This window comes from Rhinopithecus roxellana, chromosome 20 (genome assembly GCF_007565055.1).
Source record: "Rhinopithecus roxellana isolate Shanxi Qingling chromosome 20, ASM756505v1, whole genome shotgun sequence".
In the NCBI taxonomy this organism is placed as follows: domain Eukaryota; kingdom Metazoa; phylum Chordata; class Mammalia; order Primates; family Cercopithecidae; genus Rhinopithecus; species Rhinopithecus roxellana.
This window is the reverse complement of record NC_044568.1, coordinates 22,151,614-22,439,971: the sequence shown is the minus strand read 5'-3', so window position 1 is coordinate 22,439,971 and position 288,358 is coordinate 22,151,614. Positions and strand designations below refer to the sequence as shown.

At 39.9% G+C, this 288,358-nt stretch overlaps 1 protein-coding gene across 1 annotated transcript; it reads left to right on the top strand.

Annotated features, from left to right (window-relative positions):
* Nucleotides 1-92,959: 92,959 nt before the first annotated feature.
* On the top strand, nucleotides 92,960-271,503 carry CDH11 (cadherin 11). The gene is made up of 13 exons (XM_010355192.2): nucleotides 92,960-93,210; nucleotides 161,362-161,486; nucleotides 210,056-210,455; nucleotides 216,116-216,410; nucleotides 221,978-222,097; nucleotides 223,064-223,231; nucleotides 227,632-227,819; nucleotides 233,707-233,960; nucleotides 243,057-243,193; nucleotides 244,035-244,168; nucleotides 244,402-244,519; nucleotides 265,545-265,796; nucleotides 268,636-271,503. Exons 3-13 carry the CDS (start codon nucleotides 210,228-210,230, stop codon nucleotides 269,130-269,132), a joined length of 2,391 nt encoding a protein of 796 aa, XP_010353494.1. The 5' UTR covers nucleotides 92,960-93,210; nucleotides 161,362-161,486; nucleotides 210,056-210,227; the 3' UTR covers nucleotides 269,133-271,503.
* The last annotated feature ends 16,855 nt before the right edge of the window (nucleotides 271,504-288,358 follow it).

Here is a 288,358-nt window from a genome sequence, read left to right as displayed (position 1 = left end):
TTGTAAAAAATGTGGCACCAACCTTAAACACACTGTGTTAGGGTCACTCACCCACTGTCCAGTTTCCAATTTAGCTAGAGAAAAATTCGTTATCTTGGAAGAACAATTCCAAGAGTTTTTTTTTTTTTTTTTCTGCAAGAATACTTTTAGTTCCCTCCCCCAGCCTCAGTGAGGGTGATTTTGATGGGTGGTGGAACATTTTATTGACCACTACAGTCTAATTTTGTTCCCTGCTGTTGGGGTAACGTAAGCTCCATTTTCTTGCACTGAGGATGGAAGGCGTCAGAGTGGCGACCTGGCCAGTTTCCCATTGATCCCATCCTCTGCTATGGGATGGAGTGGGGAGGGAGAATTGACCTATGGAAACCTCTGGCTCAGTGCCTTCAGAAGTCAGGGTGTCAGTTTTCAGACTCTGCCAGACACCGTGGCCAAAGCCAAGGGTGCTCCGTCAAATCCATCCATTTCAATTAAAGGTTAGAGAGTTGGGAAGTAAAAATAATCAATTTTGCAGGCTAAACTCCATCATCCTGTCGACACTTTATCTTTGCTCCGGATATACTTGTGCAGGATATGTTTAATAAGACTTTCATGGCATTATTCACTGATGACACTTCTGGTTAGAGATTGATCAAAGCTACTTTGTAAAAGTTACCAAGCTAAGGGAAAATGGCAGAAGATATATGTATGTATATGTGTGTGTTATATATATATGTAATGTATGTGTGTGCAGTGTACAAAACTTCCTTATACTATAGCATTTCTTATATGCCATTCAAATAACTCCATGACCAAATGCTAAGCTCTATTGCCAAATCAGCTAAATTATGTATTACATTATATTTAATGCTCCAATTAAATATGCTGATCACCATGATTCCCAAGTATCTCACATTTTACGACCACACAGATATGGAGTTTTACTAATGCCCTGTCTTTTAACAGTGAAACTTTCAACCATTTACTAACTCTCAATGCAATGTGTTGGTCATTTATTGAGCAATTATGGTGTGCCAGGCAGTGCATTTAGAGATGTGCATACATTATCCTAGTTGATCCTTAATTCTTTGGAATAAATATAAATTCTAATAGATAACTGTGCTCAACACATTTATTTATCTTTCTCTATTGTCATTACTTTTTCCATTGTACTCATGGAGTAGCAATAAATTCATGAAGGCAATGACTGAGTGTGCATCACCACCCTCTCTTTAGCATCCAGAGCATGTGTGGAACTGAGAAATCATACAATATTGAGTATGCTAGTGAGTTATAATATTATTATTATCCCCTCATGTAAATTAATTACCTGACACTTAGCAAGGTCAAGTAATTTGACCAAAAGTGACACAGTTTGTAAGTGAGAACTGGGAGTTGAACCTGGCTTTGTGCTTAAGCCCATTACTGACACATCTCCATGACTGGTTTATACCAAACATGACCCAAACTTTGGCCAAGAGTTGATTTCTGCACTTCTAAGTACTTGACTTAAGATAGTGGACTCTCAAATGAAAGTGAGTTTCTGCCAGTAGCAAAGAATGAAGACAGAGATATAGCTGTTGGATAGACAGCCAATAATGCCTTCCACCAAAAATGAGTAGTGAAATAATTCATGGGAGCCACAGAGTGAAGGATGTAGCTGAGTAGCATCAATTTCTACTTTAATACTAAAAATCCTGATACTTTATTTCTAATTATCTCTATCCTTATCCCTATACTTGACTATTTGATGGATCAGCCATACTTGAGTAATCCACAGGCTTTTCAACTCAACAAGCTCAAATTGAATTGACCATCCTGTCCACAATATTTGTTTCCTATCCTGCAGTCCCTTTTTTCTCGGCCCTCTGGCACTGCATCTATCAGTTAATCTAAGGCTTAAAACTGGACAGATTCTTAAAATCTCTCTCCACTTTAATAGCTACCCTCACACAAGCACATGTATTAGGACATTGAGTTTTGTCAACTCTGAGATGCAAATATTTCTTAGATTTTCCACTCAACTCTGTGGTCACCATCACTGTCCAAGCTCATACAGGATGAGTATCTTGTATCTGAAATGCTTGGGTCCAGAAGTGTTTGGGATTTTGGATTTTGAAGTATTTGCATTACATATCATGTTGGTGCTCATTAAGTTTTGGATTTGGGAGCAATTTGGATTTCAGATTTTCAAATTTGGGATTTTCAACCTGTATTCTCATAGTGTCTCATGTGGCCTATTGCCAGAACCTCTTGTTGGTTTCTATCTCTGTCTTCACCATACTCAATCTAGGCTTGAATATATCACTAGGTAATGTTTCTTAATTATAAATCTGTGCACAACTCATAAAGCTTCCTAGTTATCATCACGATAAAAAGGTGCTTGCTATCTGACTTCTGTTCAGCCATCCGTACTTAACTTTTGTTTCTCTACTCTTTTTGTTTTTCTAGTAAGGAATCCTGATCTACATGAATTCCAATAACACATCAAAGATAACTTGTGCTTCCAGCATACTGTTAGCAGTTAAACAACAAGACAAAACATATTAAACAACGGTTTTCAGACATTGGACAAAGACAGCTCAAATAAGTTATTTACGAAAAAAGTAAAGCAAATGAGGCAAGCTCTACAGTTACTTGGAACTAACTGTCTAGGGGGGTTTCCAGGACACAGTGAAGAGAGTGGGAACCCAAATGAACTCTTGGCCTTCCTAAATGGAAAAGATGGAGTTGAGAGTTTAGTGTAGGGGGAAAAGATGATTAGAATTCACAGCGAAGAGAAAGAAGATGGACATAGAATGAAGAGATATCTGAACAAAAAGAGAGATGCGGAGACATGCAGGAGGTCTCCATCTGAGTACTGATCAATATGCACATGTAAAAAACCTGGGGAAAGAACCACCTGAAAGAATAACTCAAACAATCCCTGGTGCTCACACAGGGCTGGAAATAGTTTGTGTTTCCATGAACCAGAGTGAAAATCAATTAGTACATAAATAAATAAATCTTTAAGACTACATAGCGCATCAGTTAACACAGAAAGGGTATTGCCTCAATAGTTTGGTAAACTTAGCCCTAGGCTAAAGGCTGCTTCAGACCTGCCACACAAAGCTGAGAAACAATGGGGGAAAACGCTGAGAAAGGATAAAACTGTTTTCAACTAAATTATCTGCACCCCGGAAAAAAAGCTTTGGTATATTTTAGGGAATACAAAAATATCCAACTTAACAAGGTAAATTTTACAGTATCCTTTTTTCCAATAAGAAATTACCATACATGAAAAGAATTAAAATATTTTATATACTCAAGAAGTAAAGTATGAACATATTAAGAAAATATGTGGAAGATATAAAAAGAAGACCCAAATTGAGCATCTACTGGGAAAAAAATAGTATTTAAGATTAAAAATATGCCAAGTGGGATTAACAGCAGATTAGATACTGAAGAAGAGACCAGTAAAATTGAAGATAGCAATAAATACTATCCAAAATAGAATGGAAAGGGGAAAATAACACTGAAACACCGCCAGCACCAAGAAGAGATCTGTGGGAAAATAGTAAGTTGTGTAATATACATGTAACTGTATATTACACAACTAAAAAGTGGTAAGGGTCCCTAAAAAGTGGTAAGGGTCCTATTTGAAGATATAATAGCTAAATATATTTTTTCAAATTTGATAAATATTATCCAACTACATATTTAAGAAGCTCAACAAATAATGAATAATAATTATGAGGAACATTACACCAATGCACATCATTACACAAATGAAAAACATTACTAATGCAATCAAATTGCTTAAAAATAAAAATAAAAATCTTAAAACATCCAGAGAGGAATATAAAACAGTATACATCCAGAGGAACAAAGGTAAGAATAAGGCAAAGATCAGAAATATGGGTAAAGGATAAATATTGGAGAAGCTTTTGTGCATAGTAAACAAAATTCAACTTTATTCTGAACTTTATATTTTAGTGGAAGCTAGAAGACAGTGGCACAACATTGCCAAATTACTTGTGGTAGTGAATATGAGGGAGTGTCAACCAAGAATGTTACACCCAGTGAATGTACCTTTGAAAAATGAAGAAAAAAAATAAAAAAAAGCAAAGACTCTTTTAGATACACCAAATCTGAAATAACCCATCCACAATGGAGCTGCTCTACATGAAATGTTAAAGGAATTGTTTCAAACAGAAGCAATATAAAACCAGATGGAAAAGGGAATCTCCACAAGGAATGAAAGAGGCCAGTAATGGCTAACAAATAAGTATATAATAAAAGTTATTTTTTATTTTTGGAAAATCATTTTTAAGACACTTGACCTCAGAAAGCAAGCTAAAAGAAATTATTACATGGTTTATAAATATATAGAAGTAGAATATATGACAATGACACAAAGGCAAGAAAGGGTAAAGGGAAGAATACTTTTGTAAGATAAAATACAACTACTACAAACACTAAAACAATCACTAAAAAAGGGAAAGAAAAAGTGGTGTTGCCAACAAGCAAACAAAAGAGATCATTTGAAACTTAAAAAAATACTCAGTCTAACAACAAACTATGTTCTCCTTGTTCCTGTGCCTATTAATATATGTTGTCTCTGACTACTTCCGCTTCAGAATATCTGGCAAACTCCTACCCATCTTTCAAGCATCAGCTCAACTAATGCCTTCTCTGGGGAGCCTCCTATGATGCTCATGGTCATGCATATTATTAGAAAAATAATTATGCTGTGGTCTTATTATTGTTTGTTTTCATGGCTGACTCCTCATTAGACTTCAAGTTCTTGAGAACAGAGGTGATGCACTTTTATCTCTCTGTCTTTGGCAAATAGCATAACCCTACCGCATAGTAGGACCTTAGTAAATATTTAGTGAATAAATAAAGTCGATGTTCAATGATTTTATTAACTGTAATTTCTCTTTGGGTTTTGCCACCTAAATCATATTTACCTTGCTAGCACTTGGTGACCTTCTTTATTCTAAAACAATCACCGGGAGACTAAAAACCTAGGTTAAATAATACTAACGTTATTACTCCTGAGATCATGAAGTCCAAATATTTCAATAGCAAAATAATAAGACTAGCCCCAAGAAAAGTTCATGCTATTATTGTTTCAAGAAAAATCCAAGATAGCTTTGAGGATTTCTACTATTAACATATCTCTAAAATTCCTGTCAAAATTCTGCAAGTTTTCACTCAAATGATCCCTTTTTGTAAAGTTTTTCCAGTATACCCAAATATACATACTCTTTTACCTCTTCTGAACTCCCCTGGCCCTTTTCATGTCAATTTGGACATCAGGTATAGTCATTGTGGATATAAACTAATTCATGGTGCTTCTTATCTCTCTTCCTGGACTATAAGATCCTTTTATCTGATTCATTTGTTCATCCCTCCCTGGAGCATATTGTCAAATTAAGTGTAAGTTCAATTACCCTCTTAAAGAAATGAATAAAGGATTCAGAATTTAATTTTCTCAATTTTGGTAATTTTTTCCACAGCTATATGGAATGGTTGGCTGCTATTGCACCAAGATTTACATAGGGAGAAACTAAGGCTTAGATAACTACCACAAATGTCTACATAAAATATTTTTAAATTAATCATCTATAATTTCAATCTACATTATGAAATTCTACACGGATATGATTTACTTGAGACTTTTCAATAAGAAGTCAAAATTCTGTTTTTACTTTTTTTGTTTTCTTCTTGAAACATATTTTTAAAAATCTTATTGGAAATCCGTAACCTTTATCAATCCATAAGTTATTTATTTACTCATCTATTTTACTCATTTATTTTTTTCAATAAGTATTTATAGCAGGCTATCCATGTGCAAGGCATGGTGCTACCAAAGGGTGAAGATACAGCGGTGGGTAAAATCACAATCCCTGCTCTGAATGGACTCCCAGTGATGAGAAAGACAAATATAAATAAAATATTAAGTCTTACATAATAGCTAAAAGAGGCATGCTCAGAAAAACAACAAAAACAAAATATTTACCCAAAAAAGTGAGCAGGCAGAAAGAGAACCTTGGGTGATATGCTAGCTAAAACAAAACCTGCAAGTAGAGAATACCAAGACACACTGAGGAGAGAGCATTGAGCAGAGTATAGCGTGTATGTTGGTAGAATCAGTACAATAGGAGACCATTAAGAGATATACCTGCAAACGTGGTTAAAGGATAAACACTGGAGAACATTTTGTGCATACTAACCAAATTAAACTTTATTCTGACAAAGGTAGAGAATCATGGAAGTGTTTGAAGTGAATAAAATCTGTATATTTGCTTTAAAGAAAATCAGTGGGTTGTAAAGAAGATGTGTTAGAGAGAGGAAGACTCCAATGAAAAAGCCAATCAACTTGTATTAGGATTAATTTTCCTTATCTAGAGAATGACAGCAAAAAAAAAAAAAGAAAAAGAAAGAAAGATGATTCCCAATGCTAATAATCTATGATTTTAAAATATGATATCTCTTTGATACTCTGAGGGGTCTCAAGTAAGACTCTTTCCTTCTTATAGCTTCTAAATTTCATTATCTCTAAAATAAGAAATTTGGGCAAGGCCATCTCTGAGGTCTCCTTTCACATACACTACCCATGGTCCACACACCATTTTATTCCTCTCTGAGGTAATAACAAAGGTGTCAGAGTGTGTAAAGCAATGTTCAATAATTTTACAATTAAAAAAATACAAGAATATTGCACTCCAATGTCTACTCATTTCTAGCAATTAGAAAATAATTATACTGCAAGTTTTTAAAGTCTCCTCAAACTCAATGGCTCAGCAAAAATTATTAATTGAAACTAAAAATAAATGTGTGACCCTCTCTGTGTTCCCTTCTCTTTTACTCTTGTGTGATAACCTCAGTGAGTCCCTCCCCATCCAGCAAGTGAGAAAATATGCAATGGCCCTTCCATTATTGATTCTTTATTACAATCATGAGTCTTGTTCGAACAGCCAACTCTGTGGGTGACTGAGGGCTCCCGCTGCCCATTGGGTAATTAAGCCTGGGATTATGAAAGTTGGAATTGCTTACTCCTGCCCTGGAGCCCTTACAAGACCACTGCAGCTGACCCAGTGCTGTGGTTACCATATTTTCCTAAACGTAAATGGTATATACATCATTCACCAATGGAAGAGAATATATACACTCAAAAGAGTACACTTTTCAAAAGTGTACTCTTTGGAGCCAGATTACTTGGGTTTGAATCCAGCTTCAACTTTTACGAGGAGTGTGATCATGGCATAACCCACATATGTGTAAAATTCAGTCCATTACTCATAAAAATTAGAATAATAGTGATGATGCCCACATCATTTGGTGAATACAAAATAAGAGAATTACCTCCTTATTTAATATTGCAGCCCACCTCCTACTGCGATTTGACACCTTTCACCTTGCTCATTGTAAACAATTTTCTACTACAGAACTTATCGCATTCTAACATACTGCACAATGCACTTATTATTTTTATGCTTTATTTCTCTACCATCATATAGAATAAGAAATCTACAAATGTACATTTGCTTTCTCCAAAAATTTATCCCAAATGCCCAGAACATTTCCTGGCATGTAGTAGGCACTCAATGAATAGTTACCAAATTAAAAAAAAAATAGTGAATTTGAAATTGGCTATTAGCATTTAATGAATGTTAGATTAAATTATTGCCATTGACATCAACATCATCAGGAAATTCTAGGTAATTTGGTGTCTTTTGTAGTTATCGAGAATTGTTTTTTCACCATTGATAGCATTCAAGGTCACATTTGTAAGAGATGATAAAGCAAGATTTTGGTTTTGTCTCTACTGGACACAGTCTGGTTGATTGCCTGCTGTGCCAGGCACTCTGCCACATGCCGAGAAAACAAAGAAAAGGAAATCTAAGTCCCAGTCTTAGAAGCTCACACACGGTAGTGATTATTATCTTGCAATTAATGAACTGAATCTGAAGTCTCTAATGAATTTATTTGTTATCTAATTATATCACCTGTGATTCTCACACACACAGATAAATGGTTGTTTTCTTTCTTCCTTCCCCCATCCCCAAGTCAAGAACTTCAAGGAGACCTTGAACAATGCCCATGACCTAGGATGATGCCCGTGACTTGGAAAGCATCAATAAACAAGGGCCATGAGAATCATCCGGGGAACATTTTTAAATAGGGAAGGGACTGGCCCAAGAAATTCTGACTCAGTAGATCTGAGGTGGAGCCCAGAGCTCTGCATATTAACAAACATCCCAAGTGATGCTCTCCCAGGTAGACTGCAGCTTACACATGGAGAAACACTGATTTAGGAGGTGTATTTCATCTGAGAAAGAGTTATAAGAGCATGTGATCGCTCTTATAACAGGGATTCTGTCTATAAGGCTAGGATTCATGAACAGTGTTTGCCAAAGGACAGCAAGGCTAAAATATGAGTCATTGCTATCAGTGAAAGGGAAGAAAGTGACAGAGAAAAAAAAATAGGGAGAACCCAGGAGGATGTGGCTCAAGAAAGGTGAAGAAAAACCAAATGGACACTACAGTTGTCTGGATGGCAGAGTGGAAATACTCGTATTTTATTCTCTTTAGTCTTTTCCTTCTGTTTCCAACCCTAGCTTTTCCCATCATCCTTTACATGTATGGTATTCTACAATTCCATCCTTCACCTCTTCATTTCCATGTACCACCTCATTCATTCCAAGAGTTTCAACATCCATTTTAAAAATTCCTCATGAGCCTGTCTGAGCTCCTCATTTTTCCTGTTGCATAGGCCCATCCATCTGGCAGAGAAAGGGATGCTCAGGACACAGAACAGCCATCCTATATTAACAAGATTGCTGTGAGCACCAACTTTGGATGAGGTTGACTCTCTGCAGAGGTCTCTGGCAACCTCACTCACCTGCGGCTCCTCACCCTCATGCGACACTTCCTGAGAGGCAGACACATCAACTGGGAGAAACCTGAGGTGCCATCTTGGTCAGTGAAATGGTTTCTGGTTGATTTTGTTTTTGGTTCTCTTTTATTTTTCTGTTTATCTATTTGTTTGAGGAGCTGTGGGCAGAAATGAACGCTTCTGAAATAGACATCAATGAGAATTAGGTAAACATTCCTTCAAAGAAAACGCCATATGAAAATAACGTATATAAACAGATATTTCCTGAAAGCATGTGCTACAGAGGCCCCAGTCTACACATGAGGAAACTGAGGCCAGGGAGATGAAGAGACGTTGACTTTTTCTAGAAGATGATCTTAGAGCTTTGTCTCCTAGCGAGTTTGTTAAGTTTTTGTCTTCATCTCCCAGTCACAAATAAAGGGAAAGCATGTAAATGTTTTATTTAGAATGTGGAAATATTAGTTACAAGCTAGTAAGTTATCAATAAGTTTTATCTTTTCAAATGTAAAAAGATTCAGATTTCAACATGGACTTGCAGTTTTCCCAAAATAATATGACCTTGAAAAGAAGCTCGTGCGGCTTCATGTGGCTTCATAAAATATATCTGCACCAGCTAAGGGGCAACGCTCTCATTCCGACCAGCGAAAGGCTACTATGGCCAAATTTATTTTTAATTATCATAATTAATAATACCGTTTCTAAAATGCAGATGTAAATATCGAATGTATCATAAAATATGCAAGGACGGTGATGAAATATTTAAATTCTCTGTGTGGCCACCATACAAAAATTCTCATATTCATTCATTTATTGTTTGTTAAATACTTGCTCATTCCCTATTATGTACCACTACTAATTGCAAACTCTAGGGATACAATCTTGAACAAGAAAGATAAAGCTTGCCTTCAAGGGACCTTCACTCTAGTGGATGGATAATAAATAAGTAAGCAAATGAGTAACATAGCACCAGGTGATAGTGAGGGCAAAGAAAACAAATCAAGCAGGGCAGGAAATTAGAGCATGATTAGGTGCTAGTTAGAGTAGAATTAAGGAAGGTCTCTTGGAGAAGCCAGTTGTCATGCAAAGTTGACTGCAGGGAGGCAAGAATGGACGGGAGACTAGTTAGGCAACTAACTATTGTAGCAGCCCACATGAGATGATGATGGCTTGAATAAGGTGGTAGAAGGTATGTAATCCCAGCACTTTGGGAGGCCGAGACGGGCGGATCACGAGGTCAGGAGATCAAGACCATCCTGGCTAACACGGTGAAACCCTGTCTCTACTAAAAATTACAAAAAACTAACCGGGCGAGGTGGCAGGCGCCTGTAGTCCCAGCTACTCGGGAGGCTGAGGCAGGAGAATGGCGTGAGCCCGGGAAGCGGAGCTTGCAGTGAGCTGAGATCTGGCCACTGCACTCCAGCCTGGGTGACAGAGCGAGACTCCGTCTCAAAAAAAAAAAAAAAAAAAAAAAAAAAAGAAGGTATGGACAGACAAAAATGGGATATATTTTGGGAAGTGGAGCTCGCAGGGCTGGCTCACAAGAGGATGGAAGAGAGGACTCAAGAATGACTCACACCGTGGAATGATTAAATCAAACTAATTAGCATATCTATGACTCACATGGTTATCATTTTTGGGATGAGAACATTTAAAAGCTACTCTCCTAGCAATGTTCAACTATAATATATATTGTTCTTAATTATAGTCACCATGATGTAAGAGAGATCTCCAGAACGTTTCTTCCCATCTAACTGACTAATGGAAGCACTGTACCCTTTATCCGACATCTCCCCACTCCCCTGGTAACCACCCTTCTACTCAGTTTCTATGAGTTCTATATTTTTAGATTCCGTGTATAAGTGAGATCTTGTAGTATGTGTGTTACTGAGCTGAAGAATTGGGGAGGGAGATTCAAAAATTGTGTTATAGATGTAGTCACTTTGACGCTTTCACTGTGATTTGACTATGATCAGGTAGGTTACACACATGTAGAAAAGCACACACACACAGTTTCTGCCTGGGCAATCTGTACCCAGTTCCCTTTTTACCTAATTACTGTTTGCATATCTGCTTTTGCACTAGTTTGTATGCTGTTATCTCCAAATTTGAGTCTAAACATTTTAGGACCTCTAGAATCTCAATATTCTTACCTGATATTTTTTAAAAGGGTGAGAAATACATGAGAGAAAGTGATTCTTGCGATCATTAAATGTGATAAGGAAAGCACAAAAAACGAGCCAGGAGCGCAGTGCCCACTAGTTGGAGAAGGATGCAGAGCTTATTGAAAAAGAGCAAGACTTTTTTTGTTGGGCACCAAGCAGAAAAACCCTGAACCAGAAGCCCTGAGCTTGGAGTCTCAACTTCCTTTCTCCAAAGCTAAATCTGCTGTTAGTGTACTGTGCTATCTTGGGGGACATCTAACCACATAATTCTATCAGAGTCTTGATCTCCCCATCTTCACAGATGGGATCCTGGAGTTCACCATCGAACTGCGTCAAGCTTATGTGATTATAGTGTTCAGCTAACATGCAAAGAAACAGTGTGTCTGAGATTTCTCCCTGTGACATATTGAACAGAGAAAACTCCAGGTGTTCACATAAAGTTCAAATGTTTCATTTCTGAAAAGCTCTGTCAAACTCTTCACAGCCTGCCAGAATCGGAGCTCCATCACAGATGCTGGGTGGTTTCATTTTACTGTCTCTCACTCTCTACTCCCGTCTCCAACCCACCACAGGCCATCACCAAAGGTTTCTTGCCCTACCTTCCCTTGGGCGCAAATAACACAACTTAAGGGGCCAAATACCAGTTCAGAACCATGCTGCCTTTCCTCAAGAGAGAAAATGAAGGCTAGGTGCGGTGGCTCGTACCTGTAATCCCAGCACTTCGGGAGGCTGAGACAGGGGGATCACCTGAGGTCAGGAGTTTGAAACCAGCGTGGCCAATATGGTGAAAATCCATCTCTACTAAAAATACAAAAATTAGCTGGGTGTGGTGGCACACGCCTGTAATCCCAGCTACTCGGGAGGCTGGGGCAAGAGAATTGCTTGAACCCAGGAGTCAGAGGTTTCAGTGAGTTGAGATCATGCCACTGTACTCCAACCTGGGTGACAGAGTGAGACTCTGTCTCAAAAAAAAAAAAAAAAAAAAAAAAAAGGAGAGAGAGACAGAGAGATGATGAAAGGAGTGTTATTCCCACATGCAGTGGTAAGTGTTCAGTCAGACCTGAATTGTGGTATTGTGGTGGTTGTGCAATGGATCAGTTACTTTTCCAGCATTTTCTATGTGACATCACAGCAACTGGCAAGTCTCATTTACTTCTTGCTGCGACTCTGTGACATAGGTGATTTTTGCGGAAGCAGACTTATCAAGGGGGAGCATTTAGTGAAATTCGTAGAAACTACACTGGGCTCTCACCTGTCTGAGGCAAGGTCATAGAGTAACGTGTGGGGACCAGTATTTCTTTCTCCCATTGACATTCGGGGTGGGATCGTATGTAATTGTTTTATTTCTTCAATTTCCTGATTGGTGAAAGGAACACCAGTGATCAATACTTTTCTCTTAGAATAGCTTGTGTTTCCCTTTGCCCAGTTTGAGAGGTAGGAATTATATAACGGAAATAGTCATTTGTTTAATGGATGCTGACCAATGGGAAGCCCACAGAACAATAGGGATCAAGCATTGCCCTTGGGGTCAAGGTATCAGGAAGGCCTGAATTTATCTGAAAGTATTTCAGTGCTAACAGTCAGGGCTTGCACTATGAGTCACAAGACTCTGTGGATTAATTACTCCACAATAGGAAAATAAGGTCACTGAGGACGAAGGTCTCCAAATCATGAATGGAAGCTGTGCCTTTTCTACTTGTCTCAGAAATCATCCAACTTCTTGGCACAAAATAGGAATTTCTATGTATTGGAACACAGCTGAAATCAGAAATGTTATGCAAATCTTGCATTTGGGACAAAAGATTTTGGGCTTCAGAATAGCGCACTCCTTTGAGCCAGAGTTCTGGTACTACATGGACTGCTTCCATGTTGTCAATGGGCATCCATGAAGCTGATAAATAGGCCTGAGATTCTGTGAGCCAAAAGCATCCCCCTGCCAAAACTAAAAATATGTTTAATTATTGTTGTTGATGCTTTTATATAGCTTTCAGAAGTACTATGGCCAAAATTTTTAAAAACCTACTAGAGTGATAAATGATCATATGATCCTAAATAATATACCTCCTATGCAGCAGACTTTTGCTTACTATAAATTTGAGTCTCACCATAAATGGGAGTCATTTTACTACTTCATGACACTGGGGCGTAAGCTACTGTGGGGAAACAGAGTAACACAGAAATCTGGCTGCTAAACTTGTCTTTCATCTCTGATAACTGGGGGACTCATGGGAAGGTTGTCATTAATAATCAAGAGAGCAAACAGCATCAATTCTATCTGTCCCTCAGAGGAGATAATCAAATATCACAGTTTCCAGTAAGAATATTTGAATTTGGTGAGTGTGTTAGTTTGTTCTCACACTGCTAATAAAGACATACCTGAGGTTGCATAATTTATAAAGAAAAAGATTTAATGGACTCGCAATTACACATCACTGTAGAGGCCTCACAATCATGGCGGAAGGTGAAGGAGGAGCAAGGTCATGTCTTACATGGTGGCAAACAAGAGAGTGTGTGCATGGGAACTCCCCTTTATAAAACCATCAGATCTCATGAGACTTATTCACTATCATGAGAACAGCATAGGAAAGCCCTGCCCTCATGATTCAATTACCTCCCACTGGATCCCTCCCAGGACTTGTGGGAATTATAAGGGCTACAATTAAAGATGAGATTTGGGTGGGGACACAGCCAAACCATATCAGTAAGACAACAATAAAATATAAAAATAATATGATATTTTGCTGTAGTAGCAGTAGTCAATGAGACTGAATCAATTCATATGTAACATATGGAAATCCAACAGAATCAAATTAACTTTATTTTTAGTTTGGATTAAGCTGTAAGAATATAGAAGTTGACTCAGTTAAAGGAACCTTTCATTGAGGTGGTGACTGATTGAGGAACAAATATGTTGCAGATGAAAAAATGGTCTTTTATCTATGAAACTGGTCACCTCCTCCCCCAGGACTCATGCCATATCTAATTTGTAGTTTTAAACCAGAAAATAGATAAGATGAGTCTTTGTAAATGCAACCTCTTTGTAAATGAAATTTAAGGAAGTTGTAACGATGTTTGTAGTAGCAAAAATAGTAATAGCAGCAAAAGTAAGTAGTACCAGTAACAGCATTATCAGTAGTAGTAACACCAATAAGGGTAGCAGCAGTGGTAATATTAATAGTAATAATAGTAATAATAGTAGTGGTGCTGAGAATAGAAGTAGCAGCTTATATTATAGAACCATGGCTGGGAAAACTAAGATGATCCCTTAGGGAATCTTCCAATTTCCCCTTTCTACCTATAGTTTAGGAGACTAAGGTTAGGGGAGAACGAAGTCTTCGTTTAACATCTTATGATAAGTAACAGGATATCCAGGAGCAGAATTCAGATTTTGTCATTCTTAGTCTTGTAAAATAGAACATAAATCTGTAAATCTATGATTCTCAAACCTATTCTAGAGATAGAAAACCTAGAACTCATGTCAGTCTTTGCAGAACATTGAGACATATCATTGTGGTTACATTCTCACATAAGTTAAGAATATTCTCAGCAGAAAACCCAACCGTACTCTTTGCCTGAAAAATATATTTAATATAAGCACAGGCATTTATTACAAAGAGAAAAAAAGCTGCTAGAGTAAACCTCATTAACAGCTTTTGAATCTTTATGCTAATATTTTCTTCTTTAATGAACATTTTTGGTAGTTTTTAAAGGGTATGTAGAACAATGGGTTGTGGAACATTTAAAGAAGAATATCTTGTGAGGTTGCAGTAGGAAGAGTTTTTTAAATGTCAAAATAAGTGTCATGTCTATATCTGTGTCTAATGGAAGATTCATTTTCAGCTTGGACCCAATCTTAAAATTCTAGTTTAAGTCAAAATTTTGGAAACACCTCTGGAAGATCCCAGAGTCCTGACTCCCACATTTCTGCTATTTGAAAAATAAATACTCAAGACTCAAAGAAGAGAGAATAGACTTTCCCTAAGATGACTGGATGATGGCAGTCATCTGCAAAGCCTACTGGATAGAAACGAGACTCCTTAGCAGTATAATTGCCAAGAAGGTATGTTAAATGAGCCTTGCACAGGGCTTCAACACAAGGGTTGATGGAAGAAGTCAACTCTAGCAGCACCAATTAACATGGGCTGAAATCTACCTGGAAGACTATTTGTAGTCAACTCCAGCATTTTATAATGGTGGACCCGCTCTTTTTCTCTGTCTGTCCTACTCATGAAAGCAAAGAACAAAGTGACCTCTCCTCATTTGCCAAGGCTACTTTCTCCTTTCCTTTCCACTGCTTCACTGCCTTAAACTCCATTTCCACTTCTCTTTCCACTCACTCCACAACCCATTGCCTTGGAGACTGGCGTGCTCATCTAAGGACAGTGGTCCAGGTTCCCACCATGAGTCAGACTGTACTAGAGCAAGGTTGCTGTCATATGGAATGGAATTTTCAGTAGATGGGCAAGCTAAGAAGATCAATTTTCAGACAACGGTTGAACGAATTCTCTGGTGAAGAGGAGTTAGAAACTAGTATTAGAAACCCTCAGGATGCCTTCTATAGAGTGTTAGATGGAATTATGCCTCAGTTAAGTATATTAAATTATGTCTGTTCCTCATTCCAGAGTGTGGTTCAATCATTTTCAGTTAATCCTATTGTCTCTATGAAGTCTGAAATTAAAGGATTCCTCCAGAGATTATCATAGACAGGGAGTTATGCTAAGTGGACCTTAACTGACCATCAAAATCAAGATTCATATGTGCTGACTGGTAAGCCCTGCCACTGGTAAAATATTAGGCAGCCTTTTCTTAAATGTGTGACAACACCATAATACTTCCTAGTAGATCAGCTACAGCAAATGTACATGTTTAAGTAAAAATAAAGAAGAAAACAAGAAAAACACATTCATTATTTGTCTCCATAATATTTCCAGGAGAAGAAGAACACTATTACTTATTATTAGCTCTCAGGTTACAAGACTTGAGAGTTATGTGACAAAATCATTTGGAGACAACTTTCTAAGTTATCAAAATAACTTTCTCCTCCCCTCTCTACTGCTTCACTGCCTTAAACTCCATTTCCACTTCTCTTTCCACTCACTCCACAACCCATTGCCTTGGAGACTGGAGTACTCATCTAAGGACAGTGGTCCAGGTTCCCATGATGAGTCAGTCTGTAGTAGAGCAAGGTTACTCTCCTGCTTCTGAAAAAAGCACCAGGGTATTTACAACCTTTAAAGATAAGCCCGATATGCAAGCACTTGAATACAGATTTCTTTTGTAGCCTTGGCAAATGAGGAGAGGTCACTTTGTGCTTTGCTTTAATGAGTAGGACAGACAGAGAAAAAGAGCAGGGCCACCATTATAAAATGCTGGAGTAAAAAGACTCCATCAGTGACCTTTTATAGCTGGCAAACAATGATAACTGAAGCCATTTCGGGTACTATAATTCCGCCCCAGGCTCTACAGGAGACTGCAGTAGAAACCTCATGCTAGAGCACCAGCTAACACCACTATTTGGCCTCAGGAAAAGTTTCCCAGCCAAGTTTAAATCCCTGGAGACCAGAAGTGGGTATAATTTAAGCACTAATATAAGCTAAGAGGGAAAGCAACAATACTAGTGCTCCCATAATGGAAAGATCATTATTTTTAGTTTGTATAGAAAGCAGAGCTGACAGCTGTAAGGGAAAATGTACCCTTTGAAAAGAACCTACTATTGTTATATTTAAGCTGTAGGGATACAGCCGGTGACTCAGAGGCAATTGTCACATGCTCAGAATTACCCCAGGAACAGTGACAGGCTTAATGATTTTGAAAGTAGCAATATACAAACAAAGAAAGGTGAGGGGCAATGGCTCAGAAGTGTTTTATGACCCATTATTTCTTTTGCCTGCTGAAGAATTTGTAACCATACACAGAGCTAATGGAAGAATGATAATGCCACTTTTTTTCTCTTTCTTTTTGTTCATAAATATTTACCTGTCTTTCCTTAGGCAGGATAACAGACAGGTTAAGTCCTTGGTCAAACAGACTTCATTTAAAATACTAGGTCTCTATTTACTAACTGTGTGGCCATGGTTAAGTTACTAACCACTTTCAGTTTCCAGTTGCTTATCTAATTGATGTAAAATGGAGATAATAACAGCATCTGTCTCCGAGGGATGATGTATAATGTTTCATTCATTCCATACATATTTCTTGGCAGCTGCTCTGTGTCTGGTAATGTGTTGGGTACTGGGTATACAACAGAGAATAAGACAGACACAAGATTCCTGCCCTGTTGGAACCATGCAGTCTAGTGGATCAGATGAGAAAATGCATGTGTGCACCTGAGCGCAGTGCCAGCCAAAAAGTAGGTACTTTCAGAATGTTAGCTTTTATTGAACCGTAACATCTCACTGTAAAGACGATTGGGCTTGGGGATTAAGTTGGCCAGGCTTCAGCCCACTTCTATCTTATGTGCATGATTTGAGTGTGTTTCCTCTCTGTAATTTGGAAACAGTAAGAATGCCTATCTTCTAGGGTTCATCAACTCCTTGAGTTCATGAACCCTAGGCAACAGGCATTATTACTGCCCCAAATTACAGGTGAGGAAACAAGGATGAAATGGGATGATGCACAGTTCCTGGCACTCAGGAGAAGTTTGTAAATCAGAAACTCCTCAGGCTGAAATGTTGACACATTGAAAAGGGCAGGAGAGTAAAATCCTGAAAGTCTGGAACCCAGTGAAAACAGCTGGCCCATCTGGCCTCAGCATCACTTGATTACTCTTAATTAGCATCTCCTATGCTCCAGGTATCACACTCAGGGCTGTGGGGAGGCAGAAGTGAAAAGCACACTTCCCTAGACCTGGAGGGCAGGCAGTCTTATGAAGAAGACAAATAGGTGAGCAACTAACTCTCAGAGCGGGAAAATCCACAGAGCGGGAAAATCCGGTGAGTGCTGTGAGACAGACACAAGTGAAGCACCCTGGGACTGAGTAGGGAGAGGGGATGGTATCCACAGGGAGTCTAGTTGGGGCCAGACACTGGGCCAGGTGCATTAAATATCTCATTTGATCCTTTTGACAGTCCTGGGAAGGAGATGCTATTATGCTCCATTTTATAGGTGAGGAAACTGGGGGATGAAATTTACTTGGGCAAGATCATTCAATCAGAAAAAGACATTGCAATGTATATATCACCAGGTCAGATTGATTCTAATGTTCTTTTTCCTACTATACCATAATACTTCTCACAGCCAACTGATTATTGACAAAGACATCGACAACGTACATTGTTGAAAGGCCATCATCTTTAATAAATGGTCCCTGGAAAATCAAATACTCATATGTAGAAGAATGAAACTGGACCCCTATCTCTCACCATATATAAAAATCAACTCAAAATGGATTAAAAACTTAAATGCAAGACATTAAATTATAAAACTATTAATACCAGAAGAAAATACAGGGAAAACATTTTAGGATATTTGTCCAGGCAAAGATTTTATGGCTAAGATCTCAAAAGCCCAGGCAACTAAAATAAAAATAGACAAATGGGACTAGGTTAAACCTAAATGCTTTTGCACAGCCCAGGAAATAATCAACAGAGTAAAGAGACAACTTGTTGAATGGGAGAAAATATTCGCAAACTTTTCGTCTGACATGGGACTAATACCAGGAATATACAAGGAAGTTAACCTAACAATTAAAAAAATTTAAAAAACCCATTAAAAAGTGAGTGGGTGGCTGCTGGCAAGATGACCAAATACAAAAAGCTCTTGTCTGCAGCTCCCAGCCAGACCAATGCAGAAGGTGGGTGATTTCTACATTTCCGACTGAAGTACCCTGTTTATTTCATTGGGACTGGTTAGGCAGTGGGTGCAGCCCACGGAGGGTGAGCAGAAGCAGGGTGGGACATCTCCTCACTCAAGAAGTCTAAGGCATGGGCGGGGGAGTCTCCCTTTCCAAGCCAAGGGGAGCCATAACCTACACGGAACTTAAAAAAATTTACAAGAAAAAAACAACCCCATCAAAAAGTGGGTGAAGAATATGAACAGACACTTCTCAAAAGAAGACATTTATGCGGTCAACAGACATATGAAAAAAAGCTCATCATCGCTGGTCATTAGAGAAATGCAAATCGAAACCACAATGAGATACTATCTCACGTCCGTTAGAATGACAATCATTAAAAAGTCTGGAAACAACAGATGCTGGCAAGGACACAGAGAAATTGGAACGTTTTTACACTGTTGGTGGGAGTGTAAATTAGTTCAACCATTATGGAAGACAGTGGCCATTCCTCAAGAATATAGAACCAGAAATACCATTTGATCCAGCAATCCCATTACTTGGTATATACCCAAAGGATTATAAATCATTCCACTATAAAGACACATGCACACATATGTTTATTGCAGCACTATTTACAATAGCAAAGACTTAGAAACAACCCAAATGCCCATCAACGATAGACTGAGTAAAAAAAAATTCCACTTACACCATGGAATACTATGCAGCCATAAAAAAGAATGAGTTCATGTCGTTTGCAGGGACATAGATGAAGCTGGAAACCATCATCCTTAGCAAACTAACACAAGAACAGAAAACCAAACACCACATGGTCCCACTCGTAAGTGGAAGCTGAACAATGAGAACACATGGACGCAGGGAGGGGAACATCACACACTAGTGCCTGTTGGGGAGTGAGGGGTGGGGAGGGAGAGCGATAGGACAAATACCTAATGTACGCAGAGCTTAAAACCTAGATGACAGGTTGACAGGTGCAGCAAACCACCATGGCACATGTATACCTATGTAACAAACCTGCATGTTCAGCACATGCATACCAGAACTTAAAATAAAATATATACACACACACACACAAAAGGTGTACGAAGGAAGTAAATACATTATTCTCAAAAGAAGACATAGAAATGGCCAACAGGGATATGAAAAAATGCTCAAAATTACCAATCATCAGGGAAATACGAACAAAAAACACAATGAGGTAACATTTTAGCCCAGTTAGGATGCCTATTATTAAAAATACACAAAATAACAGATGCTGGCAAAGATATGTGAATAAGGGAATTCTTATATACTGTTGATGGGAATGTAAGTTCGACCACTTTGGAAAACAGTGTGGAGATTTAAAAATAAAAATAGAACTACCGTACAATCCAGCAATCCCATTACTGCGTATCTATCCAAAGGAAAACAGATCAATATATTAAGGGGATACCAGCACTTGCATATTTATTGCAGTGCTATTTACAATAACAAAGATATGGAATCAACCTAAGTGTTCATTAGTGGACAAATGAATAAAGAAAATGTGGTACGTATATACAACAGAACACCATTTGGCCATAAAAACAACGAAATATCATTTGAAGCAACATGGATGGAACAGGAGGTCAGTATGTTAAGTGAAATAAGTCAGGTACAGAAACATAATATTGCATGTTCTCACTCATAAGTGGGAGCTAAAAAAAGAGTTGATCCCACAAAGATAGAGAGTAGAATGATAGATACTAGTGGCTGAGAAGGGTGGGTGGAAGTATGAAGAGAGATAGGTTGATGAGCACAAACACAGTTGGGTAAAAGGTAAAAGTTCATTGTTCAACAGCAGAATAGAGTGACAACAGTGTATTGTATATTTCAAAGTAGTTAGACAAGAGGACTTAAATTGTTCTCAACATGTAGAAATGACAAGTACTCAAAGTGATGGACATCTCAAATACCCTGACTTGATCATTTTGCGTCCTATGCATTTAGTGAAGTAGTGCATGTACCACCATATGTATTAAAATTATGTATCAATTAAAAATAATAAATTTAAAAAATACTGTAGAGATGAGAAAAAGATCAATGGTTGCCAAGGGTTTGAGTGAGGGGGATAGGATCAAATAGGTGAAGAACAAGGGATGTTCCAGGGTGATGAAACCCTTCTTCATGATACTGCAAAGATGAATATATGACACTATGCATTTGTCAAAACCAGTAGAACTTTACAGCACAGAAAGAGGCTTAACATATAGAATTTTAAAAATTATGGGTTTAGGAGGTCGCAAAATGGAATGAATAATATGATCAAAGAATTGAAACACTTTATAAATACGTGAAATAACTTCACTGAAGAGTTGGAGGGAAAGGATAGTGACCTAAGTAATTTTGAAAATGAGTGAAGTCTGTAAGGCGGAAGGAGCAGTACATAAGCACTGTTCTCTAGTCAATAAATTGGTTTTCCATGGGGGATGCGTTATTAATTCTGATACCACTATACATGTGTATTGCAATTGAACAATTCAGTAAATGGTGGTGTATGGTGGCTGCCAGGTTTCCCAATGCTACAGAGAAGCAAGGAGAGGAGGCTGAAATGATCCGTGTGGTAATGGATTATAGTCGAAGATAGTAAGAAATTGCATTTAGCTTACTATAGATACAAATGGTTATATACAAAAATATTTGACATACGTGTATATCCATGGTTTTAGTATACACATATATATTTCCTGGCTCTGCCAGCTGAGAAGGCCTAGAAGCAAGAAGCAATGACATAATTGTAGCAGTGAATCCATCGCATGTAGTTAACTTTGTTTCTAATACCATCCTCCAATAAAAAAGATGGGGCTTCCTGGGAAAATGAATTATTCCAGAATTGGCATAGAATACAGGATGAGCATGTTGTATGGCCACAAAGTAAGTGCTAAAAGTAAGTGAATAATGAAAGTCTGTCAAAGGGACTCAGGAGTCAATGGAAATAATTCCCAATGGCCAAGGCTGGAACAATTTGAGCAACAAAATAAAGTAGTATTGAATTAAAACTCTTTGAGTATAAAGTAAATATTCATAAGTCCATACTGATACAAATATGTCCTTGAATAAATAAATCAGTGTGGAGGAATAGGCAAGTTTCTATGCAGAAGAATTCTTTGTAATTTGTGTAGATACTCCACCCTCCAAGAAGATGGAGCTTAGCTTCCCACCCCTTTAGTATGGGCTATGCGTCATGAATAGGCAGTCATGATGCCACCCAAAGACAACAGTATAAAAAAGAGGGAAGAAAGAGTAACTTTGTAGTAGAAAAACCTGGCAAACATGACCTCAGCCAGGAGGCCAAAGTTAACATCAACAGTGATAAATTATCTTGAGAACATACACTCTTTTTTGTGTGTTATTGAAATTATTATTATTTTTTAATTTTAGAGACAGAGTCTTGCTCTGCTTCTCAGGCTGGAGTGCAGTGGCACAATCACAGCTCAGTGTAATCTTCAACTCCTGGGCTCAAGAGATCTTCCCGCCTCAGCCTCTGGAGTGGCTAGGACTGCAGGGATGCAACACCACATTTAGCTGAGAATGTGCAGTCCTGCTAGGATGTGATGAAAGTGGGACTTTACCTCGGTGGTATTTCTCCGAAAAACATACAATTCCAGGCTAACCATGAGAAAAACATCAAAAAATTTTCCATTGAAAAACATTTCAGAAAGCACCTGAACAGTAATTTTCAAAAATATCAAGATCATCAAAAGCAAGACAATTCTGAGAAACTGTCACAGCCAAAGGAACCTCAACAGAAACAATAACTAGATTCGATAGAGTACACTTAATAAGATCCTGGGACCCATAAAAGACGTTAGGTAAAAGCTAAGGAGATATGAATAAAGTATGGATTTTGGTTGATAATAATATATCAATATTGCTTTATTAACTGTAACAAATGTATCATACTCATGTAAAATGCTAACATTAGAGGAAACTTGGTGTGAGGTATATGAGAATGCTTAATACTACCTTTACAAATTATTGGTAAATTTAAAACTGTTCTAACATGAAAAGTTTACGGTAAAAAAAACCAATAACTAAAATCATTCCATATTTTCCTCAAGTATTTCTCTCTTTTTATTTTATATACACTTACCTTTTATTTTATATTTTCTTATATATATATTTGATTATTTAAAAATATATGCACCATTGTTATGAAAAACACTTTCTTTAAATAATTACAGTGGTAGTAAAGGTTGTGTTTGGAGGTACCAAAATATCCTCTTGCATTTAAAGTGTTTCATGAGCATCTCTGTCTATAAACATCTTCCTCATAGTAGAGTACTTCTTAAAGATTCAATATAGAGGGGTTTTTTTCCCACTTACTTCCAAGGATAAGTATGAGTGATGTGGTCATTTGAAGGACAGAGGGGAGGAAGCCATAGTATATACTAAGTGCAGTGCTTCTCACATATTTACACACATAAAACAAACCTGTGTCTATTGTCAATTAAAACGTATGTAGATTTCAATTCAGTGTATCTGGGATGCGACCTGAGAGTCTGCAGTTCCAATCAAGCTCCCAAGTGATGCTAATACTAATTCTTCAGAACAATGGACCCTACTTTGGATAGTCAGGCAGTAAAGAACACGTTGCCTGGATTCAGGTGAGCTGGATTAATTGTCTGATTTATCATTTCTGTCTCTTGTGCAACTTTCAAAAATCACATGCCGTCTGGGAAACACATGTCCTATCTTGTTCTACTTTCAACCTTGGCTGTTGTGAATTAAGTCATGAATCTAGAAGTTCTCTGTATGTTTGCGTGCTCTTTGTCTTCCTCTCTCTCATTGGAAAGTTTGCTGCAGTAAAGTCTCCCACGTTGCACATTTCACCTTTTGGGAAAATGTCTCAATCACAAAAATGGCAACATTAGCCACTAAGACATGCAAGAAATGGCTGCAGTACCATTAAGGTTCGTACAGTCCTCGTTGCCAGGAGTCAGACCGTTTAATCCTCATTAGGACCAATATCATTAACGGAAGGAGTTAGGAGACATAAGTGGCAATAAAACCTAAGCCTTGTTTTCAAGGAAATTGACATTCTTAGCAGAGCTGTGCAGAGTACGGGTCGTTAGGAATGGTGGAATTATCATTAAGCAAGAGCAAGTCAATCATGCTGAGGATGGCAGGCAAACCTTGTGTTTTGCTAGAAACGGATGCTCTCAGTAGCATGCTCCAATCAGGAGCCTATGACAATATTCTCGCCAAAATGAACAGGCATGTTGGGGTTTGCATTTCTGTCCCTGAGATGTGATCACTGAGTTGTCAAGTAACATGAGATCTAAGAGTCGTAGATTCTACTCAGACAGATCCAGCATAAACTCGCAATAAGAAAAACAGACTTCATTTCATTTATTTAATTGACTGGAAGTTATTCAAGTGTATTATTTTATTATAAAGGTTTCTCCAGCGCTGATAAATGGATGGATGGATGTACATATGGATAAATTAATGGGTTAAAAAGTGAAATAAATTAGTGAACAAATTAAGATGTGAATGAACAAGGATTTGATAGACCCAAGCAGTTGGGATTTTGTGAATAACATGATTATATTTCTAACATGCCAGAATCTCCATTAAACCTAAGCTTCTAAGTAGCACATGCAGAATGATAAAGCTAAAGAAAAGTAGGTAAACCAAATTTAACTACATGTGGAATTAGAAATTGGAAAAGGAGGGGGAAAATGGCAAAAGACTAGATTGAAAAATCCATAAGGGCAGAAACCAAGTCTATCTTATCTATGACTATAAATCTAGCAGGAAGTATAGTTTCAGACACACAATAGACACTTAATAAATATTATTGAGTGAATGAATTAGCAGGTAATTATTATAATTATGTCCAGACTTCAAAGTTATACAAGAATAATTTATGAATTACATGCAGAGGCTCCATTTTCAAAAACTTTGATCATGAAAGTTTGGGATGAGTCCAAGATATTAGTTATTCAATAAATATCCCTAGATGACTTGGATGCAGGTGAACATCGTAGAGAGAAATCTCTATCAATTCTTTCTAAGAGGTTCTTTCCAGGTGGTTCCAAAGGACCAGTTTCATGACATTGTAATGCAGGCTGTTTTAAAGCTCAATATTGAAAACAGATCTTTGGCTTTTTTTTTTTTTTTTTTTTTTTTTTTTGAGATGGAGTTTTGTTCTTGTTGCCCAGGCTGGAGTACAAGGGCACGATCTCGGCTCAGTGCAACCTCTGCTTCCCAGGTTCAAGTGATTCTCCTGCCTCAGTCTCCTGAGTATCTGGGATTACAGTCATGTGCCACCCCACTCAGCTAATTTTGTATTTTTAGTAGAGACAGGGTTTCTCCATGCTGGTCAGGCTGGTCTTGAACTCCCGACCTCAGGTGATCTGCCTGCCTCGGCCTCCCAAAGTGTTGGGATTACAGGTGTGAGCCACTGCGCCTGGCCAGATCTTTGGTTTTAAGTTCAGGACTTTCCTTCTGAAATACTAAATTTTCCAGGCCATTGCTTGAGTAGATATTTTTGCAAACAAGTTCAAACTCCACTGTATGTTCAGAGGATTTTATGCCCCACCCTTTTCTATGTCTGTAAGTATGGCTGTTCTCAACTCTGGATCAATACTGATGGAGGGGTTTTAAATAGAATGATGCTTGAGGCATACTACAAGTCACCTAAATTACAAACCTAGAGATTGACTAAGGTGTTGATTAGAACAGGTGTCCTCAATACAACCAACTCGAAGGAACTGCCTTTCCTGCACTTGCAACATTTTCAATTAATTTTCACACATCCCTTCATATCTGCTTTTCCTCCATTGGTTGTTTACTTTCTAAAACCTGCCAGATTCCAAAAAAAATGTATATCATGAATTCTAGTTAAAAACAAAGAAAAAGCCCACTACATTAAAATGAACCGGAGCAGAAATAAACTGGGAAAGAATCCATTTTTGAAATTGTAGTTTCATACCATTTACTTTTATTTAAGAATTTAGTTTGGCAAGACTACAGCATGTTCCATTGTCTTGCAGCTTGGATTTGGGAGAGGGGAAAAGTTTTGCAAATGTTTTTACGCAGAAAAGACTGCTCTCTTGCTAACTTGCCTTTGAAGTGGCACCACTGCCTGTACTAGTATTCTCATATAGGTAAGGAGCATTCACAATGCATAATGTCCATTTGTTAATTAAAAAGTGTAGACTGGGCACTGGGGCTCACGCCTGTAATCCCAGCACTTTGTGAGGCCAAAGCGGGTGGATCACTTGAGGTCAGGAGTTCGAGACCAGCCCAGCCAACATGGCGAAAACCCGTCTCTACTAAAAGTCCAAAAATTAGGCAGGCAAGGTGGCACAGGCCTGTAGTCTAAGCTACTCAGGAGGCTGAGGCAGGAGAATCACTTGAACCTGGGAGGCAGCAGTTGCCGTGAGCAGAGATGGTGCCACTGTACTTCAGCCTGGGTAGCAGAGCATCCTTCTCAAAAAAATTTTTAAAAAATTAAATAAAAAATATATGTGCTTTTTATATCTCCTACCTGCTCCAAAACAGGTTTATCTTAAACCTGTTTTATATATATATAATAAAACCTGTTGAGTTATATTAAACCTATATATCATTTAAATATAACTCAATATGTACATCTATCCATGCACATGTGTATATAAACGTACATTGGAAGTAGATAAAGATGACAAGTCAAAGAGAGAACAAGGACAGACACAAAATGAACCCAAACATCAGTCCACATCCCTATTCACTCTCACCTCTACATGCCTTCCTGAGGCTTCCAAGTCCTCTCCAATCTGTTGACATCTATCAGCCTTAGTCATCGTCTCAGGAGGCTGACTGCACACCATGTTGACTCCACCCAGACACACTGGACCTGGTTCTCTAACACTCTCTGCCATGACCCTCCAACTTTGGCAGGCACCAGGATCTGTTAGAGAACTTGCTTAGATTGCTGGGACTCAGATTGCTGGGCTCCTCCAGAGGAAGATTTCATTCAGTAGGTCTGGGGTGGGGCCTCGGAAGATAGTATTTCTCCAGACTTACAAGAAAGACCATGTTGTGGCTTCCACCATCTTCTTTAGGCCCAATTAGTAGCATTCACTCCGTAGCCTCCAAGTTCTTACTGCAGTGACCTTTGCCAGGTTCCTCAATGAGCCATACTCTGTTCCGCTACAAGCCCTTTGCCAACATGCAGTTCCCTCTCACCATGAAACATATGACATACAACCCCTGCCCCACCATTTCCAATGCCCTATTTGTCCAGTTAAATCATGTGCCATTTCCACAAGGAAGCCCTTACTTTAAACCAAGACTCTTTGTTTTAACCTGGACTATATTCCTTTCTTTACAGTGCTTATCTCAATAGGTTATTATACATTCATGAGTGTAATATGTGGGTTAATGTGTCTCTCCTCCCCTAGACTCCAAGCACCATGAAAGTGGGAGCTGTATTTGTTTTTGTGCATTTATTTCCTTAAGTCCTAGAACATGACTTGGGGCAGAGGAAACCCATTTACTTTGAAAGAAATAAGATCACATACACTTGCTAAGGCTGGATTTCACACTTAGCTGTAAGTTTCCAGCCACAATTTTAAAAGGCAGGCAGGCTAAGAAAGAAAAGGAAAGAAAAGAAAGGAGGAAGAAAGAGAAAGGAAAGAAAGAAAGAAGGAAGGAAGGAGAAAGTGAGAGAAAAAAGGAAAGAAAGAGAGAAAGAAAGAAAAGGAAAGAAAAGAAAGGAGGAAGAAAGAGAAAGGAAAGAAAGAAAGAAGGAAGGAGAAAGAGAAAGAAAGAAGGAAAGAGAGAAAGAAAGAAATAGAGGAGGGAGGAAGGAATGAAGGAAGAAAGGAAAGAGGAAAGGAAGGAAGGAAGGAAGGAAAGAAAGTAGAAAGGGAGAGAGGAAGAAAGGAAGATAAAGAATCAACTATGTGATTCAGTCTTCCTATTACCCCTAAATTGCAAGAAAATTAATTGTTCAGAATTGTTACAACTGTCTCTGATCTTTAAAGCGGTGAGAGTTGCATGTGATTCAAACATGCTTATTAGCCAAAAGTAACACAACGCGCATTGATGTCATCGCAACTGAAAACCCAGTAATCAGGTTCTTGGCATAGCTCCTGACCTTGTCTCAGCTCCCAGCAAAGGCCAGGAGAAGACTTCCAGAGCACAATGTGGTGGGTATGAGTGGACAGAATGTGATCATCTGCAGGTACAGTGCTGATGGCTGATGCTCTGGCTTAATCCAGAGTTGACTTAGAGTCCTCAGAGGAATAGGTGAACTCAATATACTCCAGACCATATTCCAAGAATGTTGTCTCTCTCAGCCAAAACCTCAAAAGATATTGGACATCCCACTGTGTGAGGATTTTACTCCCTGGCAAGTCACCGAAGGGCATTTTGGGTGGGTTCCATTAAAGAGTGAAACTGTGTGCTTTAAGAGCAAGCCTCGATGAGATGCCTGAACCTCAGACAAGCTGCCTAGGGCCTCCTGGGTTGCCCAGGGTTTCATCTACGATAATGTTAATACTCATATTCTGGCCTCTCTTATCTCCTAGCTTAAATCTTTCAGGATCCAAATTTGTTATAGAAAGCTTCAGAGGAGGCACAAAGACTAACATAGTGGGAAGAAGGTGGGCTGAGCATGGATCACAGTGACCTGGGTTCAAATCCTGCCTCTGTATACCCTGGAGTAAATGATATAAACTGGCAAGCTGTATACTCTCGAGTAAATTATGTAAACCCTCTGACCACTCATTTCCTCAACTGGAAATGTGACCTATTTTTTTTTTTTAATTAAGAATAAGACAACATATGCGATGTACTCAGTTTATGAAGTATAATGAATGTTATTTTTGTTGTCATTCATCACTCGAGATTTTAATCAGCTATCATTTGGAGAAAGCCCAAGCTTGCCATACTACTACAAAATGATAGAATGGGAGTTTTTATTTGTGAAACAAAGTAGACTTAAGGCCAAGCTAAGCCTGGCTACTGGCCTTTGTTCTTGTTCCCTTGTATGCCTTGGGAAAGACCCAGTGGATGCTTTTGAAAAACTAAAATAAGAAAAAAAGTGATTCCCCAGAACCTGGAGGTTGATGGAGTCTAAAAGAACCAGGCTGCCCATTGCTCACAGTCAGGTGGCAGCAGGGCAGGCACCTGAAGCTCACTTCAGAGATGTTTGTTCACAGCTGAGTCCTGAGACTGTGGGTGCTCACAAACTCCGTGTAATTCAGGTATTAACCTGGCTTGCTAAGCTGCCAGATCCTCTCCCCAGTGGTTTCTGCAGAGTTTTAAGTTTGTCAGCTCATTTTTCACTTGCAGCATCTAACTCTGGAAATGGCAAATGGTCTTGGGCCGCCCCCAACTCTGATGAGCATTCAGAGCATTTTTAAACAGAATCTTGCATTTTTAATTTTACTTGGAGCACCGTAGTCCAACAGCAGTCACTGGGCATTGGGAGACATAGTTTCAACCTGATTCTCGCCCCTCAAAGGGCATTCATTCAAGAGAGGGAATGGCATGTGCAAAGTGAAAGAGGCAACTACAGGGTCTGAGCTGTGTAGAAAGCATTAGGAAATTCAGCATAGCTGGAGTCTTTGGAGTATAAAGGGTGGTGATAGGGAATAAGGTCAGGTGAAGATGTTGAGAATGACATTAAAAGGCTCTTGTTGCTCCAGAGTTTTTCTTACTCTCCTAAGAGACAAGAAATCAGTATGTGTGAAATGGACATGGAGGTGCTGGAACAATCAGATGATATTTAAGAAATCATTCTCACTCCAGAAGCCTTTGTGAAGGATGAACAGAAATTATTATAGACAGGAGTAAACAAAACACCAGTTAAGAAGTTGTTATAGTAGTCCAGAATTTTAAATTTTATATATATATATAAAATTCAAGTATTAACCTGGCTTGCTAAGCTGCCAGATCCTCTCCCCAGTGGTTTCTGCAGCCAGGCTTAGCTTGGCCTCAAGTCTACTTTGTTTCACAAATAAAAATTCCCATTCTATCATTTTGTAGTAGTATGGTGAGCTTTGCCTTTCTCAAAATGATAGCTGATTAGAATCTCGAGTAATGAATGACAACAAAAATAGCATATATATATATATAATTTATATATACTTAAATATTACATTTGTAATTTAAAATATGTATGTGTTTGTGTGTATATATATACACAATATATGTATGTATATGTCTATCTATATATATACAAAACCTATGTGTGTCTGTGTGTCTTGTATATATATATACAAGGCACACATACGAGCTTTAAACAGAAAAATCAGAGTGAGGGTAGAGAGTAATCATTAAACTGAGAATGGAATCCTACAGGAAGGCAATCCTATGGAAAAAATCAACTGATTGTGGGAAAAAATAGAAAAGCAGGTTTTTAATTTTCTGACTTATATGTCTGGGCGGGTGAATAAATGATCATGAGGGATACTTTAAACAAATGCCTTTTCCTCCAGGATCTTGGTTTTACTGTTAGTAAGATTAGAATATTGGAAGACAGGACTTTATAGGGATAGAGGGAGAATGTGTGACCTCTTGCAACCACAATTATTGTCGAGGTGGCCTTCTAGTCACCAAGCAGCAGCTATATTTTTAGCTGAAAGCTGGTGATTTGAATCTGCAGCATGAAGCTCTACATAGAAATATTTGAAAGCCAGGGTTAATGCTTCAGAGCATGTTGCATCTTTGAATACTATAATGGAAACAGATGCTAAATTAAATAGTTCCTAGCCTGGCTTCTCAGTGTCCTTGAGCTATTTAACAGTACTTAAACAAACACACCCATTTCCCAAAATGGTGAGATCTCTGCATCATGGATCCAGGAGCTAGTCCTATGTCCTTAGGCAATTTGCAAAAGTTATCTCAGTCTTCATTTCCTTAGCTCTAAAATGGGGTTACTAATACTGATCTATTCAGATTTTAGTGGGATACAATGAGAGAAGATAAATAAAATGACGACTTTGGAGTTTGACACACAGAAGTATTTACTTGAAGTTATTCCTTCTATTCTTGTTAGAGGATGCAGTCTCAAGTGATGGAATAGTTGATGATTTAAAGTCAAATACTGATGAATCTGAGTAATTCGTGTTCTAGGAAACTCGATTTTTTCAACAATAAAATGGAGCTCGGAGTAGCTATTTTACATGGCTGACAAAGCATCTGTCTTCATTTGCTAGTGTTCGTTGTATGGATCATGATACATTTTTGTTGCTGCTGCTGCTGTCGTTGTTACTGTTTTTTCTTTGAAATGGAGTCTTGCTCTTGTCACCCAGGCTGGAGTGCAGTTACATGATCTCGCTCACTTCAGCCTCCATCTCCCAGATTCAAGCGATTCTGCCTCAGCCTCCCGAGTAGCTGGGACTACAGGTTCCTGCAACCATGCCCAGCTAATTTTTTGTATTTGTAGAGGAGACAGGTTTTTGCCATGTTGCCCAGGCTACTCTCAAACTCCTGACTTCAAGTGATCCTCTCACCTTGGCTTCCCAAAATGCTGGGATTACAGGTGTGAGCCACCACACCCGGCCGATTATGTTACACTGTATCACCTTTTATTAAATGAGCTTCAACGAAAAACAAGGCATGGTTATGAGAGGTTTGCTCAGAATACAACAACAATCCAGGGAAGGAGGAACTAGAACGGTCTCTTTTTGACTAATTAATTGGTGATGAATACGAGGGAGGAAGGGCATCCGAAACTCTGAAGAACTGGGAAAGAAGCCAAGTCTAAATATTTTCTTTTCTGAATAATTTATTGTCGAACACAATTATACTAATTAAATGAACAGCAAACAATATATTTGAAAAATCGATTGAATTCCATGTGGCAGGCACAGTACTAGGTCTTAAAAGAAATAGAAGAAGACAAGAGAAGAAAACACAATGTTTCATCTGATGGTTTCCAGCGTCAGCAACCCAAAGGGAAATAAGAGTGGGGAGTTAAATCGGTCATTCGAGTAACAGTAAACATACTGACGCCGATGCACAAGAAGCTGTTTCTCGGCTTTACTTCTTTTCCTTAGGTGGCCAATACCTGCCTTTTGCAAGGAGTTAATTCCTCAGTTAGGAACGTACCCAACAATTTTTGCTGTTTGAAAAAGAACTAAATCACAGAGGTAAGAGAAGATTGTGCTTCCAAGAGAGGCTCACTCAGGGACACAAAAAGACCTTGAGCATCTGTAAAACATGGGCCCCCACTGAGGAAGGCAGAATGTATTTTATATTTCTAAACAAACTTTAATATTTTTCATCTGGAGTTATTTCTATACTGTCAGCAGAAAAAAAAAAAAAAAAAAAAAAACAACCTTTGCATGTGGTTGTGTATTTATGAGTGAGTTTTATCTCTAAACAGATTTGTAACTAAAAACAGAAATATCTTTTTATGGGAGACAGCTGGTTGAGAGATTAAAGATACACAAGGAGAGAGAGGGGCTCAAATTAACAAACATTCCTAGACGTAGAATGTCTGTGAGTATTAGGAATCTTCTAACTTGTGACCTAAAAAACAGCTAATCCCCACTAGTTTTCCAGCATAGCTTTCAGCCTACTTGGCATTTAGAAGAGAAAACAAAAACAATAGTTGGAAAGCCTAGTGCAAAGCCATAACACTTCAAAATCTCAAGAAATCATAAATAACTATAAATACTATGTGAGCAAAAAATTCCTAAATATGTAGTTTCACTTGTGGGATTCAGGAAAAAAAATTAGTCAAATTAGGCCAATTCTGGGTATGCTTCCCCCCTTGTGGAGTACAACAAGATGTGTGTCTGCAATTTGGATTTGATTCCTCAGTTTCTAGCATCTGCCACATGTTTGTACTGAGAGTGTGCTGTATTGGAATAAAACTATTCTTGGGTTTATTTTTCAAAGGACGCTAGCAAGCATGAATTTACAAAACTTTTTATTGAGGTTGGGCGTGACCCTTTGAATCTGGTAAACCAATCCCCAAACAGGATTTGGTACACCAATAATCAAAACATCTTCAGTTATGTTATTTTCTTTCTACTCGAGGAACGGATTTTTAAACAAAAGGCCAGAGCTCAGGCTGGCTTCCTGGGCTGTGGTCACGGTCATGGGAACTTTGATGGGAGAGGGTTTCAGGGCAATCACTTTCCCGTGGTGAGCTCCATGCTCCAACTCGAGTCATAGATGCTTTAAGCTGATTTAATTTCTGGAATCACCTGAACAAGACCAAGGCCTAGGTTGGTTCTTTTTTTTTTTTTTTTGAGACGGAGTCTCGCTCTGTGGCCCAGGCTGGAGTGCAGTGGCCGGATCTCGGCTCACTGCAAGCTCCGCCTCCCGGGTTCAAGCCATTCTCCTGCCTCAGCCTCCCGAGTAGCTGGGACTACAGGCGCCCGCCACCTTGCCTGGCTAGTTTTTTTTTTTTTTTTTTTGTATTTTTTAGTAGAGACGGGGTTTCACCGTGTTAGCCAGGATGGTCTCGATCTCCTGACCTCGTGATCCGCCCGTCTCGGCCTCCCAAAGTGCTGGGATTACAGGCTTGAGCCACCGCGCCCGGCCAGGTTGGTTCTACTCAATGATTTTGGTGGTAAAAACCAAGGTTGCAATGATTAGGATTGACTGATCCTGGAGAAATTAGGCAAGGTTCATTTCCTACATTTTCCCTCTTACACTAGCTGGGTATTTTCCAAAATTCCATTATTAAAATTAATTTACATTTTAAATTTTTTTCATAAAGGAAATGCATACATCTCTCATAAATGAAAAACCATTATCAATCACAAGTAAAATGTCATACAACAAACATCTTAAATACAATTGTATATATAATATATAATACAATGTGAAATACATTTTAAAATACATACAATGAACATAAAACAAAGTGAGAAATTACTGCTTCCGAAAGACTCTGATGCTTACTCTTTTGTGACTATTGTTGTTTAGAGGGAAGTTGGAAGGTTTTAGTAGGTGTTAAAGACAAATTACCAATAAATTCATTAACTGGACTGATTACTAAAAACATCACGTTTGCATCATCTAATATTTAACGTCATGTGCTCATACTACCGGGAACACTCATCTTTAAAACACTGTCGGTGTTTTGTATTCCAGGCTTTGAAAAATCCTTCTTTAGTAGACAGCTGCTACTATTTATATTGAAGCCGTATCACTTGATAAGCCTGAACCTTTTAAGAGCTTATCAGTCGTCAGCACCTAGGAGGGGGTGCAGGTTAGATTCCTTTTTTTATTTTATTTTATTATTATTATTTTTTGAGATGGAGTTTTGCCCTTGTTGCCCCTGGCTGGAGTGCAATGGCGCGAGCTCGGCTCACTGCAGCCTCTGCCTCCTGGATTCAATCTATTCTCGTGCCTCAGCCTCCTGAGTAGCTGGGATTACAGGCGTCCACCACCACGCCTGGCTACTTTTTTGTATTTTTAGTAGATGAGGTGTTTCACCATGTTGGCCAGGCTGGTCTCGAACTCCTGGCCTCAGGTGATCCACCCGCGTTGGCCTCCCAAAGAGCTGGGATTACAGGCATGAGCCACCGCACCCGGCCAGCTTAGATTCTATTCTGCTCCCTTTCCTGCCGATCAACCCTGCCTTGCCTCATCTTTCTCATTCTAGGACTCAAACACAGGGTGACACCTGTACTCTCTTATACCTCCACACTTTTATATACAGTGTTTCTACAGTCTATAACATTATCCCCTCAAGAGAGTTCTTCTTTTCACAAACAGGTCTTGGTCCATCTAGACAACCCCCATTCTCCCACCAAGACTCAAAGAGTATTTAGAGGGTAACTTGATGATAGATATTTAATGAACTACACTTTGAAGAATTTATTAATAAAAATATTTATGTAAAGGTATAAAGACAATGGGTGCAAGAGTGATTATTTTAGCATTGTTTGAAAGGACAAAAATGGAAGTTATGATAATATGCTTAGATATGGGATTGGCTAAATAACCATGTTTCATCCATAAAATATAATATTCTAGAGTGGTTAAAAATAATGGTCTCATCTATATTCTTATGTGGGAAATAGCCATTGTGTCTATACAATTTACCGAGCTCCTCCTCTTTCTTTACTTGGATTGTTTGATCCATTTATTAAATCTTCATAAAATTGCTAAAGAGTAGCAGAGCAGTATCACCCCATATTACATATGAGGAAATCAGGACAGAGAGTTATTTGACCAAACTCACCCTGTTAGTGGCAGAGCCAAGACTGAACCCTAGGAACGCTGGAGCCTTACACGGTGCTTTTAAATTTCAGACTGCATTGTAGATCATGTGGTTTGGTTCTGTGTCCCCACCCAAATCCCACCTGGAATTGTAATAATCCCCACATGTCATGGAAGGGACCCAGTGGGAGGTGATTGACTCATGGGGGCGGGTTTTTCCTGTGCTGTTCTCGTGATAGTGAATAAGTCTCACAAGATCTGATGGTTCCCCTACACATGCTGTCTCTTGTCTGCCACCAACTAAGATGTCCCTTTGCTCTTCATTCATCTTCCACCATGATTGTGAGGCCTCCCCAGTCGTGTGGAACTGAGTCCGTTAAACCTCTTTCCTTCATAAATTGCCCAGTCTTGGGTATGTCTTTATTAACAGCATGCAAACAGACTAATACAGTAGGTCTTGAGGAACATACATCAAATTGTTAACTCTGTTTATCTTGGAAGGAAGTAGCAAGTCCTGTAAGGCATATTTCTATGTCCCTGTCAGGGCACATGGTGCTTGATTCCCTGATGACCTGCACTCATTACCTAATTGATTCCACTAAGCACTAATTAGGGAGTGGAGACATGCAAGGGGACATTTCTATTTATGATCTGGGTCCAATACCAGGTTGCTAGTGTTACTCTGAGAGCCCCAATGTCAGGCATAAAGACCTTTCAAAAGAACTCATCCCTGCAGGACTGCACTTTCACAGCCCCATTCCTGCTGATCTCATTTTGGGTCACTGTCTCCCAGTCATGATTCCTCATCATTTCCTGCCTTCTTGACCTTCTCAGTTGGGCAGTTCTTGTACCGAACTCACCTCAGTTCTGTTTGATTTTTATCTCTTCTAAGATTTAGAATCTTTCCTAAGGCTTCCTGTGTATCAAAGCTCAACTTACCCTCCTTTTTGTGGTATGGGGATTTTTATTTTCATGATAATGCTGAGCCTGAACAATGGTCCCCAAGTTAGGATGGGTAAGATTGAAGGTGATTTTATCCTATGGTTTTAATCTTTGAATCACACGTGTCTTTTCAAGGTGAAGCACAGAAATATATTCTAAGGAGTTGTTGATGAAATCACTGAGGCAGGAGCTGGCTAATTTTTAAGTAAATTATAATAACTATTGGCAATTATTCTGATAATCTCTCTTTGAAAATAAAAGCTCTGGGCGGCATGACAAGTATCTTGGAGTACCATCCTACTGACAACAACATAATTATTATTATAGCTGTTATTATTCCACAGAAGTTTATTTGCAAACTTTAAATGGCAGGTAGTTTTAATCTGGTTTGTTGCCAGATACTGGGTGTCCCTCCCTCTGTCTTGGTTAACAATGCCTATAAACATCAGCTGGAAATAAGTCTGCCTTGCTGGGACCATTTCTGTGATACAAAGTGGTAAAAGATGACGAAACATTAGGGGATTTAACTGTATCAACATGATTGGCATTGCTGCTGCTGCTATTATTACCATTAATAGAGGGTCTCATATGGGACAGACACATTAAGACAAGACTTCTTGTCTTCCCAAGGAAACAACAAGGTAAACCATTTCAGAGATTACGACATTGAGGACCCGAGAGTTCACATGATTTGATGAAGGTCATCAGTAAGTGGTGGAACCATGATGTTTGTTTGTTGGTTTGTTTGTTTGCTTTTGAGAAAGGGTGTTGCTCTGTCACCCAGGCTGGAGTGGAGTGGCATGATCACAGCTCACTGCAGCCTCTAACAGCTGAGCTCAAGTCAGCCCCCTCCTCAGCCTCCTGAGAAGCTAGGACTACAGGCATGCACCAGCACACTTGGCTAAGATTTTTATTTTGTGTAGAGATGAGAGTCTCAATATGTTGCCCAGGCTGATGGAGCCATGATTCTGATGTGCACTTTCCTGACCCAGAACCCTAACACATTATCCAACTCAGGCTTCCATAGAGTGACCACAAACTTGCTCTTGGTGTCATCCCACCTTTGAAAGGAATTTAATAGAATCTGAAATGCTGACGGCATTCAGCATCTGACACATCTGAGTGCTAAGGAAAAGTCCCTCTAATTCCTGGTTTGGAGCCACGATGAAGCTGTGAGGACCTATGAACCGGCGTCTTCTCTTCTTCTTCCCAACCACAACTATGCATTTTGGAAGCTCCAATACCTCCGCACTGTGCTGCCTCAGCACACAGCTGTGCGATGTCTTCCAGATAAGACATTTATTTTCACTGACCCATCCTCTCCCACGTTTTACTTTTATTTTATTTTTTTTTATGGTTCGAAGTGTGAACAATCGTCATCCACATGAAATCTTGCAGCTGCTCTGGAGCTCTTTGGAGACCAACGTCTGAAAGCCAACTCTTCAATCATTTCTCAGAGGTAAGAGCCCTGGGGACAAGGGCGGGGCTAAGAGGGAAGAGAGAGTCAGGAAAGTCCAGGCCAAGGGTGCCTCTTGAACCTCGTGGCTGAGGGGAGCAGGCTGTTGGGATGACCAGTGGACATGGAAAGTTCTTCCAGCGCTACCCCTATGTATTTCCCAGTGAATCCTCTCTGATTTTAGGACTTACCTCCTAAAATTTTCACTTGGTCTAAAGCAAAAGGCCGCAGGCTTCCTGTCAGGTGCTGCAACTTTTCATCTGATGAGGAGTAATGAGATTTGCTGAATATGTTCCAGCTATGGGGTTCTGTGTTGAATACTTTTTTTTAACCTTTTCTTTTTTTGGAGACAAACTTCCCGTAACAGAAAATTCACCATTTTAATCATTTTGAAGAATACGATTTGGTGGTTTCCATACCACAATGTGCAACCATCATCGCTATCCATGTTCAGAATATTTCCAGCACATCATCTCACAGACTCCCATCAACACTACTATGAGGTAAGAGTTCTTGTTTGCATTTTACGGATGAAGAGATGGCACACCAGAGAAAAGTGACAAAGGTTGCAAAGGTGTGCAGTGGTGCAACTGGTGTTTCCATTCCAGAGTGCATCACTTCAAAACTTACATTCCTGAGGCTGTTCACCAAAGGCTTCTCACAGTAAGCTTTCTTGATATGTGGAGGGGCTTAGGTGCAACAAGAGGCCGTGCTTTACTTCTCAGAAGGAACACAGAAAAGCAGATGGGGGAGAAACAGTTGGTGGCATCAAGCTTTTAAACCTACCAAGGAAACATGAGAGAGCTACCAGGAGATTGCAATCTGTAAATTAGGAAGTGTTGTGTGGGGGGGTGGGTGGTAGCAGGTGGAGGTTTATGCCTTTGATGCAAATAGAGCAGTGGGTATAAATAAAAAAACAAACAAAAAAAGAGTGTGAGTTTCCACCAGAAAGCCTACATGTACGTCCATGTGTGGATCAGTATCTCACCAGTCGTATTTCAGGCATTTCTCTGCAGAACTCTTCAGTCATTTCTCTGATGGGTGAAGGTACACTATGCTCTTAGCCAGGTATCAGCAGGTGAGCTAAGCAGCTTGTGTAACGCAGGGCCAGGATTAGTATAGGTGGGAACTACTAGTGAGGAAGAATGGCTACAAGAGTGAGGAGAGTCATTCGGGACAGGTGATCACACGACGTTAGAGGACATGAACTCAGGTAGTAAAGGCGGGCAGCAGGTGCCTCTGGGCAAAACCCAAAGATGGAGAGTTGTGATCTCTTGCATTAGAGATGGATTCAGGCAGAATACTGGAAGAGAAGGGAGACTGGGAAACCCCTGAGGCCACACCTACAGCTTTTATTCTTGGAGCAGCAAGCGGCAGGATTTCCTAATTCATTCTCTCTCTCTCTGTCTTTCTCTCTCTCTCTCTTTCTCTCAGTCTAAACTGCCATTCATTTATTGCAGAGCCTTGTTCACATGGGTTCTCAGAGACATTTGCATTCTGTCTTCTCACCACGCTGGAGATGAGAACTAGATGTGGTTTTCTAGATAGAGTCTACATTTCCCTTTGAATCTGGAAGACTGGCTTCAAGGTCAAGTATAGCTTCTTTCTTCTCACTGTTGGTCAGTGAGTTCCCTGGGATTCTCTTCCAGTTTATGCTGGTTTGAGTGTTTGGTGTTTGCAGTTAAGCCCCTCCACCTGAGCCCTCAAGCCTCCGCTGTCGGTTTCCTCAGTGACTCACTTCAGTTACACATACCCCTTTGAATCCCTCACTTTCTAAAACTGCTGGAGTCTCTTCATGAAAACAAAATATTTTAAAACATTTCCTTGAAGAATCGACAGAATACAAAGTTGATTGTCCTCCAAATTAATCTATTAACAATTCCTATTAAAATCTCAGCAAGGTTTTTTGTTGACATAGACAAGCTTATTCTAAAATCCATATGGAAAGGCAAAAGACATAGAACAGGTAAACAACCGTGGAAAAAAAAAAAGGGTAAAGGAGTCACCCTGTCTGGTGTTAAGGCTTATTCTATGGCTGTAGTAATCAAGGCAGCTTGGTATTGGCAGAGAGAAGGGCACAGGCCAGTGGCAAATAATGGAGACCCCAGATATAAATCTGTATAAATACACCCAACTGATTTTTGACAAAAGCACAAAAGGGTAGCCTTGCCTAAAATGGTTCAAATGGGCCAGGTGCAGTGGCTCACACCCGTAATCCCAGCACTTTGGGAGCCCGAGGCGGGTGGATCACCTGAGGTCAGGAGTTTGAGACCAGCCTGACTAATATGGTAAAACCCCAACTCTTAAAAAAAAAAAAAAATTAGCCAGGCGTGGTGGTGAGCACCTGTAATCCCAGCAACTTGGGAGGCTGAGACAGAAGAATTGCTTGAACCTGGGAGGCAGAGGTTGCTGTGAGCTGAGATCATGCCACTGCACTCCAGCCTGGGTGAGACAGCGAGTTTCTGTTGGAAAAAAAAAAAAAAAAAAAGTCCAAATGTAGCACTTGGACATCCGCAGACAAAACAACAACAACATCAACTAAATCTGGGATTCAAACTCGCAACTTATGCAATTATCAATTTAAAATAGATCACAAACTTAAATAAAATATGTAAACCTGTAAAACTTTTGAAAAAAAAAAAAGGAAAAACAAGATAAAAATCATTAAAATCAGAGTTAGACAAAAATGTTTTAGACTTGATACTAAAGGCAAAAGCCATAAAAGGAAAATAGGATAAATTGGACCTTGTCAAAATTTTTTAAATTTGCTCTGTGAAATACCCTATCAAGAGGATGAAAAGACAAGCTACACACTGGGAGAAAATATTGGCAAACCATGTATCTGGAAAAGAATGAGTTGAAACTCAAGAGAACAAAAAAATTAATAAAACATTCCAATTAGAAAATGGACAAAATGCATTAAGAGCCATTTCACCAAAGATATGAGCAAATAATGGCAGATAAGCACACAAAAAGATGTTCCTCACTAGCTGTTACAGAAACTCAAATTAAAACCACGATGAGATATCATTACATACCTATTAGAGTGACAATAGTCAAAACAGAGAAAACAGCAAATGCTGAAAATCTGAAGGAGCAACTGAATCACTCATTCATTGCTAGTGGGCATGTGAGATGGTACCACCACTCTGGGTAACAGTTCGGCAGTTTCCTGGAAAACTAGACATACAACTACTTTATAACTCAGAATTCACAGATGGCATTTATCCTAGAAAAATGAAAACTTAAATTTATATAAAAATCTGTACATAAATGTTCACAGTAGCTTTATTCATAATAGGGAAAACCTATAAACAACTTAAATGTTTTTCAACAGGTAAATAATTCAACAAACGGTGGTACATCTACACCATTAACTACTATGCAGCAGTAAAAACAGAGTGAACTACGACTACGCACAGAAGCTTGGGTGGATCTCAGGGGAATTATGCTGAATGAAGAAAAGCCAGTCTCAAAATATCACATGCTATAAGATTCCACTTATATAACATTTTTGAAATAAAAAACATTATGGAGATGGAGATTAGCCATTGCCAGACCTTTGGGTTGGTGTAGTGGATTGGTGGGATACTATAAAGGATTAAAAGGATGGGAGAAACAAGTAGTCTGTGGCGATGAAAACATTCTGTGTCTTGAATTGAATGTGGTGGTTGTGTTGGTCACACAAAACCACGCGTGTGATAAAATTGTATATAACTACACACACACACATAAGTTCATATATAACTGGTGAAACCTGAATAAACCTTGTGATTTATATCAATGTCAATTTTCTGATGTTGTTATTGTGCCATAGTTATGCGAGATGTCATCATTGGGGGAAAACTTGGTGAAGGCTGTATAGGACCTCTTGGTACATATTTTGGCAACTTATTGTGAGTCTATGATTATTTCAAAAGAAAAAGAAAAAAATAATAAAAATTCCCTTGAGCATAGTACTCCTACAAATGATCACTACTATTTTATTCCATGAAATAAAGCCTACACTTACGTCCCGTGCTTCTCTCAGGCATTACTTCTATCACTTATAATCTCATTTCCCTTCTACCAATTCATTCCAATTATTTTCCTTGAGGCCTGTGACTCTTTGGCCCCTTCTAGAGGAATTTGATCATATGGTGAATATTCACTGCACTCTGTCCTGAATAACTCTAATTTGATGAAAGATGTTTGAGTAGGAAAATGAGAAGCAATTTCTAAAACACTGATGCATTAGTTTGTTCTCATGCTGCTAATAAAGACATACCAAGACCAGGTAATTTATAAAGGAAAGAGGTGTAATTGACCCACAGTTCAGCATGGCTGGGGAGGCCTCCAGAAACTTGCAATCCTGGCGAAAGGGAAAGCAAATACATCTTTATTCACATGGTAGCAGCCAGGAGAAGTGCAGAGTGAAGGCAGGGAAAAGCCCCTTACAAAACCATCAGATCCCGTGAGAACTCACTCACTATCATGAGAACAGCACGGAGATAGCCTCCCCCATGATTCAGTTCCCTCCCACTGGGTTCCTCCCACAACGCATGGGGATTATGGGAACTACAATTCAAGATGAGATTTGGGGGTTCTCAGCCAAATCATATCACTTGATTTAAGCAAATTGCTTTACTGCTACATTTCTGAGGTTCTTTAATAAGGTATTTTACTCTAGGAATCTCTGAGACTGTCAGGGCATAAAGCAACACCCAAAGTTTCCTTCCGCTTTCTTTCATGGAGCTAATTAATGGGACTGGTGCTCCGTAGAGACCAGTTTTAGAAATTTTGTGACTATGCCCCTATGCACCCACGCATGCTTACATATCATTCTGTTTTTGCAATCTTTCTTTCATCTGTGTGTTTCTTCATAATCCATGTTGTTGGTTCTATTAATATCTTTCTAAAGGCTCTCTCGCTATGTGTGCGTGTGTGTGGGCGGGGGCCAGGGCGGGGGTGGTGTGTATAACCTCCCATCCCGTTTCCCAAACTGTAATCCTTGTTGTTTCACAAGATTTAGACTTCAGGATTCACATCTTTTATTCTGCCAGTCACTACTTGGTGTCCGTTTTTATTTATCTCTATGAGTCATTGTCCAAATCTGTCTCTTCAGCCAGATGATGCTTCTCTAATTCACACTCATGTATCCAATCAATACCTAGGCATCTCCAATTGGTGGTGTGAAAGTACCTCCAAACCAACTGCTTCAAAATTGAATTGAAACCTCCCCAATCCTTCTTCCCAGTTTATTCTTATTATTATTTCAGGAAAATCCGTCTTCACCAATCCATTCATCTAAGGGAGATACCTGGGGGTCATTCTGGATCCCCTACGGGCCCTCTCTCAAAACCATAGTGATAGAACCAGCATTTGTAGGGTATCAATACTTTCCATGTGAATTAAGTTTTATATACCCACTTTATTAGGGAAAATGAGGTTTAGATGTTTATCAAAACAAATGTGGTGGACATATGTTGCAAATCCATGCCTTTGTAATGTCAGATTCGAGAGCCTTTTCACTTAACCACTCTGCTTCTTTTAGAATCAGTCTTTCAAACACATCTAACATTCATTCTCTCCTTCTAATTTTCTTTGCAAATCCCCATAACTTCATTCCTACGCACTTGCAACGATCTCCCTAGCTCACTTTCCACGTCCAAACTTTCTCTTCTCCAATAACTCATGCTGCCAACAGATTCTCATGACCTTCAGAAACACTTACTGGCTACCATTGAACACTAGATTAACTTTCCAATTTTTAGTCTTACATTAAAAATAATTTACAATGTGTCCCCCCGGCTTTATACCTGTATATGTAAAACTGCACTATTTTCTTTTTCTAATCAAACCCTCCCCTTTCTAACTTCTTTGTTGTTGTTGTTGTTGTTGTTGTTGTTGTTGTTGTTGTTGTTGTTTTGAGACAGAGTCTCGCTCTGTCACCCAGGCTGGAGTGCAGTGGCGCGATCTCCACTGACTGCAAGCTCCGCCTCCCGGGTTCACACCATTCTCCTGCCTTAGCCTCCCAAGTAGCTGGGACTACAGGCGCCCGCCACCTCGCCCGGCTAGTTTTTTGTATTTTTTAGCAGAGACGGGGTTTCACTGTGTTAGCCAGGATGGTCTCCATCTCCTGACCTCCTGATCCGCCCACCTCGGCCTCCCAAAGTGCTGGGATTACAGGCTTGAGCCAGGGTGCCCGGCCCCCTTTCTAACTTCTTATTTTTATCTGTGCTTTTGGTTTACACATCTATTTACTGGAATCAAAATTTCAGGACAGGAAGTTCTAGGTCCTAGTTCCAGATCAGGTTTCCTTGCTAAATATCTTTGAACAAATATCGTTAACTAATATAAAGAACTGTCAGTAACACATGTGGTGAGGAAAGCAGGTGGAGAAGGGTGTAGTAACAAGAAAATATTGATGCGAATTCAAATGATTGCCCACAATCATATCTAGAAAGAGTTGTAAAAGAATAGGTGGAAATATAGATGTGTTGATAGAAGCGCACATGAGGAAATAGTTACCAGATTACAGTGTGTCTTACAAAATAAGATTTGAAAAACTTAGCTAACTTCCTACATGACCTGGCCTGAGATACTGAACAGTTTCCTTTGGTGAGCTCCTACTCATGATGGCGTGAAGACTCGAGTGATACTCAAGCCCTAATTATTATATTCCCCCTTGTTCCTGACATCCTAAGAGTAACAACTGCCTAGTTAGTACACATAAAACAGGAAGATATATTGAGGGATCATAAAACTAATGGCAGAATTCATTGTTCTGCCTCATCAGTGATTTCCTATGGACTTTCATTTCCTCATAATAAATTAAAGACATTGGATTAATTAATGTGGTATGATCACCTTTGTCTTGGAGTGCTGATTCTCTGAGCCTCCTGCTTATGAGCTAGTTTTGAATGAAGCCATTTTGTTAGTGTGGCTTTCACTAGGCTGATCTCAGAGAACTGTGAATTACTTTCTGCATAGGCGGGATGTGACTACGCGGCCTCGGTGGATCATCTGCATTTGTCTGAGCTTCCCTTGGAAATCTCCCCTGTAGGTCTTCATTTTCAGGTTTGATTCCCTGAGATGGAGACGAATGCTGTAGTTACTTTATTATAGAGTACTCTTGGAATCAACACCTATGAAAGGATAGGGAAGGAAGAATTGGGTAGATGGAGTGATGAAGATGCAAGGTAGTTTCAACTAAGGATTTGAGTGATGTCGTGAGGACATCTGAAGCTGGGATGCCCTTTTAGAGTTGGAGTGAAGAAATAGGTCCTCACACTCCTGTGTCAACCAGACATTGGATGCATGCTGCCCCAGTTGGGCAAGGCAGTACTCTTCGGCCAAGGTGCTTCCCAAAGAGAACTGGTTGCTGAAAGATATTTTCCAGCATCAATTTCAGTAGCTGAATAAACAGGCTCTTTATTCATATGGAGGTCTGTGTAACCCATTATAATGGTGGATTATTTTTCCAAGTAAAGTTTTGTGACTGAACATCAGTAATATCTGAGGGAGACATCAGAAGGCTTTGGGCTGGCAGAGGTGTCTTAAGGAGTGGTTAGACTCTTTGTGCTCTCTCACTGCATGGAGAATGATCTGGCACTTTCAAATTATAGCTATTTGCAAATTCTTCAATACATTAATTGTTATTGATATTAGTAGAGTCATTTATTGCCTGGCGACTGTACCTCTTTCTCCCAACCCTTTGTTGTCTAGCTAATTTAACTCTTCAATTCATCTTCCAGCCAGAAGACATCATTTTTACTCCTTTTTGATTTAGATATCGATTGTTCTTTTGGATGAGACTAAGTTTACTTGTACAAGTTTGATTTGATAGGTAGACAATTGGATGAGATAAATGGGAAAAATGAATGGATTTATGGATGAGTGTGTCTGATGGAAAACAGTACAGTACCCTCTAGCCAGTTATCTTGAGTTCCTTCCTCTTTCCCTTCTGTTTAATGTCAAAGAGAAAGAAGGAGGCTAAAACTGAAATTCTGGCTTGAAAGAGGGACTAAAGTAAAATAAATTACATCAGTGCCAAAAGGGAACATTCCTGCTGATCTCAAATGCACCATGTTTATGTACATCCCTATTCCCTTGCATGTCCAGTTATAGCTATCTTTGATTTTTAGCCCCTACTCTGGCTCTCCACTCATCCTTTCTTATCCCCCAAAAAACTCCCCCTGACTACTCCCTCTTCAATAATATACGTTGTTCTCTGAACTAATTTAATATTCAGTGCCTGAATAATATGTATTAGTATAAGAAAGATTTACTGATCACATACTTATATTCTGCACTAGGGATGGTGTTAAAACTTCAAGATTAAAAATAAACAGGCTGACCACAGTGGCTAACGCCTGTAATCCCAGCACTTTGGGAGGCCAAGGTGGCCAGATCACCTGTGGTCAGGAGTCTGAGACCAGCCTAACCAACATGGAGAAACCCCATCTCTACTAAAAATACAAAATTAGCTGGGCGTGGTGGTGCATGCCTGTAATCCCAACTATTCGGGAGGCTGGGGCGGGTAGAGGTTGTGGTGAGCCGAGATCGTGCCATTGCACTCCAGCCTGGGCAACAGAATGAGACTCTGTCTCTGAATAAAATAAATAACCAAAGCTAATTTTCTCCATCAAGAAGTTTTTGTTTGTTTGTTTGTTTGTTTTTTTATAGCAGTACAATATGGTAGTCATTATCATAGAAGTACAGATCACTCAGGATAGATGGATAAAGTAATGATGTAGGAAGACCAGGTGGAGAATGTTGCCTGATGTGAGATCCTGAACCAGGAGTAGTAGAGAGAAGTCAGAGAATTAACTGGAGAGTCAGAAAAATGGTGGCCTCCTTAGGGAAAGACACACACACACACACACACACACACACACACACACACACACAGCCCCTCTTACGCATCTGTCATCAGAGCATATTGGGTCAATGAATGAATGATGACAAAGTTTGCACCATGTCATGTTCATAGTCATAAATCCACGAATTTTAGAAAAAGTTTTCTTCTTTTCATTTATTAATTTGTTTGAACTATTTTAAGGTTTTATTTTGAGTCTTGATATTTCTCCTTATTTTCCAGCTTGCAGCAAACGCATTTATAGATTGATTTAAATAACGAAGCATTTTTCATAGTGATCTTTTCACACTTTAGAATACTCACTTGGTTGTTTTCCCCAAACATTTATATTAAGACATTTGGGAGCAAATGTGTAGTCAATTTTCAAACATTTCAAACAAATTTCAAAAGTCAGAAATCAAACATGCACTAAATCTAAATTTTAGCAGTTTATCATTGAAATAAAACAGGCTGAAATCTGAGTTGTCAGTTTGTCATTTTGGTTCAAGAAGGAACAGCTGAGGAAGTGCAGGCTTTCTCATAAGCTCACTGCTATAGTATGAAGCACTTCAATTATTGCCAACTTTTTAATACATGTTGTTTTTGAATTTTGAATTTTTAAAATTATTATGTCTCTTCCTCACCACTCTCCTACACATGCATATTCTCATTAGGCTCAGGCTACAAAACACAATGCATTCTGCCCTAAACACACCATATTTTCTCATTCTTTTCACTTTTGTTCATGGGTTCGTTCAGTGACAAATGCTTTTTGTAACCTCTCTCTCTGTTGCTTAACTCCCTGAATTCCACCATGAAAATTAGCCACCTTTTCCTCTGTCTAGCATACATCATATTAATATGTGTTGTTATTAATGTTTGGCACATGGAATGTGTTTAATAACATCTATTGAATTAAATAAATGCATAGACTACAAGAGAAAATGAAAGACCAGGAAATAAACGCTTTTCTAAAATCTCAATGGATGGACACTTCGGATTTTTGCATTTTGTTATGTATAAATCTTGACATGAAAGAAAAATATTGTAAATAAATAATCAACTCTAGTTAATAATGTGCATACTGAAGTAGTTAGGGGAAGTGTAGAGGTATCTGAGATTTACTTTGAAATGTGTTACAAATGAATTGATGGATGTATAGAGGGATAGATAGATGCGTGATTTTAAAAATGAGTATAGTAAAATATTTATGGTAGAAAGTAGGTGGGAGAGATGAGTGCTCACCGTAAAATGCTCTCAACTTTGCCATATTTTTGAAAAATTTTAAGATAAAATGTTTGGGAGGAAAAAGTAAGGTAAAAAGTAAAAATTGACCGCAGAATGTCTAAATGTAAACAAAGGAATCAGTGTGATCCCCTGGACTCTGATATTCAGCATTAACTCATTTTTTTTTCATTTCCTTACTTTTAAACATCTACTACAGTTCATATAACAATGCTGTGAACTCTTTGCACCCACACCCAAATATTTTTGAATTAATCTTGAGATAGTTACACAACTCGTAAGCTGAGAGATTAATGACAGCTTATGTGTGGTTTTGAGGTGTGGGCAGGGACATTTTATGGCAACACCAACCCAAAATTTGTAGCAGGATCAGAGGGAACTCTGGCCTTAAGCCATTACATCATTCATATACAATATTTTATTTATTTGGATTTCAAGGAAATAAATTAAAGATCTATTTGAGGGATGAGCATGAAACTTTGGAAATCACATATATCTTTCTTTAGACTTAAACATTCAGAGCAGACTCATAAATCTAGGGCTGGAGCTTGTTGGTTAGATCTAAGGAGAATAATGACTTCTCAGCTGGATAGAGCCCAGGATTAAGACAAGTGTCAGCTACTCCCTGGGAAAGAGCACCAAATTCACAAGCTCATTTACTCAACTTATGGTCTTGAGCATGCTAAATACTCTCTTTACCTCAGTTGCCTTGTCTGTGAAATGGGACAACAATCTCCACCTGGAAATGCTGTTATGGATTTCCAGCTAAAAATCGGTGAAGGAACACCTGGGTTTGTCACTGATTCCTCCCAACTTTTCACTAAAATGACAAGAAAAGCCTGAAAGAGGCAAAGGCCTAAAAAGTCAAAGAGAACAAGACAGAAAATCAAGTAGAAAAGTGATGAAAACAGAGATTTGGAAGATAGAAAACTGGTGAAAGAGTGAAAACTGACTTCCTAAAATGGAGGCAGCTGGGGGATCCAGGAAGAGCAAGCCCCTTTGTGTCTGAGAACTTAAGACAGCCCCTGAAGTTAGACACTCCAGTTGTCTCAGAAGGCAGAATGAGCTGCAGAATCGAACTCAGAGGAGGTTTTCATATGACTTTATATAAAGTTGCTCAGATCCTCAAGTCACCTCTACCGTTTAGGGAGACCAGGTAACCAACACTTACCAACTTCAGTGGAAGACTGTAAGTTTGATGCCTAGAGAAAATGAACCAGAAACTCCAGCCTTGGGCCACCAGGCACAGGCAAGGGTATAAATGAGGCATCACACCAAAAAGAGGGAGAGTAAGTGAAGCTCTATAGACTTGAGAGGTGGGATGCCACCTCCAACCCCCTTTCCTTGCTTGGCTCCTATAATTTTGGTGAACAGTCTTAGAATTCTTGGAGATATGAGGTGAGTTTCTTTTTGTTGTTGTTGTTTGTTTTTGTTGTTGTTGTTGTTTTGAGACACAGTCTCATTCTGTCACCCAGGCTGGAATGCAATGGTGCTATCTTGGCTCACTGCAACCTCCACCTACCGGGTTCAAGCGATTCTCCTGTCTCAGCCTCCAGAGTAGCTGGCACTACAGGCACGCGCCTCCACACCTGGCTAATTTTTTTATATTTTTGTATAGACGGGGTTTCACCATGTTGGCCAGGGTGGTCTCGAACTCTTGACCTCAGTTGATTCACTTGCTTTGGCCTCCCAAAATATTGGGATTACAGGTGTGAGTCACCTCACCTGGCTGAGTTTATGTTTTGACTAGAAAAACTGACCAGCTCAAGAGAAATAGAAAAAAGTAAATAAATAGATGGATAGATAGATGAGCGAATAGATGGATAGATAAGATAGGATCCGATCCGATCTGATACAATACAACACAACACAATAAAATAGATTTTGACATTTGAAATCCTCTCAACAAAATAGCTGTATTTCTACCTTATCACCCATACAATGGTTTTCATAAATTAATCTCCCCCCAGTATGCAAAACTTTTAATTAGCCCTCTGGTTCTCATTTTAAGATGTGAATGACTGTTAGTGAACATCACCACTTTAGGGACATCACTAACAAGAATGATAGACACCAGATAAATAAACATATGTAGGGGGAAAATAGTGCACTTGAAGCGAGAAGAAAAAAGCTGTGAGTTAAGATTTCATTATTTATATCATCAGGGAGATCTGAGCAGATAATGAATTCATGAAATAAGAACTAGATGCTACAGAAAAGGAATACACATAAATGGGAACAATATCTTGTATTAAAAATACCACATCAGAAGTAAAATTAGAAGGACTGGAAGAGTTAAGTATCCTTCAGAGGAAAGGGGGAGAAAAGATACAAATAGAGGTTCTTTTCCACAGTTTAATATTTAATGCGTAGATGTTTTAAGAAGAATTAATAGTAAAAATGAACTGGAAAAATTATTAAAGAAATGATTAAGAAAATGTTTCATGACTAACTGACTTATTTTAGATCTAAAGCTATATTGAGTGCCCAGCATTTTTAATGGGAAGTGAATACAAGAGATGTCATCATGAGATTTCATACTATGAGGCTAAAGAAATAATCCCAAAAGACTACAGAGATGGGGAAAAGGAGCACAGAAGGAATTTGGAATAATAACTCAGCAGCAGCTAAATCTTTAAGACAAGAAGAAATACTTTCACAACTTTAAGGTAAAATTATTTTCAACCTAATATCCTATATCCAAGCAAACCAGCAACCAAGTGTGAGACAGTTTTAAGATGATATTTTTAAACATGCAATCTTAAAATATGAGATGTACCATGCACCATCTCATGAAGCCTATGGAGGAGATATACCACCAGCATGAGAGAGTGAGTCAAGCAGATGAAGACTTGATGTAGAGGAGATGACAGACACCTAACAGGAGAGAGGCAAAGGGAATATCCAGTCTGATGGTGAAGAGACGTCTCAAACCACAGTTGCATAGAGAACTCTGAGAGCAACCCAGTTCGTATTGGAACAGGATGGAGGCTTCAGCGAGGCTGTCTTCCAGAAAAGAAAATAGAACTCATGGTCTAGACCATGTCGAGAGGAGATTTTGCCATTTTGTCAGAGATTCAGGAGATGCATCATTGATAAAGAGGCAGAAAACTAAATGACAATTCCCTCAAAATTTTAACAGGCAACTATTATTTCCAGGGGGGAGGGTATTTTTCAAGAAAGGAAGTATATTTATCATATATTGTGATAATTATAAACACTGTATATATGCATTCAAAAGTAGACATAATAAACATTGAATGTTGACTTACACAAAATAATATATTTTTAGGAATACAGAGAAAGAGAGGAAGGGGAGGGCTCGGGAAGAGGGAAGAGAAAGGAGAGAAAGAGAATGTTTGACAGGGGGCAGTGAGTTTAAAAGAACTGAACCTCATCTTCATGCTAGGAAATTGATAGATGATAGATAAGATTAAAAAAAGAAAAGAAGTATTAGCATATTATTTAGAAATAGAAAGGTAAACACTTGGTGAAAACAATTAAGGGATTTGTGAACAGTTGTTTCTGGGAGGAAGATCCCAGACTGGGGAAGGTTTGCTGAATTTTGTTATTCATAGACCTATGTGATTTCTTTAAAAAAACTATGCATACATTTTGCACAATTAGGGTTTATCAGTATCATAGGCTAGCGCACATAGAAGGCAATGAGTCCTAGTGGTTAAGATGTAAGCTCTGAGTTGTGTTATTTGGATTCATAGTCTGGCTGTACCTTTAACGAGCTGTGTGACCATGAGCAACTTTTATTTTATTTTATTTATTTATTTTTGAGACGGGGTCTCACTGTGTCGCCAGGCTGGAGTGCAGCGGTATGATATCAGCTCACTGCAACCACCGCCTCCTGGGTTCAAGCAATTCTCCTGCCTCAGCCTCCCAAGTAGCTGGGACTACAGGCAATGACACCATGCCTGGCTAATTTTTGTATTATTAGTAGCAACAGGGTTTCACCATATTGGCCAGGTGGGACTGGAACTCATGACCACATGATCTGCCCATCTCGGCCTCCCAAATGAGCAACTTATTGATACTTTCATGGCTTTAATTCTTCTATCTGTAAAATGAAGCTAATTTCATAATAAAATGAAAAACCTATTTCATAGCTTTGTCTTAGGGATTGAAAAATTAGTAAATTTCAGCCCCTTAGAATAGTTTCCAGCAAGTAGGAACTGCTTAATAAGTATAGTAACTTTATTATGTATAGTCATTTTAAAAATGATGTGAACATGTAGAAATGCTTATTAATTACATGTTAATTAGCTAGATTTAGTCTTTCTACAATGTCTGTAAACTTCAAAACTATACGTTGTACACAGTAAATGCATACAATCTTCATTGTCCATTTAAAAACATAAACAAAAGGAAGTTATTATAGAATCAAAATAAATAATTAAATTAATAAAAGGATACTAAGATCTGTTTTGAGAAGTCTATTACATTAAAAAAAAAAAAAAAGGAAATCACCTGGACATGTAGTGATCTATAAGCAATAATTTTCTCTTTTTGTGAAGTTTTCTGTACTTTCCAAAGTTTATATAGTGCACATCTCATTTTTATGCTCAGAAATAAAACCTTGGTTTTAAAATGCAAATGAATTTTGGAAGATAGATCTGGCTGTCGTAGGGAGAAATGATGTCAAGATGAAATGAGAAACGGTAACATCTGGCACATGCACACAAGATACAGGGTTTGTCCAAAGGTAACATTCTGAAAGCAAGCTGACTTAACTAGTTTTGTCCTATCTGGGCTCCAGTTGTTAGCTAGGGTCCTCAAAATACATGTGCCAATCTCCAACAATATCTGGACAGATTGCTTTGTTCAGATACATGCAGCAACAGTAAAGTATTTAGTCAAAAATTACTTGATCCGTTACTCAGAAGCACTGCTATTAATACATACCAGTGTTTAACAGGCAGTAAACAATTTTAAAATATTTGCTGATTGAGTAGATAAAGACTATTGAGGTAAGAACTACGTACAGTTTACTGTATCATTATCTCAAGTGTAATTATGTAAAGCAACCCATAAGAGATCCTGATTATATTCTTGATATAAACTTTTAACTCCCTATTCATCAGAGAACTATTCAACCCCATCAGCAAGCACTGTCAGGGACAATTGTATCCACTGAAGTTTGTTTTGAACTTACCTTTTCTTGTGTTGCCTAAGTTCTGCTGATTTCCTTCTGTTTGTTCCTCTCCACATTGGTCTGCATTCAGCTGGTGAGTCTTTTATATCAGAGCCCTTGTCTCTCTATGCATAAAATCCCTCATTTTTGCAGATACTGTCATTAATGTTCAATTTATGGAACTTAGCATTGAAAAGGAAACTCGCTTTCCTCCAAAATGGATGGCAAATATTTTCATGTATTCATTCATTTTGTCACCATATTGAGAACATAAGGAGTTCCTGATGTTCCCTTAGGAGCAAGACGTTGTTCTTGACCTCAGGGAGCTTGAAGTCTAGGAGAGGCAATGGGCATTCACCTTACATCCACGAACAATAGATGCACGCATGTGCTAAAGGACCTTGTCACTCAGATAAGGTGGGTGAGGGTGGACTTGCAAGGGCCCTACATTTACAGTAACTCAGGGGATTTCTGCTTAACTTTTTCTCATCCCATTACTCTGATGAAAATTTTGAGTTCTATCACCACTTAAAAACAAGTCTGTCTTGTTTAATGTTTGTTTGTTTTTCAGATAGAATCTCACTCTGTCACCCAGGCTGGAGTGCAATGGTGCGATCTTGGCTCACTGCAACCTCGGCCTCCTGGGTTCAAGCGGTTCTCCCACCTCAGCCTCCCAAGTAGCTGGGATTACAAGAAACTGCCTTCATGCCCAGCTAATTTTTGTATTTTTTAGAGACAAGGTTTCACCCTGTTGGCCAGGCTGGTCTTGAACTCCTGACCTCAGGTAATCCGCCCACCTCGGTCTCCCAAAATGCTGGGATTACAGGCTTGAGCCACGGTGCCTGGACTTGTTTAATATTTTAACCCCTCTTTAGCACTGTGTCTCATACAGTAGGTATTCCATGAATATTGGTTGAGCAAATAAAATAAATGAATGGGCTATAGAAGATACACATTGAATGTTTGTTCATTCATCTTTCAATGAATTTAATTCATCCTTTAAATGAAAGAGATCAAGGAGATGATCGCCAAGTCCTGTTTCAGCTCAGATGCTTTAGTTCTGTGTCAAGTGGATCTTTTCGTAAGAATGTTGGCCTCGGTGGGATTTCCTTTGACTTGCCTTTAACTGCTTCAAAGAAAAGGCATAAAACAATATGTCACATAGGGCCTTAGAGTCAAATGTATAATGACTGAAGGTGTGAAAGAATGGCCATGGGACCTGGAGTCAGATACATCTGAGTTCTGATTCTGATGATGCCTGTTACTAAATGAGAAGCCTAGGGTAACTGAGACCCAATCTCCAGGCTTCAACTTGTATCATCTCCAAAAAAGCAATAGCAATGTGTGCATACCGTAAAGAGGGCACTTAGTGCATCTTCGTTAAAGAATACACTCAGCAAAGCACAGAAAGAAATTATCTGTATAATGGGACATAGTGTGCAGGTGTTCACTTCCTTCTTCCACACAGTTGACAAATACAATGATGATTCGTCTGATTTGCAACAAAGTGTGCATCATGTCAAATTTTTAAAGAAATAAAACTACACAACTTTTCTTCTTTCTTGCAGAATTTAAATAGAAATGAACAAGTGAAATGAGACAAGCAATTTATTAATCCATTTCACAATGGACTCACATTACATTATCTTTAAGGTCCTTTAACAAACAAAAATTAATTTCTAGGCCCATAAGTTGTTGGTACATTGATAGACTCCTTAATTACAGGGTCTTTGGTTTAGAAAATAATGATTGATTATTTCAGGCTGTATTTCACTTAGTTATGGATGAGCCCCTGAATATTTGCACAGAGAAATTATTTCAAAGTTATTATGATTAATAAGTGTTATAGACAGGATGTCTGAGTTATTGCAGAATCTAAGACAATGAAAATAATTTTTTAGCATATCTGAAAGGGTTGTTCTGAGGCAGATGACAGGAAATGAGGCAAATGAGTTGTGCTTGTTGGTTTATTCCACAAATATTTATTTGATACTTTCTAAATATCAGACCCTGTGTTGGACACTAAGGATACAAAGTAAGATGAGGCATGATGCCAAGAAAACCACAGTATAATGAAGGAAACCAAATCTTGTACAAATAAATTCAGTGTGATGGTAGAGGTGCCATGTTAGAGTACAGGGAAAGGTTACAAGTGTGCCATTTTATCTGATGTTTTATATATAAACATATATATAATATATGAATATATATTATATATTATATGACATATACTATATATCATATGTAAATATATATTAAGTATAATTATATTATATATTTATATAAATATATAATATAAATAATATCTATTCTATAATACGTATTATATAATACATATTATATAATATATATATCTCACCTCACAAAGGAGATGGCATGAGCTGAAAGCTGGAGAGTCGCTGGATAAAGGAGGGAAACCATGCCAGGTTGCTGCAATTGCAATAGCATAGGCTGGCAAGTAGAAGGCAGCATAGAGCTGAGAGGCTACTTTCAGGGACTTGGTCTTGGGGTAGAGGGTACCAATTGGTGAATGACAAGGATAAGGCTGGGTAGGTGAACTATCCACTTGGAGTTTGCAAACAAGCAAGGAAAATAATAGTCAAAACAAATTTATTGATGTACAATAATTATATATTTGTATGGGGTACATGTGATATTTTGATACATGCGTTCAATGTGTAATGATCAAATCAGGAAGTTTAGGGCATCTATCACCTTGAATGTTTATCATTTATTGGTGTTGGGAACATTTTAAATCTTCACATCTAGCTCTTTTTAAATATGTAACATAACATTGTTAACTAGAGTCACCCTACAGTGCCATCAAACACTAGAACTTATTCCTTTTATCTAACTCTGTGTTTGTACTCATTAACCTACCTCTCTTCATCCCTCCACCCCTTTTCAGACTTTGGTAAGCATCATTCTACAGATATATTTTTAAGGAGACCATTCTGGTGACAATATGGCAACTTGAAGATGACTAGAACAATATGTCAAGTAAGGGTCTTAAAATAAAGTGTGTGGCTCCTCGAGTCTCCTTGAGGCTGTTTGGAAAATAATAAGGATAAATAGTGAGGGGAGGAGGATGCTGAGTTCCCCCTTCCCTCACCATTTATCCTTATTGTTGAATATATTTGCTATATGCTAGATACAGTAAAGGTAAGATGACTCTTAGAATTCTAAGGGCACTCGGTGTGAGGCAGAGCAAGGATACTCATGGAAAAATGCAACTCAGTGAAAGAAGTAAGTTTGACGGGCTGGATAGCTTGCTAATTAAATGTTATCACAGGAGCCAGAATTACTTTCTTTGATTAGGAAAGTATTCTTGTTTGTTTGTTTGTTTGAGATGGAGTCTTGCTCTGTCGCCCAGGCTGGAGTGCAGTGGCACAATGTTGGCTTACTGCAAACTGCGCCTCCCAGGTTCAAGCCATTCCCCTGCCTAGGCCTCCTGAGTAGCTGGGATTACAGGCACGCACCATCACGCCTGGCTAATTTTTGTATTGTTAGTAGAGACAGGGTTTCACTATGTTGGCCAGGCTGGTCATGAACCCCTGACCTCAAGTGATCCGGCCACCTCAGCCTCCCAAAGTGTTGAGATTACAGGTGTGAGCCACTGTGCTCAGCCAGGGAAGTATTCTTAACTAGATGTAATAACGTACTTGACATAGATAGGTCTTAATTTTCAAAGCAGGGATCCAGGCTTTCTAGGCCTTCTTGTTGTTATAACTCTAAGCAAGGTATAGAGCTTTGCACTTTAGCCTTGCCGACAGAACATAAGAGGAAGCACCGTTCAGTTATTTCTGTGGTTGTTGTTCCTGCTTTGGGATTCATTGCATGTTGTAAAAAGGGAGAGAGACTCCTGGCTGATTACAAGGTAAGGTGATCAGGAGAAGGTTTGGCCAGAGGTGTGAAAAAATATATAAAAACTCTAGGCTTCTCTTAAGTGGGATTCCTAACCTATATTTGCGTGTTTATGTCCATAGGAATAAAAAATATAGGAGAATGAAATGTAATTCCAAGGTGATCTGATGTGACTTCCATCTTCTTCCCATGGGCAATTCTTGAGATGTGATTCTGTTTGTATTTTGGCTGTCTCCGGTCATGTTCCATCTGCGTGGAAGGAAAGTTCCATCTGCTTGGATGGAAAGTTTAAGAACACAGCAGTGATAATGGAGGTAAGATGTCACTGGATGACCAGGTAAGGGTGCACCAGGACAAATAAAAGGAAAAGAAGTTGAACATAAGTTAAACTATTATACTATGTGCATAGACTGTGTGAATTAAGGATTGTTCAAGGAATAATAAAAAAGCAAAAATTTAGAGAAGAGAATTTCGTGACGTGAGCAGGCAGAAGTCTTCGTCTTTTCACTTCCAACCTTTTGGTGCAACATTTCTCGGTCAAAATCCCTAGAGAGACAGTACTATGTACTGGGACCCCCAAAATTGCTTGGAACTTTGGCTCAGTCACATGCTATCTATATGACCTGAGGACAGATTATTAAATCTTTCTGTTCTCGTTTCCCTTATACATACATTCATTCATGAAAGCAGACTGACATGATTGTCATTAATTTGGCAGCGATCAAATGAAAAAGTGAAGTCACATTTTACACATGGGGAAACTAAAGTACAAAGTGATGTTTTGGGGGTTTTATAGCTGAATCTAGACTTGATCCCAAGTTTCCTGATATTCACCACAAATGTTTTCCATAGGAGATGGCAAAGGAGGGCTTTATTCTGCTTCAGAGGGAAATGGGACTATGAACTTGATTTGGGTTCTGTGGAATCATCAGTATTTTTCCTCTCTCCTCAGAGCTGTTTAGGGTTGTGGAGCTTCAAGGGTAGCTTGGGCAAAAATATTTGAGTAATTTATCAACCCTCCACTTTGCTTATGCTGTTCAGTTCTGGAATAAGGGAGTCAAGCTAGGGGCCTCCCTCACCAATAAAGCCCATCAATCATTCAATCGACCTTGGTCCCCAACCCACAGAGAAGAACTGGTAAAGATAAAGGGACACTTGCTATCGTTTAGGGAACAGCCAGCATATAAACATGGTCATTCGAGATGCATGTCTTTTAAGAAAGAAATTGTTTTGCAATAAAGAAAAGTAATGATTATCAGGGCAAGAACCATGAAATAGCAGATTGGAAATAAAATATGCTTTTATTAAGTCCCCATTTCTATGGCAGAAAGGGAAATAAATAACAGAATGCAGAGCTAGGAGCTGAGAAAATATTGCCAAGGGTGGAATCTAATGACTTGACTATGAAACAAAGACTCAGCTTTGGAGAGAGTTAAATATGTTGGTGAAATCAGAACAAATTTTCAAGTTCTCCACTGACCTGACATGCAATGCTTCTTTATTTCCTGACTTTTAAGCTGAAGATGGACCCTTTAATTTTTTTGTGTTCTAATCTCCCTCTATTTTATTCTAAGAAGTATTTAGCCGTTATTGGGCTCAAATAAATCCTCTGATTCATTAGGATTCATTGAGATTTTATAAGATGATGTTTTAAATAATACTCCAATTAACATTCTTTGTACTCTATGTTTTTATTCTCTGGTAATCTCTTTTTTGTCTCACCTCTCTGTGTTTCCTTGAAGCTATCATGGTCAATTTCATAGAATGCACACATACACACGCGCACGCGCGCACACACACACACACACACACACACAAACACACACACAGTTTTTCCTGGTAGGTTGTCTAGGCTGGATTCCTGACTGGTTTTATTTTGTAGGTCACTGCAATGTCATATTTATATTGATGTCTTTAGTAAATTGTGCTTTGTGCTAGGAATAAAAAGTAGAAAAATGTTAATTTTTTTTCTCTTTCATTCTGAAAAATATCTAATGTTAACATCTTGATAAATTTATAAATCAGGTTTTAAGTTTTTTTTTTTAAGTTTCAGGTAACAGTAAATTAAAATCTTATTCACAGATGCGTCATTAATTTTGTTACAAATAAATGTAAATACATTTCTTGATACATTTGAATGTACCATATATATGTATATATATGATGAATTCTTAGCAAGAAACATAGCACATTGTTGTGTAGAGCATATTATAATGACAAGTATATTTAGAATATGTGTTTAATACATAATTCAAATTATCAAAATGTGGTTGTATGAATCACAGCAGAGTTTAGAAAAGAACTTTTCATTTTTTTTAGACAAAGTCTCTCTCTGTTGCCCAGGCTGGAGTGCAGCGTGTGACCTCGGCTCAGTGCAAGCTCCGCCTTCCAGGGTCACACCATTCTCCTGTCTCAGCCTCCTGAGTAGCTGGGACTACCGGCGCCCGCCACCATGCCCGGCTGATTTTTTGTGTGTGTTTTTAGTAGAGACGGGGTTTCACCATATTAACTAGGATGATCTCGATCTCCTGACCTCGTGATCCACCCACTTTGGCCTCCCAAAGTGCTGGGATTACAGGTGTGAGCCACCGCGCCCAGCGGAACTTTTCAAATTTATATGTGTAAATTTCTAGTAAGAATTTTTCTATTTTTCTTGTGAATGTGTGGGTTTGAATAATGACGTGATAGGTATCCACACATATTAATTATTTCTAGGCATGACATAATCTGTCTTAAATGTAGTACAAAGGTCTTTTTTTCTTTAAATCACTTTAGCTGCTATGGTAAAAGTGCCATAGCTTAATGTTTATCTCATAGATATTTCTAACTCTGGTTTCCTCTTGATTCAATGAGTGGTTCAAACACTGGATGGCTTGGGCCATGATTTTTGCTTTTGTGTGATTCAGATGAAGAGCTAAAGAACCTGGAATTTATGCTGAAGAATAAAAGAGCCAAAAATCAACCTACATGCCCATCAATGATAGACTGAATAAAGTAAATGTAGTACATATACACCATGGAATATTATGCAGTCGTAAAAAGAGAACAAGACCATGTCTTTTGCCAGGATAGGGATGGAACTGGAATCCATTATCCTTAGCAAACTAATGCAGCAGAAAAAAAAATCAAATACCACATGTTCTCACTTACAAGTGAGAGCTAAATTATGAGAACTCATGGATACAAAGAAATGAACAGCAGACACTGGGGCCTACTTGAGGGTGAAGAGTGGGAGGAGGGAAAGGAGCAGAAAAAATAACTATTGACTAATAGGCTTAGTATCTGCCTAAGGAAATAATCTGTACAACACACTCCCATGACATGAATTTACCTGTGTAACAAGCCTCCACATGAACCCCTGAACCTAAATTAGAAGTTAAAAAAACAGGAACCAGGAACATTCAAGCTGTCTTCCTCTCTCTGGGAGCTATAGCTTCAAATAGTTATCCTGAGGGTGTCAAAATAAGGATCATGAGCAGGGAAGGGGACTGACATTGACCGTAAATAGATGGTCTCAGCTCGGCCTAGTCACAGAAGGTTAAATTTGAACCTATGTGTGAGTGCAACTAGCCCAACACCAGAAAGCAGGTCTGACCAGCCCAAGTGCCCTAACATGAAGAAGACAGACTTAGAGGAGTTTCCTGCTACTGGAAGCATTTATGCAAAGATAAGAAAAACCACTTGATGCCGGGCACAGTGGTTCACACCTGCAATCTAGCACTTTGGGAAGTCAGGGCAGGCAGATCACTTGAGGTCAGGAGTTTGAGACCAGCCTGGCTAACATTTGAAATCATGTCTCTACTACAAATACAAAAATTAGGTGGGAGTGGCGGCATGTGCTTGTAATCCCACCTACTCAGGAGGTTGAGGCAGGAGAATCACTTGAACCCAGGAGGCAGAGGTTTCAGTGAGCTGAGATTGCACCACTGCACTGGGTGACAGAAAGAGACTCCATCAAAACAAAACAAAACAAAAACAAAAACAAAAACAAAAACAAAAAAACAAAAAAAAAACACTTGACAGGAAGGAAGTTTCCTTTAGATGACCATGAACGATTCCTTAAACTTGGTCATTTTACAATTCTTCCCCTAGGTCAAAGGCTTTCTGGGGAGAACAATAACTCTTGTCAATATTGAAATAAGCCGGTCATGTATTTTTGGTCCCATATATTAATTTTATTATTGACAACATTAATTTAGGGTCTAGCATCTCAAGGTCTTAGAATCTTGAAGACAGGGGTGCTTTTGACATTTTCTGGTGAAAAGGTGTCCAGTTAAAGATCTACTGTTGAAGGACAGAGAGCAAAACAATTTAATTAAAATAACACCGTATGTTAGGTTAGGCCTTGTTATGGGTTGAACTGTATCCCCAGAAATTCATATGTTGAAGTCCTAACTTCCAGTACCTGAGAATGAGGCCTTATTTGGAAATAAGGTCATTGCACATATAACTGGTTAAGATGAAGTTATTAGGGTGGGCCCTAATCCACTATGACTGCTGTCCTTAGATACCTGCAAACCCAAACTGCGAGATACCATCTCACACCAATCAGAATGGCTATTACTGAAAAGTCAAAAGTAACATGCTGGCAAGGTTGTAGAGAAAAGGAAACACTTATATGCTATTGGTGAGAGGGTAAACTAGTTCAACCATTGTGGAAGACAGTAAGGCAATTCATCAAAGACTTAACGAAAAAAGTACCATTCAACCCAGCAATCCCATTACTGGGTATATACCCAAAGGAATATAAATTGTTCTAGCATAAAAACACATGCACATTCATGTTCGTTGCAGCACTATTCACAATAGCAAAGACATGGAATCAACCTACATGCCCATCAGTGATAGACTGGATGAAGAAAATGTGGCACATATATACCATGGAATACTATGCCACCATAAAAACAGAATGAGATCATGTCATTTGCAAGGACATGGATGGAACTGGAGGCCTTTAGTCTTAGAAAATTAACACAGGAACAGAAAACCAAATACTGCATGTTCTCACTTGTAAGGGAGAGCTAAATGATGAGAACTCATGGACACATAGGGGAGAACCACACACACTGGGGCCTACTGGAGGGTGGAGGGTGGGAGGAGGGAGAGGATCAGGAAAAGTAACTAATAGGTACTGGGCTTAATCTCTGGGTGATGAAATAATCTGTACAACAAACCCCCATGACACAAGTTTACCTATGTAACAAACCTGAACATGGGTACCCTTGAACTTAAAAGTTAAAAAAAATTAGCACACAGAGACAGAAATACTCACAGGGAGAACACCATAAGAAAATGGAGTTGAGTTTCCATAAGCCAAGAAACTACCAGAAACTAGAGAGATGCCTGGAGCAGGTTCTTCCCTAAGGCCTTCACAAGGAGCATGGCCTGGCTAACATCTTGATCAGACTTCTCTGAAACTATGACACAATAAATTTCTCTTGTTCTAAGCCCCACAGTTAATGGTAATTCGACACATCGTTTTTGGTAGTTTGTCTGCAAACTAATACAGGCCTCCAATGAAGGAGTTCTGACTTCTGGCCATCGGTCTTGCATTCCATTCAAGAAGAGAGTAGGGAAGCTTTTTATATTTAAGTGATAGTTCTCCATCATTCTAATATATAGAGATTAAATTTTGGGTACTGATAGCTATTCAAGATTTGTTACCATCATTGTTTAAAGAAGAATTATTGTGCAGTGTGCAGAGTACAAAAGCCCTCATATGCGACCCATTTTATAATATGTCCAGTTCACATCAAAGTCTGAAGACTGATCAAGAAAGAGCAGACTTTCTTTTTATCTAAGAGTATTCCTTCTCCATATTTGAACACATCTTTGAAAGTAATAGTGTAAATTATAACTCTTTTGAGGTACAAATAATAAAGCAAATCTTTACCTGTTTTCTGCTTCATATTACAGATATTGCCAGATTGTAGCACAGCACATCTACCTGTCTAGAATAATCCCTGGTCTGTCAGGTGAATAAATCTGGTGACATCTGATACTTGGATCCCATTGGACTTTTGTTTATTTAGGTTTTGTTTTATTTGTAAAATACTTTGACGCTTTTGTTACTTAATGTCTTCCTCTTACCAATTCCAGAAAATAGGCAAGGAGACTAGTAGCATTTCTATGTTAAATAAAAATGGTCTCAATCATTTAAGGTTAAAAGATTAAGTAAACTGCTTAAAAGTACATACCAAGTGCCGAGTGCGAGGACTCACGCCTATAATCCCAGCACTCTGGGAGGCCAACTTGGGCAGATCTTCTGAGGTCAGGAGTTCGAGAGCAGTCTGGCTAAAATGGTGAAGCCCCGTTTCTACTAAATATGCAAAAAATTAGCCAAGTGTGGTGGCATGTGCCTATACTCAGGAGGATGAGACCGGAGAATCTCTTGAACACAGGAGGCGGAGGTTGCAGTGAACCAAGATCGCACCATTACACTCCAGCTTGGGCAACAAGAGCAAAACTCCATCTCAAAAAAAAAAAAAAAAAAAAAAAAAAAAAAAAAAAAAAAAGAAAGAGAAAAAAATTACACACCAAGTTAATGACAGAGTAGGGACCAGGATATTGGTATTTGGTGCCAAATGCTTTTCATCTAGTAGATGTCTGTGCAGGTTTTAATTCTCTTCTCTAATCCTTCAAGATGTCTGCTTTCCTTGAAATGAGACTCTCAAATATCTATTATGTTTGCTTTGGAAGGGTGAAATATTTTGGCCTTGCTGACTTCTTGTTTAACCAAGTGATTTGCATAGGGAATGAAATATGAGTGGAAAGGACATAAGCGCATTTCAGCAGAAACTTCACCATCGTGTAGTCCCAAGGTGCATGGACCCTCAGGCATAAGCATGACAATATTCCCAATAGAAACTTCTCTCTCAGCTTGAGTTCTAGCATAAAAATAGCATGGTTCAGGCCACATTCAACACATGAGAGTCATGTAAACTGGATGACGATAATCCTTGGCCATCACAAACTATTGAGATTTGGGGGCACTTTCTTAGCATAATGTAATGTAACTTACCTAATACAGGCTTCAAAGAACTTACCTCCTCCATCCTGTCTCTGGAGGGAAGAAAAAGTTTTAATGTTATTTAAAAATCAATAGAGTAAAAAATGGATCTTTAATGTGTTCTATGATGACTTTATGTAGGCATTTAATTTATGATGTGCTTTATTATATTAATACAAATAGAGTATGTGCTCGTGTGTGATAAAACTAAAATCTATTGAACATCTATTATGTTTGTAAGCACTTTATACTTCATTATCTCCAACTCTCACATCAACCTTGAGATGTGATGTGGTGGGTTATACAAATGCTGATGAATACTTCCCTATCCTGTACCATGCCTTGGCAATGGAAGATGGCAGGTCCTCCATATCACATAAGAGCTAAGAAATTCTTTAAAAAAAAAAAAAAGTTTCCTTCTTTTAAAAATGTGAAAATTAAATTTCAATGAAGTGAGATGTATTTTAAATTATTTATTTAAGATTCGAGAGAGAGTTAGTATCAGAATGCAGGTACTCTCTACCTCAGTGTTAGCATAATAGACTACTTCAGAAGAAATAATTTTCCAGACAGGTAAGTGTTGGGTTTGTGTTATTTCCTACTCATCTATAACACCATTTATCTGATGTTTCCCTGGGTCTACAATGTTGAATTGCTTCCACTTTGCACACAAAATATTTTGAGCCAGTTTTATAATTGGTATCATCAGGGATTCAGTTGCAGGTGTATTTTATAATATGCAGACAGGAAGGGGTTCTATATCACAAGAAAAGTGTGGAGTGGGAAAGTGTGGAGTATTCAAGTGAATTCTCGGTGATAAGGGTTTCGAAGATGAATATCTACTTGCGGAGTTATTAGGGCAAAAACCAACTCTACCAGACCAAAGATCAAAGGGAGAAGGTAAAATCTAGTGGAGTTCTTTCAGGGCCAAAAAGGGTCAGCATAGTACATTTTATTTTAAAGGTCTTTATCTGTGAATGTAGGTACAGAAGGAGCTGTTCTGGGTACTGAACCGGCCTGGTCATCCAGAGGTGGGAGATGTATGACCTTCAGCTCTGCAGGGTCGAAGGGAATGCTGGAGGCTGTGGATTTGTCATGGCATCAATTAAGAGATCACTATAGAGGATGACCTCATGCTATGGAAATGCCCCAGACCAGGCTGCTCAATCAACCAAGAACTGAATGTGAGACTTAGCAACTAGAGAAAAGGCTGGAGGGAAGAAGGGGCATCTGTCCTCATATCTTACAGAGGGGAAAACAGTGCTTGTGAGAAATATAAGAGAACAGCAAAGACAGCCTGAAATCAACTACACGCATTGGACAATATATAAAATTGTTAAAATTTTTTGGCATTGGTATAAAACTTACAATATTTGCATGAGAGTGAAAAGAAGACAACAAAGAAACCTGTAACAACTAGGAGAGGAAAAGGTAGAGGTTTAGGAGGAAAGTATAGATGTCTTAGGTTAAGAATAACATGGATAAGCACGTGTGTACATTGACGTACAGGTGACCAAGAATGCTTGTGAGGGTGCAGTTGGCCAGGGGGGTGGGAAAGAATTTCACAGTTAAGCCTATGCTCCCTTAATTATTACCACTTACCTCTGCACCCTGTCTTGCTAAAATCACAGTTCATTCTAAATAAGCCACTAGGGAAGATCTGTGATATGATACAATGAAGAAAAAGGCATTTGCAAGAATCCTTTCTGCCCCCTGTGGTTCCACACTCTAATGAAGCTCACCCACATTCCCCAAGTAGAATCCTAATGAGTGAGGCTTTTTGACTCTCTCTTTGAACATTTTAAAGCTTTTCTGAAGTGTTTGAAACTTCATTATATTTTATTTGACTTCCCTTTATTGTACAGAAATAAGCAGTCCCTGATGGAATACTGGAATCAACATGTTTCAAGAGTTGCACCCAGCAAGTGGTGGAGAAACTGTACAAAAAATGATGCTCCCTGGAAGTCAGTTAAGCATTTATGTACACATTTATCTTCATACATGTGCAAACATGTGGATTCACACATTCACATGTGTTTCACTCGTGACATGGTTACACATTTCCAGTTAAGCCAAACCCATCACCATAAAAATGAAGTCTACCCATCTTTAAAATAAAGTATGCATGCAGCAAATTACATAGGGAAAAGAAAAAAACAAAAAACAAAAAAGTCAAAAAGAAAGCAATTCAGAAGGGCAACTGAACAGAAAGTTGTAGTTAATTATGATTTATAAACTTATTAACTTGCTAAGCATTGTAACGAACCAAAGAACAAATTTAATTTTAAATAACATTAAAGTAGCGGAGTTGCCTAGATGAAAACATGAGCCAAGGAAATGTATTTAAAGACTGAGAAATCACATTTTTTTAGGAAAGAGCCCAAGTGTCACCTTTTAATTCAGCTTTATTCATTTAACATGAATGCAAGTAGAACTAATACAGAATAATAACAACTCAACATTTCCTAGATAATTGTTATTTAGTGAAATACTGTGTGCATTTTTTCCTCCTTTGACACAAGTTGTATATTATTTGCAAAAACAAATTGCCATGTCAATTTGTAGTTTTGAACCTTAATGTTCTCTATGCACCTACTCTGCGCAAATTATAGTCTAGTAATTTATATATTATACATGTACAATTAGACAGAAGAAGGCATCATAGTCTCTAATTTGAAAGCAAAAGAAATTAAAATTATGTAGAAATGTTGGTATTTGGGAAATTATATGAAATAGGATGATAAAACTGTTATATTTAATTATATAATATATTTAAGTTGAATTATATATTTGAATTTCCCTGGTTTTGCTCAAAAGCATGTGAAACAAGAGAGATATTGTAGTAGGAAATAAGTCAGCAGGTATTTCATCAGGCCCTTCCGGCTTGTTAGTGCTTTAGCACCCAGGTACTGATTTTGTTACGACACCAATCTCTTCAATTTTAATACGGACTGATGATCAGAGACAAAGGAGAACAATGGTGTGCCTCTCTACAGGTAAAAGTTTTAAGGAACTAAAGCATTCACAACCCCCACTCTTTTGTCAATGATGAATAAGTTTCCACAGAGCACCTAGGTTTCAGGCTCATCTCATCTTTGTTTTCCTGAATACTGCAGGCAGACCTCATCAAATCTCACCTTTATCTCGCCTTTATCAAATTGCCTTTATCAAATCTCGCCCTTTTTTATGTATAATAAAGTTGTACATATACAGTAGACCCTTGAACAACACAAGGGTTGGGGCGCCGATCCCCACCCAGTTGAAAATCTATGTATAACTTTTGACTTCCCCAAAATGTAACTGCTAATAGCCTACTATTGACTGAGAGCCTTACCAGTAACATAAACAGTCAATTAACACATATTTTGTATGTTTTATGTATTATATACCATATTCTTACAATAAAGCAAGTTAGAGAAAAGAAAACGTTATTAAGAAAATCAGAAGGAAGATAAAATGTATTTACTATTCATTTAGTGGAAGTGGATGATCATAAAGGTCTTCATGCTCATTATGTTCACATTGAGTAGGCTGAGAAGGAGGAAGAGGATTATGAGGAGGAGGTTATCTTGCTGTCTCAGAGGTGGTAGAGACAGAAGAAAATCCATGTCTCACTGGATTCTCACAGTTCAAACTCCATGTTGTTCAAGGGTCAAATGAGCACTTTAAATGTCTGCCACAGTGTAATGTGTTTTCCGTAGATTATCTAATCTCTCAAAACAATCAATTGAGATAGTATTAAGTCTATCTCAATGATGAAGAAATAGAGGAGTAGATAATTTACCAGTATTCTTTGTACAAGCACAGTGGTTCAGGCCTGTACTCCTTGCACTTTGGGAGGCCAAGGTGGGTGGATCACCTGAGGTCGGGAGTTCGAGACCAGCCTGGCCAACATGGTGAAAATCCGTCTCTACTAAAAATACAAAAATTAGCTGGGTGTGGTAGTGTGTGCCTGTAATCCTAGCTACTTGGGAGGCTGAGGCAAGAAAATTGCTTGAATACAGGAGGCGGAGGTTGCAGTGAAGCTGAGATCTCACTGCTGCACTCCAGCCTGGACGACAAAGCAAAACTCTGTCAAAAAAAAAAAAAAAAAAAAAAAAAAAAGAAAGAAAAAAACGTTCTGAACTCATCAGGCCTAGTGAGTGGATCTAGGCATGGATCTCAGGCTTTCTGACTCTGTTGGGTGTTGCTGTCAAGTGTCTTACTTAGTACCATGAAACCCATTTGGTGGATGGTCAGATGGCTATTGTGTGGGTTGGTTGGGTTGTTGGTTGTTGGGTTTGCATTACTTTTCCAATAAACTGGAAGCCTCTTGAATGCAGAGATTGCAATGTTTGTTTATTCTGGAAGCACTGATTGCCTACTACATGCTAGCCAATGGTCTGAGTAATTGGACTATAGCAAGGAATAAAATAGAAAAAAAATACTGTGTCTCTTGGAGCTTACTGTCTGGTAGAGGGAAAAAGACAAATACAAATTTACAAATAAATATATAATGTGCCTGGTGCTGTGGGGAAAAATAACCCAGGAAGTGGAAAAGGAAGTCTTAAAGGTCAGGAGGCGGGGTAGCTATTTCATAAATGGTGGGTCAAGAAAGGCATCAAAATAAAGTGATAGTAATCCCAGGCAAAGGAGCTGTGATTGCCAAAGACACGAAGCATGACTGTATGATGTCCCTTGTGAAAGAAACACCAACAAGAGTAAATTGGCTGAAGCCAGGTGCAAGTGGGCACAGTTGTAGCAGGTGAGGTCAGAGAAGTAGCAGAACAAGGAGGTTTCCTATCAGATAGAGTCTGAAGGCTATTTTAAGACCTTTGGTTTATGAATAGAATACCTGGTATGGTTTCCATTCAATAGATTTTTATTTCATGTTTTTTAAAAGAGAGACGTGACTTCGACTTCTAACAGGTCACACTTTGTCCTACCGATGTGGAATTATCATTAGGTAAATTATAGGGCTGATGATGGATTCCTCAACTTCTGCAAAACTGATTTAAATTTTCATAAGTAAATTCATAATAGTATAAAATATATTTCCTAATGACTTGATAAAACAATTAATTTTCAACCCAGATCAATAAAGTCCTTAAAAAGTGGCGACCCCAGACAAATCCTATAGTGTAAGGTCATCATCCCGGACTATACTCAGGACTCCAATTTTTTAAATATAGTTTTTTAAGGGATAATTTAAGCTGTTGTACGAGGAATCAAGCTTTACCTAATTAGCATTAGCTGCTAGGGTAGTCAGGAAAAAGTGAATCTCAGAAAGAGAGAGAGAGAGAAAGGGGAGAAGAGAGAGACAAAAAGGAGGAGAAGGATGTAGGTACAAAATCTAGCTGAGTCTACAGTTGGGATCAGGGAGAGATTCTGGGAAGGTTTTCCTCGATTTTTTTTTTCTGTAAAACCTCATTCTATCTAACTAAAATAGATTGATGGTAGTCCATTACCCCTTATTTCTTTTCTTTTATTTTAATTTATTTTTATTTTTATTTACTTATTTATTTTTTTAAAGAGACACAAAACAGAAATGTTCCCTTGATTCAGCCTCCAAAGAGTGTCAGCTGCATCTGCCAGGCTGCCTTATTTGGACAAGTTACAAATTTAGGGTGGCAAAATGTGGAGCTGGTGAAACAGCCCGTTGGGATGGTGTTGAACCATCGAATTAACCTGTCTTGAACTTGAAATAGCAGTATTGCAATTTAAATCATTTTAGATGGGTTTTCCCTTTGTTGCAACTGAAAGCTGGTTAGGTAATAAAAATTCATATAATTTAAGCTGTTGTATGAGGAAGGTAAATGATCCATCAAAAACTCAGTGAACCAGACTAGGAGTGGAGGGTACAAAGATGACCAAATTCCTTAGTCTGGCTGAACTTTAATTTACTGATTTGTAAAATTGTACTACTAATACTGATTTTGTAATCTTGACATGGATATTGTTATTGTTATTAACTTTGGGCTTTGGAAACAAGAAAATCAGCAAAGGGATTACTATTGTATATGTGGAAAAGTTCAATGTGCTTCTGGCCAATAGAGTAGTTGCCAATATAAGATTTGCTAAATGGAAGGTGAGCCCTCTCTTAAGAATATTGACACTTAATGTGGATGTCTAAAATGTAGATGAATTTTAAGTTTTTACCCTGATAGAGGCTAGGCTAGACCATTGTGCTGTCATGGAAAGAACAGACTTTGGAATCTGGAATCCAGAGGGCTCTGTGATTTACTGCTATGCAGCTTGAGAAGAGAACATAACTCCTCTTAATTCACTGAGAAAATAGAAGCTATGTCAGAAGTTCCACCTGCATCCATCACCACATACAGCAAAGTCTCTGCATTCATATCCACAAGCTGTGTCTTTTCCTGTCTTAGGATGAATGAACTCACATTGCTTCAAAGGCCCACTTCTGCAATGTGCCCTGGGCCCTCTCTCACCTAACCAAGGACGTCTCTTTTTGCTATCTTCTCTCTTTCCTGCATTATCAAGTTTCCCTACTTACTTATTATTCCCATTATTATTCAAAGACATTGTAGGTGGGTGTGGTGGCTCACGCCTATCCCAGGTACACAGTGAGACATGATGGCATCACTGCACTCCAGCCTGGGTGACACAGCAAGACCCTGTCCTACCTCCTATCTTATCAAAAGCTCTCTCTTTATTCCATAACTTCTTTAAACTATTGCCCAATGTCTCTGTTTCCCTTTTCAGGAGAATTCCTTGATGTCTTTACTTCTGCCCTTTCTATTCTCTCTTGTACCAATTTCAATTAGCCTTTCAATCTGATCTCTCCACTGAAACTACTCTCCCAGTTACCTGTGTTACCAAATACAATGGTCACTTATTAGTTTTCATTGCAGATATTATTATATCAGCAACAATTGACACAAACTCCCTTCATCATTATATACTTGACTTGGGGGACAACACTCAGTTTTCTTCCTACCTCACTGGCCATCGTTTTACATTTTCCCTTTCTGGTTCCTCCTCATCCTGCCAGCTCAAAATGGTGACATGCCCAGGACTGACTCTTGAACCTTTTATCAACTACGTTTAATCTGTACATTATTTCATCCAGCCCTCTGAATGTGGAACTCATATGTTTATCTGCTTATTTGACTAAACATCTCACAATTAATCCATCCCAAACAGAACTCTGGATTTCTTCCCCTCCCACCCCCAAATCAGTTTCTTCTGCATTCTTCTCTTAGTAAATGGTAACTTCATCATCAGTTTCTCAGTGCACAAACTTGGGAATCGTGATTGAATTTTCTTTTCATAGGCCTTCTCTAATTTATAAGCAAATCCTTTCAGATTCATCTGTGAACTATGAAAATCCAACCATCTCTTATTATTTTGCTGTTTTTTTTCCGAGTCTAAGTCACTGATATTTCTCACTTGTTTCTGATTTGCTTACCCTGTTCCCAGTCTCTTTCCCCCAGCAGCCAGAATGGCCTTTGTAAGATAGACCATGCCACACCTCGGCTCAGAATCCTCCAGCAGTTTGTATCTCTTTCTGTAAAAAAGCCAGAGTCCTGGAAATTGTCTTCAAGTCTCACATGATTGTGCCACCACCAACTGCCACTTTTCTGACCCCTTCTCCCACTACCTTCCCCTTCCTCCTTTCATTCAAGCCACATTTGCTTCTGTTATTCCTTGAAGCATGCAAGCACCCAGGGCCTTTGCATCTGGTTCCTCTCTGCCTGAATGCTTGTCCCCACTAACCTGCCTGGCCAGCTTCCCCGCTTCCTTCAGGCCTCTACTCAAATATCCTCTTTTCAGAGAAGCCTTCCTTGACCAACATATATAAAATAACCCCTCCTCCATAGCACTGTATTCCCTTATCCTATTTAGTTTTCTCCAAAGGAGTTTAAACCAAGTAACACGTATATTTGTTTCTCATAGGTCCTCTGCCATTATTTTATAAGCAGCACAAGAAAGTGGTTTGCTTGGTTTTATTCACTGCCACACTTAGAGCTGCATCTACTGTGTCACAGCCTCTCCATAAATATCTACTACATCATACATAAACAATGAATGGAATAATCATCTATAGTTATACAGACTATAACCACCAATGCCACATATGGCAGATTTCATATTCATTTCTATTTCCTTATCTTTCTCTACATAAACAAATACATTGTTTGATTTTTCTGTTCATTTGTCCTACAGAGTGGAGACCTTATAATTTATTCCATTTCATATTCTAACTGTTTAACTGAACACGAAAGCCAAACCATCTTCACACATTATTTTGAACTATTCGCAAACGAGTCTTTTAACAGTGGGGTAGCCTTTCTTGAAACAGGTGAGTCAGACTTTCCTTACACATTTGCCCATTTTTTGAACGGTTAGTCTCTTTCCATTTTTAATTCGCTCTTCTCATTAACAGCATGATAAGCCTATGTGCCAAATAATGCCTTACTATTTCAAATAATATTTGGAAGATAGGGCAAAACAACGGGCTGAGGCGGGTGGTGAGTTCTCTGAGTGGGAGTTTTAAAATTGTTTATATATCTTCTAGAAACATTAAACCTACTTGTATTGCAACACTGGGTTTCTTAGCCAGCTTTTGCCTTTGATATGTGTGCATTGCCTTGGTAAACTCTTTTTTGTATTATTCATGAACTTATTTTTATTAATTCTTCACTCCCAGCCATTTCTAGAAATACATGCTTTCGTCCTATTTGGGATGCTCCAGAAATAGTGATATATATTTAAAAAAAGGTTTTATTGAAGGAGTTTTATAACCTATATATGACGGTCAGTGACACTCATGTCCTCTTTAATGTGGAAAATGCGTGAGGCGGGGTAAACGATCTAGCCTTTCCAGCCCATTCCACTTCAGAAGAACATAACTGTTCTATCAATCTTTACATGCTGTGCTTGTTATCTACCTAATCAATTAACACAGACGTCCATACCGGGTATCACCATTGAAAAAATGGGTTGCATAATAGGTGATTTAAGCCTCACTTTGTCCTCATGTGATTGTAAGAGTCACCATGTTGTCTTGGGAAGAACATGACCTTTGAGTTAGTTGAGCGTTAATTTAAACACCAGCTTTAACATAACAACTCTATGACCTTAGGCAGATTACTGAGGGTGATGGTTAATATTGAGTGTCAAGTTGATTGGATTGAAGAACACAAAGTATTGTTCCTGGGGTGTGTCTCTGAGGGTGTTGCCAAAGAAGATTAGCGTTTGAGTCAGTGGACTGGGAGAAGCGTACCCACCCTAAGTCTGGGTGGGCACCATCTAATCAGCTGCCAGCATAAAAGCAGGCATGGAAAGAGCAGACTGGCTGAGTCTTCTGGCCTCCATCTTTCTCCCATCCTGGACACTTCCTGCCCTCAAACATCAGATTCCAAGTTCTTCAGCTTTTGGACTCTTGGACTTAACACCAGTGATTTGCCAGGTGCTCTTGGACCTTCAGCCACAGACTGAAGGCTGCACTGTTGGCTTCCCTACTTTTGAGGTTTTGGGACTCGGACTGGCTTCCTGGCTCCTCAGCTTGCAGATGGCCTATTGTGGGATTTCACCTTCTAATCATGTGGGTCAATTCTCCTAATAAACTCCCCTTGATTTATTCATCTGTCCTATTAGTTCTGTTCCTCTAGAGAACCCTGACTAATATACTGAGTCAGTTTGAACTTACCTTGCTCATCCCTAAGAAAAATAGAAAGAAGAATAATGGATTTTATAAGGTTGTGGTCAAGACTGAGTGACAACTAACCAAGAACAATTTACAATATACCTGGAAAATTGTGGCGATAGTCGCTCTCTTTCCCTTCTTCAACCACCTGTACATTAGAGTCCTCTTTGCTAACTATTCCAGTTCATTTTTATTATTGTTTCACAGAACCTCCCCGAAGAAAGATTATACAAATGGACCTTGTTGAACTTGAGAGGCCATTTCATTTGCCAATGAAATGTGGGCGAAGTGGTGTGTCACTTCTGAGCAGAAGAAGCCTGGTTCATCACACGTCTTTGTAATCTTGGTCATGACAACCAGAGGACAGGCACTCTATTAGCATGAGTCCCAGAATGAAGATGACAGAACATATTGCTGTAGCTGTGCAGCAGACGTGTAACATGAGAGAGCAGTAACACTCAATTTTTTCAGGCACTAGGATTTGCAGGATGTTTATTATCACTGCTTAACCCAGCCTATCCTGACTGATATTCACTATCCACTCCTCTCCCACCACCAACAAAACAGCATCCAGTGTGTCCCAGTGAAAGAAAACATTAAAAAATTCTTCCCTAGAATTAATTATGGCCAAGTCTCTTTGTGAGCTGTTAAAATTATTCATGGATGCTATCTGCCTTTAGAGAGATCATACTTATTTCAGCATATGTTGATATATATTATCTCTGTTCCACTCACACAAGATATTCTCTGACCCAGAAACATGAAGGAGATGTCACAAAGGGTCCTTCTGTGAAAAGGGTGTGGAGAGAAGAGAGAGTTTTCTCATTGTAACCGCATCATATTCTACATATGTCCCAAAGTGATGGGCTTGCTGCAGCATCTGTTATTGTAGAAGGACAAAAAGCAATTCCACAAGCTATTTTAGTTTTCCTAATGGAAAAACTAGATGCCGCAGATGAAAGAGTTATTAGAAAAATAATCTTAGCTTTTCTGTAAAAGCATCCAAAATGTGCTGCACGTCATGGGCAGCCCATCAGCACTATGAAGCTGTACATTAACAGATAGGATTTCTAACCAAAATATATCTTACATTTAAAGATGTTTCCCCCAGAAAGTCTCTGGAGGAGAAGAAGAGCCAGAAAAGACAACTGAAGGTGAGTGAACATGTTTCATCCTCCTTTTCAACGCAGCCTGTTCCAAGGACAGGTAGAAGCCGGGAGACCAGAGTTTACCCAGGTTACTCCCCCAACCTGTGTTTTCTCCCCTCCCTTTCCTGGTCTTCTGCTTCCTTGACACCCTTCTCCAATTCTGCTTTTGATGATGTGCATCTCTGTCCCTGACTCTTGCCATTTCTCCTTTCTCTCAAATTTTAATTCAAAAAATTAATGGTGATAAAATACACATACCAGAACATTTACCATCTTAACCACTTTTAAGTGTATATATCAGTAGTATTTAGAATGTTCATATCGTTGTGAAAACTGAAACTCTATACCCTTTAAACAACAAGTCTCTCTTTCCCATTCCTCCAGTCCCTGGCAACTACCGTGCTTATTTGTTATTTCTAGGAGTTTCATTATACTTGATACTTCATATAAGTAAAATCATACAGTATTTGTCTTTATAGTGACTAGCTTATTTCATTTGCATAATGTCCTCAAGGTTCATCCATGTTGTAGCATGTGTGACAATTTCCTTCCTTTTCACAATTTCCTTCCTTCTGAAGGCTGAATAATATGCAGTTGTGTGTACACACCACATTGTGTGTATTCATTCATCTGTGGGTAGACATTTGGGTTGCTCCCACCTTTTAACTATTGTGAGTAGTGCTGCTATGAACATGGTGGTGCCATTTTCTCCCAATATTATGCTGACTTAGTGCAGAACTCAGCCCTAGATAAAATGAGTTTGCTCTTCCATCCCCAGTTACATTTGACCAGGGATCAAGTAGCAAATCAGGAACTGGAGGGAGGTGATGAGGTGCTCACTCAGCCGTAAAATTGAAGGGGCCCCAAAGCACTCAGAAATCAAGCCAAGTGATATTTCAATGCACCATTTTAACATATCAAAACCGAATGTAAAAATTCGTGATGAACAAAATATCAAGATATTAAAATAAGGGAACAGTAACAGTATTGTTCAGAACCATATGGGAGCAAAAAAAAAAAAAAAAAAAAAACAGCAATACTCATCTTGCCTTTATTTAAAATTTGCTGTTTTGTTCATCATGGCATTTGGCAATTTTACTTTTAAAATAGTTTTATTTTACTTATTTTAAAATATTGTATTAAAATATTATTTATCTTGTTTACTGTTTACTGAGCTTTTTGCTACCTCCTTAAATAGTGCAACTCCTACGAGTACTTCACTCTCCTCTCCTCAATCCCAGTCCTGTCAAACAAGTTAGAGTTTTGTGCTTATGGTGGCCATTGGCTTTATACAATGAGATCAGACCAAGACGTTGCTTCTTTATTATTGTCTATCTAAACCTAAGAAGCAAGGAAACTTCCATAGCTTAAGCTCTCTCATCAATTCTGCACATGATCTGCCAAATATATCATTCTTTGGAACACACTTTTTTGTGAAAATAAATTTTTCATGGCCAAATTAGTTTTGTAGGTAATCAGTAGAATGGAGTTTAACAGACATTACTTTAGGATGTCTAAAAACATATGCTGGATGTGCTAATGTATAGTGAGGTGCCAATATATGTTGTCAGTGTCTAAGATAGGCAGCGCCTGAAGTATTTTCATATTTGAGCAAGAAAGTATCTTTTCAAGGGCATTATACCTTAAATAATTATGCCAGACTAGCTTTCCATGCAAGACATCCTGAGAAATGCCTAGACAGTGTTGGAAAAGAGATCTCAATAAATGTTCTTGGAGAAGATGCACACAGCTTGTGAAGAGGTAAATTAATAATAGGTGTGCTGACACAACCTAAAAAAATGGTGTCACAACAGAAAGTTGAAAATAGCTCACTTGCCACTCTGGGGGAAGAAAGTTTACGTTTCATGATTTAACATCCTCCTGTTGTTAGATAACACACAGCTTCATGTAGTCTGGAGTAGGAGAGATGTGAATTATCGTTCACCAGTCTTTTAAAGCTTCTATGCTTTCACTGACAGAAAAATACCATTTTGCTAATTTCATTTTGACTTTCATAAAATCATCATTTAGAGTTGAAAGATAGGGTCAAAGCTGGCTTTACAAGAAGGTGAGGAAATGAATTGAAATTGATTGATGTGAAGGCATAGAAAAAGGCTTCTCTCTCAGCATATAATGGTGAAATCCATTACTCTGGGAGAGGTGAGGCAGAGGAGCTTCTTTTTATTAGTTATTGGCAGATCAGCAGTCTTAAAGACATCCCTTTGTGAAAAGTAGACAAAGTTTATTAGTTGCTCTCCATATGCAAGACCCTGTGGTAAGCACTTAATGTAGATTATCATTTTTAATACTTACTGACAGTCCCATGAGGTAGAAGATATAATTACTCCCATTTTGCTTAAGGGGAGATTAGTTCAGAGAGGTTAAGTCACTTACCAAATTCACATACCTAGTAAATGACGAAGCTTGGATCCAAGGCCAAGCAATCTGACTGCAGAGTCAAATCATAACCACTAGAGGCTAGAAGCTTAAAACATTTGCCTTCTAATGTACCAGCAGGGGTTATGGTGGCATCCAATTGACGGTAAATTCAGGTGGAAATGCAAACCTTTCTGGCTAGGGCTAACTTACAGTATGTTAACTCAAGGGAATTAAAGAACAACCAAGAGAAGGGGTAGCAGCACCATCAGATCTGCATCAATATAATAGTTTCATGCTTTTCACGCAAATATTACATCATGCTAGTAAAAGAGAAAACAAGAAAAACATTTCATGGTGATTTGGAGATGTCAGAGTGGTATTACTTCCTACAAAACCAGAAAATGTAAATCTATCTGTATCACACGTGATCCATAAGCATCCAGAGAAGGAAAGAAACTTAGAGGTAAATGATTCCATGATTCTCAGTACCTGACTGTGACACTCTTCTCCAAATACCTATGTTCTCCTCCATATTTCTCATCCCCTTTGAAGAGGTAGACTCATGGGATGAATTCTGACCAATGGATTTGGCTAAGATTTAAGAGCCAGTGCACAATCCTTCAGCTAACTCTTCTCTCCACCTGCTGCAAGGACATAAACATTTCAATGGCACAAAGACAGAGCATCTTGCATTGTTACTGCAAAGAAGACATCTTTTCTGGAGAGTCACCCAAGCAGTGGATTTGTGAATAAATAAATCTTGTGTTAAGTTTCTGATATTTTGTGGTTAATTTGTGACCATAGTACTACATAGCCTATTCTAATGAATATGTAGTGACTATCAGAATCACTAGGGAACATACAAACATAATTCATATTATAGGTCAAAACTTCAGTCTACTAGCTTAAAATTTTAAGCATGGAGAAGAAATCTCTATTCTTACAAAGCTAAGATAGTCTAATAATTAGCAATTATGAAAAACACTGTTAGATGTCAGCTAGTTCCACTTAGCCTTTCAATCTGTTTTCTTTCCAAACTCTACTTTTATACATATAAAAATCAAAAGAACGCCAATAGATGTTGAAGCTAAGCCTTGGGAATCCTATTATAGCAAGATGAAGATTGTGAGTTTGACAATTAGCTGTGCTATTTATTACTGGTGTACCTTTGGGCAAATTATTTAACCCTTCTGAGTCCATTGTTATTTATTAGGAAATCAGAGCTTTAAATAAATAGTGTCTACTTCTAGGTGATGGGACTGTTATCTGTCTTGATTAGATATCAGACACACAAATATATACATTTGAAGAAATTTATGAAATTATATAGATAGAATATGTGTATCTCACTGAATATAAGTTTAACTCAATAATGATTATAATAATAACTAATAATAAAATACTGCCTACTTTGCAAAGGTCTTGTAAGGATTGAATCAGTAACCATGGAGAATATTTGTAATGATGCCTGACACAAAGAAAGTCCTTAGAAAATAGTAGCTATTATTATATTTATATTATGTACTAAGTATTATTTATTAGTTCTAATTATCAGAATATCTTCCAAGGTTACATATAAGTAAATCCATATCAGATTTGGAAAGCTGGGAAGAGAACTCAAATTACTTTAGATTGTGAGTTGTGTTTTCAAGATGTGTTTCTTTATGTTTGTAGTGCATAAATTTTCTTCACTGAAAGTACTTCAAAGAACAAATTCCATATTTACTTTGTTTCTTACAGAATGTTGTGGATTCATACCCCAGCTTGCCCATGATTCATAATTTTATAAAATGTTGCATGCTCTAACACACAGTATATATTTTGTTATGCTTTTGCTATAATTAATCAAGCAAAAAATGAGTGTTTTATTTCCTAATGACAACTTTGTGCCTGCAAAGAAAAACCTTGCCAAAATGTTAATATATCTATATGGTCGCCTGCATCACAATGCACAATACTTAATTCTAATTTCAAGCTTTAATTGCTATAGGCCATAGTGATGAAGAATTTTGCTTTTCTAAAAAAAAGACACTTTCAGTAGGTTTTCTCTGTAAGAAATGCAACATAGTATAATGATATATGACACATAAAGCACAACTGAATAAAGAAAACAAAGCATTACAAATGTGTTTAGAGAGACACAGTTAAGTTGCTACAAATTTTAATTCACTGGAACCCAAGAAGAGGCACGCAACAATAATAGACTTTAAGAACAAGGCAAAAGCTGTTGTCATTAAAAAAAAAAAAATGCATGAAGTGTTCATATAGATTTGTTCATCAAAAGGACTCCAGGAAATATTCAAGTGTTTATTGAGTTTCTATTTTGTCCCTTGTTTTGTGACTGAAATTATAGGAATACAAACAATTAGATTTTTTTTTCCTAGTAAATTTACACTTTATGTTGGCTCTGTTGTCTATAACTGTGGTTTTAATAAGTTGCTGGTCTCTTGACTGCAAAACTCAGAGCAACAACAAGAAGAAGAAGAAGCTCTGAGATAAAAAACCGTAAAATAAAATAAAATAAAATAAGTGATAAATACATAAAATCATCTAAAAGAGATAAATGACTTCTTGGCAAGAGCAAGATTTAGCTAGAGAAATGTTGCTTGCATTAATATATTTGAAGAAAAGTGTGGCTATCAAAAGAGAGGCGCAGTTGATGAGAGAAAGAGATTTACAAGTGTCCTAGCAAGGTATGCTGGAAAAGAGAGGCTAGATGTGCTCTATGGCCCTCTTTCCTGTGACAGGCCTAGACCTATTGCAGGGATAATACAGAGGCCGTCAGGCTTAGAGCCTTGAGCATCTGGATTACTGCTGAACTCTCCTTCTTTGTCAGATTCCCCCAAATCTGCCATTATAACTACTCCTTTCATGCAATTCCCAACACACACACACACACACACACACACACACACACACACACCCCTCATTGTTACCAACTTGATGATCTTGTTCAGTTTGTTATAAGTAGTCCATATCACTCAATTTTCCTGTAAGAAGATAGTAAACACATGTCCAGCTTCTACAATTTCCATACGGTTTATAATTTCTTTTTGTTTAATTATCTTAACAACTCCCCAAATTAGATATCAGTATCCCATAATCATATACAATCCAAATATTCTCTTTTCTTTCAGTTGGTAAGCTGCAGGAAAAGTTCTTGGTTTCACCTATAGTAACTCAGATTCATAACTCAGCCCTTTTTTAACATTTTAACACCCCAAATCAATCCAGTGTCACAAAAGAATTACCAAACATGATAAAATTACTGAAGGTGTATGCCAGAAAAATAGAGATCTTATGTTACCTCATAGATATAGGTACCATTAGACATTCCCCTTTTCCACAGTTGCTTCCTGGCTTTAATGCCAGTGATGGCACCTGGAGTTGTGTACTGTAACAATCTAATACAATTTGGCTCTACTTTGACTCTGACTTCCAGTTTTTTTTTTTGTTGTTTTTTTTTTGTTGTTGTTGTTGTTTTTTTTTTTTGAGATGGTGTCTCACTCTGTCGCCCAGGCTGGAGTGCAGTGGTGCGATCTCTGCAAGCTCCGCCTCCCAGGTTCACGCCATTCTCCTGCCTCAGCCTCCCGAGTAGCTGGGACTACAGGTGCCCGCCACCATGCCCGGCTAATTTTCTGTATTTTTGGTAGAGACGGGGTTTCAACTTGTTAGCCAGGATGGTCTCAATCTTCTGACCTCGTGATCTGCCCGCCTCGGCCTCCCAAAGTGCTGGGATTACAGGTGTGAGCCATCACGCCCGGCCCCAATTTTTCATCTTCTGGCCCAGCAAAGTACTCAGTCAAACAAAACATTCTCCTGGAGCTCTGGTTTCCTTGAGAAAGAAATCTGGAAGCCATCTTTTTCCACTGAAGTTTTTTTCTTGATGGTCACCATCCATTCTGCATAGTATTTATTTCTTCTAAACACTCTCAGGGTTCCTCTTAGGAGAATTCTGTTCAGTGATTGCCCTCATTGCCTTACAAGTAGGTGAAGCAGAAAGCTTCTGTTTTGTCCAGATTGTCTCCACTTAACTTTGAGACAACTCAAACGTTAGGAAAATATAATCAATGCTTGAATCAATCATCATTTCTAGGACTCAGACAAGAGTGAATTCTTGGTCTTGCAAAGATGATTAGATATTGGAATTCACTATGCTTTTCAAAGTTACATTAGTCTGTAATAGCCCTGGAGAACCTTCAGTTGGCATTTCCCTAGATACTGCAACCCATGTGCGTTTCTGTCCACCTGCACAGGAAAGAAAAGCAGGCACAGAAAAACAAAAAATCCAGTAGTACAAGACAGCACATGATTCAGGATCTAACTTTTTGGTGCAGAGGATAGCTTCTATAGGAGCGTGAGAGGAAACCTCAGGAACCAGAGAATTGAGTAAAAGTTTCATAATGATGGTAGGTCTTGAAGAAAGAAAGATGGAGAACATATGTTATGTAAAGAAAACATATTATATAAAAATTCTAGGCACATCTTATATAAAAAACTATGCTTTCCATACATTTTTATTTACTACCGAGGTTGGCATGTTTATGTAAATCATCTCATCCAACTTGGATTTTTAAATCCCTTGGGGAAAAGAGGCTATCTATCAAAATTGCTTAGAATCATTTGCTTTCAGATATATGTTTAATTTCATTATACTTGATATCCTGATGATATCCCAAAATCACCTCACCATTTTTGATTTTCCAATTCCTTTTCATGTTCTTCAACTTACCATACCTAAGTCCCTCTTGATTTCTCTTTTTGAGAAGATGTATATGAACCATACATATAAATTGATCTGTTCTCATGCAATTGTGAAGTAGTAGCTCTTCCTATGAAGGATGAAACGACCTCAGGAAGAATGGGTTCATCAGAGACAGAATTAAACTAGTGAATCTGTCATCAATAATTGCAACCTGTATAATCAGTAATGTATAGCTTGATATATAAAATTTGGAGTATTTAAGTAGCCAAGTCTCATATTTTCCCAAAATAAATCTGGCTTAAGGCTAGGATTATCTATTATATGCTCCCCTCCCCTCCCCTCCCCTCCCCTCCCCTCCCCTCCCCTCTCCTCTCCTCTCTTCCTACCTTCTCTTCCTATGGCTCTGTAAAACAGAAAGAGAACTGATGTTGTGGTCAGACACACATGGATCTGAGTGTTACTATCTGGCTAACCATGAATAGATGGCTTCACCTCCTAGAGCCTCAGTTCCCACTGCAAAAAGAGCTCGATGACATCAACCACTCAAAATTGCTGTGCAGGTTAAATGAGATGGTATATGCAAAATGCAAACTATCTAGCAGAGGGAATATGTACCTCGTATACAGTAGCTGCCCTGCAAACATTATCTATCATATGACCATTAATAGTAATTGTAGTAGCATTGGCAGTGATAATCATAGTAGTTTTAACATTAGTAGAAATAAACTTTTTTCCAAGGCATATGTCATTTTAACTAGACTTGTTACAATTTCCACTAAAATGTATACATAAAAGAGATCATGGTGGTCCTGTAATACTCTCTCTTACCCAAAGCAGAAGTATCCTGTGAAATATGACACTACCTGTTAAATGGATATATAGCCTGAGTTTCCATGCTGGAAGGGAACCAAAGCTCCCTATTCCCAGGAGCACAAGATTTAGCGGCATAGACCTTTCTTGCCAGAAATCCTTCCTTGGACTGAGCAACATTTTCCCTCCCTGAAGCTCCCATCCATTAGTCTCAGTTTTGCACCTCCTGGGTCAAGCAAAATGGATCTAATCACTCTTGTTCATGACAGCTGTTTAGATATTTGAACAAAGGGTATTCTCTTCTGTAAACTGTCCGTCTTCAAATCATCTCATCATGTGGCTCACATTCCAGGACCTTCAATGTCTTGAATGTCAGTATGACACCAGGACTAAAAACTCTTGCATAGACCATGATGGCACAGAGAGCATAGAGCCACTATGATCTGCCTTGTGTTTATCAGTGTAGCTAAATAAGTGTCCAATTTATTAGTGTTGAAAGTTATTAAGTATATGAATCAATAAAGTATCTGGACCTATGATGTATATTTGTGTTTATACATATAAGTTGTATATGTATATGTGTTTATGTAGATATTTCTTTATCTCTCTTTCCTCTGCAAGAAAAGATCCTTGTCAATAGTTTCTTTTTTTTTTTCCACCTCAGCCTCCTGAGTACCTGGAATTACAAGCACACTCTGTTGTGTCTGGCTAATTTTTTAAGTGATGGTCTGGCTAAATTTCTCTATTCTACCAGAATCTTCTGTAAATATGCAAACTTTTAGCTTAAAAAATAGTCTCACTTTATTTTATACATCTGCTACATCCAAAACAGTTTTATCTGATGATCGATTATTTTGTAGCACATCTTCCAATGTTTGCTTCTGTGACTCATCTGACTTAAAGAAATTAGACTGTCTGGGTTCATTTTCCCCCTTTCATTGATGTAAGCAAAGCTAGAGGAGCCAAGCCATTCAGACGGTAAATACACATGGTAAATTTTGCTTCTTTTGCTAAACACTTCTTAGTCAATCAAGAATTGCTTATACTAAAGACTGAATGCTGGCTGTGTATCCCATGGTAGAGAACTAGTAATGCAATTTGGGCCACTTAATGGTTTCTTCTTTTACTCTACTTTTCCTTTATATTCTAAAATAAAATATCTTTTGAGGAGCTGGCATGACATAAAGGATTTTTTTTACTTCTATGCCTCTGTTTTCCTTACCTCTTCCAGCATTCCTCCTTTCAGCATGCCCTTTGGCAGTAAAGGTTAGCAGATATTCATTGAATACTTGCTCTATGCTGTTTGCCTGAGACACATCAACGAAGTATCTATAATGATTGGCCTCTAGGTGTCTCTTGAAGAGATGGGGTGAGACGACAGCATAGGGAAGAATACACTGAGGCAAGATAAAATTACAAACATGATTCTCTGTGGGAAGGGACAAGGGCAGGAGATATTTTTCTGAAATGTATGATCCCTTAGCTCAGCTTTGAGAGATTAAAGATAACAAAGGGTAGCAGGGAGAACACAGGGAGGAGGAGTAAATAATTCACTGAGTATATTTACTATCTTCTGGGCACTGTGAATCATCATTTTCCTAACCCACGGGAATTATCTGAAGCAGGTACTGACACCGTGACCATTCTACAGATGTGGAAACTGGAAGCTTATAGAGGGAAATCAGTTGCTCATAGCAAGTAAGGGATATAAGCAGGACTTAAACTTGTGAAGCTCAATTTCTAAGCCCATGGTCTCTGCCATGGAATTCTGCTCCCTTCTCAGATAGGACCAGAAAGGAAAAGTTGGAAAAGAGCGATGGTACAGACATTTTAGGTAGAAAAGAGGACGGGTGACAATCCTGGGATGCAAGAACAGCAATCAATCACTGACAAATGGCCCTGAGTGGCAACATGAGAGGACAGAGCTGACCTCTGCACTGAGCTCTGGGTAACCTGAGTGACCCTGTGTGTCTGCTGGTCATTATCACTGCCCTATGTCCTGCTTCACCTGTGTCTCAGGACGAGACTCTCAACGGATACAGAATCAATATAAATGTAACTTTTGGACATAGTTTTGAAAAACTGTCCCAGCAGTGGTCATAATCAGTAATCACGGGCTTTTAGAGGGAAATTGGCACATAGAAGTGTTTTGGGCCATCTCCTCACTTTGGACAAGAATAAATGGTTCATAGAAAAATAAAGAGAAGCCCAAAGTCCAAGTCCAGAACCCAAGTTTCCTGACTCAAACATGAGTGCTTTCTCCTTCTAAGTCACTAAATATCAGGTGACACTGCCTCCCTGACCCTGGGAAGTATCTGTGAGTGCAAAAACAAAAGTATCTGTGAGTGCAGGATCATTCCTGCTGAAAACAACAACAATAACAGGACGACGGCGACAACAACAACAAACTCCCATTCAATAACTGCCCATTGCATTTGGGATACAATTTGGGGTTCTTTTTGTGTTCTACGAACTTGGATTGTCTGTCTCTGAATACTTTCCCAAAACTTATTAAACACTAGGTCTACAGATTCCTTTTTAGGTTCTCAAGCTCTCCAAAGCCAATTTTGCCTCAAAGCCCTTACACAGCCCTATTCCTTGTATGTGAAATATTCTATCACTTCACTTATTCTAATGCCTCTGCATACTTCTCTTTACCGTCTCCACTGTATAAATGAGAATCTCAGTTTTTTTCCCTTTTAAACTCTGAGCAGCAAAATGACATGTATTTATTAACAAACTGTTTGACTTTAAATATGATGTTCAATTCTCTGAGCTTTCCCATTCTCACCTATAAAATAGGCATAATAGTGCTCTGTAGAATAGTTGTATGGATATCTGTGAAAGCCCTTAATAGGCATTCAATGAATAACTATTAAAAATACTATTCTTTAACTCTATCCATAACCCAGAACAATATTCTGTACAATGGGGAAGCAATCACGGATTAAGGTCCAGAACGAAAATGACTGTCAATGAGAACACAATGGCTTTTCTGGAATACCATTTCTAAGAAGAAAGCTCTTGAGCTGCCTGTGTATAAAAATACATTGGATTTGACTTACCTCATGTTGTAGAGAAACTGTCACAGTTCTTAGCTGTGAAGGAGGTGAGTGAATAAGGAGAGGGAAACATACACAACAACTAGATAAAGCACTGAAATACCACAGCCTGTGCTGGGCAAATTGACTATCATAAGCTGGGGACATTGAAGAAGGAAAAATTTAAAAATGGCTTCTCCATTGAGTAGGAATGATTTCTGCCTTCCCCTTCCCAGTACTGACAGTTAATGGACATGAAAATTGGAACACAAAGCTAGAGCTTTCTTAAATCCTGTTGTCCAAATTGTGGATGATTTGCAAAGCAAGCCAGTATGAATCTTGAATATATTTCCAGTGGTTCTCCTGGAGAGCCAACACATGAAAATGCACCTATTCACAAGTTTATAAAAGAATGTAAATGTCCACACATGAGAACATTGAAATAGCCTTTCGTGAGGTGTTTTAATTAGCCACTCTATTAGTCCATACAGCAAACAAGCTGGAATCAGAGATCAGAAGCAGAATTGTCATTAGGCAAAGCTGAACACTTCATTTTTAGGAAATTCATATAGGCTAGAATAGTTGTCCATATACCATCACTTTGCAAATTGGATTGAATTTTTTAAAGCACTAAAAGAACGAGTTATTTTAACTAGCTTCCAAGTGAAATCTTTGGTAAACCGAAGAATTATTTTTGTAATGTGAATAATTGGCATCACTAAGTTCACTTTGTAAACAGGAATACTTGCATCATGTTTAGATTCAAGCAGAGGATCCATCTGCTTTTGGTTTCGGGAGTCATTCATTCACTTAGCATTATTACTGCATTTATTCTTCATGTATTCAATCTATAAATATTTACTGAGTGCCCACCAAATGCCTGGTACTGTGTTAGATGCTTGAGATCCAGGAAGGTATGAGAGAGATCATATGCTTTGCTCTCCTGAGGCTTGTATCCTACTGGGGTGAGGCAACCAAAAAATAAGTAAATAAAAATATACAATACAATTTCAAATATATGTGTTACGAACAAAAATAACACAGTTTACAGGGATAGCCTGAAGATGATCGGAAGGGGATTGGAGTGTCTAGTGGGTGTTTCTGTTCATGAGACACCCAGGGACATCCTCATCAGACAGGCAAAGTGAAGAAGCAAGCCACAGGAATGAACAGGGAAAGGGTGTTCCAGACAATAGGAACAGCAAGTGCAAAGGTCTTGAACCTGGTAACTTGTCTGAACAGCAAGAAAGCTTGAGTGATCAAGGGACAAAAGTTACTTAAAGTTTCTGGTTTGTTATAAAGGATATTACTAGGGATGCAGATGAAGAGATGCATAAGGTGAGGTATGGGAAACAGGGCCCAGAGCCTCTCTGCCCCTTCCAGGTGCGCCACGGTCCAGGAGCCTCCACAAGTTCAGCTATCTGGAAGCTCCCCAAATTCTGTCCTCTTGGACCTTTTATTGAGACTTCATTGGATACACATGATTGACAACCATATAGAGATGTGATTAGACAGAAAGGATATGATCTAAACCCAGTAAGGCCTGTCCAGATTCTTCTTGACCTTTCTATGCAGTACTCCTGTCTCCAGGCTATGGGTCAGGACTCCCTCTGGTATGAGGGTCTTATGACCCACAGACAGATTAGAGTCCAGCCTTGGGCAGATGAAAGGAGACAGGGGAAGGTCAGAGGGAGAGACTGTGTTTTCTGAGGCCTGATCCTTAGACATAAAATGCCCCAATATTATAAGAAGGGCTGTGCCAGTTATGAGCCAGAAACTGTGGCTAAAATCCTAGGTATACTATATAGATTTTTATATATTATATAGGTCACCATATACAAAATAACAAAATTATTTTGTATATTATATAGTATCTCTTCTCTCTCTCTCTCTCTGTGTGTGTGTGTGTGTGTGTGTGTGTGTGTGTGTGTGTGTGTATAGTATTCCAGAAAAGCCATTGTGTTCTGGTTGACAGTCATTTTACTTCTGGGTATTCACCCATGATTGCTTCCACACTGTACAGAATATTGTTCTGTGTTATGGATATATATATATATATGTATATATATAGAGAGAATATATAGGTCAATATATATAGAGTGTGTGTGTGTGTGTGTGTGTGTGTGTCTGTAGTCACAATGACTATAGAATATAACCTAGGGGACCTGAAGATCCAAGATGGTCCAGAGTAAATGATGATGAAAACCTGTTTCTGCCTGTGTGAGACTGCATTAGTGGCCCAGCACTTCACCCTTTCCTGTAACCCCACTCTTTGTCAGGCAACTAAAGTTTCTCCCCCTATAAAAGCAGATCATATTTCTCCACTCCTTAACTTTCCATCTGACCATGCTGCTTTGGCCAACAGATTAAGGTAGAAAAGATAGCTTCCAGTCCTGAGCCTAGGCCTCAAGGGGTCATGCATATTTCTGCTTCACCTTTTGTGCAGTTTTGATCACCATGAGAATATGTCCAGGAGAGTCTCAGGTGGAGGATGAGAAATGCAGAAAGTCAAGCTGACTTGTCCCAGCTCAGCCTAGTTTAGACCAGGCAACCCTAGCTAAATCACAGATCTATGATAGCAAATGCATGCTCTTCTAAGTGAGGAGTGCTGGGATCATTCACAACATAGTATTATTCAATATATTGGCTTTAGTTCACCCAAATAAATCATTCAAAAATGCATATTGTATGTCTATGTTTGATGTCATGTTAGGCACCATGCTAGATGTTAGGGATGCATAAATAAATAAACTAGAAAAGTATCACCCCTGCCCTTGGGGAACTTAAACTTTAAGTGAGGGAGAAAGACAAATGTTATTGATAGAGTTGAAAAGGGTATGTTTGAGAGACAGGGGCTGCCTGGAGTCAGGCCTTAGCCTGCGATGATTGGCTGATTGCTCCTAGTGTTGGAAAGGGGAATTGCGTCTTTGAGATGTTACTGATTTTTTCAAATCAATACACAGTAATTGGACATATTTGTAGGGTACAATGTGATGTCTCAATACATGAAATGATAAGTAGGACTTAAAATGTCCAGGATTTAAACTTTGGAAAAACCTTCTTCAGAGCTCATTTCAGGTAAGCTCTTACTTGCAGTTAGGGAAACTGAGGCTCAGAGAAAAGAAATGACTTTCCCAAGGTGAATCAATGAATTTGTGGCAGATCTAGGACATGAACCCAGAGCCTCAGCTCCCAAGGCTGGCACATCTCATTCTATGTGACCTCAAACAAGCCTTATTTAGACAATTTACAGTGTCAGAAATTTTGAACTGCCATAATATTCTTGGCCAGTTGTATAACGAGTTCCATTTCAGATAAAATTAATCTCTATAATTATTATAATTCACAATTGTAGCATGTCTCTTTTCTTGCTCAGGTCATTTAAAATGTGATAATAATCAGTCCTCATAATTAATAATAGTAATTAATAACTTTCACTTATTGAGCCTATGCTCCAAGCTTAGTGCTTTTTGCTCTAGGTATGTGGGCATGTTGAATCCCCACCACAATCTAGGCACAGATAGTAATGCCCATTGTATAGATTTGGAAAGCACATCTCAAGGAGATAAAGTCTTTAGCCAAAGTTATGGCGCCAATGGGTGGCAGAGCCAGGAATCAGACACAGATCAAAGGCCTGTGGTCCTCCCACCTTGCTCTACAGATCCAACTGTGGGAATATCCTCCTGAAGTGTCTGATTCAGAAATGGTATTCCCAGTCCATCTTTCTCAACTTCCTTCCTCTGCTTGGGGAAGGCGTGGTTAGAGCCCACTGCAATGTGATGAAACTAACACCCCACTTGGATCTTGCATCACTCTTTACACCATTTACCAAAGGATGCCTCTAGAGCAGGAAGCTTTGAGAAGACCTGGGGAGCCTGGAACTTCTAAGTCTAAACAAGGAACTGACTCAGCAGGGTCTGGCTACCTTCAGAGTCTGAGGAGAGGCGCATCAAAGGAATGACAGCCTGGTACCTTTGATGAGGGACCCGACAGGAAATTAACAGCTTCGTGCAGTCAAGGACAAAGACAAGAAAAGGCCCATTTGGGCCTCATATCTGTCTGGATTGGAACCCACAGGAAGCAAAAGGGGCTGTTTAATCCTAACTCCAGAGCAACCCTTGAAGGCTGGCTTCCTCCCTTGAAGAAGAACAAGGTGAAGGAAAGGTGAGGCAAGTTAAGATAAACACCCAAACTTTTGGCTGGCTGGCTGAACTGAATCTTTCAATTTAAGCTGTCAGTGGATTCTTTTTTTTTTTTTTTTTTCCTATTCTTTTCCTTTTTAAAATCTAAACTGTAATCACGCAATACTCCACCCAAGTGCTTGATAAGGATTTCTAAGACAGATCCTAACATAGTCATAAAAAAAAAAGAATCCCCTCTGAAATGTGCACTTTGTACTGTGTCTATGAGTAGGTGTGTTTAAAATGTCACGAACTGGAATGCCTAACTCTAGCTCCCAGGAATTAATCACTTAGAAGAGTGAAAGGGGGGAATTAACTTTCTTTAAAACTTATAAGGTTCTCCAAAGCAGCAGCTAAAATAGAACTTGCTGAATAGAAATATGGTTATCTTTCCATAAGAACTAGAAATATTTTTTAACATATTTTTCTCTGAAACTGCTTTGCCAAGTTTCCCCTCGTGGATTAGCTGCAGGTCACAGATATTCTGGGAATAAAGATATGAAAGGATTTTTTTTCTTTCTTGGTTACAATTCAGTGATTTTAGTAAATTTATGGATTTGTGCAATCATCACAACTATCTAGTTTTAGAGCATTTTGATTGCCCAACAGAATTCCCTCAAGTCCTATTTGCAGTCAATTCCTGTTCAAATCCTTAGCCCCAGGCAACCGCTGCTTTCTGTTTCTATAAATTTGCCTTTTCATTTCATATAAATGGCCATTTCATATAAATGAAAATCATACAATATGTTGTTTTTCATTTGACTTTTAGCATATGTTTCTGAAGTTCATTCATGATGTAACAAAATCAGTATTTCTTCTCTTTTTATTGCTGAACAATACTCCATGGTATGGATACACCCTGTTTTGTTTATCTGCTTACCAGCTGATGGGCATTTGTATTGTTCCCAGATTTGGGCTATTATAAATAATGCTGCTATGAACATTCTGGTGTGTGTTTTTGTGTGGACATGTTTCCTGTTCTCTTGAGTAGAATCCTAGGCATAGACTTGCTGGGTTGTGCAAAGGATTATTGACTGCTCCTATACACCAGGTTCCATCTGGTTCAGGTGTGTAGTGTCAGTGGAAACTTATGAAGCAATCTTTAACTTACTTTTAAAAATCGGCAGGTGCACCCATTACTAAAGGGATGGTCTATAAAAACAACTGCTGTGATTCCATAAATTTTGAACAGAGGGGAGAGGTCAAAGTCCAGCTAATGTCAGCTGACATGTGGCCAGGTTCATCTTTAGACACGCTTCCAAAAGGGAGTTTATGAAACTTGCTTCATGGATCAAAAGATGTCCTAATCATCACAGATCCTGGGCATCTTTGTATAATATATGTATAATCAGATTGACCGTGGCTTCACACTCCCTCTAGGACCACGTGGAAGGGTTGAGAAAATCCAGGCAATAGTTTGTAGCCAAACAAGAGCAAAACTCGAGTATCTCTGAGGGAAAGCCGGACCCCTTTTCCCTCCTCTCCTGTGTAAGTAACTTCATTTATAAGCTGAAATGGCGCCACCAGAGCATCCCATTACTATCATCATGCCTCATCAGAGTGGGGACTTTCGGCGGTGACTTGGGAAGTACCCAAAGTTTTAGGGGTTACAGCAGAGGCCAACAAGGCAGACCGAGGAAGCCCCGTAGAGCTCTGAAAAGGTTCAGGGCCAGGGATCCACAGAGGGAGGAGGTAGTGGCAGGCACCAGGATCCTCTCACTGGCGCTCTACAGGAAAGCACTCGGCGTCAATGGCCTCGCGCGTCCCTTGCACGGAGAGTGTTGTGCAAAGTTGGGGAGTTACTGGGGACCCAGGGGGCTATCACCTTGGACACCTATGGTAGGGGGAAGGCTGAGGAGTAAGAGAACGGGACAGCTGGAAACTTACAGCTCTTACCCCGCAGAGGAGGAATGAGCAGTTTAAAGGCCACGTCCACACAGAGGGTGTCAGAGGCATCCTCTCCGCGCAGGACGCGAACTGGGGGCAGGCACGCAGCGCCACCCGGATCCTGGAGTCGCCAAGAAGAACGCGGGCGGGCGGGCCGAGGAGGGTAGGTCCCGGGGCAGCCTCGCCGGCACCCGCCCCCGCGGGCGTCTCCCCAAGCCGCGTGGAAACCCGGGAGGCTGCGGGCGCTCGGGGACCCGCGGGCTGGTGTCCAGGAGCTGGAGGGCGGGGTTCGGCCGTCCCCGCCTTCGCCCCACATTGGGGTTCCTTCCCCATGCGCTCAGGATCCCAAGCTTTCTCTTCCGTTTTCGGCCTCTTTTTCCGTTAACTCCTGGGCCGTCTCCTCCCTTCTAGCCCTTTCCAACTGCTTGGCTGTGGCGCCCAGCTTTCCCTCCGCAGCCTCCTTCCCTGTTTTATTCGCGGGTCCATCTCTTCTTCTTCTCCTTTCCCAACCACATCCCCGTCCCCTCAGGCTGTTCCTTTTTAGCCTTCACCCACTGGCGTCTCCACCTTCCTCCGCCTCCTCCTCCCACCCTGCAAACTTGTTCAGGCCAGGGGTCCCCACACAGACATGGTTGTTCCCTGCTGGGTGTGCGGGTCCCCACGCCTTCCCGGTACCACGAGCGCCCCGCCCAGTCCCTGGCGTGATTCCTAAGCCCTGACCCTGCCAGCCCTTTCTCCCGGCGACTCGGGGAGGGAGGGCAGGAAGCAGGCCCGGGGGTCCCTCCTGGTAGCGAGTCCTCAGTGAGGGGAACACGGGAGGAAGGAGCGAGGACTCCGGCGCTGCGCCCCATTAGGCCCTCCCTCCCGCAGAAGCGCTCACTCCTTCGGGCCCTGGCGGGTCTGCAGAGAGGGGGTGGCAACAAGTGACGCTACCGGCGGGGGCCACTGATACCTGGCTGGCGTAGGGGCCAAGGCACCCTTCCAAAGGGTGGAGCGAGGCCGACCCCCGCGAAGCGCTCCCCGCGCACCCCGCTCCGAGGCGTTGCGTGGGGTGCACTGAAGGAGAGGAGAAATGAGAGAGAAGGCAGACTGGGCTCTTCCCAAGTCCTAAGTCTCCTTCCCTGCCCGACTTCACCACCAGAGCCACCAGAAGAGTTTGCAAGGGATGGGAGATTGAGGGGGCTGGGGGCTGGGGGCTGTGCTGGAGCCGCCAACGTTGAGGGATTTTTGGAAGGTGGGGTGGTGGAGTGAGAAAGAATAGAATGCGGTCCCGAATTCCCGATTGCTTCCCTCACTTGGACGATACCTTCCCCCAACCACCCCAGCCCGCCAGGCAAGAGCCCAGCCTGGCCAGCTGGAGCGGATTTGGGGGAAGGAGGAAAATGGGGGCTCCCAACCCCTCTCCAGCTTCCCTCCGCCGCCCTCCCTGATTGGCTGTGCGTCCCTGGAGCCCAACTTCAGTCGCTCCAGACTCCATCTGAGCCCTGAGGGAGTCGGAGCGCCGCGCCTCGGGGCGGGAGGGGCGGCCACGAATCCAGGGGTTGGCATCTCTGGGCCCCTGGGGGGAGGGGCGCGGACGGGGTCGGCCCCCGCAGCCTCTGCGAGGCCCATCTCGCTGCGTCTCGCAGCCTCGGCTTCTCTCAGCCCCCGCCCTTTCCTTCCCTCCCAGCGGCAGCCTCCCTCCCCCCGCCGCCCCAACCCCCCGCCCGCCCGCCACCTCCCCCCGGTTTCTCATTCCTGCCACTAGCGCGCTCGGCGGCTCATTCCGCGGCCGCCGCCAGCCGAGGGGAGCGTCGCGGGCCGAGGAGCAGATGCCGCGGGGGCCGCTCGCAGCCGCCGCTGACTTGTGAATGGGACCGGGACTGGGGCTGGGGCTAACACCGCAGCGCTTGCCCTGCGCCAGGGACCGGCGGCCCGGAGGTTGCGTCCACCCGCTAGGGCCCCAGGTGAGGCGCGCCGCCAGTCCCTTCCTTTCGCCTGGTTGGGGCTTCTTGGAGTGGGGGGCAGGATTTTCTCAGGAAAAGAACGTCTTGGCGGGGCGAGGTGGTGGGGGAGACGGTGGTATCCGAGTCGAGAAGGTTTCACTAATGCAAAGCAACAGGGAGGGAGAGGTTTGTTTAAAAATCAGAAAGGGAGAAGGGAGCCAGCTGTGGGCGCGGGCAGTGCAGGGGACGGAGGCTCCAGATGTGCGCTCCACGACTCTCCCGGGCTCCGGCCTCCTCTGGGGTCTGCGCCGAGGCCGCGGCAGAGGGGGTTTGTACCTGGCTGGGGCAAGAAGCTGCAGAGCAGAGCTCCGGACACGCCGACTGCCCCCGGTTATGTCTCTGGGGAAAGTCGCCCACGGCGCGGTGCCCGTCAGCCCTGCGCCGCTTCCCCAAAGCGGCGACATGACCCCGCTCTGCGCGGTTCTTACTCCATCCTCCCGGATCCCTGCCTCAAGCTCCCCGGGGCTCAGTCCCTCCAGTCGAGACTGCTGGGGAAGCCCGGGAAAACGGAAGGACCCTAGCTCCGGAAGGTGATTGCCCGCACTTTAATAGCGTGGGTTTGGGGCCGCCGACTGCGGTTCTGGGGTAGCCAGCTGCGGTGCGCTACAGCCCTCCAGCCCGAGTCTCTGCGGGAGCTCCGGAGCCCGTTTGTAAGCTCCCACCAGCTCAGGGGTAGGTTCATGAGCGGCCCAGACTCGGGTTCGCCTCTGGCTTGGGATTGGCGAAAGCTGCCAGGGTCAACGTTAACTTTGAGAACCAAACCTTCCCGAAACCTGCGCCGCCTCTCGGAGCGCGCCAAGCCTCTACAGCTCCCGGCACGCACGGCCTCCCTCCCTGCGCTCTGCCCCCGGAACGCTAGCCGGGAGGTGGGAAGCACTGAGAAGCCGGCCGGATGGGGAGGGCGGCAAGGAGAGCTCCCTTCTCCGCACCCGCCACCCCCGCCCCCCACCAACACGGAGGAACTGTAGGAGGGCCCGCCTCACGCTGTGAAGCGGAGTCCCCAGAGAAAGTGGGGTCGGGGGAGGCTTGCGGGTCCGGCTTCCTTGTTCGTTTTTTACCGAGGGCCTACTTTCGCCGGGGGCTCCCTGCGCCTGCCTCTCCCGGGTGAAAGGTTTTCTAGGTGCTAGAAGAAGCCCTGTTGCTTTTGCTGATAATGCAGTAGGAATTTCATGGGCCATCACACTGCTATTAAGAAATTGCATCTTTTAATTATTTAATACCATCCCTGCATGACGACCGGTCATCCCTAAGGGATGGGAGTGGGGGATTGTTCTTGAAACCCTGCTGTATGAGGGTGTAGATTTCACTAAAGTCTTGCCTTCGTCTCCCCCTAAAGAAATCTTGCTACCATCGCTCTGAAATCTTTTATTATTTTCTTCTTCTAATCATGGCTTTCGGTTTAATATGAGGCAGTAAGTTTTCGTTTTAATCACAGGGAAGCTACCATAGTTAATCTGGCGAGAGGACGGATCAATTTCCTTATCACTTGGGCTTGCAGCAGACATCGATGGTTTTGCGGGGTGTCTGGATTTCCTGGGGATGGGGATGCAGATGTGTTCTCAGGAGCGAGGATCCTTTAGCATCGCATCAGCACATTTGCCAGGCTGGGCTCTGAGCGCTAGAGCCTAATATGTTGGCAGAGGAGAAGAGAAGGGACTGACCTTCTTTTCGTTAATCCTGGAATTGTTTTTCCTACAAATACGTAGGTGCAGACACCAGAACAGAAATATTAACTGCCCAACCCTAGCTGCAGGGAGCCTAGTCTTCTTCCAATAGGACAAAGGAAAAAAAGTTACAAAACAAAGGGACAGAGTTGTGGCCAATACGAGAGGCACTCTGAGGCTCCAGCCACTAAAGTTCCTTAAATGCAATCTCTGATTTCAAGTTTTAGAGTTGGCCAGTGGGCTCTGGAATTGGAACCTCTATGTAAAACTGAAATCCATCCTAGTACAAAAGGAATGTGAGTGCTTTTCAGTAGAGACCAGGGAAAGGCATCTTTGCTTGAGTAAGAATTATCTTTACATCTTACTTTTGAGACACTGTAAATTAAGACATTAAAATGTCTTGCAGGCATGCACTATTATTAATAAAAATTATTACTATCATTTTAGTTGTTACTTCAGAGTCTGCATAAACTGGGCATTGTATGACATTGTTTGAAAGAACACACCACCCTCCTCACCCCTGGGCAAGGGAGAATGAAGGCATGCCTTGGACAGATTGAGACTGGATACTCTGGCGAGGCCCAGACATGTAGATTTATTCAAATGGCTGCTTATTGCTTCCTAGGAAAATAAGCTTTTAAAATAGTTCTTACTGAAGCAGTGGACCATCTTGATAGCACTTCAGAACTTTCATTACGTTCAGCATTCTTATCAGAACACCAGACAGCAAAATTACTAGAAACCTAAATTCTATTTTCAATTAAGATGCAATCTTTTGTTAATTTGAAAATAAAAAAACATAGTTACGGTGCAATTTTTTTATGTCTTAGCACTCATGTTTCCTCTGTAGAGTGGTGGCTGTGGATGTGCATGTTTGTGTATTTGTGGGAGGAGGGAGCAGGGGACAGACTTGGAGAGCCGCGCCGTGATTTGGGGGAATAAGGATCAATTTCATGCTCTTTTAATGCAATTGTCTTCATAATTCATGGTTTTTCTTCCCCTTTGAATAGAATTACATGGCTGCTTTGTAAAGATTCTGGTTTGGGGACCCTCATATGGGAAACGCCATGACATTGACCTCGTGGTCTGATTTACAATGCCAGTACTGCACTCCCAGGAGCATAGTGTGTCCTGGAACCTTGCCTGTGAATTCCGGTGACTTATGAAGTGGTAACTTATGAAGTTGGTAAACGTTGATCTGTTATATTCAGATCTGTTTTTCAGAACCATCTAAACAAGATCTTCGAATCTGATTTTAGTCTTCCTTCGTTCTCAATACATTTATGTAGGTAGATGATCGAGAAACATAACAATTTCATTGGAATTTACTTTCAATATTGATGTTTTCACTTTGATCACAGGCATACTTAATCATTCAATAATAATAAAACAGTGGAATATAGAAAGTTTGAAAGTAGGTATCAAACTTTTTTTCTTGAATTGTCAAATTTGAAGAATGACTATGAACTTCCAAGTTTTTTTCCTAGAAAATTTGAGCACTGTGTAAATTCACTAGTCAATGATTTAAGGGACTGAAATGTGTTTGGGATGATTTTCTCCCTTATGGAATTGGCTGCTGTTTCACAAAAAGTTACCTAGTTTGTCAGGCACTCCTATTCTGCACTTACCAAGAATTGTGAGTTTTCAGCCTTTTTAATTTAAAGTTATTAACTCTGAAATATATAAAAATAGTTGGTCTCTATGAATTTGTGATTTAATTGATTAGGGGAAAACCATCAACAGGTCTGCTAAAGAAAAAGAAAAATAAAGCTGGAGAAAATTGGACACATCTGGTGCACCAGTAGGAGTTAAGAATGAGCTGTTCCATCAGGATTCCTGTGATAGCCATCCGCAGCCTCCCCTTTGAGCAGGAAGGACTAAAGAAAACACTCGAGGAGCATAATTAGACATGTTTCTGCTATAATTTTACCCTGACATTGAGAGCCTTGTACATCTCTGGAAATGGACTCCTTCGCAGAAGATTGCACTTCTGGCCACTAGAGGGCAATGGCACCCTTCTCCAACTTTCTGCATGGAGCCCATCTGCTTTTGAGGGCATCATGAAAAGTGGTTTTGTTACTTACCAGCCTTGTCTGGCCCTCTCAGGAGAGACCGAATTCAATCTAGCTGTGGTTCAAGCTACTGCTCGAGCAGTTTGTCAGGATTAGCATCTTTCTAGTGGGTGGATCCTGTTACCTTCAGCCTCTTCTTCCCACTTTGGAGTTTACTAGAAAGTTGGGAAATCTTGTAACTTGACATTGAGCAGCAGCCAGGGTGGGGGCTGGGCTGCAGGATAAACAAGGTCAGTTCTCACTGAGACAGTGATCTGGGAGGATTTTCTGGATTTTTTTCTGGCAAAAAGAGCATCATTTCTGACTCCAAGTGGAAGGGGATGGATAAAGAAGAAAAATATCAGTGAGACTACTGTGATACCATTGCCGGTTCTTACATCAGGTTTTGACGATGTCTGCAAGACACTTCTCATTTGCAAAAAGGAATGGCAGTTTGATCTTCGGTAAACACTTAGGGGCATGGAATTTTAATATAGCAGTAACTGTTTTCCTATTTCCTTTAAACCATTCTTGATATTGCTGTGAAAACCTAACTTTAGCAGAGAGTAAAATTTAATTCAAGATTGTTCCTCGTGCACTGGAGTATAATCATTTGATTTTTTTTCTCCTGATATGGAAATTATGACTTATGATTAAATTGTGAATTTCAGGCTACACAGATTAATATTTGCTCCTGTTTGATGTGTCATGAAAGTTCAGGAGGAGAATGCAGAAAGAAACTAATGCTATATTATGATTAAGAGGAAAACTCTATTAAAAAAAAGTACTGTTTTAAGTGGATACTTATTTGTGTTTTTTGTCTTAAGTGAGTACAGTTGCCTCCCTGGTGATTCAGCAGTGGAGTTCTTTACAGCTCTGAGCTGTGTTGGAATGCATAGACGGTTGATGAAGAAGGAATCAATGCAAATGGATTATGGGAGGGAGTATTAAGTAACTCAGTGGAAAGTAAGACAAAGTGTTTTGTAAACCGACGTTCACTTATCACTGGACAGTTTATTTAACTTAAAAAAGGACAATTTTAAATTCTAAGCTCTTGTGAATAATGCACATTGTTAGAACTGGAGGCAAAATTTCATTGTTATTTGGTTTAATTAGTCATGAGACAGTTGCAGAGTTCAGGGATTTTTATTGAGACAAAGCATTTCTCTCACAGTCTGTGGTGGAGGTTTCTGCTCAATCAGAAAATCTGGTACATCAGGAAATTAGGTGAGAGGAATGTGAGAGAGAAGAGAGGGAAAGGAGGAAGAAACTCAAAAGTATGAGAGAGACTAATGATGCTATTTCTCATGGAGGCCAATTTCTCATCTCTCTCTCTCTCTCTCTCCTCATTTAAGCCACTTGAAGAGCTGAATCTAGGAAACTGATATAAACAGCTTTAAGGACTGCAGTAAACAGTAGCCAAGGTCTTATTCTATGTTTTCTGGCACCAAGTGTCCCTCAAACAATATTTGTGAATGAGCAGGGGTTTATTCTCAAAATGTCCTGGTTACTGCAGGTGAAAAAAAGCCTTCGATTCCTAAACTCCACACTGTTTATTTGCCAGAAATCGTCCTAACATGGTCTTCTGCACTGAAATGATTTTCACAAATTAAAGTTAGCTTTTCACATTCAGCTCTCTTGAAGAAAATGGCCTGGAGCCCGGCTTTGTCCTCACTGGGATGATCACCTCACATGGCAACCAGCATGGTAGGGGAGGCTCCTCTCTGATCTTAGTTTAAGACACATAGAGATCTCATTTCAGCCTCCATTAGGCTCCATCAGTGAGAGCAAACAGTGAGAATTTAGGGTAGAGTCCCTGCTATCAATGCATCTTTATTATTCTCAAAAAGAGCAAGGGTGGAGGAAGCGAGGATAAGCATAGTAGCTCAAATTGCTGCATACCTACCCTGCCTTGGATCTCTGGAATGTTTTACCCATAAACTCATTCTGGAAAGTTCACTTTTCATCATGCTAGAGGCTTGGACCAGTTATTCAATCTTGGAAGCAATAGTGCGCAGCAGCAGGGCCAGGATGAGGGTGAAGAGAGTGAGGCCAAGTAAGTGCATGGCTGGATTCTGTCTTGATTGAAAATTTTGACTTTTGCTCATCATAGATTTTTTTCCCACTAATCTTCATTATTTATTTACGTTTTTAGAGACAGAGTCTCACTCTGGAGTGCAGTGTTATGATTGCAGCTCATGGCTGGTCTCAAACTCCTGGCTTCAAGCAATCTTCCTGCCTTGGCCTCCCAAAGTGCTGGGATTACAGGTGTAAGCCACTGTACCCGGCTAACTAATCTTGAATTTTAAAATACTGCATTAAAGTATTACTTATTTTGATTACCGAGGTTTTTTGGTGTAGTCTTATATTTTGTGAGTGAAGAGTTTTGCCTCCATTACTTACAAAGTATGTGACCAAGAATAAGCTAGATAAGCTTCCCAAGACTTAGGTGTCTTCATGGTAACGATAGACTTAATAATAATATCTACATCCTAGGATTCTTGTGAAGATAAAATGAGAGTTTAGTACAAGGCCTAGCTCACGATGAGCCTTCAGTCTGTCCTGGGGTTGCTTGCCCTGTCTGAAATAGACTTGGGATTCAGTTTTACAGACTAACAGAACAGGTAGCAGTTCTTTCTTATCATTATAAGGCCAGAAATCTTGCATGGAACAGTTGTTTTAGATTGAGGCCTCTCCCAATTAGCAATGAATTGTTTCTTAGTGCCTGCCTTTTTTGAATGATTTCGTAAATTTAAGTGATCCATCCCTCTTCCACTTAAAAGATTCAAGAGGCAGTCGGGATTTGAGATTTGAGAGCTAATTACTGCTTTTGAACACTGCCTGCCTCCTTCCTACCTTTGCATTTTTTTCCCTCTGTTCATTTTGCATATGGGTTGCTGTGGTAGGTTACCCTGCAGTAATACCTTACTGGGAAAGTTTGCTAAGCATGCCATATTGAGATATTCATCACAGGTTTGCTTCCCTTTAAAAGGGGCTCATTACTATTCCAGACGAGCTCAAAAGATAATTAGTCTCTTGATAAATCATCTCCATTTCAAGAGTATTCCTGTTTGTTTTTCAGGTAAATGTATTTTGGGATTGTAAGGGTTTTGAGCAGTGACAGTTTTAACTCATAAATAGACGGTGGCTAAAAAAGTCCTGGTCCTGCCTTGTGGGTTTCTGTCTTTTGCAGGCCCAGGCAAAAGCACAGTGATTTCTCATCATGCTAAAAATAACGGAGTCCTCACCCTCTCTTAGCCCTGAATGGTTTTCCAACTGTTTCTCACCCAAGATCACAGCCAGGCTGGGCTTTCCAAGGCTCCGGGACCTTCCAGGTTGTCCTGCCGTTTCCCATCTGCAGCTCGCTGGTGTCATCTGTTCTTGCCCCAGGCTGGCATTCCCTCCTGCCTGCACCTTGCAATGAAAGGGAATATCTGTCTGCATTTGCCCGGGAAAAGGAAGGAGAGAGAGACAACTTTTTGAGATCCTACTGTGTGCTGGGCGCTCTACCAGGTACCTCATTTATTCCGTACAACCACCCCGAGAGGAAGGTACTCTCATCTCCATTTACAAATAGGAAAATGACTCTCAGAGGGAATTTAAGACACTTGTCTAAGCTCATGAGTCTGGGGAGAAGGAAAGCTGGCTTCCCAAACCTGCTGTGACTCTAAATGCTCAGGAGTTTTCTACTATGTCTGGTGCATGTCTCAAGCCTGGGCCTCCTTCACTCTCTGGAGGAGGACACAGAAGAGCTGATCTGACTGCTCAACCCTCAGCTCCTACAAAATCTCAAATTTTACCCATAATGCGAACTTCTGAGATCCTCTGATCCAACTCCCTTATCAGCAGGTTTTTTGTTTTCCCAATAATCCTACAGCTTCTTAAATGTCCTGATGACTGCCTGCTAACTACCTCTCAGGGAACCCAGGAGTGAACAGGTGATTCATTAACTCTAGTCATTAAAAGCACTCCATTTTAATGAAGAAGGAGCTGAAATAACTTTTTTAGTAACTTTCTCCCAATAGTTATATTTTGACCCCCCTTCACTTTTTCCTTTTCCTGAAGGCTCTGCAATGATTTGGAACCTGATATTGGATAATAGTTAAAACCCTGCATTTATTGAACACTTTGTTAGTTTCAGGCACTGTACTAAGAACATTCTATATAATATGAGATTTACTCACAGTGTCCTCATGAGCTACTTAAGACTGTTGCCAGCATCTTATGGGGGGTGGGCAGAGGGGTGCAGTTAAAATCATGTATTCTAGCGTTCCACAGCTGATAATTGACAAAGCTGGGATTGTAACCCAAGCATCAGATGATGAAGCTTAGTCACCATATCAGGCTGCTCCCACCATTCAGAGTGTCAGCTAATCCGATGAGATACAGCTTCCAGACCTGTCACCATCCTCATCACTCCCATCTGCTTCCACTGCATGTTGTCATTGCCCGCTTTACCACGTGGCATCTTAAATCAGGTTCCCTATCGCAGACAGTCTAACCACTTCGAACCACTGAATCCAGTACTTTCTCTAAGGAGGGCTGAGGACTCCATTTTACCAAGTAGAATTCTCAGGAATCAGATGAATGAAGTCACTAACTGAATCATCAGCTATTCCAGTCAACCTTCATTTAGAGATGAGGGTTCAGGAACCCGGAGAAGAACCAGGACTTCCCCGGGATCCCACAGTCATTTAGAGTCTAATGGAACAGAACTGTGCTCTTGAGGCTCTTAACCCAATCTCTTTTTCTTCTTCTTGTTCTTCTTTTTTTTTTTTTTTTTTTTTTTGAGGCAGAATCTTGCTCTGTTGCTCAGGCTGGAGTGCAATGGCAAGGTCACGGCTCACTGTGACCTCTGCCTCCCAGGTTCAAATCATTCCTCTGCCTCAGATTCCGGAGTGGCTAAGACTAGGCATGTGCCACCACCCCTGGCTGATTTTTGTATTTTTAGTACAGATGGGGTTTCACTATGTTGATCAAGCTTGTCTCAAAATACTGACCTTGTGATCCACCCGCCTTGGCATCCCAAAGTGCTGGGATTACAGGCATGAGCCAGCGTGCCTGGCCAAAAGTCATTGTTTAATTGATTATTTAAATAGTTGTACCTGTGGTCTGATTTCTTTGTAAACATATCATTAGTTCATTTGTTTATGTAAAGCTGCACCCTCTGATGTCCGTGGGCAGTTAGGTTAAAAGTTTTACATGGATCTCTTATTTGGAAGTTCGTGGTCAGTCCAGTGTCATTTCATATGCTGTTTGATAGTATGTTGCAAAATGCAACACTTGGCCCTGGCCTTAAGCTCTGTCCTACTTTATAGTCACCTCCTATTACTCCATTCCAAGGTTCTGTAAAGAACAGAGTAAGAATGATGTCCTTACCTTGCCACTGCCAAGCCTATAGACGACACTTTGGCAGGGTTTGGTTTGAAATTCATTTCAAACTCATTTCTTTGTCATTAAAGTAACGAAAGGTCCTGGGTTGGGCACACAGAAGTGGTCAAATCACAAGGGCTTCCCTTCAGAGAGCTGACAATATTAACAGTACAGAGAATACTAGGGTTGTTGATTAAAACTCAAAGCTTCATACTGTAAGGACCCCAAAGGAAGCATTAAATTGGGCCACAGGAAGGAGAAGTCACATCCAGTTTGGTGATCAAGGGTGGTTTGTGGAAGAAATAACAGAATTCTACTCCTCCATGGTCCAGAGGTCACCTAGACCAACAAACTCTGCCATCAGGTCCTTGAATCATTGCTACCATGTCCTGGTGGTAGTTGTAGCATTGCTAGTGATATGGAGCTCATTACCCACTTATGCAAACCACTGAGACATTGGGAACCTTCACTCTTGGAAATGCTTCCTTCAGTTGAGCCAAACTGTCTCCCCAAAGGTTATGTTCTTTGATGTAGCCTATGATGCTATGCAGGATAGATGTAATTCTTGATGTAATTCTTCCTCCACATTGCAATTAATCTTTTCTTTTTTTTTTTTTTTTTTTTTTTTGAGATGGAGTCTCCCTCTGTCACCCAGGCTGGAGGGCAGTGGTACGATCTTGGCTCATTGCAACCTCCACCTCCTGGGTTCAAGCGATTCTCCTGCCTCGGCCTCCTGAGGAGCTGGGATTACAGGACTGTGCCACCACACCCGGCTAATTTTTGTATTTTTAGTAGAGAGGGTGTTCACCATGTTGGTCAGGCTGGTCTCGAACCCCTGATCTCATGATCCACCTGCCTTGGCCTCCCAAAGTGCTGGGATTACAGGCATGAGCCACAGTGCCCTGCTGCAATTATTCATTTTTTAAGTTGTCCACCAGGATGCCCTCTCCCCAGTCTTAAAATCTCCAGATGGAACTCCCCATTTTTTGTTGTTGCTGTTGTCTCTAGCTTTCCTCAGAGGGAAGGACTGAAGCCAGAAATCTAGGCAGCTAGACTCTAGATTATCAACTCCCTTCTACACACTTCTTTTATTGCAGCCTGAGGCTACATTACATTAGCTTTTATTGCCAGCCACATCACCCAGAGGACTTATGCTCCACAGTTTATTTGTTTATTTGTTTTTCCTTACGTGCTGCTGTTAAGCTGCATTTCCCCACCTGTCCCTGTGCAGATAAGACATGATAAGTCACCTTCAGTGGTGTTAGCACAGGCTCTGGAGTCAGGCTTCCCTGCTTCCAGGCGTGACCATGCCAGTAACCAGTTGTACAAGTCTCTATCTGCTTCTCAATTTCCCCATCGCACTGGGGTTAATGTCAGTATCTGCCTTCTAAAGCAGCTCTGTTATTAAATGATATTAATCTATAAAACTGTCTAAAACAGCTCATGGAATGGAGTTGCTGTTATTCTTATTGCTGTTACTTTTCCTATTGCTGAGTTTGGTCCATTGATCAGGTCTACTGAAATATTTTAAAATTTAAATCTTTAGTCTGTTATTCAGCATATCTGTCATCCCTCCTAGTCTCATGCTATGGGTTGGTTTCCTCAGTCCCAACCTTGCCTTGTAAAAACAGAACAAAGCGATGGCAATGAAAATACCCGGATGCGAGCAGGGACAGTGTCTTGTTAAACCATATGAGATATATATATATATAAACATATATATACACACACACACACACTTTCCATTTGAGTGATTCAAAACCATGGAAGACAACATTCCATGCATCACTCATTCTATTTAGCACATGCTTGTCATTTTGTTTGCTTGTTCAATTGTTTGACTGCATGGCCTCAAAGCCACCTTCCTATGTTTAGGAAATAACCACAATAAAAGTCTTTATAGGAGGAAGAGAGTTCCTTCTACTCCAGAGGCCTGAAGCGTCATAAAGTTGGTTCCCTAACTTTCCTGGAAGCCTAGAATGCCAACTCAGCACCAAATCCCCTGTGTTTTAAATTTGGATTCAGTATCTTACACACACACACACACACACATGCACACACACACACACACACATCATTGGCCATGGAGAACTCATTCTGGTCACTGTAGCAGTGGCTGTACAGCATCTGATTTCCAGGGGCCACAGAGGTGGTAAAATAACCCATATCCACTCATGTCCAGCAGGGACAACCGTGGTGCCTTCACTCTTCTCGTTCTATGGCAGAGTCTGGCCTGTGGTTCTAACTGCCCAGCCTTCCTAGGTACCTGGGAGTTTTCTGAGCCTCTTTCTCCAGTTTTCCTGTAAAGACTGTGCTGCCCAAAGTCTATTTTTGTTGCTTTCAACTAAGAAACCCAAAAGTTTTCATTTCCCCACATATCCTCGAGGGACTGTTATGAGGAACAATATCTGCTGCATTATTGAATGAGGTATCTGGCTTTTGAGTTCTTCTCAAAGGCTGAATAGAATGTTGAGAGTCAGATAAGGTGTAAGGTTGGAGCAGAAGGAGCTTTTAGTAAACATTAAATACGCTGGGTGCAATGACTCATGCCTATAATCTCAACATTTTGGGAGGTTGAGACAGGCAGATTGCTTGAGCCCGGGAGTTTGAGACCAGCTTGGGCAATACGATGAAACCTCATCTCTACAAAAAATTCCAAAATTAGCTGGTAACGGCGGCACGTGCCTGTTGTCCCCAGCTACTCGGGAGGTATTGCTTGAACCTGAGAGGTTGAGGCTGCAGTGAGCTGGGATTGTGCCACTGCACTCCAGCTTGGGTGTCAGATCTAGACCCTGTCTCAAACAAACAAACAAACAAACAAACAAACATTAAATAGTCCAGTTTGCATTGAGCAAATATTGGGCAGGTGTCAGGACCTGGGCAGAAGCCCAGTAATATAGCTCAGTGGATGAGGTGGCATTCCAAGGGCAGCTATGGCAGACAGCATAATAGCTTGGCATGTGGATGGCAAATAGTCTCTTGCAAGGGACACATCCAGTTCTGTGGGAAAGTTTTCCATGGATTCTAGCCAGGGAGCCAATATAAAAATCTCAGAAGCTGGAATACATAGGAATTCTAGGCATTGATGGGTGCATGAAAGGGGATCCCCCATAAGAATGGACAAGTGGCCTCAAGTCACATCTTAGCTTCTGGAGGGGACAGTCTGCATGCCTTCTTAACTGTATAGCCTCTGTGTTGGCCCAAGTGTTGGGTAAACAGTGGAAGTTGTCCGTGCATACAGTTGGGCGAGTTTGGGCAGCAAGGACACACGGGTAAAAGCTTTCTCTGGAGTTAGTCTCATACCATCCCACAACAACTTCTCTAATACACCTGTGAGAGGAATCTGCTTCACTCTTTCAGGGAGTGAAGTCTGCAGGGGAAGCCCAAGGTCTCAGAGCCTCTGAGACGTGGTAGCCTGTCTAATGGGTCAGAGAGTACAACCTTTTAAGGGCTTTGATTTTGTAGCTGAGAGAGCTCCTTGCCCAAATTTAACCCAGTTATCACTGAACTGAACAGAACTCTTGGAGCCATTCATTTCAATTTCTTTTTCTTTTCTTTCTTTTTTTTTTTTGAAACAGAGTCTCACTCTGTCACCCAGGGTGGAATACAGTGGAGCTATCTCGGCTCACTGCAACATCCACCTCCCGTGTTCAAGCGATTGTCTTGCTCTAGCCTCCCAAGAAGCTGGGTCTACAGACATGCACCACCACACCCAGTTAACTTTTGTATTTTTATTGCAGACAGGGTTTTACCATGTTGGCCAGGCTGGTCTCGAACTCTTGACCTCAAGTGTTCCGTCTGCCTTAGCCTCCTGAAGTGCTGGGATTATAGGCGTGAGCCACTGCGCCCAGCTCATTTCAATTTCTATGTGGTAATCCGTGCCTTGTCACTATGAACAAAAATCCAGATCACTACCCAAAGATGACTAACCAAACATAGGTGAGGCTACATAGGCGACTTAGTAAAATATCAGTAGCAGTCAACTTTCCATTGTCTACTTATTAAAGCCACATGTTTAAAGGTCTTTTTTGAAATATATTTAATTGATAGCAGCAGCAAAACCACATTTAAATCCAAAGCCAAATTGGAAATCAGGGTGAAGTGCTTCATTTATGCAAACAATTCTAAATCTCAATACTTTGCCAAAATATTTCAGTAGTAAAGGGAGAACTATCTTGAACAACTTCACTCAACTTTCATCTTCATAAACAGACACTGCTATAGTGTAAGATATAATTTTCATGTTTATTATTATTTGGGGGAGCTTAGAAAGCACTTTATACTTGGAGTGTCAATATTATTGTCTTAGAGTAAAAATTGCAATGTAGCAGTAGAGCTGGGGACGCTTGGCTTCCAAGTAATACATTGGTGATTCTTTTGTTTTTTTCATTGCCATTCCTGCTGCAAGCATTGCAGGGAGTCTTCAACTTCAGCACATCTCAGCAGTGCATTTGGGAGCATTAGTCAGGAGACTAACGCAGCCTGAGAAATCACATCTTCGAAGTGAGGAACAGATCAGATCTGAGGCGTCGCTGTAGCTGCGTCCTCTCTATCACCCCCACTCTTCCTGTGCCCTGTATTGCAAGTCAGAAAAGCAACAGTTTTCACTTACAGAGAGATGTGCCTAGTGTCCTTTTCTTATTGGGTGCATAACTTCTGTCTCATTTCTCGTGATTGGAGAAAGATCAGCTGTCAGTAAGTTTGTGGCCAATTGCTGACAAATTTTCCCTAATAAGCTGCCCTGTGATTCCTTCCCTCTAGGCAGATCAGCCTTTGCAGTGCTGGCATTGCTGATAAATAGTTGTGTGGCCTTGAGAAAGCCAATTAACCTCAGTTTCCTCATCTGTAAAGTGGCCTTTTGGGTCCTTTCCAGCTCGAAAATGGCCTGGCTCTCAAATCTTCCTGCACAAATCACTTGGCATGGCACTTTGTAACCATCGCTTCTCAGCATTCTGGAGAAGGAATCACAGAGACAAGCATACCTGGATGTGAATGCACAGGTTTGCTTTGCCTGAGCAGAGTTTATAAGCAGAGGGTGATAGTGAGACATCATTTTGAAACCCTTTATGGGATACTTTCAATACCAAATTTAGAGCTTTGGACTTTATTCCCTAGGTCCCAAGGAAATTTTACAGGATTTGAAGCATGCTTTATTAAATGATTTCTGGACCACATTGAAAGGAACTGATAGAAAGAGACAGAAAGTTTAAACAGGGAAATTCACAGGGAGAGTAGTCCTGTGAGTACCCTCTGGCACTCACTTCACTGGGAGAGAGGATGAAGCCAGCACGAGGGTGGAAGCATTGTTATAGTAGCTGATGTGGACTGAGCATTTACTCTATGCACACACTGTGTTCAGCACGTCCCATGAATTATCTCAGTCCATCTTCAGGACAATCTCAATGAGGTAGAAGCTATAATTATCCATTTATAAAATATGCAAATCAATACCCAGGATAATTCGGCCACTTTTCCCAGTATTATGCAGCTAATAAGTGGATAAGCAGGGCTTTGAGCCAAGAGATCTCATGTTCTTCGTTTCTCTGTTATAGGGAGACAGACTTAAGATGCTTTCAAGGGCAGGTCCATGAGACTTACCACTGATCACTGTGAAGTGTTTACTGATGGCCTGGGACTGGGCCTTTCATAGGTTATCTCATTTCATCTTTCCAATTCCATAAATGGGAGCCTGAGATCACATGGTAGACAGCTGCAAATGATTTAAATTCAGGACCCAAAAGATCCAGAAACATTTTCCCATGACTTTTCTCAGGCATACAAGATTGATGGATTCTTGGCACTCTCCCCACCCAGAATTATTTAAGGATGACACCAAGTGTTATGTTTTCTGTGATGTGCTCATAAAACTTAAATATTTAAAAAGATGTGTTAGGCAGAAAGAAGTTGTGTTTCCAAGATCCATGTTCTCTCCTGAGAGTTTGGCTCCTGTCCAGCCCTGGCATACATGAAAGGAAGATGCTACCAAGAGTGTCATGTCAGAACATTTATCTTGCACCCAGGATTTACAGTTTGTTTGGAAATGTTGTTGAAAGAAGATGTATACATTCAGTTTTTGTCCATCAATAGGTACCGTCCATTCTCTGTTAGGCAGCATTAAGATCTTCTATGTTGCATGTCAAAAACAGAGTTCCACTGCAGCTTCTCTAATGCATATTAATAAGAAACAAGATTTGTAAGAGGTAAAGAATAATCTACACTGAATTCTAGGATGACATTAAGAGACATGAAATTTAGCACTCTAAGGCAGGTCTTCATAATAAATGTGATAGCAAAGACCAACATGGCAAAGTTTGTTCAAAGAGACATAGTCCGCAAAGGTTTCTGTGTTTTGTATTGATCAACTCTTATATTCGTGTAACATTTCATCTGTAGATCTCCGGGTCCAACCCTTAACCCATCCCACTCACTGTTAACAAGAAGCAACTCACTCCCCTTGTGTGGACTCAAGTTTCCTCTTGGGTAGAATAAGAGGATGAGAATGGAAAATTGCCTCCCTATAGGAGGGATTGGGAAAAACAGTTGAGCTCTGTTTTAAAAAGTCCAGGAAGAAGTTTCGGTTACACTGACTTGACCCAGAGAATACATGTATTATTCTCCTAACACAGCTCCTGGGTTCAAAATTTTATTTGGACAATGAAAATCAAGTTGATAGTAGGCTCATGGAAACTCAGAACGTAGTTCTCAGTTCTGGCAAAGAGGCCCCCAAACCTGTCCTCCAAGGAACAGTTGTGAAAACAAAGCAAGTAAGAAAAGCATTGTGAGTAAGAATGTGAATTGATGAAATTCATGGTAATAGCATCACTCTTCGAGGATTGCCCATCTTTGCTTAATGTTGAAAAATATTGATACTATCTATAGTATTGTTTCCCCTGTTTTTACATTTGCATGGGAAACAATTCAATTAACATTTCTTTCTGAAGATGGTCTGCTTCTGAGAGAGTGACATTGATCGTATCAGCTTGGTCCACTGAGCGTGCTTTCACCTTGCAGGGCTGATTTGGATGCAAAGCAGAGAGATCTTGAAAATATCACCTTCACCTGCATTATTGCACCTCCTTTCAAAGCTCAGTTGGGTTTACTGTAAGGCAACATTGAAAATGCTATTCATGCACATGTTCTCAAATGTGAGAAATTGTGCTAATCCAGCTTTCATTTTCATATCAAATTGAACAAGAAATGAGTTTGTCAGAAACAATCATATCTGTTGCAGAGGTGTCAGGTTGGATAGTCAGAGGGATGTGACTGTTGCCCTGGGAGGTGTCTTGTGTTGTGGGAATGTGTTGGAGGTCATCCAGTAGGCTAGATCCAAGTGTGCCTGCTGGGAAACTCAGAGGGATGATAGCTAGCAGCTGGCTTGTCCCAGCTGGGAATATTTCCCAGTCTCCCTCTGTATTTGGTTCAGCCTCTTCCTTATTCTCAGTGCTTTCTGGGCCCCTCACAAAAACATGAACACTAAAATCTCTTCAAAAAACAAACAAGCAACAACAACCCAAAGAAAACCCAGCCTTTATATAAATAGTTCAATCTTTGTGAAATGTATGCTTTACGTTAAAAAAAAATATTGTAACTTGATGCTGATGCTGCAAACATGGGTGGTGAGATTCAAAGTCATTTTGGGAAGAACTGGGAGGACCTGAGATATTTATTTTACCGGCCATGTAGGAGCTGATTTTAAAGCTTTTAAGTTGTCTTAAAACTTAGAAGAATTCTTTTGGCTTTGTATTTCATAGATTAACTTTTGAATGTATTTCCCCCAAATATTGAATTCTTATGAAATCGAGAGTACTACCAAGACAACAGAATTTGCGAAGTCAGCTTACATACCTCCTTGTCTTTTTGCGTCTTTCTTTGGAATGAACAAATGGGGCACAGAGTGATTTAAATCTTACATCCTCTCAATAATTCCCTATGCCTTCACAACAGCAATATAAATGGGGACCATTCTTTGATGATCTTGGTATATGCTTCGCATTCATTGTCTCCTTCCATTCCCAGGATAGCCGTAAAAGACTAATCTGAATACAGAGAAGTGATTAAAAGTGCAGTGTTGCAGGGGTTTATACCAAAACAGATTTCACTGCCCCCAGTCTTTTGTTGTGCCCATGTGTATATTACATGCTTCTGTTTTTTTTTTTTTTTTTTTTTTTTTGCTTTTGCTTTAATTTCCTTCTCTCTACCTTGGGATAACAGTGGCACCTACAAAAAGCCAAGTATATAATGGGACTTAATAACTGCTAGCTATCACCTTGTGAGTTAGAAGTATATCAGTATTTCTGCTGTATAGAGAGAAAGAGATTAAATGAGTTTATGCATCTTACTCTGGGTTATATGGTTAGTGAGTGACAATGTGGAATTTGTCTCCAAGTTCAGTGTTTCCAAACCCATTTGTTCCTTTCCATTCCCTTTACTAAAATTGACTGATCTATTGCTGCTCTTTCAAAGCTAACTTTCACCTGGGTATAAGGAAGAGAATCTTTCCTCTGCTTATGAAGATGTCATGCTTCACTTTTAAAGGAAATTGACATAGATAATACTTTCCTTCCCAGCGGGAATCATATTTGCATACCTCTGAAAGTAATAACTAAATTTTTGCCACCAAATCCTTTGTTTTTGAGCTTTTATATGTTTATAATTGTAATTTCATGATAACTCTTTAACCCAGTGCTGTCCAATAAAAATACAATACAAACCACAAACGTCATTCACATATTTAGTTTAAAATGTTCTAGCAGTCAAATTAAAAAAGTAAAAGGGAAATAGGTAATATTTATTTTAATAACTTATTTTATTTAAGCCAATATATCAAAACTATAACACAATACAACGTAGTGTAACATAATATAAATCATTGATTTGTAATTAATGTAACATTATTAATGTGACATTTCATATCTTTTTTTATACTGTCTTTGAAATGTGGAGTGGGTTTTATACTAATGCATCTGGGTTGAGACTAGGTACATTTTAAGTGCTCAGTAGCTGCATATAGCTAGCGGATACCTTACAGATAGTGCAGGTCTCAACTTTTGAAGAACACATTTATACAGAATTTTAAAAAACTACTGTTGGTGAGGGAGACACTGTTGGGCATATTTTCATGTTATCTAATTCATCTTCAAAATAATCCTATACTACCATCCCTATTTTTCAGATAGAAACGTTAGAATCAGATTACATAACATTCTTATCATCATATAAGCTAGTAGAATGCAGAGCTTGAATTCAGATTTAACATATTTTATTTCCTCATGTAGGCCTCTTTCCATAATACTGTAACACCTTAATAATGATGGTGATTATTACAACGATGATGAAAAAATAATACCATTAATATAACAATTCTGTTACCACCTGGCATCAGTGAATGTATAATGCTTTCTCTTACATTGTCTCATGCTTATTCTCATTTCATACACAATTGTTTAAAACATGTATTTATATCCTAAATAAGCATCTAGCAGGTTGCAAGATCCAAAGCTAACCGAGAATATGTGATAACTCAACAAACCAAGCTGCTTCCAACACCCAGGTTATCCAGGTAATCAGATTCCTGTGAAGTTTAGAGTTTCAATGGAACGCAAAAAATATGAGCACCCAGGAGGTGTGCCATGGTGCTTGGACCACGTGGTAGGCACCTGCATGAATGTGCATGTGTAGGCACTGGGTGGAGGGTGACAAGAGGAGGGCACAGAGAGATGGGCTGGCTCCAGGTTGCAGTTGTTGCGGGTGAATTTACAGACAGCAGTAGAGAATCAAAATACCTTGACAGATAATGCTCAGTTTCAGTGTTTTTGCTGCATCTCAGCCCCCACACTTTTAAACCACAGCTGCTGGAGCCATCTTCTTGCAGTTTTTGCTCCATTGCTCCTGTCTTGAGTCTCCACCCCAAAGTCGGATTCAACAGCATGGTCCATACTAAGGGGATGGCCAAGAATAGGGTATTTCTTACCTGTAACCAGGCATAATCATGACTTTCAGAGATGTGGGTGAGCTATCACTGACACAAGCATCAGTGTCTCTAACACATGGCCCCTTCATGGGGAGACTTGACTTATAGCATGGTGGCTGGCTTTGGAAAGGAGAAATCTCAAGAGCATATGTTTTAAAAATACAAAAGTTGCGGCGTGCAAGGGTGCCTATGGTTCTGTTTGCATCATGCTTGTCTATATCCCTTTGGCTACAGGCCAGGGTCATATGGGCAAGCCCAGAGTCATTGTGTTACAGTCATGAGTAGAGGAAGGGGTGATTTATTGGGATTCTCCAAAATAAGAGTTTCCTCCACAGGTTTCCCAAGAGGGAGGTAAGTAATTTTTTAGGAGAGTGAGTATATGGAGATGTTGCAAGAGACGTGATCCCATTAGAAATATTTCCTCATACTCTCTTCAACTGTTGACTCACTGAGACAAATTGTGAGTAAGATTTTGAGTCTATAGCTACACAGAAATCTAAACAGTACAGAAATGTATTTTCAACATGAATTTTTTAAAACTTAGACTTTTAGAGTTGTTTTAATTTAGACAGTATCTTTGGTTCTTAGAGTCAGAAGTTTTCTTAAAGGTCATATTAGCTGTTGTCTGCAGGCATCTTTTGGAGGTGTGAACTTGCAATCATTGTGCAAAACAAAGAGTCTGGCACTTTTAATTCTATTATGCAACCTGAGAATAATTTTATTTTTAAGAATACATGTCTATATTGTATGAATGCAATGTATCATCATAACTGTGAGTAAAGATGTCCCTGAAACAAACAACAACAACAAAAATCCCATCAGACTAAGGATATATCATCTGCCCATGCACCCATTTATCACAATGTCCATCCATTCATTCATTTAGCAAAAGTCGTACACACTAAAAATCAGCTAAGCTGTGGATATAAGGGTGGACAAGGTAGACACGGTATCTATTCTTATGGATCCTATATTTAGTTTGAGGGAGTGGACCACAGAAAGCAAACAAGTGAAAAAAATAATTTTTAGTAGTGATAAATGTGATCAATAGTACACAGTAATGTGATGTATTGGGAAGTGGCCTTGACACTTGAGGAAGATAGTCATTGTCTCAGCTGAGGAGCACTGCTCATGGGAAAATGGTAGTGATGGTCTTGATATTTACCATAATGGGGGCCTACAAAGTGGTGAGTAGGGAGGGAATAGAAGAAGGGAGGAAGAAGGAAAATAGAAAAAATAAAAATGAGGAAGAAGGAATGAATCAATGAAGGTAGGAAAGGAGGGCAAGACACTAGTATCACAATTCATATTTTCCCAAACTGATGACCTGGAATCCCCACAATTGTCCTGGGAGTTGGGTCTCCTAACGTTGAAGGAAAACTCCAAAAGAGAAAGGGAGTTTGACTAGCATCACAGTTGAGGTCCGGGCTCTGCCCAGGGAAGAACCTGCGCCTTTGGCTGTGGTGCCCTGCTTGTGCCTGCCTGTCTTTCCTCATGATTGGTTGGTGTCTTCTTGGCAAGGAAGGTTTGTCTCAGCAGTGATGGATTGAGAGAGTGGTATGCATCTTTTGGGGTTCCGAGAGGCCAAGAAATGTGGAGAATAAGTTTGTGTAAGTGGTTGGAAAGGAAATATTAGAACATAGTTCCTTTGAGTAATGGATAAAAGCTTTGAGGTGCTATGCCTGGAAGAATATAGCCTACACATATTTGAAGAATTACTTTAAGGAAGAAAGTTATCAGATTTTTCACCTTTGACAATATTAGAAAAGCAACTAAATGTGTATCTTAGGATGAAAATTTTGAATTTTAATCAGAACTGCTCCCTTGATAAGAAGTGTTAGCTATAGAGGGCATGGAACTGTTTTTTCAGAGATCATTACACACAGTGGTTGTCTACTCATTGTGATTATCACCAGTGAATGCCATTCTGGTGGGGGATGCCCCTGGCTGCCCCCTTACTCCAGTTTCCTCAAATTCATTATCTTTTGGGATTTATTTTTTTCTTTTTTAATTATTTATTTATTAATTTATTATTATTATACTTTAAGTTCTAGGGTACATGCGCACAACGTGCAGATTTGTTACATATGTATACATGTGCCATGTTGGTGTGCTGCACCCACTAACTCGTCATTTACATATCTCCTAATGCTATCCCTCCCCGCTCCCCCAACCCCACGACAGGCCTCGGTGTGTGATGTTCCCCTTCCTGTGTCCAAGTGTTCTCATTGTTCAATTCCCACCTGTGAGTGAGAACATGCGGTGTTTGGTTTTCTGTCCTTGCAATAGTTTGCTGAGAATGATGGTTTCCAGCTTCATCCATGTCCCTACAAAGGACATGGACTCGTCCTTTTGTGTGGTTGCATAGTATTCCATGGTGTGTATGCACCACATTTTCTTAATCCAGTCTATCATTGATGGGCATTTGGGTTGGTTCCAAGTCTTTGCTATTATGAATAGTGCTGTAATAAACATATGTGTGCATGTGTCTTTATAGCAGCATTATTTATAATCCTTTGGATATATACCCAGTAATGGGATGGCTGAGTCAAATGGTATTTCTAGTTCTAGATTTTTTGCTTTTCTGAAAGAGGAATTTTTTTTTTTTTTCAATTTTCTTGGTTGGTCACTCATTGCAGCCTTTCCACTCAAATACTCAAAGGTCTTCCTGCTTTCTTCCTTAGTATTTTCTTCCAGTCTTCTTCTCCTATTACATTTGTTGCCTCAGATGATTCATGAATTTCATGGCAGTATCCAACATCCTGTCACTAGCTAATCCTCACGCTGCATCCCAAACTTCACTTAGCAAACTCTTAAATATGATAATTTCCCTATATTCTATATTTCTGTGATGTCAACAGTATCCACCCACTTTTCCAACCAGCGGTTAATGATCACACATTAACCTTGGAGGACCCATCTTTAAGACCTCACACCCAGTCCATTGCCAGTTACTACTGATTTCATTTTTGATATTTCTCTCATAATGTCTATTTTTCTCATTCTTTTGCCATTGTCAAAGTTTTCTGCCCTTATAGTTTCTCTTCTCAGATGTGTCCTTATTCTCCTAACTGCCCTTTTTACCTCCTTTCTTTGTGCAGAGCACTCTGACCTTCAGCTCTCACTTCTACTCTACCGTTTCCACACAACTGTGAACTCCATGATGAGTTCATTGCCATGAGGGCAATAAACTTGGCAGCACATATTACCCCTGTGTGGGGGCAAGTCATTGCTGTGAGGACAAGTTATGACTTGCCCTCATGGAGTAGTCTAGCTTCTGTCAAGACTGGATGAAGGACTTAAACAATCTTGTGAATTTTATATTTCTGCATCTCCATTTACATGGGCACATCTCCATCTACTCTTCTCTGGGTCTAATCAAGTGTTGAACTCATATTTTATTGATGCTGAGCTATTTTTCCTAGGTGACAGAAACAAAGACACGATGACGACTGGAAGTCTCAGAACATAACTTTTGTGCCTTAAGATCACTAAAAGCAGGAGAGAATGATCTTTCTGCCACTCTATCAGGAAACTGCAAAGAACTGAGACTACCCTCCCTGAGTTACAGCCCATCTATAAGGCCATTTGCTATGTCCTGTGAATATTCTGAAGGACACAGCTTGGGTCCTGTGTGCATCCTTGTGACTTGAGACAGGGAAAAACATTTACCACATAGGTCCTCAAAATTGTTGGATGACATGAATAGATGAGTAGATGAATGAATTAATATTTGGCTTCACTAGACCTTCCCTGTTTTTTAAATATTCCATGTTTTCACTTGTATTGTCTACTCTCCTTGGGAGATCATGGCACCCTATAATATAAAATTTGTTATGGTACAGCTGTCTATGTGCTGTTCCCAGTAGCAATGGATTTCATAAGACTTAGATTGCATTCCATTTCACAAGTCATCATACCCAGTTTTACTGGATGGACGAAAGAAAGGGTTAGTAACTGACTGAAACTGTGAATGACTTCATGACTAAGAAAATAGATGGTTATAAAGCACATCTGTGATTTCAGGTTCTCTGCTCAATATGTCAAATGTAATAGAGATCTGAAAGTGACCTCAGGGGTCATTTTATTCTTGCCTTTTTTAAACAGATTTAGGTGGTGATATTTAGAAAAATTTAAAAGATTACAGCCCTCCCCCCTCACGCCCCCCACACAACAAATCACATGGCATAGTAGTGGCATAGACAAGAACAGGACTTCAGCACTTTAAATTCCTAGTGAGGTTCACCCTTCATTACTTAAGACAATATCTTATCTTAATTAATAGGCATTTGATAAGCACCTATGATATTCCAGACCCAATAGGAGATGCTACAGGGGATTCTAAAAATGAAGACAGAGGCAGGGCATGGTATCTCATGTCTGTAATCCAGCCAACTTGTGAGGCTAAGGTGGGAGGATTGCTTGAGCCCAGGAGTTTGAGATCAGCCTGGGCAACATAGTGAGACCCTGTCTCTAAAACACACACACACGCGAAGACACAGTTGCAATCTTCAATTCTCCAGCATCTCATAGACAAATGAGGGTAATTTGATAAATTCTCAACAGCACATGTATTACATACCGAGAGAAGGAGGGTCAGTCTGGCCAGCTGCTCCCATGTTTCCTTGCTGCTAGAGCAGTATTTGAATATATCATGTAACTAGGCTACTAAGTTTATCTTACAGTAGTATCTGATGCTGTTAACTCTAGCATGTTGTTCTGTCATCCCTTAGTATCCAAGGAACTTAAGGATTAACGGCGAGAGGAATATGGTAGCAACATGAGGTTCAATATTTACTATTGAACTTCTCATTACCCCTGTTCTTTCCCTGAAGATACCCCATTGGTCATTTGGTTCTTCCAGCTGCTGCCCTACCCAGTTTCATGGCCTTCTCTCCCATAGTTGATCTATTTTGGTAATTCATTTTCTCCATTGCATTGAGCAAGCTGAGTCTTCTGGTAGGACGGAAGAATCAATAAGGGTTGCCATCCTTGTGTTACTCCAATAATCCAAGCAATCCTAGACTGGGTTTGAGTGACTCACCTGCTCTTTTTTGATGGTTTCTGGTTAGACTGTCATTCTAGCAGACCTTAGTCATTGGGCAGAGTCACAGAGAAAACCAATTTACAGACTCAATTGCTGAATTTCCTCTTATTTAAAAAAAATTTTATCTTCATTTTCTAATCAGAAGTCCCCAGTAGTGGACTGGAAGTAGAGAATGTGAAAGGATTCTCATGTGTTGTGGGGGAGATGCTACTTTTCTGTTCTTTGTTATGGGACTGATTCCATGGGTGTGTTTCCTAATTCATAGAGCTGTGCTCTTCTTTGTGTATACTATGCTTAACATTTTTAGAAAAATAAAAAGTGACTACTACTGAAAATCATAATAATTTCACCGCTAGAACAGTGGTGATTTTGCCCCCAGAGGACATTTGGCAAGATCTAGAGACCTTTGTTTTGCCACAGCTTGGGAGGGAATGCTGCTGGCATCAAGTGGATGCCGCTCAACATCCTGCAGTGCACAGGACAGCCGTCTGCAGAAAACAGTCATCTGACCCAAAGTGCCAGCAGTGCTCAGGCTGACAAGCCCTACCCTAGAGAATGAGGGTCAATCTGAAAGATTCGTTATTGAACAGTCATGACAATTACCATTTATAGAGACTTATGAAGTAGATTGGCTATATCTTCATTTTGCATTTGAGGAAATTAAGGCTAACAGAAGCTAATGTGTCCAGCATGACCCAGTTGGGAATCCAGGCCCCCATGCAATCCAAACCTTGTTCTTTACAACACATATATTATTTTGCCTATTATCACTTCTCTAGCAATTTTGAAAAGTTACAAATATGTTTTTCCCAATAGCTGAAATGAGTTTGTGTGTGTGTGTCTGTGTGTGTGTAAAACAACCAGATAAAAGGTAATAACGAGAAGAGGCTTTAAAAGATATTATCCACATAGTCTTCTGCAATGATGTCTTTATCAAAACATAATAATAGACTACTGTGAACTGCTTTTGCCAAGAACTTGTCAAAAAAAATCAAACTGAAAGCATAGTATTCTAGTTATTGAACGAATTGAAATTTGACCTTTGGATACAGGTAAGAAGACAACGGTCATTCAAGGGAGTTGAAACGTGTTTCTGGATGTTGTCAGGAGACTGAATATCCTCTTCCAGTTCCTTGAGTCAGAAATTTTCTGAAGTTTCCATTTGTAAATATTAGTATATACATAGGGTGTTAGTCAAAGTTCAACCAGGAGAACAGAACCAACAGGATACACACACACACTCCAAATATATACATATATATTTGTATATACTAAATTATATATATTTGGTATATATACATGTAATACATATACCAAATCTATATATTTGGTGTATATACGTGTGTATATATATGTTATATATAATATGTATAATATATATGTGGGTATATATATATTTGGTGTGTGTTTGTGTATATATGTACATATATGTACAAATATGTATATATACACATACATAAACCTGTATATGTACAAATATGTATACACACACAAACATATAAACATATATATATAGTAAATATAGTAAGAGATTGACTTAAGCAATTGTAGCATGTAGTAGTCTCTTTGGACTGTTATAACAAAGTACCTTAGCCTGGATAGTTTATAAAGAACAGAAATTTATTGCTCACGGTTCTGGAGGCTGGAAAGTCCAAGATCAAGGCACCAGCAGATTCTGTGCCTGATGAGGGAGAGACAAGAATACTTGTAATACTTCACTAGAAGTATTACAAAGAAGTTGTAGCTACATGGGCATATGCTTAGGATAAAATGTTAAGAGGTACAAGGTAGGCCATCGAATTATGTATTCAGTCTGACTTCAACTTACTACACACCTACTTACGCACTTATGCATATATCAGAGCATGTAGAGAAAGTATGCCAAAATGCCAGCAGCAATTGTATAGGGATGGAATTTAAGTTTAAAATTTAAATTGTATTCATTTTCAATTTGTAATTTCTGTATATTCCTCATCGACGGCACCATCTCAATGCCTTCTCACATAGTGGAAGAGGCAGGGGAGCTCTTTTGATTCACTTTTATAAGGGCACTGATCCCTTGGCCTGATCACCTTTAAAAAGCCCCACCTTTTAACATCATCGCATTACAGATTGTGTTTCAACATATGAACTTGAGGGAGATATTTTAAGACCTTAGCAGAGAGGTTGGCTGGGAAAATTCAAAATCCATAGGACAGGTAGGCAGGAAGGGCAGACTAGACCTCTCAGATGAGAGCTGACATTGCCATCCACAGATGGGATTTTAGCTTCATCAGGGAAGTCTCAGTTCTGCTCTTAATGCCTTTCAACTGGTTGAATCAGGCCCATCCAGATAATCTAGGAGGATTTTCCACACTGAAAGTAAACTGACTACAGACTTGAATTACATCCCCTGAATACCTTCACAATAACACCTAGATTGCTTAGGTTATTGTTTAATTGTATAACTGTTGACAATAACCTAGCCAAATTAACACATAAAACTGATCATTACATGTAGTAAACTGTATATTTTTCCTAATCCAGAAGTTACTTTAGATGGTAGAGTAGGTTTATCAAAAGCCACAAGTGTTAAGTAATGTAAAGCACACTGTTTCTCTCAACAGTGTGAGGATGTGATTGGTTGGCCATACCCACCTATCCAGCAGTTCTCCCAGATTAGAGATATCTTTATATGCAACTAATACTTGTACTTCTGTCTTGAAACTCACTGTGATGTCATACAGGGAAGCAATGGTGCAGACTGGAAATAATGAGGAGGGAGGCAGACCTGGACCCAAACCCTGGGTCTGCTATTTAGGAGCTATGTGAATATGCCTATGACCTACCTGCATTAAAGGGAGTAACACACAACTTCACAGGTTCTGGTAAGATATACCTGAAACACGCTTGTGCAGTGTATGACAATATAAACACATACCTGTATAGAGATATGTATGTCTTAATTTCTTTGTGCTGCTATAATAAAACATCACATACTGGGTAATTTATAACCAAGAGAATTTTTTTTTCTCACAGTTCTGCAAACTGGGAAGTCTTGGGATCAAGTTGTCACATGTCTGGTGTCTAGCAAGGGCCTGTTCCTCATAGATTATGCCTTTTGAGTGTCCTCAGATGACAGAAAAGATGGAAGGGGTGAAAACAGGTGTACTTCCTCCTTTAAGTCCCTTGATAAGGGCATTGATCCTATTCTCTTACAGTCCTGTTTGTAGTCAGTATCATCGTGTCTCCTTCTGGGAGGAGATTATGAAACTGTGTTAAAGAAACATGGAGAGGAGTACAAAGGAGAGGCTGAGACTAAGACAGGATTTTATAAATTCCATGGAAGAGTCACTGGCTGAGATTGCCGTTATTGAACTGGACTGCCATGCTTGGGTCCCCATTTGAATTAAGCAACCCTAGAGATGTGTGTATATATACACCTGCATATTTATATGTAAATACATATATACTCTCTGTATGTGTGTTTGTGTTTGTGTGTGTGTGTGTGCGTGCACGTGCATGGGTGTGTAGTTCTCTGTTTATTTTTGGGGTATTGTTTAAGGTATTGATTTCTTTATGAGACTCTGTGGGAGAAATTCTACTGACATCAAGTATCAAGAAATGTTTTGTTTCACCTGGACAAGAATGCGTTTTATATTTTGTGGTGGTTTTATAACTATTGGTGTTTTTCCAGTTGCTTTGGCTTGCTAGGAAAGAACACCATGTGTCATAAATTATGGTGTGCTTTAGAGTGAAGTACTTTGCTCTATCTTACAACCTTACTTTTACTTTCCCTTCATCCTATTTTCTTTAAAACTTCCCTTTGTTTTAATCTTAGTGCATTGCTGGCATTTATGAAGGCCATTCAACTTCTCTTAGGAAGAGGAGAGGCCTTAAATAAATGGGTCAGTAAATAGGCCTTAGTATTTGAGCTCTTCACAAGGCCAATCATTGGGAGTCCAATCACCTTTCTCCTGGAGTCTTGCTCAGAGCTTTAGTTAAATCCTATCAAACAGTAATTTCTTATTAAGGCAGAGTTGGTCCTAATATTCATCCAAGGAACATATATTCAAATAATAGACTTCTCGCTAATTAATTTGGCTTACATATTTTGACATTCAGTGAGGCCTTTTTAGTGTTTTTAATGTATGTATTATAGTATGTATAAGAACATACTGAAATTACCGATTTAATCATATCCTTCTCCAGATTATTAGCATTTTGAGGGTAGGGACTATAATGATTTTATCTCTGTATACCTAGTATCTACCACTGTGAATATCACATAATAGATTATTTTGTTGGATGAATGGATGCTTGCTAAAATGACTGCTGTGTACGCGTGTGTATATTTGTACACGTATACACACTGCTATGGTTTGAAGGATCATGCATCCTTCAAAATTTACATTGAAACATAATCCCTAATTAAATAGTATTAAGAGGTGTGGGTTTGGGGAAGTGTACCAGAGCTGCTGATTGCTCTAGAACCACCCCACTATTCCAAGTTCATTAGGCTCAGAGCCACTGAGAGCCATGAGTTCTGGGCATTTCTGTCACCCATCTCCTTTTGCAGCCCCAGACAGAGAATTTTCCTTTTGAACCTCAGTGTTTGCATGCCTAGGAGTGGGTCACTGTGCTCCTCGGAGTTTTTGGGTCTCAGACATAGTGATCAGGTACAGCAGCCAGGGTGGAAATTTTGCCTTTAGTACCCTCCCCTGAACTCTAAAAGAAAAAAAACGAACCCAACACTGGGAGGCCAAGGCCGGCAGATCACTTGAGGTCAGGAGTTCAAGACCAGCCTGGCCAACATGGTGAAACCCCCATCTCGACTAAAAATAGATAAAATTAGCTAAGCATGGTGGCACATGCCTGTAAACCCTGCTACTCAGGAGGCTGAGGCAGGAGAACTGCTTGAACTTGGGAGGCGGAGGTTGCAGTGAGTCAAAATCATGCCACTGCACTCCAGCCTGGACAACAGAGCCAGATTCCATCAAAAAAAAAAAAAAAAAAAGATAAACTTGTATTTTTGTAAGTACGATAAGCTGAATGAATTTGTTGAAAAGTACATCACATCACTACATAAGTGACTTGACTTCAGGGTTCTTTTTATTTATTATTTATTTTTCCTTTAAGGAAAGGTCAAGACACTTTTTTTTTCTGGAAAAATCCCTCAAGATGAGGAGGAACCTCAGTGTCCCATGAACAGATCCATCATCTGTTCATGGGTGAGACAAGGAACCTGTGATTTGAGCTGAGTTGCAAGAGACATAGGAGACATCCGGGGACTAGGTGAATGACACCTGACACTTGGTCTGGGCTTGGCCACTTGGCTGTGGCGCCATGTTCCTCAGCTCCTTTGTGTCTCAGGCATCCCCACCAATAAGCAGAAGATAGTAATAGCCATCCCATATTTATTAAGCTTGGTGTGCAAGTGGTACTAAGACATGGGTTAGATAGTGCCTCTAACAGCCAAGAATAGAGGTTTCCATCAGTTTGGCCCAAAGTACTTTGGTCTCCCTGGGCTGAATGGGATTGAGGTCGCCTTTCTGTCTTCTGCTCTGTGCTGTGAGGTTGCTGTCACTGGAAAGCTGTGGAAGGAACATTGGCCTGGGAGTCCAGAATTTTTAATTTTCATCTAGATTCTGTCATTTTTAGTTAAAACTTCGTCAACTAATTTTTCCACTTGGTACATCTATTTGCGTATTTTTTAAATAATGGAGCTAAGTATGGTGACCTCTAAGAGACTTTTCAGCTTTGAGGGGCTGCAGTGTAGCAATCGCTGTGCTGTAGGATGGAGATAAGTAAGTGATGAGGACGGACCCTGCCATCTACGACCATGACATTCTATGGGAAGAGGCACAATATCTATGACAGGACAATCTCAGATTGTGGTATTTGTCCAAAAGGAAATGAACAGAGTCGTGTAATAAAATGAGAGGTGAACCAGAGAGGCTTCTCTGGGGAGGTGACATTATTTATGATCCCTGGGACAAGGAGGGAGCTTGATAAATAATTTTCGAGATACATTAGCCAATTGAGTGAATGTTTATTGAGCACCTACTCTGTCCCTGACTTTATATAGGGAACTGAGGCTAGGGTATTTAAGAAATCTTTCTTAAGAAAGACTTAATCTATAGAAGGAAGAGACATACAGAAATAAATATCTTTCTTCTATTGTTAATAACGGTAGTCAGAAGAGATATGTGGGATTTGGGGACATTGATGTGCTAAGGTATGATCAAAAGCATTCATAGAAAATGAGTGTTCAAATGGAAAAGAAACCACCAACATCATTTTTAAGTAATTATGTTACTTCTGCTGAGATTTTACAATAATCATCTCACTTTTCTGGAATTAATACTAAATAAATAGATGGAAATATTTAAAACTTAGATGCACAAAAATATCATGGGAAAAGTAGAAACTTGAATATCTAACAAGAGGGGATTTCTTAAATAAATTATGGTATATTTTTATGGTGGACTATAATTGAGTCACTGGAAGTATTAGAAAGAAGTTGTAGCTACATGGACATATGCTTAGGTAGGCCATCGCATTATGTATTCAGTCTGACTTCAACTTACTACACACATGCATACGCACTTATGCATATATCAGAGCATGTAGAGAAATTATGGCAAAATACCAGCAGCAATTGCATAGGGCTGGAATTTAAGTTTAATTTTTAAATTTTATTCATTTTCAATTTTTAATTACTGTGTATTAGCACTCGAGTAGGAAACACACTTAAAATATCTCCAAACCTGGAGTGTTTGGAAAAGAATGGAATAGTGATTCTGTCTAGTTTCCGTCTCTTTCTGATGAACTAGTCATCACATCTTTGGAACAAAAGCAGAACTTCGGATTTAAACCTAAACTTTACATTTTGTTTTTAATTTGAAGCCTTTAGGATATTGTAATTTATTTCTACTGTCCACATTTTTCACTACAAATTTAAATGAAGTAAGAATAGAAAGCATATGTGAGTTGAGAAAACCTTATCTTATTGCATGTTTCTGTTGGACCCCAGGAATGGCTGGGGGAAGGGAAGAACTGTTGGAAGTAAAAAGGATCACAGTATAACCATTTCATGACTGAGGGTTCTAAGGCTTAGAGATGGGGAGTTATTTGCCCATGGTCACATGGCTGCTTTATAGGGACATTATGCATCATCAAGATGTGGATGGGGAGAATAAGGCTCAGAAAAAGGGTTGGCCCAAGATTTGTTATTTTCTTGCTGTCGTTGGTGGTGACAGTGGTATCTGTGGTAATGGTGATTAGAGGCAGAATGAAGTATCCAGCACATAATCAATTGAGAGATACAATATGTTAGTTGTAAGATGACATTCTTCTGTATACATTCTTTTCAAAGCAGGAACACAATGTTGAAAAGGAAGTTATAAACCCAATACTAGATCAGGTGACAATTAAGGTCTAGATTTCAGCTTGGCTATTAAGCAAAAACTTAGAACATGTCACTTTTCAGAATAGAAATGTTTATCTCCATATCTGAATTTTAAAATGCATTGTGCATATGTTCTGCGACTTAAAAGTAACAGTCTTTTCCATTTTTCTCATTTTATTGCAAATTGCAATCACACCATGTCATCAAAAAGTTATTTAGTGACAACTTATGGGGAGCCAAAAAGTTTTCTGTAATTTGCATATATTTTCCACATTCGGAATGTTAGTGATTAAATTTTTTGTATGTTCACTTAAATAATATATTATTATTGAAAATAAATATAATAATAAATGCAAAATGTTGGCTCTAATGGCATATGCTAAACATTTTCACAGTGCAACACAGCATATGCTTAGTTCTTCATTAAGAGATTTTAAAATAACTCGTATTTAGCAAGAATACATTATCTTTTATTCAGAATTAATTATATGCTGTTTTGTGTATGGTAATTTAAAGTGCTACCCACTTCTAATATGTAACACGCAAAAGAAACTATGGTTACAATTCATTAGAATTGGCTTCTTTCCTTTGCAATTTAGGAGCATAATGAATACATAGAACTGGAATGCTATTTGTTACTTGAATCAGAAGTTATATAAAGTGCTGATAACTAACAGTTACACATCCTTTTTTTTTTTAAGCACAGCAAGACTTAGGAGAATGGGATAAGTCATGAGAGTAAGTCACACATAATTAGTTATTTTACCATTCTTTGATAGTTTTAAGAGCAAGTTTTCACAAGGGTGATTTGAATTAGAGGGTAGAAGAATATTTTAAAAATCATTTTCTATTATTCAAATATAGAATGTTATTGACTTTTTTGGTATGGCTGGTTAAGTGCCTAGAACTTGATCTTCTTCTGTTTCTTTTTCCTTTTTGCTATGAGAAAAATAATGCTCAGAGAAGTTTAAAACCTTGCCTAGGGTAGTCCAGTTCATGACCAGGAACCCAGAGTTGGAGATTTCTTGGTTTAGGTGAGGCTGCTGTTTGAGTTGCATGAAAGTTACTCATATTGTCACTTTCTACCTTAGTTAGTATAACAGGTTCAATAAGGGCAATATATTTGAACAGCATATTACCCCACATAAACAAGAAGATGACAAGAAGATGACCTCGACTAAACAAGAAGGAAGAAAATGACAAAAACACTCAAAGTGCATCAAAAGTGAAAAACAAAATTCTCAAATGCAGTTTCCATTTCTTTGAACACATATGTTGATGTCTTGACTTTTTCCCTAAAAGTGAAAGCATCTTGAATAATAATACTATTCATTCTGACCTGGATGGAATGAGATGAGCACTCTAATACTCTGCTGACGAAAGTATAAATCAATAGTAGAGGGCATTTGGCAAAGTTTGTCTTGAACCTAAACATGTATCAGGCCCTTTGTCTTACTTGGTTAATTTCTGATACCTAGCCTTAGGAAACACTGAAACACACAAGATAGAAGCTCATAAAAATACATTCATCCAGGTGATTTCTACAGTACAAAAATTTTACCTTAATACAGCTGTTAAAAATTGCTCATCACATTTTTATTTATAGGAGGCAAAAGTGAAAACATGCTAAATGATTACCCTTTAGAGGAACTCTTTGAATACTAACAGTTCATTCATACAACTTAAAAGTTTAAGATATTTTTAATAATGAATATATTTTTAATAATGTGGAGAATTACTTGTGGTATAGTATTTGTCACAGATGCATGATGAGAATTGTATGTAAATCACAATCTATATTTTAAAAACAATAAGCATGGTTAAAATTATTAGAAGGTAGTGAACATTTTAGCATGACAACTAAAATGAGCTATCATTGGGTGACAGGATTATCCACTCATTATTCAGTTGTCTTATTTCCTTTGGACTGCTATTAAAAAAATACCTTAGAGTAGGTAATTTATAAACAACAGAAAATGTATTACTCACAGTTCTGGAGGCTAGGAACTTCACGATCAAGGCACCAGCTGATTCGGTGTCTGGTGAGGGCCCGTTCCTAATAGATGGCACATTCTGTGTCGTGACTGAAGGGGCAAGGGAGCTCCCTCAAGCCTCGTTTGTAAGGACACTGATACCATTCACGAGCTTGGAGCCCTCATGACTCAACCACTTCCCTAAGACTCCATCTCTTAATACCATCATATTGGGTACTAGGTTTCAACATAATAAATTGTGAGGATATATCAGCATTCAGATCATATCACCAGTCGTTTGTATATTTATTTCACCAACTTTATTTAATTTATTTTGCACCTCTACATTTCCATGATATTCTTCTGTGATGATTAATTACTGTTAAAAACAAGGAAAAAGACAACCATAAAGGTCAAAGTGAGGAGTCCTGCTATCCAGGCATGTTGTATTACATGTGCCTGTGTCACAGGATGACCACATGTGGCCCACTTTTTTAAAGATTCAACTACAGTTTGATGATAGCCCTTACCTGGTCAGGAGGACCCAAGTTAATAGCATTGATAAAATTCATTAACATTTCATTTTCTCAATCATAGCAATTGTCGATCAGCCCCGAGAATATCATCCTGAGCAGCTTGTGCTGCAAACAATTCACCTAATACAATTGATTTACATAAATCTCCTTCTCCACATTTATCCAACGGTAGGGTTTTTAATTTCCATTATTCTTCTCAACTCTGATAAAAATATTAAGAGCAAGGAATTTGCTCCCTGCAGCAGCATGTGATGTATGATTTGCGTTAGAGTCCACCTAGTACTTCCTGCTTGATACCTTCTCATGGTCAGACTCTCGGTTCCAGTCCAGAAATTAAACATGTTTCCTACAAATTAACTCAATTACATAGTCCCCTGAATTGCAGCAAACATTTCTTATACAGAACCACTTGCATATTTTCTGTGGTAGCTGACACTTCTTAATTCCTAAAGGAAGGCATGAAGAATTAGACTAAATTCCCTGGATTCAGAAAGAAAGGGAAAAGGATTAAGATGTTGAAATTGCTCAGGCTCTGCTGCTGTCGTTGTTGGAGGAAGCAATACCTGTGTCAGGTGCAAAATGTAATAGTTCTGATTACCTACTACCTGTCATCTGGGACATTTCCAATTCACACCTAACTCCGAAGTCGGCTGCATATCGAAAGATTCCAGGGCGTGCTGGCCTAGGGCTTTCTTTCATCTCAAATGATATCATGTTTTTCTTCTCATTTAATATTCACTCTGAAGGTCCTAAAGTCGAATATTTGACTTAGATGTTTCCATGAAAGCAATTTTAAAATACACTTTCTTTTACTGTCTGTCTAAGAGTCTATAATTTTGTATAATGTCCAATCTCTATAGCATACCCTGATCTTTAGAGTGAGGGTTGTGGGACCTATTGCCTTTCTTGCTGTGGGACTTGTGTTTGTTTTATGAGGGTTTTATAAAAGGTAGTCTGTAGACCATCTGCTTCAACATTACCTGGGAAACTCGTTTCAAAGGAAGCTTCTAGGGCTGTAACCCTGGCCATCTGTAACTGGGGGTGAACTCTGAGACGCTGCATTTGTAACCAGCTTCCAGGTGACTGTGAAGCTTCCTAAAGCTTGAGAAGTGCCAGATTAACTATTTTCTGTTTTCGGAGAGCTTTCACCCATGCTATCTCATTCTGTACATCATAACAGCTTTCTTTACAGGAAGGTGCCTTCATACTCACAAAGGGTGAGCAAACATTCTAACATCACAGACACAACAGAGGCGGATCTAGATGTAGCTTTCACAGTGTGCTTCCTGGGCCAGCAGTTTCAATATCATCTGAGGATATGTTAAGAATCCTTTCTCTTGAGCTCACCCTCATACTTTCTGAATCAGGAACACTTGAGGTAACTTTAAAGAGCCATGCAAGTGATGATGATCTATAAAGTTTGAGAGCCATTGGTATACCCAGTGTATGGTTTTACAGCATCCTGGTACTAGCTGCATACCACTATGTATTTAAATTATCTACGTTACCAATTTCTGTAAAGGGTTAGACAGTTGTTAGCTTCAGATCCCAATTTCTTTTAGAGAATATCAAGGACTGAAAGCTCCAGAAGATATTTTAGAATCAATGCCATTGACAAATGATGCCTTTGAAACAGGGAATGGTTCTTCCAGGAAGGTAATGGTCTGGACTCTTTAAAGGAACATCAAAATAGCACCACAAGACCCACTGGGTTTTAAATTAGGTAACAGACTTCTAAGTTAAAGCTAGTTGAGTTGAATCTTGGTTTTGACGTTTACTAGCTGTGAAGCTTTTCAAAAAGCTAAAGAATATCTGGGGGAATTACTTTTCATACCTGAAAAGAGTATAATGATAGTACCTTCCTTTCACATGGCAATTTTGAACATTACATGAGGCAGTGAATGAACGTGCTTTGCTGAGGATCTGGTAATAAGAAAATGCCCAAATAATGTTATAAGGCATGTAACCACACATATGCATTGCGGTTTCCTCACTCTTAGTTCCCTCATTTTACATTTTGAGTAATTATAGTGTCTAAAAGTAGTGAGTTTCAGTAAAAAGCAGAACCGAGTGGATCTCTGTAGCAATAGAATCTGCGGTCTATCCTATGAAAGATGAAAGAATTCAGACCAATCAATCTACCTGTATCTCCAGCCTCTAGGACTAATTTTGGCACATGTTAAGTACTTGAATAAATGTGTGAGTAATTAATCAATAGCTGTGTTTTACAAAAGGAGTGCTTTTCAGAGTTCAGTTATATACATTATTTGGCTAATACTCCCAACGATTCCACGAGGTGGGTATAATTACTGATTTCATTTTACAGAGGAGGAGCCTCAAGCTTGTGGAGATGGAATGAGTTGACTCAGGTGGAATGGGGCAGCAACACAGGGTATCTGACACAGGGATCCTTTGCTTAATTACTCTTCTATCATCCTTTAACTACTATGCAGCTTTGGGTGGTAATCTCTAGCAATAAGCAGCAGGGGCAAGAAAGGTTAGAAATAATTTTTTAAGGCCGGGGTGGTGGCTCATGCCTGTAATGCCAGCATTTTGGGAGGCCGAGGCGGACAGATAACCTGAGGTCAGGAGTTCGAGACCAGCCTGCCCAACGTGGCGAAACCCTGTCTTTACTGAAAATACAAAAAATTAGCCAGGCATGGTGGTGGGTGCCTGTAATCCCAGCTACTTGGGAGGCTGAGGCAGGAGAAATGCTTGAACCTGGGAGGTGGAGGTTGCTGTGAGTTGAGGTCATGCCACTGCACTCCAAACTGGACAAGAGCAAAGCTCTGTCTCAAAGTAGTAGTAGTAATAATAATAATAATAATAATTTTTAAGCACCTGTGTATAGGACAGAAAAAGAAATTATACATTAGGTTGAATCTGCAATATATTTTTGTGAATTTAGTACCTAGAGGCTAGTTAACCAAAGTGGGAAGAGAAAGCTTTTTATTTTGTGGTTAATATTTTGAACTATGTTCTTCTAAGATATTATACAAAAACACATGTAAAGCACTTGTGTAGCTGAATGCATTGTTGCAAGGTAAATACTCTTAAACCACCTCTGTGAGGATCTAAAATCTTGTCAGATACTCAAGATGCCTCCCCAAGGGCATCACTCTGCACAAAGATGACCACTATTCTCACTTACATGATTCCCTCCTTGTTGTTAATGTGTGTGTGCATTCCCAAACACTACAACTTAATTTTGCCATTTAAAATTTTTTTAATCTTTAGATAGGCGGCGGCGGTGGCTGCTTCCTCCTCCTGCTCCTCCTCCTCCTCCTCCTCGTCCTCGTCCTCCTCCTCCTCCTCTTCTTCTTCTTCTTCCTCTTCTTCTTCTTCTTCTTCTTCTTTTCTTTTTGACAGAATCTTGCTCTGTCACCCAGGCTGAAGTGGAATGGTTTAATTTTGGCTCACTGCAACCTCCACCTCCTGGGCTCAAGCAGTCCTCCCATATCAGCCTCCCAAGTAGCTAGGACTACAGGCATGTACCCCCATGTGCAACTAATATTTGCCTGGGCAGGTCTCCAACTCCTGGGCTCAAGTGATCCTCCCACCTCGGCCTCCCAAAGTGCTGGGATTAGAGATGTGAGCCATCACACTTGGCCTTAGATAGACCTTTAAAGTTCATTTTCATCTGTAAATTATCCTATCATCCTATGTCATTGAAGAAATGAAATAATTTATTTCATAATACAAGGTTTCTCAACTTCAGCACTTATTGGCACTTTGAGCAGGACAATTCTTGACTGTGGGAGACTGTCGTGTACATTGTGGGATGTTTAGGAGCATCCCTGGTATCTACTCCTCAGATGCCAGCAGCACCTCCTCTTCAGTCGTGACAAGGGAAATCCTCTCCAGAACTTACCAAATGTCTCCTGGAAAATAAAATTGCTCTGATTGAAAAGCTCTGCTGTGTTTTCCCTCTGTCCTGTTAATTTTCTGAAAATTGGATCTTGGATGAGTCTTAGTCTGATTCAGATTCAATTTTTAAATTTATTTTATTTTTTGCTAAGACTACTCCCTAGGTGGTATGGGGACTTCCCTCTGGAGGCACATAATGTTGGTAATTTCTCTTGTGATGTCAGCCACCCCTGATGTCTGACACTTAGATCCTTTATGAGGGAGTTGCAGAATGCTGACATTCCAATTCTGTCATCCCTTGGTCATTGACTTGTCAGAATATTTGTGTCAAGATGTGCCTTGCCTCAGCAATGATTTGTTTGCCAGGATGTCTTGAATGGGAAAGGTCCGATGCAAGTTGGCCCATTTTTTTTTTTCCAGGCTATCTTTTACCTAGTAGCCAGTCTTCCCCATTTTTGCTATTTGGACACACTCTTGTTGGCTTTGAAGAAGCAACTTATCAAATGAGACAGGACCAGTGTGGCCCTCCTGGCCCATCTCTGCCTGGAGTCAATCACTCCTATGCTGTCCTGGCTCAATACCACTTACCATGTCAGGCGTAATAATGTGCTCTCGCGTCCTTCTTTCCCACTAGTCAGCAGGTAAAGCAAGGCTGCCTCACTCTTCTTTGCATCCCCACTGCATAGATTGGAACCAGGCAGCCTGACACCTGGGGAAGAGTGCAGGCTTTGCAGGGAGACAAACCTGGATCCATATTCCAAATCTGAAAAGGAGCTGGTGGCTAATTCAAGTGAGGCACTCAAACTTTCTGCATTTCAGTGTCTTCATTGTGAAAATGGAAAAAAAAGGTCATTTCTCTCACAGTTACTTTTAAGGGTCAAGTCATTTGGAAACAGTGTTCATGGGATTCCTACTCAATATACACTTAAGGTATTCTTTCCTATTTTAAGAGTAGCTTCTATTTACCCATGTGCCAAGCCCTACTATGTAAAACCCTTGCGTGGCTTCTCGTGTGATCCCCCTGCTGCGCCCACAGCCTATTACAGGTAAAGCATCAATGTCATAGGTAAATGATGCCTTTGAAACAGGTAATGGTCCTACTGGGAAGGTAATGGTTTGGGCTGTTAAAAGCAACATCAAAATAGGTAAAGAAAATGAGGCTTACTGAAGTTAAATATCTTTTCCTAAATTTCCAAGCTGATGTGGGTTGACTCCGCACTTGAACTCAGACCTTCCTGATGGCAAAATCCACTGTATATCGTGTCTTTAATTGGGTGTTACACCTTGAATAAATGAATGAATGACTAAACTAACAAATATAAGAAGACGATACTAGGAGTTTATTAGCAAGTAATTCTTTCCTCCCAGACTGTCCTTTTTTACTGGGAAGTCAGTTGAATCTGGAGCTTACATTTTACATATGGGTTGAGGCTACAGTGATCAGTCAGAGAAAGCCCTGACTTCAGTGCGGACTTCTGAGGGAAGAGGAATACCAGGTGTCCAGTCTGACTTCTGCTACTGGTTGGCGGTGTGGTTTGTATAAGCCTCATGTGTGCTCAGACACTGCTTCGCACTTGTTTCTAACCAGCTGTTCACCCTCCTATGATGAGTGGCTCACAGGGCCACCCAGTCCGATGGTCAGCACAGTGCCCTGGCAAGGGCTGGATCCCAGCCTTTTCCTCTGTCCTCTACTATTACCTGTTAAAGTGTGAGCTTTCTATTTGACACCTGGGCAGACCGAGCTCAGCCGAACCCTGACCTGACTAGATGTCAGGGTGCTACTGGCAGGAATTTAAACTCTCTCAGCCCAGGGAGCCAGACTTTCCTGGGAAAGAATGTAGGTGGGCAAGCAGCTTTGTGGTTTACTCCGGGGGTTAGGAGTCTCCTGTCCATGGCCTCTGGGAAGGAATTCATTCAGGTGGGAAGATGAGAGCCTGTTAGGCAGCCCCTGGAAAGGGAAGCTGCAGCACTGGGGAAGCAGTGGCCCTGTACAGGGTCTGGAGGACTCAGTCCTCAGCACCTTCTTTCCCCTCTGCTTCCCCTCCCCCAAGGACATGTAATGTGACTTCGCATAACATTTCCTTGAATTCATTCTGTGTTCACACTACAAATCACATCTATGTTTGCAACAAAAATTAATTTCAGGACACCTTAAGATACAATATAGCTGTTTGATACATTTTATTTTAGAATGTATTCAGAATGAAAGTTTCTGAGTGATGTGATCCCTTTATGGTTTGGAAGATAAAACGAAAACAAAACTCAGGTTCTCTTGGGGGGTGTTCAAGCCTTTGATCCTGACAGATAACATTATACTTTGGTAGACAACCAAAGTAGACCCCGTTTTGATAGGGCTGTATTACATGGTAGATGCTCTTTACCTTCACTGTGCGGGTCATTGTTTGATTGCCATTGCACTGAATGGCTCATCTGTGGAATATGTTTATCTATCAGTATTTCATACCAATATTCAGAACATGTAATTTGATGAATCAGTTTAGGTATTTAAGAGCTATATTGAGGTACAGAATTTAGACAGACGTATGCATGTAGTATTATCCATTATTAAATGTATTTAACATATATAAATTATTAAAATGTGAATTTTGATATATGAAAGCAAATGATTTGAGAGGCAGCTTTTCCTAGTATGATACAGTAAAATACAATACAATTTGGCAAGGATTTATTGAATGATGATTATATTCCAGGCACGACCGTTGCATAAATATGCCAGAGATACAAAGATGAATAAAGAAAGAAACCTTTCTTAATGAAGATCATGATGCATCAAGAATCTAAGCGTGTGATGAAACAACCACAAAGGGAAATAATAGTAGCAGGGAAAAGAATGGACAAATTAAACTACCAGCTCAAAAATATCATGAGCAAAATGATGACTAAGAACAAATCTGCAAAAACTCAAACCAAATGAAGAGGTATTTTAATATTTGAATACAGAGCTCTTGCAAATGAATTAGAAATACCATTGCTCCCATGGAAAGTAGGGGAAGCAGCTAACAATACAATTAACCAAAATTATATGCATGACTATACCCACATACACATACATGTATACGTGTTCACATAAAAAATTCAACTGTGTTACTAATCAAAGAAAGATATTCAAGCAATGCATTTATCCCTTTAAAAATTTTGTTATTGTTATTGTGATGGGATGGGGGATTGATTATAATGAGCATTTTAAAAATAATACTGGTGTGTTTGTTAATTAAAACATCTCTTCTGGAAAACAATCTGAAATATGTACATAGAGGTTTAAAAGTTTTACCTCTTTTGACCCAGTGATTTCACTTCTAAGCACCCGTTCTAAAGGAATAAGCAAGAATGAAAACAGAGATTAATGCACAATTAGTGTTTTTGCATTTGTACTTATAATAGGAAAATGTGAAAACTACTGAGTACCCTAGTAGTAGGGGTTGAATGGTTATATAGTTTACTGTACATCGGACAAGCAATTATGCAGGTATTAGCGGCAGAGCTCCCAGAGACTTTTTAGTAGAAATTCATGAAAATGCTCAGGGTTTATATTAAGTCAGGTACAACAGAAGAAGAAAAATCTCAATTGCATTTAAAAATAGAAAAAAAAATAGATTCTCATATTCTCTCTTATTTTCTCATATATACATTTTATTTTCTAAAATTTTGACACTAAGTCTGCATTATCTGATAATTAGAAAAAATATCAAGAGGTAAAACTTAAAAATTATATGGATACTCATAATGCAATTTGAGCTGAGACCTGTGCAAAGAAAAGAGATGTTTCCAGGAGATGGATCAGTTAATTTCACTTGATGAAACAGGCAGAGAAAGCTAGAGAAAAGAGATGAATTTGTGGCCGGGCGCGGTGGCTCAAGCCTGTAATCCCAGCACTTTGGGAGGCCGAGATGGGCGGATCACGAGGTCAGGAGATCGAGACCGTCCTGGCTAACACGGTGAAACCCCGTCTCTACTAAAAATACAAAAACTAGCCGGGCAAGGTGGTGGGCGCCTGTAGTCCCAGCTACTCGGGAGGCTGAGGCAGGAGAATGGCGTAAACCCGGAAGGCGGAGTTTGCAGTGAGCTGAGATCTGGCCACTGCACTCCAGTCCGGGCGACAGAGCGAGACTCCGCCTCAAAAAAAAAAAAAAAAAAAAAAAAAAAAAAAAGAGATGAATTTGTAAAGACCAAGGCATAATTTGCCCAGTTAGACAAGAAAGCAAGGGGGTTTCAAGAGCATAGGTTATGCAAATGACAGAAGCATAAACATACCTGAATGTTCAAGGAGTGAAATTGATCTGGTGTGACTGGGGCACATGCTCTGCAGGCAGTCCAGAGGGGTCAACTGAATCAAGAAAGGTGAAGAGGAACAAGGCTGTGAGAAGCTTTTCATTCTCAGGTCATACTAAAGAGTTTAAGTATTAAAACCTAATCCTAGAGAATCGGAGACACAGCAGAATGCTGATTGGAACACACACACATACACAAACATGCATATACACATGCACATGCATGCACAATAGTGTAAGGTAAATTTTATTATAAGAATCAAAGTGAAAGCATCCATTTGAATGTGTGTACAAATACTTTTTAGAAAATATTTTGAGAAAAAACTTTTTTTCATAATAAAATGCAAAGCAAACCATGATAGAAAAAAAATCCTTTTAAAAATAATATTTCCCCTCAACTCCTTTTTGTCCTTCAATGCTTTCTGCCCTGAAATAGATCTGTCATAGAGGTTTTCTTGGTCAGCCACCCTGTAGCAAGTGTTCCATCCCATCTGTCTAGTAGTAGTCACTACTTAGATTCAAACTTTGTGCAGAGAGGAGCTCCATTGTATATGCCATTGCGTCCCTCACACCTGGTTCATAGGACATGCTCATTAATAGTTCCTTCTGAATGGGTTTTCCAGTGCCTTGCATATGAAAGGCTTTGTCAAAATTCATGAGGTGGACCTTGCTAATGACTCAGGCCACTTTTAGCTTAGGAATCAACACTGCATATTAGGCTGGGGTAATTTCACTTTTCACATCCAAGTTGGTGTTTATTTTTAAATTATTGTTAAGCTTGGAGACAAAAACAGCTGGACTATACATTGCTTACAGCCAGACAGTCAGAATCCCCAGGTTCTGCCAAATTCCCCAAATGGCATTAGTTGCACATGGTTCCCTCAGTTTTCTCCCCTGTGAAATGAAGCATCTGGAGTCGGCCTGGGTTCCTGATTCCAGGAGCCTCCCACAGGAATCTCTATTGCTTACCTGCCTTGTGATTTCTAGTGCCTCATTCAGCAGAAAACAGCACCTGATAAATGCGCGATGACTTATTGATCAAAAAAATGTCTATTAGACTAGAATTTTTTATATTTTGAGATGGGTTACACTGTCCTATGAAGTTTCTGGAAAGTCCTGGAAAAAAAATCAGCTTCTTGCAGTGTGATGGAGATTGTATTCAATGATATTTTTAATTTGGGAGGCCATGGTTTTCTTTGGGGGCTCTCTATACTGCTATTGGGGGAATGATATAATATGAAGTAATGTCTTCGCTGATGCTAATTCTAAAGCTTTCCTGTCACTATGGGGATATCACATATGTCTGATGTCACCAGAAGCACGAATGTATCACATGTCTCAAGCAAAAGGCAGAACGTTTGAGCTCGGTAAACACAGGCACACTCATTCACTAGCAGGGATTTGTAAACTGTTTTTCTACACATGGAAATAGCAGCATGAGCGCAAAAAACTGTAAAGTCTTATAGCCAGACACCATCACAGATTGAGTTCTTGAAATTCCACTATCAGTGTCAGGGCGGTTTCTCTGACTTTTCCATGTTGTCAAAATATATGAAAGAAATATCCTGCAGAATTAACAGAGGATGCGATTATTTGCTTTCAGTGGTAATGCACCTTGGCATAGTGGGAGAGGGTAAGGATTGCTAGAGCAAGTGAGTATAGCTCACAAATCAGAGGATCAACCTAATTGCCACCCTCTACTTCAGAAACACTTAACTGTCTCTGTATTTCCACATCTGTGAATGAAGTCAATGCCGGTGTTAGGACACAGAGAGCCTACAAATGCATTTCTGGCTACCATTAATTGAAGGGAAAATATTTGAGAAGAGTCTTCTTTATCTTTGATATGAAAAAGTAAGAGGCAGCAAAGTCTTAGAGATGAACAGAATAGCAAAATATAGGGATGTTAAATCTGTTTTATATGTTCCACCAAATATTTGCGAAATTTGATAGTTCTGAGTCTTATAGCGGTGTGATGATGTAATATTTAATTTAACAGGATTTCCCTTGTGAAGCATATTGTGTTGATTGTAAAACCTGCATGGTTCCTTATAAGGTACCTATAGTTCACCTTTCCACTGTCTTGACTACAGGGAACATGGTAAGATACTGTGTAGGTGAGATGTGATACAGCATTTGTTAACTTCTCTTTTCTCAGTTGCCATTGCCTTTTTACATTTGAGTACACATTTAGAGTTAGACTACGCAATACACTCATTTCCATGGTTATTAGTTATTTTCTTTACGTCACAATTTCACTCTTCTGCACATGTGTCTCACAATAAGATATTTTTTTTTTTCCCGTGGCTGTGAAAGGAAGCTACACACCATTGAGGAACTTCTACATCATGCCAGGCTATGCGCACTAGTGTCTCATTTTATCCACATGTAATCATCAGTAAAGATGCTTATGCTTATTTTTTTTTCTCCAACAAGAAAACTGACATCTAGAGAGATCAAGTGAGTTTCAGGTGTTCATATGTTAGCATGGCTGAGCCAGAAGTTAGACATGCAGGTATCTTTACTATTTTGTGACCTTTGCAAAAGCACTGAAAGCCAATAGGATTTTTCTTTTTCTCTCTTGGAAATAATAAGATGCAGTGGAAAGTGTATGGGACGCCCAGTCAGGCCAGTCTGGGTATCCTTTCTACTCCTGTTATGCACTCGGTGGCTTTTAGGAAGTTACCAAACTCTCTTGAGCCTCAGTTGCCCCTGAGAAAAATGGGGTTGACCAAAGCTCCCTGCTTCAGTGTCTCAGATTAGAAATACCATGTGTTAAGAATGTGTGGCACATATACACCGTGGAATACTAGGCAGCCATTAAAAAGGATGAGTTGATATCCTTTGCAGGGACATGGATGAAGCTGGAAACCATCATTCTCAGCAAATTAACACCGGAGCAGAAAACCAAGCACCACATGTTCTCACTCATAAGTGGGAGCTGAACGACAAGGACACATGGACACAGGGAGGGGAACATCGCACACCGGGGCTTGTGGGGGGCTGGGGAGCTAGGGGAGGGATAGGATTAGGAGAAATACCTAGCGTAGATGACAGGTTTGTGAGTGCAGCAAACAACCGTGACACGTGTATACCTATGTAAGAAACCTGCACGTTCTGCACGTGTATCCCAGAACTTAAAGTATTAAAAAAAAATACCATGTGCTTCTAGGATGGGCTGGATCAAAGGGAGCCCACACTTATTTCTACCTTTGTCTCCACCCAGTCTCCTTTTCTTTAGGCCATGAGACATCTATGAGGTTATTGATGGATGCTGCTGGTGGAGGAGCAGCTCAGTGAGCCTGAGGGAGGGAGGATTTTTTTTTTTTTTTCTTATTTGGTTTGTCGGCATCACCCTGTAAAAGAAAAGAACAACCAAAGAAGCAAAGGCAGTTATGCCTTTCAAGCTTAGATGCAGGAATTGGAGGAGGAGTTTGTGGGAGATAAATCAAAGAAAATTGACTAGAATAGATACAAATGAAATTTAAGTTTAACAAGTGCCAAAGTGGTGAGGCAGGATGTGGGCTCCTCTTGCTGAGGTGCACAATTACTGCACCTCAAGGGGGCTGGCTTGTTGGCAAACTCTCAAGGCACAGGTGCACTCATTTCATTCTACTGGGACTGCAGCTCACAGCCCCTCCCAGAGGCAGAGCTCTAGGTAGTCAGTGAATGCTGCCTCCTTCTTACTACACATGCTCACATCCTTTATCAAAAAGAATAGGTACTGTGTATTAGACTCTGCCCATAAATCAGGTGTAAGGTATATCAGGCATCTGATTCCATTCAACATCGTAATCTTGACGGTAGCCCTAAGAAGAAAACATGATCATTTGTATGTTATGGATGAGGAAACTTGGTCAGAGAGGTTCAACAACTTCCCTGGGGTCACACGGCTATTTGGGAGAGAGTTGGTGTATCCAATACCATGTTGTCTATGCTCGCCGTGCGATAGCACCTTGTCTAGCGGTGGCATCCTGGGAGCATTAGGATTTGCCTGCTTCATCAGAGGAGATAAATCTTCAGGGCTGTTTCGCTTGTTAGTGATAGAGTCTCCTGAAATACGCTCTGGCTGTCCTGTGAATGCCAGTGATTCAAAGATCCTTGCCAAAGGATCATCATAAATCCTGCTTAGACAGAGAAATCCCTAATGGAAGAAGGGTTCTTTGCAGCGTCCCACAGCCTTGAGCATTAGTGTGGAGAAGACGACAATTTGCAACAATGCTTGAGTGAGTGTCAAGAGGCCTATTTACATGGTCAGGGACACAGATGGTCCCGTAAGTAGGATTTGATGAAGAGAGCCCCCTCATCCCACATGGAGACAGGGAAACAGGCTTTAGGACAGTGTTGTCTGAAAGGCCATTGCCACATGCAGAGTCCTCTAATCCTCTGCCTGAGTGGCTCTATTTCTTTCAGAGACAAGAAAGCTTGTCGGACATTCTGTCCCCCAGCACGGTGACAATTAAAGGCACGACTGAGGACCATTCCTTTCAGGCCTACTTTCCCCCCATTTTTCCCTATCCCAGTCTGGCTGGCAGACCAGGATGGGAGTGCACACCCCCAAATGGTGGAATGATGTGCAGACTACCAGCCGTGCAAGCCTTTCCTTCCATGAATTCAGCCTGCTTATGTTTGCCGGGGTGTACTATGTGCAGGACACAGTGCCATGTTCTAGATAGTGTAAGATTTGAGAGAGGAGGAGGAACTCGTGTGTGTGTGTGCACGTGTGTGTGTGTGTGCACGTGTGTGTGTGTGTGCACGTGTGTGTGCATGTGTGTGTGCACGTGTGTGTGTGCGCGCGTGTGTGTGTGCACGTGTGTGTGTGTGCATGTGTGTGCCTGTGTGTTTGGTAATTTCCAAGTATATACACTTTAATAGAGAATATTAACCATTTCTTCCACCTAAGGATGTAAGATGATTTAATATTTCTTTTACAATGTTTTCATTGTTCTGCATAATAATTAGGAAGAAGTTAAAGAGGACAATACTATTTTGAATATGGGTCTTTATCACTACTCAAACTCTTTCTTTTTCTTTCAGTTGTTCTTATTTATTATTTTTCTGTCTCCCCTCCTCTTCTCTATCTCTGTCTCTGTGCACACACGCATATTCTGGGGGGAAGATATGGGCTTGGAAATAGGGAAAATTACACACAAGGGTACATCCATAGGAACTTGTCATAAATGTTCCAGTTCTTGGGTGCTTTCCTTGGGACTTTGGAAAAAGTCATGCCATTGTTCACATATTGTGTGTGTGTGTGTGTATATATGAATTATCTTACAGCAACAATCCTATGAGGCAGGCACTACTAGGATCCCATTCTATGTAGAGAAACTAAGGTTTAGAGAAGTTAAGCCACTTGCCAGGGGTGTTGCACAGCTACCAAATGTTGGAACCTGGGTGTGAACCCTGAGTTTTTAAATCCAAAACTCTGAACTCTTGCTCTTCCCTGCAGTTTTACTGAAGGGCAGTGACAGACAGTTAATTCGGGTATAGCGAGCTGGCACTGTTTTATTACTCTTAGCAGCAATGTGTCCCCTTTGGAGCCTGGGTGCTTTGCACAGCTCTGTTCTCTATGGCTTTCCTAGCCCTGCTTCCGCAGCCATTCAAAAGAATAAGGGAATGAAAGTTAAATGGACTCCCCAAAGGGCAGTCACCAGGAGCCAATAGGTATTTGCTTTCTTCTATTTGTTTGATTTAGAACAAAACAAAACAACAAATGCTCCCGCCTCTGGGTCCAAACTTATCCAGACTTATCCACAGCTTTAACAACAGCCATGAATAATGAAAGAGTTTCCAAGTTGTCTGAAAACAACCATGACATCAAAAAGACAACCAAATGAAACCCCGGTGTTTACTTCCCCTCCCCATTCTCCAAGCATCTCCTTTCTCCAAGGCTTTGCTTCTCCTATTGCTGTCTGTGGACCAGTAGTGACCTCGCCATCACCTGGGCACTTGTTAGGCAGGACCTGGACCTCATCCCTTTTCCCAGACCTGCTGGAGTAGAGTCTGCATTTTAATAAGGTCCCCAAGTGACTTGTACATTACAGTGACAGAAGCACACTCTGAAGAAAGAGGAGGACTTACCTCCCACCCAGGGCCAGGTCTAGTTTGGGATGAGTGAGCCCAGCGTCCAAAATTTAAGAGGGTGCCAAAAAAAGGAGTAATCATCAAAAGCAGTATATTAAGAATGAAGGCCAAGTGTGGTGGCTCACGCCTGTAACATCCCAGCACTTTGAGAGGCCAAGGCAGGTGGGTCACTTGAGGCCAGGAGTTTGAAACCAGCCTGGCCAACATGGTGAAATCCCGTCTCTACTAAAGTTATAAAAAGTTAGCTGCATGTATTGGCTCATACCTGTAATCCCAGCTACTCAGGAGGCTGAGGCATGAGAATCACATGAAGAGGCAGAGGTTGTAGTGAACCGAGATCATGCCATTTTACTCCAGCTTGGGTGGAAGAGGGGGACTCTGTCTCAGATTAATTAATTAATTAATTGATTGATTGATTGAGTAAATAAAAATGGAACTAGATAATTGCAGTCTTCTCCCTTCTGGATTTTTAGGGGAGAGGGCAGGGAAAGCTGATGGGGTCTAGGTTTCTTGTTTTCTCTAAATATTCTGAATTTTCAGCAAGTGAAATTACATTGAGTTGTTTCCACTTTGGTCCACATACTTAGATATTATTGGATTTTCAATAACTGTGGTTAGACACAAAAAAATGTAGCATTATAACCTAAGCGTTTATTCTGCAAGGTCAGTTCAAATGGCCAACATAGATCACACTAATGATGATGATAATGATCAAGGTAGGTAGCCCTTATAAAAAGCTTGCTATGTGCTAAGTGCATTGCGTGGATTAACTTAATTTTTATAGGAAACCCCACATGGGAGGCATGCTCTAATCTCCATTTTAGCAGTGAGGTGATGGATGTTTGCAGAGGTTGGGTAGCTGATTTAAAGTTATCCAGCTAGAGACTAGAACAGGTAGGATCAGGCAACTTGCCCAGAGCCCACTCTCATTACTGCTTTACAATATACAATAGCGTAAAATAAATGTAAATTGTATTTAAAATTCTAAAGCAATTTTATGCATCCTTTTCTTCAATATACAAGTATTTCACTGCCAAGTGTGTTTCTGAAAAATCTACCCCTTTAGGTTTTTAAGTTAAAAATGCTCCCTAAAACAATAAGAGTAATAGATAGATGATGGCACTTACTTTTTAAAAATGTCCATAAAATTTTGGCTGCCAATTAAAAAGAAATTGGACAAGAAGATGCTGTTAGTTCAAGGGAAGACAAATAGTTGGAGGTCCTCCCTTTTGGATTGGGACCCTCCCATGGGCTGGGGTTACCATGAGCCTGGTGGGCACGATGTGATCCTGCCTCTGCCTGACTTGGCTTCTTCTCTGCCTGTTTTGTAGCAACCACTGCACTTGCCTTTCTTGCCTATGTCTGTGTGGGTCTCATTAGCAGTGGGTGTGTGTCTCACGACAGTGGCTCATTCACGGGGCTGCTGGCAGTGCCAGGGATCAGGAGCCGCCTCTCCGTCTGTCCAGAACAAAGCTGGGCTGAGCCCTCTCACGGTCCTGTGGCCCTTGGTCTCCCCACATGAGGTGTCCCGAGATTGAAGAGAGAAGGTGCCTCCTGGCGATGGCATTGCCCAGGCTGGAATCTGCCTCTCAAGGAAGTCCCTCGGCGGCCAGCTGCTGCACTGTGACCTTCGTGATGGTGGAGTGAGTAGGCACTGGAATCAATACGCCTGGCCTCTCCATCTGCCAGCCTGAATGCAGGTGCCAGTTACTACTGCCCAGCACGGACGAGGGACGGGAACGGTGGCGCATAGATCCCGGCAAAGGGGATTGGCTTTTGTGGACACAAGCTGAGGTTGGCAGTGCCGTTTTATTTATGTCCTGTCCCTGCTATAACAGGGGCCGCCTCTGTACGCCTTCGCTCTTTCTGTACTTTCGGCTCGGGTCGCAATCTTCCTTTGATTCAGGGTTTGTTTTTATTCCAGCCTGGTCGCTGCTGCCAGAGCCACGGCTCAATGGCTTGTCCTGGACTGGTGATCCGCATGTCAGGAGTTTCCAAAAGTTTGTTCCGGTCTATCTTTGAGAGAAATAGCATGGACTGGATCCCATCGCCAGATTGTGGTGTCGGGGGACACGTGCTTGGGGCACTATTTCCATCTTCTGTCTTTGTCTGGTCTCCTCCTCATTAAATCTTCCTGGGTCTGTGGAGCTGACTACCAATTGGTGCCTGACCTAGTTACAGAGAGCCAGTACGTAGCCCCTTACTCATCATCATAAATGGATCATAACGGTTTGTTCATTGTGATGCAAAGTGGGCTCTGCTATTTTAGAGTCATTTCTCCCTTTTTGGAGTTTGTGCATGGGGGTGTATGTGCATGTATTTATGCATGCATGTGTGTATGCACACGTTTGTGTGTGTGTGTGTGTGTGTGTGTGTGTTGGGCAGCTGCCTAAATGAAGCTGGCATTTTCCGTTGCTATGTGGGGGCTCTGCTTTTGGAAAACACTTCTGTGGCGTTGTATGGAATCCTTAACAGGCTTGCTTGTTTCCCTGCCTTGACCTCCTTTCATTTTCCACTGGGAGCACTTTCTCTTGAGCACAGGTTCTCACATTTTCTGCTCATGGTGTCAGCTCTGTGGCCACTCTTCTGCCAAAGGGCACCAGGGAGTTCCTCAAAGGACCTTTTGAACTGTTTGTTCAATGAATGAAGAGTTCAGTCGGACAGTGACGAGGACAGCACACACCTCTGATTGGTCCCTGCCTCAGAATTGCTGGGCATGACTCATGCATTTGGCTTTTGCCTCTGCTGATCTCACAAGCCGTGTGGGAGGCTGGGTTTTTTTTCAGCGTCTCCCAGAGTCTGTGACCTTTTCATCACCATTTTGCCTTGCATTTTGAAAAATACTCTCCCTGAACAAACTGTGTTTATAAAGTAACAACCAACTCCTTTTCCTATTTTTAATTATTCATTTATACCTATTTTCCAATCAGAGTTTCTAATCAGTGTGCGTTAATCAGAGTTAACATTTATTTATTTACTGAGCATCTTCTGTGTGTCTGGCTTACACCAGGTGCTGGCACTAGGAAAGTGAACAAGATTCAGTCTTAGCAGGGGTTTCCAATGCATAATAATATTTCTGTTAATTCACATTAATTTGGGTAAAATTTATTGCTCACCCATGGCATGTCTGGGGTGGTGCCAAGTGCCTTATGGCCTTATGTATACCCCTCTTTTAATCTTCAAGGCCATGCTGTGAGTTTGCCATTAGAGATACCACTTTACAGATGTGGAGACTTGTACAGTCAAGTTGAGTCACTCACTCAAAGTCACACATTCAATTACAGGGTAGAGGCAGGATTTGAACCCTGGATTGTCAGACTCCAAAACTCCCCCCAAGGAGATTATAGTCACCAGCTCCTTGCATTCCTTCCTTCACTCTTCTACTGGACAGGTGTTTGCTTTTGTGGGCATGAGGAGTGTCCTATGTTCTCTCCGTGTTCCGTGGCTTTTGGTTTAGTGTAAGGTGTCTGAATATCCTGGGTGCAAATGAATTTGTTGCCCCATAAAATAATGGAGCTTCTAGGTTGCTAAAATATGAGACTTACTTACCTCTTGATTGTTTAGATGGGCAAAGTGAGGCTCTGAGTGCAAAGGGATTTGTCACAATCGTACAGTGGCAGGGTCTGGCCTTAAACTCAGCAACTCTGTTCTACAGGCTGGTGGGGTTATTGGCTAATTTATTCTGAGTGAGATGGCAAATCTCAAGAGTTCTCCTGGGAAATTCTATCCAGGTTTGAGGTCAGAGCAGCCAAAACTAGATACAATGCAAGCTCATGAGGGGCAAGGTTCTAATCTTATTCATCACTGTGTCCATCCATCCCTGGTCCCCAGCACAGTCCTGTGGTGCAGTTGTTGGTCAACTGATGTGTGTTGGAGGAATACACTGGATGAAATGAAAGGAGCTTCCAGGGAGAACTTTCTAAGGTTCATGCTATGGGATTGGTAGTTGCTTACCTTTCTTCCTGGGGTCTCTTAACCCAAGATTTTAGACTCAAATTCATGGTGTCAATAGTAATTAGACACTTCGATGATTCAGTCATTTGGTATTGTAAAACTTTTTTCTGTTTCTATTTTGGAATAAATTGGCTTGTTCTTTGGGCATCTCTGGGCAGAGCAGTTTTTCCTGGCTGTACAAAAAATGGGTGCTCAGGTATCGGTATTGGTACCCAAGCTCACTTTAGATGTGGCCAGCTCAGGTATCTATGCTGCAAAAGAGGTGCTCCATGTGGCATGAAGTGACTACAAGATTAAAAAGTGTTTCCAGAACAGATAATGCTTTAACCATTATATTAGAAATAAAGAAGAAGAGAGGAAAGAATTCACCCGGAATTCATTCACTCTGACTCATGAATTGTCCTCATTTTCTTCTTCCTCCTACTATTCAAATTAGTTAGAAATATTTTACATTATTGTAATTAGAGTCCAGATTTGACGTCATAATGAACCATGTGGAAATAGTCCCAAGTATTTTCCCATGTTTCTTTATAAGTCACAGCATTGTGACTTTGGGGAAAGTCTGCTATTCCATGCGCAGCATGTATTTTGTTTTACTTATTCTCCTGTTACAACAAGGCAATTGTAACTTTATGGGAATGTAAAAAAGTGTTTCTTGTTGGCATCTGGGTGAAGCTTAATGAGATTATTTAAAGAATTGCAATACCGACAAGGTCCTTTACTTCAAGTGAGTTATTCTGTTTAGAGTCAACCTAATGCTCTATTTTCCTAATAAAATAAGAATACGTAAAACATGCATAGGGAAACATCAAATTAGTCAAGATTAGAATTCTTTTTGTTCTTTTTCTATTTTTTATAATTTTAATAATTAAGATGACATCGAAAGCAAGCATCTTTCTTAATGGCTTGGAGCATTTTTCTTATTTCTGAAAATGAGTGACATTTAACTGAAAGACGAAACACGAACATCAATAAGAAATTAAAGCGAATGGCTTAGAAATGCTAACCTGGTCTTTAATGTTTCTTCGGGAAAAACCACTAGAAAAGCAGAAACCTGTTCAAGTAAATCCATCTGCTCACTTTTAGGTCAAACCTGTTAGGATTAGTTCTTTAATGAGGTTACAGGGTTTTGGGCGATGAGTCTGCAGAAATGATCTGGTAATGAGCTGACTTTGAAGAGAAGGTTGAGAGAGCTTTCATTAACTCTGTTTGCATCATAATTTGGCAAGGTCACTGGAGAGAGTCTTCTTTAGGCCACTAAAAATAGACAGTCTCATAGATCCAATCATGTCGTCATCTCTCTCTCTCTCTCTCTCTCTTTTTTTTTTTTTTTTTTCTGTAGTCATGTCTTATTTTGGGAGCTCTCTTCATTCTTCTCACCCACCTGCCTCCTCTGGAACCCTGCGATTGCTTTGTATAAGACACTGCCTCCTTGTGGGCTTAGGAAGAGAGGAAAGACAGGGCATTTCAGGCCCCTCATTCACCTGATTACTTTATCTTGCAGTTTCCCTTCCTCCCTCCTTCCCTCTTTCCCTTCCTCTTTCCCTTCTTCTCTCATTTCCTTCCTTTCTTCCTTTCCTTTTTTCTCCCTTCCTTTGTCCCTCCCTCTCTCCCTGCTCCCTCCCTTCCTTCCTCCCTCCCTCCCTCCTTTCTTTCTTCTCGCTCTCCTTCTCTCCCTGCCCCCACTTCCTCCCTCCATCACTCCTTTCCCTCTTCTCTCCCTCCCTCCCTTCCTCCATCCCTCCCTTCCTTGCTTCCTTCCTCTCTCCCTTCCTTCCTCCCTCCCTCCTTTCATTTCTCCATCCCTCCTTCCCTTCCTTCTTCCCTTCCTCCCTCCCTTCCTTTCTTCCTTCCTCTCTTCCTCCCTTCCTCCCTTCCTTCCTCCTTCTGTCCAGTACTTTGTCCTTCTGTTCCTTAGTCTCTCCCTTCATCCCTCCCTCCTCCCTTCCTTGTCTCCTTCCTTCCTTCCTCTCTGCTTCCCTCCCTTCCCTCCCTTCCTTTTTTCCTCCCTACCTTCTTCCCTTCTTCTCTTCTCCCTTCTTCCCTCCCTCCTTCTCTTTCTCTGTCTCACCTTTACATAGGTCCCAATTCTATGCGTCACTGTGCATAGAAATACTTGATGTACAATTATTTAAAAGGTAAAAACCATGAATGAATGAAAGAGTTCCATTTCAAAGTAAAAAAAATGAATGAATGAATGAGCAACAAAGAAGACAAAAACGATGAATGAATGAGCACCATTGCAAAGTAAAAACAACGAATGAATGAATGAGCACCATTGCAAAGTAAAAACAATGAATGAATGAGCACCATTGCAAAGTAAAAACAACGAATGAATGAATGAGCAACAAAGAAGACAAAATTCTTGAGAGAATGGCAGGGCTAGAAAGACTTCTGCTTCCCTTGAAAGCATACTTCACTACTATTTTAATAGCTCCTTCTTTCACACTTTTGTACCCCCATTGCCAAATATGTGCTCTACTTACATCGTGTATGTGTTGTATCTATGCCTTGTCATCTGTCTGTGGTTGTATGCATCTGCCCGTGTCTAAACATATACATCTGCTCAGAATGAGGTTCTGTAAAAATTCAAAGGATTCATTTAACTCCTGGATTCTTCGTTTCTCTTTTTTCTCCTGTTCATTCCTTGAAGTTCATGCAGGTTTTTGGTAAAGAAAATCTTACCCTAACCTCTAAAACATATAGCATGGATAAAGTAGAGCTTCTGTGGATTAAATAGAAGAAAGGAGAAAGTTGTAGGAGTCGCCAGAAACCTCCCTCCAACTCTCCTCACCACACCACAGCCCCTGCAACAGCCTTTGGGATACCCCAGGAATACCACTCTTTGCCAAGAACAGTTAGTAAAATCACTAGATTAGATCACTGCTGAGTTTTCATTTGGCTCTTACATCCTGTGATTTGTGATGTCTCTCAGACTTTAAGTCCGGCTCTCTGTGTTTATGGTTTGCAAAAATGCAGATGATTCCCCAGTAGGTACCATAGGAACTATAAACACGATGCAGATGACAGAGTTTCTGCTTTTCATAACCTCATAGGGACTGGAGGAGCAGGCAAACAGTTGGGAAAATGATTTCTTAAAACAGCAAAATGTCCAGACACGTAAGAACGGAATGACTGATAAAGGTTGTTGTAGGTCATAGTTGTTGCCTCTCATTTCATCAAACAGTTACTGAGCATCAGCTATGTGCTGGCCATGTGTGTATTGGTGTAAAGAGATCCTAAGAAGATATGATCCTCCTTCTGTTTTATTAACGTTTTAAAAATTTCTTTGTGTAAGTTATCGCTATCTAATTCTTTGCTGCTTATTTTTCTGTTTACTTTTTAACTCTACCAGAGGTTGAACACTCTGTAAAAAGAGCAATCTTAGCTGTTTGGTATCCAGGGATTTGACTCATGCCTGACACATAATAGATGTTCAAGAAACATCTGCTCACAGAAATACACTGTGTCGTCATCTCCACCAATCACAGTGGTTGGTGGAGATGATGCCGTAGTGTAAGCTTTGTGTGTATGTGTGTAGTTGGGAAGGTGGACTGTCAGGAGGTGATATTTGGCCAAGACCTTAAAATACAGGGATAAGGTTGTAAAAAGGGAAGAGGAAGAGATATACGGTTCCGAGGCAAAAGTAGGAATGAAGGAGGCAGAGTGAAACAATATGGTAAGTTGAGGCAAAGCAATGGGTTCCTAGAAGGAGTTTCCCCAGGTGAACCTGAAGACCAGTGGGGCTCACTAATGAAGGGCTTTCCCTGAGGGCAGAGTAGAGTGGTGCTTAAGAGAGGACGCTCTGGAGTCAGGCTGCATGGATGTGAATCCCTACAAGCAAGGCAGGTGGCATCAATAATTCACCCTCTCCATCTTAGATTTCTCCACTTTCAAGTAGGGGTTATCTATGTGACACTCCACTTTAGCACAGTATCTGGAACATAGCAGGCTTGGCTATTTTTAAAGGAGAGGAGACCAATCCAAGGAGACCTTGAGGGCTTTGCAACCGGGAGTGGCATGAGCAGGCCCCTGGTTTAGGGTGTGCCTGTAGCAGCCGTGTGAAAGATGGACTGGCTGTCAGGTCCTCCTGGCAGAGAGATGCTGTTGAGTATCTTCCTCTGTCTCCTTCCTTCACCTGTGTGGGCCAGTGATGCTGTTCTAAGTGGCCCAATAGTTATCTTTCCACTATGTTTAAGAATGCTGCTTTGTGTCTTGCACGGGATTGTCTCTGTGAGAACCAATGGGATAAATAGTATTCTGGCATCAGTACCCAGAATGGCTGCAATCCAGCTGAGCACCAGTTTTTCTTCATGGGTGCTGTGGTCCTGTGCCAGGTCGTGTGTCCCTGTCCCTTTTGTGAGGCAGCCCTTGCAACTAATATGACTTCGTAGCCCAAGCTTTGCACATGACCTTCATTCAAATTATTTCATGGTGTTCTTTCTCCTTTTCACATTTTTAATGTTCAAAATAGTCTCCTATGTGTTTGTACTGTATGCACCTTTGTAGGCGGCCTGAAATTCCTTTTGGAATCAAACAGGGTATTGGTAAAATGCATAGCATGAGTCATAGGGCATGAGGTGGAGAGTGGGCCGGCTGAGTCTTCAACCTAGTTTTTTCATGAAGACCTACTTTCCTATAGGGCTTTAGACACTGCTCCCTCCTCCACCACCATGTCAGAACTGGCATTTGTCTCTCCCTGTAATTCCTTCTCTGTCCTTGGAAGAGAACTGTGATCATTTTTTGCAGTCCCCTCGTGTAGCTGACCTGACGTGTGATATTAATGAAGATGTGGTGCAGAGACCCTGGGATGCCAGAGGCAGGGTCTGGAGTGGATTAGATGCTGTAGGCGCTGCTCCTCACCCATGTCCCCCTTGGGCCTCCGTCTCCCTGTCCATAAAATAATTGTGGTGCCATGGATCCATGTTCCCCACCTCTCAATCATTCAGGTTTTGTCTTCCCTAATATCTGGATACGATTCACATTGTTATTTACTTAATATTTTCTTTTGACTCCTTCTACTTTCTGCTATTTAAAAAAATAATTTTGAAGAAAATTATATTGCTCTAACTTCTGGCAAGTCAATATCTCTTGTCATAAATATGAGGCAGCCAAAAAACAGATATAATTAAAAGGAAACAACATAATTGAATCGTCTCTGAGCCTGAGACTGCCTTGTCTTTATTAAAAAAGGTTTGTTCACGAATCATTGCAAACAGAGACTTTCTCTTTGCTGACATCAGGACTGAAAAGAATTGAAAAGGTATGTCTCTATTTCCCCCATTTATTGTCATTGAAGGCCAGTAATCTGGCAATTGGTGGGGCCTCTGTTGTGTCAGGTATTGCATTAATTTTTTTTTGTTGAATCTTTGTAACAGAACCCTGATAACAGAACCCTGATGGTATTGACTTATATTTAGTGAACAGTAAATTTATGTCAGAAACAATAGCATGATTTGCACACCTTATCACCTCTGAGCTTGCCACAGGAATGTGAGGTGTTATGATGCTCATTTTACAGGTAAGGAAACAGAGCCCTAAGTCACAGAACTGACGAGTCATAGAGGCCCAAACAGGAATCAGCTTGCAGCTGCATCTTATACCAAAGTCTTTCTAATTCCACAACTTGGTCCCTTGGCTTCCTAGGGGACATGCCCCCTTGGTTTGGCTCCTAGATAAGGTCCTCTGGGCCTTCTCTGAGGACCATCTTGGCTCTGAAAACTGGCTGTACGTACACATCACTCTGAGAGCCAAAGGTGACCCCTCCCTGGCCCCCAAGGTCTTCTGCACATGCAGTGTCCTCTTGAAGATGGCTACGTCATGGTATTGGATTTGGCCCATGAAATCCCCAACTCGTGTTAACACTAGAGAAGTATCAGCTCTTAGCTCTGTGTTTCCCAAAGCGTGGTTGGAACACCGATGGAGGGAGGTGGGATGCTTTTAGCCAGGGGAACTGATTATTCCAATTACACAGTTCTGTCATTTCAAAGTAGGAAACAATCTTACTGCTCATCAAATCTACCCTGGTACCTGATGCCAAAATTCGTTTACTTACTGGATAAGGAAAGTGACTGAAATGTTTACAAATATGAATGATCAAGTTGTGAATAATATGTACACATTTACATGTGTGTGTGTGTGTACTAACACACATATAGATACTATTATATATCTTTATATCTCTATATAGAGAACATTTGCAGATATCAAAGCCAAGGAGGCATTTTAAAAACCTGTTAAGAAAGACAGCCTCCTCACTTCTTGGTCTTTTGGCTAAGATGAAGTGTAGGTATCCAGCCTCATTTTCTTGATGGAAGCCATATGATAGAGCATTAATAAATGAATATTGTAGACGAAGACCTCCCCAAACTTCTGATCCACTGAAGTGCAGACAAACAGGATCATTTTTCTGTCATTTCCACACTCATGATCCAAGCACAGTCTGGTAAGATGACCCAGCTCCACATAGCTGTTGACAGTGTTTTATTTATTTTTTGCCTTTTTATTTTCAGTTCTTGACAATGGAGTTAGTAAAAGTAACCATCCAAAGAGTATTAAAACATGAAAAGATAAAAACAGCAAATGCATCCTTGAGGATGTGTGTTTGTGTGTGTGTGTGTGCAGTCACATTTACATCTAAAGCACACACACACATGACTTATAAATAAATCGAGGTAGAACAGCCTGTATAAAGCTTCCTACAAAAATATTAGATTCTCGATATTGACAAATGATTTCTTCCATTCTTCAAGAATGTCAAAATTTGTGCATAGCAGTGAAGAATGTTCTTCCACCAATAAAGTGCAGCAAACGCAAAACTGAAACATTTTAACGACCTGATTCCCCTGCCGACCCGGAGTGAATCCAGTGTATTTAATGAGGTGTGATGAGGATGTAGAGCACCCGCTAGACTCTCTCTCTGGCTCACGTCAGCCCCTCTGTGGCCAAATTCAAATTTCTGCCTGAAGAAAATCAGTCTCCACTCACTGCAGCCCTTCAGAAGCACTTGCAAATAGGTGAGACCACTATGTCCAGGGCTCAGATTTTTGTTTATTAAGTCATTGGTTTGAAAGCTCTTTGAAGCATTTAGTTTGTGCCTTTGTCCGATTACAAAGTGGACAAGGAAACATATATGTTTCTTATCCCTGCGGAGTTGATAGACGAGCAGAGTTTGCATGGCTTATATCTTCAGAATAAGTGCCTTGGAAGAAGCAAATAACCAAATGGCATTTTTTTCTTAACCTAATTTTATATTGCAAAAGGATAGTCCCACTTAATTTTGAGAAACCTTATTTTGTTTCTTTCTGAGTATAATGGCCCCAGAGGGAGCTCTCTCCTATTATATCATAAATCAGTCATATTGCTATGGACTATGCCGTTTACTTTTCTCACTATGAAAAGATAGCGGGACGCTGTGACTATTTCTGGCACACAACAAACACTGCAGTGTGTGTGTGTGTGTGTGTGTGTGTGTGTGTGTGTGTGTGTGTGTGTGTTTGCAGCACTTCTCTGACTTTATGACTATGTAGATTTGTGTACTTGCAAATAAGCGGATTTCTTGGTTGTCTGGAAGTTGCCTAGATTTGATAAAATACAAGAGACTGTCTCAGGCCTTGGGTCTGGTTAAAGGTCTTTGTTGTTCTTCATTACATGCATGGGTTCTCCTTCATAGTTGGTTTCTGCTTTTTCTGGATAGTTAGGTAGCCTGGTAAAGTGATGCAGTCCTTAGTCATGTTTCTTTTAAATCACTGGACTACTTTCCTAATTTAGTGCCCTATTTTATAGCCAAAGAATGGAGTAGAGTACAGCTGTTTGGTGAATTGCTATAGATTCAAACTGCCTGTGCCCATGTCTTGGCTTCACTGGTGAGTGGCTTTGTGATTGGGGGCAACTTTACTCAGTCTTTTTGTGCTCCAGTTTCCTAGTTGTGAAATGAAGAAAAACCACAGTACCTGATTGTCATAAGATGAAATTGTATATTGCAGGAAGGTAGTTAGCCCAGGGCCTGGTCCATTGGAAATTCTCAATAAATTTTAGTCATCATCATTGCCTGTTTGGATTTAGTTGTGTCTGGAGAAGATTCAGCTCCTGGGGGATAGAGAAATGCTGAGAATTAGCATCATTCGTGCATGATGGCATTAATGCCTTACATCCCCAAAGATGATTAAATGCTTCATTTGGCATGAAGTGTTTAGAAAATATTGACCACACTTTTTCAAACTTAATACTTGCACAAACACAGGCGTTTAATGCCAGTCAGAAAATACCTGTTGGTTTCCCAGTCTTTTATTGTTAATAGTCAATTATTTGCAAAATGATAACCTACTCTACTGATTTGAAATATTAAAATATTATAGAAAACAAACCAAACAGTGCCATGTTGCATTTATCAAAGCTGAATAATTTGTGCCAAGTGAGTACATTATTATGGTCCTTGTAAAAAAATTACAAATTATACCTGTCATTTGACATCAAGTAGATAAAAGGCAATAGGTATTTTTAATCTTTTAAATTAAAAAAATATATAATTTTGTGGTCATTCTTTGTCTAACTACTACCATTCATTTATTTCTCCAATAGTCTAGCCTTGTGGAGGGTTAGCAGTGTACTGACCCGGGCCAAACAAAAATGAGAATAATATGTGATTTCTGTTCTCAAATAGCTCACAGCTTCCTTGATGCAAAGTTGGGAGGACCAAATAGCCATAAATATCAAAGATCTCTAATTGTGGAAGAAATAAAAAAGCATTATGTTACACTAAGGGAATCCTGAAGCCCTCTGTGTTTATACTAGGTACTGAGGAGAATTTCCACCAAAGTCACACTAACCGTAAATGACAGAAGGGGTCAGATGCAGGGGAGCAGAGAGGTGCAAAGCCTGCCAGGCTCAGGAACAGCAATACTTACTGAAGCAGGAGGTAAGGTGGGCAGGTGAGGCTGGGGACAGATAGGAGACAGATGCATAAGCTGTGTTAGTAAATCTGGAGTGTGGGCATCTCCTGACCTGATAGGGAGCCATTTAGAATTTTAATATTGTCAGTTTTGTTTTTCTTTTAAATGTAAAAATCGCTATTCTTCTAGTTGGTGGCTTCTATTGAGAAGGGGATTTCTGTTTGATCATGTGCATTACATTCAAATGTTTAGATATTTATCCATACATGACAAGGAGACAAACAACTGAAATAAAATCAGCTGCAGAAGAAGAGGTTAAGGTTATTCTGGAGCATATGTGATTGGGTGCACGATGGTTGCTTTGTTCACCCTAGTAGTTCTTCAGAAAACTTTACATACTGACCGTACAGACATCCTTAAAACTTTCCTGCAGCGTGCTTATACTTATTTTTGTCCGCTTCCCACCTCCACCCTAAAAAAAAGTTTAAAAAGTAAAATTGCTAGCATTTTAGGCAAAAATAAAATATACTCTCCTGGAGAAAGATTTTTCATTTTCTTTCTAGTCTAGCTGTTCTCAAGTTGTTAATAATATAGTCTCTCTCTCTCTCTCTATATATATATATATGCAAATTTTATAGTGGTTGTGCTTAGATATTTCCCCGTATTCTAACTTTTATTCCTCTTTATTCAGTAGCAAAATCACCATTGCTGAGTGGTGAGGGAAGAGTCTTTGGAGCAAGGGAAATCTAGATTGGAATTCCCACTCTGCTACTAATTAGCTTGGTTATCTTCGGCAAGTTGTTCAACTTCTCTGGGTTCTAATTTCCTCCTCTTTCAGGAGGCAGAAATAAAAATCTAGCGGTGTGGGGAAGAGTAATTTGTACAAAACACATGTAGAAGCACCAACGCAATAATACCGATGATGTGTAGTAGACGGCACAGAAAACCGGAGCTTCTAGTACCCAGTTGTCAATTATGTTAAAGGGAAAAAGTGAAGCTACATAATTTGGGCAAGAAATACGGATAAAATGTAGTGAGTAGTAGGAGGTTTGCTCATATGCTAGATGACTGTTTGTTTATTCATTTCCCAAAGATATGACAAAAGCTGTGAATATTTATTTAGTTCTGCTCCCAATAGCCCTTCTAATAGGGAATTATTTGGGTACAACGAAAGACATTTGTAAATGCGGCTGATAAGACCAGCATTGGACAAGGAGTGTTTTGTTGGACACAAGAATTCTATTGTTCCTGGCTTCAGTTGTCAAGTGCCCGGGGAACCCAGAATTTATGGTGGCAGCACAATGGCCCTTTCAGGGCTCAGGGAAAGAGCTGTGAGATCCTGCTCCCCGGCTTTTCAAGGCCTCTAGTCTTTTTATCAGGCCTGGACAATGCCGGATTCAGCGGCTGCCTGAGCCTCCTGACCGTCCATTGGCCGTCAGGTATTGTGCAGTAATTACCATGGTGACAATGGACTCTCTCTACGCCCGTCCATCGGCGCATTGGAAAATGGTGAAGGTTGTCACTTTGCATTAGGTGCCTCTGAAAGCATGGCTTACTTAGAAAAACTACTAAATAGAAATGAAGATAATCGTAGTAAGAGTTTGATTTAAAAGGCCACTGTGTCAAATCCATTTGGAGCTCAGAAACTCTTTATGGATATTTTCTTCTAATTACAGATAGACGCTGGGCATCATCCTCTGTGCAGGCAGTAAGGAGCCAGCCTTGAAGATTTTGCAGGAAGGGATGAGCAGAGGGCAGCTGGTATCCCTTAACCACACAGTGGGAGCAGAGGTCTAAGCTGAGTCCAGGAACTTTGAGGGGTCTCTAAATTTCTTTGAGACTTAGATTCCTCATCTGAAAAAAAATATGCAAAATGCTTATAGATAAATATTAATTACATGTGATAAGATTGCATGTTAATATGTTAATATTTATGCACATGTCAATATTAGTTCTGTACAAATGCTTACGCATCTATTATAGGGGTTTTTTAATAGCAAATATACAATAAAAGGTAAACTATTTAATCATAGAAGCACAATATATCTTTTCATAATCACAACTATTGATTTTTGAGTGTATAAGTGAAGTGTTGCATGTATTATGATTATTCTCCACAGTCATTCTCCAAAATAATTGTTATTATCCCCATTTTATAGTGAGGAAACTGAGGCTCAGAAAGTTCTTGCTTGCCCAAACTCAAACTAGCTTGGAGGAGGAAAAACTTGATTTTAAGTCTTGTTCTCTCACATGCAATAGCTTCCTGCTTCTCTCATTATTTTTACAAAAAAAAAATTATGATCTACAATCCTATCTTATGAAATACGATTTACCATATGGTTTTGGAACTTTGCAATAACAGGAAAGAAAAACACCCAATGGAGATTATTAATTGAGTTTAATCATCCCTTCAACAATGTCAGAAACATATGATGCCCAAAAAAGGAAGAAGCCCCCATCTGCAGACTCCCAGGGATGGCTGCATATGTGTGGCCCCTTCTCCTGCCTGCACAGAGCAACATCAACAAAGCAAATTGGTATTTCTAGACCACTAGAAAAGTGGATGGCCGTTGTTCAACTTCTTCGCCAAAGAAAAGTTTTAAAAACCTGATATTTCACTTGTTTATACAAGAGTAATATATAAACATTTAATTATAGTTTGCTTTAATCAGCTATTTCCAAAATATCTGAAATTTCCCATTGTGGTGTTTTTTTGTTTGTTTGTTTTGTGTTGTTTTGTTTTTGAGACAGGGTCTCACTTTGCCACCCAGGCTGGAGTACAGCGGCGTGATCTTGGCTCACTGCAGCCTCGACCCCCCAGGCTCAAACGATATATATGTGTGTGTGTGTGTGTGTGTACGTATGTATGTGTGTATATATGTATATATATGTATATGTGTGTGTATATATGTATATATATGTTTCGCCGTATTGCCCAGGCTAGTCTTGAACTCCTGAGCTCGTGTGAGCCTCCTACCTCAGCCTCCCAAACTGCTGAGATTACAGGCATGAGCCACTGCAGCTGGCCTTTCCGTTGTGTTTTTATCAAAAAGTAGAAATTATCAGTAGTCACACACCACGGGAATAGGCATGCTTTGCCCTGGGGAGTGGGCCTCCCGGTGGGTTCTTAAACCTGGGGAAAAAGGAGTGGATTTATTGATCTAGCCCAGTTATGCTACTTCTTTGCTGTATGCACTTGGGCATATGCCATTCAGCCTCAGTTTCTCCATCTGTAAAATGGAGAAACTCTATCTCCTTGGGCTGTGCTGCTCCCTTCATTGGCAACTCTTTCCATTTTAATGGAAATCCTAAGAGAGGGAAAGTGGCAAAAGGAAGGATATGGCTCTGCATGTACTGAGCCTTCCACACAATCAGAGTTCAACAAAAGGGAGCTGCCACAGTCACAGCTGCATCCGCCCCTGACTTGATTTTGGTATGCTTACCGAGTATGTCCTTCATTCCACTTTATGCACTCGGGCTTCACGGTGTTCTTTTTCCTGATTTCTAGTCTCTCTGAAATAGTATATGGCATGTACTGTCTGAACCCCTAAGAGGCTTAGTGCTGTGGGCAGCCAAGCACAGTGATGGACGGGCTGATAGATGACAATGGCGCTGTATTTGAAGACAGCCCATGATGGTGTGCAGAGCTGGGAAGATGGCAGAGAGAAGTCCTGAGAGTAGGTAGGAAGTGGGTGCAGCAAGGCTGGAGTGTAGTTTCCTGGCTCAGAGGGGAACACATGATCCCAAGTCTGGGGGAATCATGAGCTGTGGGGAAAATGAAGGAAAATGAACATTCCAGCCATGAAGGCCAGTGCAGAGAATGCAGAAACAGACAACCCGCTATAGCCCGCAAAGCCGTCTTAGCTCCATCAACTACGCTGAAAGCATAAAGAACAACTTGGATTTTGTATGTTCATTTTATTTTCTAAGAAACATGATATAATTGTATACCAAAATTTTTCACAGAATCCACAGTCCCTCTTTCTCTAATGTTTGCAGTGATTAGAATTCATAGACAATTCACTGTCTATTTTTGCTTTTCTTCCAAAGATTTTTGATTGACTGCACAGGCTTTTGGAGAAAGGATTTCTATAGGAAACATTTTGCAGGGAGGTAAAGAATGCAAGACAAAGTGGGGAGTTCAATAAGTGTTTTACAGATTTCAGAAGTCAACCTTTCTAAACATGCTGGCCACAGTAACAGCTGCATTATTAACAGAAGACTAGAGAAGGAAAACAGAAGGTACATGGGCTATGAAGGCAGCACTGCTGGATTCCATCCATACCCAGGGTATTATTGGCTGTACACTTTCAGCAAGAGTCTTACCTTTTTCTGTTGTAGGGTGAGATGGCGTTCATAATACCCAGGATGGTTATATGTGGTTAAGGGTAATTCATTGGTGAGATACATGGCAAATATCTTTTCCACCCCTGTTTATAACATTCCAGTTATCTATTGCTGAGTAACATGACATCCTAATATTTAGTGGCATATAGCAACAACTTACTACTATCTCTTACAATTCTGTGGGTTGATTGAATTCATTTAGGTATTCTTACTTGTTATTTCCTGCCATGTAGTCAGATGGCTGGAGTTATATGAAGATTTGAATGGATTAGGTGTCCAAGATGACCTCTTTAGCCCCCTGTCTGGCACCTCACTTGGAAGGCTGAAAGAGCTGGAAATGGATTGACACCTCTCTCTCCATCCACACAACTTCTCCACCTGGTTGTCTGGAGCTTTCTCACAGCACAGTAATATCAAGTATTTGAACTTTTGACATGGCAGTCAACTTCTCCTAGAGCAAGCATTCAAAAAGCACAAGATAAGCTGCAGGGTTCCTGTATTAGTGCACTTATGCTGCTATAACAAAATATCACAGATGGGGTGGTTTAAACCACAGATCTTCATTTCTCAAAGTCCTGGAAACCAGTACGTTCGGTTCCTGGTGAGGATCTTCTTCATGGCTTGCAGACAACAGTCCTCTCACCGTGTCTTCACATGGGAGAAACAAAGAGAGAGCTCTGCTTTCTTTTCCTTTTCTTAGAAGAACAATCCCTCATGATATCATCTAAACCTAATTACCTCCCATAGGCCCCACCTCTGAATACTATCACATTGTGGGTTAGTGCTTTAATATGTGAATTTTGGCGAACAAAAACATTGAGCCCATAACATTCTACTGCTGATCCTGCAAAATGCATGCAAAATACATTCATTCTATACCAGCAACCTCCAACATCTTAACTTGATTCAGCATAAATTCTGAGGTCTAAAGTCCAAATTTTCATCTAAATAAGTATGAGTGAGACTCAGGATACTATTCATCCTGAGACACAATCAGTATGGGTGAGATTCAAAGTGCTATTCATCCTGGGGCAACATTTGTCTGCAGCTGTGAACCTATGAAATAAGATAAATTACGTGCTTCCAAAATACAGCGGTGGGACAGGTGTAGGATAGGCATTCCCTTTCTAAAAGGGAGAAATTGGAAAAAAGAAAGTAGTGATGGGTTCCAAGCAAGTTTATATAAAAAGGCAAATACCAGTGAATCTTAAGGCTCAATAGTAATTTTCTTTGGTTCAATGCTTTGCCTTTTGGACCGACCAGGGTGGAAGTCCCTCTCTCATGGTTCACATAGTGTCCGTTCTGCTGTTTCATTGTTATGCAGAGCCAGCTCATAGTCCCATAGAAGGAGACTGCACAAGGGCATGCCTATCAGAGGGTCTGGGTTATTGTGGGGCAATTTTGGAGACTGGCTGCAGCATGTAACATGGTTGACAAGCAGGGTCCTTCCTCATTTGTTATGCATTGTGTGAACTGCTGCATGTAGCATTTCTTCCATGACTCCCTGTGCCTCCGGGAATAACTCCAGTGTTACTCTGTCCTGACATTTGGATAAATAGCACACAAGAGGACAGCTTTATTGTTCATCTTGCTACAGTCACCAAAACCAGGCTTTGTGAAAAAATTTTAGTAGATCTAAGATCCATTCACAACCCTTCACTAAAAATGGCTTTTGTTTGCTTGTCTGTTGTTTTGGAGAAGGCTTTGTGTAGGATTATTAGATGGAAGCAATATCAGACAAGGAAAGAAATTTGGAAAGAAATGAAGTCAAGTCAAAGAAATAAGCTGTTTAAGCCCCTAATTCAGGCTGAGTTGATCCTAGAAGGTAGAAGCCTAGAGATGAAGGACATTCAAGAACTCCTTTATGCTGTTGTGTTAGGGAAGCTATGCCAGCTGGCACCTTTCTTGGTTCAGTGCCTCAGTTTTTAAAGATGACAGCTGTTTAGACACTCCATATTCTTTTCTTTATTCACTCAACAAATATGCATTGAACAGATGCTCTGGGCTAGGAAATGTGTTAGACATTTTGGGAGATATGAAGATGAATCAGACCAGAATCCAAGCAGAACACAGCCCCCACACAGAAAGTCTAAAATGTGGTGTTGTGGGTGGGGGAAATGCAATCTTGAAAAGAGTTGCAACACTCTCAGCCCAATGCTCTGGTCTGCTGGAGTGGGGATAGCATCTCCTATTACCACCACCGTTATTGCTACTCTTCGTCTTTGAGCCTGTTGTTCACGAGGATCTGTCAACACCAGAACAGTGCTTCTCACTTTAGGAAGGAAGACACTGCTTTGGCTTTGGAACATAGGTTCTATCAGAAATGGGCTCTAAGTCTTCATACCTTCCCCCACCAGCTTGTTCTTCGTGCAAGAGCAAATGTATATGAATTACATGGCATGTTACAAGAAGTTGTGTGTAGAATTGCTTTATCATTGTCATCATAGTACCAAATGCATGTATGGTTAATCACACTATCCAATGGTATTTATAAATCCATGATAAGTTTTTCCCACTTTTCACATAATTTTAGTAATTGGTTTATCTCTCTCTTTGCACACCTGGATTGTCATCTTCTAGAAAAGTCTGTCATATGCAACTGTGTATAATATCGTATCACTTTGCCAATTCATGCCACCACTAGGTTACTAATGATCCTTTCACTTTTTGCAGAAATCACTGTGTTTTCGGCTCAGCGGCCCTGTGACATTCCTTCCTGTTGTCCTTTGTTGAGTGACCAATCAGATGGGTGGAGTGTGTTACAGAAATTGGCAGCAAGTATCCAATGGGTGAAGAAGGTAAGCTGGACTAACATTACTGAACAATTCATATGTTTCTATGTATGTCAAGATGGAAATTATGTCTGTCTCTCAAATGTGGCTTGATTTGGAACTTCACTAAAGCCGAAAGTAGAATCTGAGAGGGAGAGAAAGGCCTACCTTTTTCAGTAGTGAGAAATGTGATTATTCAGTGTTGATGTTATTGGATTCTCTTTATTGAACACCTATTATGTGCTAGTAGTAGTAAGATCTGGAGGAGAAAGAAGGAACTAAAGGGATTATAATTCTTTAGCAAGGACTCGGCTAAACAGGCCAACTGAGATGATTGCCATGTGGCTTTTTTCTCCTTTTCTTTTGAAAATAAGTCTTAAAATGGGAACAAAGTAGCTTATATCCCACAAGGAAATGAGATTGCTAGGAGGCTGAACCTTTTAGACTTCAAATGACAGGGCCCTCGATCATGAGCCAGGAGGCCTGGTTTCTACTCCCAGATCCAGCTCTGCCATTCACTGTCTGGGCTGTGAGATTAATGAGCCATTTACTGGGCTGCCAGGGTGGCTGGACCTAAGATTTCTAACAGTTCTTACATTTTAGGATTCTGTGAATCCATTTACCTTCTCCATCTGCTCGGTGATAACTGGAGCAATATTCATAGGAGACATCTGAATATCCAGATAGAAATTTAAGAATTAATTCTACCAGCATGAGTTTCCACTCTTGGAGAATCTAGACCTCCTCATCCAAGTGCCTATGACTCATCTCCATGTGGATGTCCAGTGGTGCCTTAAACACGTATGTTAAATCCAGGTTTTTCCTGGACCCCACATTCCTGTAATAGTATCACAATGCGCCCAGAATAGAAACACGGGCAGAATACTTTAAGCCTCTCAACCCCTCACCCCTGATAGCAGTTAATTCCTCTTGATTCCTATTCATTCTATTCTTTGTCTGTCTCTGAAGTAGTTTTGTTTCTCTCTATCCCTATTGCCACTGTCCAAATGCAAGTCAAACTCTTTTTCTCCAATGTTACTGAAATTGTCACCTAATAAGTCTTTTTGCCTCCAGGGTTATTTCTCCCTCATCAGCTCCAATGTGATCCATGATCTATATATATCCTGAACAATGTTCTTAAATCCACACATTATGTTACTTTCCCACTTATTCCCTTTCGATGATAGAAATAAGCTTTTCTTAACAAGTTTCTAGGATCCTTTAATGAGAAGGGCCACTGTTTTGCTGTCCAGATTCATCTCTCAGCTGCTATTCCCTCTCCACCTTGCTTGTATTATATACATCCACTCTAGGACCTCCTCATGGGGCACAGCCATTATTTCCCCAAAACCTCATAATCTCTCTCACCTCATAAGCACTCTTAACACATTTTATATCTTAGCTTGGACTTCACTATCACTAAGGAGCTATTTCTAATAGGCTAAGATTACCTAGACAATACTTTAGCAGCCAGGGATTACGCCATTTACAGTGATTTCTACATTGGACTGTAATTGTCTATTTAGTTGTCTGTCTTCCCAGCTAGACCTGGAGATTTTTGAGGACAGGACTTATTTGGGACCACTGTGCTCCCAGTTGCAAGTACTATATCTGGGCCAAAGTATGCACTTAGTAAGTATTTATTAAGCAAATGAATAGGGGCCCTCGGTATATTTTTAATTAAATGTGAGGAAGGTGGACTACGGTGACTACTCAGAGAAAAGTCATAATAACAGCAGCTAACAGGTTTTGCATTCTTACTATATGTCAGGTTCCTAAGGATGTTGAAGGTATGACTCCCTTTAATCCTTCCAAAAGCCTTATGTGGTAGGTATTATTAATGTCAAACGTTTTATAAATGAGAAAACTCAATCTTGAAGAATGTATTAGTCTGTTTTCACACTGCCATAAAGAACTTCCCTGAGACTGGTGATTTATAAATGAAAGTGGTTTAATTGACTCACAGTTCTGCATGGCTGGGGAGGCCTTAGGAAACGTAGAATCATGGCGGAAGGAGAGGTAAGCATCTTCTTCACAAGGTGGCAGAAGAGAGAAGAGAAGCACGTGTGAAGGGAGGAGAGCTCCTTATAAAACTGTCAGATCTTGTGAGAACTCACTCACTATCACAACAACAGCACGGGGGAAACTGCCTCATGATCCAGTCACCTCCCTCCCTCCACACTTGGGAATTACAGGTTCCTCCTGTGACACATGGAAATTACAAACTGAGATGAGATTTGGGTGGGGGCACAGAGCCAAAGCATATCAGGGAAGATAAATAACTTGTCTACGACCATAGTGCTGTAACGTTTATCCTTGGAATTTGTATTTATGGGAAGTCTAACTTTAGCTAGAGTTTGTGTCTTTTACCACTCTCCTTGTCTGCCTTTCTCCTGAATGCATCTCCCATATTATGGGCAAAAACCATTATCTCCACATAAGACCAGGGGCTTCTCTTGCAGCCCACACAAGCTGTTGTTAAATAGATGGTAGTCCTCTGTGACAGGGAACTATAAATTTCTGATAATTTCTCAGGTATTTTATACTCTTGTGTTAATGTGGGCCTGTTTTGGGAAAAAATTTCAATGTGAGGAGTCCTCACCTCTTTCTCTCATGGTCTGGTCAATATCTGTTAAGGGAATAAACCAATGAATGAGAACGCTTATCCTAGAGGCAAAATGGCACTCCCCTGCAAACGCACCAGGATGATTTGGAAATTGTATAACTGACTCCTCTGGCATTTGCTTATTTTGCACTCATTTGCTCCGAAGCCTGGCTCAGCAGAGGACATGCCTCCCTCCTGTGGGTATGTCTGTGAATGACGATCATCTCATTTCTGCTGAGACAAATGGGCCTCTTCATTTCATCGGCTCTTTGAATTCCTCAAGAAGATGTGCAAGTGACATTTTCTATTTTTCTAGATAATAGGGGCAATTAGAATGAGGTATCCATGAATCAGACTCAGAAGGTAAATAGAAAGTACTTGAATTTAATTTCATGTCTAGGAAATCTGTTAGTTTTTTTTTTTTTTTTTTTTTTTTTTTAACCTGGAAATTAAGAACGGTTTATTTTGAAGAGTTCTGCAAAGCTTTTATTCCAAAGAGAGGAAGGTGAATTACTCCAATGCTGGTGGCATGAAACCTTTATAAAACAAAACAAAACATAAAACAGCAGGAATGCAACTGGAACAATCCTTTGATTTTTCAGGATAAGCTTCTTCTTGATGGAAAAGAATTCTGTGCCTGGTGGAGGAAAGGACTTGTCCTTGATCGCACTGTAAGGATTTTGAAGAACAAAACTAACCAATGACTTTAGCTGAGACTCAGATTCTTGATTCCCAATCAGGTCAAGATGCCAGGTTTTCTTGAACAGGCACCTATGACATGCCACAAACGCAGGCAGAGATGAAAGGGCACTTCCTCTTTCCTCAAGGAGTTTACAGTCAGGTAACTGCATATGGCAGTCAAAATCCAAGTGGGAAGGAAAGACGGAGAGAGACTTCAAACAAAGGTGGTATGGGTTCACAGGATCGACACTCTAGTTAACTTACAGTGAAATCCACTGGAGCTTGAGCTTCCATTTCTAGCACACGTGTCTTACTTAAGAACCTTCTCAGAGCAGAGGAGGAATTATCTGGGCAGCTACAGGATAAGGCTTCTAAGCCCTGTGACCTTGCTGGGTTTTCAGTAGAGCACAGGGGCCTAGAAATTAACATCTTGGAGAAGTGGAAGAGATTTGCCCTTTGCTCAAGAGAAGTGTACACACATTGGCATCCTGCTGAGTAATAACCAGCAGGAATTGCTGGTCTCAGGTCACCCAATTATCTTTCATTTGCATAAGAATGAATCCCAGAAAGCTGCTTGGGGGCAACTCACCTGTGCTGCAGAACGCACCTGGCTCTGCATTGTCCCTGACAGCTTGAAGTATTAGCAATCTGCTTCCTAACCCCCTGTGCTGCTGGTTCTGTCTGTGAATGCATATTTCCTATTTTGGGATGTAGCCACTGTGGAGAAGGAGGCCAAGTATCTGTCTCTATCTGGTGTCATCAGAATCATAAACAGACACTTAGTTCACTTGTTGCCTACACATTGCAGCTCTTCAATGTGTACAATGTGGCTGTCATCGCCACAATCAACTAATGATTACATGAAGCCCTTATGTGGTAGGCCACCTGAACATCCAGTCCCTGCACAAAATCATTACTAAAGGAAAAACCTCAACCAAAGTTGTGGTTCTTTGATCTTGCTTTACTTAGGTAGCGATGGGCAAAGGGGTCAATGACTGAATTTTCTGAGCATGCCCTTGTACCAGACACTGTGCTATGTGCTTTACATTTATTATCTTGTTTGACGTCACCAAGACTTTGGCGGCTATGTGCAGGGGTCATGATTCTTTCATAGATGAGGATACTGAGGTTTAGAGAGGTTAAAGAACTTGCTGAGGACCCCTGATGAGCAAGGGGTAGAGACAGGGTCTCCACTCTAAGCACAGCAGTGTAGTGCCTCCTATTGATCAATGTCTCTTCCAATTCTTTTGTACCTTGACTTACAGTCTTAACCAAGCTGGGATGGGAGGGAGTTGGAGGGCAATTACTATTACAGTTATTTTGGTATGGCAATGTCCTAAATCTCTACTTGATTTTTTTTTTTTTCAATAATAGATTCAGGGGATACATGCACATGTTTGTTGTATGGGCATTTTGCATAATGGTGAGGTTTGGGCTTCTAATACCCCCATCACCAAATTAATGAACATTATACCCAATAAGTAATTTTTGAACCCTCCTCCTCCCTTTTTGGAGTCCCCAGTGTCCATTATTGCCATCTTTATATCTATGTGTACCCCCCGTTTAGTTCCCACTCATAACTAAGGATATGTAGTATTTGATTTTGTGTTTATGAGTTTTTTCACTTAGGATAATAGCCTCCAGCTTCATCTATGTTGCTGCAAAAGATATGGTTTCATTCTTTTTTTATGACCGTGTAGTATTCTTTGTGGCTGTGTAGTATTTCATAATATACTATACAGCCATAAAAAAGAACATAATGTGTGTGTATATATGTGTGTGTGTATGTATATTCTACATATATGTGTGTGTATAAAGAGAATGTATGTGTGTATAGATATACATATATGCACACATAAATACATATGTATGTCTATATATACATATATACACATATACACACATATATACTTATGCACACATATATATGTGTATATATGTATATATGTGTGTATATATACACATGCATAGGTTCTCTCTATACACACATATATATGTGGAATATATATACACACACATGTATACACACATGCATTCTTTATGTGTATATATGTATATACACACACATATGTGCATATATGTATATATTATACACGCGTATATATATACATACACGTATGTATAGATACACAGACATAAACACACATATATACCACATTTTATGCACACGTATATGTATATATACACACACACATACATACCACATTTTATGCACACATATATGTATATATACACACACACGTACACACATATATATACACACATACATACACCACATTTTCTTCATCCTGTCATTTTCTGATGGGCACTGAGGTTGATTCCATGACTTTGCTATTGTGAATAGTGTTGTAATAGACACATGAGTGCAGGTCCTTTTTTGATATAATGATTTCTTTTCCCTTCAGTAGATACCCAGTAGTGGGATTGCTGGGCTGAAAGGTAGCTCTATTTTCAATTCTTTGCAAAATCTCCACACTGTTTTCATGGAGGTTGTATTAATCTGCATTCATACTAACAGTGTATACGCATTTCCCCTTTCTTCACATTCTAGTCTCCACTTGAGTTTTAAAGGAGACTTAGCTGGTTCTGGCTAATGCAGCAGGATGCGACTGAATGTATCCAGTGAGTGAGGGGCAAAATGGCAAGAGGAGAAAAGACTCTGGATGTGTTCACTCATCAGTCATCTTGAGAACCATCCCTATGTTAGGCGTTGAACTAGGTGCTGGTGATACAATAATAAATCATATGTATCAATACAGCAATGAAACTGTACTGTTGCTTCCAAAGAACCCCTCTTCTTGTGATGGAGCCAGGCTGGCAAACAAATAATCATGGTACAGAGTTCCTTTTAGACAGCTCCCTGGATCTGTGAGAACACAGAGGGGCTGACTTCACTGGAGGAAATCAGGCAGAGCTTCAGTGAGGAGGTGACCTCTGGGTTTAGACTTGATCATGAGTAGGAATTTATCTGGAGAAGACCAGGAAGGATTTTCCAGGCAAAGGGAACAGTACAGCAGTTGTTATGTCAGTATTTGTCATTACTAGGTGGGATGTCCCATGACAAATTTGTTTTTATTTTTATGTATCCTTAGATAGATACATTTAAATAGTTAAGATGGTTAAAATAGATAAAGATGGTTAAAATTTATAAGATGAGGCTGGGCCTGGTGGCTCACGCCTATAATCCCATCACTTAGGAAGGCCAAGACGGGTGGATCACAAGGTCAAGAGATCAAGACAATCCTGGCCAACATGGTGAAATCCCGTCTCTACTAAAAATATAAAAATTAGCTGAGCATGGTGGTGCACACCTGTAGTCCCAGCTACTTGGGAGGCTGGGGCAGAAGAATCTCTTGAACCCAGGAGGCGGAAGTTGCAGTGAGCTGAGATAGCACCACTGCACTCCAGCCTGGTGACAGAGCAAGACTCCATCTCTAAATAAATAAATAAATAAATAAACAAATAAATAAAAGGTGAAAAAGAGTCTACAGAGAATTAAGTCTTCTTCAATTCCTATACTCTAGGCCTTCAATTTCATTCCCTGGAAGCCACTATTGTCAGTTTTCTGTGTGACTTCCAGACAGTTTCTGGGCAGTTACAAACACACATATCCATATAGCTACTTCCTCCCACATTTGTATACATAGATCACACCCAGCTATAAACACTGTTTTATACCTTGATTTATTTATTTTATTTTATTTGTTTTTTTGAGACAGAATCTCACTTTGTCACCCAGGTTGGAGTGCAGTGGTGCAATCTTGGCTCACTGTAACTTCTGTCTCTGAGGTTCAAGTGATTTTCATGCCTCAGCCTCCAGAGTAACTGGGACTATAGGCTTGTGCCACCACAGCTGGTTAATTTTCTGTATGGTTAGTAGAGATGGGGTTTTGTTACATCGACCAGGCTGGTCTTGAGCTGCTGGCCTCAAGTGATCTGCCAGCCTCGCCTCCCAAAGTGCTGGAATTACAAGCCTGAGTCACTGCGCCCAGCCACCTCGATTTTAAAAGGAAAAATTTATTAAGTTTTTTCCTTTGTTTTCCTTGCACTCATTTATTTAAAACTTTTTAATTTTAAGTTTTAAAACTATCCAAACCTACAGAAAAGTTGCCCAAATAACACAGTAAATTCGTGTGTACACTTCATCTGGAGACACTGAATTTTAAAAAATCATTTTGCCATGTTCTATGCAATGATTTTATGGATTTAATCCCTAATCAAGGTATAGCTTGGATGTCAGTTACCTGGAGACCGGAATGCAGTTCCTCTCCCCAGCACTGATTTAGTGAGATAAAGATGTTCTCGAAATCGATAATATGTTCCTCTCATTGTCAGTTTCCCTGAGATGCCCACAAGCAGCAAATCCACCCCCAGGATGGGGATCCATCCCTAGAATGGAGATGCCCCTCTTTGGGCCACTTGATCTTTGGGAAAGGATTTTCTCTGCCTCCTCAAGTGCTCAGCAAGTACTTCTTGGGTAGGCGAGCGTGCTCTCTGCACTTGCCTTCTGGGCCCTGTAGTCCAAGATGGTAACAGGCAATCCAGTTGAAATCTAATCACTTCACTTCCGACAACCAGCCATATAGACAGCATTATCTCTTCTGTTCAGCTTGTCAGAGTCAACAGGGCTTCTCAAAGGCTGGTGTAGGATTCTCTCCTTTGGAAGATCAAAGCGCCTGAGCATTGCTCAGGTTACCTGTGCATTTCCTCCCTGCTTTACATGGCAAGGGATAGTCTGTACTTAAAGTGAGAGGGACTTCGAACAGCATGACAAGCAGGAAGTAACTTAATAAGGCAGTGTCTTATGATTTTGTAGTCATGTGCCCCAGGCTTAAGAGGATTGTTTTCTGGTATTCATTCATTCATTCACTAACTCATCAAATAATTCCTGAAAGCCTCCTTGGTACTCTTTTATGCTCTAGGCCAAGATATGTGCATGTTCCTTGCAGACTGGGTCCCTAGGATCTACTGGGTGACAGACAAATAGACAGTCTCAGTCAAAGAAAGCAATTGAATGTGAGGGTGGTGGTGTGGAATCTCCAAGGAATTACTTCTTGGCCATTCGTTAATTAATTCATACATTAAACACACATTTACTGACCCCGCCTATACTCTCTGGCCCTACGTGATTCTTGAGCCACAGAATTACCATTTCCTTTCCTGGCTACTAACTCAAATTATCCTCTGTGCAGTGGGGGACTCAGAGCTCAAGGCAATTAAAGAAATCAGGGAAGTAAAGGGAACGAGCTATACTAAAATCTGCCACCAATTACATGTGTCTGCTGAGGATCTAGAAGACTGTAGCCAGACACCTGGCAGATGCTACCATTTGGAAGCTTTAGAAAATTTGTGGAGAGGCTAGTGAGTTTATCTTTTCTAGGGGTTCTTTTACAATTTAAGCACCATTCCAAAAGCTGTTAGGCTGCCATAGCAACAGTTCATATATATACACACACACACACACACACACACACTTTTGAGGGAAACAAATTTTTAAAAACTTGGTCACATTCTTCCAAGGGTTTGTGAGAAGATACCTCTGTAAATGAATGTCTAGCAAGTTTCCTGAAGTATCACATTTCTGTCTATAACATACTATTTTGGACCTCTTAACACTCCCAACCACTTTTCAGAATTTCCACTTGAAAGATGGACCTAGGAGGATGGTGATTCATTGCCCTGAACCATTTACATCATTCTTTGGGCAAGGAAAGTAAAAGCCTCTGTGTAGTTTCATCTAGCCACTGGTTTCTGCCGGAGCACACGTCCCTGCCATGCCAGCCTCGACACAGTGTGGAATGGAACCGGTGCCCACACAAGGCCCCACTAGGGTGGCTGGAACTCAGGCTCATGGGAGCATGTCCGGCTCTATTCTCTCTTCCCCAATCCTTCTCCACTGAGCCGCAGCATTATTTCTCTAAATCCAAATTGTATCAAGTTGCTTCAGTATAAAACCCAAGCTTCAGAAGCTTGCAGTCCCTCTCAGAATAAATTGCTAAGTCCTTTGCCTGGATTCTAAGACTCACTTGATCCAGGCCCTACTCCCAGAAACCTCCCTTCCCTCCCTCCCATTTAACTCTGTCCATATTGTGCTGCTGGTAGCCCTGAACGCATTGTGATGTTTGACACCTTGACTCCCTTGCACACGTTTTTCTTCTCTGCCCCCATTTGTCCGAGTATGCAGAGAAGCATCTTCTCCTCCAGCAGGGGCTCCTAGACCCTGTGAGATAGTTTGTCACTTTTTACTTCTGTGTAGAGCGTGCCTTGATTCCTCAGTGTCTATCACTTCCATGAGTCCTGGGTATATGTATCTTCATGAGCTCCCTTTTCCATTAAAAAAATTAAAAATTACCGTTTATGACCATTTTGGTTTAAAGAGGAATATAGCGTTCTACCCTGAAAGGTCATTGTTTTCTTCTGATTTTAAAAGAAATTAAAACATTGCTGTGCATCCTCTAAAAGTGTTGTGGGCACTGCGCCTACTGTTCCTAATGGAGCAGCCACACTGATGTTCCTGGGTTACCACATTGCCAATTAGTTGTCTTCAAGTTTGTTAAATCCTTGAGAATAGAGTTTGACTGTGTAATACCATGCCATCTATTGCAGTGTGTGGAGTGCATACTCATGCGTGGTGAACAGGCTTTCACAGGAATGAGAGCATGGTCTCCATCCACCTGCCTTCCACTGCTGAGAGCTTTGGCAGACACTCCCTCTTAGGCTAATGCTCCTCATCCATTTTCAAAAGGGACAAGATCCTCCCCTCCCTTTTTCTGCACAGCCCTTTAAACTGCACTGAGCTTCCTTGTGCATTATCCACTTTGATTTCTTGAAATGAACATTAGCTACCCCATTCCATAGAAGAATAAAATGAGGCCCAAAGAGGTTAAGCAGAGCCTAGAAAACAGAGTTGTCCCCTGCCCAGAGTCACACATAATATGTGGCAGAGCCAGGATCCTACTCCTCCCCTCCCTCCAAGACCAATGCCAATGTTCTATCAAACCACAGGACAAGAAACCTAAATTAAGGCAGAGATCACTTCATTCCCTTTACTATTTTGGAAGCATCAAGAACTGTAAGAAACAGGAAATCCCAACATGGGTAGAATTGCTTCTGTACTGAACACTGCAATGCACCACCCAGTTCCCCAGTTCACTGAAGTTCTGGTGGTCCCAGCTACTGGGAATGCTCTTGGCAGATGACCTCACTTGCAGCTTTCACCTCAGCCAAAGTCATGCTCTTTCCCAGGGCAACTCACATTGGAGGGCTGATCAGTAAAAGGCTGGCCATCTCAGCTTTCTTGGGATTATTTTGAAGGACGATCCTTAGCCCAGATGATCTTAGCCCACCCAGATGCAGGGTGGTCTGAGGCTGTTGCTGGGCTGCAGCACACATCTTCTCTTTATGTCTGCTTTTGCTTCCCCTCCCTTTTCTTCTCCAAGTGTTATTCCAAAGGGTACCCCCTAGTAAACATCCCCATGCTAAACTCCATCTCAGAGTCAGTATCCCAGATGATCCAACCTATGACAAACTTTATTTTGCAACAAGCCTTCCTGTGTCTGTGCATGAATACACAAGATTCATTTGTCCCTCCATTGTTTTCACTGAATGCTTATTCATGGGATGCTAAACACTATGCTAGGTACCAAGACACTGTGGTGAACAAGACAGAAAAGGACGTGTGGTTGCAGGGAACTTAAATTACTTCTACTCTGAAGGCAGATATTAATCCTATTTCTGAACTAAAATTATGCATCTTTCAGAGCATTCTGGTCACCTCAGCATTTACATGGAGTAGCAAGAGAAGCCTCCCATCACCTGAGCCCTGCTGATTGCTTTGCAGAGTAAACATTGCTTTCAGGAAATCAGTAGCAGTGTCTGAAAGGCTTTCCCACCCTGTTAGAGGAGGACCCAGAGTGAAGCTGGGGCTACAAGGAACTTGGGATAGACAGGAGAACAGGGGCTGGAATGTCTGTCCACAATAGATTTGCAGAGGGAGGATTCAGGTGCAGATGAAAAAACCAGTGGGAATCATTGTCAGGATCAGAAGCTGAATGAAAAATATCAGACAGAGAGGAGACAGGTCAAGATTTGATTTGTAGCAGGTTGGAATAAGGTCCAAGGGAGGGGTGAAGTGGGAGTTTTCTTGCAATTCTCTACAGTTCTTATTTTAAACTATTTATTGCATCCTGTTTTAACTGGAATAAAATCCAGACCCAAATTTTGCTGCCAGTGCTTTCCTTGAGACAGTCACTCCCTACCTCTCTCTTTGCCCATCCGCTCAGCTGCATTGGACAATTGCTGCCCCTTGAGCAGACCCAGCCCTTTCTAACCCCAGGTCTTGGAAGTCTCCTCACACACCTGGCTCTTTCTCATCTTTTAGGATTCAGCTTAAATGCCCCCTTTTGAGAGGCCTTTCCTGACTTCACAACCTCTGAAGCTATATCCTCCACCCACCCTGCAGTCATTGGACACTTCCTCATTCAGTGTAATTCTTCACAGCAGCAATCACAATTAGTAAATATCATGTCGATTTCATTTCATGGCTGATTTTTATATTTTCTGTTTTCCCCATGAGATTCTAAGCCCCGTGAAGTTTAGAGAGTTGCTCAGCCATATCCACCCCTATGTCCTGGATGCCAAGGGCAATGCCATCCATACTAGTAGCACTCTATAAACATTTCTTGAATTAATGACTAAACCAATATGACTACGCCAATAACCAATTATTAAGCATTTCCCTAATGAGTTGACAGGAATACAATGGTTGGTATGTTTGGGACAGAAGCCTGGAGCCTGGGCTCCTCCACACTGCTGGGATGAGCAGAATCTTCAGATATCTCTCTCTCTGAGTTCCTCCTGGACCATCACTCAGATTCGAGGGGCGTCATTGCCTGGAGCACTCCACTCTGGGGAAGCCAACAGCTGCATAATGGTTTCCCTGTCCATGCATTAACATGGGCCTTTTGGGGCTGCTCCGGCTTGCCTGACCCATCTCCCAGCAGAAAAGGCCATGCATCTGTAATACTCTGGAAAATTGCAGCTGACATGTAGCTCGGTACCCAAAGTGGTTTCACTCAAACAAACGCAGAGAATAAAAGCCATGTGCTTAAAATGCTTGAGTAGATATCAATCAGAAGAACGTTCCAATAATCCATGTTTATGAAGCCTGTTAGTATGAATTTTTGAAATAGCACTTACTCCACTTTATTCTTGACAAATGGTGTTTGTAGCCATTGAGATATTTTATTTCAATTATGTGTGGATGTTGTAGGGAAAAGGTTTCTGACAGTATCAAGGCATAAGACATTTTTTATTGTGCTTTTATCACCATTCCTGTTGCTAAACTCGACTGGACAGTTCATTAAGATGAAAAATTAACAGCACATACTATGGAGAGACTGATCATGTTCCACGATTATTCTTCACAGCTTGTGGAGGCATCAGAATTCAGAGTAGCAGACACGACAAACATGCTGGTCTTTGGAAGAGGTGGCGATTGGCCAATCAGTTGGTACCCATGTGTATTCCTACTTGTATGTTCAGCCATGAGCTGAGATGCTGGAGGAGAAAGAAAATATGGAAAACATGGTTGTTGCTTTCCAAGAACATACCATCTATTTGGGAAGGCCAGGAAGATGTCAGGTGTCAATCCAGGAACTGCAACGGGTTAGACAATTGCCCAGCACTTTGGTTCTGACTGTAAGTTAGAGAGAAAACTCATTGTGGACTTTAGAGAAGAGTTCTTAGACCTTGAAGAATAGCAGGATGTTGATTAATAAAATATGTTCTAAAAATAGTAGCTGCTGATGGCTATGAGGTTGCTTTTGGGGAGTAATGAAAATGTTCTGAAATTAGATGTTGGTGATACATGCACAACTTTACAACATACCAACAAACACTGTACACTTTAAAAGGCTTATTACACTTTCTATGCATGCAACAAAACATCATATGTGGCCAATAAATATGTAACATATTATACGTCAATAAAAAGCATGGTCTTTATGATATATGAATTATATATTAGTAAGTCATTATTTTCAAGCACTCTACAAACTCAACACTGCTAAATTACAGTGAATTTTATTACAGGTGAGAAAACTATAATTCATTAGAATAGACACATCGATGAGGCCGAGTGACATTAATTGAGGACTTGCTTCATATGGCAAGGAAGAAGGCACTTGCCGATTCTATGGATGAGAAAATCAAGAGTCAAATCAGTTCATGCTTTGCCTAAGAAGCCACAGAGGTGGGAAATAATCGGGCTGGACTTCATCTCTTTCACATCCAGATGCTTCCCACCCCATTCTTCTGGTGCCCAAAAAAGACAGATCCTAAGATGTTGTAAGAACCTGAGTGGCAACATGATAAAGTGATGTGTCTCTGTGAGTATTTTAAAGTTTGTGGAACGTCCTCACTTCTTTTCTCTCGCCTGTTCTTAGACCATCCCTGTGAGATAGGATCAGAGGCAGGTGTGCGGTGGGAAACAAAGGAATGGAGCGAAAGGAGACCAAGTCTGTTTTTGCAGGCTACATAAAGAATGCTGTATTTGTTTCCCAAGTGTCCAAGGTGTTTTCTCTGTGCCTTCATCTCTATTTTGGGCTCTTTCTCTACCTAGACTTTGATATGCATCCTGTTTCCCCAAGGCAAGAGGAATTTCCGAGTGAAACGATAGAGATATGGGATCCACGGATATTTAGAAGCAAGGCTTAGAATTAGATGTCCTGTCTGTTACATATAGAAGTAAGTGCTGTTTCTTTTCTCCTTTGTGGAAGGAGTAGATACACATTTCTATTGTAAGTCACATGTTTAGATTAAAGGCACTTAACGCATTATCTCCCCTGCAGAGATAATGAGAGAGCTTTTGATGTCATTCTCAGCTTACTGGTGTAAATAATGGGTCAAATTCTCATCCTGTTGGACAGGGTGGAAATCCGACTCAGGATTTGTAAATACTGCTGCATGTGATTTATTTTCACAAGACATTTTCTTCCCTAGCAGACAGTGGGATAGCAGCGTCCCGGGAAACAGCCCGTGGAGGAGTCACGATGCATTAACCTAAGCAGTGAGATCAAAACAAAAGCTCTGCTTGTGATCCCCCTGCCAGAGCCCCAATCTCCGCAGTCCCCACTGTGTGACTGCATTCGGGAAGCCTAGATCAAATTAGATCTTCCCAGAGTAAAAAGGAACTGGGAGACTTAGGAAATGGAAGTCTTTCTCAAGCAGCGGATGTCTTCTTTCCTCATTTCTTTGGAGTTTTGTTAGCGTTAAAGAAATTAAAAGAACAATTCTTTTTTTATTAAAAAAAAAAAAAAAAAAAAAAAGAATGAACACTTCTTGAAATACATCCCTGCCAGTTTTGGAGTGCGTTTGCTTTCTCCCCTCATCAGAGGGCTTGGATTCAGCCTGACACAGGAGTGGGGGTGTCTGGCTTCTCATCTTTTATCTACCTCCTGCTGGACAAGTGATTGTTCTATGTTTCTATTTGCTTGTTTGTCACAAGTGGTTGGTGACTTCCAGATCCCTCCCCAGCCCCAGCCTCCTCTTGGGTTTCTTCTCTCAGGTCTTGGCACTCTTGTCTCCTCAGGGAAGTGGAAGAGCCTGAGTCCCTGTTGCTGGGATGTGGATGATCCCAAGGGCCGAGTAAACAGTTCAGAAGCAGGTGTCTCTGATGGAGGCTACTCTAACAGGGTTGTTAGGGGAGAGAGGAGGGTGGTTATTACAATCATCCAATAATTAATGCCTACACCAGAAGGATTTTGTGTTAATGGAGGAATGTTTTACTTCTAATGCACTGAAACCAATGACTGTCACACAGGAAGGCTCCCTAAACAGGAGTCAGGGTGATGGGGATGGCAAGGTGCAAATCCACACAGTTCCAAATATCCAGGTGTTTCCACACTTAGGACTGTGTAGACAGAGGTTCACAGCGACTGATGGAGTCCAGGTCACAGCTAGAATTGTACAGCATGTGCTGGAGGGCCATCTGCCAACACTCTGCCTCTGCAATGAGAGAGTAGGGGTGGTGGGAATTTTGTCTCCACTTTTCAGTGCAAAAACAAAGGCTGAAAGATCAAATTATTTTCTTGCTGCCACACAGCTGGTAAGTGGTATCAGAAGATGGAAGTTGAACTAAAACTTCAAATCCAAAGTGAGCTTCTTAGATCTCTCAGGGGGCTCTTCCTCTGCCTGAGCTATTGGGTTTCCTCTCTCATGAGATGTTGCCCAGAGCAGGCTGCAGTGATGTGGTATGGTCTGCCCCCTTGAATGTCTCCACTCTCTCTTACTCAGTGACAGAAACCTTAGGCTAGAGTATATATTTACTTTCAGTGTTTCCTTTTTCATCCAAAGTTCTTGCATGAAACATCTCCATCTGCCCTGCCATCTTCTTTCTGCCTTTTGTCTTCTCATCTCAAAATTTCTTCTTTTCTGAGTTATTTCAGGCAGAGAGTCAAGTGGTGGATGTTTGCAAACAAACTGGGACCAAGTATCCGAATGATTTCTTGTCTTCAAAGTGTATCTCCCACTGGGAGCTGGACTCTAATTACCTATGATACCACCTTGGCTAATAATATCTCTAGAACTCTTTTGTTGGGGCGAAGGGCAGTCTGCATTTTGAATCATTTTAGAAATGGCAATAGGTCTGTCTTAGGAGAACATATGAAGCTTCCAAAATGACATCCTGCAGGCAGGATGGCTGCAGAATGGGAGAAGAACATGGCCCTTTACATGGGTTGTGGTGAGCAGTGATTTATGATCCTAATGGGGTAGTGGGGTCTGCATTTCTTTTGTGACTTCAAAGCTGTCTCCATCAGGACATTTCAATGCCTGGGTTCTGGCATTTGCACAAAGTCAGCCTCTTTAATTGCAAACCATGGTCTCTATGGAAGAGAAACATGGCAGGCACCTTCCTATTAATATAAGCAGGTACAGTACCAGATCCATTGCCTCTAGAGTCTTGAGCAGAATAAAGCCAAGCCTTTGAATCAAGCCATAGGGAGAATCAAGAGGCTCTGGGGTAAAGCAGGAAATAAAAATGAAGATAGTTAAAGAGGCTACACTAATCATGCCGCCCACCTTAAAGTCAAATTGTTAAAATGAAACCTCTAAGATCATCACAGTAGTCATATGACCTTGAGTGAGCTATTTAGCCTCTTAGAGCTTCAATTTCTTCACCTATAAGATGGGAATAATATAAGTGAAAACCCACAGGGCTGTGTGCAAATTAATAAAAGAAAGCATGTGGAGTGCTTAGCATAGGGTTCAGCATGAAATAAGCCCCTGTTAATTATAAGCCACTATCCTCATCAGCTGCTATTAGTGAGCTGGGACTATCTGGACAAGAAGCCCTGAGCAGACAGAAAGCCAAATTGGGGCTGACTTTGGACCTGTCCACTCTCACGTGGAAACTGTATTTTTCTTGAGAGAACAGATTTTCTTTCTTGAGGCAGCCTCAGTCCAACTGTCGGATAGCAGCCTTCATCTTCACTCGGATCTCTGAAAACTAAAGACTAGGTATGACTTATGCTTTCATTCTTCGTCAATAAAATGAGGATAATAATAACCCTTACTTTTGTTGGCTGATGTGTAAAATGAGCTAATGTTCATGAAAGCCCTTTGTAAATTATAAAGTGCTATAAAGTATGAATTATTACTGTGATTGCTCTACTCCAGGTATTCCATAAACAATGTGGGAAATTGAGAACACACACTCCTGGCATTCAAAAACCATTTATGCCTTTTTAAGTATATAGCTATAAACTGTCAGCAGATGGGTTTGATAACGCAGTCTTCAATCAGATTCAAATGTTAGCAAGCGCCCATTAAGAGTGACTTTCTAGCAGGGGCACTGCTGTGGGTGCCAGCAGGCAGCCGGGCACAATGGTTGGCTGTGACAGGCTGTACTTCCACTGGGCTTGAATACCAGCTGCTCATGTGCTTTGCAACTTACTTTGAGCTGAATTACCAAAGGTCTCCTGAACCTCACTTCGCTCATCTGTAAGATAAAGGTAATAATACCTACCTGACTGAGTTGCTCTGAAGAGTAGATAAGATAATTATCACTAAGCCCTGGGCCCACTCCCTAATGCAAGGGATTAGGAAGCCACCTCAGTGTAGCACCCTGGATGCTCTGATTGACAGCGGTTCCTTCTTTTGCCTTGAGCCTTTCACTGAAATAAGTCGGGGTTCCTTCTCTCGCTGGGTTCCCAGCAGCCTTGCAAGGTCACTGCCAGTGCAGCTCCCCAGCCCTGCCTCCCAGCACCTCATGAGCCCTGCTGATCCTCAGGCCTCTCGGTCAGTTCCAATATAACTAGATCCTCTTGATAACTCGAGGATCCAGGAGGACGTGAGGAAATGAGAACATGGGATGGAGCAGAAGGCCATTTGTGAAAGCCAGTGTGAACAGCCTGAATTCCTGGCCATGTCCCTCAGATGCTGAGGGGCCTATGTGGACCCCAAGGACCCTGTATGACCAGCCAATCTCATGTGGGCAGTCCAAATACAGCCACATGCACCCTGTTATGGTGACTAACCAGAGGAATGTAAAAGTGACTCCAATGCCATTAAGCTTTAGGGTGTGGGGCTCTCTAATGCTGATAGTATTTTTTGAGCATTTGCTACCTGCTATACATAGTGTTCGGCACTTCAACAAGAATTATCTGATTTAATCCTTCCAACAACCTAAGGAGAAATGTACTCGACTATTACCCATAGTTCTGAAATGAGACCACATGATTAGGAAGTGCAGAGGTCGACTGTGAACCTAGTGCTCGTGACTGCAGCATTACTTACCAGGGTACAAATGGCCTGTGGCCAGGATAACAGAGGTCGCTGGCATCCTGGCAATGGGTTGTTCTTCCATCTAGCTTAGTCCACTGTATCCGTGTTAGTTTTCAGGTGTTTCCATTGAAACAAAGTTCCACAAATTGATGGCTTAAGCCGCAGGCATTTATGGTCTCACAGTTCTGGAGGCTACAAGTTCAAAATCAAAGTGCTGGCAGAGTTGGTTCTTTTTGAGTGCTCTGAGGGACAATCTGTTGCCCACCTTCCTCCTCACTTCCCGTAACTCAGGCCTTCCTTGGCCTCCTCCTTGTGTCTACATTTCCTGTTTTTGTAAAGATATCAGCCACGTAGACTTAGGACCCATCCTAATGACTGCATCTTAACTTCGTCATGTGCACAGACCCTAATTCCAAATAATGTCAGATTTGCTGAACCTAGGGGTTAGGGCTTCAACATCTTTTTAGGAGACACAATTTAACCCGTAATACTGTTCCATAATACCACCCATAAACACATTTCTAGGATTTACCCATTTCCTGGAATGTATCCAAGTATAAGTGTCTTTCTCACGTAAGTATTCATTGAATACTGCTTAAGTGCTTCATACCATGGCACCACCTGGAGATAAGAAAATGAGCAAAACACCTATGATCCCCATCTTCATGGATTAATGACACACTCTTGGAGGATTTCAAGTCCATAGACCCTCGCAGTGCTGGCGCTAGGCTTTTTTATTTATTTCGTTTTATTTTAGAGATGGAGTCTCACTCTGTTGCCCAGGCAGGAGTGCTGTGGCACGATCTGGGCTCACTGCAACCTCCACCTCCCGGTTTCAAGCGGTTCTCCTGCCTCAGCCTCCCAAGTAGCTGGGACTACAGGCACACACCACCAGGCCCAACTAATTTTTGTATTTTTAGTAGAGATGGGGTTTTACCATATTGGCCAGGATGGTCTCTATCTCCTGACTTCGTGATCCATTCATCTCGGCCTCTCAAAGTCCTGGGATTACAGGCATGAGCCACCGCACCCGACCACTGGTGCTAAACTTTTATCATTAATTTTAAATGGCTTATCTAAGGGGGTAAATGAAGGTAGCTTCAACGTTCTGAATAAATCTAAAGAGAGGATAACCAGGAGATGAGTATTAATATTTGATTAACTTTATTTGCATGTGCACAGCTCCATTTGCAAACTGGTTTGTGATTTCTCAAAATCTGTGTGTGTGTGTGTGTGTGTGTGTGTGTGTGTGTTTTCCTAGTTTACTGGTGGGGTGTCATTGCAGGCCTTCTAGACCAAGCCCTGCAAGCAGGATGATGTTAACCAGGGTGTATCACTTATTAGATGGAAGAACGATTAGCCTGTGCTCTGTTTAATTAAGCTTCACTTAATGGGCAAACGTTTCCTTTAACAGGCTTGCTGTCACCTCATCAGTTATTTAAGGCAGTTCATTTCACAGCAGGGGGCAAAAAGAGAGAAAGGAAAAATTTATCATTTGCTCAAACTTGATTGATCTGAGGAAAAGTGTGGCTGTCTAGAAGGTGCCTAATTGCTGCTGTGATCCTGTGCTTATTCTCTATTTTGTCCCAGGCTTCTTATTGAAACGCTAATCAGGATTAGGTCTCACCTCTTGATGAATGATTTTGTAAAATCTTGATATTTCTCATCTCAGCTAGGAACGTCTGTATGCAAGTATAATGCCACTGCAACTGAATGGGAAGATAACTAATGCCCTTAATTTCTCAAAGAGGGCTGTGATTTGGTACATACGGTACAAATCAGGGGAAATCAGACTGAAATTAATTTCCTTTTTTTGCAAAGGCACTACCTCTGTTATATCATGAGTCGCATTTCTTTGGCTGTTTTTGCTGCAGATTTAGGGAACGCTTGGCACGTGTATTTGGGTTTCTTTCTCATGGCTGAGGTAAAATTTAGGTTCTATCATTTTGTTTGATGCCAGAACTTGGGCTTAAGTTCTCTGATTCTCTCTCTCTCTCCTCGTTTTTTTCGCTCTCATCCTGTCACCTAGACTGGAGTATAGTGGCGCAATGTCGGCTCACTGCAACCTTTGCTTCCTGGGCTCCAGTGATCCTCTCACTTCAGTCTCCTGAGTAGATGCCTAGATTTCTTTTCTTTCTTTTCTTTTCTTTTTTTTTTTTTTTTTTTTTTTTTTTTTGTAGAGACAGAGTTTCTCCATGTTGCCCAGGCTGGTCTCGAACTCCTCGGTTCAAGCAATCTGCCTGTCTTGGCCTCCCAAAGTGCTGGGATTACAGGCATGAACCACTGTGCCACTCCAATTCTTTTGTTTGCCAGTTAGGAATTATCCCTGCCTCACAAGACTTCAAAGATTCAGTATCATTCATGCTTCTAACTCAAGGTCTAATGTTTCAGGTTTGCAATATAATATTTTCCTTTGCCTTTATTCCATCGCCTCCCCCATCGATTCACTCTCGGTGATGGTACAGAGTTATTTTTCCTTCTCCCACAGCAATCACACATCCTTGTCAATCTGAGTCTTAGACTCTCTGCTTCTTCTATGTCCTAAGGGTTTGACACATCCAGATGGAAACTGAATAAGTAAAGCAGACATTCATTTATTTTGACCAAGGGACAGACAGCAAAATTATGGACATTTGGCTATTTTTTCATGGTTAATTGACTCGCAGCTGACTTTCCATCTTTGCATGCTTCAGCACAGGCATGAATCTCAGCATTTTCTTCATTTGCAGTGGCCAAATAATAAAACATATTATAATTATGGTTATCATTTCTTTGTTATTCATGTGTGTATGTGATCCACCACCTGCTTATATTTTCCGCATCACCCCTTTTCTCTTTCCTGAGCAAGCTGTGTGTTTTCACAGTTCCAAAATCCTGTGGTTACCTGAACATAGGATCTTATTTCATGTCTTAAATATTTGCTCCTGCTGTTCCCTGTGCCTGGATTGCTGTTCCTCACCTTGAATATTTGACTTATGTGTATACTACAAGACTAAATTCCTACCTACTGGCTTATCCACTAAGTCTTCCCCGACCAACTGCCTCATACCCTGGTTTATGTGACTCTGCTGAATTAGCCCTGTGAGTCCCCCATCAAAAAACTTTTCACATTTTACTTATGTTCATCTGTTTTCTGGGCTACTTCTCACCAAGCCAACAACACCATTAGGCTATCAGTGACCTGAGGACCATAACAACATTTGTTTGCTAATGCCTCTACTTGATACACCACCGGACTCCTGCCCGTGTTCTAGGTATGTTTGGTGAATGCATTTCTATTATTTTTTGGTACATGTGAACAATTATCTATGAGTGCTGCATTCTGAAAAGACCTTGAAAGTTACCCACTAATCCAGTGTGGTACATGCTCCTAATATAAATTATCCTGACTCCAGGACTTGGGTATTAGTTGTTTTCTGAGAACTGTATCAACTCAGAGGATGAAAGAGAACATTATTCCTAATTCCTCAATCAATTAGCACCATAGTTAATCCTTTCATCCTTAGGCCTTTTACATTGTAGGTCACCTGTCAATATTGAAGGGTCTGTTCTACCTTCTCCTGGGGAAACGAAAGATCCCTCCTTGAGTTTTACTGATCTCAGTTACACTGATGTTAAAACTTCTCAAACTAGCCAGGTATAGTGGCTCATGCCTCTAATTCCAGCACTTTGGGAGGCTGAAGAGGGCAGATCATCTGAGCTCAGGAGTTTGAGACCAGCCTGTGCAACATGGAGAAACTACAAAAAATACAAAAATTAGTCAGGCTCAGTGGCACCCTCCTGTAGTCCCAGATACTCAGGAGGCTGAGGTAGGAGAATCACTTGAGCCTTTGGATACAGAGGTTGCAGTGCGCTGAGATGGCCCCATTCCACTCCAGCCTTGAAGACAGAGGGAGATCCTGTCTAAAATTAATTAATTAATTAATTACAACAAGGTTGCTTTTGTGAGGACTACGCATGGGCACTCTGAGTTCACAGGAAGATAGTTAAAAAGAAAATGATTATAGAATTTGAACTAAAAATAACATGGTACTTGAAGATTGACTTGCAAAGTCCAGTTCATTGTTTTGACAGATGCATTTCAAGTAGAGTTGCCAGACAAAATATAGGAATTTGAGTTAAATTAGAATTTTAGATAAACAGCAAATAATTGTTTTAATATAAATACGTCTCCCAAAGTGTATGGGATATACTTATATTAAAAGCTATTGCTGTTTATTTGAATCTAAATTTAATTGGGGGGTCCTGTAATTCCGTTTTCTAAATCTAGCTCCCCTAGTTCCCACACAAGTTAATTTCTTGCACATTATGATATAGGATGCTTGATACCATAGATACGGTAGAGTTGTAACATTATCTAAGCTGCCTGAGTCCCAAACTGGTATCCATTCCTAAGGTCTTACGATCAGGATAAAAGATTTTCTACTTCAACACAAAGTGCCTTTTGAAAATTTGTGGTGATTATTTCCAGAAATCTGTCCCATCCTAGCATTGCCAGAGTTGGTTTATCATGAGACATAACTCAGGAGAAATAAGCCATATTGAGATCATTTTTATCAAGGGTACTCGTGACATAGGCAATTTGACATGTCACAAGCCTGACTCCAGTGTCAGGTGAGTTCCCATTGAGGCCAGGTTCTCTCTAAAAAATGCTGTAAGTTTGTGTTGTGTAGGACATTGGAAAGGTAATAAAAGAAGCTCTACTTCAAATAACCAAAGCCGCACAATAGAATAAGGACAAGCACTTTACTCTAATGCTATTCATTCAGCCAGTAAAAACAACGTCCAGTGTTCTCCCATAAAAACTTCCATTCTCTATGCTCATTAAGGAACTGATTCAACATTCTTTAGCAAGTTATAAATGAAAGAACTGCCACTATTCTTCTGTAAACTGAATTTCTCCTCCTCATCATGCTTTTCTTGTTCCAGAGTTGCTTCACTGGGGGGAAAACATCACATCTTTGTATCAAGATCTTTATTATTCTTGGCAGAAAAAAAAAATTTCATTTTATCTCTCTCATCTGTCTGCTCAAAGTTCAGTCTCAAAGCCAAGCTTTTAATTTGTAATTATTTGAAAGAGACTTTTCTTTAAATACGTTCGACAAGACGTCTACGTAGTAGTTTCTTTTTTTAGTGGCCCTGCGAACCTTTCTTCTGGCTTTTGGTTTGGATACTGCTGGTGTTTCAGTTTGAGTTTTCTCTAAGTGACATCTCCATCCTCTCCTCATGTCAAAAGCCAATATTCTGCTTACTTTATGGTAATAGTACTTTTTAATTAGGATCCTGTGTAATGCTTAAATCTTTTCTTCTCAGAAGGAAGATTTTTTAAAAAGTGTTTTTCTTCTTTAAAAAAGTTTATTTTATTGTGATTAGAATATTTAACATGAGATCTACCTTCTTGGTATAGTTTAAGTGTACAGTGCAACATTGATTACTATAGGTGCAATGTTGTACAGCAGATCTCTAGAACATATCCATCTTGTTTAACTGAAAGTATGCCTGCTGGTTCATAAATAATGAACTCCCTATTTCCCCCTGCCCCTAGGCCTTGGCAACCACCCTTCCACCCTTTTGCTTTTATGAATTTGACTATTTTAAATACCTCATGTAAATGGAATCATGCAGTACTCGTCTGTCTGTGACTGGTTCATTTCACTCGGCATAATGCCCTCTAGGTTCATCCATGTAGTGGGATATTCTGCAGGAAGATGTTAATGGTTACCCAAGCATGGAGGGTTGGGCATCTGTGGAAGGGGGTTGCGCAAGCTCATGAAATATTGAAAAGAAAGGTATTATGTATCAGTAGCAGGTTCAGTTTATTCCGTGTAGTGTAAAGTAGGATTTAGCAGCATCTTATAAGCACTCAACCATAGGACAGGCTGGGATATCTCAGCTGCGGAGTAAGGGAAGAGAGGGAAGATGAGGCATAGGTGTGTGTGCATGTATCTCTTGTGTGTGTGTGTTGGAGGGGAGGGGGCATGTATAGCTAGAACAACTCTAAGCTAGATCTGTTAATGTCCCAGGGTCCTTGATCTTTGTCAGTCCAAAGAATATCCATCTAAGGATGATGCATAAGTGCCACCAGGGATACATAGAAACAGGCGGTAGGCAGCAACATTTACTCTGTCTTCTGCCCAGACAGGACCCAAGCAGGAGGTAAAAATGCCAAAGGCAGGGGCAGACACCAGGAAGAAAAACCTGCTGTGCCTTAGGTGGAACTTCAAAGCCCCAAGCAATCAAACTGGGCCTTTCAGCAGAGCAGCGGTCGGTCATGGTGAGACCCAGACAGTGGGTTTCCCAGGAAACAAGGCATAAATGTGTGATATGGAAAGCATTGCCACAGAGGAGGGATGAGGCTGTTCTTTCTGTTTCTTCCCTTCAAAAATCTACACATATTCTTCATGATGTAGGTGTTTTCTTCCTTCTTTGTGAAGTGCCCTTGCAATCCTGAATATATCCTGACCTATTTTAATTTATAATTGTACTATTCATTTTAGTGAGCTGACTTGCTGTGGAGCTGTTATTTTCTCTATGTGTATATTTGTTAAAACAGGTGTCCTTCAAATGCAAGTCCCTTCCCCGTGGGTGCTGTGTGAGCTAGATTAGATTGTTAAGGTTTAAAACCTAAAGGCATACAAAAATCTCTAGGCATGGAAGAGATGGAGAATGAAAATTTAGACCTTGGGGTTGCTTACAGTCCAAGCCAAAGTCATGGTTGTATTCAAAAGCAGGAACAGCCTCTGAACCAGAAGATCAAGCTATGTTTCTGTGGTTTCATGGGCAGCCACCCTGGAGATACAAGGGTAAGCCTTTCCTTCATGGACATCTTACCAGAAAGGCACTAAGTCCTTGTTGCCCAAGTTTATGGTTTACAGTAACTCTGCTATATTGTTACCTCTTCGTCTGCTCCTTAGATGATCAGGGCAGCTGTGGTTCAAAGGGACTTTCCTTTACAAAGTAATGCTGGAGAGCACTTACTTTCTGCCCAACCAATGGTGCATGAGTTGCACATTTAATCTGCTGGTAAATCTCTTTGGAGAAGATGCAATTGATCAATGATATATAAGATCCCTGAGAGCAAAGGCCAACCCCATCTCCAGATGCATATGCTTCTCCTAGGGAGATGTTATTTGGGCCTGTGGAGACATCCAGCTGGGCTTTGTCACAATGGTGCTCTAAAAATGGAGCCAAGTTTTGCATTATTTGGTTTGTTTATTTGCTTTCATAAAAAACAAGATTAGTGTCACTTCTTTAACATTTGCTGTCCAGAACAGAATTGTCCCTCCTTTACGGTGTGAGTACTGAAGTGGCTGGTGGTGTGAGCACCGAAGTGGCCGGTGGTGTGAGCAGTAGCCAAGTAATGACTGTTCTTTCTATCAGGGAATGACTCTGGGCCCGGACTTAATGCTCTTGGGTGAAATACTGATAGAAACATGGCACTTGCCTCTACAACCACATAACTCCTCCTTCCATGGGCACCATAGCAATCCCTTTGACAACGATTAGCTTATGAGATCTTACAGAGCTATCTCCTGTTGAGCTGGCTCCATTTGTTAGAAGATATTTATCGTCTGGCTGCCTTCCTACAGTCCCCTGCAGGGCTTGCATTTTATTACTCATTAGCACCTTCTTTGGAGACTTAGGTAGGGAAGGATGTAGAACAAAATTTTGTTCTAATGTGGAAAACGTTATGGGAGAGAGGTTTGAAAATCATGATTCATTCATTCAGAGACTACTTGGCAGAGCTGGGCGGGTTGGAGAACGTCTGGGGAAAGATGGGAGATGTTCCTCTAAAGAGGTATGAAAGGACACCCTGGTGTCTGAGGTGGAAATTGGAAGACCCTTAGGGAGATGCCTACTCTCTAAAAATTCCAGGAACCTTGGAGTTCCCTGAGGGCAAAAAAACATGTTTTACTAAATTCTTATCACTTAACTATTGAAGAAATCCTTGTCTCCAAAAACATTTCTTGAGTGGTGACTATGTGGAAAAAGAGTTAGCTGAATTCTGAGCATCTCCAGAAAGCAAAATTTGAAAGAATTATAGAAAAGTCGATCTTGGTTCAATGTCAAATGTAGAAGAGCAGTAGCTTCCAAATGGGCCATATATAGCTTCAAATTCCATTTTGGGCATTAGCTAGGCATATGAACTGAATACAAACCGAAGTGCTCCAAACCCTTATTTTTGTATCTGGGCAGTGGAGGCAATACCCACCTCATCAAGATGCTGCAGAAAATTTGTTTCTGAAAGTGTATGCAAAGCATGTAGCACAGTGTCTGTCACATAGTAGACACTCAATTAAAAAAGCTAATTAGTAGACAATAACTCAGTAAAAGGCATGCCCACCCATGTGCTGGTTTGTGACAAGCAGAGGTTTAATGGAAAGAATGATTTGACACGTTGAACTCCTGGAACTTATCTGACCAGAAGAACCCATGCCATCCACCCTGGAGCTTTGTTCACCCCATGAGTGCTCCATTTTCACCCCATATCATGGATAATTGAGAGGCCCAGGAGTTTCTGCAGATGGACTTCTGACCTGTATCCCCATTCATTTCCTTGCAGGGATCAGCTATCCCTCCTCTCCCTGCTACCTGCACCATCCCCTAGCCAAGGAGCTACAGCTGAGATCAGTGTACTCACGAATCAACACTACAGAATCCCATTTGGGTTCTGGGATAAACAAGGATGCCTATGTACCTGAAATGAACCTGCTGCAGGATCTGGCAGATTTTATATCCATATTAGAGAAAAAGAGTGAAATCACATCTCCTTTCTGTAATAATAACATAATTTAAATTTATCTGCAACCCACACTTCTAAAGGTTAAAAGCCAAAACTTTAAAAATCACACAGCCAGGTGCGGTGGCTCATGCCAGCACTATGGTAATCCCACGGTGGGTAATCCCAGCACTATGGGAGGCTAAGGTGGGCGGATCACAAGGTCAGGAGTTCAAGACCAGTCTGGCAAATATGGTGAAACCCTGACTCTATTAAAAATACAAAAATTAGCTGGGCGTAGTGATGGGCACCTTTAGTTCCAGCTACTCAGGAGAGTGGCAGGAGAATTGCTTGAACCCGGGAGGTGGAGCAGAGGTTGCAGTGAAGCCAAGATCGCGCCACTGCACTCCAGCCTGGGCAACAGAGCAAGACTTGGTCTCATTTGAAAAAAAAAAAAACAAAAATACAAAAAAACAAAAAAAACCCTACCCAAATACACGTAAGTTGCCACTGCTGTCAGCATTTCATCATTCTTCTCCCCACCTGTGTAACCCAAATTATGCTTTTACAAAGGGCTTCCTAATTTATTATATCATTCGACCTTCAAATTAACTTAGGAACAAGGGAGGTCAGGCATCATTTGTTGCTTTTTTCATAAAAGGAAACAGAGACTCAGAAAGGGGAAGTAAGTGAGTTGTTAGTTGTCAGCGGCCTCACAGCCTCCTGAGCAGGGCCCTCCTTCCTGTACCACCAGATTATGAGCACTGAAGCAAGAATTCACTAACCTGCTGCTGGACTGAGACAGGGAGTCTGTTGGTTATCAAGATATCAGACATGGTTTCCTTTTTTCTTTTTTTGTAATGCAGCAGAGCTGCTTTGCAAAGAAAAATTCTGTGGAATTCAACTATCTTCTGTTTGCTATGGAGTTTGGGGCCAGTTGGTTCAGCTCTTCCCAGCACTGTGTTCCCTGATCCCTTGGTTTTCTAGCGTATTCCAAAGATCATGTCTGGAGAGCCGCTCATGTTACCCAGCCTTTCATTTCACAGACAGGAAAACTAGATTACTGGACATTACACAGTGAGTTAGTGGCAGGGCTTTGAATGCCCAGCAATAGATTCTTTGCACACCTGCATTCATTGAACAGATGTTTCATGCTTCAGATGAGGGCTTTTAGTACCTGAGACCAACAATGACGAATAGAACTTTTTGCAGTGATTGAAATGGCCCTTGAGAATTTGAAACGAGATTAGTAGTTGAAGAACTGCCTTTTAAATTTAATTTAAATTTTAAAAGCCACATGTGCCTAGTTGCTACCCTACTGGATAGTGTAGTAAATAGTGGTTATTGACTTTGGAGGTACAGTGGAATCACACAGATAACTTCAAAAATACTGATTCCTGGGTTTAAATTGTTTTAAAGTAAGGCCTGGGCAATGGAATTTTTAAGGTTTCCTGGTTAATTCTAATGTGCAGCTGAGTATGAGAGACAATTAGTCTAACTTTTGAAATTTCCTGAGGGCAGAAACCATGTCAGCTTTATATTCTGTTGACTCTTGTGACAAGGAATTCAGTGAGGAGTTAGCTGTTGTCCAGAATCTCAGGGAACTTAATATATCCTGAGGACGTGGAAGATATAACCAGGGGTAAAGAACTGAGAAAGTGCCCTTATCAAATTTCATGAAAGGACAGTGTCATCCAAAGGAAAAACAATGTTCACTTCTACCTGAGAGAGGAAAGAGCAGGGTGGTCTTCTTGCTGTAATGCTTCTGTCAGAGGCATTCCAACCAGGGTGACTCTGCCTTGAATGGGACTGGGTAACCTGAGTCTGAAACCTGCTAGACTGCGTCCCCAGGAGTTTAGGCATCATTAGTCCCAGGATGAGACAGGAGATCAGGTAGGACTCATTTCACAAGATACAGTTCACAAAGACCCTGCTGATGAAGAGAGACGGAATAAAGAAGCTGGCCAAAACCCACCAAAACCAAGATGGCAATGAAAGCGAACTCTGGTCGTCTTCACTGCTCTTTATTTGCTAATTGTAATGCATTTCAATGCTAAAAGACATTCCCACCAGTGCCATGACAGTTTACAAATGGCATAGCAATGTCCCAAAGCTACCATATATGGTCTAAAAAGGGGTGGAACCTTCAGTTTTAGGAACTCCCCACTCCTTTAGCAGAAAACCTTTGTCTAGCATAAAATGAAGAAATAATACACGCATACTCAGTCAAGTAGTGCATGCCACTGTTCTGCCTATAGAGTAGCCACTCTTTTATCTGTTTACTTTCTTAATAAACTTGCTTTCACTTCACTCTGTGGACTTGCTCTTAAACTTCTTCCTACAAGAAGGCAAGAACCCATGTGGCTTCCTAAGCTGAACCTCATTTTGGGATTCAGCTTGTGACATCTTTTCTGGCCACCAGTGAAGGGGCAATGTAGACCTCCCATCTGGACACCAAATTGAGACTCATGGGCACCATTTAGACCTGAAGGTTGGGTGGATGAGTCTCCCTTTGTCCAGATTCAACTCGCTACTTTTATTTCCCTTTGATTTGGGCCCATCTGTCCTTTCCTGTGTTCTTTATTTTGGACAGACGAGTAAGTGACTTCGAGGCCTTTGGCTTGGTAGCCTGATGCAGTTTCCCGTTTTCTGGGTATCCTGGACAGGCAGAAGCACACCTGGCTGGCCACGTCCTTTATAACCCACGTTGTTGCCCCTTCTCTCAGGCTGTTTTTACTTTAGTTTCCAATGACTGACCATTTTCCTTTTTTCTTTCAATGCCCAAATGCATGCTTATCCTTATTTCTTTGTCACATTTGTAATCTTTGCTTTGGCTCTTTGGGTGATTGTTTAAGGAAGGACATTTGGCTGTATGAGGTCCTCTGTTGCATTGACCCTGGGACACCAGAATCACGTTATTCTGTGGCTCCAATTGCGTTAGGTCTTATGCCTTTGGGGTTCACTGTTGGCTGCCCCCTGATGCTCTGGTATTTTCAGCATTTGTTGTGGGGACCCTCATTGGCCAATACTTGGGTACTCTGTTTTTTCCAGCATTCGGTATTGTTGGCTGATTCCTAGCACCACCCGGGATGCTCAGAGGAGTTTGGAATTGGCATTCCCTCTAGGATTATGGGTTAGAGGCCCACCCAAGGTGAAACTTGGCCTTACCTTTTCTTGTTATGTCCTAAAGTTATCATTTTCTGTAACACCATTTTCTTTACTTATTGTCACTTTAACACTTTGCTCAGAAGGTGGGAATTTGCAGGGGAAGATAATTGGGGTTTTGCTAGACTTAGAAAAACTTCTGTTTAGTGGAGATCCTTGTTAGACATGAGTACAACGGTGAGTACTGAAGGACTCACTGCTATGGTATCTTTAAGCAATTGGGGCAAATTCAAATTAGCAAAGTTTAGCCAAATGGACAAGTCCCAGTTTTGTCAGAGAGATAATTTGGATCCACCTATCTTTTATAAAAAAGTGAATTGTGTTACTATTTCATGGCTGGAGTTCCAAGTAAAAGCTATTGGACTAAGTTTTGGTTCCCTGACTTAAAACAAGTTTTTGTTTTTTTTTCTAAATTGGTTTTATTTCAGTAAGATTGCAAGAAATATTGGCTATCAATTCTAAAATATGTTTCCTTTTAAGGCTTCTCAGATTTATATCTACCCCTTTTCCTGGGAAAAGGTATATCCTTTGCAAGCTCAAAAATATCTGCTCTAAACTCCTTCCGGGAAAAGCAATACAGTGCTTGCCTCATACTGTAGCTTAGTGAGTAAAAGTTTTCTCTTTCCTGATGGAGGCCTGCATTCAATTTCCAGCTTAGAGAATGAGTTTTTTCCAGTTGTGGGACTTTTGCCATTTATTTAAACTTTTCACCTCCATGGACATCTTGTGATTTTCTGACTTGAATTTTTTTTCTTTTTTTTTTTTTTTTTTCTGAGCTACTTAAGGGGTGATTCTAGATCTTGTAAAAACCACTTGCCGTCTATTTGGAGACATCTCACGGGTCCATCATGGTTAAGCCATAACCTTAGTTAAGGCTTATTGGTTTTACTTGGGAAAACACCTTTGCAGAAAAAAAAAAAAAAAAAAGTAGCTTCAAAGTCAGAGGTGTTGGCTGTTTGTCCCGCCTAGAGTCTGGTATTAAGAGATCTAAAAGGATTTTTTTTTTAAAGAGCTCTATTGTTGAGAGTTAGCTTCATTAAACATTGATAACTAAGATATATATATATATATACATACACATATGGCTTTTATGTTTGTTTTTCTCTTTTTGAATCTTGTTTCTCTGAAATAAGAAAAACTTTTTTCTTCTCAGATGACTGAGTTGTTTTTTTCCCTTTTGTCTTCTTAACACTCTTGAGACCCATATAAGAGGATGTAAGGTAATTTCTAACACTCTGGACGTCCTTGGAAAAAACAGAGGAGGTGCCACAGACCCCATTTTGGGAAAAACCTCTGTTTTCCTTATGGAACTCCAAGAATTGAAAACGGATAGATCCTCCCAAAATCTAAGCCTCTGTTCTGTTTTCCATTCAGTTACCTGGTGTTTTTTACTTTTGCAGGTATCAGAAATTACTTTGGATTATGAAAGAGCTTTGGTGTGTAATAACTATGTAGGGAATATACTTTTAGTGATGGCTAATGGCAGTTATGGGGGAAGCACTCTGCTCTTTGCACTTTTGGATCAGAGAAGCATGCTCTTGGTCATCTAGAAGGTATAAAAATGTCCCCACCTCCCAGTGAGGGGTAAGACTCCTATGGGGGATGGACTGATTCCATTTTTGGGGATCCAGGATTTGGTAAAAAAAAAAAAAAAAAAAAATGGAATTATTGATTTTTGGTGTTTTGCCTTCCCACTGTGCCTGCTTATTAGGCCCTAGAAATTTCATGCTTTCCTGTCCATGTTTCTGAAAGGGCTCCACCTTGAAGCCAGTAATCCAATTAAGAAAAACCTAAAACCTGGCAAATGAAAAATTTTACAGCTACTAGATCTTCTTCTGTCTATTTATATTTGTTGTGTGTGTTATTTATAGAAAATAGGGCTAATTGACTTAAAGAAAAATAAGCAGTTAAATCAAATACTTTATTGGAAAAAATGGAAATTTTAATACCTTTCAGTTCACTTGACTTTAGTAATTTCAAGGAAATAAAGACAATTTTAAAGATTATTGGGGCTGGGCATGGTGACTCACACCTGTAATCCCAGCAGTTTAGAATGCCAAGGTAGGCAGATCACTTGAGGTTGGGAGTTCAAGACCAGCCTGGCCAACATGGTGAAACCCCATATGTATTTAAAATACAAAAAATTAGCTGGGTGTGGTTGTGTGCTCTTGTAATCCCAGCTATTTGGGAGGCTGAGGCAGGAGAATTGCTTGAACCCAGGAGGCAGAGGTTGCAGTGAGCTGAGATCATGCCACTGCACTTCAGCCTGGGCAACAAAGTGAAACTCCGTCTTAAAAAAAAAAGTTTCTGGTAAAATAAAAATGTCTTCAAAATTTATACATTTATACATTTGGTCTAAATTAGGCAAGTCAGATACTATGTTTACTAAACTACATAAACTGCTTTGTTGTCTTTTGATAATTGCTCAACTTATCTGCTTTGGAGCAATTAGATTCTATGTGAGGCCTACTGATGGACATATGTTGTTAGCCATGTCCCCGGCTTTGCTGAAAAGAGTCATACCTTATTTGCACTTCTATCTGGTGTTCTAGGCTCTTCACCTGGTACATAATTAACATAACATACTGGGTTTTTCACCAAAATAGAAGTTGCTAATAGTTAACATTGTAACATATATAATTGAAACTACTGAAGGAATAGTTTTACATGCAAGGTGTATAAGGAAAGTATAATGTGTTTTTGATAAAAGATTATAATAAGGCATGGAAAATTTTTTTTTGCCTAGTTTAGAAAGTTAAAGAATTGTTTTAAGTGAGATACGCTAAAGCTGAAGGCTTGAGCAAGTTGTGGAAGGTTCACGAAAAATAAACCTTATGAAGGTTAAAAACCAACCTAGTAAATAATTCTGTGTGTGAGCATTTTGAATACAATTAAAAGGGTATTATTCAGTATTTCAGTAAATTAAATATTGAAATAAAAGCACACTGATGCAAAATCTTGGTCCATGTGTCAGAATAATGGGGCTTTTTAGAACACTAATATGCTCCTTAATAGAAAATAATAAAGCGTTGTAAAAGGTCTGTGGAAGGCCGGGCGCGGTGGCTCAAGCCTGTAATCCCAGCACTTTGGGAGGCCGAGACGGGCGGATCACGAGGTCAGGAGATCGAGACCATCCTGGCTAACACTGTGAAACCCCGTCTCTACTAAAAAATACAAAAAACTAGCCGGGCGAGGTGGTGGGCGCCTGTAGTCCCAGCTACTCGGGAGGCTGAGGCAGGAGAATGGCGTAAACCCGGGAGGCGGAGCTTGCAGTGAGCTGAGATCCGGCCACTGCACTCCAGCCTGGGTGACAGAGCAAGACTCCGTCTCAAAAAAAAAAAAAAAAAAAAAAAAAAAGGTCTGTGGAAATCGTACCTATGGTCAAACAAATTAAACATGAATAAATGCGTTTATAATATTATATTTAAAATTAGCTTTAGTGTTAATGATGCACTAATGCAAAAGTGAAATTTGGCTTTCTCCCTTGAACAAGATTTTCATGTAATATTAAAAGATAATGAAAGATTTACGTTTGTCTTTTGAATAAACAATGGGAAAAGAAAGGAGAGAAAGACAAATTGTTTGGAAAATTAAGTCTCCACTTTATCAACGAGTAAGTTATTGCATTTTTGAAATTTTGAGTTACTGTTTTAGATAAATAAATGACTTATGGAGACCTGGAATTCTGTCTTAAATTATCACATGTTTCACACCTTTGATATTTGACAAACTTTCCAAAATCAAATTGTAAATTGTTTTCTTATCCTATTAATCTTTTTAAGTCTCCTAAAGTCCAAAATGATGTATTTTCGTTACTTGGTATATTAAAATCATACAGGAAACATTGTCAAATATAAAAAATGGTGTTTGGCTTTCTTTGGGTTTTATTTGTATAAATGTGTTATCAGTATGTGTTTCCAAATTATGTGAAACTCCCATAATTTTGGCATGAACTAGTGTACATGAACAGTACTACCCACAACTGTTATGTTATGTTAAATTGTTGTGTTATGTTAAATTGTTGTGTACCTCAGAGGTAACTGGATTTCCTTGTCCATTGCATCTTGGACTGCTCCTGCTGTAAGACTTTTTGTCCTCCACAGACAATGGTGTATTGCTTTCATCCTCTTCAAAAGGTAGTTTATATTCAGATATAGGATTTTGATGAGTACTTTTAAATGCAGGTCTCTGATAAGTTGGGAAAGTGTACCATTAAATTAGAGAGGAAACATACTTCCAAGGCACTCTTGGAAAACTCTGTTCATAAATATTGAGCAAAACAGGAATTAATTGCATAGACTGAACTAATAAAAGACTGAAGTAATCTTTTTATGACTTTTTGCTGAAAACATTGCTGATCTTTTCTATTTTTTATTTCAGAGTCAATAAAATTTTTTTCTTTTGAGTTATTTATAGCTTCTAGTAATTGAGAAAAGTATACTACTATGAGCAAAATTTGGAGTGCATATCTTTCTCTCTCCCCTATTTCTTCAGAATTTGGAAACTATGTGAGTATTCTTACCTTATGGCAATATAGTTATTTCCGTAAGCGCAGTGAGAGTCTGTTTTTTTTTTTTTTTTTTTTTTTTTTTTGTAACTAGACAAAATTGAAGAAACTCTATTTTTCCAAGGCTTTGACTTGAATAATGTGGTTTCATATTCGGACAGACTGCTTTAAGAAATCAAAGTTGACTTATAGAACTGATAAAAGCCACTTGGGAAAATTGGTCTCATACCTTGTCTATGGAGTCCCTACACAGGGTTCCTAACCTGTGGAAAGTAAAGATTGTCACTTTCTGACAGGCCCAGAAGCCCCAAGTTATCTTGGGTTCTTGAGTGGAGAGGGATTCACCAAACTCATTCAAGTACTTGCGGGCACAGATAAATTCATAACTGAGCTTAAGACTTTAAAAAGTCTAATCTAAGATTCCTTACTGAACAAAGTTCCATCAAAGCCAATTTTAAAAATGGACCTATATGGCAAATAATTATTCTTGCTGCACTTTATAGAGAAAATCAGGCCAAGTATAGTAAGGCTGACCAATCAGTTCTACCATGATTTGTTTTTAATTAAAATGGGGACCAGAGAGAAAAATTGTTTCAAAAACTATAGTACATCTGTAATTAGGTTCTGGTCTGGCCTATTGTTCTGGCGTTTTTTTCTGCAATTTAGACTGAGTCTACTTATTTCTGTGAACCAACTAGTGATCTCTGGCTGCTGATCAGAAGAAACAAGAGGAATGGGTAACGCACAGATCTAGTTCTGGGCACATACTGGAATCAACTGACTACTCCGTATTAACTTAGTTCTAACAACTGTCCAGTTCATGGAGAGCCTTCTTATTTAGTTTACTTGGGATAATTTTATTTTGCTTTACTGTTGTGGAAAATATTTCTGTCGTCCTCTTTGTGTAGGAATACAGGATACACTTATTCAACATTTTCTTATATTGAACACTTATTAATCTTTCAGATTTCCATTTTCTCACAAGATTCGGTTATGAGTGGCCCTCACTATACTAACACTGACTGAGCTACTCTCTACCTTGAATAAAAGAGACACTAATAGTTAGGCAGGAATATCATTGGTTCTATTCAGCCTGAAGAAGTTAAGAAAGATGGATCTTCATCACTCTACAACCCCTAGGATGAAGCATTCCCTTGCAAAAAGGAGGGAGGAAATATGTCAGAGGCATTCAAACCAGACTGACTCCATCTTGAATAGGGGCTAGGTAAAATGAGAATAAGATATGGTAGTCTGCATTGCCAGGAGGTTAGGCATTCTTCACTACAGGATGAGATAGGAGGTCAGCAGGACTGATTTCACAAGATACAGATCACAAAACCCTACTGATAAAGGGAGATGCAGTAAAGAAGCTGGCCAAAGTCCACCAAAACCAAGATGGCAGTGAACGAGACCTCTGATCATCCTCATCGCTCATTATTTGCTAATTACAATGCATTCCTCTGCTTAAAGACACTCCCAGCAGTGCCATGACATTTTACAAATGCCATGGGAACATCTGGAGGCTACCATATATAGTCTGTAAAGGGGAATAACCCTCAGTTCTGGGAACTCCTTAGCCCTTTCCTGGAAAACTCATGAATAATACCCCCTTTGTTTAGCATATAATCAAGAAATAACCATTTCTATACTTAGTCAAGCAGCCCATGCTGCTACTCTGTCTATGGAGTAGCCACTATTTGATTCATTTACTTCTTAATAAGCTTACTTCTACTTTACTCTCTGATATTGCTCTTGAATTCCTTCCTGTGTGAAGCCAAGAACCCCTGCGGCCTCCCAGGTTGAACCCCATTTTTGGGTTTTGTCCTGTGAAAATTCTGGTAATGATTTATAAATAAAACATTCTTTTTCCAGAAAGGCATTGGGAGCACTAGCTGTTTCTGTCAGGCAAGTCAAAATTCACGACTGTAATTCACAATAGGATTACCCAGAATTATGGAAAATCTAATTAAGTGAACCATATTATCTGAGACCCACAAAAGACACTTAATGTTGCCTTTGAAAGTCCTGCCTGTCTAAGAGGTGTTTCACATGTGCTTCAGAAAATACTCTGCGTTTGTACTAAGCACTTGACTAGTTTGCTGTATCCCATTACTTTTCTTTTATCCTTAACTTAAAAAAAAATCCCATTACTTTTGATAAATGACACTAATACACCTGAAAAGACAGAAATAGGCTTCAAAGATTGGATTATTTGAAGCAACAATGAGATCGTTATGAGGCTATTGTTGATGTCTGCTTTCTTAAAATGAAGGGGGTTGCGAACACTCTGTGGTATATGTAGAGCTACAAAAAAGCCATTTAAAAATGTGGCAGAGTTTGGTCTAATCTCAGTGTGATGGAGCGGTTTGGTGAGGTACATTAGAAAGAAGTCCTTCAGAACAGCCCACCCACACGCTGGTGAAAGTCAAATTTCTGATCAGCGGAAGCAGCTTGACTTTCTGCATTCCTCCTTCCTGTTAAGTGGCATCCATCCACATACTCTGATTGAGCTGGATGGATACCTGGGGACCCTGGTGGATTATGGGCACAGGATGGGTTTCTCAGAATTCTAAAGGCTCTTGGCAGTGGTGATTTAAGGCACTTTCTTCCCTGGCTTTAGCAACTATTTCAAAAGACCACATCAAGCCCTTTTCTGTTATTAAGGCCACCTTGGGACAATTCCTCCTCTCACTGTTTATACCTTGCAAAACTGACTATGGAGAGTGGTTCTCTGCAGGACATTAGATTCCAGGGAGAATATGCAGATTGTTATTCTTAGTTCACTTCTCCACCGCAAATATTTAAAGAGCTCTCTCAGGTCATTACTTATGAATGCTTTATTTTTCCCCTTTCTAGAATCTGGCTGGTTGTTTCCATAGAAATAGTTTAAAAGGAGGGGACTGTTGTTAAATCAGGTTTTGGGAAGAGAGGGCGAGGTAGATGCTATAAAAATTATCTTTTTCCTCTTGATGCTTCCCCTGCCCTCTCTGCTTTTTCTCTATAAAGTGAAGAGTTGAGATTCTGTTTTTTTTTTTTCACTCTTTATTTTATTTTGAATAAGTTCGTTATCATCATTGTATCTCAGTTTTCCCATTGGTCTATTGAAATAAAGGACTAATAGCTCAAAGTCTCTAGAGTGTCATTCAACTCTGAGATTCTAGAATTTAATAATGCAGTAAAATCTCCACACTTGAAAAGAAACGGTAGAATTGATAATACCTACTCTTGCAAGAACATTGGTACCTAATTCTACTTTGAACTTTTCCCCTGCACATCTTTCCACTGGTTTCTGAAAGCTTTAAATGTTTTAGGCCAGGCGCGGTTGCTCACTGTTGTAATCCCAGCACTGTGGGAGGCTGAGGCAGGTGGATCACCTGAGGTTGAGAGTTCGAGACCAGCCTGGCCAACATGGAGAAACCCCCCTCTCTACTTAAAAAAAAAAAAAAAAAGAGCCAGGCGTGGTGGCGCATGCCTGTAATCCCAGCTACTCACAGGTGGAGGTTGTGGTGAGCTGAAATTTGCCGTTGCACTCCAGCCTGGCCAAAAAGAGCAAAACTCCATCAAAAAAGAAAGAAGGAAAGAGAGAGAGAGAGACAGAGAGAAGGAAGGAAGGAAGGAAGGAAGGAAGGAAGGAAGGAAGGAAGGAAGGAAGGAAGGAAGGAAGGAAGGAAGGAAGGAAGGAAATAAGAAGAGAGGGAGGGAAGGAAGGAAGGAAGGAAGGAAGGAAGGAAGGAAGGAAGGAAGGAAGGAAGGAGGAAAGAAGGAAAGAAAGGAGTGAGGCCGGGAGCGGTGGCTCGTGACTGTAATCCCAGCACTTCGGGAGGCTGAGGCAGGTGGATCACGAGATCAAGAGATCGAGACCATCCTGGCTAACACGGTGAAACCCCGTCTCTACTAAAAATACAAAAAATTAGCTGGGCGCGGTGGCGGGTGCCTGTAGTCCCAGCTACTGGGGAGGCTGAGGCAGGGGAATACCGTGAACCCCGGAGGCGGAGCTTGCAGTGAACCGAGATCGTGCCACTGCACTCCAGCCTGGGCGACAGAGCAAGACCCCGCCTCAAAAAAGAAGGAAGGAAGGAAGGGAGGGAAGGAGGGAGGAAGGGAAGGAAGGAAGGAAGGAAGGAGGGAAGGAGGGAAGGAGGGAAGGAGGGAAGGAGGGAAGGAAGGAAGGAAGGAAGGAAGGAAGGAAGGAAGGAAGGAAGGAAGGAAGGAAGGAAGGAGGAGGAGAGGAAGGAAGGAAGGAAGGAAGGAAGGAGGAAAGGAAGGAAGGAAGGAAGGAAGGAAAGGAGAGGAGGAAGGAAGGAGGAGGAAGAAAGGAAGGAAAGAAAGAAAAGGAAGAAGAAGAAAGAAAAGAAAGAAAGAAAGAAGAAAGAAAGAAAGAAAGAAAGAAAGAAAGAAAGAAAGAAAGAAAGAAAGAAAGAAAGAAAGAAAGAAAGAAAGAAAGAAAGAAAGAAAAGGTTTTAAACTAAATGCTGTTTATTCCTCAAACAGCCCTTCTCCTGTTGAGGCCAGGAACAGCACCACTGTCTTCTCACTCTCCTCTCACTGTTGCCTCATTCTCTAACCTCAATCTTTTTGGTTCCTAAAACCACCTACATCTGCACGGTTTCAAGAGTAGCCCCTTTTTCTCAACCCAAGCCTTATTTTTTCTGGTTCAGAACCATATTACCTCTCACCTGAACTATTGCAATGCCTCCAGAAAGTCTTCCTTGACTACATGCCCTCTTCTCTCAAGAAACTTGAAGAATCCCCTGTGCCTGTGCTGCCTAGATGGTAGCCAGTAGCCCTATGTGGCCAGTAAGCTCTTGCAATGTGGCCAGTAAGCTCTTGCAATGTGGCTAGTCCCAACAGAGAGTTCCTTTAAATATAAAATGTACATTAGGTTTTGAAGGCTTAGGACAAAAAAATATAAAACGTCTTGAGAATGTGTATATTGATTCCATGTTAAAATGATATAATTTGGGGCATACTGGGTTAAATAAAATACATTGTAAAAATTAAGTTCACTGATTTTTTGAACTTTTTAAAAATATGGCTTCTAGAAAATTTAAAATTACACATGGGACTGACATTATGTTTCCATTAAACAACACTGGTCTACTTTTTCTCAACTCGTCACATATACCTATTATTGCATTTAGCAATCTCTATCGTAATATTGGTTTCTTGTTTCTCCTTAATAGACAATGGACTCCTAGAGCCGCTATATGAGGCTTATTCTTTATTGGATTAGTGCATGGTATCTGGGGGTTACAATATGTAATTATGCATTCTTGTTGAATAAACAAAACTCTTAACTCATCTTCTTAGTCACCTGCTGTGGACCAGGCCATGTTCTGTGTTACAGCAGTAAGCAGCAAATAAAAGGTCCCCGCCTTCATAGACTACATTTTGTGAATGATTACCATATGACAGGTACTGTACAAAGTACACGCAGTGTCTCTTTTTCTCTTGGCAGTCCCCCTGTGAGACTGGTCCTAGAGTTCCCCTCCTCCTCTTTTTTTTTTTGAGATGGAGTCTTGCACTGTCACCCAGGCTGAAGTGCAGTAGTGCGATCTTGACTCACTACAACCTCTGCCTCCTGGGTTCAAGCAATTCTTCTGCCTCAGCCTCCCAAGTAGCTGGGATTACAGGTGCACACCACCATGCCAGACTAATTTTTGTATTTTTTTTAGTAGAGATTGGGTTTCGCCATGTTGGCCAGTCTGGTCTCGAACTCCTGACCTTGTGATCTGCCCACCTCAGCCTTCCAAAGTGCTGGGATTACAGGCATGAGCCACTGCGCCCTGCCGGGCTTTTCCCATTTTTAACAGGGCACTGTGGAGACTTGTAGAGGCTGATTTCCACCTCTAGTGTAGTGAGTTTAAGTCTTGAGCTCTAACCTTCCAACTCTTTCTGACTCCTGAGCCCATCCTCTTAACTGTTTAGTAAGAGCTGCCACTCCTCACCTCCATTTCTCCTGCACATCGGTGACAGCTTGGCTCCCCTCAACCCCATGACTAGAAATTCTGAATGAATTCCCATTGTTTATCCAGTAAAGTCCTGATTCCTAATACTGGAATTTAAGGACCTGTCACAATAGCAGGGGCTCAGCATTGTCTAGCCCCAGAAGGCATGATTGCTGTGATGCTCTAGGTCACTGGGGCCTCAAGTTGTATACAATGCAGCCCTGCCAGCTGGGACCTAGACCTTCAAAATGAGATAAAAGCTTGCATCTAGGCAAAGTCACTTACTCTCAGCACAGACTCACAAGCCCCTGCAGATATGCATGGGAGACCTTTTATAGGCTATTTCCAACCTCCTGTTTTGTAGAAGGAGATAGTTAACCCACAGGGAAAAGTATTTTTTCTAAGTTTGCACTGTGGTTCAATGGCAGAACCTAGGCTAGATCACTAGTCTTGGCTTTGGTCTAGAGTTATTTTTCTTGTCTCAGTCTTAGAAATTCAGAGAAGGCATTTTCTATATCTGAACAAGTGATTCATGCAGCTACATTATTTTAGTCTTGACTAGCAGAATCACCAAACTTTTTTCCTTTTGATTATGGTAGTTTACTATGTTTGCTGTTTTGATGACAAAAGAAATCACTCAAGTGAGTTTACATACAGGAAGCTTGTTGTCATTCAAGGGCATTACAAGTGATCTCACAGAAATTCAGGAACAGATCAGTAGCATGGGCTCCATGAAGACAGCTGCTGAGGGAGTCTTTAAATTGCCAAGATCTTCAGATGCCCTGTATTCTGCTATTTACATGACTCAGAGACAGAGGTCACGTTTGTTTCTCTTTAATTTGTAACTGGTTTGCTGTAAGCCTTGATTTCATTGAAACATTGGTCATGAGATGTCATTTGGTAGTTACTCCATTTCTCAAGTTCCTTGTAACCTTCCTATTTTAGTTCCCTTACTAACTGCAGAAAGTTCTTGTTTTCTTTCAGTGAAGTTCCCAAAGAAATCTGATTCACCCATCTTATCATTTTGAACTAGGCTGAAACAATCAATGGTTGGTTTATGATTTACTTGTCATTGAACTGGGTGTGGTTTAATGAGCCATGGCCCAAAGTGGGAATGGAAGCTCCAGGCATTGGAAGTTGTGGATATGGGAGTTTACTTGCAAGAGGTTTGAGTAGGCAAGTATTGAAATACAGGACCGATACTTTACAAATTTGTCTGCAGAAGTGTAGTCATGGATTCCTTTGTGCTCTTGCACATAGTCCTATCTGTACTGAACACATCATATCATCATTCATCTGCTTAGACAACAGTCTCAGTATTGTTTGAGAACAGTCTACCTACTGGAGGTACATTGATGCCTGCGTATCCTCAGAGTTCAACCTAGGCCTGGAACCATTGAGAGGTTATTGCCAAGTGAAGGAACAGACAAATAAAAAAAAAGCTTGATGCATATTTACTGCTTGGAGACAAAGGGAGGTTTACATATAGGCCTTTGATACCACAAATGACATTACACCGCTTTGCTCTAATCTTCCCTCAGGTATCTTAGCTCATACAAAAGAACAGATGAAAATAAAATCTATTTCTCTTTCCACACATTCATATAGAGTATTTATTCATAGTTAGAGATGACACTGCAGACAGAGTTATTTCCTGTAGTGTTGATATATGTTATTCATCTTAATGATCAACATTTGAAAATATTACACCAAGAAAAAGATTGTCTTAAGGACAGAGTAGAGTACAAATAATAAGTTCTTCATTGCACATATTGCACTTAATCATGTTATCATTTGAAGATGATTTAGTTACTTAAATAGATAAATTATCACTGAGTGACTATACAAGTTTTAGGTCTGGGGTGTTACATTGGATTCCTATAATATTTTGTCGCCATGAGACCCTAAGAATATAAAATCTGATTGTATTTATTTAAAAAATTAGTGGAAGTCACATCTAGCAAACGTTATGTTATATAGCAAATAAAATTTTTGGAGCTGAGATGACCCTTGGAGTTGGTCATGCAATCTTCTTGTATTGAAGATTGGGAACAGGAATAGCCAGGTAAAATAGTCCAAAGTCAAGCTTGGCTTCTGCAGTCCTGTAAACTTGCATTTGAATTACAACATTGTCAGTGATTCAGGGTGTACCTGGGTGGGTTACGTAAGGACACTGAGCCTCACTTTCCTCCTAAAGTCTGAGTGATATATATATATATATATCAAATATATATATCACACACACACAGATATATATATATATCTCACATATTATATATATGCAGTTGTGGTGAAAATGAAATAAAATAATGTATACCAAGCCCTTAGCATACTGTCCAGCACTAGAAAAATCAAGCACCTGACAAAGGATAGTATCTACTTTTATGACAATATAATGTAAATCATGAGTGCTGGAACCAGGATTTGAACCCAGCTTTGCCTGACACAGGTAGTGAATGATCTTTCCACTTTCAAAGCAGAACTTCTGTCATTCTCTATCCCTCCAGAAGCAGAGACTCAGATCTCCACTGAAGCAGTTTTAAAATTTCCACTCACCTTTGCAGAGCGCTGGGGTCTTTGATAAGGGGTCTTATTTGCTGCCTACTTTAACATTTGAATTTGGTATTAGAAATTGGAGCAGCATATGCCATAACCTTTTTGCAGTCTCTGCTGTGTATTTTGCACCTGAGAAGAAGTGATTACCCCAAGCTTATGCCTTGCTCCAAGTCTAGAAATCAGGGGAGAAGAATTACTGGGAAGTGTGACTCAATAATTCTTGTAATACTTCTTCTCCCTTATTCTCTGTGATTTCCACAGACATGGCATAATTCCTGTGATTTGATTTGAAATGAGAGACCAGCTCAGTGCTGAGTGATGAGATCTGAACGGGGAATAAAATATGCTTGAATTAATTTGCATAATAGAATTGGATTGGTTACAAAGCTGTGTTTGTTGAAAGGGATACCAGAGCCCCTGAGCTCAACAACAAGGGGACTTTGCAGATACAGAATGGGGTTTTGAGCTCTGGTGTGGGCCTTGGTAATATTCTTAATGTAATAATAACCTGTCTCTAACTGTAAATTAGCTACCTGGAAATGAAAAAACAGGTCAGCCCATCTGATCCTTCCAGCTCTGTGGGGAGGGCACAGCTGAAAAACCAAATCTGCTTGCTTTCTGCTAAGCGCTTTCGTCTTGCATTCTCCACCCAATAACAATTTCCAGCAGGAGTCCAAATATACTTAAACACCCGTATATGTCATTTTCTTTTACGGAGACAAAAGCAGGCACAGCAAGAGAGTTTTACGCTCAAGGCGCGGTAGCTTATGACGGGCTATCTGCTCTCAAGATAGAGGGGTGAGCCTTCCCTTTCGAGCTGGTGGCTTTGCACATCTGTTTTCCTGTCATGTTATTACTGCTGTGACTTTCAACAACATTTATTTTTCCCTCCAAGCAATATGCTCCCATCATAAAATAAAGTCCTCCTATATGTTTTAGTAGAATCCCAATGCTTAGGCATCCTGGCATACTGCTAAAAAGTGTTTTAATGGATTAAGAACTACCTTGGGGGTCTTCATTAAAACCAATTAGAACATTGATATATTTCCCTAATTATTACCAACATCAAGGTCTCCTTAGGAGGGCAGCCTCCTATTAATTTTCATGGGAGATTCCTACTAAGTCCCTACTACTGAATACATCAATCAGTTCTCTCAATTCTAGAAACATTTCATAAACCGGAACAAAACAAAAAACAAAAACCACTCTGAATACACCTTTTCTAACGTACACATTTAGAAATTCTGAAACAGGTATTTAAAATAAAAACCAAAGATCAAATTTTGTATCATATGTTGTTTAAGGACCTGGTTATACTACGTTATTGATGGTTATTGATGGACTGATGTAATTACCTCTTGTTCATCTTCACTTTGGTTATTGATATAAAATGCTTTTTCCTTCTTTTTGGTTTGGATAATTTTTTTTTATTTATAGCCTACTTATCCATGCTACCAAAATTTAAATTATCATCATTTTAAGGCTATTGTGTCTATTTGTATTAGTGTGCCTAAATTCGAACTGCAGCATTCTCTTAGGTAAAATTGTAGAGGGTAGGAATACAAGTCCTTGAACCAAACATTCAGAGTTCAATCCCAGCTCCTTCATTTGCTGGCTCTGTAACCTTGAACAAATTATGTAATTTTGATGTGCCTCAGACTACTTGCCTGTAAAATGGGAATAGCAATAATGCTACTTTTTAGGGTTTTTATGATTTGATGACTCAACTCATGGAAAACATGTCCAAGAATGTTAGGCGGATAACACCTGGCAAATTTTAACTATTATTAGTATTTTCATTCTAGTCCTGTTATTAGGATACACTGAGCTCCAATGGTAATTTACTTCCCACATTTAGCTGGCTTCTAGGTTACTGCTTTTTATCACAACATTCATATAATTTCCTTATGAACTTCAAACTCAAACAAATGACAAGAGTTGTGGTTGTTCACTGGTTAAGAACATGGATTCTAGGGCCTGACGCCATGGGTTCAAATCTCAGGCCTGCTATTTACTAGAAGTGTAAGTGTGCATAAGTTGTTTAATGTGTCTGGGACTCTGTTTCCTCATCCTTTAAAAGAAGAATATTCATGGCTCCTATTCATAAGGTTGTTATAGAAATTAATAGATGAGTACTATTTGTAAAGCTTTTAGAACAGTAGCTAAGGAAAAGAACTTGCTACATAAATTTTCATTCTGAAAGTGAATAATATTTTTTTAAAAAAATTATGTCTTAAAATCAATCTTATATGTACCTAAAATTAACCATAAAAATAACTTTCTGTATTACATATAGTCATATAAGCATTTAAAATGACGGGCCATTGCTCTTAAAAGCAAGTTGATTCAGTATTCTTTCCAAAAGAAGAAAAGAGATAATTTAATCTTTTTAACAGATTGAATGTTATTGTTTATTAATCATGTGGAAACTCTTAAATTCATTAGTATTAAGCTAGACATTTTTTTATACAAGAAAAAAAGTTGTCATCTTGTTTCAACACTTCTAGTGTTAGAAATAATTGTGCTTCACAGCAAAATGGCAGCCAGAAGAAAGAGGTGAAGAAATATCAACTTTAATTAAATCCTTTCTTTCTAATACACTTCACAGCTTATATGCAAGAATAATTTATCACTGTGTGAATGAGCATTTAATACTTGGCATGGTGCAGGATGGGCAGGGATCTTGCCTCACCATAGGCTGTTTCCTTTCTTTCTTCTTGAGTTTTCACAGAGTCAATGTCAAGTTTGGAGTTGAAATTTGAGATTCAAATCATATATTAAAATTTTATTGATGGCCTGCTTTGTGCTCAGGTGCCAGACATATAAATGTAAATAAGATATAATCCCATCCATTCAGAAGTTTACAGTCTAGTAAGGAGACACTGTATGAATCAGCAGAAATGCCCCTCACTAGTTCACTGAAACTCTAATTGTGAATATGAAGCCATTTGAAGAAAATTTTACACAGGCTTCATTTTACAGAGTGAGACAGAGCCTCTGAGAGTAGAATCAATGATGTTCCATGGCAAATTAGTGCCAGATTCTCCACCAAATCTTGAGTTTCATGACTTCTGCCCAGAAATCTTTCTGTTGTTTCATATTGCCTCATTTTAGCATCTAACCCCTGCTAGGGCCTTCTTTGTGCTCTTTCCAAACAGTCAGTTTGGCTTTCTAGAAACAGCATCTGATGTATTATTAAAGTGCCTGAATGTAAGGAAGAAGTTGCTAAATGATGACACTGCCTTTTCCATCTTTCTCTCTCTCCCACGTAGCCTTTTACATATCCAAAAGTGTCTGTTTACAACAAATATTATAGATTTCAACTCCCCTATTCCTTGAATAAAGACTAACATAATACCATAATAACATAATACAAAGTGTTATTGAGAAAAGTGACAGTCACCAGGCATTAACTGCACATCTGTGGCCTCCCAGATACCACTTCGCCATATTACAAAGGAAACAGAAAGGCTTGAGCTGGTATAGTCAAAGGTCATCAAAATGGAATGGATCTGTATCTACAAATTATAATTTCACCAGTTCTTTTATTTTCTAGGTTGCTGAGGTCAGATGGCTATGGTATCCCAAGTAACTCATTTGTTCTCAATTCCCATCTTGGAGAAAGCACCTCATCACCCTCTTTGGGGCATCTCTACGTTCAAGGCATGGGTACCCTTACAGTTCCATGTGGCTGAGGAAGCCTCACAATTATGGTGGAAGGCAAGGAGGAGCAAGTCACATCTTACACGGATGGCAGCAGGCAAAGAGAGAGCTTGTGCAGGGAAACTTCCCTTTATAAACCTGTCAGATCTCCTGAGACTTATTCACTATCATGTGAACAGCATGGCAAAGACCTGCAACCATGATTCAGTTGCCTCCTGCTGGGTCTCTCCCACAACACATGTTAAATTCAAGATGAGATTTGGGCGGGGACACAGCCAAACCATATCAGACCTTGACCCATTATTTCTCCCGTAAATATTTCCGTAACCATCAGTGGTTTCTTGAGATCTTCCCCTGTATTGTGACACTCTGGGAAAAGAAGAAGGAGCCTAGTACATGCCCAGTTCCCAACTCTGTGTTCAGGCCTGTATGGGTGCAACAATTCTTGTCATCCTCATTGTTCACATGAAAACATTGAGGTTCAGAGTGATTGATTGGCATGCCCAAAGTAACCCAGATTGTAAAATATGGAAGTGGTATTCTGATCCATCTGCAGCTGACCTCTAAGTCTATGTACCTTCCACTATGCCAAGATCCATGCTCTTTCCTTCTTGCTCCCTTTTTTCCCTGAACTATTTCACCCAAAGAAGATAGCAAAAAAATTAGGTGATGACAGTGATTCCTACAATGCCCAATAAGTTTTTCAGTTTCATTTAGACCCAGATGCTGAAACAGAATGTTATCTTCAATATCAATGTGTCATCCTCCTGAAAAAGAACTATCTCAGGTTCCCTCACATTGATGGTGAACTCATCTGATTCTCTTTCTGGAGTCTGAGTGGCACTCCAGAGAGAGAAGGTGATTCTCCAGAAAACAAATGTATGGTTCTAAGAGAGGAGAACAAGCAAGGGGAATTCCTTAGAGAAGAATTAAGTTTTCAGCATGAGAAAGTCCGATGAAGAAGTCCAGAACCCAAGGCAGAAGTTAAGGACTGCCAATGAGAACCAGAGTGCTGGAGAGAAGACAGAAATGACTGTAGGTCCGAAACCTGTGAGGAATGTAGAAAGGTGAAAGGCATTACTGGCTTATCCTCACTGGTGTTGAGTAGCTCAGTCATGGCTGGGTGCTGGGAACACGACCTTGGGCTGGTTAGTAGGACATACTGTTTTGTTTTATTTTCCTTCTCCTAGTTAGTGAAAGCTTGTAAAATATCCTTTCTGAGACTTCCAGGCTAAGCAAGGTAGGATCTTTGGCTTCGTGGACAGATCTTTGCCAGACAAAAGCAAATCTTCCTCCTTGAATTGACACTATACCCTTAACTGATTTACCAAAGAGACCTTGACCCATTATTTCTCCTATAAATATTTCAGTAGCCATCAATGGTTTCTTGGGATCTTCCCCTACATCCCTTCTCTAACACGATCCATTGCCTGCCCGCCTTCTTCATTACTACCTCCAGGCATGCTGAACGTCTTGGAACACACTGTGCTTTTGGATGTGATGTTCCTTCTGCACAGAATCCCACACTTTCCTTTCTTATTACAGCAATTCTCACTAAAGGATTGAGTCCAGCCATCCATCCTCTCCCTGAACTGAACCCCAGTGTGGATTATATGTTCCTCATCTGGACTCCTTTAATTCCCTGTTTTCTTATTAAAAAACCATATATAAGCACAGTTTTGATCAATTATAATAACAGATAAATATGGAGTGCTTACTAGTACCAGGCATTGTGCTAAGAGACTTATATGCATTACTCATTGAATCCCAGTGGCAGCTTTGTAGTGGGTACACTCTTATCCTCACTTCATAAATGAGCAAGCTGAGCTCAAAGCAGTCAGTGAGCTTCCCCAAAGCCTGTAGTTCCCACGTGATAAAACTGATGCCCAGTCCTGAAGGCTTACTGAATGGAATGGAAACGAAATGGGGATTCGGCCTGCAGCTAATCCAACCTCTCTCTGCTTGCAGAAGCTGACTGGGGACGTGGGCAGCCCTGACGTGATGAGCTCAGCCAGCAGAGACGTTCCATCCCAAGAGAGGTCTGCGTGACACGTCCGGGAGGCCACCCTCGGCAAGACCACCACACGGTTGGTGGAAGGGGTGACAGCTGCATTCTCCTGTGCCTACCACGTAACCAAAAATGAAGGAGAACTACTGTTTACAAGCCGCCCTGGTGTGCCTGGGCATGCTGTGCCACAGTCAGGCCTTTGCTCCAGAGCGGCGGGGCCACCTGCGGCCCTCCTTCCATGGGCACCACGAGAAAGGCAAGGAGGGGCAGGTGCTGCAGCGCTCCAAGCGTGGCTGGGTCTGGAACCAGTTCTTCGTGATAGAGGAGTACACCGGGCCTGACCCCGTGCTTGTGGGCAGGGTAAGGCTGCCTTCCCTTAATCCTGAGCTCTCCATCCCACCATTGGAATAATCGTCTGTGGCCAGAAAGAAACAAAAGGCCCACAGGCATCTAAGAGAGAAAACACCAATGGCCTGAACAGCCAGTAAAACCACCCAAATATTGTACATAATATGTTATTCCAGACTTTAAAAAAAATTAATAGACTTATCCATGTTGAGAATACTTCTTAGGTTTTTCCATTTAGTTTTATGGAGTTATATCATAAAACTCATTTATCATATTATTTAAATATGGGGTCTCTCTCTGTTGCCCAGACTGGCATGCAGTAGTGTGATCATAGCTCACTGTAATCTCAAACTCCTGGGCTCAAAGGATCCTCCTGCTTTAGCCTCCTGAGTAGCTGGGACTACAGGCTCATGCCACCATGCTTGGCTAATTTGTATTTTATTTTATTTTTTGTAGAGAAAGGGTCTTGCTGTGTTGTCCAGGTTGACTTCAAACCCCTGACCTAAATGATCCTCCCTCATCAGCCTCCCAAAGTGTAGGGATTGCAGGCCTGAGTCACTATGCCAGGCTCAAACTCCATTTTGAATGACTGCTTAATAGCCCATTAAACAGACATAGCCATAATTGGTTTAACCATTTTCCAGCTGAAGGCATTTCCCTGACCACACCCTAATCCCAACCTGAATGCTCCTCCTTTGGACCCTTTATCATAGCTTTCCTTTGTGTATTTGATGTGTCTGCTTATTAATCTGTTTACTTGACTAGACCTCAAGCTACTTTGTGTCAGGAGCAGTGTCATCCTGTGTATTTATGTCCTGGTGCTAGATCCAGCTTTGAAGAGATGAATGAATATGTATCAGAAGGTTGGATGTGGTTTTATCCCTGTTTCCACAGGCATGGTAAAACCCAGTGAGATGACTTCCCATTCCAGGCTCTGTGGTCTCTGTGTATCCCTTACAGAAAAGTGCAAGTATAGAAAGAGAGTCCAAAATACAAATTCAAGAGAGTTTGGAAAATTACCTACCCACTAGCATTTGTAGTAAAATATACAGTTATCTTTCAGATCATAGTGACATTAAAACTACAAAAAGATATGTGTGGCTAGTGCAGTGGCTCACACCTGTAATCCCAGCACTCCGGGAGACTGAGGCAGGTGAATCATTGGATGTCAGGAATTCGAGATCAGCCTGCTCAGTATGGTGAAACCCCGTCTCTACTAACAATGCAAATATTAGCCAGGCATGGTGACGAGTGCCTGTAATCCCAGCTACTCCAGAGGCTGAGGCAGGGGAATCACTTGAACCTGGGAGGGAGTGGTTGCAGTAAGCCGAGATGCGCCACTGCACTCCAGCCTGGGAGACAGAGTAAGACTCTGTCTCAAAAAATAAATAAAAAATGAATACATAAATGAGAAAATTATTAACAATGTCAGTTAATATGAACAATATTAATAGTATTATTCATTACTAATGCAATTTTCATATTTTTTGTTAAAGTATTTTTATTATTTAAATTTAAATTATTATTATGAGACAAAGGCCTCCATCTCAAAAAAAAAGAAGAAACAGAAAACAAAAAGATCTTTAGATACATAAGAACTGAAATCCTATGATGTGGAGCTGCTGTGCTAGGCAAAATGTAAACTAGATTAAGATAGCTCCTGGCCTCAAAGAGGTCTAGTGGAAAAGAGACAGTTACCTAAGTAATTAAAAAAGTAAAAATAAAAAAAGGAAAATGAAGAATAATGAGGAAATTCTATGTAAATGATTATGAATTTACATAGTAATATTTGGGAGAGATGTCAAAGGAAGGTTTCAAGGAGAACATGGGGATAACCTGTAACCTAAAAGATGAGCAAGAATTATCCAGTGGAAGGTAAAAGGGAAAGACAGTAGGTTTGTGGGGTTTCTGAACCCTACTGATTTCTACAAAGTTATCTTAATTGTTCTTTTACATGAGAACAGCACTTTGTATTCACATAATTGACATACTTGAAGGAGATTCGTGTTAGAATTAGAATCTCAATGACATTGTGTAAGTTTGGAAAAATTTCTTCTTGAAGATGTACCAAAGGAATTTCACTCATTTATATCCCAAATGGAAATATGTGGAAGTCGACGTGAGAAATGGAGATGGAAATAATTGGCATATGGAATTCCCCAAGTAGAGGAGATGGGCTGTGTGCCCAGAGAGGAAAAATAGATTTCAGCCATGGCAAGGGATGTGGAGCTTGAATGATGTGAAGGGCTGTGCATGAATCATTCTGAGATATGAATAGAACCTTCTGCTTTGGGGACTTTCTCAATGGGAAGCAGTGTGTGTGTGTTCAGGTTGGGGGTTGCAGAAGAAACAGGATCTGGAGAGTCATTTCAGCATCTCTGTGGAATAAGCAATTGTCATGCCTACTAGAAGAAAATAGAGAAAAAAAAGAGGGAAAAGGAAAAGTCTAGTATTATTCATGCTGTGTGACCTTCAAAACCTAGGCGCATGAGAATGAATCTGATGTCGGGTTGGATAGGGGAAAAATAAATAAAGTGGTTGGTCCTGTGGACCTTTCTTTTGAAATGTGCTGAGACAGTTCCCTAGAAATAGGAGGGATGGAGTAGATGGTTTATTTCCTAACAACCTTTGATTTGATGACATTCAAGGTTGAATACTTAAGATGCCCTGAAAAAGTGAAATTTGGTAAACCATGGACTTTCAGATTTCTTGTGGAAATACAGCCTGTGTCATGCTGTGCTATGCAGAGAGGGAAGCCATTCGTCTTTGGAGTTAGGAATTGGCTGTGTATGCCTCAGCAACTGGATCCCTTGATAGCACTGAATGGTTTCTGAAACTGTGTTGTTTTGTTGTGTGTGTGTGTGTGTGTGTGTGTGTGTGTGGAGCCTAGTATGTATCCGTGTCAATTGTATAAATCATCTTTGTTAGATACAAAAAAGGGAAGTTATATCCAACTTTCTGACCTGAAAACAAAGTAGAAAAATAATAGGAAATGTTTTGTTAAATTTTTACTTATTTGGCTGATCATGAAATAGATCTGGTTAATTTTCAAGAAACTTGCCAAATTTATACGTAATATATGAAGGCCTCTAGAAAGATTCAATGTCTGGGCATTCCCATTAAAGTCAGCATTGTATTTATACTTTCTTGTTCCTCATTCGTATGTCTTTGCCCTTAACTTCTGCCAGGTCTGCAGCAGGGTAAACAGAAGAACAAAGGTAAGCCTCCCCTGAGATGGGAGTGGGGGCAGAAACTTTGCCTTCATTAAGGAAACTTGACTGAATGAAGATTGGGGCAATTCTGTTCATCTGTCCTAGGCCATCAAACAGCTTTGTGTTTTACTGTCAAATGGACTTATTCATCAGAAATGTGTTAGCCATAATTTCATGACAACACGTTGTTATGAATAATAAATTCTGAAGAAAAGTCTGTTTATTTTTTCCTCCGAGAAACAAAGAGTACTAAAAACAAAATGGTCTTTGTAATTTGTACCTACAGGTAACTCCCTGAGCTGAAATAACGGGGTTTCACTGAAGCACTGCAAATCAGTTAGATATCTTTGGGGAAATTGAAAGAAAACGAAATATTTAAAAATCAATGTATTCAACCTTGCTTTATGAGCAAGGTCTCTAGGCCTTAGTCTCATAATAATAATTTAAATTGAAATAATAAAACACCAGTTTTAACAAAAATATGAAAATGGCATTAGTAATAAATAATACTATTAATATTGTTACTATTAAATGGCATTGATAATAATCATAGTTTTATTTTAATTAATTAATTAACTAAAATTAATTAAATTAATCGTGCCTGGTTAATTTTTGTGTTTTTTTCTAGAGATGGGGTTTCAGCATGTTGGCCAGGCTGTTCTCGAACCCCTAACCTCAAGTGATCCACCTGCCTCAGCATCCCAAAATGCTGAGATTACAGGCATGAGCCAATGTGCCTGACCTCTTTTTTATTATTTTAAATACCATTTGAATAAAGCTCTCTAGTTTGCAATGGGTTTTCTTACTTAGTAGGTAGAAGCAAGGTCTTTTTCTCTACTTGACTGCTCTTGAAACCCACTAGAACAGTAAAAATAATGCTTGCTTTTTCCCACAAAGGGCAGAATGAGGACCAAGGAACTCAGATTAAAATGACAGCTGCAGAAATTAAGGTGGAACAACAAGGTGGGGTGAGGAGTGTTTTTGCTACAGGAAAACCAGATGTGATTTTTGGGAGACTTTCATATTTGAAAACACAGAGCAGAGTGAGGTGGAACAGAAGATGGTTGGAAGTTAAGAGACCTAGTTGATTTCTTGGACCTTACAAGTGTGAATTTAGGCAAATATCATCTTATCTCTAAGCTCTGTCAAAGAAGACAAACTTGGGGATGTTTAAGATTCTTTCTGACACCTAAGAAATTGTATACATACCAACCCATACAACTAGTCCTACCTGCCTTTAGGGTTAGGATGGACACTTCTTTCAGGCAGGCCACATTCCCAAATCCTCATACCCTGTGTACTGCAAAGCAGGCCTTCTGGAAAGATCTGATCAGTTCAATTGTTTGTAGTAACAAAAGCCAGGAAACAAGCTAAGTGTTCTTTAGAAGGGGACTGCTAAAAAAAAAAGAAAAAGAAAAAAAAAAAAAATCATTGGCCGGGCGTGGTGGCTCATGTCTATATTCCCAGCACTTTGGGAGGCTGAGGCAGGCAGATCACTTGAGGTCAGGGGTTCGAGACCAGCCTGGGAAACATGGTGAAACCCTGTCTCTACTAAAAATACAAAAATGAGCTGGATGTGGTAGCATGTACCTGTAATCCCAGCTACTTGGGAGGCTGATTTAGGAGAAATCGCTTGAACGTGGGAGGCGGTGGCTGCAGTGAACCGAGATCACGCCATTGCACTCCAGCCTGGGTGACAGAGTGAGACTCTACCTCAAAAACAAACCCCCAAAACAAAAAATTTTTAAAAAAGATAATAACCTCCATACAGTGGATGAGGAAGATCTATAGTTATAAACGTGGAATGGTCACCTTTGTTAGAGGAAAAGGATGAGGTGAAGAATGATGTGTGTACTCTGGAACTTAACTGTATAACACTAAATAAGGGTGCATATGTATGTGTGTAGATTTCCTTGCATATGCATAGAATAGAATATTTCTTATAGGATTCACAAGAAACTGGTTACAGTGATAATCTCTGAGCAGAGGAGAAAATGAATGAATGGGAGTCAGAGTTGAGAGGAAGACTTACTTATTGCATGAATGTTTGCTTATGTTTTTAAAAATAAACACACATTTATTTCAAACTATTGAGACATGTTTAGGTTTTTGTATTTTGTATATGTGCATATATATGGAAAGAGGTGAAGGGAGAGCATGAATCTTAGAATTAAATATACCTATATATGTGTGTGTGTGTGTATGTATATGTTTGTGTATGTGTGTGTGTGTGTGTGTGTGTGTGTGTGTGTATATATTTGAACTCTGGCTTCACTGTTCTGCAGTGTGACCAAGGCTATGATATTCTCTAAGGTTGCCTTTCTCCTGTTGTAAAATAGGATGAGAACATCTCCCTTTCCTGGCGTGTGTGTGTGCAGCAGATTGTTGCTATCACTTGTAAGTGAGTTTCCCCACTGCATTCCTCATGAAATTAAAAATCTCAATTTCTCTTTTTTCCAGCTTCATTCGGATATTGACTCTGGTGATGGGAACATCAAATACATTCTCTCAGGTGAAGGAGCTGGAACCATTTTCGTGATTGATGACAAATCAGGGAACATTCATGCCACCAAGACGTTGGATCGAGAAGAGAGAGCCCAGTACACGCTGATGGCTCAGGCAGTGGACAGGGACACCAACCGGCCACTGGAGCCACCGTCAGAATTCATTGTCAAGGTCCAGGACATTAATGACAACCCTCCGGAGTTCCTGCATGAGACCTATCATGCCAACGTGCCTGAGAGGTCCAATGTGGGTGCGTACCGTGGGAGAGGCCTGCTCTGCTTCCAGGCCTGGTGTCTCTGTGGTGGGTGGGCTGAAGCCCGTTCTTCCAAATCAGGAGGTAGAGCTCCTTCTCTATCTTTTATGGCAAAATTCTTTTGTTCCTCTGTAAAATGGGAATAACAGTTTCTAGTCTTGTAGGAATAGAGCTAATACACATCCAGTCACTAGGGCATATTGATGTCTAATAGATAATGACAACGGTAATATTTGTTGCATGTAGACACTGTGTTAATTAATGACTTACATGCACTATTTTATTTAGTTTTTGCAATGATTAATCTTTACAGTAGGGTAATTCCAACTCACCATATTTCACAGATAGGAAACCCATGCCAGAAACAAGTTAACTAATTTCTTTAGGGACATTTGTGCGATTAAATGGATCTAAAATGTACATTTAACTACAGCACTATGTCACCATGTATTAATTCAGAAATAGGTATATCTTTTCAACATGCTTGAAGACATATTAAGTTGCTAAAGGATAATTTTTTGAAAGATTTCTTCAAAGAATTAGCCACCTTCTGGCAATAGCTTTCTTTATAACATGCACATAATGAAACATTTATATAATGTTTCTTTTGAGAAACATTCCTCATATTAAGAAAGGTTGGTCTTTCAAACAGTGAGTAGAACTGTTCTAATCAGGGAGTGAGTCTGCTTAAAAGAGTCTTAGAACTCAAATGAATTCAGGATCATTTTACAGACGAGAAAACCCAGCACCAAGTATAGGAAATCAACCTACTTAAGAAAGGTAGGTTTGACTCTAGAACGCTAAGATCCTTCCACTGTGCATACAGAGCTTTTTATGACAGAAACTGGTGTATTCCTTTTCCACAAGGAAAAGTCAGGTGCTCATCAAAAGCCAGTCTGAGCCATTTCCCACCTTCGTCTCTTCCATTTTCGCTGCCCAGTCCTTCAGCCTCTTGGTGTTTAGCATGTGTATTATAATGAGAAACAACAAATATCAAATGAATCCATATAGAGGGAACAGCAGTGTCAGCAACTGAGTGTCAGGGGTCGGGATGGGGAAAGTCAAGTCGTCAAAATATATAATCTGGGGAAATTTTCATTATTCTCACCTTTGCAGGCTCATTGATGTTTAGGTATAACATTCAGGCTTTCTTCTTTTTTTTTTTTTTAGTTTCAATTTTTATTTTAGATTCAGGGGGTACATGTGCAGGTTTATTTTATTTTATTTTATTTTATTTTATTTTATTTTATTTTATTTTGAGACAGAGTCTCCATCTGTTACCCAGGCTGGAGTGCAGTGATGCTATCTCGGCTCACTACAACCTCTGTCTCCTGGGTTCAAGCAAATCTCCTGCCTCAACCTTCCGAGTAGCTGGGATTACAGGTGCGCACCACCATGCCCGGCTAATTTTTGTGTGTATGTGTGTGTTTTTAGTCCAGACGGGGTTTCACCATGTTGGTCAGGCTGGTCTTGAACTCCTGACCTCAAGTGATCTGCCTGCCTCAGCCTCCCAAAGTGCTGGGATTACAGATGTGAGTCACCGTGCCCAGCCCATGTGCAGGTTTATTGAGTGAATATACATGAATATACTGTGTGACACTGAGGTTTATGATATGAATGACCCCATCACTCAGGTAGTGAACAGAGTACCCAATAGATTTCAGCAGTTGCCCTCTTGCCCCACTCTAGTAATCCCATGTATATTATGCCCACTGAGTAAATATTGGGTCCGTTTATACCCAATGCTTAGCCTCCAGTTATAAATGAAAGCATGTGGTATTTGGTTTTCTGTTCCTGTGTTAATTTGCTTAGGATAATGGCCTCCAGCTGCATCCGTGTTGCTGCAAAGGCATGATATTATTCACGCCACCATGCATAGTATTCCAGGGTGTATATATATATATATATATATATATATATATATATATATACACACGACATATCCAGTCCACTGTTGATGGACACCTTGGTTGACTCCATGTCTTCGCTATTGTGAATAGTGCTGCAATAAATATACAAGAGCAGGCATTTTTCTTGTAGAACAATTTATTTTCCTTTGGGTCTATAAAGAGTGATGGGATTGCTGGGTTGAATTGTAACTTTTTTTTGTTTTTTTTTTCTGAGACGGAATCTCACTCTGTTGCCCAGGCTACAGTGCAGTGGCATGATCTTGGCTCACTGCAATCTCTGCCTCCTGGGTTCAAGCGATTCTCCTGCCTCAGTCTCCTGAGTAGCTGGATTACAGGTGCCCACCACCACACTGGCTAGTTTTTTTGTATTTTTAGTACACAAGGGGTTTTGCCATGTTGGCCAGGCTGATCTGAACTCCTGACCTCAGGTGATCCGCTCACCTCATCCTCCCAAAGTGCTAGGATTATAGGCATGAGCCACCGTGCCCAGCCTTTAATTGTAATTCTGTTTTATTTGAGACTTTTCCAAATTGCTTTTCAGAGTGAACTAATGTACATTCCAACCAACAATGTATATGTGTTCCCTTTACTCCACATCCTCACCGGCATGTTATTTTTTGACTTTTTAATCACAGCTATTCTAACTAGTGTGAGATGGTATCTCATTATTGGTTCGATTTACATTTCTCTGATGTTTAGTGACGATCAATTTTTTTTTTATGTTTGTTAGCCATTTGCATATCTTCTTTTGATAAGTGTCCATCCATGTCTTTTGCCCACTTTTTAATGACATTGTTTTTTTACTTGTTGAATGGTTTAAATTCCTTATAGATTCTGGATACTAGACCTTTGTTGGGTGTGTAGTTTGTGAATATTTTCTCCCATTCTGTAGGTTGTCTCTTTACCCTGTTGATAGTTTCCTTTGTTGTGCAGAAGCTCTTTAGTGTAATTAGGTCCTGCTTGTCAATTTTTATTTTTGTTGCAATTGCTTTTGAGGACCTAGTCATAAGTTATCTCCCAAGGCCAATGTCCCGAATGGTGTTTCCTGGGGTTTTATCCTAGGGCTTTTATAGTTTGAGGTCCTACATTTAAATCTTTAATTCACCTTAAGTTAATTTTTGTATATGGGGAAAGGTAGGGGTCCAGTTTCATTCTTCTGCATCAGGCTAGCCAGCTACCGTAGCATTATTTATTGATTAGGGAGTACGTTGCTCATTGCTTAATTTTGTCAACTTTGTTGATAATCAGGTGGCTGCAGGTGTGTGGCTTTATTTCTGGGTTCTCTATTCTGTTCCATTGGTCTGTGTGTCTGTTTTTGCACCAGCAACATGCTATTTTGGTTACTGTAGCCTTGTAGTGTAGTTTGAAGTTGGGTAAGGTGATTCCTCCAACTTTGTTCTGTTTGCTTAGGATTGCTTTGACTATTAGGGCTCTTTTTTGGTTCCATATGAGTTTTAGGACAGTTTTTTTTTTTTTTTTTTTTTTTTAATTCTGTGAAAAACGATGTTGGTAGTTTGATAGAAATCGCATTGAATCTGTAGATTGCTTTGGGCAGTATAGCCATTTTAATGATATCAAGTGGGAAAACATTCTATTCTCATGGGTTGAAAGAATCAATACCATTGAAGGATCAATATTCCATTTGTTTGTGTCATCTATGATTTCTTTCAGCAGTGTTTCCAAATTCTCCTTGTAGGGATAGTTCACCTCCGTGGTTAGATGTATTCCTAAGTATTTTATTGTTTTGTGGCTATTGAGAATTGCACTGTATTCTTGATTTGGCCCTCGGCTTGAGTGTTATTGATGTATAGAAATGCCGTTGGTTTTTGTACCTTGATTTTGTATTCTGAAGCTTTACTGAAGTTGTTGATCAGTTCTAGGAACCTTTTGGCGGAGTCTTTAGAGTTTTCTAGGTGTAGAATCGTATCACTAGTGAAGAGAAATAATTTGACTTCTTCTTTTCCTATTTGGATGTTTTTTATTTCTTTCTCTTGCCTCATTGCTCTGATTAGGACTTCCAGTACTATGTTGACTAGGACTGGTGAGAGTGGGCATCCTTGTCTTATTCCTGCTCTGAAGGAGAATGCTTCCAGCTTTTGCTCAGTCAGTGTGATGCTGGATGTGGCTTTGTCATGGACGGCTCTTATTATTTTGAGGACTCAAACATTGTATTACGGCACATGACAGTATAGTCTTTGTTGTCAGACAGTGCTATGAATCATGGCTGCACTCCTAATCAGCCATGCGAACCCAGGCAACCTGTTATACCTTTCTAGGTTTTCATTTTGCCATCTATAAAATGAGGATAATATAAACTATGTTGAAGGTTAAGTGAAATAGATGTGAAATGCAAAACCATTGTAAAGGATGTAGCAGAGTTCTAGAAGGAAATTAAGCATTAAAAATTAATAATTTCCCTAGCCACGCGATGATGGTATTTTCCTTTATAAATCTATCCTGCCTAGAATAGTGACTGACAAATGGGAAGAGCTCCAAAGAGGTTGTTTCTGTGAAATAATGAATTATAGAACAGTAACTAGAAAAAAGTGAGATGTACAACACACAAAAATCACTGACAACCCTATAAATTAAAGGTAGTGAGAGGCTGTGGAAACTGGCTCCCTTGCCTCCCATGTAGAACCTTGCCCCTCTGCTGAAAATGTTACAGAATGAACTTGAGTTTTGTTGCGTGCTGGATTGGGGTTAGAGTTTGGCAATTACTAACTTTGTGAAATAGATTACAAAGCTTCATATATCTCATATTCAATTTCTCAATAATACAGTGGATGTAAAAAAATGCCCAGCAGAGGAATGCTGGCAAAATACATGGAATGTGCCCCCAGATCATGCTGGCACAGAGAAATTCGATAATTGCTGGTTTTCTTCTTCCAGCTCCTCTCTCCCTGCTCTGAAGCCCAGCACGCCATGCCCCAGATACTTGCTATTTGTGACCAGCCAGAAACAAAAGTTGTTTTTAGGAAAAACAGAGCCCCATCTTTCTTCAGTTTTCTGGTTTCCCTTCATTCTGACCCATGAATGCTCCCCTTACCTCTCACCAGATGTCTACTGGTGATTTCTGTTACATGGCTACCAGACCAGCTACAGGTGGGAAGATGCAATTTTCATGCCAGTAGGGAACAACATTCTGCTCAATATTTATGGCCATAAATTAATTAAATTGTAGTATTAGCAGCAATTTTATTACATGCAAAGCAACAATAAAGTGATGTATTTATTGTTCTGCTACAGATGGAAGATTATACTCTGTCCTTTCATGAAAGCAATTTATCGTTAATTATCATTTATTATACACTTTGGGAAGATTTTAATGTAATTATTTGATATACTGAACATTTCAAGTGCATGAGTTGTAAGATATGTTTGCAATAATGTTTGTAATATTATTTTAATCACCAACCGATGCAGGATGTACTATAAATACAGAAAGTTCATTTTTAAACTGTGGGCATTCTTATAGAGAAGGAAGGAAGGTTGGTTGACTGGTTGCTTTGCATCTCAACTCCAGGAAAATGAGAGAATGTTGAATAATTGTGGTGCCTTCTTCAGGGTTAATTTTAAAATAAAACTTTGTAAACAAGAACATACTTTGAAAAGCTGAGGGGATGTTGCTAATTAATTTATTTCGCTCTTAAGGAACGTCAGTAATCCAGGTGACAGCTTCAGATGCAGATGACCCCACTTACGGAAATAGCGCCAAGTTAGTGTACAGTATCCTCGAAGGACAACCCTATTTTTCGGTGGAAGCACAGACAGGTACTGTGGAATGTCACTGTGACTTGTAACACATGGTGAATAAGAAGTCCCAGGCCTGATCAGAACTTATTTAATTATCTGTTTGATCAACTATGAAAAAGGAATAAAGAGGGCTACCCTACAGGGTTAGTGTGAGGATTAGATACTTGGCCTGTGCCTGGCACACAGCACACCATGAAACATTTATTATTGTTTTTTTCATATTTCACGATGACCCAATAACAAATATAATCTAAAAACTCAACTTTAATGCCAGAAGTAAGACAGCAATAAGGACTAAGGCTTCCACAGTGCTCTCCATATTTCTCAGGTAACTGTTGCCATATCTACAGAGAGAAAAAGCTTCCAAATGTCTCCTAAAGATTTAAGTGAGCATGGCACACATGTGCCAATATCCAGCAATCATGTAGAATTCAGTTATTAATTTATCATTGTTTTCAGTGACAGGTGATAATAGTACATGCTTGTATGAGCATTGTATACATTTAACCCATTTGGTTCACTCTTTTAAAAATTAATATTTACATTTTAATGTATTGCATGAAATATGCACCTCCTACTTTAAACATAATATGTGCCATCAAACATTTCTGTGAATTGTATGCAGCAATAGACTTAGAGAAGATTGTGCTGGAAGTCAAAAAGTATGAGTTTAGTCATGGATATCCATGCAATGGCCACTCAAATATTTCAGTGTTTAGGGTGTTTATATCTGAGAAGAATAAGGTTATTACTTGCATGTACAGGAAAACATAAATACAAATGTTGTATAGTAAGTTTTATGATTTGCTTAAAAAGACATAATGATGCTTCAGTATGGCTGCCTTTGGTTGTAATTATCATGTTGAAATGATTCTTGCCCAGGGCATGAGCTATTTTATTCAGCATTGCTTCCTCAGTGCTCAGAACTTTCTTGTCATAATGTTATAAACGAATATCTGTGATGTTGCCTGCTCACCTGTCCAGGTATCATCAGAACAGCCCTACCCAACATGGACAGGGAGGCCAAGGAGGAGTACCACGTGGTGATCCAGGCCAAGGACATGGGTGGACATATGGGCGGACTCTCAGGGACAACCAAAGTGACGATCACACTGACCGATGTCAATGACAACCCACCAAAGTTTCCGCAGAGTAAGTAGGTGGGCTTGGTTTTCCCTTTTCCATGGTGCCACAGCCAGCCCTCTGCCTCCTCTAACCTATTCCTGCTTTACTCAGGTATCAAAAAGAAAATCTAGAAAATGAGGGGCAGTTCATATCATTCTTACAAAAACAAAACACAAAAACAAGACAACAACAGCAATAACAATGTCAGGGAGTAGAGGTAGTAGGAGAATGAAAAAATGTAAAAAGTTCTACAACCCTGGAAACAAAACATTGTTTTTGCTAAGTATTTTGCTTGGTAGTCATGATGCAATCTAGTAATTAATGAACGCTTTTCTGCCTCAGTGTCCCCGTTTCTAACCTGGATATAATAGTACCTGAATCTGTTATCAATTACTATGTAACAAATTGCTGGAAAACAGTGGTTTAAAATAATAATAATAATAATTTGTTTTTATCATGTGTCTGGAATTTGGGCGAGGCTTGGAGGAGACAGCATGCCTCTGTTCCCCACAGCAACAGCTGGGGACAGCTCCATTGGGGTTGGAGGATTCACTTCCAAACCAGCTTACTTGCATGGCTGGCAAGTTTGTGTTGATTGCTGCTTCCTTTCTGTGTGGGCTGGTTTTGGAACGTGTGATTCCCAAGGGCACCAGGCAGAAACTGTGTTGCCTTTTGCTAACTAGCTTCAGAAGTCACATCGCATCCTTTCCACTGGAGTCATCAGGCTGCACAAATCTAAGTGGAGTTTATGTAGACTCCACCTTTCAATGGAAGACCTGTCAAAGTCATGTTGAAGGAAAAGCACGTGGGATGGGAGATATTGTTTGGGCCATGTTTTGGAAAATGCAATCTTCCACAGTACCTAATTAATAGGATTACTGTTTGGAGTAAAGGAGCTAGTGTAAAATCTTATAATGACAACTGTCTATAAGTTGTCAACAAATTCTAGCCATTGTTATCTGGGGGATTATGGCTGTTCCACAACGTTCATAAAATTGTGAAGGGAATTAAATGAAAAAAATGATTTTGAAAGGTTATTATTAATAATTGTAATTATAGCAACTACCATCATTTAATGAATAGTCACTGCTATTGTAAATCTCTGCAAGAGCCTACATTATACAGATAAGACTGGCTTCCATAAAAACTGCATAAGTTGCCCTAGAAATATGACAAAGTCAGAGTTTGAACACAAGTTTGTCTCTGTATGTATAGATGTATATGGATGGACAGTATGACTGTGGTGCTGCTGGTGCTGCTAATGCATGGGGGGTTCATCATGAAAGTGTCTTGTTAGAGCCTGTGAGCTCACTATCAGAGAAATGGAACATTTTGCAAATGAGATAACAAGGAAGGCAACTAAATGTGGCCCCAGGAAGGCACTGTGGTGACTCAAAGGAATTCAAAAACAAGAATCTACACAAGAATCTTTTGCCTGGCCGGGCACAAGTTCAGCATCCTCAATAAGCCTGAGGCTCATATAACATTCTAAGAGCTGCATGCTCCATTATCCACACTGTACGATTGTCTAGTGTGCTGGAAAAGAAAGGTCAAGCAGAATTATTAGCAGGCAGCCCTTACTGCCCTTGGTCATAGATAATCATGTAGTAAAGTTACATTGCTACTGTACTGGTTGTACTGGTTTCGCTGCCATGAACTTGAATGAGATTTGGAGAAAATCTGCATAGGACAATTTTTTTTAAAACCTTCGTATTAATTGCTAATTATCTACAAGGGACTCCCACTTCCCACTCGTCCTTTAATGTAGAGGGCATAGTGAGATTAAATAGATTATGAATCCAAAAGAAAGTTGCAAAGTAAAATACTATTGATAAATATAGACAAAGTCTTGGAACTGATGAAATCTCTGTAAGAGGAAATTAAAACATAATGAGCATAAGTAACTTGCCCAAGACCACTTTGCTTGGAAATGATAGAGGCAAGATTTTCAACCCTGGCTTCTCGATATTATGTCGCGCACAGAGTATTAAATGTGAAAAGCAAATAAGATAATGTTGAATCTCAGCTACTTACTGAAAACCTTCCAGTGATTTCCCCAAGTTTAAACAAAACCTGAAACCCGCAATGGTCTATTTTATGCAATTTGGCCTCCACTTCCCTACATGCCCTTCTCTCTCACCAGAAGGCTGGAGTCACTCTCCTCCTCTTGTTCCTCTGCAGGTTTTAGGATCTTCTCACCTTAGGGTATTTGCCACTTGCTAATCACCTAGCCTGTAGCTTTTATCCTGCAGAGATTCACATCATTGTCTTCCTCAGTCTTTTTAGATTCCTTTTTCTAAAGAATGTCTTCTTCTACCACACTACTCAAAAATCAATCTCTCCCTCTTTCTGCTTCTCACCTACGCATTATTAACACAAGCACTCATACACATACACAGACTCACTCACAAATAGCTCACATTCATACACACACTCACACTCTTACACAACAGATTCATGCCCACACAATCACTCTACAGCCACTCACACATTTACCCCCTCACACACAATCATGCACTTACACACACACAACCACACATCCACACTCAGAACCCTCACCCTTTTACCCTACTTTCTTTTCCTTTTTCAGTGCAGTGACATCAGAGTGTGTTTACATTTGTTTTTATTTTTTCTCTTCAGTCTGCCTCATTAGGAGAGGAATCTTGACTGTTTTGTTTAGTAGTAAACGAAACAACCAAATAAAACAGTGTCCTGGCACTAGGACGGTACCTCCATGTACAGTATTAGGCTCCCAATTGATTTGTTTTCTAAGACCACCAGAACGGGCACAAAAGAACCAGCGATTTTCCAGCAACTTTCCATGCCACTATGCCACTTCCGTCAAAAACGGGCTGTTTTCCTCCCTCTAGTTATTGGAATCAGCTGAAAGCCTGGCCTCCCTGCAGCGCCGAACTACCTCAATAGCCCAAGTAGCTACCCAAAACAGGCGAGCCCTAGACTTGCTTACAGCTGAAAAAGGAGGCACTTGTCTCTTCCTTGGAGAATAGTGCTGCTATTATGTTAGCAAGTCAGGCCTAGTAGACACTAACATTCAAACCCTCAATAAAATAAAAAAAAACTGAAATACAGAACCTTAATACCCCAACCTTGCCGGGACCTCCCTTCTGGGTTTTGCCCCTATTCCAACAAATGCTTCCATTCCTCATTCCTATACTAATACTGTGCCTTATTTTATTCATCCGTACGTCCAAATGCCAACCATGGGCCCCGACCTTAACAGCGCCCCTTAACAGCAGGAAGTAGCCAGACAGACCCATGGCGCCCCTTTATCACTATTATCAATAAAAGGTTGGACTGTTTGGACGAACGGAGGCAAGATGGTGCACTTCCGGGTTCTTCATCTCCCCCCCCCCCCAACTTTTCCCGGGCTTGCGAAAATGCAGCCGGCGACCTGGGAAGGTGCAGACCAACTAGGCATGCGCCAGGTGATGTCAATCTGAAGAGACCAAGATTTACCTGGTCGCACCTGCGGAACGCCCCCCAACACGCCCGTGCCCCGCCTATTGCCCTCCCACTCCTAGAAAAGCCGCTCAGGACGAACGCCACGCACGGACTTTCCAGCTTCCCCACTGCGGTCGGGACTGTTGGAACTCCGTCCGAGAGCTCCACGGGTGACTCTGTTGGCCTCATTTGCCGGAGGCCAACAGACCTCTCCCCCTACCCACCTTCTTCCCCTGAAGCTAGGTGACCAAAATAAACTTGCAGTTTTGCTCCTACACTTGTCTAGTCACTGGTTCTTTTGTGCCCGTTCTGGTGGCCTTAGAAAACAAATCACCAATAAACATTAAATAAATATATAGGAAGGTCACACTGCAGGAAAGCTTTCTGGAGAAGGTAACGAATGACCAACTTGTGAAGGAGGCAAGTTGTGAAGGAGGTGAAATAGGGGGAGTGTCAAATATAGAGTTAGACAGGGAGTGATGTTAAAGATAAAGTTTGCATTTTTAAAGTAAATATGGAGCTGTTGAAGGAAGGCTTTTAAACAGAATTTTTTTTTCCTGGGCTGTTGGCAATACCATAAGTGAGTCTTGGAGTTAACTCATGGACCATCCTGAAGACATGAAAAGAATCTTCAGTTATTTCGATAAATGAAGATATGCATGGTTCTCCCTCATTACCTGATGGGAAATGTAACACAGCATTGTTTTCCTCCCTTACATGTGGCAGGTGACCCCAGCATTTCACCTGGTCCCAGATATTGCGTTATTACCCTTCATAGAACACATTCTTTTGACAAGCAGGCCGTGTGGGATCTTCCTCCCCACATCCATTCACTTCTTTCATGTTTTCAGTCAATAGAAAGTTCAATTTCAAATCTTTTGAGAAATTTATTGGGATTCAATGAAATCTAGTCTTGCAGCTGCCAAATAAAAGGGAAAATAAAAGTAGATGTCTTCTTCTTCTAGGCGTATACCAGATGTCTGTGTCAGAAGCAGCCGTCCCTGGGGAGGAAGTAGGAAGAGTGAAAGCTAAAGACCCAGACATTGGAGAAAATGGCTTAGTCACATACAGTATTGTTGATGGAGATGGTATGGAATTGTTTGAAATCACAACGGACTATGAAACCCAGGAGGGGGTGATAAAGCTGAAAAAGGTGAGTTAGGGTAAGGAATCAGACATGTCAGTGGTGTGACCTGCTCTGCCAAGGCAACACTGCAAGAAATAGGGAGGCGACGGTTAAGAAATGAGAATTTGTGAAACCGGGGGCCGACCCAGCTTTGTAGTTGAGCTCTGAGCCCTGGAAGATCACAGAATTATATTCCTTTCTGTTACTGCGGACAAGCTGACAAAAGGGGCTGGTGATACCTGCACGAGATTGCTAGTCAGTTCTTAAATGTTTTCCGATGGAGGCAAGCACAGTTCTCTCATGGCGGGAAGGACACTGAAATAAATCTAGATTTTGAAGAAGCAGCCCTGAGCATGCATGGAATTGCCCCCTTAGCTCTGCCACACTGAATCTGTTAGATAGGCTGCTCAAAACTCTTCTTGTTTGAACATTCAAGGTTCACTGCATTGCTGGACCCTCTGTGAAACTTAAGTCAATTCTCTGCTTGTTTTTATCTCAAGTGAACCTGGAGAAGCAACAATAATGGACCTTCTCCCATAGTCAAATAGCCTATGGACCTCCCCTCATAGTCAGGTAGTCTGTGGACCTTCCCCCAGAGTCAGTCATCAAAAACATGTCTCTGGGATTAATTTATTACAAGGAGAAGTTTAGTGTTTCTTCTTTTTTACATTCACTCAACACTAACTACTGGCAAGACAGAACACCAGCCTCTTACAAACATCATTTCATTCAATTTTCACAAAAACAAAAACAAACAAACAAACAAAAAGTATAAAGTAGGTAGTATTATCCCAATTGGCAAAGAGACCTCCACTTAATTTTGAGGAGATTGGGTCTCAGACAAATGAAATCGTTTGACCCAGTCACTGTCACACAGCTCAGGCATGCAGACCTGGAATTCACACCGTGGTTATTCTAGAACAACTTCCCTCTCAAGACATTTCGAAAACAGCTGGCCCAGAAAGTGTTTGTAAAGGAGAGCCAGATAAGATTCACTTCCAAGTGGAGAAATAGTTCCCATACATTCTAAAATGGTTTCTCCCCGTGATTTACCATTTGAGAAATCAACACCTCTCCATCATGAAAGTGTATGGAGTATTAAATCAGAATTGGAGGATGGGATTACCTTGGTTTTAATCAAGCATTCATTTTCAACTTGGTTTTGTAGCATGCATATTAAACTCCGTGGTGTGGTGGAAAAGATTGGACTGTAACACTGATAGAAAGTTAATTTGAAGAATCAATAAAGAGGCCAGTAGCTAAAGAGGAGGCAAGGATGGACCAGTGGGGGAAGACTGGTCCTGAAAGGAATCTTTCAGGTGGGGGAGCAAGGAGTGACCTGTGCTAAGGAGCTGGCCTTTTACAACATTTTAAAGTGTGTTGGGGTTGGGGAAAATATTATGGGGCACAAAACAATGAGAAGGTAGGGAGTGACTGTTAAAAAAAATAAAGAAAATGAAGGATATGGAAATTGGGGTGAAATTTGGATACTTGGAAAAGTCAACGTTAATGGATGAATGGTAGGACTGAGAAAGCCTAATTATCAACCACAGGGAGCTAGGGTAGTCATCACTAATTCTGGTTTCTCCTCTGGAAAAGTAGCTGTGCGAATTGTGTGTTGCCTAGAGCTGTCAACTTACTTCGTTAATTAATATTACTATCTCTTCTGCTTGACACTGACATGTGAACATTGACATCAAAGATTCCTGCCTCCCATCCTTTGCTGTTCATGTAATTGGGTAGTTGGTTATGCTAAGGTTGTCACCTGTTTTCAGTGTATTCAGGGCATAAACACACACTGTATCTCTGAAATCCTGAAACATTTAAGTCACCCCCATGGAACTCACACATCGCAAATGAGCTCTCTGCATATGATTAATCTGCACATTTGCCTCCAATTCAGTGTGTTTATTCTAGGCAAAGGAATAATCTTCTATAAAACACTGACATTTAGGTTTTAAACAGTGTAAGATGTTATTTCATTTGTAAAAGAACATTTGCTCAAACTTGTAGCACAAAGTTCCAAATGTCCACTGGGGAAAAAAAAGAAAAATTATAGACGACTTTAACAGAGTAAAAATATGACTCCTTGTGAAAGTCGTTACATGCAATTTAATACCATAAAAGTCTATAGAGACATTCTGGCACTATTTCTGCATTTTAAAGTATTTTTTAACTTAGTATTTTTATTTATTTCCTAATTTATTCACCCATTTTTCCACCAAGAGTTATTGAGTTCTTATTATTTGTCAGGCAGGCCCTTTGCCAGAGGCTGGAAATCTAAAGTTGAAGAGACAGAGTCCTGACCACAGGGAGTTCACAATTTAACAGGACAGTGAAGTGAAACAATAATTAAAACTGAGAGAGTTTTCTCAGCCTTGGAGGTGTTGATGTCTTGGGCTGGATAATTCTTTGTTGTAGGAGGCTGTTCTGTGCCTTGTAGGATATTTGGTAGTATCTAGTATCCCAGGCTTCCCCTCAATAAAGGTCATTAAGCACATGCTCTACCCCATCCCAATGTCCTGATAATAATAGTAAAAATAATTACTCTAGACATGGCCTAATATCCCTGGAGTAACTGGGAGCAAAATCACTCCCCAGTTGAAAATTGCCTGCAATGATGTGATAAGACCTATGAACGTGGGTCATGAATGACTTCTTGAGGGGGGCAGTTCTCAAGCTGAGTCTTGATAGATGAGGAGGAATTTGCTGGATAGTTAAGGACAGAAAAGGCAGAAAAAGATAGCTCATGAAAGGCTAGTATCAATGGCAACAGGACACATTTAAAAAGCTGCAATACCTTCAATCTTGAGAGTCTTAAGATAGATGCAGTAAAACCAATGAACAAACTTGTTAAAATTCAAGGGAGACATTACAAAGAATTGAAGAAGGTAGAAGAGGCAGTGAGACGGTAGTGAAGGAGAAGAATTCAAGAAATAATTACTAGATAGAATCATTCATTTATTGAATATTTTAGAAAGCAATAAATCCCTCTTGCGTTCTGACTCTCTTAAGTTTAATGGTGAACAGGGGAGAGAGAAACTACCCTTGAGGTAGTTAGACAGTCTCTATGTGGTTAGCGGAGGAAGAACCAGGGTCAAATGAAGGTGAGATTTTAGGTGGCTTCGTGGACTTAGAGGGGAAAATCCGATCTGTTCATGCAGCACCTTTGGCTGAATGGGAATCCCATCTATCTCAGAGAAATCACCGCACAGTGTCTGAGCTATTTATTTTCAACCAAATAAACTCCTTGTAAAGCAGTGTCAGAGCAGAATTATAAGGCATTTTTAATATTCCCTGTTTTAATAAAACTTTTTATGTTTGATTTTGCTTTATATTCTTTGTCCGCACATATATAGATATGGATACATAACATTTAACACGGTTGCAATCAGAGGGTGATCTGATTTGTTCACTTAATGTCACATCATAAACATTTTACATGCTGTTATATAATGTACATAATCATTTTTAATGACTACATAACATCCCATCCTATTGACGAATCATTATTTCCTTAATAAAACCTCACAGTTGGATTTCGTGTTTTGTGTGTATATTTCCACAGATTAGATATAACCTTCTATTATATCTAACAAATATCATGCATTTTTGAATATTGTTTGTTTTGGTTTTCTGTTGAATTAATCCCTCAGGGAAGATTTTCAGAGGTGGGATTAGTAAACTAGGGGGTATTAAGATTTTTATGGCTTATGCAATGTGTTGCCTCATTTAGCTTTATTTCAACTACTCATAACATGGATCTAAATGTTCACATGGGAAACTACCTCACATCTTTTTTGGAGGGAGGAAGGGAATAAATTGTAGGCAAATGTCTAAATTTTAAGCATCTATCAACCCCACTCCTCATTCAGGCAAAATAACGGATGCGTATGACCACTTGGTACAGTCATTCTTGCATCCCGTGGGACAAAGATCAGCAAAGAGCAGTAAGACTCAGTAGACTTCTTAGGGATGCTCTCCTCCATTCCACTCCCACCCCCACCTCACTGGGAAGGGAAATGAAGGGCTGCCAAAGGGCCACTAGGGGACCACACAACTCTATCTGGGGCTGTTGAGGAGGACTTCACAAGGCAATGAGGCTTGAACTGACTACCAGACTTGGAATCTCACCAAACTGGGAAAGGACATCCCACATAAACCTCTGCAAAGGGCTGGAGAGCTTAGCTTGGGATGTGAAACTGCAGCATGAGGATATTGTCCTCAACACCAACAAGGCTTCCCAGTGGGAAAATGGCTCCAGGTCCTTAGGCACATGCCTAAACCAAGTACAAAAGATTCTGCTGTAGTAAGATCAACAGACTATCTGATATTAGAAAATTTCCTCTTTTCTGATTATAAATTACCCAGCCTCAGAACTATCATATTCCAGTGTTTAATGCTATCTAATGATTGAAGGGATTTTTTAGAAGTTGCAGCAATCTCGTATGTTCAGTCTATAAATATCTTTCCTTTCTGCTGCTCAGTAACCTAGCCAAGGAGAAAGGAACTGCTGAGTCCCAGGATGATGGAAAGGCTGGTTTAGATTTGGAAAAAGGTAGTGTTTCCTGACTCTGGGAAGAGGGAGGTAGGAAGATGGTAGAAAAAGTATCAAGGATATTGAACATGTTTAACACTGTTGAAACTGGGATCATCAGGCTCAGCGTGGAGTACTGCAAAATTAGATCAGGAATAAGCCCCGTGACTGTATGCCCATTCAGAATAAGCGTTTGCCAGGCAAATGACAACAGCATGGCCAGCAGATGCTCGCCTTAGAAGATGAAACTCTTTCCAAACATTTGGTAGTTCAGCAACATCCAGAGCACTAATTAGAAAGTTGTTTCCTAGGCAGCAGGGCTTGTTTCTCTGCTACAATGTTACTTTCCATCCTTTGCTGACTGATTCACTGTAACTCCTCTCATTCAAAATTAGGCAGTGTTTACCATCAATTTCCCCATAACTACAGCCATTCAAATGCTACTACTCATTTTTTCTTTCATATTCGTGTAAAATTTTACTGCTTACATTTGTTTTTCTTTAAATAGACCATCTTTAATATATATGCATTCTTTTTTTAAAAAAAGGAAGCATTTTAAAAAAGGAAACATTTCCCTCATTATCTTGTCACTTGCCAAAAATAGAAGGTAACTTAAAAATAAATGCAATCAAACCAAAACGATGCCATTACATTCTAGCTAGAGTTGTATCATAATAACTCACAAAAGAGATTGCGAAACAGAGCAGATATGTTAAAACGGTGTTCTACTTGGTGTGTCAAGGATTTAAAGACTTGGAAAATAAATAATTATCTCAGTACGTAAGTTAATATCATTTGACAACCTCACCTATCAAATTACCTATAAACCACCCTATGTCATCTTATGGGCCACTGCTGATAAGAGTCCCAGACATTGGGAAACAGAACGTGGTCAGAAACTTTCAACATGAAGCTTTCAATATGATCAAGCTGGATGGTTGCGGGTGGGAGAGGTATGAACCAGTCATCAAAAAGAACATGGTTTTTGGCTGAAACTCAGTGGGTATTTTTGTTACCAAGATTCTTACTTTTCAGAATGAGGTACCAAATGTTTTTTTGTAGTGTTTTAATTCCCTTCCTTAGGTAATTCTTAGTGACTTATTTGGGCAACACTAGTGTTGCTATATAGAATAAGGTTCATTTTAGATGACATGGTCTTTCTGTGTCTGTCGTGCTCTTAGAATGACCCATTAGGCACATTCTAAGTTTCAGCAATTGATTTGTGTGATTTTCTGACCAAATGGCTCAGGAAATTTGATATTGAGTAGAGTCTGATTTTCTCCCTTTGAGGAACTATTCACTCTTCCCTATAAAACAATCAGTTCTTTCTCTTCCATTCAAGGAATTGTTTGTCAATCTTCTCTTCATTCTTGCCAGCCTGTAGATTTTGAAACCAAAAGAGCCTATAGCTTGAAGGTAGAGGCAGCCAACGTGCACATCGACCCGAAGTTTATCAGCAATGGCCCCTTCAAGGACACTGTGACCGTCAAGATTGCAGTAGAAGATGCTGACGAGCCCCCTATGTTCTTGGCCCCAAGTTACATCCATGAAGTCCAAGAAAATGCAGCTGCTGGCACCGTGGTTGGGAGAGTGCATGCCAAAGACCCTGATGCTGCCAACAGCCCAATAAGGTACGACGGATTTACTTTAAGAGCTTGGATGGGGAATTTTAAAGTCAAGAGGTTCTGGAAAAGCCCTGTAGGAACCACGTTCTTCAATTTCAAAAAGGGTCCAAGTTTATCAGGTTCAGTAGAATGTAAACAAGATTACGATTTAGAAGACATGAGCTCTCCTTCACCTCTGTTCCTGACTTTTTGGATAAGATTGTTCAAGCTATGCAGATTCCCCCAGGCATGCTAAGTGACGGAGCCCTGAACTGGGCCTGTCTGCCTCAGGGGACTGTGGGGAAGTATAAATAATTATTGTCAAATAATTATACTAATTGCAATTTATTAAATACCTTCCCATTCTCCGGTTACTCTATGAGGAGGTTAGCTATGTGATCTAATCAATCCCCTCAACTTAATTGATACATACATTGTTATCCCTTCAAATGAGAGGAAACTGGAGGCACTGCAAGACAAAGTGACTTTCCTGGAATGATGCAGCCACTGAGCAGGAGGCAAGGAAAGTCAGCTCTGTCTAACTGCTGCTGAATACTTTGGAAGAGTAGTAAAGTGTCCTAATAAATTTCGGGTGCTTTTATTATTATGAATACTTTTTTGTGACAAAAAATGTGATCCAGAACTGTGGCTTGGCACCGTGGCTCACATCTGTAATCCCATCACTTTGGGAAGGCTAAGGCAGGTGGATCACCTCAGGTCAGGAGTTCGAGTCCAGCCTTGATAATGTGGTGAAACCCTGCCTCTACTAAAAATACAAAATTTAGCTGCGCATGGTGGTGTGCACCTGTAATTCCAACTCCTTGGGAGGCTGAGGTAGGACAGTCACTTGAATCTGGGAGGCAGAGGTTGCAGTAAGCCGAGATCAAGCCACTGCATTCTAGCCTGGGTGACAGAGTGAGACTCTGTCTCAAAAAAAAAAAAAAAAAAAAAAAGGAAAAGTGATCCAGAGTTCTGCTTCTCCACTCTCCTCTTCATCCTGAGGTAATGACTGATGAAGCGAATGGTGAAGATGAGAGGGTGATGAGAAGGAGGTGGAGAAGGGGCTTGAATCTCACATTTATAGAGTGGAAGTGGATAGTGCCCTGGAACTTAAGCTGAGAGGGTGGTGAGAAGGGGGTGGAGAAGGGGCTTGAATTACACATTTATAGAGTGAAAGTGGATAGTGCTCTGGAACTTCCCCTGGACCGGATTCTAGCAGGGGTTTCTTTTTTCTCCCCACAGCCACTCCCCTCATTTCCTTCTTGCTTGGATTTCTTTATGTACCTCCACAGGGTCTCCCAGCCCTCAGTCTTTCATTTACTTCTCCGCATGAATCCTGACTCTGCAGCCAGAGTGACCCTCATACAATGCACATCCAAACATCACATCTTACCTTAGTTAAAACGCAAGAAAAAAGTTAATGATCAAATGGTTCCCTCTTGTCTCCCTTTTCAAAATAATCTAACCTCATTCACTTAGTTTAAAGTTTCTTTGCACCCCTCTACCTCCATCCATTCTTTGAAGCTCTCCCGCTCTCCCCTAATCCCTGGACTTGACATGTTCCTCCTTCTAGCTGGTAGCACTTGCCTTTCCAAGTTGCCACATTGGACTCATTTTCTCCATCTCCACTTAGGTGTTATCTCCTGTAGGAATTCTTCCAGGGCTCCCTAGAGATGTATCGGATGTCCTTCCACTAGCTCCTCTCTACCTCACCCACCAGGCTACATCACAGGGACACTTAGGTTATGCGATGTTCTCACTAGAGGAGAGTCTCAAAGAGCTAGATGTCTGTGTAGTTTAGGCCTTGACAAACTATAGCCCATAGGCCAAACCTGGCTGCCATTTGCTTTTCTCTCTCTCTCTCTTTTTTTTTCTGTTGTGAAAATATTTACATATAATGAAGCATGAACTTTACCTATTCAACTTGTACAATTTGTTGGTGTTTAGTATATTTCATGAAGATGTTCCACCATTACCACTGTCTAATTCCAGAATATTTGTATTGTTCTCCCTGCCAAAGAAATCCCATGTCCATTAGCGGTCACTCCCTGTTTCTCCTTCTTCCCAGTCTCCCGTAACAACTAACTTATTCTGTGTCTGTATGTTTGCCCATTCTGGACCTTTCATATAAATGGAATAATACAACATGTGGTTTTATGTAACTGAATTTTTGCATGTAGCATAATGATTTTGAGGTTCAGTCATGAACCTTTTGAGTTGCAGAGTGCCTCACTAATTCATTTCCTTTTATTGCTGAGTAATTTTTCATTGTATGCGTGCACCACATTTTATTCGCTCATTTATCATTTGGATGCGTGTTTGAGTTGTTTCCAATCTTGGCTATGACAGATAATGCTGAATATTCCTGGACATGTCTTAGCCTAAACATGTTTTCGTCTTTCCTGGGCATATACCTAGGAGTGGAATTACTGGATTATATGGTAACTCTATGTTTAACTTTCTGAGGAGCTGCCAAAGTGTTTTCCATAGTAGCTGTACCATTTTACTTTGTTATCAATAATATATGAGAGTTCTAATTTCTCCACATTCTCACCAACACTTTTTTGCCTTTTTTGATTATAGCTATCGTAATGGGTGTGAAATGATATGTCATTATAGTTTTGATATGTATTTCCGGAGTGACTAGTGACATCAAGCATCTTTTATTTATTTATTTATTTATTTTCTCATTTATTTATTTATTTACTGTTGAGACATAGTCTCTCTCTGTCGCCCAGGCTGGAGTGCAGTGGCACAATCTCAGTTCAGTCCCATCTATGCTTCCCAGGCTCAAGTGAGTCTTGTACTTCAACCTCCCGAGTAACTGGGACTACAGGTGTGCACCACCAGGCCCAGCTATTTTTTTTATTTTTTAATAGAGACAGGATTTTGCCATGTTGGTCACGCTGAACTCAAATTCCTGGCCTCAAGTGATCCACCCACTTCTGCCTTCCAAAGTGCTGGGATTACACGCATGAGCCACTGCACCTGGCCTGAGCGTCTTTTTATGTGCTTATTAGCCATTTGTATATCTTCTTAGGATAAGTATCTATTCAAGTATTTTGCCCAGTTCATAATTGGATTATTTGTTTTTTTATTGTTGAGTTGTAAGAGCTGTTTACATATTCTGAATGGTAGGGCCTTATTAGATATATGATTTGCAATTTTTTTCTCATTCCATGGGATATCTTTTCCATTTCTTAATAGTGTCATTTGAAGCACAAAAGGTTTTAATTTTTATGAATTCCAGTGGGTCTATTCTTTTTCTTTTAAATGTCTATAATGAAATAATTGTCTAATCTAAAGTCATGAATGATTTACACATTTTTAAAAAAATAAACTTTATGGTTTTAGCTTTCACGTTTAGATTTTTATCAATTTTGAGCATACTTTTATATATGTTGTCAGGAAGGAGTCCAACTTTATTATTTTGCATGTGTGTATCCAATTATTCCAGCACTATTTGTTGAAAAGACTATTTTTTCTTAATTGAATGGTCTTGGCATTCATGTTGAAAATTGACCATTCATAGTCATAGAAACCGGGTTTGTTTCTGTACTCTTGATTACATTCCATTAATTATATGTCTATCCATACGGCAGTACCACATAGCCTTCATCACCATAACTTTGTACTATGTTTTGAAATCAGAAACTGTGAATTCTTCATCTTTTTTCTCACCACCTATTTTTGTAGGTAATGTTACATGGGAAGACAGTCACATCATTTGTTTTCATATTACCTACGTCTTATTTCCTGCTGCAAGGGCAGAGTTGAGTAGTTGAGACAGGGATTCTAATTTCTGCACAAGCTAAGCATTTGCTGGCTGGCCCTTTGCAGAACACGTTTGCTGACCCCTGTTCTAGATCATCACTGCACCTTCCATCAAACAGAGCACATGGCCCAAAGTCGATGTCTAGCAAATATTTATTGAGTAAATAAATAAAATAACTCCTGATTTGGCTTAGAAGGTCAAGCTCACAGTTTTTGAGTGTAAAACAGGAAGCGTGAGAGAAGTGATGACATCTTATTCACACATTTATTTGACAAATCTTCATTGAGCACACACTGGGGGTTCCCAGTATACTTACGGAGGCAGACACTTAAGAAAAAGTAAATGGATCTAAATATGAAAACAAATTACATGGACAATGGAGTTTGTCCATTTATATCAAAGAAAATAGTGGCAGGGAAGAAGGAATTCCCAACTCTAAGTGATGTTGGGTTGCTTTTGGATCTTTGAACATTGATTCTTCTGAGGAAAAAAGAGATAATTAACATTTACTGAACATCTTTTCAGCCTCGTACAACAGGTTTTACAAAAAATGTCAGTTCTCACTGACATCCTTTGCGGCTATGGCTTCTCTAGAACTGAATAGGTGGGAAGACTGAGGCTCGGAGCAATGATGGGACTTCTTTAAAATCACATGGACAGTCAGTGTCAAACACTGGATTTTAACCCAGATCTGTCTTGAGTTCATTTTGAGCTTTTTACTTTAACCCAGCAGCCACTAATGGAAAGATTTCCCAAGAAGGTTTGATTACTATATTCTCTTTGTGCAGAAAGATACATTAAATAATGACTATGGACCCTTCTAATACCTTTAAACTACTTAAAAATCTTCACAGTGTGAATTTTAAATGAGTTATCTTTGGCCTAGAATATCGAGGTGCATTATAAACTTTTTAGAAGAGCAGTGACTGTGACGTAAAAACACTCACTCATTTCCTCTGCACCTCATTGTCTCCAAGGATTCACATCTACAATTGATTATTTGGGTCATGTTTTCAAATGGTAGCTGTTCTGTGCATGTAGGCAATTTCCATGTCTATAGTTATCCAAGGATACTCAATACCACACTCGAAGCAACCCCCCACTTCTACCTACTTGGGTCTTTGTTCTTTAGAAATGTCAGGCAAATTATAGGAGAATATTCAAAGCTTTTTTGTTTGTTTTTGAGACAGGGTCTCACTCTTTCACCCAGCCTGGAGTGCAGTGGTGTCATCATGGCTCACTACAGACATGAGCTCTCTAGGCTCAGGTGATCCTCCCACATTAGCCTCCCAAGTAACTGGGACAGCAGGTGCATGCCACTGTGCCTGCCTAATTTTGTTTTGTTTTGTTTTTGTAGAGAGGGGGGTTCTCACTATGTTGCTCATGCTGGTCTCAAACTCCTGGGCTTAAGTGATCCTCCTGGCTCAGCCTCCCAAAATGCTGGGATTTCAGGCATGAACCATTGCACCTAGTCTGTTCAAAACTTTTTTGTTTGCTTGTTGGTTGGTTGGTTGGTTGGTTTTTGGAGACCGAGTCTCACTCTGTTGCCCAGGCTGGAGTGCAGTGGTGCGATCCCAGCTCACTGCAGCCTCTGCCTCCCGGGTTCAAGCAAGTAGCTGGGATTACAGGCATGTACCACCATGGCCAGCTAATTTTGTATATTTAGTAGAGACAGGTTTCACCATGTTAGCCAGGCTGATCTCAAACTCCCGACCTCTGGTGATCTGCCCTCCTTGGCCTCCCAAAGTGCTGGGATTACAGGCATGAGCCATTGCACCAGGCCTCCAAACTTTTTATCTAATGGGTCTTTTATCCTCCCTACTAATTTCCTGGTTGTTTCTCTTTACCTTTGTGGAAATTTGTGTACTTGGACATATAATGGAGGTGTTGCAATATCACCCTAACCCTTAGCTTCTTGGACATTCTGCAGATCTCTTTTTCTCAGATTGTAGCATTAGACACATTTTTGTTTACAATTTCCTTTCTAAAATATTCTCTCCCTTTAGTTTTCTTGGCACTAACCTCTTATGCCTCAGATAACACTGTACCTGATGTCTTCACTAGTCTTTGATCCCTGTCCAGGCATTGACTTGGTCCTTTCTCTCTCTGTGTCCACTCACCTATAGGGTTTTACCCAAGCGGTAATTGACCTAAGTTGATGCTTCAGATTTCCTGCCCCTAGGCTGATCTTTCTCCCCGACTCTAATTCTGCATTTATGATACTGTCTGTTGTGTATTTTCACCCATTTGCTTTTTCTTTCACTGGTTCACTCATTTATCCAAGACATATTTTTGATCTTATAATTATTGTGACATACTTTAAAACAAAAACAGCTGTTTCCACCCCTGACTTCCTGAAGCCTACAATAGAGTTGAGTCTTTGCTCTCTGAGCATTTTGACAATCCTTAATGAAATGTCAACCTTTCCTTCCTGATAATTGACTTTTTTCTTTTTCTTTTTTCTTTTTAATTTTTTAAATAATTTCATCATTTATTTTTGATTCGGGGGTATATGTGTAGATTTGTTAATGGTTATATTGTGTAGTGCTGAGGTTGGGGATATGATTGATCCTGTCTCATTACAGGACATATATCCAAAGGAAAATCAATTTTATAAATATTTATTTAAAAATATATATCCAGAGGAAAATAAAAAGACACAAGCACTCAACTGTTCATCACAGCACTATTCACAATAGCAAATATTTTCTTTTTCGATGTCCTTTAATCTCCCTCCCTCAGACATTCAGGTGAGAAGCTACTTGGACTCTCTCAGCCTCCCCTAAATGCCCAAATATCCACTAAATCCTACTGGGGCTTTCATCATCATCTAGGATTCCATTTCCTCTGTCACCCCTGTACTTCACTCTCATCACCTCATGTATGTAAAAACAGCATCAAATCCTTAAGTTTCCTCTGCTCCTTCTTCTACTCTCTCTTCCTCAGACCATCTTGCCCATCATATGTTTTTGATCTCCTTGAGAGCTTGTGTCCATTTATTTGCTCCTCTGCTCAAAGCCTGCCATGATCTCTCACTGGCTATAGGATGAAGGTCACGCTCTTACATATGAGAGCTTCCACAGTCTGTTCTCAGTGTGTAACAGCAGCATCAACAACAAAATCAATAGCAGTTATTGTTGGTTGCACTGCTTATATGTGAGTCACTACATTATGTATCTTAAACATTTATTATTTTATTGAATTCTCACAGATAACAAAAGAGTTAGATACTATTAATATTCCAGTTCAGCCAGGTTCCTGCAATCCCAGCTACCCAGGAGGCTGAGGCAGGAGGATGACTTGAGCCCAGCAGTTCAAGACAAGCTGGGGCAACACAGTGAGATTCTGTTTGGAAAAAATATATATATTAATTCCATTTTAGAAGATAAACATGCTAAGGCTCAAAGAACTTAAGTGGCTTTTCCATTATCATCTAGCTTATGTGTAGCCAATTATGAAGTTGTACTTAGGACTTCCAAAACCCAAAACTCATGCCCTTCATTTCTGTGGAATAATGCCTTGATTTATTAATGATCTTTTTTCCCACATGTGTGTTGTCATGCCAACTAAATAGGGAGCTCCCTCATGGAAGGAAAAAAAGTCTTTGATTATTTTTTTGATTCCTTTCCGCATAGTGTTATCTGCTGAGGGCTCAGTTACTGAGCATCTCCTGACATTGAGGAGGTGTGTGAATATCTTTGGTTTTGTCACTGTGCAAGGGACTCATCATTCCATTTTTATGGGGAGCTGTGAAGTTAAGTGACATCGTGAATGAGCTCATGTTTATATACTGTGAAGTGCCGCTCAGTGGGGGTCCCTCTTTCCTGAAAAGAACATGATCTGGGATTAGAAGATCTGGCTTCCAATATTGTCTCTTTCAGAAACTAGACATAGGCCATTTGTAAATTTCATCATTTGTAAATCTAGGCGATTAAACCTTCTGATATTCATGGTCTCTGCTATCTCTAATTATTCTTTGATTTTTGACCACCACTGAATGCCTTCTGACATACTCATTTTGTAAATTTTTGGAAATCATAGCTTAGACCTCTAAGAGCAGAAAATCACCCATTTATGAAGCTCAGCGTACTACGTGAATTAACGTGGCCCATTATTGTTCTTTTCCCTTTGGGAGTTAGTCTAAGGGAGTGGTAAGGGAAGAGGCTTTGGAGTTCAACAGACCCGTTACAACAAGACTGTATCCTGGGCAAGTTATTTTACCTTACTACAACCCAGCAAAAGCCATTCTTCCCCCGTCTGCCACCTCACTTTGCCATAAATACAGCCCAATAGTATTATGTGACTTTTTTTGTTCTTTATTAGTAAAAAGTTAACTTAGTGGATGGGAGTAACTAAAATTTTATCCACAGCCTGGAGTCATTAAAATGAACTATTATGCACAGCCTGGAGTCATTAAAATATGGGAAAATGCCCTACGAGTAAATGGCCAAGCTTACTTTATACATTGCATACTGGAATTCAAAGCCAAGCTAACTGAGAACCCCTGAAACTAAATAAACTAAACAGATTTACTAAAATATAGTTAACATTTTCTTTTCTTTTTTTTTTTTTTTTTTTTTTTGAGACAGAGTCTTACTCTGTCACCCAGGCTGGAGTGCAGTGGCGTGATCTCAGCTAACTGCAGCCTCCACTTCCCGGGTTCAAGAGATTCTCATGCTTCAGCCTCCAAAGAAACTGGGATTATAGTTGTGTGCCACCATCCCCAGCTAGTTTTTGTACGTTTTAGTAGAGATGGGACTTCACCATGTTGGCCAAGCTGGTCTTGAACTCCTGGCCTCAAATGATCCACCCACCTTGGCCTCCCAAAGTGCTGGGATTACAGGAGTGAGCCACTGCACCAGGCTGCATTTTTCTTTAAATAAAGACAAACTGATTTTTAGGTATGTACATGATCTTGATAAATTTAAATACACTCGAACGTATTTAATATTTCATATGCAAAAATCTGGCAAAGTTTTGATACATTTGTGACTTTCTGAGTAGTTTGGGAGCAAGGCAAACTCACTTTCCAAATGCAGTTCCATAAATATTCAGAAGATGGGTGATTGTAGTAAATGTGGAGAAATATGCTTCACGTTATTATACTTCTCAATCAAATATGCTAAAAACCCTTTCATTCATTGTACTGAATAAGGAATTCCAACGTGGCAAAGTTATTTCTATAAAAGATTCGTGTACAAAGTTTCAAAAGTAAATTTGATTAGAAAGAAAATGTAGCTTAAGCAACTCATTGAGAAGCTTGCTTTAAATATAGTATGGAGAAAATATTCAAATATTAAGCTGCTCCGAATGTCTTCGTCTAATCGCCTCATTTGCATTCTGCTTAGGTATTCCATCGATCGTCACACTGACCTCGACAGATTTTTCACTATTAATCCAGAGGACGGTTTTATTAAAACTACAAAACCTCTGGATAGAGAGGAAACAGCCTGGCTCAACATCACTGTCTTTGCAGCAGAAATCCGTAAGCATTCTTCTCAGGGTTTTGATTCTGCTTTACCAAGTATTATTGCTTCAGACTCTATATTCTGGGAAATAAAATAGCTGAGATAGACTAACTTTTTGGTTTTAAACAGATTTTTCAGTCTTTAAAATGTGTTTTTGGTTATCTCTCTAGGAAGACGCATAGGCAAAGGGAAATGGTTTTGCTTTTTCTGACAGAACTGGGTATAGACTTGGAGAGAGAGCCGGCAGCCTTCAGGAGTTTGAAACTCATAACAATCACTTAAAGATTTCTGACTCCATCTAGTCACTAGTCTTTGCTGAACCCAGAAAAGCAAAGTCCTTAGGTCCAAGGTTTGTGGGTTCTTGTTTATCTATGGACAACACCTCAAACTTGATCCTGCATCAAGCTGATCAGTCATTAAGCCTGATTTCTGGACCCTGCCCCAGAGCCTCTGATTCAGTAGGTCTGGGACAGGACCTGAGAATTTTTGTTTCCAACATGTTCCCAGATGGTTTTAATGCTTTTCTGTAGACTCCCACATTTAAGAACCACTTTGATAGATTACTGTCTGGGGATCAGGCTCCATGATAAGCCTTTAGAACTAAAGCTCAGCATCATAGTCAGCAAACGTGGAAAAGTGTTTTAGTTCTTACTGGTCTTAACATCGATATTTATCCCAAGACATGCCTCTCCCACTGTACTTAGCACTCTTCTGCTCTTACATAGATTCTGTGACAAGAACATCTTTCCCTGCACGGTCTAAATGGGTCGCTGGAGCTTACTCTTTCCCAAGAATATGCTTGGACCGATGTGTATTTCTCCTTCACCTTTCCTGACTGTCTGCATTCTCTCTTCCCAGACAATCGACATCAGGAAGCCAAAGTCCCAGTGGCCATTAGGATCCTTGATGTCAACGATAATGCTCCCAAGTTTGCTGCTCCTTATGAAGGTTTCATCTGTGAGAGTGATCAGACCAAGCCACTTTCCAACCAGGTAATCCTGCTTTCCCTATTTCTGGCTAGGAGCAATGCACTTAGAAATAGAGTGTGTTTTTTAAAGCATCACCTGGAGATACCAACCACTGCCCAAAAAGGTTTCAGAGCCATGGTTTTGCTCTGAAGCTATGTTCTCTAATTAAAATCAGTCTTTCTAGCCAGCCAGGAATTTTTGAATAAATGATGTGCAATGTCAGCATGATTTATTTATGGGCCACCTTTCTCTTTCAGCCAATTGTTACAATTAGTGCAGATGACAAGGATGACACAGCCAACGGACCAAGATTTATCTTCAGCCTACCCCCTGAAATCATTCACAATCCAAATTTCACAGTCAGAGACAACCGAGGTTCGTACTAAGGTTCCTATGCATTCAGAGAAGTAGAACTGGAAAACAAATGGTGTTTATATTGCATAGCACAAGTATTTTCACTAATCATTATAATGTCTTCCTGTTGAAGAACAAACCGGAAATAATAATGCCACCTCTGTTCGGAAACATGGGCTCATTTGATGCATGTGAATAAGTGAGTCTAATTTTATTTTACTTTTTTTGGCTTTGATATTCATGAAGCAGTGGGAAAACTAAGAGCAGAAGCTTACAGGGTCAATATGCAAACAACTCCATTTATCCTTTTTTTCAAGAGGTTGATAAACCCTTGGGGGAAGGATGGCTTTATGAATATTGATATCAAGTAAAGCATTAAAAGAGATTAGTTCAACTTTGTAAGGCAATTTAATCTTTCAGCTGGCCTTCCCTTCCAAGCACAGTTTTAATGCAGTGTGGCTGGGTACAGAGCTTGATATCTAAAAGTAGTTGCAGAATTGTTGCCTCAAGGGCATGAAACAAAGCATTGTTTGACCATTATAAAAATGGCAAAATTTAATACGATTTCTGCTTCCCCTTTCATTAGTTAAGGAGGTTCTAGACTTGCAGATTATTAGAAATTGCTGTTTTTGTTTATGTAGTCCCAGACCTGATGCAGTCCCTAGATAAAGTTGGTGGAAGAGCCAGGAATGATGAATATATGTATATATTTTTTATGCTCATCCACACCGTTTTTCTCTGTGCATTACTTGGTAGGGAAATTGCCCATTTACGTTTGTGACGGTGCAGGCCTGTGGAAACAGAGAGACAGATGCCACCATTTAACATGGGAGCGAAAGGAGGAATACCGATTGCTATATTCATGCAATCCATGCTAGCCATGTACTAGGCCATAGGTTGATTGCTTTCCCAGTAACTAAGAATAGGCTTAAAGAATCTTAAACTTTCTAGTACGTATTATTACTTTCCCCATTACTGTTATCACTATCATCAGTACCATAAATACCAGTTGCTGTGCTCCACAACCCACGCAAAGATCCTTTCCATACTCTGTCTACTTAATTTTCTTAACACCACCATAGATAGGCATTATTGTTACCCTTATTCCATAGATGAGAAAAATGAGACACAGAATTATTAAATAATTTGTCTCAAATCAATCAACCAAATAGAAGTTACAGCTGGGTTTAAACCCGGGCTTTCAGAGGCCGGATGCTATAGCCTTAACCACTGAATCCTTCTGTGTTGATGATTAAAGCAGACAGACGCTGTCAGGCCTCTGAGCCCAAGCCAAGCCATCGCATCCCCTGTAACTTGCACGTATATGCCCAGATGGCCTGAAGTAACTGAAGAATCACAAAAGAAGTGCAAATACCCTGCCCCGCCTTAACTGATGACATTCCACCACAAAAGAAGTGAAAATGGCCGGTCCTTGCCTTAAGCGATGACATTATCTTGTGAAATTCCTTTTCCTGGCTCATCCTGGCTCAAAAAGCTCCCCCACTGAGCACCTTGTGATCCCCCCACTCCTGCCCACCAGAGAACAATCCCCCTTTGACTGTAATTTTCCTTTACCTACCCAAATCCTATAAAACGGCCCCACCCTTATCTCCCTTCTCTGACTCTCTTTTCGGACTCAGCCCGCCTGCACCTGAGATGGCTTGGCTTGGGCTCAGAGGCCTGACAGGCGCGCCCCATGCTACTTGGATTTTGAGAGTCTGTGATTTGATTTACTTTATTATTTCTTGAACTTACATGAGTATTTAATTATGGGGCCTTGTAAATCAAGCACTCACCAAATGAGAGGATGAGGCAAAATGTCCTAGGTGTTATGATAGCCTTTTCTCTCCCAATGCCTGGCTTTCTACAATGAACTTGCTCTTAAGAACTGAAGTGTGAAGGAAGTTATATGTAGAAAAATGTGTTTTAAAAGAAGCCTACGAAACAGCCCGTGATTCAGTTTGTAAATGATTCCCATCATTTTAAAACAGAAATGTTACTTAGCATGCATTAAGTTTGTATTTACACTAGGATTTTTCTGTTACCTTTTGGCTTTGGTGAATGTGCACTTATAATATGTCTCCGAAGGAGATAATTCTGCAAAGCACTAACATAAATGGATAGCTCTCAACCAGAAACACACACACCTCATGGGACACACATATGTAATATAGGAATTCATTTTGTAATGATAGTTTTCTCCAAAACAGGGAAACTCGGGCACACAGTGAACATTGAAAAATGTGTACTGAGCTGAATTGAACAGAGTGGCACTAATCATGTTTGCATAATGCTTTCTAAGATATGTATACTTCTGTATTTGAATTTATGAAAAGCCCTGTGTTCACTCTTAGAGTTTTCTGCGTTCTCAAATTTGTTTCCAGTTTCACCTTGAATTGACAGACTGCTGTATTTTTTCAGCTTAGGCTTATATCAGTTTTCTGACAAAGAAATGCTTGTAACAATATATTGCATAATGGATTTAGTTTTAACAATAGTGAAGAGATTGATTCAGTTGTCCAGAAAACTCAGATGTTCTCATATGACTCTTAGCTGCCATCTTTTGTCTAGCTTCTCAAATATTTGTGGTCAATCTTTTATCTGTGTTGATGCAATTCTCAACTTACATTGGAGGTCTAACTCCTGGGGCTGTATTCCTAGCAATATTACTGTTTGTCATGGGACATCTATAAACAGAACCTTTACTAAGCTTTCCCTGCTGTGATAACTTTGCCTCCATCACCTGCTCTGTATGTTTTCTTTTTATATGTGCAATCATATTTAGTTGTTGTTAACCTCTGAAAACATTATACTAAGACATATTGTTCTCTAGGAAGTTATAAGTATTTTAGTTTGTCACAATACTTTGCGGATACCATCTATATTTTTCAAGGGGATTATATAACCGTAGATGAGCCAATCTACTGAACAATTCATCTCCCCTGCCCTCTCCTATAAGAGACTAATACCAGTGTTGAGCTACCATTTTTGCAGGAAATTGCTACTTTTTAAGAAAAATTACTTTATTAACTATGGCAAACAGTTAATGAAAACTCCCATGTTTAAAGCTATTACAAAACCTTAAAGCAAATACAGTCCTATAATTATCATTTAATAGAGTTTCTTTCTACTAGCTCCTAAAAGTAATTACATATTGAAGTAATCCAAAAGGAGTAATCACATTCCACATCCTATTAATAGCCTACTGAGTTACCAAATTTCTCGGCGGAGACTGCTTTCCATAGAAAACATGAGATAATGGTTTATATCACGCTGAGTAAAAGCATCAAGTCTCTTTCTCCTTGAGTGTTTACTTCCATTATGCCATGTAAATAATCAGTATTGTGTTTGCCTAAACTCCAGCATAAGCGTTCGGCGTTTTTAGAAATATAAGAGGAAAAGCCATCTTAATACACACAAGCTTTTTATTTCATTTTATCTTATTCCATTCTGCAGCCTGAGCTTCAAAGCCGACTCAGCAGGCAGCAGGAAAGTAGAATACTGGATGATTCTTCAACATTTAAGTCCATCTTGGGCTATTAATATCAGGAATGGTGCTGTTCGGGCAGAGGAAGAGCTGGTTCTCCCAGGTTTTGAGATGCATTTACTTTGAAAATATCAGGCATGTGGCATCTCTTAAATCACAAGAAATATGTAATGGATGAGGAAAGTGCAAAGAAAAAGAAAGACTGAGATAATATCTCTCCTCTATGTAGCTCTTAACTGGTTTATAAAACCTTCTCATGTCATTGTTTCACCTAATTCTTCAAACAGCCGCACAGGGCAGGCAGGTGGTGTATTTTTATCCAATTTTAAGATAAAGAAAGAATATGAGACATCAGAAGGGTCAGTGATTTGCCCAAGGTCACACAGCAATAAGTGCAAAAACTAAATCTAAATATTTGGAGGGCTCTGTTGGTTGTACATGGCACATGGTAAAATGAATATAAAGCTCGTGTCTCTTCTAGTAAATTCATTTCAAAAAGTCTTTATTTATCTCATTGTCAATAATAACAATCCTCAGAAGAGGCCAATTCTGAAATTTAATTTATGGATTAATCTAGGATTCCAGGGAATGTGTGAACAGAGGAGGACAAGGTTCTTCAATTTTCACTTTAATCACAGTCATAATAATTGTAGTAAAATATATTGGCAAAGAAGTTTATAATTTGCTTCTATTACATAATTAATACCTATTTCTTGCAGGGAAATTGAAAAATACAAACCAGCAAAAATGATATTAAAACAATAAAATAACTTGATAATAGACTACCCAGAAATAGTCGCTGCTATTTATATATCCTTTTTTTGCATACATTTCTTTTCTTAAGAAAAAAAAATAAAAATAGAAAAGCAACCGTTAAATACATGTCCACTTGTTTTCCCACTTAATAGTATGTGATACAAGTCAGTATATTTATGTCAATATTTTCAAGTTGTAGTTCTAACTTCAACTATGAGGATATATAATATCAGTTGACTGTAAGCACGTACGTTGTTTTCCACACTTTCATCAACTATCTAATTATTCTTTCAGGATAAATTCCTAGAGTGCTTTGGGAGGCCGAGGCGGGTGGATTGCCTGAGCTCAGGAGTTCAAGACCAGTCTGGGCAATACGGTGAAACCCCGTCTCTACTAAAATACCAAAAATTAGCGGGGCATGGCGGCATGAGCCTGTAGTCCCAGCTACTCGGGAGGCTGAGGCAAGATAATTGCTTGAACCCTGGAGGTGGAGGTTACAGTGAGCTGAGATCGCACCACTGCACTCCAGACTGGGTGACTGCTTTCCATAGAAAACTTGAGATAATGGTTTATATCATGCTGAGTAAAAGCATCAAATCTAGACTGGGTGACAGTCTGGAGTGCAACAAACAACAAACAAACAAACTAAATTCCTAGAGTGGAATTACTGGATCAAAAGCTATTGCTACTTAATTAATAAACTGTTCATCAAAAATGTTATACCATTTTTAATACCATTAGTAAAACAGGTGAGGTTTTATTTTCTCACATGCAAGTCAACTCTAGTTAGTATTACTCTTTTTAATCATTGACAGTTTGGTAAGTTAGATGTAACATTTTAAGTTCCAGTTACTTTCATCACTTAAAGCCAGATGTTTTTAATAATTGTTAATCAGTTATTCTTTTATTCTTATACATTAGCTGTTTATGTCCTTTGCCCACCTCTTAAATTATATATTTGTCTGTTTGTAATTGATTTGTGAAGGCTGTTCATCTATTAATGCTATTCACCTTTGACCTACCATCCATTCTGCATAGACTTTCCTAATGTTTTAATGTTCTTTTAATTCTGATTCTGCTCTGTTCTTAAGTATAGATGTTACACTTTTTGTATCAGTTTTTCTCTATTTACTATTATCCTTAGCAAGGTGTTCTTCACCCAAAATTGGTATCAACATTGACCTATCTTTTCTTCTTCTCTCATATATCTTTTCCCCCCGCTAGTTGGCCATTTTAAAAATATTATTTATGAAATATTTAGTCATGTCCAACTGCTTTGTAACACTATCTTTATTGTCTTCGACATTTTTTGTGATTAGATTTTTTTAAACTTTCTATTCTTCCCATTCTGTCTGTTTACTCTGGTATCATTTTTCTTTAATAATTTTATACATACATATGTTGAAACCTGACAGATGCTGTCTGTACATTATTTTTATTTTATTACTATTTTATAAATCTTGCTTTTTTTATTCTTTCTGATATAACTTAGAATTATTTTTCAGGTGTCAGACAGGTACTTTTGTGAATCTTATTGAGTTTATCTTAAATTTATGGATCAAGTTAAGAAGAACTAAAATTTTAAAAATATTTTTCCCATCTCCTTTTATTACAATCACGAAGTCTTTGTAGTTTTCTTCATTTTTGTACCATGCATTTCGTATTAAGTTTATGGTTAGCTACTTTACATTTTGGAAGATATTATAAAGTAATTTTTAAATAATATTTTCTATTATTTTTCTGACTTTTGAGATTTCAACTCAGTATTTTATGTGATTCTATTTTCTGTCCTTTTAAACCATACCACTGCCACTGTACTTCTTTTTTTTTTTCTTTTTACTTTTTAATGGATTGCCCTAGAGTTTGAGCTATACGTTTACAATTAATCCAAGTCTGCTGTCAAATAACACTATACCACTTCACAGGTAGTACAAGTACCTTATAGTAGAAATTAATCGCAATTTCTCCCTCTTGTTCCTTATATTATTGCTATCGCTTATTTCACTCATAAGTAAGCGTGTGTGTGTGTGTGTGTGTGTGTGTGTGTGTGTGTGTGTGTTTCAGCACCACATAATAATGTCTCGGACAGCAGCAGACCACATATACAAAAATGTTCCAATAAGATTATAATGGAGCTGAAAAATGCCTATCATCTAGTATTTACTATAACTACACTTTTAAACATTATTTTAGAGTGTACTCATTCTATTTATCAAAATTAAGTTCACTTTAAAACAGCTTCAGGCAGGTCCTTCAGGAGGTATTCCAGAAGAAGGCCTTCTTGTCATGGAAGACAACAGCTCCAGGTGTGTTACTACCCCTGAAAAACCCTACAGTGAGACAAGATGTGGAGGTGGAAGACCGTGATGCTGATAATCCTGATCCTGTGTAGGCATAAGTTAATATGTGGGTTTAAAATGGTTTTTTTTTTGAGATGGAGTCTCGCTCTGTCGCCCAGGCTGGAGTGCAGTGGTGCGATCTCGGCTCACTGCAGCCTCTGCCTCCTGAGTTCTAGTGATTCTCCTGCCTCAGCCTCCCAGGTACCTGGGATTACAACACGACACCCAGCTAATCTTTTTTTTTTTTTTTTTTTTTTTTGGTATTTTTAGTAGAGACAGGGTTTCACCATGTTGGTCAGGCTGGTCTCGAACTCCTGACTTCAGGTAATCTATCCGCCTTGGCCTCCCAAAGTGCTAGGATTTCAGGCGTGAGCCACCATGCTCAGCCAACAAAAATGTTTAAAAGGTAAAATAATAATAATAATAAAAATTAAGATTGATTTATGCCTAATGTAAATGACGAGTTAATGGGTGCAGCATACCAACATGGCACATGTATACATATGTAACAAACCTGCACGTTGTGCACATGCACTGTAGGACTTAAAGTATAATAAAAAATAAATAAATGTTTATAAGTTTAGTGTAGCCTAAGTGTACAGTGTTTATAAAGTCTACAGTAGTGTAAGGTAACGTCCTAGGCCTTCACATTCACTCACTCAGTGACTCACCCACTTCCTGTCCCAAATACTCCATTCATATTAAGTGCCCTATAGGCATAACATTTTTTATCTTTTATGGCATATTTTTACTGTACCTTTTCTATGTTTCAACACACAAATATTTACTCTTGTGTTATAATTGCCTACAGTATTCAATAGAGTAACATACTGTATAGGATTGCAGCCTAGGAGCATTAGGCTATGCCATACAGGGTATATGTGTAGTAAGCTAAACCATCTATGTTTGTCTAAGTACACTATGTTTACAGGAGGAAATTTCCTAACATTGCATTTCTCAGGATGCTTCCCTGTCACTAAGGGACTCATCACTGTATATATGAATAAGCATACCTAACCAAATACATTGTTGCAATTATTACTGTGAACAAATTATTATGTGTTAGGTCAATTAAAATATAAGAAAAATAATCTTCATCACTTATTCCTTCTTCCAGGCTCTTCCTTTCTCTCTGTATATCCAGCTTTCTGACCCATGTTCTCTAAAGAACTTATTTTAACATTTCTTACAAGGCAGGCCTACTGGCAACATTTTTTTTTTCCCCATTTTTGCTAGTCTGAAAAAGTATTTCTCCTTCACTTTTAAAGGATAATTCTGGTAGTTAGAGAATTCTAGGTTGATGAGTTTTTTCTCTCAATACTTTAATTATTTCACTTTATTCTCTTTTTCCTGGCATGATTTCTGAGAAGTTGGATGTAATTCTTAAGTTGGATGTAATTCTTATCTTTGTTCCTCTATGGGTAAGGTGGGTTTTTTTCTCCCGACCTCTTTCAGCATTTTTTTAAATCTTTGATTTTTCTGTAGTTTGAATATGATATGACTAGGTGTAGGGACTTTCTTTTTGGCATTGATTCAACTTGATGTTCTCTGAGCTTTCTGCACCTGTAGTTTGGTATCTGACATTAATTGGGAGAAATTCTGTCATAAATGTTTCAAATAGTTCTTCTGTTTAGTGCTCTCTTCTCTTACTGGTATTATCATCACATATATATTTCACCTTTTATAGTTCCATAGTTCTTGGATATTCTGGGGTATTATTTTTTCAGTCTTTTGTCTCTTTGCTTTACAGTTTTAGAGATTTTTATTGATCTGGCCTCAAGCTCAGAGATTCTTTCCTCAGTTGTGTCCAGTCTACTAACGAGCCCATTGAAGGCATTCTCTATTTCTGTTGGTGTTTTAACCTCCAGCATTTCTTTTGGTTCTTTCTTAGAATTTCCATCTCTCTGCTACATCACCCGTCTATTCTTGAATGTTGTCCACTTTATCCATTAAAGACCTTAGCATATTAATCGCAGTTGTTTTAAATTTCCAGCCAGATAATTCCAACATCTCTGACATGTGTGCCTGGTTTTGATATTTTCTCTGTCTCTTCAGATTGTAGGATTTTTTGTTTTGCCTTTTAGTATGCCTTGTAATTTTTTTCTTCATAAGGGAAATGGTGTTCTGGGTAACAGGAACTGCTATAAATAAGCATTTAACAATGTGACAGTAAGTTAAAGAAGGGCTAGCATTCCATAGTCCTATGACTGGGTCTCAGTTTTTAGTAAGCTTGTGCCTCTGAACTGTAAACTTCACAAGTGCTCCTTAGTTGTTTTTTTCTTGCTCCTTTGCTGGGACAGGATACCTAGGGTGGCCTAGAGTTGGAAGTTTCTTTTCCCCAGGTCAGTTAGTCTCTGATAAAATCCCAGAAGATTGGGCTTCCTTTGAAAGTTTTTTCTAAGATCAGACCTTGTTAAGAACAGAATGCTCTGGCGTATTTCAAAATGGTTCATTTTTTCCTCCCCCTACTAGTAGCATGAGGGAATTTTTCTCTGATATTCCCTGTGAGAACAAGGTAGAGTTCCTGGAGGTAAAAATTACAAAAGTGTGCATGTGCATGTGTGTGGCGGGGGTCGGGGGGGAGGTCCTGTGACTGGGTTCCCCTAGAGTTTTTAATTTCTCCATGCTGGGCCTCCATCAATTTGTCAATTACAGTTCAGGTTTTTCTACCCCAGCACTGATTCCTGAGGAAGTTTTTGCTTGTTGGTTCCTAACCTCGTAAGTTCGATTCTCTGTATCTACTTGTCTGTCTCCAATTTGGGGACAGCTCTTTGCCCTGTAAACTCAATTCTCTTATGAATCTAGGAAAAGTTGTTAATATTCTAGTTTGTCTGGTTTTTTATTTGGATGGAGAGGTGACTTCCAAGCTTCTTAGGTATCAGACTGGACTGAATCTGGTCTAATTTTATTTTCTTGGTCACTATTTTTAGTATAAGTTATAACTCTTTTATTTATTTATTATTGGGCATTATTACAAAATGATAAAACTTAGCTGATTTTCCTGGGTTTTCTAGAGCAATAACTACATAAAAATTAATGGCAATTTGTTTCATCTTTTAAAATACTTGTTTTTCATCTAATTGCATAGATTTACACTTTTCAGGTATGTGCTATATCATAACAATAGTAATGCCATACTTGGTTTACTTGTTACTTTAATAGGGAAATTAGTTCTTGAGTTTCATCATTAAACATCATACTGAGTGTTAGATTAAAATTAAGATTTGTGTTTTGGGGTGTGTGTGTGTGAGAGAGAGAGAAAGAGAGAGAGAGAAAACTTTACATTGTTGTGTTACTAAAAAATAAATGTTTAATGTTTATCACAATTTTTTGATTCTAACAAGAAGACAGTATAGTTTTATCTGCAGACCTAATGACCTCGTAATTATAAATGCAATATTCTAATATTAACTTCATAATTTTAATTTTCAAACCTCTTATTCCAAACAACAATTATTTGATAAGGTACAGAGGAAAAAGCAAGGCCTAGAGATTAAAGGCTTGGCTTTGCTCTTCATCTCTAAAGGGGGAACAATTTTAATACTAATATCTGAATATTTGATATATAATTAATCCTAATAATAATTTATAAAACAGTTGTAAATTATTACACCATATGAATCAAGCTGCCAATTTGAGAGATAAAGGCACTGACATACTAAAAACTGGTACCAAAATTGGAATGCCTCCCAGGATCTCAGAACCCCAGGGCTACATGCTTTACAATGGGCCATCTCAATTAGAATTGAGGGTTTATCAGATCATGGGGTTACATGGCTGTCAGAACGTTCCTCTGTCACTTGAGCAGCAAAGGAAAATTTTAGGAGTTTTCAATGAGTTTCTATTATAACAATAACAAAAATACTCAGGATTTTCAAGTAAATCGATTTTAAGAGTAGCCTTTTGTATACCATGAAGCCCCTTCCCTATTTGATTTGGCCTCCTCTGTCCTTGATGCTTCTTCTCTGGTTGGTGTCAGTGTGGCTTTCATCAGATTCTAGATATTTCTTTTTTTTTTTTTTTTTTTTTTTTTGAGACGGAGTCTCGCTCTGTCGCCCAGGCTGGAGTGCGGTGGCAGGATCTCAGCTCACTGCAAGCTCCGCCTCCCGGGTTCACGCCATTCTCCTGCCTCAGCCTCCCGAGTAGCTGGGACTACAGGCGCCCGCCACCTCGCCCGGCTAGTTTTTTTGTATTTTTTAGTAGAGACGGGGTTTCACCATGTTAGCCAGGATAGTCTTGATCTCCTGACCTCGTGATCCGCCCGTCTCGGCCTCCCAAAGTGCTGGGATTACAGGCTTGAGCCACCGCGCCCGGCCAGATTCTAGATATTTCTTAAGCTCCCTATGACAGCCTCTTCTTTCCCTCCTTCTATAATCATACAGAGATGAGTGCCAGGAAGCATCCTAAAAGAAGGCTTTCACAGTGAATATGAATCCGATATCAGGGAATCCCGAAAAGCCCATCCAGCAAAGTTAGTTATATTGTGAAAGCACAACTAATTTTGATAGTGACCATGAATGGAGTTACCCACAGAGAAGCTGTAACTACGTGGTGACCTCCAAACAGGTCTGTCTGACTCCAGCCTGACCCCCACTTCACTCAATCCTCAATAAAAAAACCCGACAATGCCTCTCTCTCTCTCTCTTTTTTAAAATTCTTTCCTGCCTGTCCATTTCCTATGTATTTAACTGAAACGCCATGCCTTAGTGAGCAAGACATTCCATGCTTTACTCCTTGCACACTTTACCTCTACCATCTCGTTTTTCTTGCTACCTTAAATCTTAAGATTCAGAAACTTGAAACCATGTCGAGTTTCTGAAGTATGCCATGCTCTCACATGTCCATGTGCAGGGAATTTACTCCCCCTGTCTATCCCTCCTCCTTTAAGTCTCACTGTACATAAAGTCATCTCTTAGGTGAAGTCTGGCCTAACATCTCAGACCATTTGGGCTGCTTCTTCCTAGTGCTCCAGGAATACTGCTCTAACGTCAATTTTTCTTATCACTCTGATTTCTAATCATATAATACATTTCCCTGTCTCCCACTAGAATCTGAGCTCTGTGAGGGCAGTATCCCAACATTTAAGAAAAATGGGTTGACTAAATGCATAAATTAAAAGTAAAGGAGTGGATGAGAAAACACTTCGAAACATATAATCTTCTTCAAAACTTTCAGGAATTAGTTACTATTATGGAAAGAATGAATCTGTCGTGAAACAAGCTTCAGGATGAAAAAAAGAACAAATTTGATGCCAGAATATTCTGAAGAACTCAGTACTCCATCACCCAGCCCTTCCATTGTTTCATCCATTCATTCATTTACTTTTCCACAAAATTGTATTGGAGACCTAGGGTTAGGGGCCAGAATGAGATGACCTTCTGATGTATTAGTTTTCCAAGTGTAACATCCAAGATGGGCCGTGTGGCAGATCAATGAGCACTGAAACATTTAGAGTTGAGTTTGCACTGCTTAAAAAAAATAAAAATAAGAAAGCAGGCAAGCAAAGACATAAATAAACAACAAAATGTTTGCATGGAAAGCAGTGTTGGTTTAGTAAGGATAGCCAAGACAGATTCACTCAGATTAAACCAATTGGCAAATAAAGGCCTTTCTTTCTTTTTTTACCCCCTAAACTAAGGACATTTCTTATGAGCAACACAAACTAGCATGCAAATATGCTTCTGATTTTTCACTTTCATAATTTAAAGATAGCCAAACAGATTTTTGTAGGATTTATTTTTCGTCCTTAATTGCTCCAATATGGAAGATGCTCTGTTGGGAGATCAAAATGGCGATGTCTTTTAATGCCCTGACATTTTCGCTTGTGTAAATAATCATGTTTCTTTTCTTCCTAAAATTCATTGCTGCAGTTTGTCTCACACAGAACAGAGTTTGTCTGGGAACCCGCTCTCTCCCCAACCCAACAACAACAACAAAATAAATAGATCTTCTTGGTAGATCAGACATCATTCTTTCAAGGTTGCATGTGGTCACTGACTGAACTAGTTAGCTTAAAGACCCTAAATGTCAATATCCACCTGAATATCTTGGTAGTTTTCTTTGTCTTAAACTAAGAAATACGTGGGCAGTATGTTCTTTTCTCTCTATTTACCCTACCAACAAGGAGAAAATTATTATCAAACATAAGTGAAAGCAGAGTTGATTTTAAGAAATGTGATTAAATGTGACAATGAAAAGTCTCTTAATGCTAACAAACTGCGTACTTGGATATCTCATACACACATGCTTGAATTTCACACGCACACAGGCAAGTATTTCTATCATGTTACTCTTTCTTGTACTTCTCGTTTTGCAGATTTCTCAGTACAAAAGGCAATAATTGGAAGAACAGTGGTGTGTAGCTCCCTAATTCAGTTAGGAGACATTATAGACATCAGAGTCTTGGTCAATTATTTTCATTAGCATGTTAAGGCTCATCGTTCATAGAATTTGCCTCATTGTAGTATATCCTTTCTTCCAAAATATTGGGAAAGTAATAGGTTTCTTCTTGCCTTCTTCACATTGATTTGTTTGTGAAGGGTGTGTGTTTGTGTGTATATATGTGTGTCTGGAAACGCTATGGGAACAGCTGTTGAATGAGCACCCCTGATTTTTTGTGAGTCCCTTTGCCACAAAATTCTTAGGTTTCTAAGAACTGTTCTTTTATCTAGAAACTGAGGGTTTTTTTGTTTTGTTTTGTTTTTTTTTTCTAACTATAAGTTATGATGGAATTCAACTAATTAACCAACCTATTGTGGATATTAGAAAAAAAAAACTTGTTTAATTGGAATGCAATAATGTCAGTGTTCCAGCGTCAGTTATGTGCTTATAAAATTCAGTGAAACCTAGGGGACTTCAAATTCTAGTTCTGTTATTTTTCATGTCCTTATGAGAAATTGCTTCCCTCTTAGTTTCTCAGTTTTGTTTCCTATAAGATATGGGTCATTATACTCTTCACAGAGTTTGAAAAATTATTTGGGATAAGGTATGTAAAAGTAACAAACAACAGCGCTTGCCCATATTAGCAGTTCAATCAATGTTGCTTAGTTAAATTTGCTTCAATTTAAATAATAGTAATAACAGAATAATAAGATAGCAAGATGAAGATATTTAGAAAAAGCAAAATCTGCAATATAAATATAAGCAACATTAGAAGGAGTTGGAGAAGATGGAAACTAGAAATGGACTGTGAGGTAATGAATCAGTAAAATCTGACTGTGTGGAAAAGTCAGACTGATATGAGATGCATTGGAAAGAACAGCATTCAGACATTTATTCTGTCAAGACACACAACAGTACTAAATGCCTAAATGCTCAAAGATGAGTGAAAAGCTATATAAGGCCAGGCCCTGTCCCTCAAGGAGGTTACTGTCTGGTGAAGAGTTCAGACATTCAATCATGATGGACTGTGAAATGTGCAAACTATGCAGTGATGACAGGTAGGTAGAGAGCTCACAGGGTATTCAGAAAGGCAAGAAAATAGAGGTGTACACACAGACTAGTAAGTTCATCGTTGATCAGTAATAACATCAGGAGTATATTGTCACAAACTTTTACAACATTCTGTGAAATTTCCATTATTTCAGTCCCTTGGATTGAAGATGGTAAACACTGACTGACATCAAAACTTAAAATTAATTTTTCAAAATTCACAAATGGAAATGAGTGTAAAGAAATCAAAATAACTAAATGCTCAAATGGTGCCTTTGTAATTGTGTGTCATCTATACTTCTGAAATTATTGAAGCTTATAACTCTACTAATACTTTTTAGTCACACACTATATATAAATTTTATGTATGTGCTTATATATTATATATATAGATGTGTGTGTGTGTGTGCACGGGCATATGTGGGCACAGGAATACTTTTTCCATTATCTTGACAGAGCTATTGCCACATTTCTAAGGAAAGTGGTGTAGGCCGGAGCAAAGTACTCAAATAATGATTATTCTGCTAGTGACTGAATACCTGTCTTCAAGTGTGTGGTAGCTTTTCATGTGGTAGATAGATCTACTTCCTCTCTGAGGTTTGGGCAGAAATGTAGAGTAGGCAGATTTAGGTCAGCAGTGAACAAAATACCTCCCTGGGAGGAAGTCTTGGCCTACATTCTCAGTTTTCCAACAGTCTACAGAGAGGATGCCCAGATTGAAGTGCCCTGTGGCCTTTTTTAATAGGATAGAATGTCTCTGATCAGGTCAAGCTGTGAGGATTGTTTAGCTTCAGAGAAGAGATGGACAGAGGAAAAGGATTGGTAAGGAAGAACATCTGCAGAGCCTTTGGGAAGCTGCTGCATGACTGATGCCGTCTCCCTGGGATAAGCCTCTCTCGTGACACCATGGTGAGGGCAGTGGGTCCTGGTCCTTTGCTCTGGTGCTTCCTGTTTTCAAGTTTTCAATATGCAAGAGCTGGTCCATATATTGCCCACTTTGACCTGCTTTTAATTTTTTCCTTTTTTTGCTAATGTAGGGTTGTCACCCAGTGCAGTCTATCAATCAAGGGCTTCTTTCTCTCTCCATCTTAATGTTCCCCTGGCTTGCCAGTCTTATTTATTTCTCCATTGGGCTACATCATCATCATAATCCCTATACTGGTATTCCCCCAACTGGTACTGTGGAGATCATCATTATCAGGAACTTTTATATTGTATTAGTGGAACGAAAAAGTGTACAAGTAAAAGCAGCATGCAATTAGGAGTTTAGGTTGTACTAAAAGTTAGAAGCCTGAATTTGCTTTTACATTAATAGAAACACTACACTTTGTGCATGACATATTCTGATAATTAATGGCCCTATTTGCAAGTTTTGGCCTAAGTGGGGGAAAACATGCAACTGGTTACATATCTGTGGCCAGGGATGAAAACACTGGTGTCAAGATCAAAAACCAAGATGCTTGAAAAACATTTTCTTGTCATGGGAAATATATTGCCCAGGACTGAAGAATATGAAATATTTTCTTACCTTGAATGAAGAGTCCTTCTGCATAGGCAATTACATTCAGAGCTACAATGACATTTCCAAGAATTCACTTTCCTCTCTTTGCCAATAAGTTTCCCTTCCTCATTAGTCTACTGCTCAAAGAGAAGAACTTCCAGAAAAGAATTAATATTTACTGAGCATCGCCAACAGGCTGGCAGCTGTACTAAGTAACTTTGTGAATGGAATCAAATTTAACCTAAAGTTATTGGTTTCATAGATGAGAATATGGAAAATCAAGACAACTAGAAAATATGTTTAAAATCAGGCAATTAATATGTACAAGATTCAAGATTCAAACCCAGGTCTGTTTGACCCCGAAGATTGAGTTTTTTGCTTTTTAGAATCTTTATATAAGAAAAAGATCTAAGAAATCTCTATGGAAATTTTTAAATTGATGGAATATTTGTCTTCTTCTGTTTCATCTTATTAACCTGGAGCCAATCTGACACTTTCCTGGAAATATGTCCTCACTGAATCTCTTTTTTTCTTGGATTATCCATTAACCTCGGCAACGCATGTGTCCAATGCAAGAGGACCCACTCAGAGATGGATAGGGAGTTGAAAGCTAATATGTAGTCAAATATAGGGTGAAAACTTAGTTTCTAGCAAAGGGTTTTCTTTTTTTTTTTTTCTTTTTTTTTTCTTTGAGACAGAGTCTTGCTCTGTCACCCAGGCTGGAGTGCAGTGGCCGGATCTCAGCTCACTGCAAGCTCCGCCTCCCGGGTTTACTCCATTCTCCTGCCTCAGCCTCCCGAGTAGCTGGGACTACAGGCGCCCGCCACCTCGCCCGGCTAGTTTTTTGTATTTTTTAGTAGAGAAGGGGTTTCACAGTGTTAGCCAGGATGGTCTCGATCTCCTGACCTCGTGATCCGCCCGTCTCAGCCTCCCAAAGTGCTGGGATTACAGGCTTGAGCCACCGCGCCCGGCCGGGTTTTCTTTTTTTATTGTTGTTTGTTTATATTTCTATTTGTGTGTCCAGATTTGTTTTTCATGAAGTTCTTGACCACAGTGGCTACTTTTTTTTTTTCCTTCTTTTTAGAGACAGGGTCTCATTCTGTCAGCCATGGTGTAGTGCAGTGGTGCAATTACAGCTCACTGTAACCTTGAACTCCTGGGCTCAAGCAATCCTCTGGCATCAGTCTCCTAAGTAGATGGGACTATAGACACTGGTCACCCCACCTGGATAATTGTTTAACTTTTTATTTTTTAGAGACAAGGTCTCGCTATGTTGCCCAGGCTGGCCTAGAACTCCTGGCTTCAAAAGATTCTCCTACCTCAGCCTCCCAAAGTGCCGAGATTACAGGTGTGAATCATCGTACCAACCCATAGTGGATTTTTTTTTCTTTTTGATTTAGAATCTCATTCTGTCTCCCAGGTTGGAGTGCAGTGGCACAATCTCGGCTCACTGCAACCTTCACCTCCCAGGTTCAAGCGATTCTTTTGCCTCAGCCTCCTAAATAACTGGAATTACAGGCATGTGCCACCACACCAGGTAATTTTTTTGTATTTTTTAGTAGAGAGAGGATTTTGCTATTTTGGCCAGGCTGGTCTTGAACTCCTGGCCTCAAGTCATCTGCCTGCCTGATTCTCCCAAGTGCTGGGATTACAGGCATGAGCCACCATGCTAGGCCATAGTGACTATTTTTGATCAGTGATCAGAGTGGATCACAAGAAGGACAGGCCATGATACCGAAATGCCACTCAGAAATGTCACTTCTGAGAGAAGGCTCACACTCCCATTGGTCCTGGAACAACCTGGATCTAAAGGGGGAATATTTTATAGACTCAAGCAACACAGACCACCTAAATGCCAAACCAGGCTGCTAGACACGTCTCCTACCAACCGTGTTCACCTTTACCAACTCACCAGCCCTGGAGGATCTCAGTAATGTGTGTTCAGTTTTCTGTTAGAAGAATTCCCTGAGGCTTCTGGAAGCACAGCACAGAGGATAAACACTGATTTCTATCATGTTATTTAGTTGCATAACAACCCCATGAAGCATACTTGCTATCATCCATCTCCTAATTTTAAAGATGAACAAAAGGGGCTCTAGATGGGAAAAATTACCCAATTGAAAGCAGATAATTAGTATTTTCCCACAAAGAAAGCCTTAGTCCATTTCTTTCCCACTTCTTGAACTCATCTTAAAATCCATATATAAAGCATGTTTTAATAGAAGAGATTTGAAAAGTTCTCATGATTCTATTGATCTATCACCAAGAGATTGTAAATGGTTTGGTCAGCTGGGTACTTTGATGAGCTTTTAGGTAGTAGTTTCTGTGTGTTGGAGAGGACTTAGTTGTTCAGAATATGAAACATCTTGAATTCACGTGCCAATGTCATGCCCAGATCCATGTTTTCCATTGGTGTTTGAGTTTCAATTACCTTCCTCAGTAACCCAACCTGCTGTGATCTGGAAGTGCATGGATGGCACATTGAAGAATAGATTTTAAATTATGACTTCCACAAGTTTATAAAAACAAAAATATTCTCTTCACATACTTTCCAGCCATGACACTATGGGTAAAACAGTAGGACCAAATATATAAACCAAGCAAGTCATCTGCTGGGCATGTTACCCATATCAAAGAGTTATCTTTGACCTAGAAATTCAGTTAAATTTTCAACATTCATTTTTATTCATGATGACATGGACATTTCAGATCATTGAAATGGAGTAGATATTGTAACTGTCAATTTGTGAGAGTCTAATTTAACTATGAAAACATATATGAGAAGAGAAAATATATTTTGTATTAATTTATTATAGATACGTAATTTTTATTATAATTGCTAAGTGTGGAACAATGGTATGTACAGCCTAGAGGAGAAAAGAACAGTCAGGTAACTGCATTTTCACTTATCATTTTATTTGAATAGCTTACTTTTATTTTTTTCATCCTACTTCATATTATATACAATTTTTGTATAATTTTCCCCAGTGATAAGAGATATGTATGCCAGTCATACAAAATTCAGAAAATACAGAATTGAGGGCTGGCTGTTCTGCATTGTTTTGGACAAAATGTTGGCAGTGAAGGACAGAGAATTGGTCATATAAGGTCTACTAGAGCCAGAGAGTACAAAACCTCACCATCTGCAATACTCAAAATTTCTGCTCATCCGTAAATAAGAATGAATCTGACATACACACACACACACACACACACACACACACACACACACATATATATATTCTAATAGAAATAATCTAACAGAAAATAAATTGTAATAGGCCTTCCATATTCATGGGTTGCACATTTGTGGATTCAGCCAACCATACATCAATATATCAACCAATGTATCAACCAAACATCAAATATGTTTGGGGAGAAAAACAGAAAACAACAAAAAATTGTAATATAACAATGAAAAATAATACAAAATTTGAAACTGCAGTATCATAACTATTTACATGGCTTTTACATGGTATTAGGTATTGTAAGTAATCTAGAGATCATTTAACACATATAGGAGAATCTCTGTAGGTTATATGCAAATACTATGCCATTGTATATAAGGGATTTGAGCATCCCTGGATTTTGGTATTCAGGGGAGGGTCCTAGAACCAATCCCCTGCAAATACCAAGGGAACATTATACATTTTCTTTAACCTAAAATATATTAAATAATTTTGAAAGTCTGAGATTTTTTTCCCCTACTACAGGAGCTAATTCAAAATCCTGTCAACCTATTTAAAGCCTACCAGCTATTGGGCCGTGATGCTAGTCATAACATTCATGTTGCTGTAAATCCTGATTCTTAACCCACAAACAGAGGCAGACCATACCAGAAGTTCATTGTATGTGTGTGTATGTATGCATGTATGTGTAATTTGATGGAACATATTAAAATTTTCTACTGTTTTATAATACCAATGCTTTCCCACTAGAAAATACATCTTAGAAAAATAGTTGCAACTGGTGGAGAAAACATGATGGGGAAGTATTTTAGGGGCAAAGGCTATGAAAGATTGGGAAATACAGAAAAGCCAACATCTGGAATTTTGGTTAAATCCTTCCCAGAACACAGTTATGCCATTTGTTCAACAAATATTTATTGAATGTCTGCTGTGTTTCTGGCCCTGCAGAGACTGAGATGAATCAGATAAAAATCCCCTATTCTCAAGAAGTTCGCAGTCTCACAGAGGTCAAAGTAGTTACGTCAACAAATCATGACAGAAGAGTAGGTTTGTATTTCTGTAAGAATATACAGTGTGGTGGGTCACACAAGAGATGATGGGAGAGGTCTTGGATGCCCTCCCTGAAGAGATGACTTTTGAATTCTATTTTGAGGCCTGAGAAATACAACTGTTATGATAAAAGGAACAGTTATTTTGGGCAAGAGAGCAGTGGATAAAAAGACCAGGCGCACAGAAGAGTGTGGCATTCTTGGGGGACAGAATTGAATTATTGATGCCAGGCTCAGCTGGTCCATGTGGAAAAACATAGGAGGTGAGCCTGGGAAGCAAGGTAAGGTCTAGATTAGGGAAATAACATTTGATAGTCCATCATGCAGGCAGAGGTGTGCTGTGTTATGTGAGCAACAAACTTCAAATCACTCTAAGCAGTAGGAGTCACATGTTTAATTGGGTGGTTGATGGTGTTGGGGTTTTAAAGAAACCATCAATCTCCTGCAAGGGTTATAAAGTAGTTCCTCTCTTTAAAGCACGTATATTTTCATGACTAATGAGGGGATTCCTAGTTTGCGTAATGTTGAAGGTGGACTTGGAATTTCTTTTTAAAAAATATATGCAAACAAAAATCGGCTAAACGCTTGTCATGAAGTAGGACGTTTGCACATGAGAAAACATTTGTTTCCTCACACACACTTGAATAATTAATTATTAATATTTCCTGTGCTAACATAGAATAGATTGCTGAAGCTCATGCTTTCTTGTGGAATTTCAAGAAGGAACAATAACCCAGCAGAAAATGGTGCGGCAGGCTTGCCACCGAAGGCAGTTCCCTTCAAAGGCAAGCCTGCCACATCATTTTCTGTGGGAAAAGGGAGGGTGTGAGCCTGGAAGGCAAAGTGAAGTCTAGGTTAGGGAAATAATATCTGATCATCCACCATGCAGGCAGAAGTGCGCTGAGTCATGTGAGCAACAAACTTCAAATCATTCTAAGCAGGAGGAATGACGTGTTTAACCCGGTGGCTGAGGGTGTTGGGGGAAATCCCTTCACTGGCAAGTCTGCCACACCATTTTCTGTTTGGCTCTTGCCCGTTCTTCAGTGGAAATTCCCTACCAAATCCAAAAGAGCCTGTTTCTGAAATGTATTGCAAAATGCAGATAGCTTGTTTCGTGATCGTATCATGCCAAATGGCGGTGGCTTCTGCAGGTACTTAGATGAAAGAACAAGTAAGAACAATTCTGGTGGTTAACCTTTATGATAAGAGAGTGCCCTCAGATCTGCCGAACAGAGAGCCACTGTGATCCCAATGGTCTTGACCGGGCGCACGGCCTGTCTCCCCTCTTTCTGCAGATAACACAGCAGGCGTGTACGCCCGGCGTGGAGGGTTCAGTCGGCAGAAGCAGGACTTGTACCTCCTGCCCATAGTGATCAGCGATGGCGGCATCCCGCCCATGAGTAGCACCAACACCCTCACCATCAAAGTCTGCGGGTGCGACGTGAATGGGGCACTGCTCTCCTGCAACGCGGAGGCCTACATTCTGAACGCGGGCCTCAGCACAGGCGCGCTGATCGCTATCCTCGCCTGCATCGTCATTCTCCTGGGTAAGGGCGCTTCCTGGTCCCCTGCAGGAAGGGCCTGGCAAGCGGATACCCCTCCTTGAAACACACACTTCTCAAATACAGGCTGGTAACCAGGACCCTGTTATGACTGTCGACACGGTTTAAGACAAGAAGTGGAGTAGTGGGGCGGAGTGGTGGTTGCGAGGACGAGATGGGGGTTGTCTGCCTGGTGCATTTGACGGAATATTGGGGGGAGCAGACAGTTGAGTTCCTGCGGAGAACAGGGAAAGTCATGAGCATTTTGCCGGGCCATCACAGGGCTGTATAGCAGGAGCCACTAGGGGGCTTCAGGGACATCAGAGAAGGTTTGGCATAAGAGGAATTTGGGCAGAAACCTGGTGTATTAGCAATGGTTTTGTTTCACAAGATAAAGGAGACGGCTTAGGGACATTAGGTGCATAAGGAGGAGCAAAAGATAGCATAGGAAGGACTCGGGAACTGGAAGAAGGAAGAAGCAGGACTCTAACCCCTCCACTAATTACATTTATAACATCTATTCTAACACCTCAGCTCATGGATACCCCTTGGAAGCTTTTCCTGCACCTGCCCCTGCTTAGGTGCCCCTCTTCTGCACTTCTGTCTCATCTGTGGCTTATTCTGTAGAAAAGCCATGTGCTGGTCCTCATAACATTTACCATTTCTGGGCCTCAGGAAGATCATTTTGTTCCAAAGTCTCAGAACTAGTGACTGACCAAATCAGGATTCAAACCTATGCATATCTGACACCAAACCTACACTTCTCCCATGGTGCTTGGTCCTACCTCGAATGAATTCATGGAACTTTACTCCATAGGAAAGAGGCAGTACATTCAGTTCAGCAAATAGTTATACTGGGTATTATCTGGGCAACAGACCCTATGTTAGGTCCTGAGAGATAAAAAGAAGAAGCCTGTGTGATCTCTGTCCTCAAAAGATTCACAGTATGTCAAGGAAAGTATGCATGAAGAGATAAACTCTTTACTCCATAGGAAAGAGCCAGTGAGTTCAGTTCAGCAAATAGTTATTGGGTATTCTCTGGGCAACAGGCCCTATGTTAGGTCCTGAGGGATAAAGAGAAGAAGTCTATGAGATCTGTGTGCTCGACAGGTTCACAGAATATCAAGGAAAGTATGCATGAAGAGATAAACTGAGGGACATGGTGGGTGCTATAATAGGAACATGAACACAAGATGGTTGGGGCACAGAGTAGAAAGCACCTGACATGGGTCAGGCTCGGTAGCTCACGCCTGTAATCCCAGCACTTTGGGAGGTGAAGGCGGGCCGATCACCTGAGGTCAGGAGTTCAAGACCAGCCTGACCAACATGGAGAAACCCTGTCTCTACTAAAAATACAAAATTATCTGGGTGTGTTGGTGCATGCCTGTAATCCCAGCTACTTGGGAGGCTGAGGCAGGAGAATCACTTGAACTCGGGAGGCGGAGGTTGCAGTGAGCCAAGATAGCGCCATCGCACTCCAGCCTGGGCAACAAGAGCAAAACTCCATCTCAAAAAAAAAAAAAAAAAAAAAAAGGGCACCTAACATTGCCTGGGAAGGTCAAAGAAATCCTCCTGGAGGATGTGACATACAGGTTGGCTGCTGAGAGTTGTCCAGCTGGGGACAGAGGCTTGGATAGATGAATATTTCAAACAGAGGAAGTAAAATACAAAAGCCCTAAAAAGTTAATAGAAGTGGAGACAGATGTGTAAACCATGTGATAAATATTATAATGAGGGTAAGAACAGGGCCAGGCTGGTGCATGAAAAAGGCGCCACTAGTCCTGTCTGGTGTCAGGATGGGAGCCCAGGAAATGTATCCATAATGAAAGAAAAAAGAGTCTGCCAAACAGAAAAAGTGAAAAGGAGTGGTCTGTGCTCGTGAAAGTGCCCACAAGAACAAGGCACAGAGCTTTGGGAGCCACATGAAGACCAGGGCAAATACAATCTCCCATCCCTGCTTCTCAGAGCAATGGTGGAGCCAGAGGGGTGCTCAGTTGGAGTGCCAAATTCAGCCACAAGTATTTTCTTCAGCCTTGCTGAGTGTGTGGGAGAGCCCTCTAATGGAACACTGTAGAAGTCTCTTGGGGAACAGAGGGAATCAATGAAGAATTAAACTGGGCCTGAACTTTCCTTATAAATGACTCTGATCACCCTTCATAGGTTGCCCAAGCTTAAAGGAACCTCCTCTCCCAGGGAAGACAAGAGATTGCTTTATCTGGGTTCCAGCTGATGCTATTTTCCTACGTTAAAATAAACAGAAGATTTTGTCTTCTGGGGGTCTTTATAAACTTCCTTTCCTCTATGGGGTGGCTACAGAGAGTCCAGCCAGACTTACGATAAGATTTCCCATTAAGTTAGTATAGGACCAATGCTCTTTCTCAGACATTGGCAGGAGCTAGCCATCACCCCCTATAAGATGGTAGGCCCTGAGGGCTCTGCATGTCCTCATTTTTAAACCTTGGAAAAACAGCTACCTTCCTTTGCAAAGAGAAATTGGCATTAGCCACTTCTAAGAGACTACAGACCAACATGTTTAGAATCGGCCTAGTTCTTAGGAAGGTGACTTCTAAATTGTATCTGGATTCATTTATTAAAAGTTCAAAGTTGTCCCAACCTTCCAAGTTGTTGGACGTAATGTTTTCATGACAGCATCTGTAGAGGAAGAGCCAGGCAGAGGTCAATTTTACACATCCCTGGGAATTCCAGGCAAAGCTCTCATTTCCTATACCGTTTCCAGTTGTGAGCATTTGTACCTCATGGTGTATAGTAATCAGAGTTCCTCTGGTAGAAGAACCCAGGAATACTGAACTTAAGGAATGCTTACTTTCTTTTCCTTTCCCTCCAGTCATTGTAGTATTGTTCGTGACCCTGAGAAGGCAAAAGAAAGAACCACTCATTGTCTTTGAGGAAGAAGATGTCCGTGAGAACATCATTACTTATGATGATGAAGGGGGTGGGGAAGAAGACACAGAAGCCTTTGATATTGCCACCCTCCAGAATCCTGATGGTATCAATGGATTTATCCCCCGCAAAGACATCAAACCTGAGTATCAGTACATGCCTAGACCTGGGCTCCGGCCAGCGCCCAACAGCGTGGATGTCGATGACTTCATCAACACGAGAATACAGGAGGCAGACAATGACCCCACAGCTCCTCCTTATGACTCCATTCAAATCTACGGTTATGAAGGCAGGGGCTCAGTGGCCGGGTCCCTGAGCTCCCTAGAGTCGGCCACCACAGATTCAGACTTGGACTATGATTATCTACAGAACTGGGGACCTCGTTTTAAGAAACTAGCAGACTTGTATGGTTCCAAAGACACTTTTGATGACGATTCTTAACAATAACGATACAAATTTGGCCTTAAGAACTGTGTCTGGCGTTCTCAAGAATCTAGAAGATGTGTAAACAGGTATTTTTTTAAATCAAGGAAAGGCTCATTTAAAGCAGGCAAAGTTTTACAGAGAGGATACATTTAATAAAACTGCGAGGACATCAAAGTGGTAAATACTGTGAAATACCTTTTCTCACAAAAAGGCAAATATTGAAGTTGTTTATCAACTTCGCTAGAAAAAAAAAAACACTTGGCATACAAAATATTTAAGTGAAGGAGAAGTCTAGCGCTGACCTGACAACGAAGGGAAATTGTTTATGTGTTATGGACATCCAAGTCTTTCTTCTTTTTTAAGTTGTCAAAGAAGCTTCCACAAAATTAGAAAGGACAACGGTTCTGAGCTGTAATTTCGCCTTAAACTCTGGACACTCTATATGTAGTGCATTTTTAAACTTGAAATATATAATATTCAGCCAGCTTAAACCCATACAATGTATGTACAATACAATGTACAATTATGTCTCTTGAGCATCAATCTTGTTACTGCTGATTCTTGTAAATCTTTTTGCTTCTACTTTCATCTTAAACTAATACGTGCCAGATATAACTGTCTTGTTTCAGTGAGAGACGCCCTATTTCTATGTCATTTTTAATGTATCTATTTGTACAATTTTAAAGTTCTTATTTTAGTATACATACAAATATCAGTATTCTGACATGTAAGAAAATGTTACGGCATCACACTTATATTTTATGAACATTGTACTGTTGCTTTAATATGAGCTTCAATATAAGAAGCAACCTTTGAAATAAAAAAAAAGATTCTTTTTTAATTCTGGGTTTGATTCTTAACATTGAAAAAAACGTTAAGTATTTCTAATGATCCATTTATATTTCTAATTTAATTGTGATCTTTTAATAACCCTATTTATGATCTGTTGTAGTCTGTCTGATGCTTTTATTGTTTATTTAAAATCAAATATGTTTTACAAATGTTTTTTCAGACAAGATTCTGTAACATCATGTAAAGCTTTTTTGTACATTCTTGGTGTTAACCTCCCGGCTTCTCTTCACATACATCTTCTAAAAAAGAAGGATGTGAAAGAACTAGGTCAGTCTATGACTTTGCAATATGTGTTATATAATATGCATTTATCTTGTATATCAGTAATTTGATGGTTATGAGAGATGAATCCATGAGGGAATGGAGCTATCAGAACTCTAATGTTCCAGGTATATATTCTGTGCCCCACACTGAGCATTGGGGGACTGGGAGACTAGACTCAAAATACAAATTTGCCCCAGACTCTAATGTTATTCTATTTTTTCTTATGTTGAACTTACCAGGCTATTATAAGACTCCGACAGTTGAAACTGCTTATTTTTCCTCCTATAATTTTAACTAACTGTAAAATGATGTGGCATTTTACGTTTTAATGAGAAAGGGCAATTCATTTCAAAAACCTTTGTTTAGAATATGCTTGGGGCCGTAAGCTCAGAATGAGGGCAGGGACCATTTTGGATTCTGAGGGTCAATGCCATTTGGTCCGGGAGTGTGTCTACAGTCCCCTGCATCCCAGCTAGTTTACTGGGGATTGAAACTTATGTGAAGGGCATTTCACCTGTTCAGTTGGGCCAAAGGTCGAAACGTAGCAATACTTGGGGAAAGACCATACAAAGTCACACTGCAAGTGCTTTCCCTCTTTCCCCCTACACACAGGGCACGTGCTTTTTCTTGGATTGCAGACAATTTTTACAGTTTTTTCCTGACTTTATTGTGAAAGTTTGTTTCAAGCATTTCTTGATATCATGTTACATACTATTTTTTATGATTTAGTCAACACGCATACAAAGAAATGTTTTTTATGAAGTGCTCACTTCCATTTTACTTTGCATTGAAATCAAATTGGGCTGAACACTTCAATGGAATACATTCTGTGGACAATGTCACTTTAGCATCTTTCATCTCAGTGAAGAATTACGCATTCTCAATACTTCCATAATTGCAGGTTGTGTTCATTTTTTATATAGTTTTTGTAATCCAAAGAATATTTTGCTAGATTTGCACAGATTTCCAATTGAATTTGCAATGAAGAAATAACTCAAAAGGAATATGAATAGCATTTAAATAAGTATACAGCTGTAAGTAACCCTGTCACCATGGATGATCCTTTTCTCTAGGAATGTATTTGGATTAGAGATGACAACTACATTTTCACATTTTTATGTTGAAGTCTTTTTTAAAAAGGCTGTTTACTTTTCAGTAGTTAAGAATACTTGTTTTTCTTTTTTTTTTCTTTTTATCTTTTATTTTTTCTTTAAGCCTCTATTGTTTGTAGAACACTCTTAGAAACTTGGAAATAAAATGTCTTTCCCAACTAGTGGAGTCCTTTTTCATTTAGAGCACATTGCCTTAAAAGAAGTCTTAATTTAAATGGTCTTTCCTTATTTCTAAAGTAATCACTGTTTTATACCATCTATGCAGCTAAAAGAAGGAACATGCTTCTGTTCTTTTCCTCAAGTAATGGGTATTGTTTCTATTCATCATTCATTGATTGATTCATTCACTAATTCATCAAAATCTTATTTTATAAACCTTGCTCCAGTTACTTGAGGATTCAGAATGAATCTTACTACCTTTCCTGACATCTTTTGATAATTCAACCCTATACCAAAGTATCCACCTTGTTGTCTTATAGTCACCTATTTACCTATTTGCCCTCCTAGACAATGCAAGAAGATATTTTATCTCCTTCCAAGTTGAAGGAAGAACATAAAAGGTATAACAGGAAGGACACGGTGAGCTGTAGAGTGTGAATGGAGATTAGGCCAGCTGTGGAAATTCTGGACAGATCTTGGGTTTAGCTAAGTTATCTTTTTTAGGCCTGGGTTTCTGGGGGTGACAGGGAAGATAAAAGAGTAGTTTCTTTACACCTCTTGGAGAACTGGTTAAAAGTATAGAGATCATGGCTCTGTATGTCAGGCGGAACCAGGTCAGGAGTACTTGAAACTACTCCTGGGTCATTGTGACATATCCTTCACCTCTTTTTGAGAAGCTTTATAAGACAACAGAGGTGAATGCAGGTTGGGCAGTTGGAGTCTCTGAGCAGAAGAGGGGCAAAATTTATTTGGCAGGCAGTGTGGAGAACAGATTAGGAGCATGTAAACCCAGAGGTGTGCCCCAGGAGGGCTTTTGCAAAGGTCAAACTGAGGTAGAATAAGGGCCTGAAATAATCCAGTAATTTGGAGATGGAAAAGAGGAAAGACTTCTCTGCTCCTGTACTGCCGTCAGCCTGGTCTGGGCCACGGTCATCTCTGACCTGGAAGACTGACACCACCTCTTGGCTGATCCTCTGCTTCCTAACCTCTTCTCCACAAAAAAGCCAGAGGGATACTTTTAACACACAACCTAGATCACATGACTTCATAACCTAAACCTCTTCACTGGCTTCCCAAAGACTTAAAATGAATTCTGATGCCTTTACTTTGTTGCTTTACATGAACAGGGCCCTGTGAACCTCTCCAGTGTCATTCAGCTCCATCCTCCTTTCAGTGCACGATGCTCCAGCCAGACTGGCTATCTTTCAGTTCCTCATACAAACAAAACATGTGTCCTTTTCCATGGAAAGCAGGTCACCATTTTTTTTTTTTTTTTTTTTTTTTGTACCGATGACAACTCTTTAAACTTATTTTGCTTTTTGGCTTTGTGTATGTGTGTGGTTGGGTGGGTCTGACTGCCCTACCAGAATGTAAGCTCCATGAGGGCAGGGAATCTTGCTTTCTTGTTTACCATTGTATATCCAGTTCTTTACATTGTGCCTGAAACATAACAGGTACACAATAAATATCTGTTGAATGAAAGCAAACACACTGATGAGGCAGATTTATCAGGATTTGATGACTGATTCGAGGTTGCCAGTGTGATTTTAAGCATCCTTATCTAAAAAATTATGTCAACTGTGATCTTAGTACCTAGGATTGGTAAATTGAAAAGAAATGGGTTTGGGGAAAATGAATTGAGCTTGGGTTGGGATTGTAAATGGGAGGTGTTTGTGTGAGACAACTGGATGGACTTTCAAGTAAGTCACCAGAAGTATGGACTTTCAGTTCACTCATTGGAGAAGTAGGGCCTGGGCATGGAATGTAAGAGTCATCAAATGGGAGCTGAAGCCTCAGGAGTGACAGCATTTTTCTAATTGGGTTTTCACTGTTCTCTCTCAAATTTAAAAGGATATTTTAATGGTAAAATCCCTCTGGTGTGAAGAGTAAGGCTAAGTTTAGTTTTATTAATAAGGATAATTAGTAAGCATAAACCTTATCCTTGTATGTCAAATGCTTTGAAAAATAGGAAGGGAATATTAACTAGTTCAATCATTCTTCTCTTTAATTAGCGAGGCTTTCTTGAGCTCATACTGTATGGAAGTCATGTACTAAACATGTATAACACATCCTGTTTCTATGAGAAGACAAAGTATACACGACAATCCCTTCATTACACTGAAGAAAATTGTGGACCAGAGAGGTTAAACATCTTTCCCAAGCTACACAGGAAATGATGTCAAAGCTGGATGGGAGAAAATCTCATTTCTCCCACTTTGGGTCAGGAGATGTACACTTTAAACTTAGGATAAAGACGCCAACAGCAAGGACTTATCCCTCACAATCAATAACTTAGCTAAGCCATTGACAGTGAGAACTTGGAAAGGGATGGAAGCTCCCCAGCCTCCATGTGATCAGGTTATTACTTTGAGCAACCATTCACCACATAGTTTGATGAGAGGATTTAATCATATCTCTGAATGCTTAGACCGTTCCAAGTCCAAAATGGCACAAGGATCAAAATTGTTAATTTTTCTGCTGGGATTTACATCCTTCTACACTATGAATTTTGGAAATCAAATATAAAAGAAACCATTTTGCAGCTATTTTTATTATGTTTCATAGAGAAGTTTAATATTTCGCCCTCTTCATGGGATTAAAAAGATGGGGCAGCAAGGAGGAGTCAATGTCTGGATCTGCAGCTTGGGTGTAAGAATTGAATTTTTATCTTGGAAATTTACTTATCTAATCATTCTCCATGATGAGAGGCTACTATCCTCAAAGTACTTTCTTCATTCCTGATGACTTAAGTATGACTTTCTTGTTCTTTGCCACTTTAAGAAACTAATAGTGAGCACCTGGCCATCTTTCCCAGGTTCATAGAGACAATGCTGGCTTAACGTTCAGCTTGCAGAGCGCTCAAATCTTCAGTTCCAAAGTAAAAACAACATACCTCCTATTGGGCATGACATTTAATATGCTTCTGTGTATAAAGGCTAGCTCTGAATCATATTAGCTGTGTGACTTCAGATAGGTATCTTGACCTCACCGAACTTCATTTTCCACAAATGTACAAAGGAAGCAATAATTCCTCCGTTGCCGCAGTGGTGAAGAATAGATGGGTGAATTCACATTTCTGCAGCCACTAACCATTCCTAGAACAGGAAAAACATTAGAAGGTAGCAATTATATTGTTACTGTCTGTATTATTTTCCCCAGGCTTCAGAAGAATGGAAGGGAAGAATTTACCAGTGCATGCTTTCTGTTTTATTTGATTTGTTTCTTCAGAAATCAATCCACTCTTTGCTTTTCCTCTCTCCTGAGCCAACAGTAGAACATAGATGTCTCCACACACTATAGTTTAGGCAGAGAACTGATTGACAATTTACCTACTCCAAATATTAAAAATAAAGACTAATTACCTGTCTAGTGAATTTACTTATATTTGACTAAAATGTGCAGCATAATATTGGCAAAGCAACAGTTAAAATAGCTTTCAATGTTTCTTTTTCAGAAGACAAGTTTACATAATTACGAGTTATATATAATTGGATAGAAGATATTATGGAATAATATTTGAAATGGGGACGAGTGTGTCAAGACCTGCATAAACTTGTACTCTTCCAAGATAAGGAATTTCACATTTGATATGTTTTTGCTCATTTGTTCCAGCAATGGTGCTTCTTTTTTTTCAGAGACATCTCTTCTCTGAAAATATTGACATTTGAAGACATATAATTTTATTAGAATATTTCTTTTTATATAACAATTAGAATGAGTTTACTTGAATCACTATTTTTAAATCGGTAAGAACTCAGGAACTTGGAAATTATTTTATGCTATGGTAATTTTCTCCCTCCTTCCTCCTTTCTGCCAATATTAAGTGAGATGTTAAAGAAATAGTAGTGTTTAGAAATATAATTTTCAAATGACTTACTCTTATGAATTAGTGAAGACGTTGTCCATTTGATATCGCCTACCTAAAAACTAGTCCAGGGCCGCTAGAATTACAAATGGGCTTTTCCCAAAGACACCAATCTCTTCCCTTTTTTAACTTTAGTTTCCCAGCCAAAAATAGGTGTTGAGTAAATGTTAGGGGCAAGACAACGGGGTTGGATGAGTAAAGGGAAACTCATGTCCTAGGCATTATTGCATTCTAAACTACTAGAAATGTATAAGTGAGAATTCACCTGGGCACCTTCCCTCCCTCCACCTCCCAATGTTTTGATAAGACCATGATAATGCATCAGATTTAGATTTCACATGAGTACATATCCTACCTTAGTAGTCACCCAGCACACCCTCCGATCAAATTGGGGCCCAATGCACTAAGCAAATCATAAAAGTGGCATCAGATAATTGGTATGACTAGCTAGCACTGGAAAGGTCATCTTTTTTGTGTGTCTCATTTTCTTTATCCATATGGTGGACATATGTAATTTCTGATTGGAATGCTAGAAATTACTGATCTAGAATAGGAAAATAAAAGTAAATATATAACCTCCCAGGCCCAGGCCACCTCAGTCTCCTAAGTAGCTGGGACTATAGGCATGCACCACCACACCAGCTAATTTTTGTATATTTTGTAGAGATGAGGTCTCATTATTTTGCCTAGGCTAGTCTAGTGCTCCTAGGCTCAAGTGATCTGCCCACCTTAGCCTCCTAAAGTGCTGGGATTATAGGCATGAGCCACCATGCCTGGCCAATTACTGTGTTTCTTACCAACCTAAACATTTCAAGCTTTTAATCAGAGCATGAAAAACAATGATTCTCATTTTTTTTGTCTTAGAATCCCTTTACATACTCTTAAAAATAATGAGAACCCCAATGAGATCTTGTATCTGTTTGTTATATCTATTTATTGGTATTTGCCTTTATCGTTTACCGTTGAAAAAATTAAATATGTATTTATTAATTCAGTTTAAAATAACAATAATAAGCCTATTACAGTTAACTGGTAAAACATTTTTTTTTATTTGGAGATGATCAACAAGAGCCTTAGTTTATTATCCCATTCAAATATTTCCTTCATGTCCCCAGTCAAGCCTGACACACTTAGATGAAGTAGTCCCTCTCAGGGGTTGGCTGTCAGTGGTCAGAGTCCTGCCTTGACTACACAGCACCTCATTCCATCTCCTCTAACAGACGCCTGATTCCTTGGGGTTCTGCCAATGAGCCGACAATGGACAACGGGTCGGCTCAGTCAGATGGACTTCCCATCTCTTTGTCTCAGTTGAGAGAGGAGGTCGAGCATTAAACGTTTCCCCTCTCACTGCTATTATCTTCTCATTGGGTTTAATCTTTTATAAAAAGCGTTGAAAAGCTATTTGACTTCAGGCTATGTCTGCTTTCTGCAGGGCAAATATCCTTGAGGCAAGAAATACAAAACACTCTGGCATCCATTTTAAAACGGAAGAGAGTGGAACTGAAAATATAAAGAGAATCAGCTCCAATTAGTATTGAATGATAATATTCTGCTATATCACTCTGGTGGGGGTGTCACAAAAAGGGGCAGAAAATTGGCCCCCTTTTACAACAAATTGGTTAAAAAAGTCTATGTACATACAAACACACACATATATAGCTACAGTTATAATTAAAGGTATATGTAGTTACATAGTGATGAATATTAAGGAGAGAAAAAGAGAGGAAAGAGATCGTTGGTTTGGGGAGAAGTTGCTTGTGTTTTGTACAGTCTGGCCAAGGGGGACCTCTGTGAGAAGGTGATATTTGAATAAGGTCCTGAAGAGGTTAAGCAGCTAATCACACAGACATCTGGTGCAAGAACATTTCAAGCAATGGGAATACCAAGAGCAAAGGAAACTGAACTGGAAAGGCAAAATAAAGAGAAGGGAAAATATTTGAGTGAAATATAGCGAGAAAGGGGATGATATCTTTAATGTCCAGATGGCTCATATAAATCAATAAGGCACTAACAGACAAATGAGTAAATATTATGAACAAACTACAAAAGAGTAAGTGCAACAGACTAGCAACAACCCAGAAAAATTATATCTCTACCAACCATGAGTAATGAAATAAATGTATACTAGACTAAGGTAGTGTTTCAATTGCTACATTTCAAAGAAACCAAGATAAAAACAAACAAAACAGTTAAAATTATGATACTAGTACTGGCAAGAACTCAGAGAAACAAACGTTAATGTTTTGATGGCCGAAGTGTACATTGGTATTCTTCTTTGGAAAATCAATTTGGCAATGTGAATCCTAAGCCCAGTGGCCTCGAGAGCAGTCATTCTACCTCTGAGAATTTATCTACCTATATTTGGACATAATTCAAATGTGGAAATATATCCAAATATTTGGATATAATCCTAATGTGGAAAAAGTACTTGCATATGTGTATTCACAAGAATGGTCATTGGTATCAGAAGCAAATTAAGTGTCTGGCAACATGATATGAGTTAAGTAAATGTGGCAAATTTTACTCATAAATTCTCGTAAATTAATATATAGCTATTAAAAGTTATGATTCATTGGCAACAGCATAGATGGAACTGGAGGACATTATGTTAACTGAAACAAACCAGGCACAGAAACACAAATATCGGCCGGGCACGGTGGCTCATGCCTGGAATCCAAGCACTTTGGGAAGCCAAGGTGTGAGATAACTTGAGGTAAGGAGTTTGAGACCAGCCTGGCCAACATGTTGAAACCCCCATCTCTACTAAAAATACAAACAATTAGCTGGGCGTGATGGTGGGTGTCTGTAATTCCAGCTACTGAGGAGGCTGAGGCAGGAGAATCACTTGAACCTGGGAGGTAGAAGTTGTAGTGAGCCAAGATCACGCCATTGCACTCCAGCCTGGGTGACAAGAGCGAAATTCCATCTCAAAGAAAAAACGAAAAACAAAAACAAATATCACATGCTTTCACTTAAATGTGGGAGGTGAAAATTTTAAAAATTGATCACATGGAAATAGAGTAGGATAGTTACTAGAGTTTGGGAAAGAGTAAAGTGAGGAGGGTCAATAGGTGCAGAAACAAAGTCAGGGTGAATAAGAACGAGAATTTGATAGCACAGAAGGGTGACTATAGTTAACAATAATCTATGGCATATTTTATAATTACCTAGTAGAGTGAAATTGGAATGTTCCTAAAACAAATAAACGATAAATGAAGTGATCAATACTCCATTTACCCTGATTTGATCATTACCCATTGTTTGCCTACATCAAAACGTCCCATGTACCCTATAAATATATACTGGTCTTAGGTACCCATCATAATTAAAAATAAAGCAATAATTTTTTAAAATTAAAAAAATGGAAGCCAAAATGATGATTCCAAAATGATTTACTAACATGATGACATAGAAAATGTTTGTGACGTGTTTAGATGGAAGTGGGTGAAATTCTAGAGCATTATGTATGTATCTTGATTAAGTTTAAGTTTATAAACTGCTTTCACATGTATACATGTGCACATTCCCGTGTCTGTATGTGTGTTTATTCTTTCTCTCCATGGAGGAAAAGTTGGCCTGCATTAGTCAGAACTCACCAGATTGTGGCAGCTGGAAGGGAAAAATGGCAGGGCCAGTCCAAAGGCAGTCTGCGGTAGGAATTCTTACTTCTACCAGCAAGCCTAGACTTTTTCTATTAAAGACTTCGACTGATTGGACGAAGCCTACCTACAACATGGAGTAATCTGTTTTGCTCAAAGCCTACTAATTTAGATGCTTTTACTTGTTTTAACATTTATGTTTATTGAACATATTTGCGGTTTACAGTATGAGATTTTGATATATACATATACACAGTGAAACGATTACTATAAATTCATCATCTTCCATAGTTACCGTGTGTGTCTGTGTGTGTTTGTGTGTGTGTGTGTATGTGGTAAGAGACCTCAAAGATATTCTTTCAGCAAAATTTCACTATAGAATATAATATTATGAACTATAGTTCTCAGGCTTTACATTATATTGCTAAACTTATTCATCCTACCTTACTGCAGATGTGTACCCTTCAACCTACTTCTCCCCATTTCTTCCCATTTCCACGCATAATGATATGGTTTGGCTCTGTGTTCCCATCCCAAATCCCATCTTGAATTGTACTCCCATAATTCCCACGTGTCGTGGGAGGGATCCAGTGGCAGCTAATTGAATCATGGGGGCAGTTTCCCTCATACTGTTCTCATGGTAGTGAATAAGTCTCACGAGATCTGATGGTTTTATCAGGGGTTTCTGCTTTTGCGTCTTCCCCATTCTCTCTTTGCCTGCTGCCATCCACATAAGACAGGACTTGCTCCTTATTGCCTTCCACCATAATTGTGAGGCTTCCCCAGCCTCACAGTGGAACTGTAAGTCCAATTAAACCTCTTTGTTTTGTAAATTGCTCAGTCTGGGGTACCTCTTTATCAGCAGCAGGAAAGCAGACTAATATACCCGGTAACCATCATTCTGCTCTCTGTTTTCATTTATTCTCCCTATTTTTTTTAATTCCACATATAAGTAAGATCTTGCAGTATTTTTCTTTGTGTTTGACTTATTTTGCTTAGTATAATATCCTCCCGTTTCATTTATTTTTCCACAAATGGCAATATCCCCTTTAAGGCTGAATAAAATTTCTTTGTGTGTGTCTGTGTGTACACCACAATGTCTTTATAATTTCTTTATCCATTTTTCTGTGGACACTTCAGTTGTTTCCGTACTTTGGCTATAGCAAATAACTGCAATGAAGATGGGGGTATGGCCACCTCTATGAGGTGCTGGTTTTAATTCCTTTAGGTATATGCTTAACAGAGGGACCAATGGGTCATATGGTAGTTCTATCTTTAATTATTTGAAGGTCCTCCATAATATTTTTCATAATGGCTATATCAATTTACATTCCCACCAACAGTGTATAAGAGCTTCCTTGTCTCCACACCCTTTCCTTTTATCGTTTTTATAATAACCAATCTAAAAGGTATGATGTGATTTCTCATTGTGGTTTTAATTTGTATTTCCCTAATGATTTGTGATGCTTAAATTTTAAAAATATACTGTTTGCCCAAGGCCTTGGGAACCCACCCCTTACCTCTGTGTGGCCTGGATGTGAGACATGGAGTCAAATGAAATTATCTTAAGCTTAAGATTTAATGACTCCTCTGCCAGGATTCAGACTTGCATGGGGCCTGTAGCCCTTTGTTTTGACCAATTTCTCCCTTTCAGAATGGGGGCATTTACCCAATGCCTGTATCCCCATTTGTATCTTGGCAGTAACTAACTTATTATTGATTTTACATGTGCATAGGTGAAAGAGACTTGCTTTTTCTCATATGAGACTTTGGGTTGGACTTTTGAGTTTGTTTTTTTTTTTTTTTTTTTGAGACGGAGTCTCGCTCTGTCGCCCGGGATGGAGTGCAGTGGCACGATCTCTGCTCACTGCAAGCTCTGCCTCCCAGGTTTACGCCATTCTCCTGCCTCAGCCTCCCGAGTAGCTGGGACTACAGGCGCCCGCCATCACGCCTGGCTAGTTTTTTGTATTTTTTTTAGTAGAGACGGGGTTTCACCGTGTTAGCCAGGATGGTCTCGATCTCCTGACCTCGTGATCCGTCCGTCTCAGCCTCCCAAAGTGCTGGGATTACAGGCTTGAGCCACCGCGCCAGGCCTGACTTTTGAGTTAATTCTGGAATGAGTAAATTCTTTGGGGGACTGTTGTGAAGCTATCATTGTGTTTTGAAATGTGAGAAGGACATGAGATTTGGGAGCCGCCAGGGGTGGAATAATATAGTTTGGCTCTGTGTCCCCCCTCAAAGCTCATGTCAAATTCGAATCCTCAGTGTCAGAGGAGGGGCCTGACTATAGGTGACTGGATCATGGTGTGAACTTCCCCTTTGCTGTTCTTATGATAGTGAGTGAGTTTGAATGAGATCTGGTTGTTTAAAACTGTGTAGCACTTCTCCCTTTGCTCTGTGTCTCCTGCTCCATCATGGAAAGATGTCTTCCACTATGTCTTCCCTTTTGTCTTCCACTTTGATTGTAAGTTTCCAGAGGCCTCACCGGGGCAGAAGCTTGTGCATCCCACAGAATTGTGAACTGATTAAACCTCTTTTCTTTATAAATTATCCAGAATCAAGTATTTCTTTATAGCAGTGTAACAATAAATTAACATGCTATTCATATTTCCCTGATGGTTAGTGATATTAAGCAGAGAATTTTTTTAAATGTGCCTGTTGGCCTTTCGTATGTCTTCTTTTGAGAAAATTCTGTTCGGGTCATTTGTTCATGTTTTAATTGGGTTATTTGTTTTCTTGCTATGGAGTTGTCTGAGTTTTTTATGTATTTTGCATATTAACCTCCTAACAGATATAAGGTTTGCAAATATTTTCTCCCAATTCATAAGCTCCCTTTACATTTTGTTGATTGTTTCCTTTGTTGTGCAAAAGCTTTTAGGTTGACGTAGTCTCACTAGTTTATTTTTGCTTTTGTTGCCTGAACTGTTGATGGAATATTTAAAAAAATTGTTGCCAAAGTCAGTATCAAGATTTTCTCCTGTGTTTTCTTCTAAGAGTTTTGCATTCTCAGGTCATATATTTAGATCTTTTAGCCATTTTGTGTTGACTTTTATGTATGGTGTAAGGTAAGAGTTCCATTTCATTTTTTGAGTGTAGATATTTAGTATGTTCCACATTATTTTATTTATTTCAAATTTTATTTTAGATACAGGGGTACGTGTGCAGGTTTATTAAATGGGAATATTTTGTGATGCTGAGGTTTGGAGTACAGATCCTGTCACCCAGGTAGTGAGCATAGTACCTAATAAATAGTTTTTGAACCTACACCCCCATCCACTCTGTAGTAGTCCACATTGTCTAGTGTTCCTATATTTATGTCCATCTGTGCTCAATGTTTAGCTCCCACTTACAGTGAGAACATGTGACATTTGGTTTTCTGTGTCTGCATTCATTCACTTAGAATTATGGGTCCATCCATGTTATTACAAAGGACATGATTTCATTCTCTTTTATGATTCCATACTATTCCATGGGGTATATGTACTATATTTTCTCTATTTACTCCACCACTGATGGGCACCTAGGCTGATTCCATGTCTTTGCTATTGTGAATAGTAATGTGATGAACATATGTGTGCATGTGTCTTCATGGTAGAATAAGTGGTATTTTTTTTGGATATATACCCATTAATGGAATTGCTAGGTCTAATGGTAGTTCTAAGTTTTTTGAGAAATCTCCAGACTGCCTTCCACAGTGGCTAAACTAACTTATATTCCCACCAGCAGTGGATCAGCAATTCCCTTTTCTCCACATTCTCACCAGACTTTGTTATTTTTTTTTTACTTTTCAACAATAGCCATTCTGATTGGTGTGAGATGGTATCTTGTGGTTTTGATTAACGTTTCTCTGAAGATTAGTTGATGTGCAGCATTTTAAAATATTTGTTGGCCACCTGTACATCTTTTCTTCAGAAGTATCTGTTCATGTCTTTTACTCATTTTTAATGGAGTTACTTTTTTTCTGTTGATTTAAGTTTCCTATAGTTTCTGAATATTAGAACTTTGTCAGATGCATAGTTTACAGATATCTTCTTGTATTATGTAAGTTGTCTGTTTACTCTATTGATAGTTTCTTTTATTGTGCAGAACTTCTTTAGTTTAATTAGGTGCTACTTGTCTATTTTTGGTTTTCTTGCAGTTGTTGTGGGAAACTCAGCTGAAATTTCATTGCCTAGGCCAATGTCCAGAATGGTGTTTCATAGTTTGTCTTTCAGGATTTTTATAGTTTGAGGTATTACATTTAAAGCTTAAATTCATTTTGAGTTAACTTTTGTATATGGTGAAAAGTAGGAGTCCAAATTCAATCTTCTTCAGATGGCCAGTCACTTATCTCAGCACCATTTATTGAATAGAGTCTTTCCCCATTGCTTGTTTTTATAGGCCTTATCAAAAATCAGATGACTATAGGTATGCAACTTTCTTTCTGAGTTTTCTATTCTGTTCCATTATGTCTGTTTTTTGTACCTGTACCATACTCTTTGTGTTACTGTGGTTTTATAGTGTAGTTTGTAGTTGGGTAATATGATGCTTCTGGCTTTGTTCTTTTTGCTCAGGATTGACTATTCACACAGTTTTTTGGTTCCATGTGAATTCCAAAACAGTTTTTATCTATTCTAAAATGACTTTGGTAGTTTGGTAAAAATAGCATTGAATCTATAAGTTGCTTTGGGCAGTATGACCATTTTAGCAATATTGATTTTTCCAATTGATGAGCATGGAATGTTTTTCCATTTTTTTGTGTCATCTCATTTCTTTCAGCATTGTTTCATAGTTTGCTTTGCAGAGATCTTTCACCTCCTTGGTTAGCTGTGTTTCTAAGTATTTCATGTCTTGTGACTATTGAAGTAGGATTGTATTATTGATTTTACTCTCACCCTGGACATTATTGGTGTATAAAAATGCTACTGATTTTGTACACTGATTTTGTATCCTGAAACTTTACCAGGTCTAGGAGACTTTTGACAGAATCTTTAGGATTTTCTAGGTCTAGAATCATATCATCAGTGAAGAGAAAGTATGACTTCTCATTTTCTTATTTGGATGCCTTTTATTTCTTTTTCTTCTCTGATTGCTCTGGCTAGGATTTTCAGTACTATGTTGAATAGGAGTGGTGAAAATGGGCATCCTTGTCTTGCTCCAGTTCTCAAGGCAAATGATTTGAGCTTTTGCCCATTCAGTGTGATGTTGGCTATGAGTTTGTCTCAGATGGCTCTTATTATTTTGACATATGTCCCTTCAAGGCCTAGCCTATTGAGGGTTTTTGTTATGAAGAGAGGTTGGAATTTATTGAAAGCATTTTCCACATCTATTGAGATGATCAAGTGGTTTCTGTTTTTGATTCCATGTATGAGATGAATCACATTCATTGTTTTGCCCACACTGAAACCACCTTGCATTCCAGGAATAATGCCTAGTGGATTAGGAGTTGCTATTGTTACATCAGATAAAACAGACTTTATTCATTTATTTTATTTTTTTAGACAAGATCTTACTCTGCCACCCAGGCTTGAGTGCAATGTCATGTGGCACACACATGACTCATTGCAGCTGGAACCTCCTGGGCTTAAGTGACTCTCCTGCTTCAGCCTCCTGTGTACTTGAGCACACAAGCACATGCTACCATGCCTGGGTAATTCTTTCTTTGTTTTTGTTGTTGTTTGTTTTTTGGTAGAGACAGGGTCTCACTTTGTTGCCCAACCTGGTTTCAAGCTCCTGGCCTCAAGCAATACTCCTATCTTGGCCTCCCAATGTACTTGGATTATAGGCACCACACCTGGCCAAAACAGATTTTAAACCAATAAAAATTAAGTAGAACAATGAAAGGCACTATATAATGATAAGGGGTACAATCCAACAAGCAGCCTTAACTATCCTAAGTATATACACACCCCACATTCAAGCACCCAGATTCATAAAATTGCTCCTTCTTGGCCTACAGAAAGACTTAGACAAGCACACAATAATAGGGGAAGACAAACACTCCACTGACAGTTTTAGAAAAATTATACAGGCAAAAATCTAACAAAGAAACTCTGGACTTAAACTCAACACTTGACTAAGTGGACCTAATAGACATCTACAGAACACTCCACCCAACAACCACAAAATGTACATTATTCTCATCTGTGCATAGAATATATTCTAAGATCAACCATATGCTCAATCATAAAGCAAGACTCAATAAATTTTAAAAATAAGAAATTGTACCAAGTACACTCTCATACCACAGAACAATAAAAATAGAAATTGATCCCAAGAAAGCTCTCAAAACTACACAAATACAAGGAAATTAAACAACTTACTCCTGAATAACTCCTGGGTGTACACTGAAGTTAAAGCAGATATAAAGAGTTCTGTGAAATTAACGAAAATAGGGACACAACTTCCTAAAATCTGAGATTCAGCCAAAACAGTATTAAGAGCCAAGTTTCTAGTCCTAAACATTTTCATTGGGAAGTTAGAAGATCTCAAATTCACAATCTAACTCTGTACCTAAAGGAAATTGAAAAAAAGAACAGACTAACCCTAAAGTTAGCAGAAGGAAAGAAACAACTAAAATTAGAGAATAACATAATGAAATTGAGATGAAAAAATCCATACAAAAAGTAGATGAAACAAAAAGTTGTATTTTTGAAAAAATAAATTTAAGACCGATACACTCCTAGTTAAATTAATAAAGAAAAATAAAGAGAAGATCCAAATAAGCACACTCAGAAAAGACCAAGATAATATTATAACTGATTGCACAGAAATGCAAAAGATCCTTAGAGGCTATTATGAACAACTTTATGCACACAAATTAGAAAATCTAGGCCTCTCTCTTTACCTGCCATTGTATAAAGCGGAGAGGTCCGAGTTCGAACTCGTAATAAAGTGACCCCCGCTATTTGGCTTTGACTCTGGACTCTGGTGGTTCTTACTGGGGTCTCGCGACTTCGGGCACAACATTTGGGGGCTCGTCCGGGATTCCCCTAAGCCCACCAGACCCCAGGTCAATGGGTCGTCGCTGTGAGCAGATTCGCCTTACAGAAAAATTCATGAAGAAATCTGGCCTAGACTAAGAGAACTATACAAAACAGGACCTCCACCCGTTCCACACCAGATCCAGCTGGGAGACTGGGTTCTCGTCAAGCGACACCGACAAGAAACCTTAGAACCAAGGTGGAAAGGGCCGTTCCAGGTGATCCTAACCACGCCAACAGCACTCAAGGTAGAAGGAATCACTGCCTGGATCCACTACACCCACGCCAAGCCAGTGGACCCCCTCTCAGACTTTGTCGGGCCCTCCACAGAGAAAACCGCAGCCTGGACAATTGACCGGACTAAAGACAATCCTTTAAAACTCACCCTGCGCCATCCACAACCATAATTATGGTGTCCATCTCCTTTGTGATGCTCTTGCTTTTGCGGGCCTTCAGCTGGAAAATCCAAGCACAGCAGGCTTCATCCCCGTTTGCCTGGCGTTTTTTCCTGACAGAGAATTGGACCAATTACGCTCAGACACAGGTACAAGGCCATCTTCTGGCCACAGCTGATTGCCCCCCTCAAGGTTGTAGCTCTCCTATCTATGTTAATTTTACTGATTTCCAGGCACAACCGGGAAAAGTCACCCCAGCTCTTTGCTTTCTCTTTGACCAACAAATCCCCTATTGTAAAAACACATGGGTTGAACAAAGCGTCGCTTGCCCCTATAGCTCATGTAAAATCCACACTGTCAAGACTCTCACGGCCTCAGAAACCCTCTCGAGCCAAGTGTGGAATTCTCATAATTTTTTTTTAAAACTGCCACAGGCTACACATGGGTTATCTGGGATCCCTGGGACTCCTGTTGGACCTCCCAACAGAAGGGGGCCATGTACATGACATCTGGGACAAAGTGGCCTAGCAGCCGCCTCTATCTATGGCGCTCACTTGTTCAGATCCAAACCACCCTCCACGCTAACATTCAGAAACAGGAAACAGAACTAAACAAACAACTCTCCACTTTAACCTCCTCCTGCCCTTTCTCCTGGTTATCTCTGCTGAGGGAGGGGTACCTCTCTGCATGTTTCTTTTGCGCTACCCTAGGACAGCCACCCCTGATGGCCATCCCGCTCCCAGCCCCCTTCAATAATTCCCTAACAACTTCCAGCCAAGGATCCTCCCCCATCTCAGATGTTCCTTTGTTCTTAAACCCCGAACAAACACAGGTTTTATTTTGCTATTCAAACGCTAACACCTCCCTTTGCAACATAACCTCTCCTCCCAACTCCACTCTGTACGCCCCTCATGGCTCATTCTTCTGGTGTAATGGAACTCTATATAAAAATCTCACTGTTCAGGCCACTAAGAGCTTCCTATGTCTCCCTGTTACAATAGTTCCCCAACTAACCCTGCGAACCCCTGCTGAATATCTAGAAGGAGACTACGTGCCTTCCTTCAGGACAAAAAGGGCTGTATTTCTTCCCTTAGTAGCCGGTGTCTCACTCACCAAATCCGTAATAGCAGCAGGGTTAGCAGGAGGAGCCCTAGGCCACGCTCTCGTTACTACTGCTAAGCTCTCCCAACAATTCTCCATAGCAATGGAAGCTTCAGCTGAATCCCTAGCCTCATTACAAAGGCAACTGACCTCCCTCGCCCAGGTTACTTTGCAAAATCGGCGTGCCCTAGACCTGCTTACTGCCGAAAAAGGGGGAACTTGCCTTTTTCTCAAAGAAGACTGCTGTTTTTACATAAATGAATCTGGGTTAGTAGAGACGCGGGTCCAACAGCTACACAAACTCAGCCTAGAACTACAAAAACAAAAATTCAATTCCGCAGCTGATAGTTGGTGGAGCTCCTCCATGTACTCCCTCTTAATGCCCCTAGCAGGACCATTGCTAAGCCTACTCCTCCTCACCATAGGGCCATGCATACTAAACAGAATAATAAACTTTGTCAAAGATAGAATCAACACTGTCCAGTTAATGGTCCTTAGAACACAATATCAACCCATCATCAATAAAACAATTGAAACAGACATATAAGACCCAAGATTGGCTCTTGAAGACACAACTAAAAGGGGGGAATGAGATAGAAAGCCCCTAAGGGAAAAATTCTAAACATACATGCATGTGACCACCCCCCGGGCTTACACAAACAACTTATCTAGAAAACCCCTAGCCGTTTGATGTTGCAACATACATGCATGTGACCACCCCCCGGGCTTACACAAACAACTTATCTGGAAAACCCCCAGCCATTTGAGGTTGCGAAAAAGGCGGGAACCAACCAGAAACTGCCGAATGTTCAACTTTAAATGTTAACCAATAATAAGCTTGTAACTACTGTTTCTCTGTGACTTGTTTGTACCTCGCTATAAAAGAAACCCTAAAACAGCAGCTGGGGCCTCTCTCTTTTTTTTTTTTTTTT

What these genes read in the sequence shown, in the direction of transcription:
- CDH11 (XM_010355192.2), top strand. Translation starts at nt 210,228, where the DNA reads ATGAAGGAGAACTACTGTTTACAAGCCGCCCTGGTGTGCCTGGGCATG. An exon ending in GCCTGAGAGGTCCAATGTGG is followed by an intron (nt 216,411 to 221,977) that starts GTGCGTACCGTG and finishes TTCGCTCTTAAG; the next exon opens with GAACGTCAGTAATCCAGGTG. An exon ending in CACAGTCAGAGACAACCGAG is followed by an intron (nt 244,520 to 265,544) that starts GTTCGTACTAAG and finishes CTCTTTCTGCAG; the next exon opens with ATAACACAGCAGGCGTGTAC.